Source organism: Cupressus sempervirens, chromosome 8, assembly GCF_028749045.1.
Source record: "Cupressus sempervirens isolate cs-2001-9-10 chromosome 8, ASM2874904v1, whole genome shotgun sequence".
Taxonomy (NCBI): Eukaryota; Viridiplantae; Streptophyta; class Pinopsida; order Cupressales; family Cupressaceae; genus Cupressus; species Cupressus sempervirens.
The window spans coordinates 385,894,427-386,182,784 of NC_143125.1; the positions used below are offsets into that span (position 1 = coordinate 385,894,427).

The following is a 288,358-nucleotide window of genomic DNA, read 5'->3' on the forward strand; positions in this document are numbered from 1 at the left end:
GAGGAGAAGAAAAGTGAGGAGGAGAAGAAAAGTGAAGAGGAGAAGAAAGATGAAGAGGAGAAGAAAGGTGAGGAAGGAAGAGTAGAAGATGAAGTAAATAAGGAAGAAGAAGAAGAGAATACAACTAAAGAGGAGGAAAATGCATTAGATGAACAAGAAGAAAAAAGTGTGTAAGACACACAAATGCCACCTCCTAGCCCTCCTCATGCCACTATCACACCTATAGAGATCATAAAAACAAAGGATGTTATTGACACTTCATGTCAAAACATCAATCCTTTCACTGAAGAGGATCTCTCAAAGATCCTTCACCAATCCACTATATAGGCATAGTTGTGCATAAGCCCTATATTGGTGAGTGTATATGAATTAAAAAGAGTAGTAGTAGCACCCCAAAGAGAAAAGGTGAAGCCAAAGGAAAAACCTTTTACGTACACTGCTACTAAAATCCTACTACCTCCACCACCATCTCCATCAAAAGAAGTAAGTGATACACTTCAGATGCTGAGTGCAACAATAGTGGAAGATACAAGAAAAAAAGAATAGTCAATAGGTTCATCCCCAACAATTGTTAGTGATAAAGAGAAATCAAAAAATAAGAAGGAGGAAACAAGAGATGAGGAGAAAGCTAGAATACAGACATTGGTTGAATTACCAAAAACTGGTACTCCCACTCAAACTCTTCAAAAGCTAAGAACTGATATGATATCAGTACAAGTTCAAACACCAAGCTCAAGCTCTAGAAAGGTAGCTAGGATACTTCACTATGGAGATCTTGAACTTGATGAAGAGATCATCATTCCCTTCTATGAATCCAACACCCTCACCATAGAAAAGATAAATGAAATACAAGGTGCACTGGATAGGACAAAGAGACATGAAGTATTGAGAATAGAATATAGGAAAGCATTTAATGAGATAAAAGACATCTTCATGGATGCCTTCAGCTTGTAGTCACTAGATGAAATAAGGTCTATAATAGAATAACTATCATATATAGTTGATCAAGTGACTAATGAAGACCATGATACAAATGTAAAATTAATGGAATGGTCAGAAATAAAATTCTAGGGTAAAGTAAATGAGAAAATATCAAATGATATAGCATTAGCACAAGTTGAATTGGCTAAGAAACTAGAAAGAATGAAAATTGTACTTGGGAACACTTTCTCATTGTACACCAAAATGTGTGATTTTTCCAACTTCACAGAAGAGACTAGCCAAAGAATAATGAGCTTGGAAATAAAGATCAAGATTATTAGCTATTAGATACAATTATTCAATTGTGTGTTGTCTTTGATGTCACACAAATGTCATATCAGTCATTAGATAGAGTCTATCAAGCTTAGATGGTCATCGAGGCAACAAATATAGTCTACCAATTTCAGATGGTTAGCAAGGAAAAGAATATAGTCTACCAAGCTTAGATGGTCAGTAAGGCAAAGAACAGAGTCTACCGAGCTTAGTTGGTCAGCAAGGCAAATAACAGAGTCTACCGAGCTCAGAAGGTTAGCAAAGAAGGTTTATAGTGTTTATCGAGGAGATAGTTGTTATTGAGCTTTCAAGGTTAATCAAGGAAATTTAGTTTTTACCAAACTCACTTGGTCATCAAAGGGAAATATGGTAGAAACAGCTCTTACTGAGCTCACTCGGTCATCAAAGGAAAATATGGCAGAAATAGTTCTTACCGAGCTCTCATGGATAGTGAAGGAATTTAGTTCTTATTGAGTAAAATCAGTAGTCAAAGGATTTTGCAGATGCTACAATGTTAACCGAGTCAAGACAGTTAACTCAAGAAATTTCTAGAAGTAGTATCTATCAAGCAGGGTCGGCCAGTGAAGGATTTCATTATTTTGTGAAATAAAATTTATTTTTTTAAAGTAATATTTGTAGTTGACTAATGTATGGTTTATTGGTAAATGTAACATGTGAATGAGTCAACTTGATAATCTAAATGGTATAAATAAGAGGTCAATTTGTGAATTCTAACTGTGGAAGTGGAATTAATGTGATTTGAGCATTGATTATTGTGGAAGCAAATTTGAAGGATGATCAAAGATCATTGACGAGCAACAAAGCCATATTTGATCAAGGAGGATCTAATGATGCTGAATAGAGACCTGTAGTCAGCAAATTTAGTTAAATCATATTCAAGTCAATTCATTGTTGATTTCTAACAATTGTAGCAATGATTTCAAATCTCTTAACAGAGTTGGTTTAACAACTATTTTGTAAATCCTCTAACAAGGTGACAGTTTAGTTGAATTGTTCTAAAAGACCTCTAACAAGGCCACTTCTAATAGGGTGATTAAAATCCTCTAACAAGGTCACACCTAATAGTGTGTATTGTAACCTTTAATAGGGTTAGCTCCTAATAAGGCTCACTTTAGAAGAGTGAAAAATTGGTAGCTAGTTACTTGGTGGTTTTTCCCATATTGAGTTTTCACATTAAATCTAGTGTCTCTTGTGTTCATTTTTTTATTGCATGCATGTTTTCTTGAAGATAAGTAACAATTTAATTTACCGAGTTACAACATTTTTGTTATGTTTACTGAGTATCAGTAGTAACTAGATCTTTAAGACATCTAAGGGATTTGTAGATTAATTTGTGTGAGTAACTGATTCATCCCCCCTCTCAGTTACTCTATATTTAATTCCAATAATTAGTATCAGAGCTTTTGGTGCTTATAGGAAAATATTTCAAGGATCTAAGCTAAAAATTAGGATATCTTACAAAAGGGAAATTCTAAGACTTAACAGGGACAACTTCTCTACATGGCAAGGATTGATGAGGCTTCATTTGGCTTCTATTGGTGATACGGGGCTGAAGTACCTTGATGAAAAATATGAAGAACTTTCTGGTACATTATCTGTCAATGATATTGCTGAAAAGAAGACTCAGAACAACATGATGATAGATATAGCATCTGCTCTGAGTTATGAAGAATTTCATGGCATCAAGGATTGTAAAACTACCTTTAAAATGTGGAACAAGTTGAAAGAGATCTATGGAGGAGATGATAATGTGAGAAGAGCCAAAGTAGAAAGTTTGAGAGGACAATTTCATCAAATTAGGATGAGAGAAGATGAAAATATTGCAAAGTATGTTGAAAGAGTTAAAGCATGTGTTAGTGCAATCAAAGCATCTGGAGGAGATATCATGGAGGAGATAGTTATAAGTAAAGTTCTTAGAAGTCTACTTCCTATCTATGAAATCAGAGTCTCTAAAATTGAAGAAAGAAAATGTGAAGCAAATCATACAATAAATTTAGAGGCCATAGTTGGAAGATTGACAACATTCAAGCTAGACAACTATGATAATTATATTCTAGCTACCAAGAATATTGAATTAGCATTTGAAGCCAAGCTTTCACTCAAATAAAAAGGGAAGAAGATGAAGGATCCACAATTAGACAGTGATGAAGAATTAGAACAAAGTTTAGATAGTGATCTTGAGGTGGTTGAAGCTCTACTAGCAAGAAAATATTCAAGAGGCAAAGGGAAATACAAAGGTAAGGTTCCTCTAATCTATTTTCCTTGTGAAGAAATTGGACATATTACTACTAGGTGCCCAAATAAGAAGAATAAGGATGAGAAGAAATGTCACAAGTACAATGGCAAGAAAGACTTCAAATCTTTCAAGGATAAAGGTAAGAAAAAATGTTTCATGGCTAAAGATTCTATTGATTTTGATGATGAAGAAGAAGATGAAATTGTCTACATCGCTATGAAAGATGAGTCTGATAATGATGAAGAAATGGCACTTATTTTTCATATGAGTAGAAATGATACATGGATTATAGATAGTGGTTGTTCTCATCACATAACTGGTGACAAAACTAAGTTTGAACACTTTGAAGACTATGATGGTGGAAGTGTAAGATTTAGTAATAATGAACCTTGTTACATAAAAGGAAAATGAAGAATCTCTCTAAACAAGGAACTTGTATGTGATAATGAATATTGGGTGGAAGGACTAAAGCATAATCTGCTAAGTGTGGCACATCTACTTAATAATAGATTCAAAGTGGAATTTATGCATGGAAAAGAAAGATTGTTGGATGTCAAAGGAAAGCTGATTGGATTAGGAACTCAAACAAAAGGTAACTTGTTTTATCTTGAACTTAGTGAATGTTCATGTTTTATTGCTCAAGTTGAAGAAAGTTAGTTATTGCATAGGAGGTTGTGTCATGTAAACTTTGACAACTTGGTAAAAATAAGTAAGTTCAGGAAAGTAAGAGGCATTCCTAACATAAAGAAACCTGAGGTTGGTGTATGCAAGAATTGTCAAATTGACAAAATGGGAAAAACTAGTTTTAAAAGCAAGAACTATCAGTCTAAAGAAATTTTAGAAATTGTACATACTAATTTGTGTGGACCTATTGGAATTGAAAGTTATACTGATGAAATTTTCTTCATCCTTTTTGTTGATGATTATTCAAGAATGATGACTGTCATGTACCTAAGAGAGAAATCAAAAGCATTTGAAAAGTTCAAATGGTATTTGGCCAAAGTGGAAAAGAAAATAGGCAAAATATTGAAATGTTTAAGGTCTGATAGAGGTGGTGAATTCATTTCACATGAGTTTAATAACTTTTGCATTGAAAGGGAAATCAAAAGAAAAGTTTCAGCACCTGAAACTCTTGAACAAAATGGAATAGTAAAAAGAAAGAATAGATCTATCATGGACTATGCAAGAACCTTAATGATTGAGAAAAACATTGCTATCAAATACTGGAAGGAAGCTATCAACACTGTAGTTCATACCTTGAACTGAGTATAGCTGAAAAAGAATTCATTCAAAACACCCTATGATTTGTGGTAAGGTTACAAACCCAATGTAAGCTATCTAAAAGTATTTGGAAGCAAATGTTACATTTTGAAAGAATCTAGAAAAGGTAAATTTGATGTAAAAAGTGATGAAAGAATATTTTTGGGATACTCTTGCAAAAGTAAAGCATATAGATGTTTGAACTTATCTACTCACAAAGTCATAGAAAGTGCACATGTTAAAGTTGATGAGTTTGCAGAAAGAACAAAAGAAGAAAGCAAAAGGGAACCTAAAGACTACATGAGATTTATTTACATTGAACCTAATACAATACCAAATACATCTATCAATCAAGAATCTTCAACTCCCAAGTCTTCATTAACCGAGTCACAACAAGTTCAAATCGAGTTAGTACCTATCAAGCTGCAAGAACTTGATTTGCAAACAAAAGCTATCGAGTTAGTATCTACTGAGCTCGAGCAACCAGAATTAGAACCACAAGTTGAGACATAGAAGGATAACAATGCAAGTCATTCAAAAGGAAAGGATCCCATGTTAGCAAAGTATGTTAGAAAACATCATGCACTAGATTAGATCATTGGAGATAAATCAAAAGGAATAATGACAAGAAGTAAGTTGAAAAGCACTAGTTTACTTGTTGACTTTGAACCTAGAAATTTCAAATATGCATTAGGGAATGAAAGTTGGATTGAAGCTATGAAAGAAGAGATAGATCAAATAGAGAAAAACTAAACATGGACTCTAGTTACTAGACCTAAGGACAAAAATGTAATTGGAACTAAGTGGGTATTCAAAAACAAACTAAATGAAAATGGTAAGGTATCAAGGAAAAAAGCTAGACTGGTATGCAAAGGACACTCTCAAGAAGAAGGTGTAGACTATGGAGAAACTTTTTCTCCTGCTACAAGATTGGAAGGTGTTGAAACCTTACTTGCATATGCTACATACAAAGGATTCAAATTTTATTAGATGGATGTCAAGTAAAAATTTCTTAATGGCATATTGGACGAAGAGGTTTACATTGAACAGCCTAAAGGTTGTGTTGATCCAAACAAGAAGGACATGGTCTGCAAATTGCATAAAGCATTGTATGGTCTGAAACAAGCACCCAAAGCATGGTATGAAATACTACATAACTATCTTATTCAGATTAGTTTTCAAAGAACTAATGACAATAGTAGCTTGTACATAAAGGAAGGACTAGATAATAAGATTGTTTTGGCAGAAATATTTGTAGATGATACTTTGTTCATAGAAAATGATGATCTTTGCAAAGAATTTTCAAAATAGATAAACAAGAAATTTGAAATGTCAATGTTTGGTGAAATCAAATTCTTTGTTGGTCTTAAAATTCATCAAAGTAAGAATGGTATCTACAGTATTCAATCCAAATACATCAAGGAGATATTGAAAAAGTTTGGTATGGAATACTGCAAACCAGTTGGAACTTGACTCACCGCCTAAGGTATAAAGGATGAAATCCTTTTCAAAATTTGGATTAATAAGAGTGGGGGCCGAGACTATGGCTACCTTGATCTCTTCAAAACTTTCCTTCCCTTCCTTGGTCCATGAAAAGACCATATTTTTCTTGAGCATAGTTGTAAGGGGTTTTACCATGGTAGCAAGATTAGGGATAAAACTTCTCACAAAATTTATCCTATCGAGGAAACTTTGCAACCCCTTTTTATGTTTAGGAAGAGGGAGAGAAAGTATTGCTTTTGTTCTTTCTAGATCAATGGTTAAACCACCCTCAGATACAATGTGTCCTAAAAATTTTCCTTGATTGGTAGCAAAGAAACACTTGCTTGGGTTAAGGGATATCCCAAAATCTCTACACCTTGAGAACACCTATCTCAAATGATCAAAATGATCTTCTACACTCTTTGAATACACTGTGATATCATCAAGGTAAACTAATACAAACTTTTCAATCATGTTTTTGAAGGCCATCTCCATTCCCTTTTGAAATGTAGCACCTACATTAGTTAGCCCAAATGGCATCTTACAATAAGTATAGATACCCCATTTGGTAGTGAATGTAGTCTTGTACCTATCAGACTCTTTGACTAGTACTTGATTGTAGCCACAAAATCCATCAAGAAATGAAAACCTCTTTGAACCACTGACCTTGGACAAAATTTTCTCCATGGAAGGGAGAGGATGGTGATCTTTAAGGGAAGATTGGTTAAGGTCCCTAAAGTTGACACGATCTAATTTCTCCATTCTTCTTCCTAACAGGACAAGTTTTGCTACCCATGATTAGTGCTTGATGGGGAAAACTATATTGGCCTCAATCAATTTGGATAGCTCCTTTCTCATTAAGGGTTCAATTTTGAGATTCACTAGTCTCTATTTTTGTCTTACTAGTTTGACATTATCAATTAAATCTATGGTATGCTGAAACAACCTTGGGTCAAAACCCTTCAAATCATCATATGTCCAGGAAAATATATCATTAAATTCTTGACATAGATGAATAAAACTTTCTTGTTCAATCTTAGAACATACCTTCCCTATGTTTAAGGACCTTCTATTAGCAACCATGACTGGGGTGCGATCATCTTTGTTAGCAACTAAGTTCATGACTCTACCTCTTGCTTGGTCATCAGGATTGAAAACACTCTCTAAAGTAATGAGACCCTTAGGCAATTTTTTGGAACAAAGATTAATGATTTGATTACCATATTGATCTTGCAGTCTCGACTGGTTTCTATCTAAAAACTCTGCTTCATTCTGCAAGCTTACAATTTGTTCATTAGATTCAAACACTTGCCAATGGATGTTGTTGTTAAGAATGGAAGGCCTTACTACCATTTTGATTTGTTGCTTCTTCTTCTCCTCAAGATTCCCTAGCACATCATGAGATGCGCCTATTGTTGCAAGTCTATCAGCATGTCTATTTTCTTTTCTAGGGATGCTTTGAATATTAAATGCATTGAAATACTCAAGAAAATCCCATACCCTATGTTTATAAGACTTGAGAAAACCATTCTTGGTGATATTCTAATTTCTCACTTGATTAACCACCAACTTGCTATCTCCATATACACTTAAGGCTTGAATTCCTCTTTTCTAAGTAAGCAGGAGACCCTGAATCAAGGATTCATACTTGGCCACATTATTAGTGCAACTAAACTAGAGCCTAAAGGAGAAGTAGTACCTTACTTGTGTAGGAGAAATCAACATCACACTAGCCCCTTATCCATTCTTATTCCTTGAGTCATCAAAGTACATGCTCCATATCCCACTTATATCTTCCTTAGTCTCCACAAGATTGGGAACTAGAGCATCCTTCTCTAATATACAATATGTACTAAGGCCTATCTCAAGGGTTTCTAACATAGGATCAAATTGATATGCATTAGCCCATTCATCTAAGAGAAAATTAGGTATCTCTGCTAGGGAAGTAGTAGGCTCATTCATTATGTCATTCTCATCCATTTCTAGGATAGTGCAATTCATGTTGATGAGATTAGAGGTGTAGGGTTTAGTATGATGGAGCGCTTGAGGCTCTACTCTAATTGAAGCTTTGGCCCCATATCTTGTTCTAAAATACATATATTACCAATTAGAAGATATGTAACCATCAGTGAAGTCTCTTGATAGGCAGATGGAAAAATGTGGCTTGACTTCAGCAATGGATAAGTCTTGAGTTACAGTACAACTAGGACACACATGTAGGGCCATTTCCACATTCTTAAGGATCCCTACAATCTTGATAGTACTACCATCCAACTATAATACATCCCTAACAATGGGCTCATATTTCATTCCCAAAGCATTAGCAACACACCTAAGTATCACTAAACTACTAGCCCCTGAATCAATCGTGCAATTGTGGACTAGTTTATCTCCTATAATTAGAGAAATATAAAATGGAGGGGGTCTAACTTTTTGACTTGTTTCTTCCTCCCTTGATGGTTGTACTAGGCTTGTGTCACTTTCCATGCTGGGTGGCTGATCCTTTGGTTCAATACTTTCCAATTCTTGTTGTAGCAACCTTTTTTGCATGGGTATGGTAGCAATAGCATCCCACATGGAAATATTCACATTTTTCTTCTTCATTTGTTCTACCACATTGAATGGCATAGTAGGTGTCTTGGTAGAAGTCCTGGGAGCTACATTTGTAGGAGGTTGAGATGGAACAACCTGAGGATCACTTACATCTTTTCTGCCATTATTTTGCCTTTGTTGTTGAGAAGTATTTGATTGATCTTTTACTACTTGCTCATGAGGTATTGCATTTGAAGTTGAGGCTTGATTGGGAGGAGGAGGGGTAGCATCTCCAATAGCTCTTCTTTTTCTCCTAGTGTTGTGAGAAATGGAATCCTGGTTTACATTACAATGTTCCTACACTTGATGATTCATAAAAGAGCAATCACCTTGTCCTTGCATATATGAGGCATCTTTAAATTAGTCCTCCTTATATGACTATCTTATTTCAAGCTCTTGGATGGTCAAAGCCAAATAAGATTCAGCCTTTTGACACATGCAACGAGCATAGGAGTAGTTACTTGAGGGACAAAAATCTTGATCTTGGGCCATGTTGTTTTGAGGAACTATGGCCCTTCTTTGGTTTACATTTGAGGTTGAAGCATGACTATTCTACCTATTCTAATCAAAAGAATTGTTCCCATAATTATGATTTGGAGGCCTACCACTGTTTGGAGTTTGATGTTGCAATTGATGAGCCTTACTACCCCTAGCTTGTTGTCTCTCTAAAGTCACCACCTTGTTGCTCAATTTTTGCATCACAAAGAAGCTATCCTCCAGCTTCTTCTCTTGGCCCTACAATCTCTTATCTACATTCTCTATGTTTAGCATCATAGATTGCATCATCTCCTTAATTTCATCTAGTCCATTTAAAGATGTGGAAGCTTGAGGAACTAGAGCAAGGGATTGTGATGTGGAAGGTGTGGGAAGAGGAGCCATTGCTGGTTGGTGATTTGGAACATTAGGGAAGAAAGCCATGGGAGGCCTTGGAGCTAGCTTACCTCCTTGTATTAGAATTTTTTTGACTTTATTGCTATGTCATAAGCATTAGGCAAAGTATCTCCTCCCATAGTTTGGATTGTAGTAGCAATGTCACTGTTAAAAGCTCTGAGGTAATGCAAGAAGGCATTACTAGGGGTAGGCTTTCCTAAAGTAGGTATTCTATCCCATGTCTTTTGAAACCTATAGTTGAAATTAGTCATACATTCATGGGGGGCTCTTTTTATAGTAGTCAACTATTCTAAAAGTGACAAATGGTCACTTTTGTCCTCAAAGTGTTTCAATAGTCCTACTCCTAATCCATCCCAATCTATTATAGAACCATCAGCCAAACTTCTATACCATTGTAATGCTTTTCCTTTCAAGGATGAGGCTAGAAGCCTAACTGCAACATCATCCTTTGTAATACCATGGATATTATAGACATTTGCAACTTCTTGAATGTGTACTAAGGGAGAGATAAAAGTTTCACCAGTAAACTCTGGTATACTTTTGAGTCCAACTATTGGTATATTATCTCTTTGGGCCAATAAAAGAGGACTCCCACTATTAAAGGTGGCAAAAGTATGGGCTCTAGGTTGTGCCATATAGACAAGTGATCTATTGATATGTGTTGATGGCAATCTAAGCTAAGATCTAATAGTAGGAGGAGTAGAGATAGATCTTGCAAGTGTATTTGTTGCTATTGCACTCCTAACTAGTGATAAAGATACTCTAGTCTTCCTTCTTCTAAGATTTTAAAATGAAAGCTCTTGGTACAGAAATTTAACTCTAGAAGATGCCCTTGTTTTAGCTTCGGGCATGAATTACTAAAACTTTGGTCTCTAGATGTATTTGAAGCTTAGATTCACCAAGTACTTGAAGAATGATCCTCTTGAAGGCTTAAACACTGAAGCTAGTACTATCTCCTTGGTATTAATCTTGAAATCTTCCTTTTCACACTACTAGACTTGAAATTTTCCGAATAGAGTCCCACCGGGCATGCCAAAAACTATTGTCATAAAGGTTTGCACCCTTGTCCAAATTTTATACCTAAGGACAACCTTGTGAAACATGGAAACAACCTCCAAGCTATGGGACTTGAACTATGAGGTTGAATCTCCAGAGAAGGCCAACTTCCTTTACTAGCAAGGTGCACCTAACTACTCTTAGAGAGGAAAAGGGAGAAGGAATGTATAGAAGCAAATCTACCTATTCTAATCTAAGGGGGTGATGCACCAAAATAGAGTGTTCAAACCAATCTCTACCCATACATGCACTATTGAACCATCATGACACCAAAAGATATACACATCCAAAATTGCTTTAATCTAACAATCACATGCAGATTAGAAAACCCAAATGAATGACAGAAGGAGAGGTTTCACTTATATACCATTCATAGGCCAAAAGAGATACAATCATACAAGATTGTAGATCTCTACAATACAACAATGAGAGTAAAATAGTTCTTGCACTTTACATCAATGGTTGAAGGAGATAAGGTAGAATGTGATAGAGTTTAGACACAAAGGGAATTTATAGTGAAATTGCAAAGCAATATCAGAGAAGTTAGAGAAGAGTCGACCAAACCAAAATCTACAAAAATTGCCTTTATAGCTCAGGCATAATTGAGATATTCTCTAACTAAATTTTCTCTACAACCGTTGCCATTAAGTCTCAATAAGGATCTAGAGAAAATCTAGTCTGGGTACAAATTCAGATATAATGAAACCTAATATTTGTTGAAATAGGGCCCTGATAAGAATGGTGCCATTAAACCATTATGACCAAGTAGACAGATAAACTAGGGTGGTGGAGTGTTCTCCTTCATTCACTAAGTACAACATTCATTCAAGAGTGGTTGGCATTGATTACAAGGATCAAATCACTTAATAAAACTTGATCTCCTTCATTTCTGGCTCAGTAGTCAACAAAAATCAGTAGGTCAAATAAGTCTTGTAACCAGAATGGGCCATGTGGGCCAATTATTTCATTTCATTTTTCCACCCACAAGGTCTTCCCAAGTTTGACCACATCTTTATAACTAATTTCACCACCTCTTTAAAACCCTAATAGTGGTGGTCTCCCAACTACCAACCTCTAACTGTTAATGCTAATTGTAGCATTATCTCCCTGAGCCTACAAGGACATGTGTCATTAAATCGCTATCTCATTATACATAGAAAGTGAGCACCTTTCCATAGCAAAATAGTGATAATTGTTGATTCTACATTGATCACATGGAAGACACTTTATGCATTACTTAAAATAAATTTGGTGGGTCCCTTGTCACTATATCATTGTTTGTAACCTTCATGCAACTCACCATAGCAAGATAGTGATGATTGTAGATATGAGACCAAATCAAAGGCAGAGAAACTGCATAAAGTACTCTAAAGAAGTGGTGGGTCCCATACTCGCTATGTTGCATATACTAAACAACTTGCAACTTCCTATAGCGAGATAGCGAGGATTGTTTATCTGAGATGATTTGATGATCAAGATCATTGACATGCTTTATGAATGGACGTGGGTCTGAGGCACTGATGACACAAAAGAATATGCACTATTGGCAACAAACCAAAACCTTACTTTCATCCTAGTCACCTTTCCACATTTTTTGAGGTCCCACCATGTGTTTATTTATCAACTGGGGGCTATGTCACTAATGGTGAGAAACATAGATTTGTCAATAGTGACATAGTGAATTCCAAGGACTTATCAAAATTGGCATCAAACTTCATTTTTTAGTACCGTAAAAAAATTTTGATGGTCGCTATCTTGCTATGGAAAATAACCTTGCAACTTTTCATAGTGAGAACATGACATCTGTAGATCTTAGTGAGAACATGACATCTATAGATCTTAACAAGATCCAATGGCGAGGAAAGTTACAGGCTACTGGAAAGAAATATCATAAGGTTTAATCATTTTATTTTTTATTTCTAGGGCATTAAAATAATATTAAAGATGGGAAGTGGTCATTGGGTGGGTCAAGTATTCAAAATTCAAATTTTGGCGGGGGTAAAATTAGGTAACAATAACCTAGCATAGTCTTTAATATTTCCAACATTCTTCTCCCCGGTTGACATCAATGACGAAAGGTGTTAAAATGTGTACAATACAAAATTGGGTTACCTTTCTCTATTCAACTTGAAATACTCAATATATAGTTTGAAAAACCAAGTTTCATCTTTTCAAGCTCCTTCCAATTGTCTTTAACTATATTAGATATAATGATAAGTGTACAAAGTGCATATGATACTTCAATTGTGACCAAATTTGTGTAGGCAAATTTTTTATAAGATGCCTTTATTGCAAGAGACTCCTCTAATTGCATCTAAAAAATGCTAACCCTAGGAGATAAATATTATCTAAGGATACAAAATCTCTTGATTAAATTCTCCTCAAACTCAATGCCTCTGATAGCTAGCATTGTGAACATTATCAATTTATGCTTCAATGTCCTCAATGGTTGCATCTAGTTTCTATAAACTAATAGTGAGTGTTTGAAGCTCACTCATGCAACCTTTGATTATACTGTCAAAATATAATAGGTAATTGTATGAAATTGTGCATTGTCCATGCAATTTCCTTCCTTCATCTATGATCTTCCTCAACTCCTTTATGCAAACATTTAGAGTCTGTAAGCCATTTTTGACATTTGTGCATACGGTGTCAAACAATGATGCATCATTCTTAGTCTGAGCTTGCACTAAAGAAATATTTAAAAAAGTGGTGAAATCTATATCAAATGATCTTATGATTCTTTTTCCTTCTTTTGAATATCAGCTTCTATAATAGTGGTCTATACTATCTTTTGCATTCTTTCTAGAACATCTACCAAAGTTATCTCTAGATTCTTAACAAACTTATTTTTCTCCAATAACTTTTGCAAAGAGGTCATTAGACCCTTATGATCATCATCATCATTATATAGTATAAAGAATGTATGAATTGTTCCTACTGTTGGGGTAGCTATTGCAATAGGTGTAACTTTATGTAGTATAGTACTTTTCTTCTCTTCTTCTTTCCTTTCTTTCTCCTTCTCTTCTTCTTTCCTTCTTTCCTCCTCCTTTTTCTTTCCCTCTTTCTTTCTCTCTTCCTTTATTCTTCCTCTTTCCTTTCTTTTTCTTTCTCTTCGTCTTTCTTTCTTTCTTCCTCCTTTTTATTTTCTTCTTCCTTTCTTTCTTCTTCAACTTTTCTCTTCTCATCTTCAATCCTCTTTAGTTCTTTTTCTTTTTCTTCCTTTTTATTTTCTTCTTCTTCTATTCTCTTTTTGTCTTCTTCCTCATTATCATCTTCATAATAGTTGGAATAAGCAGTAATATTGCCAACAAATGTTGGTCCCATAGTATACAAAAGGATTTTCTTGAGAATCTATAGTTATATGAGTATTATCCACTTGCATGGATTTAGTAAAAATAACTATATGTGATGGTGAATTAATTTTCTAACTTTCCTCAACCTCTTCTTCATCATCAATAGGTGTACTAGCCTCAACATACACTAGACTTGCCCTTTCTAGCTATGCACTCTCCTTAGTGACTTTTGGCATAGAATCATAGAGCTAACAATGGCTTCCTCAGTTTCCTTATTTACCTCTTCATAATTACCTCCCATAAGAATAATTTCTCTTCTCTTATTTCTTAAAAAAGGCTCCCTTCCAAAATACCTTCTACATCAACTCCAATACTTCACATAATTTCTTGATCAAACTTTTTCTTAACTTCATATCTCCTCTACAACTCTTCTTTTCCAATTTAGTAACCTATTATACAAATCTTTAGTTATCTATTCTAAATGCTATTAAATATTTTATTCCTTGGAATCATATATTTTTCTATAATATTTTCTAACTGCCTTCTATCCATGTTATTGTACAAACTATAATACTTATTTAATTGCACAAAATTGTCATTATTAATAATCTACATATTCAGATTCTCAACTTTAGGTTTCTAGTCTTTCTTACCAATTGATGTTGTGCTTTCACCAACTACCTATTCCATGACCTTTTATTTAGTATCTTCATTAGAATTATTAGATTCACTAATCTATAGTGTCTCCCTTATTTCTCCTAGACCACTGGTGGTTTTCTTAGTACTCATTGTACGGGGTAGTGTAAGTTATTTGTTAACCTTTAAACCTTTCATATTTCCTCTACATAGATGATGTAACTACATCTTCATCAATTTTATTCCTCTATTAATTTTTCTCTTTGATAGGTTGTACTTGTGAAATTGTGACATAAGGTGTAGTATAGATTTGTGAAGTAGACCCTATTGGAAATAATCGAGACTAGCTAGGTTACTGAGAGGGGAGGGGTGAATCAGTAACCTCAAACTTTTAACAAATTTAGAACTTAATAGCATAATCTAATTACCATTAGTAGATCTAATCTACTGCAAGCATGAGAAATTGAAAGCATAAAACACTTTGAACACAATATTTGGTGACCTAGAAACCTTCCAAATGGAAAGTAAAACTATGGTGGGGATGATACCCACAAAACTTCAATATTGTAGTATAAATTTGGCCTGTTAAGGCTTACAATGATCACTTCTTATGATCTACACTATTAGGAGCAATTAGGATTGCTAGTCCACCTTGTTAAAGGTTTTACAAACATACTAAAGTATGCACTCAATAAAGAGATTTAAAGAAAAGATTGTTCAGTCTACCCTATTAGGATTTGAAGCCGATTCACCTATTAGGATGAAACCATAGATCTCTTAACTACAACTAAATTGCTGATATAGATCTTTGAAATATTGATCACCTCTATTTGATAGATGTAACTCTACTACTCCTAATATGGCCTTCCAATATACTTTTCTCTATTGTTGATTCACATTTGCATGCTTATCATTTCATTCACATTATCTCTTATCAACATTACTAGACTTGGGTATGATACAATACATTACACATATACCAACCCAATTCACATAATTACAAGGTCAACCAATACATAAGTTAACACCAATATTATAGAGTCAACCCATATGTAGAAACTCGAGTTTTGAAAACTGACTTGGTGAATTTCTAATACACAGTTGTTCACTATCATTACTCATCATTGTCATGCACTTGGTAGAAGTAGAGGCTTAGTCCATACTAATCACTTCAATTTAGTTCCAAACTTAGTAAAAATTGGTGACTCGGTAGATACTACAAAGTTCAATACCCACTGAATTGATCAGTAGGAATTGCTAGACTTCACACTACCTAAATTCACTTGGTAACCATTGGAATGCTTGGTAGGAACTATGAAACTTGGTAACCAGTAAATTACATGGAAAACACTAAAGATTGATCGAAGAGTTTAGTAACCATATGAAATTAGAATAAGTGTTAACATTGACAAAAAACTTGACTTAATGCCAACAATCTCCCCCTTTGGCATTAGTGACAAAAACACTTATCAACCAAAACTTATATACAGTATAGTGTGATATTGGCTTGATATGGCATGCTGATTTTTTTGAGATTTTTCAAAAAAAATCATTATAAACTTTATTGTATATACATTTTGCATATATCTCCCCCATACAATGTACATAACCTATCAAGCTTATATCTCTCCTCCTTATGTACATGTCTTTCTCCCCCTTTTTGATAATAATGCCAAATATTTATTCACAATCTATTTATAGACACCAAAATGTGAGAGAAATTTAGAGTGTACTTTAAGAATAAGAGTTAAGGTCTTGTCCCAATTTTCTTGCAAAATTTTGTAGGTTTGAAAATCAATGTGCTTCTATATTGTATCCATGACGGGAAGGATCATATTTTGGATATCTAAGAGTGTAGACTGGATCGTTGCTTCCTCTCTCAATAATTATGCCTGCACTGTCAAAATCCAATTTGGGAATTTCAATATCCTTATCCAGATCTATATCTTCCTCTATTTCCTTTCCACTAATCAAAAGTCTTGGTTGAGGCTTTGGCTTAGCTTCTAAAATTAATGCTTTAGATTTTGGAATAGAAACAATAGTGGAAATAATAGGGCTAGAAATGAAAACTTGTATAGTTCCTACTAATGGAATAGTTATTGGAATACTTACAGAATCCAAAACTGATGTATTTGCCAAAATTCCCAAAATTGAGGTATTAACAAGTGAAGTACTAATAGAAGTATTTACAATTGAAGCACTTATTGAAGCATGTGCAACTGAAGTAGCCAAACCTAAAGAATCCAAAACTATACTTACTACTAAAGAACTCAAAATTGTGGAACACTCTGTATCCATTGCTGAAGCTAGGTCGGTGACTAAAGGATTCTATAGCTTGGTGGATAAAGTGGTAGACATTTCTATCTGTGATGTGTTGAGCTGAGAGGTAGCAGGAACTGATTGGACATTTGATGTATCAATGGTTGTCACAATCAAAGCTTCTAAAGTTGCATCCAAGCCTGATGATGTTGCAATTTTTACTAGAGAGTGAGGAAGGGAGGCTATGATAGCCATAGCTATCTTGACTAGGTCACTCTCTAATTCTTCTTTCTTGGCTTCCTCTTCAACTTCTTCATCTTTTTCTTCTTCATCATCCTTCATCAACTCCTGATATTCTTCAGCATCAATGGTGATAAAAGGAGTATTATCTTCATCATTTTCTTCATCCTTGTCACTATCATCATCATCATCTTTGATCTCAATAAGATTTTCACTATTCTTTCATTGAGTTATTTCTGAGAATTTAGATCAGCATTCATCCTTTCATTGATTTGCAATGGAAGAAGGTGCTGCAATGGAAATAGGAGTAGCTTCCAATACCTTAATTTGACCATTGGCCTTCATCTCCAAGGCTATACCCTTGATTCCATTAAATTCCCCCATTGTCATAACTAATTCTTTGAGAAAGTATTCTATCTTTTTCTCCATATTTTTGTTGATTTCTTTGTTGTGAAGTTCAGAATGAACTTCCTTCATCTTCTCTTCATATGTTCCCTATCTTGGACATTAAGTCTCTCTTTTTTATTGCAATATTAGCCTTGCATAGTCTTCAATGAGTTCTTCACTTATTTCATAGCCCATAGATTCAATGAATTTCACTCTTGGTTCTATCACCTCCATACAAGTTGTATCATTTTTAACCATAGAAGGAGGGATTATGTATCTTTGTTTCATTTTTAATTGAAAACTCTTCATCATTCTATCTATCTCATTATCTTTGACATCTTCAAGTGTGGCCCTATAATAGTGGGTGACCATATTCAAAGTATATTCATTACTATCTCAATTTTTCATTCCAAGAAATTGCTTAGTTTCATGGAAAAAAAAATGTTTCAATAGAGATTCAAATCTAAAAACTGCATTCTTATATTTCTTTAGCTTTTCAATGTTATCTAACAATTGCACTCTGACAATTTCACACATGTTTACCTTTTTTATTTTCAATAAACATTACATACATGTAGAAATCTTGCTGGCACAAAATTTACCCTTGAACTATGATTAATTTGATATCCAATATTTTTTCTCAAAAATCTAACTCCACTATCCTTAATTAGGTAAACTTGCATATTTTTACATCAAATTCGGTCTTCAAATTTGCTTCAACAATAATCTTGACATTCTCATCATTCATTGGGTTGCATCCTTCATTTCTTAGACATGTGACCTTATGAATTAAGTCATTATCAATTACAATAGGTATATCACCTACCAAAAACATCTCTTCATGTAATCTTCTCAAGATAACCCTACTCTATTTGTGATTATCAAATTCTATATAAAACATATACTTGATTAGGTTCATCTCATTCAAGTGTGTGTACTCAAGTTTCAAGGTTAGATTACCATTGCATATAACTCCTAAATCATTGAGAATGTCTTCATCAACAATACTCTTAAATTTTCAGTGGATGTAGCTTCTAACATCTTTTACATGAAGTATGTTAGGTGAGATATGAGAAACTTCTCCCAAAGGATCATCAATAAGAGAAACAAATGGGTGCTTCTTAAACTTGTACCATGGTCTCTCACTAACATCACATACTGACTGGCTTTCCATAATGCTAATGGGTTATAATAAAAATTCTAACCAAAATCTTTGTAAAATAGCTTAGTTATCACATATTAGGGCTTCTTAAATTTCACACTTTAGATGCTTCAATTAATTCTTAATTCACTATCAAATCACTCATAATTTCTCCAAATTATTTACACAAGAAAATACTACTAAAAATATTTTTCACAATTCTTATATCATTTAAAATCTAACTCCACATTTAATGTACATCTACTTCATCTTCAAAAATTGTCTCTGATTACTAGTAAGCTTGATTTGTTTCATATGACTTACTGCAAACATGAAAATGTTTGCACACTTGAACATAGCTTCCTCACTATCTATGTCTTCTAGTTTTTATTGACTACAAAACTTCTAATTCACTTGCTAACATCAATTATGATCAACTATCTCTACCTCTACTGGAAATTCTTAATTCAAATAGAATAAGTCACAAATAATTACTGACTTTAATATTGCATTATATGCATTAAAATAATACTCTTCTAGGACTATATGAGAACTTTTTGAATTATTGGCTTTCACAAATTCTTCTTTAAATTCATCAACATGCTCTTTTATTGCTTCCTTCTAGTTATTGTCACTGCCTTACCATTTCTTCTATCATTTCTATTATTGTTCCTTTTGTAATTAGGATTCTTATTGAAGTTCCTTATATCCATTCTACTAAATCTTTCTATGTGTCCAAAGTTATTATATAATGGACATATAGGTCCATTCCTTCTCAAATTGGTTCCATTCATATTATTAGGTGCACTACAATTCCTTGCAATATGTTCAGGATTGTTACATTTGTAACATACAATCTAATTTATTTCTACATTATTGGGTCTACTTTGTGATCTCCCTCTATCATTACTTGTAGAGTTAGTTTTCATAATTATACTACTATTCCCATTACTACTATCAAACATAGGTTTCTTAGAATCTACCACTTTATGTCCATAACCATGAAAATTATAATAATAGAAATTAGTGATAGGTTTAAAGGACTTATTTATGCAATCTCACTTTATATGACCAACTTCATTACATATAAAATATCTACATTTGAATTCATGTCTAACTTCCTTAGGTGATTCATCTTGCTTAATTTTCTTTTGTTCATAATCTTTCTTAGATAAATGAACTTGCTAAATTTCTTTAGCTATTTCTATAGATATGCTTGATTCTATCCTATTCTAATCAGTTTCTTTAGGCTTAGGATTTTCAACAACTGGATTTGGTTCTTTCCTAACTTTAGTTTTCTGGGCTGATTTCTCTCCAATAAGATATCCAAGACTTGTCTTATCATAAGAAGATCTCTAGTAAAATAAATGTTCATAAATTTGCTTACTACTAGAACACAACTTCTCTAACTACTATTTTTCTTGAGTTAATTATCCTTTCACAATAATATTGTACTTTTCTAACTCAACATGTTCTATCTTAATAGAATCTAATAGAGATGTTAATTGAGTCAAATGGGATCTAAGGTCTACACTCTCAATTTTTAGATCTGGTTCAATCTTACTATCATCCTTCTTTAGATTGAGCTTAAGTTCAACAATTTTCAGCTCATGTTTCAAGATCTCATTTTCTTTCTTGAGAGTTCCTACTTCATCATTATCACTAATTTTCTCTCTTGAGTCCTTCCTAGATTTTATTTTTTCAATCTTATCTTTTAGTTTTTCAATGTAAACTTTTGCATCTTCATACCTATCTTTCAGATTATCTATCTTCTATAAGAAGATAATTTTTCTCAAGAGCTTCTTCAATATTTCTCTTTAACTATCCCATATCCATAGGGATCTTACCAAAGCTATTAAGCCTCTTTTGAGTAACTATGCTCTAATAACAATTATTAAAAATAGATAACACTAGGGGGTGAATTAGTATTCTATAAAAATTTTTCCACAAATGGATATATTAATTACTTTGAAACATGCATATGAAAGTAAAACAAAAATATTTAACACTAAATAAAGCCATACACATAGAGAACACATAATACCATTGTTTGTTAACTAGGGAAACATTGGCCAAGGGAAAACCCTAGTGAGGATGATACCCACAAGATGATCCACTAAACAAAAGAATCCTATTAAAGATATTGACCTTGTTAGGATTCTGTCAAATACATATAGTGTCTTAAGTCCTTGTTAGAGGACTAGGCCCTATTAAATTTTTTAATATTATTAGGAGTTACTTTAACCCTATTAGGAGTTGGTAGAACAATTACAATGTATGAAAGAAGATCCCACTACCCTAACATGAAATATACAAATAATTTTCTTCACAAGTATAGATATACATACAATACTGTCTCACTTCCACACTATGAACTAGCTCTAATCATTCATCAAATTTTGTATTACATAAAGCTTTCATATTGTATATACTTCTTTCAAAATAGTTTACATCACATATATTTTTCTATTTAGTTGCACAAGATATGATCTTTACTTATACCTTGCAAATTATTAAAAATTTTGATCACTCAGACTTGAAGCTTCCACATGCTTGAATAATTATAAAATAACTTTGGGATTAACATCTAGGATGTTGGTGCATCATAGTTAAGTGATGCAAGAGCATCCAGAGGTATAAGGGCAATCTTGTGTCACCCAAAAAAATGTACTTAGACTTAGTTTTTGTTTCATGTCTTTTCATTTTTGGATACCCATTTGGGTCAAATAAAGGTTCCAACTCTCACAGTTCAACTATTAGTGTGCTAGAAAATCTTGAAAAAATAGGAGCATACAATTTGGCCATCATTTTGGTGACCTAGAAAGTATGAATTGGCCAGATGAATGTAATTGTGATTTAGAGCATTCCAAAAAAAGAATCAGGTCAAAAGGCCCCACGGTTTGAAAGTTATTGCAATTTTTAGAGTTTTGGAGACCTCCTAAGAATGCTTCAAATTTAGGTTAGGGGCATTCAATGACCTCAAAAAGGGCCAAAAAAAGGGAGAAATTGAAGCTGGTCCATAGGGCTATAGAGCACTTCAAGGGCTTTCTGAAAATGTAAACAGTTTGTCAATCAGAGCTATGGTTCAAAAGTTATGCCTCCCAGAAGTTCGGTTACCATTTTTGGATTCTTCTAGATTTGCACCGACTTCTAATGCAGCTTTTGGAACCTTCTATTTGGTTAGTGGATACCTACTAGCACTTTCTAGAATGTACTCCTAGTCTTTTACCCTCTGGGGTCTATTTAAGGAGATTTCTAGCATTGTAAAAGGTAGTTCGGAGTGGAGTTTGAGAGGAGGTACTGAAAGGAGAATTTATCTCCAGATTTATGCTATTGTAAGCCCTTAGGGCATGTTTTGAAGTTTATTTTCTCTGTACTATTTGTACTAGCTTATTTTCTCAGTTAATATAATTTCCCCTTTTCTATTGTGTCCATTCTATTCTTGGGTTGTGTCCCCATCAAGCGGTATTAGAGCAAGTTTTTCTGAGTGTATAGACAGAGCGCCGACTATGAGGCAGTTTGCACTAGGACTGTGTGGTTGTGGGTTTGAGTTAAGAAGATGCCTCCACAAAGAGAGCATGGTAGAAGGGCTAGAGCTATTAATCCTGAGGAGGTTAGAGCCCTCCAAAGGCAAGTGCAAGCATTACAAGAGGAGCTCTCTAGAGGAGCAAATGTTGCTGCAGGTGACGACAGTGAGGATGACAATGAAGAAGAAGTAATGGAACTAGAAAGGGAATTTGACAGGGAAGTTCTAAATCATGTAGAGGAAAAGGCTTTTTAGGGCCATTACTAAGTTTGGGAAAAGACCCACAATTGAAGTCGATGTATTTTTAGGAAATCTGAAACCAAATGTGTTGATCGATTGGATCAATGAACTGGAAGAATATTTTGAGTATGAGGATATAAGGGACCCAGATAGGGTTAAGTTTGCAAAGGCCAAACTAAAAGGCCATGCCAAAATCTGGTGGCAAGAGGTTTAATTGGAAAGAAACAGAAGAGGAAAGGAGAAGATCACAAGATGGGATTGCATGGTGGAAAAATTGAAGAAGTAGTTCATTCCTGTGGACTACAAGCTTGATTTGTTTAAGAAGATGCATGGGTTAAAGCAAGCAGGAAGATCAGTCCAAGAATATATAGAGGAATTTTACTGACTCTTGATTAGAGTGGGGCATGCAGAAGCAAATAAGGAGAAGGTTGCTCATTATATCAGTGGGTTGCGACCTAGCATCCAGGAGGAATTAAGTCAGGCAAGAATGACCAACATTGAAGAGGCATACCAGTTTTCCCTATGAGTTGAAGAGAAGCTGAATAAAAGGTTTGAGGGAAGACAAAGAGGGCATAGTCAAGGAGGAAGGGGAAGTTGTAGATCATCTAGAGGCTACAATGAAACCCAAAAGAAAAATGAAGATGAGGGTACTAGCAAGAACCAAAGGAATGAGTGTTTCAATCACTCCCATGACCAAGACTTTGGAAATCAAAGAGGAAGAGGTAGAAGATGTGGACAAGGAAGAGGAGGCTTCCGTGGTACTTATTTCCATTGCAATAAAGAAGGTCATCATGCCTTTGAATGCCCTCAATGATAAGGAAGGACAGATAGGAGAGCTGAGGGCCAAGCTAGGGTTGCTCATGTGGATGAAGATGTACAATCATCACATTTAGAGGATGAAGAAAAAGGAGAGACCTTGGTAAATGAAAGAGTCCTACTAAGTGGTGAGATTGAAAAAAGAAAATGGAGGAGTTTGTTCCATACCAGATGCAAGTGTGAGGATAAATGTTGTGACATGATCATTGATGGTGGTAGCACTAATAACTTGGTATCAGAAGAGATGGTCTCTAAGTTGAAGCTCAAGAGGGAGAAACATCCCCAGCCCTATCAGATTGCTTGGGTGAAAGATGATCATAAGGTCCTGGTAAGTGAACAATTTTTAGTGAAATTCAAAATTGGGAGTTACCATGATGAAGTTCTCTGTGATGTTATTTTGATGGATGTTTGCCATCTATTTTTGGGTAGACCATGGCAGTTTGATAGACATGCAGTACATGATGGACATGCAAACACATACTCTTTGACAAAGGATGGAGTTTGCCACAAATTGAAGCCCATGAAAAAGGAAGGTGAAAAGGTATGTGGCAGTGCTAGAATTTGTCTTGTTGAAGAAAGGAAGTTTTTAGATGGCATGAAACATCAGCATATGTGCTATGCTTTGATTCCTAGGAAAGATAAAGAAGGTAGTAGTGAAATACTAGTTGAAGTTTCAAATTTACTAGGGGAGTTTGGAGATATTATCTCTAATAATGTTCTAGATGGATTGCCAACAGTAAGGCAAATCAGTCATCAGATAGATCTGATTCCAGGAGCTAGTTTTCCTAACAAGGCTGCTCACAAGATGACTCCTACTGAAACAAAGGAGCTAAATAGACAGGTTCAGGAGCTGTTGAGGAAGGGCTTGATTTGAGAGAGCCTGAGTCCATCTGTAGTACCTACAATACTTGCACCAAAGAAGGATGGAGAGTGGAGGATGTGTACAGATTCTCGAGCTATAAATAGGATAACCATCAAGTACTAGTTTCCTTTACCAAGGATGGATGATCTTATGGACTGCTTGAGTGGAGCTCAGTACTTCACAAAGATAGATCTGATATCATCGGATATGAATTTGAGAAGGAGATGAGTGGAAAATAGCCTTCAAGACCAAGGAGGGTCTTTATGAATGGTTAGTCATGCCCTCTAGATTGACGAACGCCCCAAGCACCTTCATGCAGCTCATGAATGAGGTACTTAAGAAGTTCTTGGGAAAATTTGTTATTGTCTATTTGGATGATATTTTAATTTTCAGCAAGACTTTGGAAGAACATTTACTCCATATTCCTAGTGTCCTTGAAAGGCTAAGGGAAGAGAAACTGTTAATTAATTTGAAGAAGTGTATCTTTACAAAAAAAAGAGTTAGTCTATTTGGGGTTTGTTATATCACCTGAAGGTCTCAAAATGGATCCGAAGAAGGTAGAAGCCATCTTGGAATGGCCTACTCCAAGGTCTGCTACTGAGGTAAGATCATTTCATGGTTTGGTTAGTTTTTACAAGAATTTTATTAAGAATTTCAGTGGCATATGTGCACCCCTAACTGACACAATAAGAGGGGATAGAAAAGAGTTCAAATGGACTGCAGTAGCTATGAGAAGTTTTGAATTGCTGAAGAAGAAGGTAATAGAATAGCCTGTGTTGGCACTTCTAGATTTTAGAAAGGTTTTCCAGGTGGATTGTGATGCTAGTGGTAGCACTATTGGGGCTGTATTAAGCCAAGAAGGTAAGCCTATTGCATATTTTAGTGAAAAATTGAATGATGCAAAGAAGAAGTATTCTGTTTATGATCAAGAGTTCTATGCAATAGTTCAGGCCTTAAAGAAATGGAGGCATTATTTATTGCCAAAGGAATTTTTTTTGTATACTGATCATCGAGCATTATAGTACCTAAACAGCCAAGGTAAATTGAATCAGATGCATATGAAGTGGGTAGAATTCTTGCAAAGTTATACATTTGTGTTGAAGCATAGAAGTGGAAAGTCTAACAGGGTTGCAGATGCACTAAGTAGTGTATGCACCCAAAAATGGTCGCCTAGACTATGGGCCCCCATTATTCAATTGATCAATTTATCAAATTTTCTGAATCAATGGTTTGTAATATTTTATTAAATCATTTCAAATCAATTTCCTTGATCAAATTCGATTTATTTTATTTCTAAGATTGATCATTTTATTCCAAGTCTTATTTAATTAAAATAAAATCTTCTCTTTTAATTAAATAAAATAAAATCCCCATTTAATTAAAAGAAAACCTCTCTTTTAATTAAACAATTCATCCACATTTAATTAATTAAGAGAAAAACCTTTCTTTTAATTTAATTAAATATCTTCTATTTAATTAAAAAGAACTTGCTCCCTTTTAATTAAATAAAAATCCCACTTAAATATATCTTTTTGAAAAAAAGAAATAAAATAAATTCTTTTTATTTAATTTCTCTACACTTAAAAATGTGATCTAAGTGGGATTTATCTTTCCACTTTCTCCTCAACCACTCCTCTTTTCTAATTGGTGGAATCTTGTCTCACATGGATCACCACTTTCTTCTCAACCACTCCTCTTTTCTCATTGGTGGAATTTTGTCTCACATGGATCAACCTCTATTATCCCATATTGGTTGTGAGAAGCCTCTCACCTCCATAATTTCCTTTATAAGGGAGAGCCCTCTCCTCATGTTAGGGACCCATGATTATGCTATCGTTATGCTGCAGGTTTGTAGACCAATTTTTGAAGGAGTTTGAATACAAAAGCTTTTTGTGGAGAACTTCTATTTTCTTGTCTTTTTCTCTCTTGCACCCATCATGGGATTTTAGCTTAGATCTTGCATTTATAGATTAGGTTTTGATTTCATAGATTAGATCTTATTTTCATGCATATTTGAAGATCATGGAGACTAGCATTCTTGTTTTTCCTCTTTGAATCTCTCATCCTATGGTGTACTTGCATGGGCACAAAAATAGGTCAAACTGAGGGCCTCCATTGCAAACCCTTGCACTCTATGAGTAGAGAGCTATGGATCGATTTGTGAGGGCTCATTCTTGAGTTTTCTTACATGTAATGATTCATAGAAGTGTGATAACATTTTAGCACACATTTTTAAAGCCCACCGTGGGGCTTGAATCAAGTTTCTAGCTCCATTTTTCACCTCTAATTTACATTTTACTAATTTTCCATTTATATGGAATTGTGAATCTTAATTCAAATATTCCACCTAACCTTGACACATGGACATCCTAGGTCATAGATTATCTTCTTACACTTGGCTAATATGTGTCATATTTGACATATATGATTCCTTACATATGACTATAACACAAGTGGCTTTGATGTGTCATATACATGTCATAGAATCTCCTCCACTTTTAGCCATGTTGACCTTTATGTGTCATAGAATCTATATGTGGCATCTTGTGTAATATTTGACAGATATATTCTAAGAAATATCATGCCAATTTTCATATTCAAATTTACAAGTGTCCATCCTCTCATTCATCTCTCACCTCTTGCACTTTGGTTATAAATTGAGCTATCTTGCACTCAATTTTGATCTATACAACATCTTTAGAATCCATTAGACTTGATTCAAGCCCCACGGTGGGCTTTAAAAATAACTAAAAAATTAGGACAAACCCCAAGTTTATAATGTATAACTAACTCATAAGACCAAATAAGAGTATGCCTTCTTAGGCATAGCTACACATGCCATCCAAAAATCTAAATCCAAGAGCATACACACTAACTCCCTAAGATTGAAGACCATACATACAATTGCCAAGGTCTACTAGTAAATTAGGAACACATTACTAGTAACCACCAAAAAGGCTCTAACTCCAAGATAATTACTCCAATAACCATGCATACTTAGGAAAAGGCTCCCTAATGTGTCTTGAACACATCCCAAATTGCATAAACTATAGGTCCACAAATCTAATATTGATGACCCTGCTACAAGATTGCTGATGTAATGCCCTGCCTAGAGATCCTTGGAACAAGGATGAAATACAACCTAGAATATATATATATATATATATAACAAGTATGAATGCACATGTCAAAATCATGCAGGGATCACACAAATTTAAATGGAAGACTTCACCAAAATTTGAGTAACCAACAAATCTCGAAATGCCACTACCAAACAAAATGACTGACAATGGGAGATGCATAATTAAATCTAAATTAAAACATTATAGATACAAAATATGACTCCAAAGGATTGAAGAACACCTAAGAGGGTACCCCAAATGCTTCCCAAAAAGTTTAGATCAAACCGAAAAGTGCCTGTTGCCCACCTGCATAGGTTTTCAGAAAAGCTAGGTGATACTTTAAAGTATTGTGTGACATTTCTCAAGAAGAAGGGTGATACTTTCAGGGATTGGGAGACACTTCTCTTAAGGGTGTGCGATACTTATTCAAAGGGGGTGTGATACTAGAAAGTATCACATGATAAAACTCTAAGAGGTATGCAACACAATTAGGGAATACACAACATAACTCTAATGGGCATGCAATACCTAATTATATCACACCATGCTAACACATGGTCACCTAGGAAAGCAAGAAAACTACTCTAAGGGTCAAAATGAGGAATTAAACAAGAAAACCAACCTCCACACTAGGGACTACCAAATCCACATAGATCAAGGATAAAACACTCAAGTGCATAATCAAGATACGCCATGAAACAAGAAAGATGAACATCTATCCATCTAACCATAGCAATAAAAGAATGTACTAAAAGCAACATCGCAGTGTATTGAAATAACAACACAATAACTAAAAACAACATTGAAATGAGAAAAAAAACCAAACTAAATACATGGTTCCTCCCAATTGTCAATAGAATCATAAGACCATTGTGGATCCTAGCCATCCCCCACATGTAACATCCCAAGCCACCGATCAGATCATCGGTACTATTGTAATAGGGACATCACTACTAAAATATGCTACAATATAAGCACAAATAAATCTAACATGCTATTAGTAAAGCATAAGATAATCCTACAAGTAGATAACATCACCTATCACATGCTAATCATCATAATAAGGAAATATAACATTCTAGTAGAAAAGCATAAGATAATCCAATACAACATTTAACATCATCTAGCCATATGATAAAAATCATAATATGGGAATGTGTCAAATAAAATAACATCATCTAAATAAGATATCCAAGCATTCCAATGAAAGCATAAATCATAAGAAATCATACTCTTGAACCTGAAGTATAAAGTGAAAACATCCAACAATGGTCACACTAGGGAAAAAGACCATCTCTGTACACTGGTTCCTAGTAGTGGTGAAGGTAGCTATACCTCCCAACCATGTGGCACCCATAGGTTCACACCCTCCATGCTAATGGAGATAATGAACCAACCAAAAATACACAAAAAAACATCCATGGCTATCACTCATGCTAGACAGTATGATGTCTGTAACCAAGTACCTTAGACAATGCAAGGAGTACAGGTCCTGTTCAGAACCTTAATAGGCTACTAAGTAGGGGCTAACATCATGGAGAGTCACTTGGCATCCAAAAGCCCAAGCTCAAATCATGTAGATTCAACATCCCTCAATGGAATGGCTTGGCACAAGAATTTTATTATCTTTAGTTTTATTAACACTCACACATTTTATTTAGTTATCACTTATTTAAAAATTCCTCTACCAACCCATGGTTCCATGATCACCGAGCTATGAGATAGAAGCCCCCTCCATATGCTACCCTACCCTACCCATGCTCATCCTATGACAAGTGCTTGTGGGCATGCATACTCCCATTCCAACCCCAATGATCATAACCTCTGACAAGTCCATGGAAGGGTAGGCCTTGCAAGTCACTCGACAGATATGTACACGCACATACTCGTGTGGCACACCACCATCATGAAGATCAAAGAACAAGGACTAGATGAGATCACAATGCAAAATAATACTCAACCAAAAACAATTCAGGAGGATGGATTCTACATGAATCCCATAAAATCACTCAACTCACCTCATTCTGGGACTATGGATTCTACATGAATCCCAATGATGTAACAAGACCAAACATCATGAACTCACTCAATCAGCCTCAATCTAGGAGTATGGATTCTACACGAATCTTAGTGTCCATGAAACAAAAGAAACAATAACACTAGGTATAAAATCATTCAACCGAACACAACGTCAAGAGTATAGATGTGACATGCATCCCAATGCAACAAAAAAGTGCAACAATGGTCTGACTGATATCAAAATAAATCATCCAGGTCCGTGACCCACATTGTGACAAGAAAACTTGAGAAAGTAGGGTGGCATGCAAAATGAGGTAAAAACCCCAAAATTTTAGAAAATTTCAAAATTAAAACCCATTTGGCCTTTGGTGACAAAAACCCCAAAAATCCAAAAAAATCAAGTTTAGACACCATATGCAAAAATGGCCAGCATAATGGTGCAAAACTCCAAAGCCTCATCCCAAAAATAGGAAAATGTTCACACCCGCCCAACTAAGTAGAACTAGCATATAGAAATGGAGGAGAACACTAGTTCTCAGCCTCCAAACAAATGGCTACCAAAAATATAAGTAGAAATAGAGCTGAAACAATAAAATAGGAAAGCCCTACCTCACAGCCAAAAGGGAAAAATAGAAATCTAAACCATAAAATAAATAGCCCACAAAAGTAGCTAAAAATCAAGACAATCCAAGGTTTCCCCGAGTTGGATCCAATGAGCTCAACCTCATGATGATCCCACACCCGTAGCTCCTACAATGAACCAAACAACAAATCCTCATGAAGAAGATTTTGGGTTTTACTCTCCAACTTTTTAATTCAAAAGTCAGAAGTGAGGAATTGAATTCCTTTTTTTGGATATTTATTCACTTTTCAAGTGAATAATTGATTAGGGAAAATAACTAGCCAACCTAGTTAACCCTTGAATTAACCAAAATGAAATTAGGCTATTCCTAGAAATAGGAATTCATTATGGCAAAGTTGCCAAAAAATAAAATAAATCAATTAAAAAGTCTGAACACCCAAAAAAACACAAAAATTTTCTTAACAACTTCCACAACAAAGTGAACCTCTAAATGCACAGACACACTCACTAGTCTAATCACATAATGTAAATGAGTTCAGATTTAATAATCACCAAAAGGTTTAATTTAAGAATTAAAATAAGGATATGTCGATCATATAGGTACGACATTGATAAAATATGAATGGTTGAATCACTAACTCCATGTTCCACTACTAGGGATATAAATTCCACACTAAACAATGCAATCAAGTGCAATTGCATATAATAACATAGCTAAAGCAATAAATGCATTAAATCACCTAATTTAACCATCTATTTAATTATATTAAAATAATCTATTTACATCACTCACATTCGCATAAAGCATAACACAGGAATGAAGTAAATAACCATAGCATTAAATTTATCACATAACATAATTAGAGGTATGTCCAAATATCAAATAACTAGATATCATCATGAAATATACTGTCATCTCAAAATGACATCATCATGCAAAATAATCAATTAAATAGCATAGTAGTCTAACATCTACAGTACTGAAATCAAAGTATAACATCTAACCCTCAGGTCCTCTCAAATATAAAACATAACATAAGTAAAAAATATCTCTCGGATCAAAATATAACAAGGTAAGTGTCCACAATCCAAATGGACAATCCATTTGTAATCATTTAAGCATTTAATAAAGGTTGATTAAAGAACAAAAAAGCACTTAAAACACATAAATGGACACAGTCATAAACATGACTAACCACTACTACAGGAAGCTAGTCCAGTGTAACATGGTAATAGTACACAATGCAATCTCTGCACACATCTCTTGATAATCACAAAATAACATCATGATACCACATTGGTCCTAGTAACCACTGGCACAAACCTCAGTGAACTAAAAATCACATCATAATCTCATAAATCAGTGATGCAGGAGCATCCAGAGGTATAAGGGCAATCCTGTGTTGCCCAAAAATAAAATGTACTTAGACTTAGTTTTTTTTTAGGTGTTTTCATTTCTAGATACCAATTTAGATCAAATAAAGGTTCCAACTCTCACAATTTCACTATCAGTGTTCTAAGATAGAGTTTTTAAACACCTTGGGATACATGTAAATGCTAAAAAAATAGGAGTATGTAATTGAGCCATAATTTTGGTGAACTAGAAGGTTTAAATTGGTTGAAAGATTTTCATTGTAATTTAGAACATTCTAGAAAAAGAATCAGGTCAAAAGGCCCCACAGTTTGAAAGTTATCTCTATTTTTCAATTTTTGGAGACATTCTAAGAATGCTTCAAAGTTAGGTTAGGGGCATCAAATGACCTTGAATAGGACCAAAAAATGGGGGAAAGTGAAGCTAGTTCATAGAGCTCTAGAGTGCTTTGAGAGCTTTCTAGAAGTGTAAACGGTTTGTCAATCAGAGCTACGGTTCAAAAGTTGTGGCTCCTGAAAGTTTGGTTACCATTTCTGAATACTCCTAATTTTGAGCTGACTTCTAATGTGATTTCTAAAGCCTTCTATTTGGTCAGTGGATGCCTACTAGCACTTTCTAGAATTTATTCCTAATCCTTAACCCTTTGGGGTCTATTTAAGAACATTTTTGGCATTGTAAAAGGCAGTTCGAAGTGGAGTTTGAGAGGAGGTACTGAAAAGAGAAATTATCTCTAGATTTATACTATTGTAAGCCCTTAGGGCATGTTTTAAAGTCTATTTTCTCTGCACTGAATGTATTAGCATTTTCTAAAAGTTAATAAAATTTTCCCTTTCCTGTTGTATCCATTCTATGCTTGGGGTTGTGTCCCCATCAAGTGGTATCAGAGCCAGTTTTCCTAAGTGTGTAGATAGAGCACCGAATGTGAGGTAGTTTGCACCAGGACTGTGTGGTTGAGGGTTTGAGTTAAGAAGATGCCTCCATAAAGAGAGCATGGTGGAAGGGTTAGAGCTATTAATCTTGAGGAGGTTAGAGCCCTCCAAAGGTAGGTACAAGCATTGCAGAAGGAGCTCCGTAGAGGTACAAATGTTGTCGTAGGCAACGAAAGTGAGGATGACAATGAAGAAGAAGAAATTGGACTAAAAGGATAATTTGATGGGGAAGTTCTAAATCAAGCAAAGGAAAGGCTTTTTAGGGCCATTACTAAGTTTTAAAAAAGACCTCTAATTAATGTGGGTGTATTTTAAGGAAATTTGAAACTAGATGAGTTGATCGATTAGATCAATGAACTAGAAGAATACTTTGAGTATGAGGATATCAGGGACCCAGATAGGGTTAAGTTTGCAAAGGCCAAACTAAAAGGACATGCAAAAATCTAGTGGCAAGAGGTTTAATTGGAAAGAAATAGAAGAGGAAAGGAGAATATCACAAGGTGGGATCGTATGGTGGACAAATTGAAGAAGCAATTCATTCTTGTTGATTATGAGATTGATTTGTTTAAGAAGATGCATGGGTTAAAGAAAGTAGGAAAATTAGTCCAGGAATATATAGAGGAGTTTTATCAACTTCTAATTAGAGTGAGGCATGTAGAAGCAAATAAGGAGAAGGTTGCTCATTATATCAGTGGGTTGCGACCTAGCATCCAGGAGAAATTAAGTCTGGTAAGAATGACCAACATTGAAGAGGCTTACCAGTTTTTCCTATGAGTTGAAGAGAAGCTAAATAAGAGGTTTGAAGGGAGACAAAGAGGGCATGGTCAAGGAGGAAGAGGTATTGGTAGGTCATCTGGAGGCTGAAATGAAACCCAAAAGAAGAACGAAGATATGGGTACTAGCAGGAACCAGAGGAACGAGGGTTTCAACCGCTCCCGAGATCAAGATTTTGGAAATCAGAGCGGAAGAGGTAGAGGACATGGACAAGGAAGAGGAGGTTTCCATGGTACCTATTTCCATTACAATGAAGAAGGTCATCATGCCTTTGAATGCCCTCAATGATAAGGAAGGACAGACAGGAAATTTGAGGGTCAAGCTAGGGTTGCTCATGTGGATGAGGATGCACAATCATCATGTTCAGAAGATGCAAAAAGAGGAGAGACTTTGGTAAATGAAAGGGTCCTACTAAGTGGTGAGATTGAACCCAGACAAAGGAGGAGTTTATTTTGTACTAGGTGCAAGTGTGAGGATAAATGTTGTGATGTGATCATTGATGGTGGTAGCACTGATAACTTGGTATTAGAGGAGATGGTCTCTAAGCTAAAGCTCAAGAGGGAGAAACACCCCCAACAATATTGGATCGCTTGGGTGAAAGATGATCATAAGGTCCTGGTAAGTGAACAATGTTTAGTGAAATTCAAAATTGGAGTTACCATGACAAAGTTCTTTGTGATGTTATTCCAATGAAGTTTTTCCATCTATTATTGGAAAGACCATGGCAGTTTGATAGGCATGCAGTACATGATGGTCATGCAAACACATACTCTCTAACAAAGGATGGAGTTTTCCACAAACTAAAGCCCATAAAAAAGGAAGGTGAAAAGGTATGTAGCAGTGCTAAGATTTTTCTTTTTGATGGAAGGAAGTTTTTAGATGGCATGAAACATCAGTGTATGTGCTTTGCTTTGATTCCTAGGAAAGATAAAGAAGATAGTAGTGAAATACCACTTGAAGTTTCAAATTTACTAGGTGAGTTTGGAGATATTATCTCTGATAATGTTCCAGAAGGATTGCCACTAGTAAGGAAAATTAGTCATTAGATAGATTTAATCCCAAGAGCTAGTTTTCTTAACAAGGTTGCTCATAGGATGACTCTTACTGAAATTAAGGAGCTTAACAGACAGGTGCAGGAGATATTGAGAAAGGGCTTGATTTGGGAGAGCCTGAGTCCATGTGCAGTACCTGTAGTACTAGCACCAAAGAAGGATGGAGAGTGGAGGATGTGTATAGACTCTAGAGCTATAAATAGGATAACCATCAAGTATCAGTTTCTTTTGCCAAGAATGGATGATCTTATGGACTGCTTGAGTGGAGCTCAGTACTTCACAAAGATAGATCTCAAGAGTGCACCAGATACAGATTCGAGAAGGAGATGAGTGGAAAATAGCCTTCAAGACCAAGGAGGGTCTTTATTAGTGGTTAGTCATGCCTTTTGGATTGACGAATGCCCAAGCACCTTCATGCGGCTTATGAATGAGGTACTTAAGAAGTTCTTGAGAAAATTTGTTATTGTCTATTTGGATGATATTTTAATTTCAGCAAGACTTTGGAAGAACATTTATTGCATATTCATAGTGTCCTTGAAAGGTTAAGGGAAGAGAAATTGTTAATTAATTTGAAGAAGTGTATCTTTGCAAAAAGGGAGTTAGTCTACTTGGGGTTTTTTATAATACCTAAAGGTCTCAAAATGGATCCAGAGAAGGTAAAAGCCATCTTGGAATGGCCTACTCCAAGGTCTGCTGCCGAGGTAAGATCATTCTATGGTCTGGCTAGTTTTTACAAAAAGTTTATTAAGAATTTCAGTGGCATATGTGCACCCCTAACTGACACAATAAGAGGGGATAGAAAAGAGTTCAAATGGCCTATGGCAACTACAAGAAGTTTTGAAATGCTAAAGAAGAAGTTGACAGAACAACCTGTGTTGGCACTTCCAAAATTTAGAAAGGTGTTCCAAGTGGATTGTGATGCTAGTAGCAGTGCTATTGGGGCTGTATTTAGCCAAGAAGGTAAGCCTATTGCATATTTTAGTGAAAAATTGAATGATGTGAAAAAGAAGTATTCTATTTATGATCAAGAGTTCTATACAATAGTTCAGGCCTTAAAGAAATGGAGGCATTATTTATTGCCAAAGGAATTTTTTTTGTATACTGATCATCAGGCATTATAGTACCTAAATAGCCAAGGTAAATTGAATTAGAGGCATATGAAGTGGGTAGAGTTCTTGTAGAGCTATACATTTGTGTTGAAGCATAGAAGTGAAAAATCTAAAAGGGTTGCAGATGCATTAAGTAGGAGACAGTTGTTGCTTACAGTAATACAAGTTGAAGTAGTTGAGTTTGATGAACTCAAGCATCTATACCCTGAGGATTCTGATTTTGCTGAAGCATGGAAAGCTTGTAAAGAGCCTGTTGCTGTAGACAGAACTAAGTGGTTAGATAATTTGATTCAAAATGGTATGCTATTCAAGGGCAGTCAATTATGCATTCCAAGGAGTTCCATGAGGGAAAATTTGATTAAGGAGAAACATAGTGGAGGAATGGCAAGACATTTTGGTTGAGATAAGACCATTTTCATTCTTAGAGAATATTATTTTTGGCCTTAGATTTCACAGGATGTGAAGAAGTTTGTATAGAGTTGTAAGATTTGTCAAGTTGCCAAGGGATTTAGTCACAATACTAGACTATATCAGCCATTGCCTGTTCCATCCAAGCCATGGGAGGACATAAGTATGGATTTTGTTCTTGGATTGCTGAGGACACAAAGGGGTAATGACTCAATATTTTTGGTGGTTGATAGGTTCTCCAAAATGGCATATTTCATTCCATGCCACAAAACTCATGATGTTGTCCATATTGTAGACTTGTTTTTCAAAGAGGTGGTAAGACTACATGGTCTCCCAAGGAGTATAGTTTTTGATAGAGACACTAAATTTGTGGGGTATTTGTGGAGAACATTGTGGAAAAAGTTGAGAATAGACTTGAAATTGAGTTCCACACATCACCTGCAGACTGATGGCCAAACAAAAGTGGTAAACAGAAGTCTAGGAAATTTTCTAAGATGTTTAGTTGGGGATAAGCCCAAGGGATGTGATTTGATTCTACCACAAGTAGAGTTTGCTTACAATAACTTTGTAAATAGGAGTATTGGTAGATCACCATTCCAAATTATATATGGAAGTAGCCCAAGGACTGCACTCAAATTGATGAAGATAGAGCAAGGGGAGAGGACAAGTGTTGAAGCTGAAGAATTTGCTGAACATATCAAGCGTCTACATGGGGAGGTTTAGGCACACATTACCAAGATGAATCAAAAGTATAAAGCTAGGGATAATCAAAGGAGAAGACATAAGGAATTTCAAGTAGGGGATCTAGTCATGGTACAATTATGAAAAGAAAGATTTCTAGCCGATACTTACAACAAGTTGAAAATGAAGAAATTTGGCCCCTGCAAAATTGTGAAGAAACATGACTCAGGAAATGCATATGAGGTGGAGTTTCTAGATGTTATTCACATTTCTCCTATTTTCAACATTGCAGACTTAACAGAGTATCATGGTGATGGTGCAGATGAGGAGCCAATGTTAGAGCCATGTCCAATTCCTACTTCTAAGAAGGAGGAGATAGATGACATTCTAGATCATCATGTGGGTAGGAGTACTAGAAATAGGCAGTATGAAGAGTATTTGGTCAAGTGGAAAAGACGACCAATCGAGGACTCAACTTGGATATCAGCAGCTGAGATTTCCCATTTGGGATTTCCTCTACCATTCATAAAGTGATAGGGTCACTTTTCAATTTACCCTAGGTGTCTGATGCAGGAGCATCCAGAGGTATAAGGGAAATCCTGTGTCACCCCAAAAAAAAGTACTTAGACTTAGTTTCTATTTTAGGTGTTTTCATTTTTGGATACCCATTTGAGTCAAATAAAGGTTCCAACTCTCACAATTTCACTATCAGTGTTCTAAGATAGAGTTTTTAATCACCTTTGGATATGTGTAAATGCCAAAAAAATAGGAGTATGTAATTGAGCCATCATTTTGGTGAACTAGAAGGTGTAAATTGTTCAAAAGATTATCATTGTAATTTAGAGCATTCGAGAAAAAGAATCAGGTCAAAAAGCCCCACGGTTTGAAAGTTATCATAGTTTTTTAGTTTTTGGAGACATCCTAAGAATGCTTCAAAGTCAGGTTAGGGGCATTAAATGGCCTCTAATAGGGCCAAAAAATGGGGGATGAGTGAATCTAGTCCATAGGGTTGTAGAGCGCTTCAAGAGCTTTTTGGAAATGTAAACAGTTCATCAATCAGAGTTACGGTTCAAAAGTTATGCCTCCCGAAAGTTCGATTACCATTTTGGATTCTTCTAATTTTGTGCTGACTTCTAATGTGATTTCTAGAGCCTTCTATTTGGTCGGTGGATGCCTACTAGAACTTTCTAGAATGTATTCCTAATCCTTAACCCTTTGAGATCTATTTAAGAACATTTCTAGCATTGTAAAAGGCAGTTCGAAGTGGAGTTTGAGAGAAGGTACTGAAAGGAGAAATTATCTCCAGATTTATACTATTGTAAGCCCTTAGAGCATGTTTTGAAGTCTATTTTATTTGTACTGAATGTATTAGCATTTTCTCATAGTTAATAAAATTTTTCCTTTCCTGTTGTGTCCATTCTATGCTTGGGGTTGTGTCCCCATGAATCAATTAAAGCATAATCAAAGAAACTAATACATAAACATAAATCCAATCACCTCAATGATGTAAACCACTAATGGTCACAATCATGATCCATCACAAAAAAATATCAACAAGGTTGTATCCATCAAGATGACTTAAAAAAGTCAAATGGGAGAAGCACTACATCATCCCCCCCAAAGACTACGCTTACTCCTGGAAGCCTACAATCCAAGAATAGAAACCAAAACACATCAAAAACCAAAAGTTAAAATTGAGCAATAGGAATGACTCAACGAACTCTCCACAAGTCAAACTAGATTAGTCCAACATTCTCAAAACATCTCATTAATCCCCAAATTGGTCAACCACAAGAAAAAGGTGTTGCACTGACATAAGGTCCTCCAACAAGGTACCTCCTATGTGCTAAGAAAACCCATCTAGCCATAAATTCAACAAATACAAGGTATGGAAAAACCAACTTTACCTCATCCATAGGTGCCCGACTAAACATGCACCTACCACATGACCACAAAATTCAGTCAACACATGATGCACTTCCAACAAGAGTTGGAGTCATGGGGAATAACCATCCCAATTTCCCAAGAAGACTATCATGTCCACATGAACATCCTTGAATCCATGTAAACTCGCCCTTTGAACAAAGAGGATGATGGTTTACTAACAAAATTACACACTCCAAAAGACTATGCACCACCAAGCATAGGAGCACAATGCTTGTCCAAGGTACAAAAGCTTAACTACCACTAAGAACTAGGGTTAAATAACCCAACTAGACAAGATATCACCTTCCCACAAGGTTGCAAATACTCTTTTCAGGGGACACCATCATGTAAAATCTTCATACCAACTCATAAGATGGTGACATGTGTCCAATGATACCATGTCCCTCTAGCACCATGCTAGGAATACCACACCCAACCTACCGCTAAACTTATCTCCAACCTCAAGTCAATGGTCAATGAGAAAAATTGACTAAGATAATCCTCTTGAAGAAATAAGGTTAGGGAGAAAGAACTAGAGAGTAATAGGACTAAGAAGGAATCACTCTCAACCTCTACACTAAATCAGACCAAGACATGTTAGGGAAACCACATGATTCCACTAAGCATCAAAATACTCATTTGAAAACACTAACTGAGCTAAGAGAGAAAAGGATATGGAGATGTTCCAAAGACAACATCCAAAAAGGAGAATCTAGACTCATCAAAGAATTGAGTCAGTCCCAAATGACAAGGCAACATCATCCTCAAACAAGGAATGCTCACAAACCAAACTTCACCTCACAAGGGTGGGTTGGTGCAAAAGGAAACACACAAACCCAAGCATGAACTCCAAGAAGTACCTAGTAGATTATGAAGACTAGATAACTCTTCTAATAGATTAACATGAAGAGTTAAACTTCTCCAATGGCCATAAATATGATATGTCACAATTGAATTGGCCACTACTCAAAAAAGGTACTTGGAACATTGATCAATAACTCCAAAAGTGCAAAGAGATGCTTGTTGTTCCCAAGGTGAAATTTCACATTAGCACAGTCTCGTGCAAAGTTTCTCATCAAACTAGATAAAAAAGTGCAATGAACTAGGTGAGAAAGTGCATGACCACTAGATTCTCGTGCAAAATTTCAAATCAACATACAAATTGCCTTCACTCTAGAGGCCATAACATTCATGTCCAAACTTGGATTGACTCCATTCAAAAAATGTTAGAAAGATATCAACAAGGAATACAACATAATGGAGCTTAGAGAGTCCTAAGATCTAATAGTTTGAGTCACCACTCAAGACATAACCACATAGGCAAAAATAATAGTCTCAGTTACCAAGACAAGCAATAGACAAAATGTCCAAAACCATTCAAGAATACACATGCCCAAAAACAACATAAGACATAGAATGGAAGGTATTTCACACACTAAAAAACATCATTACTTCTCTTTCATAAATTCATTACTTAAACATAACATGATCACTAATGCTCGATGAAACTAGAAGGTTTTCAAAGAAATGGTTCAAGAGTCACTATAAAACAAGTATATATCTTACAATTTCTCTCAAGAATAACATTTCATCAACTCGTCTTTTAAACCATCCAGTTAAATTAACAACTTTAAATCTATCAAAGACACACTAGCATGTTCTCCATGATATTATCCCTTATACATACTCCCAGAGGTTTGAGATAAACATGGTAGAGTCACAACACACAACTAGGTAGCAATTAAAACTAAAATGCATTTAGAATAGTCATCAAGAACCAAAACAAAAAGCCCAAGTGGGGGAACTGTCAATTCCAATAGTAAATATCAAAAGAGCTCATTTCAACAATAATTCAAGTGTGACAACTTCCACAAATAGAGTGATAGATAAAATTTGATGACCATTCTAAGAAGGAAAATACAAAAAACCAATGCTAGCCCAACAACATGAGGAAAGTACCTCTAGCCAAATAAAATAAGGCATCAAAAAAATCACATTACAAGTGATGACTGAGTATAGTCACACAAGAGGTATAAATCACCACACAATGCTAAGGAATACATCATCCTAGCAATATTAGAGAACAAACTCACTCACATCAAGCAATATACCATCAATAATCTCATGCATATTCAGATCACATTAATTTCCTTAATTATTTTTCCATATGATGCAATATTTAAATATTCATCAATTTAATGCAAATTTCCATAAGCTTAAGAAGTAATCAGATTGGGGACTTAAGTTATTAACCCAAAAGATCTTAATACAACACCTATTTAATTGCAATGATTCACAATAAACACTCAATTTTTCAATGAAGGGAACCATTTCATTATTAAAATGACAAAGCATAGAGTCACAAATATGATTCATTTATTTACTTACAATTATGAGAAAAATAGGGAACCAATACACCTTACTCCACAAGGAGAAAAAAAGAAGGCACTCAAAGCCAACACATGGACACCAATCAATGGTTCCATCCAAAAAGGGTCACACACACAACCAACCAAACAAGGCACATCAATTTCTACCCACAAAACTAGGAAGACTCACTTCCTTCTTCTCACACTACTCTAGTGTCATCTACTAGACAAGAAAGTCCATCCCAAGCAGATACTAATGCAAAAAGGATCACAAGCTCTCACCAAGACACTTGAACTCACACAATACAACAAAAACCATATAGGCAAAATATACATAGAGATCCAAATGTTTGAGACTAGGTTGTAATACTAGATGCAATGCCCCACTCAGAGATCCTTGGAACAAGGATGAAGGGTATGTGCAGGATCATGGTGTACCAAACTATGGCCTTAAGTGGCAATGAAAAATTAGCAAATCAGGGTTATGTCAACTTGACACATAATTTTAAAGTGGTTATCGACTTTATATCAAAAAGTTGTAAGAAAATAATCTGTAGAAAATAGAATCTAGTCTAAACTACTAGGCCTTATCAAGAGAAAAAAATAATTGATTGGTCAAAAGTTTGAATTTTAATACAGTACTACAAAAATTTTAGGGCGAAAATAAAAAGTAGGTATATGTCTGACCACCTTAATCAAAATCAAATGATAATATTTTTTTAATATAATTATAGATATGAAAAGTAGACTCATGCTTGGATGTGACGCATATTTTTTAGTATTTTTATTTCAAATAAATAATTAAATATGAATTTTCTACCAAAACATTTTCTAATAAAAAAGTCTCGTGTCTAACCACCTTAACTAATAGAAACATTTACCAATTTTTTTTCTATTTTTTCTTATACTAGGTGAAGCATAGAATGTGACACAACTTTTAGATTTAAAAAATGTTATATCATTTGAAAGTTATAGCTATTTTTCAATCAGTATGTCAATCAACACTTTACAATAATCTTCATTGATAATTAACTAATAAATACTTATCAAACTCATAATTTGACAAAAAATATATCAATGGAATCTCGAGAGTGATATTAAAAAACTCTTTTCATTTCATTCAATTTCAATCAAAATAACATTGTCAGATGGCTACCCGAAGTCTAACTATCACTAAAACCCTCTTCAAACACATCTTTTGGGTTGACCGAGTAGGCTTGGTAAATACCAAGCCTAATTAGATATCCGATATGGCTCAGTGAACTTTGGTAAAAATTTTGAAATTCTAACCCACTTTGGAGGGAAAACTAGATTTAAGAGTTATAGCATATGATTTATAAATTACTTTTGTTAAATTACTACGTAAATATGTATTATAATATATTATATATATATAATAATGTAATGTAAAGATATAACATATAATATATTAATATATAATAATATATTATGTTATTCTTATTATAATCTATAAATATAATTTATATTATTATTATTTTTACTAAATATAATAACGTAATATATATATATGTATGTATGTATGTATGTATGTATGTATGTATGTATGTATGTTATTAATATATATGAGTCAAAGGGGATCATGGGTTAACCTATGACCCCCTTCGACCAATTACATAATGACATATGTCTCTAAGGGTCCTAGGACCCTTAGTGACATATTAGAATGATTCTTATGGGTCGAAGGGAGTCATAGGTTGAACTATGGCCCCTTTCGACACATTACATGACAACATATGTCCCTAAGGGTCCTAAGACTCATAGGGATATATTAGAATCATTCTTATGGGTCAAAGGGGGTCATAGGTTGACCTATGACCCCTTCAACCTATTAAATGACAACATATGTCCCTAGGGGTCTAGGAACCCTAGGGACATATTAGAATCATTCTTATGGGTCAAAGGGGTTCATAGGTTGACCTATGACCCCCTTCGACCCATTAAATGATGACATATGTCTTTAGGGGTCTAGGAACCCTAGAGACATATTAGAATTATTCTTATGGGTCAAAGGGGGTCATAGGTTGACCTATGACCCACTTTGACCTATTAAATGATGACATATGTCCCTAGGGGTCCTAAGACCCCTAGGGACATATTAGAATCCTTCATATGGGTCAAAAGGCATCATAGGTTGACCTATGACCCCCAACAAGCCATTACATGATGACATATGTCCTTAGGGGTCCTAACTCCTCTAGGGACATATTAGAATTGTTCATATGGGTCGAAGGGGGTCATAGGTTGAGTTATGATACCTTGCGACCCATTACATAATGCCATATGTCCATAGGGGTTCTAGGACCCCTAGGGACATATTAGAATCATTCTTATAGGTTGAAGGGAGTCATAGGTTGATCTATGACCCCGTTTGACACATTATATGATGAAATATGTCCCTAGGGGTCTCAGGACCCATAGGGACATATTAGAATTAGTTAGATGGGTCAGAGGGGGTCATAAGTTGACCTATGACCCCCTTAGACAAATTACATGAAGACATATGTCCCTAGGGGTCCTAGGACTCCTAAAGAAACATTACAATCATTCATATGGGTCAAAGGGGGTCATAAGTCATTATGACCCCTTTCGACCCATTAAATGATGACATATGTCCCTAGCAGTCTTAGGATCTGTAGGAACATATTAGAATTATTTATATGGGTCAAAAGAGATCATAGTTTGACCTATTAAATGATGACATATGTCCCTAGGGGTCTTAGGACCCCTAGAGACATATTAGAATTGTTCATATGGGTCAAAGAGGGTCATAGCTTGACCTATGACCCCCTTCAACCCATTAAATGATGACATATGTCCCTAAGGGTCCTAAGACCCCTAGGAACATATTAGAATTGTTCATATGGGTCAAAGAGGGTCATAGTTTCACCTATGACTCCCTTTGACCTATTACATGATGACATATGTCCCTAGGTACCCTAGGGACATATGAGAATCATTTTTATAGGTCAAAGGGGGTCATAGGTTGACCTATGACCCCCTTCGACACATTACATGATGACATATGTCAAAGGGGGTTATAGGCTGACCTATGATCCCCTTTAATCCATTAAATGACGACATATGTCTTTAGGGGTCCTAGGACCCCTAGGAACATATTAGAATTGTTCATATGGGTCAAAGGGGGTAATAGGTTTACATATGACCCCTTTTGACCCATTACATAATGACATATGTCCCTATGAACCCTAGGGACATATGAGAATTATTCTTATGGGTCAAAGGTTGTCATAGGTTCTATGAACCCTTTTGACGTATTACATGATGCCATATGTCCCTAGGGGTCCTAGGACCCCTAGAGAAATATTAGAATCGTTCTTATGGGTGAAAGGTGGTCATAGGTGACCTATGACCCACTTCAACCAATTACATGATGAAATATGTCCCTAGTGGTCTTCAAAACCCTAGAGACATATTAGAATCATTCTTATGTGTTTAAGGGGGCCATAGGTTGACCTATGACCCCTTTTGACCCGTTACATGATGACATATGTCCCTAGGAGTCCTAGAACATCTAGCGACATATTTGAATGCTTCTTATGAGTCAAAGGGGGTCATAGGTTGACCTATGACCCCCTTAGACCCATTACATGATGACATATGTCCAAGGGGTCCTAGGACCCCTAGAGACATATTAAAATTGTTCTTATGGGTCAAAGGGGATCATAGGTTGACCTATGACCCCTTTTGACCCTTTACATGATGACACATGTCCCTAGGGGTCTTAGGACCCCTAGGGATATATTATAATCATTCTTATGGATCAAAGGGGGTCATAGCGTGACCTATGAAAACTTTCAACCCATTACACGATGACATATGTCCCTAGGGGTCCTAAGACCTTTAGGAACATATTAGAATCATTCTTATGGGTCAAAGGGAGTCATAGGTTGACCAATGATCCCTTTCGACCCATTACATGATGATATATGTCCCTAGAGGTCATAGGACACCTAGGGACATATTAGAATTGTTCATATGGGTCAAAGGATGACATATGTCTCTAGGGGTCCTAGGACACCTAGAGACATATTAGAATTGTTTATATGATCAAAGGGGGTCATAGGTTGACCTATGACCCTCTTAAACTCATTAAATGATGAAATATATCCCTATGGGTCTTAGGATACCTAGCAACAAATTAGAATTGTTCATATGGGTCAAAAGGGATCATAGGTGACTCATTACATGATGAAATATGTTCTTAGGACCCCTAGGGACATATGAGAATCATTGTTATAGGTCAAATGGGGTCATAGGTTGACCTATGACCCCCTTCGATGCATTACATGAGGAGATATGTCCCTAAGGTTCCTAGGACCCCTAGGGACATATTATAATTGTTCATATGAGTCGAAGGGGGTCATAAGTTAACCTATGATCCCTTTCGACCCATTAAATGATGACATATGTCCTTACTTCTTTTAAGACCCCTAGGGACATATTAGAATTGTTCATATGGGTCAAAAGGGGTCATAGGTTGACCTATGATGCCCTTTGACCCATTACATGATAACATATGTCCCTAAGAACCCTAAGGACATATGACAATCATTCTTATGGGTCAAAAGGTGTCATAGGTTGACCTATGACCCCCTTCAATGTATTACATGATGACATATGTCGCTAGACATCCTAAGACCCCTAGAGAAATATTAGAATCATTTTTATGGGTCAAAATTGGTCATAGGTTGACCTATTACCCGCTTCAACCCATTACATGATGACATATGTCCCTGGGGGTCCTCAGAACCCTAGCAACATATTAGAGTCATTCTTATTGGTCTAAGGGGGTTATAGGTTGACCTATGACCATCTTTGATCCGTTAAATGATGACATATGTCCCTAGGGGTCTTAGTACCCTTAGGGACATTTCAAAATGCTTCTTATGGGTCAAAGGGGGTCATAGGTTGACCTAAGACCCCTTTCTACCTATTACATGATGACATATGTCCAAAGGGGTACTAGGACCCCTAAGGACATATTAAAATCATTCTTATGAGTCAAAGGGGGTCATAGGTTGATCTATGACTCCTTTTGACCCTTTATATGACGACATATGTCTCTAGGGGTCCTAGGACCCCTATGGACATATTAAAATCATTCTTATGAGTCAAATGGCATCATAGGTTGACTTAAGATACCCATCGACTCATTACATAATGATATATGTCCCTAGGGGTTCTAGGACCCCCAGAGACATATTAGAATAATTCTTATGGGTCAAAGGGGGTCACAGGTCAATTTATGACCCCCTTCAACCCATTACATGATGACATATATCCATAAGGGTCATAGGACACCTAAGGACATATTAGAATTGTTCATATGGGTCAAAAGGGATCATAGGTCCCCTTTGACCCATTAAATGATGACATATGTCCCTAGGGGTTGTAGAACCCTAGCAACATATCAGAATTGTTTATATGGGTCAAAAAGTTTCATAAGTTGACTTATGATTCCCTTTGATCCATTAAATGATGACATATGTCCCTAAGAATTTTAAGACCCCTATGGACATATTAGAATTGTTCATATGGGTCAAAGGAGGTCATAGGTTGACCTATGACCCCCTTTGACACATTGCATGATGACATATGTCCTTAGAACCCCTAGGGACATATGATAATCATTCTTATGGGTCAAAGGGGGTCATAGGTTGACCTATAACCTCCTTTGACACATTAAATGATGAAATATGTCCTTAGGCATCCTAGGACCCCTCGGGACATATTAGAATCATTCATATGAATGGAAGGCGGTCATAGGTTGGCCTATGATCCCATTCGATCAATTAAATGATGACATATGTCTCTAGGAGTCCTAGAATCTTTAAGGACATATTAAACTTGTTCATATGGGTCAAAGGGGGTCATAGGTTGACCTATGACCCCCTTTGACTCATTACATGATGACATATGTCCCTAGGACCCCTAGGGACATATGAAAATGGTTGTTATGTTTCAAAGGGGATCATAAGTTGACCTATGACCCCCTTCAACCCATTACATGATGACATATGTCCCTACAGGTCCTAGGACCCTTAAAAAAATATTAAAATCATTCTTATGGGTCAAAGGTGGTCATAGATTGAGCTATGACCGGCTTCGACCCATTACATGATGACATATGTCCCTAGGGGTCCTTGTAACCTTAGGGACATATTAGAATCATTTTTAGGCTCTAAGGGGGTCATAGGTTGACCTATGACCCTATTTCACCCATTATATGATGACATATGTCCTTAGGGGTCCTAGGACCCTTAGGGACATATTAGAATGCTTCTTATGGGTCAAAGGGGGTCATAGGTTTACCTATGACCTCTTTCGACCCATTACATGATGACATATGTCAAAAGTGGTCCTAAGATCCTTAAGGACATATTAGGATTGTTCTTATGGGTGAAAGAGGGCCATAGGTTGACCTATCATGCCCTTTGACCATTTACATGATGACATATGACCCTAGGACCCCTAGAGACATATTAGAGTCATTCTTATGGTTCAAAGGTAGTCATAAGGTGACCTATGACATCGTTAAACCCATTACATAATGACATATGTTCTTAAGGTTCTTAGGACCCCTAGGGACATATTATAATCATTTTTATGGTTCAAAAGGGGTCATAGGTCAACTTATGACCCCTTTCGACCCATTACATCACGACATATGTACCTAGGAGTCATAGGACACCTAATGACATATTAGAATTGTTCTTATTGGTCAAAGGGGGTAATAGGTCACCCTATGACCCCCTTTGACCCATTAAAAAGATTTTAATATGTCCCTACGGGTCTTAGGACCTATAGGGACATATGTTATCATGTAATGGGTCGAAGGGAGTCATAGGTCAACCTATGACACCCTTTGACCTATAAGAATGATTCTAATATGTTTTTAGGCGTCCTAGGACCTGTAGAGACATATGTCATCATTTAATGGGTTGAAAAGGGTCATATGTCAATCTATGACCTTTGACCCATAAAAATAATTCTAATATGTCCCTAGGGGTCCTATGACCCATAGGGACATATGTCATCATTTAATGGGTCAAAGGGGGTCATTGGTCAACTTATGACCCCCTTTGACCCATATGAATGATTCTAGTATGTCCTAGCAAGTCCTAGGCCACTATGGACATATGTCATCATGTAATGGATTGAATGGGGTCATAGGTCAACCTATGACCCCTTTTGACCCATATGAATGATTCTAATATGTCCCTAGGCATCCTAGAACCCCTTGAGACATATATTGTCATATAATGGGTCGAAGGAGGTCATAGGTTGAGGTCATAGGTCAACCTATGACCCCCTTTGACCCATATGCACAATTCTAATATGTCCCTAAGACCCCTAGGGATCTTTGTTTTTATTTAATGGATCAAAAGAGGTCATAGGTTAACTTATGACCCCCTTTGACCCATAAGAACGATTCTAATATATCACTAGGGTTCTGAGGACTCCTAGGGACATATGTCATCATTTCATGGGTCAAAGGAAGTCATAGATCACCCTATAACCTATTTTGACCCATAAGAATGATTATAATATGTCCCTAAGGGTCCTAGGACCCCTAGGGACATATGTCATCATGTAATTGGTCGAAGAGACCTATGACCATATTTGACCCATAAGAATGATTCTAATATACCCCTAGGGGTCCTAGGACCCCTAGGGACATATGTCATCATTATTGGGTCGAAGGGGGTCATAGGTCAACCTATGACCCCCTTTGACCATTTAAAGCATTCTAATATGTCTGTAGGGGTCCTAAGACCCTTAGAGACATATGTCATCATGTAATGGTTGACCCATAAGAATAATTTTAATATGTCCATAGGTGTCCTAGGACCTTTAGGGACAAATGTTGTCATTTAATGGGTCAAAAAGGGTCATAGGTAAACCTATCACCCCATTTGACCCATATGAAGCATTCTAATACGTCCCTAGGGGTCTTAGGACCCCTATGGACATATGTCATAATGTAATGTGTTGAAGGTGGTCATAAGTCAACCTATGACTCTCTTTGACTCATACGAATGATTCTAATATGTCCCTAAGGGTCCTAAGATCCCTAAGAACATATTTCATCATTTAATGGGTCGAAGGGTGTCATACGAGACACCTATGACCCCCTTAGACCCATATGAATGATTCTAATATGTTCTTAGGGCTCCTAGGACCCCTAGGAACATATGTCATCATGTAATGGGTTGAAAGGGGTCATAAGTCAACATATGACCCCTTTTGACCTATATGAACGATTCTAATATGTCTCTAGGGGTCCTAGGACCCCTAGGGACATATGTCAACATGTAATGGGTCATGAACAATTATAAGATGTCCCTAGGGGTCCAAGGACTCCTAGGGACATATTTCATCATGTAATGGGTCGAAGGGGGTCATAGATCAACCTATGACCCCCTTTGGCGAATAAGAACAATTCTAATATGTAAGACCCCTAGGGAGATATGTCATTATTTAATGGATCAAAGGGATTCATACGCCAACATATGACTCCCTTTGACACATATGAATGAATCTAATACGTTCCTAGGGGTCCTAGGATCCCTAGGGACATATGTCATCATGTAATATGTCGAAGGGGGTCATAGGCCAACCTATGACCCTCTTTGAGCTATAAGAACGATTATAATATGTCCCTAGGGTTCCTAGGACCCCTAGGTAGATGTGTCATCATTTAATAAGTCAAAGGGGGTCATAAGTCAACCAATGACACCCTTTGACCCATATGAAGAATTCTAATATGTTCTTAGGGGTCCTAGGACTCCTATGGACATATGTCATCAAGTAATGGGTCGAAGGGTGTCATAGGTCACTTTATGACCCCCTTTGACCTATTAGAAGGATTCTAATATGTCCTTGGGGGTCTTAAGACCCCTAGGGACATATGTCATCATGTAATGAGTCTAAGGGGGTCATAGGTCATCCTATGACCCCCTTTGACCCATAATAACAATTCTAATATGTCCTTAGGGGTCCTAGGACCTTATGGGACATATGTCATCATTTAATAGGTTGAAGGGAGTCATGGGTCAACCTTTGACCCCCTTTGACCCATAAGAACAATTCTAATATGTCCTTAGGTGTCCTAGGACCTGTAGGAACATATGTCATCATTTAATGAGTCAAAGGGGGTCATTGGTCAACCTATGACCCCCTTTCACCCATATGAATGATTCTAATATATCCTTAGGGATCGTAAGACCCCTAGGGACATGTTATCATGTAATGGGTCAAATAGAGTCATAGATGAACCTATGATGCCCTTTGACCCATATGAATGATTCTAATATGACTCTAAGGATCTTATGACCCCTAAGGACATATGTCATCATGTAATAGGTTGAAGGGGGTCGTAGGTCAACCTATGAACCCTTTTGACTCATATGATTCTAATATGTTCCTAGGGGGTCTTAGGACCCTTAAGGATATATGTCATCATTTAATGGGTTGAAGGGGGTTATAGGTCAACTTATGACCGTCGTTGACCCATATGAAGCATTCTAGTATGTCTTTAGGGATCCTACGACCCCTAGGGACATATGCCATCATGTAATAAGTCAGAGGGGGTGATAGGTTAACATATGACCCCCTTTGACCCATATGAATGATTCTAATATGTCTTTAGGGGTCCTAGGACCCTTAGGTAAATATGTCATCATTTAATGGGTTGAAGGGGGTCATAGGTCACCCTATGACATCCTTTGATCCATATGATGCATTCTAATATGTTTGTAGGGGTCCTAGGACCCCTATGGACATATGTCATCATGTATTGTGTCAAAGTGGGTCATAAGTCAACCTATGACCCCCTTTGACCCATAAGAATGATTCTAATATGTCCCTAGGATTCCTATGACCCCTAGAGAGATATGTCATCATGTAATGGGTCGAAGGGGGTTATAGGTCATCCTATGAGCCCCTTTTACCCATAAGAATGATTCTAATATGTCCCTAAGGGTCCTAGGACCCCTAGGGACATATGTCATCATGTAATGTGTCAAAGGGGGTCATAGTTCACCCTATGACCCCCTTCAAACCATATGAAAGATTCTAATATGTCCCTAGGGGTCTTAGGATGCTTAGGGACATATGTCATCGTGGAATGTGTCGAAGGGGGTCATATGTCACCCTACAATCTCTTTTGACCCATATGAAAGATTCTAATATGTCCCTAGGGGTCTTATGACCCCTAAAGATATATGTCATCGTGGAATGTGTCAAAGGTGGTCATAGGTCACCCTATGACCCCCTTCAACCCATATGAATGATTCTAATATGTCTCTAAGGGTCTTAGGACCCCTAGGGACATATGTCATCTTGTAATATGTCGAAAGGGTTCATAGGTCATCTTATGACCCCCTTCGACCCATATAAACTATTCTAATATGTCCCTAGGGGTCCTAGGATCCTTTAGGGACATATGTCATCATGGAATGTGTCGAAAGGGGTCATAGGTCATCTTGTGAGCCCTTTCGACCCATATAAATGAGTCCAATAGAAATAGTATAGTAAAAGAATAATTATATATATATTATTTATAGATTATAATAATAACATAATATATTATTATATATTAATAACATAAGTCATAATATTAATAATATATTATAGATTATAATTTATATATGATAATAATAATAATATGTATTAATAACATATATATAATATATTACATTATTATATTTAATAAAAATATAGTAAAAATAATAATAATATATATTATATTTATAATTATAATAATAACATAATATATTAGTATATATTTATAGATTATATATTATATCTTTACGTTACTTTATTATTATATATAATATTATATAATATATAGATTATATATTATTTTATATATAATGGTTATGTTATTATATTATATATTTATAGATTATATATATTATATCTTTACATATTTCATAAATCAAATTAGTTATATCATTTACAAATTTATTTTTCCCTCTAATTTTTGTGCCTTTTCCCTCTAATTTGTATGCCGCCGGTATCGGATATCGAATCTCATATCGGATATTTGATCTGAAATCAGATATCCGATCAGGCTTGGGCCTTACTTTCTAGGTTTGGTACCTGGATAGGTGAAAAAAATTTAGAGCGAATTTTGAAGCACTTTTAGACGTGTTCAAAGTCTATTTTTTTTAGATTGCCACTTTTTGACAAACCATGATCCTGCACATACCCTGAAATAAAAGTCAAAATTTATTTTTACAAGTATGAATGCACATTTCAACATCATATAGGGATCACATAGATCACAATGGAAGACTTCACCAACAATCTGAGCAACCAACGAATCTCCAAAATGACTGACAAGGGGAGACACATAACTGAATCTGAATTAGAGCATTACGGATACAAAATGCAACTCAAAAGGATTGAAGATCACCTAAGAGGGTACTCCAAATGATTCCCAAAATTTTTGGATCAAACCAAAAAGTTCCCATTGCCCACTTGCATAGGTTTTCAAAAAAGCCAAGCGATACTTTAAATCAACACTAGGTGATACTTTAAAGTATCATGCAACATTTCTCAAGAAGGAGGGCGACACTTTCAGGGATTGGGAGAGACTTCTCTTAAGAGTGTATGATACTTCTTCAAAGAGGGTGCGATACTGGAAAGTATCACACGACAAAACTCTAAGAGGCATCCGACACAATCAAGGAACACATGACAAAACTCTAGTGGGCATGTGACACCTAATTGTATCGCACCATGTTGACACATGGTTGCCTAGGAAAGCAAGAAAACTACTCTAAGGGTCAAAATGAGGAATGAAACAAGAAAACAAACCTCCACATAGGAGAGTACTAGATCCACATAGATCAAGGAGTGAACACCCGAGTGCATAATCAACAATATGCCATGAAACAAGAAAGATGAACATTTATCCATCTACACCATAGCAGTAAAAGAATGTATTGAAAGCAACATTGCAGTGTACCAAAATAACATTGCAATAATTAAAAACAACATCGCAAAGAGTAAAACAACCAAACTAAATACACAGTTCCTACCAACTATCAATAGCATCATAAGACCATTGTAGATCCTAGCCATCCTCCATACGTAACATCCCAAGCCACCGATCAGATCATCGGTACTATTGTAATAGGGACATCACTACTAAAACATGCTACAATATAAGCACAAGGAAATCTAAAATGCTAGTAGTAAAGCATAAGATAATCCTACAAATAGATAACATCACCTATCACATGCTAATCATCATAATAAGGAAATCTAACATGCTAGTAGAAAAGCATAAGATAATCCAATACAACATTTCACATCATCTAGCCATATGATAAACATCATAATATGGGAACGAATCAAATAAACTAACATAATCTAAATAAGATATCCAAGCATTCCAATAAAAGCATAAATCAAAAGAAAGCATACTCTGAAACCTAAAGTATCAAGTGAAAACATCCAGCAACAGTTTCACTAAGACAAAAGACTGTCTCTATAAACCGATCCCTAGAAGTGGTGAAGGTAGCTACGCCTCCCAACCATGTGGCACCCATAGGTCTACTTTGTCATGCTGATGAAGATAATGAACCAACCACAAAGACACAAAACAACATCCATGGCTAACACTCACACTAGATAGTATGATGGCTATAACCAAGTACCTAAGACAATGCAAGGAGTACAAGTCCTAGTCAGACACTTAATAGGCTACTAAGTAGGGGCTGACATCATGGAGAGTCATTTAGCATCCAAAATCCCAAGCTCAGATGATACAGATTTAGCATCCCTCAATAGAATGGCTTGACACAAGCATTTTATTATCTTTAGTTTTATTAACACTCACACATTTTATTTAGTTATCACTTATTTAAATCTTCCTCTACCAACCCATGGCACCATGATCACTGTGTTGTAAGAAAGAAGTTGCCTCCATATGCTACCCTACCCTACCCATGTTCATCCTATGACAAGTGCTCATGGACATGCATACTCCCATCCCAACCCTAATGATCATAACTTCTGGCAAGTCCATGGAAGGGCGGGCCTTGTAGGTCACCCGACAAATATGTATGTTCATGTACTCATGTGTGATGCACCACCATCATGAAGATAAAAGCACAAGGATTGGATGAGAACATAAGGAAAAATAATACTCAACCAAAAACAACTCGAGAGGATGGATTTTGCACAAATGTCATGAACCAATAAAACCATACACCATGAAATCACTCAACTAGCCTGAATCTAGGAGTATGGATTCTACAAAAATCCCAATGATGTAATAAGACAAAACATCATGAACTCACTCGACCAGCCTCAATCTAGGAGTATGGATTCTACATGAATCCTAGTGTCCACAAAACAAAAGAGCAGGTCCAAAAGAAACCAAAACACCAAGTATAAAATCACTCAACCGAACACAATGTCAGGAGTACAAATGTGACACACATCCCAATGCAACATAAAAGTGCAATAGTGGTATGAATGATATCCAAATGGATCATTCAAGTCCATGACCCACATTGTGGCAAGAAAACCTAAGAAAATAGGGTGACAGGAAAAATGGGGTAAGAACTCCAAAATTTTGAAAAACTTCAAAATTGTAATGCCCCGCCAAGGGATCTAAAGAATTAACCTAAAGTTTCACTAAGTTTGGTAGCATTTTTTTTTAAAAATACATGGAAGTAAAAACCATTTATAACTTATACATAGTAATGAAAGAAATAACAATAGTACAAGTGAAAGTAAACATAGCATACATAACAAGTTACATTCTTCATGGATCCCTTAACATTGAATCACATTTAATTTATCTATTCATCTAACATCACATCCTCATGAAATAATAATGATACATCCAACGTACTTAAACAATATACAAGTGTCCTTTTTAGAATTACATTTCAAATTTTTTCAATCATCCACTGTACATGTCACAGGGTATGATAGGCTTAAAAGAATATACATGTGTGAAATAAAGTATATCATCATTCTAAATCTAATCCATGATGTAATAACATAAATAAAACCATACATCATACATGATACATCATCATAAGAGATAACCATAAATTATCAAACATAAATATCTAAGTGCACGGTTCCTCCCAACCGTAAATAGCATCATTAGACCATCGTGGGTCCTAGCTATCCCTCTGTGCGTAACATTCTAAATCACATAGTAGGAATGTCACTCGTAAATCATACTACATCATATGCAGAAAAGAAATCTAACATGCAAAGTAAAGCATAAGATAACATCATCCGACATATGCAAATCATCAATATATGGATACATGTCCACCATCATAATCCATGAAGATAGATGCCAACAAGAATACATTAGCCACGGTGTCTCAGACGGATCTCAAATGATAAGAGTGATAAAACACTACCACTCGACCACATGGAACCTAAGTGATCCACTCCCACCGCACTGAGGAGATAATCTCAAGTCTCAAATAGGCTATCAAAATCACATAGCATATATACTCTCTAAGTTTGGGAATCCTAAAAGTATACTAACTCAAAGGTTTTAATCACAAAACCGATATCTAATTTTCAGAGGCACACAATGACATGTAGGAAACCTACTCTATAAGCGAGCAAGTGTTATCGCATAAATCATGTAGAAATTACCCTGGAAATTAGCTTAGGACTCCAAGGTCCCTACTGATCCTTATGCGGCCACTAGTATCCTCTCATACTGACAAGGCATCCTATGGAATGCAAGGTCACAACCAGGCATTCTCTCTACTCCCATCCTAGTTTGTACTAGCACTCGAGGCATGGGCGAGAACAAAACAATTATCTTATTAGGTTCATTTAGTCAGTATTCAGTGAGAATGTTTTCACTTATTAAAACAACTTACAATGAGTTACCCTGGCAGCCACTTAGGGCCCTAGCCCCCATTGCAAGCTACTTCCTGACACTACAAGTAGATAGCCTACCCAAAGCTCATGGAATCATAAATCTCATAATAACTCTAGTCCTATACAAGTGACTGGTGTAATCACTTAAAAATGGTCATCTAGACTATTAGCCCCCTTCTCAGCATTTTGGCTAAATTAATTTAATCATTTATCTAGACCAAATTGCTAATAATCAATTTATTTGATTATAACCTATAGTTTGACTATGCTATCCTAAGTTCATTATTTGATTAAAAGAACATGTTCCCTTTTAATTAAAATAAAACACCACATTCTTCTAACCCACTTAAAGTGCACACATAAAGTCTTTTTTCTATTTTACAATTAAAAGAAAAGGCTTGTGAGACTTTTGTCTTATGTGACAAGTCAACTTATATTCTATTGGTTGACTTGTGTGTGCACATGGATCACTCCTATTTTTGAATTCCACCATTGATCATTCAACATCTTCATCTTGATCTCTACCGTCTATATGACTTTAAAAGGGAGAGAGCTTTCCCCCTCAAAGGATCAATCCATCTTTTGAATATTGTTATGCTACAGGTTTTCTAACAGGTTTCTTTGGAGCTTTGTGGAGAACTTCTCATTTCTTGTCTCATTCTCTCATTCCATCATATTAGCATAAGATCATATGGAATTCTTAGCATAGTTGCATGTTAGTTTAGCTTTGATTCTTGCAATAATCTCACATAGTTTAAATAATGGTATTGTAACACTCTCATTCACATTCTAGCATAGCTGCATCTTGCATTTCCATTCAAGTTTAATCTTCCATCTTGCATTGCATCTTTGAGGAACTCATTTTAGACACTGGCATTCTTGCTCTTGTCTCAAAGAACCTCCTATTGCATGGTTTACTAGCAAGAAGCACATTTCTAAGGCTTGGCTGAGAGCCTTCATGTTTGAATACTAGCTTCTTGCACTCTATGGATAGGGAGCTCTAAGCCGGCATCCAAGCATTCCAACTCATGAAATTGTTTGGATAGAATGGTTTAGAGTGTGACACAAATCAATTGTACATTTTTGGTGCCCACCGTGGAGCTGGACTGTACGTTTCACCCTGCATTTTCCTATTTTTGCTTGCATTTCCTTTACTGCTCTACATTTTTTCCTTTTTTACAGTCGCAGTCTTGGGTAACATTTTTCCAATATCGTGTGATAGTTCACAGTACTGTCGTGTGACACTTTTTTTGGAAATAGTGTCACACTTTATGCCAGCATTCTATCATCCTCTGTCCAAAACTCTATCGCATGGCTAAAGAATAAGTACTGCCTGAATAGAAACTATCACCCCACTATACTGTGAAGTATCGCGTGACATTTGTTCAGCAAAGAGTATTGCCTGACAATTTTTTGCTCATTCCTTGAGGGTTGTGATCAAATTTTTTCTTAGCTGGCTAACTTTTGTTTTAAAGTAGATTTCTAGGTTGTTTTATAGAGGTTTAATTCATATTTTTTGTGATTATTTCATGCTAACTTGTGGGCTAATGAGTTGTGATTGCAGGTTGCCCTCTTTGGTGAAAAAAATAATTTTGAAACCTTGCATAAAAAAGAATGCATGTCAAAGCTTCAAATGCACAAGGGCTACTAACATTGTTTGTAGGGCTGCCCAAAGCATAAAAACCCAAACTTTCTTGCTTTTTTGTTTTCATGTGCGGCATTGAATAATTGTTCATTTTTATAGGCACATAAAACTTGTGATTGGAGTCTTTTGGTAATAGGAGAGTATGCTCTTCACCCTCATGGTGAATCAAAAATCTTGACTTTCCATTTGGTTTCAAAAGCAAGGGGTAACTGAATCTTCCTGGTGTGTTTGGGAGAAAAAGATTGGAATAGGAGAGTATGCTCTTCACCCTTGTGGTGAACCAGAAATTTTGACTTTCGAAAGTTGATCCACTTTGTGTAGTTAGAATCTTTTAGAGGGCCTACTCTCGAACAACCTGAGAGGAATGACCCAAGTGGGGACAAGCTGATTACTTGGCTCTTCCAACCCACTATAAACTCAAGGCTACCAAGGACACAAAACTTTGGTAGACGTAGTGTTTGTCTTCGCCTAGTGTGATCGCTTATGGGATTTTGACCATAGGGAGATTACTAGGCAAGAATGCTTAAGGTACTCTTGTGATCACGAGATTGGTTACTCATCGCAAGGTGAGGTTTTCCATAATTGGGAGCAAGAGGAACACTATGAATGGAAGCCCAATCTAGAAACCCTAAGTTAGTAACTACCCTTTTTAGCTACTCAACTTCTTGGTGCAAGGATCGATCCTAGTGGACTACCCAGATCACCCCAAGATTTACACTCACCATATGTGTTCCCTTGGTTGTGCTTATGGAACTTCCATGACAAAGACAATATCTCTTGTGGGAAACCACTTGGTGTGAGGCAAAGGAGCATCAAGCCTGGGCCAAGTTGTTGAGTAATGAACTATGACTCTAAGGTAGATTGCTTGGCTATTGTTTTTGATGTTTTGACTAGTGTTAATGTTCTTGCAACATAAAAATTCTGATAAAAATTTGTTAGGAAGGTCATTCTGATATCCCAAATGCGTATTGACAAGGTTGTTTCTACCCTTGATCAATTATTTTGAGACATGTTACAACACTTACTATTTGCAAACCTTGCTATTTACTGATACGAACTAAAACAAAATGCTATATGATTGAAATGACTGTGTGATTGACAAATTGAAATGAACTTCAAACCAAAAATTGACTTTTTTTTGCACAAAACTAGGACTCTATCACATGCTTTCACGAGAAATATCACGCGAATTTTTTTTCAAAAAATTTTGTCGCATGTCAGTATTAAATTTTGTTGCACTGTGTGCAAGATTCTATCACACTTAGTTCAAATATCTATCATCTGAACAAAATGTGTCACACCATTCTTGAAATTCTGTTGTGTGACACTATTTTTGAACTTATGTTGCCCTTCTTTTGGGAAAGTATCACCTAGAGTCATTTTGGGTCAAAAACAGAGTTTTCAATTGGATTTATTTGGTCTAAGGAGCATCACGCTAGTCACCCTTGATCCTAGCTACGTATCAGTGTGTGAAGAATTTTTCCTAGGTTGAAAAGATGGGTTTAGTCTGTCGAATGTAAGTCTTGAAATGTCTTGATGAATCACTTGTCTAAATTCAGCTATTATTTTATTCTAGCTATCTGATATTGAGCTTCTCGCTCGTCCGCTTGGCTTGAGTCACCCGTGCGGTAAGATCTTGAGCACTATTTGACAAGCCATCTATCACATTTTGACAAGTGACTAGTCCTAATCGTAAAAGCTTCAAATTTCACTCGCTTTTCTTGTCCTACTAAACAAAGATAACTCTTTACATGCTAGTCACAACTAGATATCAAGTTGGTAACGGTAGCCACACACCTTTCATTTTCAAACAATTGGAAACACCACCCAAACGTCCTCGCAAACAACCTTGTGATAAGAATCTCGAATTTTCTCAAACACAAATGGCTAATGTTCAGCACAACCTACTTTATAGTTTTGAAAATCCATTTGGTACACCCTTTGAGACACCCCAGGATACAAGTGGTATAGTCACTATGGTGTACCCTGATGAAATTAAACATTGCTTAGAAGAACAAGCATGTGAAATCCAAAAGACTTTGGAGGCTATATATGCTATGGAGAGAGAAAATCAACAAGTTGAAACTGACAATCAAGCATGCTATGAAGGATATAAAGGAACTTGTCCTTGAAATCCTTTTGAGAAAAATGATGGTAATCACATGCCTCCAAAGACTCCTAGAGCTGCCACTGGCACATGTCCTTCACCTAAACCATCTCATCATGATAGTGATGAAGAAGTAACTAGCGAAGACGTGATCAAATTTCAACAAGATGGCTTTGCCCAAAAACTAATGCTCAGAGCTTTAGAGGAAAATGGAGACCAATACTTCTAATACATGGCAGCTAGGGGATGGAAACTCCCTCTAGGTTTTAATGTTGAACATATTATTCCAAAATGGGAGCCCACTGAGGCTGAAATCTTAAGGGAAGAAATATAGGAACTAAGGAAACAATTTGCACAACTACAAACTTCAAAAGAGCCACCTAAGAAATCATTTGTTGAATCAATTTGCACTCTTCCATTTGAGAGGAGTCTATACATGCTGCCATTTCCTAAGGATATAGAGGTTCCTAAGTATGACAAATACGATGGAAATGGTGACCCTCATGACCATGTGAGACATTTCTATGCTATTAGCATGGACTTTATGCATGAAGACACCTTTCTTATGCATTTGTTTCCTAGAAGTCTAAGAGGACAAGCTATGGAATGGTTCACAAAATTAAGTCCTCTTCTTAAAAAACATTTGACAAACTTGCACAACACTTCATCCAACAATATTCATACAACATTCAACATCCTGTGACTGTGTTAGACTTATGCAACATCAAACAAAAACCAGGAGAATCTTTTGGAATATACCTTCAACGATGGAGATCTTTATACTCTCGGTATCCTCGGCAAGTGCCTGAGGCTGAAAAAGTTGACATTTTTGTCAATACACTTAAACCCGAATTATACTTTGATCTAAGAAAGTAGTTATTCACATCCTTCAATGCCATGGTAGAAAGTGCATATCGCATTGAGGATGTTGCTATCAAAAGAGGTGACATTGCCATAAACAAGGATAGAGTTAACAATGGAAACAGTAAAGACAAAGGCAAACCTTGGAACAAAAACAAGTATGTTGTCAATGACGGAGTAGTAGACACTCCAAACACTAAGGAGCCTGCGTTTAACCTTTCTAACGCCATCTATGCAGCAAAGCAACAAGAAGGTTCAAAACCACAACCCTTTGACAAAGGCTCTAAATTTGTGAAGAAGTGACGTGTTTACACACCTATGGTCAAACCTTATGAAGTGTTTTTAAAAAGCTTAATTGCAAACAAATTGGTTACCTTACTAGACAACTCACATCCTTACGATCCACTCGTTAGACCTCCATGGTGGAGAGAAGATCATACTTGCAGCTATCATCGAAGTAAAGGACATAACACAGAGAATTGCTTCAAACTCAAAGATGTAATTCAAGACCTCATCAAAGCTAGAAAAGTTGTTACAGATGGCCTTGTTAAGAATACTGATCATAAGGCTTTCCAAAAATTGTTACCTAAATACAAAAAGGGTGAGACCTCAAGGGTAGCTACCAAAAAGAATCATGATGCCAAAATTAGTTATGCTTATGCTAACACTAATAATGTTATAAGCATGCTTGAGCCTATTGAATACATATGTATGGAAAGCTCCAACAATGACAACTGGCCAAATTATGATGCTAAAGATGAATGACCAAGAGTGGTCTTAAGGACACGATCCACTCCTCAAGATCATACTGATACTAGACCCAAGGTGGTACTCTGAATGGCTGAGTCTTCATCTTCTTAGGGTGAACCACTTAATGCTGTCACTAGGGGGCAATCTAAGGTTGTCCTAAAAGTTGCTAATGATCCTAAAAATGCTTCATCATCTAAGTAACCAATTACTTCCAAGATCTCCAACTATGATCTTGTTAGCTAACTACAATGCACATAAGCACAAATCTCCATTTTTTGAATTGCTAGAGTTATCTCCTTTGCATAGGGATATCCTTGAGAAAGCTTTACATTTTGCCAATGTTCCCACAGATATTGATGCGGAAAAATTCTAAGCTATGGTGAACCACATCTCCTCGCCTCACTATCTCACCTTTTTTGAAGAAGATGACCGAGCTCTCAGTCATCCCCATAACCTTGCTCTTCATGTCGAAGTTCAAATCTTTCATACCCGCATTCATCGAGTCCTGATAGAAAATGATGCAGGGTTAAATATCATTTTGTTTAATGTAATCCAACAATTGGACATGTCTAATTTTTCCATCGATCCTAAGTGCAAGATCACTATAAAGGCCTATGATGAGGTTGAAAGGCCTTCTAAAGGTCTAATTGTACTTCCAATCAGAGTTGGTCTAATTGAGAAGAATGTCATTTTCCAAGTCTTAGACATACCACTTGCATACAACTAGTTGTTGGGATGGCCATGGATTCACGATATGCAAGCAGTACCCTCTACATACCATCAGTGCATTAAGTTCCCTTTTAATGGTACTAAAGTAGTTGTCCCCATCGACAACTCTATGTCTATCAACACATTATGTGCTGCTGAAATGCTAGTCCTACACAATCACTCTTCTCATGAGCTAGCACCATCTTTCATAGAATGTGAATAAAAAATAAAAATGATGAGCCTTGGTATGGACGAGTAAACTTTGGACTCTATTGCTGCCTTACCAATTTCCCCTCAGTCCTATGGGAAACCAACTATTGTAGAGAAGTCTTTTGCTTCTGCTATGACACTTTTTGGCACTTTTGTGCAATCTTCCATACCACTAGAAGTAGAGAAGGAAGAACAGGCCATTAGGGATTAGATCTACAAAGAAGAGGAAGATGAGGAGGTTACAGTGACTACTCCTATTTCTCCTAAAAAAATATGGAAAAGGCTGTAAATTTTTGACAAAAATGGGCTACCAGGGCCACGGGTCCTTAACTGGTTGTAAGAACACTCTAGTTGAACCTTTAAGTCACACTCAAGGTTGTGATGCTCGAGACACTGTTGGTCTAGGCTTTGGGCTAAACAATAATACACCAACCTGTGATCAAAGATTGCTCATGTCTAGTGAATTAGAGGATGATGACTCTTTGGTAATTGCTACTACTGCACAAGATGAAGACTTTGTTCATCTCACTTCCATCCTTTGGGGAGAAGAAATAGTGACTGCTAACAATGAAGAAGCTTCTACCTCCCAACAATAGGAACAAGAAGGGTCTACTTCTGAGGACATAAATAGAGGACGAATTAGGTAGAATATTGCTCATCTCATAGCTAGGGGTCAAAGTACAGATTCTAATGAGTATGACTGGGAAAGCCTCTCTGATAGATCTTGCGAGCTAGGGGTGGATGTCATTCATGCCTATGCAACCCAACCCAATGTAGTTGAATGATCTAGTATGGGGTCGGATGAGTTTGACTCACAACATGTCTCAATGGATCATGCTAGTTCCTCCAGGACTATTCCTGAGCTGGACTCCTTTGTGACATTTTCTATAGGCTCAACTTCGCAGGTCACCAGAGATGACTCCTTCCATATCAATCACATTGAACCTTCTCCCTCACTCTCGCTAATTCACCTAGATCTCATAGATTGGTCTATCCAAAATCAAAGACCTAAAATACGGTCTTTCCAAAATGACTATGAGATCACTTGTTATCTAAATGCAATTGAACCTATCATTTCTTCCACCAGCAAACCCACAGTTAACATGACGAAATCAGATATCAAGTACCTTAGTCAAAAAATTAAAAGGAAAAATAAGCGATCAGATGGCGAAAACCACATTGTGGCGGTCTTTGATCCTCAAAAAAGTAAAAATAAAGGTGTATCTAATGGTGAAAACCTCTCTGAGGCACCTGCAGATGAGGTACTTGGTAGTCTACCAAGCTATTCTTAGGATAGATCTTTGGTTCTAGTTGAACCTACACAACCTATCAACTTGGGAATAGAAGAATGTCCTCAGATTATCCATGTAGCTCAATCTTTGTCAGATGAAGAAAAGACACAGTTTGCTCAATTCTTTCAAGACAAGAAGGTCAACTTTGCATTGACATACTCTGACATGCCAGGGCTTGATATAGATCTCATCATGCATCACTTATCAATCTCACCAGATGTCAAGCCTGTCAAATAGAAGTTAAGAAAAATGCATCCACATGTGGCCCTACTAGTCAAGACAGAGTTAGAAAAACTATTGAATGCAAACTTTATTAGGGCCATTGATTATGCCGAGTGGATTTCCAACATTATACTTGTCTCCAAGCATGACAAATCCATACGAGTTTTTACTGATTTTAGAGATCTCAATAAAGCGTGCCCCAAGGATGACTTTCCACTACCAAACATCGATATGATAGTGGAAATGACTGTGGGTTATGGGATGTACTCGCTCATGGATGGATTTTCTGGGTGCAACCAAATAAAGATAGCTCCAACAAACCAAGAAAAGATAGCTTTTACATGTGCATGGGGTACATTTTTCTGGAATGTCATGCATTTTGGGCTCAAAAATGTTGGCGCTACATATCAAAGAGCAATGACAACCATCTTTCATGATATGATGCATAAAAACATGGAAGACTATGTTAATGACACATTGGCAAAATCAAAGAAATGAGACACACATCTCAAAGACCTTAGTTTGATATTGGACCATATGGAACAATTCCAACTTAGGCTGAATCCAAAAAAATGTGCCTCTGGTGTCACTTCTGAAAAATTGCTAGGTTATATCATTTCAGTAAAAGGCATCGAGGTTGACCCTGAAAAGGTCCAAGCTATCATGAATATGCCTCCACCAAAGACTATTAATCAGCTTAGAGATCTGCAAGCATAGCTACAATCCATAAGAATATTTATCTCTCAATTAGCTGATAAGGCTCAACCTTTCAATAAAAAATCTGCATAAAGGATCTACCCATATTTGGAATAGTGACTGTCAACAAAGCTTAGATCAAATCAAAGGCTACTTGGCAAAACCGCCAGTTTTGATGAGACCCATTTTAGGAAAACCTTTGATTCTATACATTTCAGCTACGGATTCTTCTCTAGGAGCACTCTTAGCCCAAAGTGATGACAAGGGTAAAGAAAGAGCCATATACTATATCAGTCAAACTTTGGTGGCTTATGAACTAAATTATAAAAGTATAGAGAAGGCATGCCTTGCTATAGTTTTTGCCTCCCAAAAACTCCAGCATTATATGTTGACCCATATAGTTCACTTGATTACCAAGATAGGCCCTTTGAAATATCTATTAAGTAAAGCTGCACTTACTAGTCACCTTGCTAAATGGATGATGATACTTTCTAAAATTGACATTCAGTATGTTGAACATAAGGCAATCAAAGGACAGGCCATAGCTGACCAGTTGGCTGACTTCCCACTTGAAGATGTAGCACCCATGCAAATTGAGTTTCCAAATACCTTGATCATGTACATTACTAATAGAATATGGAAGATGTTTTTTGATGGATCCCACACACAGAATGGAGCTAGAGCAGGGATTTTGTTTGTTTCCCCTCATGGTTATACAATTCCAAAGTCCTACAAACTATTATTCCCATGTACAAACAATATTACAGAGTATGAAGCATTAACAAATGGGATCAAAATGGCCCTTGAATGGTGAATAACTGAGCTACATATCTATGGGGATTCTCAACTGGTTGTGAACCAAGTGAATAATGAATATCAAACAGAGGATGACAAGTTGATCCCTTATAAAAAGTTAATTGATGCTCTAAGGAATTATTTTACCTTTGTAACATTTCAATAGATTCCTAGAGTAGAAAACAAGGCTGCTAATGCTATGGCCACCTTAGCATCTATCCTCCAATTGCAAGAACATGAATCATGATTTGAGTTCCTGGTGGAAGAATTGCATCATCCAGCCTATGATTCCTCAGATAACTAGGTGTTCTACACTATTGTGGGTCACAATTCCTCCCGCTATGTGGCTATTTTCTCCTACTTACATGATCAGGTTATTCTCAAAATCCTCATGCACAACCAAAAATGCCAACTCCTTCGTAATGCCTCACACTACACTTTGGTCTCTAGTGACTTGTATAGAAAAGGTCTAGATAGAACGTTGCTTAGGTGTTTAGAGCTAGAAGAGTCCGAGAACGCACTTGCCGAAGTCCATGATGGCATTTGTGGGGCACATTCTAATGGCCTTGCACTTGCCCGAAAACTACTTAGGACGGGTTATTACTAGCCCACCATGCAAGTTGATGATGTGCGCTATGCAAAGTCCTGTCAGAATTGTTAGCTCCATGGCAACTTGATACATGCTCCCGAGCGAGAGTTAATCCCTTCTGTGAGATATTGGCCATTTCACCAATGGGCCTTTGACTTGGTAGGAAAGATTCATCCAAGTTCATCTAGCAGTCATAAATTCATCATCACAACAACAGAGTATTTCACTAAATGGGTTGAAGTTGTACCATTATCTACTACTACAGGAAAACATGTTGCCCTATTTATACTGAATCACATCATTTTTCGATATGGTATCCCATCCTCTATTGTTACGGATAATGGAGGGTAGTTCAAGAATAAGGGCTTAAAATAGTTGTGGAAAAAGTTTTGAATTAAGCAACATTGGTCCTCCGTTTACTATCCCCAAGGGAATGGCCAAGCTGAGGCCTCTAATAAAACACTACTGAAAATCCTACACCGCACAGTTCACAAGTCTGGAAAAGATTGGCACTTGCAAATAGATCTAGCACTTTGGGCCTATAAAACCTCTATTCATACTCCTATAGGGGCTACACCCTTTTCTCTAGTCTATGGCTCTGAAGCTGTTCTCTTGTTAGAAGTCGAGATACCTTCCTTGTGCATCTCCTTACATGGGTTAATAACCGATGAAGACCATAGAGCTATGCGAGTATAGGAATTAGAGACTCTTGATGAACATCATAAGGATACTTTTGATCACATGAGGGCTTATCAGAAACAAATTTCTACACAATATAACAAGAAAGTTCACCCCTATGAGTTCCAGGTTGGTGAACTCGTGCTTAGAGAGAATCCAAAAAATTAGCAACATCGAGAGCAAAAAGGGAAATTTGAACCTAACTAGTTGGGTCCTTACATTATCACAACAACATTTGGGTCTGGTGCTTATCAGTTGTCTACTTCAGAGGGGGAAGAACTTGTAGAGCCTATCAACATCCTATACTTAAAGAAGTTCTATACTTAAGAGGCTTGTCGCTCAGCTATCTTGTATATATCTATGATCCTAAAAAAATCCTAAAAATCAGAAAATATCCTGAAAAAAGATCATCTTAGTGAAAACCTAGCAATAGGCACTTTGATGTATCACCAAAAAAAAAAAAAAAAAGTCCTGAAAAAAATCTGTCAAGTGGTGAAAACCTGGAAACAAGTGCTACTTGAAACCCTCGCACCTATGTCTATCAGTCTCAATCATCCACTTCGCTACACACTTCCTAGCTTGGAATTGTTTCTTGTCCTCATCTCAGGGGCATAGCTACTTAGCCTATTGAGGTAATTTTGTGCATTAGGGTTTCTTTGACAACTCACAAAACAATGTTTCTCAACACTACCCCCACCCACTTTGACATCAAGTGTTTTTCAACACTTTACAAATAGTTTACCTATGATCTCTGATGTCGCGATATTTCTCACTATCAAAATCAAATCTGGAAGAAATGGCCAAGTGACTTACACACACACACTTTAAACACTTAAAACAACTGAGTTATGCTAACCTTTGTATACTTTGTGTGCTATCTATGATGATTTCTTTGCCATATGTTCCCTCCCTAATAGTCTTTCGAGGATGTCATTGACTAAAAAATTGGGGGCATGGGACATAGTTTCTTGATTTCTTCTTATGGGTATACTTTGTTTGTCTATAGTGTTGTAAGCATTTATGCTTGACCTATCCAACATGTTGACTTACAAATGTATCATCCTTGACTGTTTTGCAAGACCACACTCGGGGGTTATCTTGGCACTTATGCCTTGATATAGGTTAATCTTGCTAAATTAAACTTAAGGAATCTAATCATGTGGTTATCTTGACTTACATGTCTCTGATGCTTAGATTGGATTTCCACATACCTATCTAATATCGATCATATTCATATCCTCATAGTTATACTAGTGATGGTTGTATGATCTCATGATGTCCCTAATAAATGCTCAATGATGAAATTAAGAGTCTAAATGTTATGAGTTTCTTGCTAGTAAACCACTTTGCATAGTAGCTTGAATTTTAGGTTCATGTCATTTTTTCTAGTTGCACATTCCTACATGTGGGAAGAGCTCTCTCTCTTCATCTTTTTCACGGACATATCAGCTAGCTGCTTTTATCTTTTGCCTCTGCTTGTCTTTTCACCTTCTTAATCTTTTGCTACATTTCTTTGCTAACCTGTCATCACAAGGGGTTAATCCAAAATTCATCACATACGATCTATCCAAGTGTCACATTTTCACAAAAACATTTAAGTCTATACCACCCATATGAGAGATCAAAATCAATACACATAAGAATATACACATACATGAGCTGAAAACAAAAATTGAAACATCACATGAAAGCTGAAACATACATTTTGAGACAAGTACACAAGAATATCGATAAACCTAGTATCTCATATATATATATATATATATATATATATATATATATATATATATATATATATCAAATGTGTCATGGTACATATACAAATGTGAGATCCAAAATTTGGATATATGTCTCAAAAATACATGAGGTACAAATCAAAACACAATGTCATGTCTAATTGCCACCCTCTGCAGCTAGTGCTGGCCCTAGTGGAGGAGCCTATCTCCTATTCGGTGCCTGCACTACACCCTCTGATCTGCCTGCTCACTCCAAATAATTAGGAAGACCCTATCCTGGTGGTACCACACTCCTATAGGTGGCATAATAGTATGCACCTCGAGCACCATGATGCGCTACCTCTCGCCTCATAGTATCCTACTCTCAATGCAGCTCATCTGCTCATGCTCGCTCATCCATCAATTGCTGATCCCATACTGCAATGGTCACCCAAGCTGCCTATAGCTCTGGCTCCAAGGCATGGATCCTTGCACCCTACTCCTCTCCTCCTGCTAGCTTCTTTGCGGGTGCCTCTACCCTCACCGCTCGCCATCTCCTCAAGGGAACCTCCTCCTCTCCACCATCATCACTATCAGACTCTAAGGACTCCTCTATCACCTATATTGCCTATGCTTGCATCCTCCTCCACCCTGCTCAAGAACTCTCCCCCTCCATCTGCCTATCCCCTCTCCCTCTCCCTCTGCCTCCTCCTCCTCTGCCACCACCTCCACCTCTCACTCCTACAGGTGCTACATCTAGAGTGTGAACCAGGGGAATGAGTGGCTTTGCTTCTCATAAAGATACCCTGGATCAGCCCCTACATCTACCACATTTGGGCGATAATCTGAGGGAGTCACCACTAGTGCTGCAGTATCCCAAACTGCTATCTGATAGTCCAGCATTGGTAGCCATCCCAATCCCTCATCTATGCACATCCAAGCATAGGTAGTGGTCTCCACTAACACCACCTGCTACTTTGCAAACTATCAGCATACATGACTAATCACAAACTACTCCACAATGTCTGTGCTTTGACCAACCAGCAGTCTGCTATACCACATGTAGTCTAACTCCCATGAATTTGACCATCGCTGACACTCCTAATACGGTCCCCATGTGAATGTTGTCAGCTCATCAAACAGGCATTGGTAATAGGTCACATCTCCAATATGCCTCTGTGGGATGAAACCTCTATAGAAAAAAAAAGTATGGCTGGCTGCACTCTCATGGTTGCACCCATGGTCGGATCATAGTGATGTGCTACCAAGCCCAGATTTGTGCTAACACTGCTCTACATGCCCATGACCCACCCTCATGGTATACTATCTCATGAAGCTCGTGGTACATCTTTGCCAGTATAGAAGGCCCCCATGCCATCCTATGTGGTTGGGAGATCAGATCATATATCAGTCAACCCCATCCTAGTGGAAAGCCCTTCTGGCCTCGGTCTGTCACCAAGGCCTAGGCTACCAAAGAGCATAACAAGTTGGGCAAAGGATAATCATATCTGTATTCAGTCATCAATCTCTCCCAACTCAGGTGATGGTCCAGAATGGTCACATCCTAGAAAAGCTCTTGCACTCGCGCTTGCCCCTCTATTAGGGTCATATCATAGTACACCTATGCCATCACAAAACTTAACATTAGTACACTTGGCATCCAACATTGAAATGGCTAAATCAATAAACTACTAACCAAGTAACTTATTGGCTTGCCATGGCATGGCATTCATAGAATGAAATATACGTCCTCCAAGGTAATCAACACCTTGTCGATTGGTAAGTGAAAGGTGTTATGCTCACTATGCCACCTCTTTGCCAGTGTAGATAGAAAATTGTGGTTTTCTCGAATATGGGGCATCCATACAACCCAACGCAAGCCCATAGCAACTAGCACAATCTGCTCCTCATCACTAAAATTATCCACAACATGCAAACCAACCACCCTAGGAGCTCTAATCTGTAATGCAGGGAATATCTCATGTCCAGGTAAAACAAGTAATCATCAATAATAGTCACATGATGAAAAAAAGCATTAAAAAAAACAACAAAAATAGTTGTGCGACACTTTTCACATAATGAGTGCGACATTTTTTTTGAAACAGTATCGCGCGACACTTTTTTACATAGGAGTGCGACATTTTTATAATGTGCAACATTGTGCACCGCATCATGCAACATTTGGGTATCGCCGGGGTGACATATTTTTTCTAAATGGTGCGACACTTTTTTTGAAAAAATGTGTCGTGTGACAGTTTTTCTAAGCCTGTGTGATACTTTAAAAGTATCGCATGCCTTTTTTTCAAAAAACTTAAAAACGTGAGAAAAAATTCACAAAAAGCTTGAAAAAGAAACAAAAAGGTAGTCACTTACCGACGCCCCATATCACTCTGGCTAGTTGTGCAACCGACTATGCTCAAAATGGTGTTAGTAATAGTAATCACAATAGTACACAATAGTAATAGTAATAAAAATAGTACAAGTGAAAGTAAACATAGCATACATAACAGGTTACATTCTTCATGGATCCCTTAACATTGAATCACATCTAATTTATCTATTCATCTAACATCACATCCTCATGAAATAATAATGATACATCCAATGTACTTAAACAATATACAAGTGTCCTCTTTAGAATTACATTTTCGATTTTCTCAATCATCCATTGTACACGTCACAAGGTATGATAGGCTTAAAAGAATATACATGTGTGAAATAAAGTATATCATCATTCTAAATCTAATCCATGATGCAATAACATAAATAAAACCATACATCATACATGATACATCATCATAAGAGATAACCATAAATCATCAAACATAAATATCTAAGTGCACGATTCCTCCCAACTGTAATAAGCATCATTAGACCATCGTGGGTCCTAGCTATCCCTCCATGCGTAACATTCCAAATCACCAAAGATATCATCGATATTAACATAGTAGGAATGTCACTCGTAAATCATACTACATCATATGCAGAAAAGAAATCTAACATGCAAAGTAAAGCATAAGATAACATCATCTGACATATGAAAATCATCAATATATGGATACATGTCCACCATCATAATCCATGAAGATAGATGCCAACAAGAATGCATTAGCCACGGTGTCTCAGACGGATCTCAAATGATAAGAGTGATAAAGCACTACCACTCGACCACATGGAACCTAAGTGATCCACTCCCACCATGCTAAGGAGATAATCTCAAGTCCCAAATAGGCTATCAAAATCACATAGCATAAATAATCTCTAAATTTGGGAATCTTAAAAGTATACTAACTCAAAGGTTTCAATCACAAAATTGACATCTTATTCTCAGAGGCACACAATGACATGTAGGAAACCTACTCTATAAGTGGGCAAGTGTCATCATATAAATCATGTAGAAATTACCCTATCAGTTAGCTTAGGACTCTAGGGTCCCTACTGATCCTTATGCGGCCACTAGTATCCTCTCATACTGACAAGGCATACTATGGAATGCAAGGTCGCAACCAAGCTTTCTCTCTACTCCCATCCTAGTTTGTACTAGCACTTGAGGCATGCACGAGAACAAAACAATTATCTTATTAGGTTCATTTAGTTAGTATTAGGTGAGAATGTTTTCACTTATTAAAACAACTTACAATGAGTTACCCTGGTAGCCACTTAGGGCCCCAACCCCCATTGCAAGCCACTTCCTGACACTACAAGTAGATAACCTACCCTAAGCTCATGGAATCATAAATCTCATAATCACCCCAGTCCTATATAAGTGACTAGTGTAATCACCTAAAAATGGTCATCTAGACTATTAACCCCCTTCTCAGCATTTTGGCTAAATTAATTTAATCATTTATCTAGACCAAATTGCTAATAATCAGTTTATTTGATTATAACCTATAGTTTGACTATGCTATCCTAAGTTCATTATTTGATTAAAAGAACATGTCCCCTTTTAATTAAAATAAAACACCCCATTCTTCTAACCCACTTAAAGTGCACACATAAAGTACTTTTCTATTTTACAATTAAAATAAAAGGCTTGTGAGACTTTTGTCTTATGTGACAAGTCAACTTATATTCTATTGGTTGACTTGTGTGTGCACATGGATCACTCCTATTTTTGAATTCCATCGTTGATCATCCACCATCTTCATCTTGATCTCTACCGTCCGTATGACTTTAAAAGGGAGAGAGCTTTCCCCCTTAAAGGATCAATCCATCTTTTCAATATTGTTATGCTACAGGTTTTCTAATAGGTTTCTTTGGAGCTTTGTGGAGAATTTCTCATTTCTTGTCTCATTCTCTCATTCCATCATATTAGCATAAGATCATATGGAATTCTTAGTAGTTGCATGTTAGTTTAGCTTTGATTCTTGCAATAATATCACATAGTTTAAATAATGGTATTGTAGCACTCTCATTTACATTCTAGCATAGCTGCATCTTGCATTTCCATTCAAGTTTAATCTTCCATCTTGCATTGCATCTTTGAGGAACTCATTGTAGACACTTGCATTCTTGCTCTTCTCTCAAAGAACCTCCCGTTGCATGGTTTACTAGCAAGAAGCACATTTTTAAGGCTTGGTTGAGAGCTTTCATGTTTGAATACTAGCTTCTTGCACTCTATAGATAGGGAGCTCTAAGCCGGCATCCAAGCATTCCAACTCATGGAATCATTTGGATAGAATGGTTTAGAGTGTGACACAAATCAAGTGTATAACTGAAAAGAAATACCAAAAGATAATCCACAATAAGAACATCAAATATCCATAATAAAAGCATCAAATCTCCATGAGCAACTAAAAAGCATCCATAGATAATCATGACCACAACAGTTCTCTATTGGCAACTGAAGGTATCACTGATAATCAAAATTATCCATTAGTTCTCAATAACCAAAATATATCTCAAAATCATACTGATCGAAGACTCCAAAATGGTCAAGTCAAAACATGTCACAACATGACATCATAAATCAACATTTTAGTCCCATCATGGCGACTGGAAATTAATCCAAGGATAACTAATCGATGACTCAAAAAATGGTTAAGTCAAGTGTCTCAAATACACATACATCTCAGCTTCACACATAAAGACTGATGAGCAATAACAATCAGTAAATACAACATCTCATAGAGCATACCATCACATAACCATGGTTGGGTTTATAAAGATCAGAATCAAAAGACATCATCATGACATCACAATCATAACCCCTGAGCCTTTGGTAGATGTCCTATAACTGGTCAATACTAGTCAACCCCAAAAACCCAAAACATAAAACATAGAGAATACACAATGCAAGCACAGTTTTTGGTTTGCTAAGATTACATAATTGAATTAAGTATGGAAGTCTCACTTTCCATTTTCAAATATATTTCAAGTGTATAAGGTTCTAAGTTGACCCATTTATCCTGTTGAGTAAAACACAAATTCATCAACTTATGGAAAGATAGTTTACAGCTTCCTTAAAACCTTATCAATTAAAAGTCTACATTACATAACTTAATTATCAATTAAATTTAATTAATTCTATAATTAATTAAATTAATTAATAACTAACTATCTTTGTTAATATCTCTTTAATATTTCTATCTTCACAGTTGAATTCAATTTATATTAATAACTAAAATAATTAATTTCATTGGAAGGAAAATTAATAATAAAATCTCATTTATTATTAATATAATATTTAACATTTATTAATATATATATACATAATATATATATATATATATAAATTTTAATAATATTAATAATGATATTGGTGATATTAAAAGTGGATGACATTTATATATATCATAAATGTTTTTTTAAAATGTAATCAAATTTAAAAAGGATGTCACTATTGTTTTTGGCGACCGTCACTTATGTGACCATTGTCACGGGTACCCTGCGACATATGCATTAATGCACTATCGTAGGTACGCTGCATATGCAGGTACCCTGGGACCATCAAAGGTACGGGGTATGGGGGGGGAGGTGCAACCCACCCCCACTCATATATATATATATATATATATATATATATATATATATATATATATATATATATATATATATATATATATATATATATATATATATATATAAATTTGTAACATTTCCAAAATTTCTTTTTGCAGATGCGAACGCTATTAGGATTTTATGATATATATATATAACAATGATTTTAACATCTGATTTATCATTAATTATATATATGTATGTATATTTATATCTAAATATATATATATATATATGTATATATATATATATGTATGTATATATGTATGTGTATATATATATATATATATGCATAGATTTATTAAGCATAAACAGATATATGTATATATAAATATATACATAAAATTATATAAGTATGCAGATCTAAATAAAAATATATATAAACATGTCTGTTTCTACATATACACAATTATAAAAAGGGCTTCCAATTTTAAGAATTATTCTAATGGATTTGGCTATAAATTTTAACCCTAGCCCCGTAATTTTCTCAGATCCATGCATATGGAAATTTTTTATATGGATTTTAACTACCCATGTCAACAGCATGCAAGCAAGGTATGCAAAATCTTTAGAAAACATTTAGAAGACACGAAGAAGACAGGAACTGCAAGAAGTGAAAATAACATAGGTAAAATCACAAGAGTCTACCCAAATTCTGATGCTAATTCACTTCTCCTCAAAAATTGTAGAGCTAGCTCCTTCCTTCTCCCACATTTCCGAGTCCTCCAAAGATGCTCTCCAAATGCTCTCCCCAAGCCTTTAGGAGTGCCTGAATATAAAGGACTCTCAGGAAGCACCTAGAATGTATCTAGAAACAACCAAAAGGTGTTGAAAATTAAGCATGAGTCTGTTCCAACCTTCTAGATGAGTCATAAGGTTGTAGACACCATGTGCTTAATTGGTGCACTAACTCCCGTGTTGTTGACATATGTACAATCAAGAGGTGCGTTTACTCCTAGGCAAGCTTATAACTTTTATTTTAATTTTTATAACTTTTATTTTAAATTTATTATAACTTTTATTATTATTATTTATTTATTACTTTATTGTTATTTTTATTATTTTTAATTTTAATTTCTAATTTCTTTTATTTAATTCTTTTTCTCAATTAATTCTCATTTAATTAATCAAAATATATAAAGGTTATGATATTATATTAATTTTTTCCCAAATAATTAAATTATTAATTAAATATTTTAATTTAGATTTAATTAATAGAAAATTCACCATAGACCTCCAAGATAAAATATAAAAACTCATCATAGAACAATTCATATAAAATCAGTCTAAAGGGTTAAAAATCATGAATTATGTCATCTAACACATTCAAAAGGTAAACTATCCAGATAATTTTCCTATCTCTCTAGGAAAAATGGTTTAAGGGTTTGAGATTTGGACTTGAGAATTTATCTCCCCCCTCTTATCATTGAGATAGTGTAATGGGGTATGCTCATCCTAGCAATTTAGGAAAGTCGATACCTAGTACCTACAACCTACATAAAAACCATGCATGTACATACAATATATATAATGCTAAGCTTAATAGGCAATGGCAGGAAGTGGTGCATCATGTAGATTCTAACTAGTAGGTAACTACAACTCCCTTCCTTAACCACATCAGAAACACCATACATAAGAATGAACATGCACACCATACACATGCAAGTATGGGGTAAGTATCCATAATAAAAACACATGTGATAATAAACCATCTAACTAACCATCATCAATAACTGAAAGCAATGTAATAATCATCATGCATACATGAAATGTAGAGTCTAAATAATCTCATCATACATCAATTGAATCCATAACATAGTGTCTGATAATCTCGAAACAATGCTACTAATCTATTAACATAAACTAGTCTAACATAGTTCGATAATAATAGCAATAATATGTCTAAAAAAATGTGAGCGAGGTTAGGCACTACAAAAATTAAAATCCATTTGGCCTTTCAGTAAAAAAACTTCAAAAATCTAAAAATAATCAAGTTCAAACATCGTATGAAAAAATGGCACAAAATTTCAAACCCTCATCCCGAAAAATAGAGAAATGTTTGTACCTATCCAACTGGGTAGAACTAGCATAATGGCACAATGGCACAAAATGCCAAACCCTCATCCTAAAAAATAGGGAAATGTTTGTACCTACCCAACTCGGTAGAACTAGCATATAGAAATGGAGGGGAACACTAGTTCTCAGCCTCCAAACAAATGACTACCAAAAAAACAAGTAGAAACAAAGTCGAATCAATAAAATAGGAAAGCCCTACCTCACAGCCAAAAGGACAAAATGGGAATCTAAACCATAAAATAAATAGCTCATAGAAGTAGCTAAAAATTATGGCAATCCAAGGTTTCTCTGAGTTGGATCCAATGAGCTCAACCTCATGATGATCCCAGGCCTATAGCTCCCACAATGAACAAAATAGTAAGTCTTCATGAAGAGGATTTTGGGTTTTACTCTCCAACTTTCTAATTCAAAAGTGAGAAGTGAGGAATTGAATTCTTTTTTTTGGATATTTATTCACTTTTCAAGTGAATAATTGATTAGGGAAAATAACTAGCCAACCTAGTTAAAGCCCAAATCGACCCAAATGAAATTAGGCTATTCCTAGAAATAGGAATTCATCTATGACAAAGCTACCAAAAAAAAAAAAAATCAATTAAAAAGCTCGAAAACCCAAAAAAACACATAAATTTCCTTAGCAACTTTTGCAACAAAGTGAACCTCTAAATGCATAGACATGCTCACTGGTCTAATCACATAATGTAAACAAGTTTAGATTTAATAATCATCGAAAGGTTTAATTTAACAATTAAAATAAGGATATGTCGACTATACAGGAATGACATTGATAAAATATGAATGGTTGAATCACTAACTCCATGTGCCACTACTAGAGATATAAATCTTGCACACTAAACAACATGATCAACTGCAATTGCATATAATAACATAGTCAAAGCAATAAATGCATTAAATCACCTAATTTAACCATTTATTTAATTATATTAAAATAATCTATTTACATCACTCATGTTCACATAAAGCATAATAACATAGGAATGAAGTAAATAACCATAGCATTAAATCTATCACATAACATAATTAGAGGTATGTCCAAATACTAGATAACTAGATATCATCATGAAACACACTGTCATCTCAAAATGGCATCATCATGCAAAATGATCAACTTAACAACATAGTAGTCTAACATCTATGATACTGAAATCAAAGTATAACATCTGACCCTTAGGTCCTCTCAAATGTAAAACATAACATAAGTAACAAATATCTCTCAGATCAAAATATAACAAGGTAAATGTCTGTAGCACATAACTAAATAATCCAAATGGACAATCCATTTCTAATCATTTAAGCATTTAATAAAGGTTGATTAAATAACAAAAAGGCACTTAAAACACATAAGTGGACATAGTCATAAATATGACTAACCACTGCTATAGGAACCTAGTCTAGTGTAACATGGTAATAGTACATAGTGCAATCTCTGCACACATCTCTAGGTGATCATGGAATAACATCATGATACCACATTGGTCATGGTAACCACTGGCACAAACCTTAGTGAACCAAAAATCACATCATAATCTCATAAATCAGCCAAAGCATAATGAAAGAAACTAATACAAAAACATAAATCCAATCACCTCAATGGTGTAAACCATTCATGGTCACAATCATGATCCATCACAACAAAATATCAACAAGGTGCATCCATCAGGATGACTTATAGAAGTCAAATGGGAGAGGCACTACAACTGACTACCCTAGGATACTTCTACATAAAAAATAATATAAGCCAGCTAGAGAGTAGATGGAATTAATTCAAAATGTTGAGAAACCTTTGGCCCAAGAACCTAACTCCATGTGGAAGAGGTCAACCTAGGTGGCCTCTTCTAATAATAGGTTAACCTAAGGTTGACCTATTCCATAATAGGTCACCAAAGCTTACCTTTTCCCAAGGAAGGGCCTGAAAAAAAGTTCTAGAGGTCTCATAAGGAGTGTAGATAGAATTGAGAAAAGTGGAAAGAAATAGTCAAAAGAGAATAGTGAGCATGAGTCTATCCATGGCCTATAAGATCACTAAAGGATAGGTGCTAAAAGGTCTTAAATGATAGTTTTTTCCATTTTAAGATCATACAATACAAAATGATCCTCTAATCAAAAGGTACCTTGTGAAAGGTTTTGACCTTGTTAGGAGTCTACTACATACAAATCATATATATGTCCTTGGTAGAGGTAATTGACCTTGTTAGAGGCCTCAACCATATTAGGGTTTTTCTTGCAAAAATTTTTCATTTCACTGAAACAATATACAAATTTACAAGTAGTATAAAGAAATATAAAAATATTGTCTATATTGATATCTCATATACTTGATTAGTCCTTTGTTGGTCCTTTCATTTGATCATTCTCATATCCAATTGATTCTCTTCTATGATTGTCAAAATACAATATATCCAATATAAATAAATTTCACATATCATAACATAATATAACATAGTCATTGACAAATTTTCTTATTGAAATATTTCACTTTTATACCATTTTCCTTAACGTTGTTTTCAATCAACCTAAATAACCAATAAACATATTACCAAAATTGTAGCTATGTATCCACTCCTAATTGAGCCTTTTGACAAAAAAAATACTATACCCTAGTTTCCTCTCTTATACTTAGCTATTTTTATCACTTGATCATATGAAAAATTTATCTTCAATGGAAGGAAACTTAACTATGCATAAAGTTTCCCTAAATGACAACATCCAAAATCTTAACTCAACCAAATTTACAACAATAATTTCTAAAATAATATTACTACACAAATATAATCTTACATATCAAACTCTATCAACTATTGTCCTTGTTGAACTAACAAATGTATACAATATTTGTGTTTGTCATGAAATAAACAACATATGATGTCATCGGCCACAAAACTTATCATCAATACCAAAGCTATGAAAATATTCAAAGTGCCAATCATATCCTAAATTTATAATAGTAGGAATGTTTAATTAAGAATGAGCTAGTGAAGAAATTTTTTGTTACAAAGAAGAAACTATCTGAGCTAAGCTATCGGTAGTGGAATTAGTAGAGTAAATGATAGGAATAGATACATTATCTATGCTATGAATGTTATCAAAATAAAAAAGGAATGTTGGAAGAGGCATAAATCATGGTAGAAGTGGTTGGATGAAGATTGTAATATGTAAAGGGGACTTAATGGTAAGAAGGCACAGATAAAGACAATACAGTAGGTGGGACACTTGTAAGAAGATTGATATTAGAGAGACTCATTTTTATAGGATTGGAAATTGGATTGAAGTTGTAAGAAGAGGTTTTAACATAAGTAGGAAGACTTGGAATATAAGTGAAAAGTAGGTGTGGGACACTTGTAGAAGGAGGAACAAATCCTATCCCTTGAGCACTATCAACTAAAGATTTAACATTAGAATAAAAAATATAGGGAAAATTACACAAGAGGGTAATACCAAGTTCAACATTTTGAATGAGTTTTTTTATGTATGATATAGTGGAAATGGTTTCAGGATTATGGATATTTTAAACTAAATAAATTTATAATATCTTTAATTTATTATTTAGATTTTAAATTGACTGGGAAGATGGAGTGAAGCATCATCATTATCATGGAAATAAATAAGATGAATAATTTTCCTTGCTAGGATTAAAGTCACAAGGAAGCATGTTGGTCTTGTCAAGATTCCCAAGAAATAAGGAGGAATTGAGATAAAAGTATCCCAATAGTCTATCACTTCTTTTAACTATAATGTTATAGGTGGGATTCAAAGTGACAAAGATCATGCACAAAGAGAGAGAAATTAATGATGTAGAAAAGGTATAATATTTCTCCCATTGTTCAAGAACTTCATCTACCTTTATTTAGTTATTCCTTTTAGGAGAAATTTTCTCTTTCTTCCACTTTCTTTCCTACTTTTTAGTTATGTCTATGTAGTTTATGAAACTCTAGGTTGTCCCTAATGAGTAGAACATTGGTATAGGCTAACCAAGTCAACTTATACTTGGTATAGGTTGACCTAGTAAACCTATAATGGTGTAGTGCTGAGCTATCATTTTGCATGATGCTTAATTATAGGAATCCTTTTGCAATCCTCTAGTAAAAAGCTAATCTGAGATCAACTCTAAGGTTTTGGGCGATCTTGCGACCTACTAGAATCTACTTAGTTGAAGATAAATGTATTTGTTCACAAAGAGGCCTTTTTTGGTTCAAACCAATTTTGGATAAGATAATCAATATGCTTACGATCTCAAAAAAAGTAACCACACAGAAAAGAAACATATTTTTGTATTTTTTGTTTATAATGAATGCAATCTTAACTATGCAACTATATGAATTCTTAAAATAACCAAGTGTTTGTAAAAGCAAATAATGAAGAAAGGGTAAAAAGAGTTTATGAAAATGACTTGAAAAGTAAATCCCTAACAAACATAAGCCACAAAAACAACATGTATATAAGTTAAGCCTTTGAAAAGATTGGTAGGTAACCAATGAAAATAGGAGCAACACTTCTTTAATTCTATTGATACAATCATTGATGGCAATTTAGTAACTGTAATATTTTCACTTCTCATCAAATTACAAGGCCATGAAAAGTGTGCTCATGTGAGAGAAAAAGATATTTATGAATAGTAGATGATCTCTTCTCTAACTAAGTATGTCAAAAAAATTTGTAAACACATGGAAAATTCTAGAATTAAAAGATCACTCAATTAAAATAACAGAACAAAAAAAACCATTGGCTCTATTACACTCCATAAACATACATACACAAAATATAACACACTCTAGCAAGAAATCACTACACTCAAAATGAGAGCACCAATAGCATATATTATTGCATCAAAATAATGACCCAAAATACACATTTAATTCCTCAATTTATAGGAAATCACCTCCTCAATTTGTGTTGAGAGTGAGAGATTCCTTCATGTAGATATATGTGTAAAAACTAATAAATAAAAACTAAATATATAAAAATTGACTCTCTAGGAGGTGCTAAGTAGGACCCACCCTTGTTTATATCATTTAATGGGTGCATACTCGAGTCTTTACATTTATTAAAAGAAGAAAGAAGTAATAGGTAAGAAGAAAGAAGTTGTAAGAGGATGTAGGAGTCTTTGGAGATGCAAAAAATAGAAGGTCAACCTTCTCTAGATGTTTGTAGGAATTAAACTACTGTTAGAATGCATTTCTATTGCATGGAAAGCTCTAAATTTAGAACTGGTAGTTAACTATCAACACACCTCTAACTACTTCAAAAACTTCTAGCACACATTTGGAGAGTTTCACCTTGTTCACCTTATGCACTTTGCACACCTTTGGAGAAGCACACCTTGGTAACAAGTCCAAAAAATCCAAAATTTTCCAAATGTCAAAACTAAAATTCTAGCTTCTAGGTTTTCTTCCCCTTTATACCATAGCTATGTCTAGATGTTTTCTCTTAAAATTCTCTATGATTTCCATCACTTGGGTTATATCAAAAAAATCCAAAGCATCATACTTATCCTTTACTATTTGCCGATGGATGTCCACTTCTATGCAAGTCTCCATAAAGTCTTACAATTTTACATCTAATTCTAGAAATACCTTCTTTGTCATGAATGCTTGTCTATTGTCTTCATTAGTCAAAGCTTCTTCAACAATATTGCAAAACTATTTGACAATTATTTTCATACATAGGAGTTTATCCCTTGATTCATCTTCAAAAATGTCAAGGCAAGCATTGTTGTAATACCTCTTAGCTTTCAAAATCTACTATTGGGTTTGATCCTTGAGCTTACAAATATCCACATGTAATGTCTTCATTACTTTATTACCAATAGAAATCTTCTCAATCCAATCATCTATATTATCAAATTCATCACCCCATATATACATCTATGAGCATATAATACCTCTTGCCATTTATTGACTGTAATGCTTGAAGGTCTTTACCCTAGGTATGTACATCATCCATAAATCTGAAATCCTAGTTTAGTATAGTAAAGAACCTATCTATATTAACTTGCATATGGTGTAATAGTTTGAAGTTTCCCTATATTATGTTACATCTTTTTCCTTAAAACTTTCCTACCATTGCTGACATGCCTTCAAAAATGGATCCAATTGTATAGTTTCCTTGTCCTTCTTGTCAAGTGTCATACCTAGAGTTGCCTTAGGATTATTAGGGTCCAAAGGACCAACCACTTCATGCAAATAGCCTCTTAGAAGCTCATTCTATTTTTGGAGCCTCAACAATTCAAACTCATCTTGTTCCAAGTGGTTAAACACTTCTTTAATTCCTGTAGTGATCATCAATTTAGCAGTGTCCATAGTGGGCTTTCCTAGAAAAACCTATTTAATCTAATAATCTTTCATGGTTAGATTTTCATTATCTACTTGTAGAGGAGGGATGGAAATATGAGAAAACAAGTCCTAATTTTTATTCTTAAAAATAAAGGCTGATGTTCACACATCTGATGTAGGAGCATCTAGAGGTATAAGGGCAATCTTGTGTCACCCAAAAAAAGTACTTAGATTTAATTTATGTTTCATGTGTTTTCATTTCTAGATACCCATTTGGGTCAAATAAAGGTTCCAACTCTCATAGTTCCACTATCAATGTTCTAGGATAGAGTATTTGAGCACCTTGGGATACGTGTAAATGCAAAAAAAAAAGAGTATGTAATTGAGCCATCATTTTGGTGAAATATAAGGTGTAAATTGGTTGGATGATTTTCATTGTAATTTAGAGCATTCTAGAAAAAGAATCAGGTCAAAAGGCCCCACGGTTTGAAAGTTATAGCAGTATGTTTGTTTTTGGAGACCTCTTAAGAATGCTTCAAAGTTAGGTTAGGGGCATTAAATGACTTTGAATAGGGCCAAAAAATGGGGGATGAGTGAAGCTGGTCCATAGGGCTATAGAGCACTTCGAGGGATTTTCAGAAATGTAAACAGTTCGTCAATTGAAGCTACAGTTCAAAAGTTATGCCTTCTGAAAGTTTGGTTACTATTTTTAGATTCTTCTAATTTTGTGCCAACTTCTAACGTGGCTTCTGGAGCCTATTACTTGGTCGGTGGATGCCAACTAGAATTTTCTAGAATGTATTCCTAATCCTTAACCCTTTGGGGTCTATTTAAGGACATTTCTGACATTGTAAAAGCCAGTTCAGAGTGGAGTTTGAGAGGAGGTACTGAAAGGAGAAATTATCTCTAGATTTATGCTATTGTAAGCCCATAGGGCATGTTTTGGAGTCTCTTTCTCTGCACTAAGTGTACTAACATATTTTCATAGTTAATAAAATTTTCCCCTTTCCTATTGTGTCCATTCTATGTTTGGGTTGTGTTCTCATCACCATCACTTGTAGGTAGCTTAGGTTTCTTGAGGGCTTCAACTAATTCTTTTGTTCCCTCGTCCACACTACAATATAGTTTCATTTTATGCCTAACCATCACCTCTTTCTTCAACTAGCTTGGAGTAGTTCCCATTAGAGACATATACTTAGATGAAGAGGGGATTTCAACTACTTGAACCTTTCCCTTATCACTCCTCTCTGGAGTCTTCTCTTTTTATGAGAGATCAATATCAAGCATCCTTGTGTCTATTGAGTCTACAGTCCTCGCCTCTATATCTTGAGATGTTTGTTGAAGTTCTTCATGCATTCTCTCCTCTTTTGATACTTCATCGATAGGTCTTTTTTGTGGCTCTTCTTCTTGCATAACTTGTAATTTCTCTAAATTAACAAGAGGAGGAGTGGTTGAACCTTTATCTAAGAAAGATAAATTTTGACTTGGTGATGGTGGGGCACTTAGAGGTCCTTTAGGAAATAGTGGCAATTGACTCTAATCATCTCCCAAAGACCTATTCATTGGTGTATCCCTTATCTTATCACAAGTATGGGTTCAGTACCTATAGGCATGGAATCAAAATATGAAAATTTTAAAGACATCTATCCTTTGACCCTCTTGTTCATGAACCCACTATTTTTTCTCATCTTCCAAACTTGTAACCTAAATAGGTTGTGTGGGAATAGATGGTGGTGTTACCATGGAACTCCTTCCCCATTTTTCCTTATTAGCCATAGCCAAAAGAGTCCTCTAACTCAAGAGAAGTTTATCCTCTTCATCTTCTTCATCCTCTTCATCCTCTTTAGGAATGGTTTCTAGGACTAAAGGAATAGGAATAACCTTTCTTTCCACTTTTTATCTTTTAGTCTTTTTGATTGGAGTTTTAGTCTTAGCTCTTTTACAAGTTGACGGAGAGGCTTCTTCCTCTTGATCATGTGTGGACACCTCTTGTGCTTCCTATTTAGGTCCATGTCCCTATTCCAATAGTGGCACTTGTAGATTATCCCAAGATTGAGTGGCTTCTAAATTTCATGCCTCTTGGATCTCAAGTGCTTGAATTGCCTCCTATGTTTGAATCCTTTCTACTTTAGGCTCAACTTGTTGAGGATAAACTCTTTTCCTTTTATTCTTTCCTTTCTTTGCTTTGAAGTATCCAACTTCCCTATCATGCTAATACACCATTTCTAGCCTAATTGGAGATTGGGCTATGAATGTTGGTAGTGTAACTTTTACACCTCTTCCCTTTACTAGGTAGGTTATGGCCTATAAGATTGCTATTTTAGGAACTAGGTCCAACTTGAATGGCTTCTTAATCCATTCCTTGGTCAACTAGATGATATGTCTTGCCCTATTTTTGATATCTTTATTTTATTGTCTATTAATTTTTGCATTCATGACCAATCGATCGTATACCTTATCTTGATTATTTTTGGGTAAAATTGAGGTTCAACTTGATGGTATATGATCAAATCAATAATACCCTAAGAATGTTAATCAGAGATTTGTAAACTCATGAGAGATATAACGGTTGTTTGCTCAGGGGTAAAAATAATAAATCAAGAGGTTTATGAATATAAATTTCTACTTGCTAATAAATTAAGCTATTCAAATTACCATGCATCTAAGATTACTTCTACAAATGGATTCTAATCTAAAGTTTGGATTCTAATTAACACACTTCTAAATGATTAAACAAAATGTCTTTATGAATGCTATTGCAAAGTTTTGTTTGACTAAAAGTTGGTCTGATTAAGAGTTGAAATCTACTTAGATTGCGATAGGAGATTTAGTGATGGCGGGAGGTTTTTTACAACAAACTAGTTCTAATATAGAGTGTGACATGAAGTATGATAAGTGTGATAGGAAGTATGATAAATAGCAACAAGAAGTGGTTTGATAAATGGATGGATAATATATTCAAGCAGCAGAAAAATAATGATATATAGTAAGTGAAATAGATAAGGATCCACAACCAATTATTTCATCAGATAATTAAATCCTTGAATAACAACAACAAACACTGTATAGATTGGAAAACATATATTCAATGAATTTCCTAATAGGCATAGATAATTGATCAATATATAAATATAAACATTTGATTCAATCTATAGAAAATGCACAAAATCAATCAATGCTTGAATACTCACAAAACATACTAAAGTAATCTTACCAAGTTTCCTGAGAGGGTGTCTTCCTCTAGTTCACAAGGTGAGAGATGTTCTAAAACTAGCTGCTATAGAAACTCCATTCTTTTAATACCACAAACTTTAGAGATAATATGAATAGATTTTTTTCATAAATCATATATATCTAGTGTCTTTCAATTAACATTTGCTTATATAGACTTAAAATGTTCAACCATATTAATAACTAATCTAGAATGGCTAATGGCCTTCTCCCCAAATATAGGTAATGATTTTTTTTAGCTACTGGCCACATATAATAGATTACAAAACAACTTGGCCAAAATAACATATGGCCCAAAACTTATCTGTTTAAGCATTCAAAACTATTTGCCCAAAATAACATAGTAAAATTATAGCTTTCAAACTGCTCCTCCAACTAAACGGTTGGTTCCATACTCACACATCCTTAGTTCCTATAGCAACACTAGTCAAAATATATCATTTTCATATAATTAATAACTTTTTAGGAACTATTATTCCCTCTTTAAAGAAGTACTAAATATTCTACTTTTCTATCAATAGTTTAGCAAAAAGGGAATTTCATGCCAAAGAATTGAGAAATGTAGGAGGTAAAAGGTTAATAAAAATAGAGCACTATTAAGACTCATCATTTCCCCCCAATTGAGGGATTTTCATGTCCTCATGCAAATAATGTATACAAACTAGGTGGAATATTGCTATCTTGGTGCTCCATGGACTCTTTTGGGACAATAGTTGTATTAATAATGTTGTCCTGTAGTATTACCTTGGATCTAAGTTATTGAAGCTCCTGCTAAAGTCAAATAAAAGTGTGTAGAAATTGATTGATGATAACCATAGAAGTGCCTAGTATTATTTTTGTCAGTGGAATGGGGTTAAGAAGAAGACTAGAAGTACTTGAAAGGTCCTTTGGAGGAAATAAGAGATAATCAAAGACTGTGATGTCATGGCCTTATCAGGTTTTATGTGACAGGAACTCTCCATATTTTCTATAGCATCTCTTGGAAGGGATTCTTTCTAAGGTGTTTCAATAATGTCTTCTAGATTTTTCGTTAAATGATCTTCATCTTGTCCACAAGCCCTCTGGATAGTATTTTGTATTATATCATTTTTCCATACAAAAACAAGTTCAAGTTCATCTCCTACATCAGATGTTTGTTGACCCATGTCTTCTTGATCAAGGTTGTTCTTTGGAGATTTTGTGGCTTTATCAGGGCTCATTTGTTCTATAGGTTGAAATTTAGGTTCCTTATTAGAATTCAAAGTTTGGCTTTCAAGGGTTTTTCCCTTAAAAGAAGAAGGATGATTAGTTGATGATAATTGGTATTAATGTCACATGAGCCAAAGAAGTAGTAATAATGTCGAACAAGGTACATAGAAGGAGGTAGATGTGGAGAAAAACCTAAGGAACACATTTAGAAAATTAAGATAGGGAGTGGCACATGAGAAGTAAATAAGACCCATAGCAAAAATATTTGAAAAGGAACAATCATCAAGGTAGAAGATATCGAGCAGAGACATGTGGCAAGTACAGTAGTATAGTCTTCTTGAAAATCTTGAATGACCAGAGGGTCATGAGTAAAGGACACCAAGGGTAGGACAAAAGGAACAAAGAGACCTCCTATTGAATCCATTAGAGATTAGTGTTGGAGTTTGGTTGTTGTGCTCTTATTTATTTATTTTTTGATTTATTTGCGTAAAATACTAGACCATTGAGAAATTAGTTTTCAATCAAGTGCCACCTAGAAGTGTTGGCAAACCAATTTTCACTACTAGAGAGTTTGACAACTACAAGTCACCGGATTACCCAATTTTCAACAAGTAGTTGGCCAACAATGCCAGAGACTAGTTTTCATTGTTAGATCATTTCCTTATATATATATATATATTCTTATTCTAGTAATGTTGAAGGAGACCAAAAGGAACCATGGTGAGTTCCTTAGCAAGTTCTAGAAAGAAAACTTCCTTTGAGAGAGGCTTCTTATATAGCTTCAATTGATGACCATTAATGAGGAGCTTGTGACGTTCAGAGTCCACAATGTAGAGCTAAACTACACAATTGTCATATACATGCTCAATTTCATAAGGTCCAAGCCATCTTTTATGAAACCTACCTTTAAAATCATAGAATCGAGAGTCGTATAGAAGTGCGCAATCACCAGGCTGGAAAGAATGCTGACAAATGTGTTTTAATGCCACAATGCTCATTGATTTTAAACAAGTTTAGTATGAAGAAGTGCTTCTTGACGTAACTCATCAAGGGAGTGGAGCTATGTTATGCATTCTTTTTGAGCATCAGAGATACTCAATTCAAGTTAGAGGGCAATTGAAAGAGTCTTAATTCCAAACTCAATAGGAAGTACAACCTTCTTACCATAAACTAATTCATAAGTGGTCAAACCAATGGTAGTCTTTTGTATGGTACAATAGGCCCACATAGCTTTAGGAATTCATGTGGCCCAATCATGCTTATGTAGTGCAACAATTTTAGTAAGAATATTCTCTAATTCCCAATTAGTTATGTCAACTTGTCCATTGACTTGAGGATGATAAGGTGACAATTTTCTATGGTGAATTTCATATTCTTTGATTAATGGAACAATGAGGTCTAAAGTGAATTAACGTCCTTGATCAGTAGTAATCTCACGTAGAACACCAAAGTGAGTAAATGTCTTAGAATATAGGAATTTAGCAACTTTGGTATCTCGAGCATGCTTAAGTGCAACCACCTCAACCCACTTTGTGACATAAGATTACTTCTACAAATGGATTCTAATCTAAAGTTTGGATTCTAATTAACACACTTCTAAATGATTAAACACAATGTCTTAATGAATGCTATTGCAAAGTTTTGTTTGACTAAAAGTTGGTCTGATTAAGAGTTGAAATTTACTTAGATTGTGATAGGAGATTTAGTGATGGCAAGAGCTTTTTTACAACAAACTAGTTCTAATATAGAGTGTGACATGAAGTATGATAAGTGTGATAGGAAGTATGATAAATAGCAACAAGAAGTGGTTTGATAAATGGATGGATAATATATTTAAGCAGCAGAAAAATAATGATATATAGTAAGTGAAATAGATAAGGATCCACAACCAATTATTTCATCAGATAATTAAATCCTTGAATAACAACAAAAAACACTGTATAGATTGGAAAACATATATGCAATGAATTTCCTAATAGGCATAGATAATTGATCAATATATAAATATACACATTTAATTCAATCTATAGAAAATGCACAAAATCAATCAATGCTTGAATACTCACAAAACATACTAAAGTAATCTTACCAAGTTTCCTGAGAGGGTGCCTTCCTCTGGTTCACAAGGTGAGAGATGTTCTAAAACTAGCTGCTATAGAAACTCCATTCTTTTAATACCACAAACTTTAGAGATAATATGAATATATTTTTTTCATAAATCATATATATCTAGTGTCTTGCTATTAACATTTGCTTATATAGACTTAAAATGTTCAACCAAATTAATAACTAATCTAGAATGGCTGATGGCCTTCTCCCCAAATATAGGTAATGATTTGTTTTGGCTACTGGCCACATATAATAGATTACAAAACAACTTGGCCAAAATAACATATGGCCCAAAACTTATCTGTTTAAGCATTCAAAACTATTTGCCCAAAATAACATAGTAAAATTATAGCTTTCAAACTGCTCCTCCAACTAAACGGTTGGCTCCATACTCATGCATCCTTAGTTCCTATAGCAACACTAGTCAAAATATATCATTTTCATATAATTAATAACTTTTTAGGAACTATCATTCCCTCTTTAAAGAAGTACTAAATATTCTACGTTTCTATCAATAGTTTAGCAAAAAGGGAATTTCATGCCAAAGAATTGAGAAATGTAGGAGGTAAAAGGTTAATAAAAATAGAGCACTATTAGGACTCATCATTTCCCCCCAGTTGAGGGATTTTCATGTCCTCATGCAAATAATGTATACAAACTAGGTGGAATATTGCTATCTTGGTGCTCCATGGACTCTTTTGGGACAATAGTTGTATTAATAATGTTGTCCTGTAGTATTACCTTGGATCTATGTTATTGAAGCTCCTGCTAAAGTCAAATAAAAGTGTGTAGAAATTGATTGACGATAACCATAGAAGTGCCTAGTATTATTACTGTCAGTGGAATGGGGTTAAGAAGAAGACTAGAAGTACTTGAAAGGTCCTTTGGAGGCAATAAGAGATAATCAAAGACTGTGATGTCATGGCCTTATCAGGTTTTATGTGACAGGAACTCTCCATATTTTCTATAGCATCTCTTGGAAGGTATTCTTTCTGAGGTGTTTCAATAATGTCTTCTAGATTTTTCTTTAAATGATCTTCATCTTGTCCACAAGCCCTCTGGATAGTATTTTGTATTATATCATTTTTCCATACAACAACAAGTTCAAGTTCATCTCCTACATCAAATGTTTGTTGACCCATGTCTTCTTGATCAAGGTTGTTCTTTGGAGATTTTGTGGCTTTATCAGGGCTCATTTGTTCTATAGGTTGAAATTTAGGTTCCTTATTAGAATTCAAAGTTTGGCTTTCAAGGGTTTTTCCCTTAAAAGAAGAAGGATGATTAGTTGATGATGACTAGTTGATGATAATTGGTATTAATGTCACATGAGCCAAAGAAGTAGTAATAATGTCGAACAAGGTACATAGAAGGAGGTAGATGTGGAGAAAAACCTAAGGAACACATTTAGAAAATTAAGATAGGGAGTGGCACATGAGAAGTAAATAAGACCCATAGCAAAAATATCTGAAAAGGAACAATCATCAAGGTAGAAGATATCGAGCAGAGACATGTGGCAAGTACAGTAGTATAGTCTTCTTGAAAATCTTGAATGACCAGAGGGTCATGAGTAAAGGACACCAAGGGTAGGGCAACAGGAATTGAATCCATTAGAGATTAGTGTTGGATGTTGGTTGTTGTGCTCTTATTTATTTGTTTTTGATTTATTTGCGTAAAACACTAGACCATTGAGAAATCAGTTTTCAATCAAGTGCCACCTAGAAGTGTTGGCAAACCAATTTTCACTACTAGAGAGTTTGACAACTACAAGTCACCGGATTACCCAATTTTCAACAAGTAGTTGGCCAACAATGCCAGAGACTAGTTTTCATTGTTAGATCATTTCCTTATATATATATATATATATATATATATATATATATATATATATATATATATATATATATATATATATATATATATATATATATATATATATATATATATATATATATATATATATATATATATATATATATATATATATATATATATATTCTTATTCTATTAATGTTGAAGGAGACCAAAAGGAACCATGGTGAGTTCCTTAGCAAGTTCTAGAAAGAAAACTTCCTTTGAGAGAGGCTTCTTATATAGCTTCAATTGATGACCATTAATGAGGAGCTTGTGACGTTTAGATTCCACAATGTAGAGCTAAACTACACCATTGTCATATACATGCTCAATTTCATAAGGTCCAAGCCATCTTCTATGAAACCTACCTTTAAAATCCTAGAATCGAGAGTCGTATAGAAGTGTGCAATCACCAGGCTGGAAAGAATGCTGACAAATGTGTTTGTCATGCCACAATGCTCATTGATTTTAAACAAGTTTAGTATGAAGAAGTGCTTCTTGACGTAACTCATCAAGGGAGTGGAGCTATGTTATGCATTCTTTTTTAGCATTAGAGATACTCAATTCAAGTTAGAGGGCAATTCAAAGAGTCTTAATTCCAAACTCAATAGGAAGTACAACCTTCTTACCATAAACCAATTCATAAGTGGTCAAACCAATGGTGGTCTTTTGTATGGTACAATAGGACCACATAGCTTTAGGAATTCATGTGGCCCAATCATGGTTATGTAGTGCAACAATTTTAGTAAGAATATTCTCTAATTCCCAATTAGTTATGTCAACTTGTCCATTGGCTTGAGGATGATAAGGTGACAATTTTCTATGGTGAATTTCATATTCTTTGATTAATGCAACAATGAGGTCTAAAGTGAATTGACGTCCTTGATCAGTAGTAATCTCACGTAGAACACCAAAGTGAGTAAATGTCTTAGAATATAGGAATTTAGCAACTTTGGTATCTCGAGCATGCTTAAGTGCAACCACCTCAACCCACTTTGTGACATAATATATACAAACAAGAACATATTCCTTATTTTTGGAAGGTGGGTTGATAGGTCCAATGAAATCAAGATCCCATTTTTCAAAAGGTTCAATAGAGAGCTAAGGGTGAAGTGGAATTTCATCTTCTCATGTAGGATGACCCATGTGTTGGCACTGGTTACAATGTTGAACATAGCACTTGCAATCCTTATGGAGCATAGGCCAGTAATAAGTTGTAGTCAAAATCTTTTGAGCAATTTTTTGAGTAGCAAAGTGTCCACCACAAGGTTCAATATGATAGGCACAGAGAATATCAAAGATGTCTTCATCAAGAATACATCAATGAATGATGTTATCAATGCTAGTATGAAATATAAGACCATTGATCCAAGTATATTGTTCGTTGAGGCCCGCCAACTTATGATGCTCATGAGGGGAGAAGTGAAGTGGAAACTTTCATGTAACCAAATAGTTGGAAATGTTGGCATACCATGGACTTTTGTCAAAAATCACAAAGAGGTGTTCATCAGGGAATGAGTCATCAACAGGAACAACTTCATTGTCAGACTAGAGTAATTGGAACAAGAAATCTGCAACCACATTTTCTCGACTAGGCTTATCAAATATAGTGACATCAAATTCTTATAATAAAAGCAACCACCTAATAACCCTAATGGTTACTACAAGTTTGTTCATCAAAAATTGAATCATTGAATGATCAGTATGAACAAACACCTTATAACCAGTAATGTAGTGTTAGAATTTATTAATAGCATAACCAACAACTAAAAATTCTTTTTCAATTACCATATAGTTTACCTCGGAATTAGTGAAGTTCTTGCTAACATAGTAGATTGAATAGAAGATGTTGTCTTTCTTTTGTCCAAGGTACTGCTCCCATTGAAAAGTTAGAAGCATCAGTAAGAATATGGAATGGTAATTCCTAATTAGGACCTCTAAGAATAGGGGTAGTCACTAGCTTCCTCTTAATGGTTTCAAGGCTTCTTGACACTCAAGGGTCTAAGTGAAAACATCTTTAGCTAATAAAGCAAACAAAGGAGAAGCAATCTTACTATAGTTTTGAATAAATCTCCTATAATATCCAACATGAACAAGGAAACTCCAAACATCTTTTTGTGTCAAAGGTATGGGGAGGTCTTGAATTATTTGGATCTTTTTAGGATCAACTTGTATACCTTTTGATGAGATTAAATGACCTAAAACAATTCCCTTTGTCATCAACATATGACATTTTTCATGGCTTAGAGACAAATTAGTGTTGATACATCACTTAAGTACTTTCACTAAGTTATCCATAGCTTCATCAAAGGTATTTCCATGAATAGTAAAATCATCCATATAAACTTCTACACAATCATTAACTAAATCAGCAAAGCTACTTAATATAGCATATTGGAATGTTGTAGGGGCATTACATATCCTAAAAGGAAGAACATTGTATGCCAAAGTTTCCCATGGGCAAGTAAAGGTAGTCTTGTCTTGATCTTTTGTGGCAATGTGGATCTGATTGTACCTACTAAATCCATCCAAGAAGGGGAAGAATTGTTTCCCTATAAGAGTGTCTAAGACTTGATCAATCAAGGGTAATGGAAAATGATCCTTCTTAGCAGCCTTATTTAAAGCTTGATAATCAACACAAATATGCCACTTACCATTTTTCTTTGAAACAAAAACCAAAGGAGATACCCACTTTCCATCTGAAATTGGATAAATGAAACCAACATTCAAGATTTTTTGGAGTTCTTGGACAATATCATGTAAGGCAGGATTGAGTCTGCATTACAGTTGTCAAACTAGGCAACTTCCTTCTTCTATGTAAATGTGATGGGTACAAGTGTTAGGATGAATACTTTGCATGTCTTGATACTCCCATGCAAATGCACCTTTATGTTCATTAAGCATACTTATTAGATCTTTAACTTGAGCTAGTGTTAACTATGGATTAATATTGAGGGTACACCTAGTTAGGATTTCCATAGGTTCTGATGAACTAAGAGCACTAAGGAGGGGTCTTGATGATGTTTTTGGTTTTTCTAAGGAAAATAATGGACTAAACAAACATTGATGTGGTAGAAGCTAATGTAACATAAGGAAGTGTTGAATAGATAAAGGATTTCTGACTAAAGGAAAATTCCCAAAAGGATAGTCAACGGTCACATGAGAGGGGAAAACCATAGTTTCTAGGATATCACTAGACTCATACCTATTCTAAAGAAAGTTTACTAAAATGGCCTCATTAGTTGGGACTTCAAAATACTATACTTGCCCAATGGTAAGGACTAGAATATAATCACCTGAATCATTGCTGACCCATGTTGGGTCCTCTGTGTCCAATAATGGTTGATCAGGAGGATATAAGGTCAACTATTTTGTTTGCTCACCATTAGAAATAATCATGTTACCTGGCCAAAAATTAATGTGGGCATTAGTTGTTTCTTACCAAGGTCTTCCAACAATGAGAGGATATCTCCCCAACATAGCTTTGGGCTTAAGGATCATAAAATCAGTTGGATAATCCCAACTATCAATGGAAAGAATGACATCTTCTATAACCCCTTCTAGTTTGATTAACAATCGATCAACCATTTGAAGCACTATAGGAGTAGGTCTGAGTCCATCTAAAGATAATTTTATTTTTGTTTCATTTGTCATTACATTTATAGTAGCACCTAAATCTACAAGTGTATTAGGAATAACAATTGTACCGATACTTACCTGGATGATAGGACTGCTAGCATTTGCATATTTTGGAATGCTAATATTCCCTAACATTAATTCTACTACTTGTCCAATAACTTCAACAGTTTTTGGATCCTTCTTTTTCTATCATCAAGTACATAATTCCTGTATCATCTTATTATATAATGGCACATCCTTAAGAGCCCACAAAAGATGAATTTTGATGTTGACATTGCATAATTCATTTAAAATATCAAACTTAGAATATGTTAGTTCTTTAAGCTCTAGCTTATGAATGAATCAATCAGGAAAGAGATGTTCTTTCTCTAACTATTTTTTAGGTTCATCAAGGACCTCTGTGATAGTAGGTCCTTCAAGAGCCTTCCTAGATCTAAGGTGTATACCATCCAACTCAACTGTGTTAATAGGGTAGGTAGGAAAATTATACATCTCATTATGATATAATGGTTGAGGAGGCTTATTATTAGGATTTGGATTTAGTTGAGTTGACATGGATGTGGGTTTAGGTAGTTGTGGCAGATTTGAAGGTGGACTCAAAGAAGATGGAGGTATGGGAGGAATAAATTGTTGAGGTTGTTGATAGGGTCTTATTAGTGTGGTGGAGGAAAGGACTATTATGGAAGATAGGGTTGTGTATAAGGCTGTGAAGGTAGATATGATGATTATGGGGGCGGATACAAAGGTTGCCACCTCCATTTTTGATGCCATGGTTGTGTACTAGGTTGAAAACTTTGGGGCCATTATTGATAAGATTGGGGTTGTTGATAACCCCCATACCATGGACCTTGGTTGGAGAATTGTTGAGATGGTCTAGGAAAATATTCATTGGAGAACCCTCTAGGTAAAAACTGGTGTCATGGAGCCATATAGTAAACTAGTTCTTTGGTATATTCCATAGGAATCATCCCTTTAGGAAGATGTTGTAGCTTTGAAGTTTACTAGCTTCCTCGAGTGATGCTACATGAGTTCAATTATAAGGGTAATCTTCCAATCCATGCTTCTTACAACAAGTTGGACAATATACTACCAAGGCCTTTTTAGCATCCTCATGTTTCCTACAAGAATACAACATGTCAATTTTTTTTCCCATATGATTTGATAAGTTATTTTTATGATCTTCATGTAAATTACCAATTTCACACTTAGAGATACTTGATGCATTACCCATAGTGGAAAACTTACTTGAGTTCCTGTGAATAGATCAAAGGGACTGTGAATAGTTCTTGCATATGTCACAAATATACTCAATGGACATTTTAGAAATATTGCATTTACCAATCAAATTTAAGGCATCCATGGTTTCATCATGAATCCCTTGAAAGAAAAGCATCGTGATAGTTTCTAAAGTTAAATTAGGACGTTGTGAACATTGTAAGCTGAAGGCAAAATATTCCAAGAAGTCTTCAACTGACTCTTCTTTTTGTTGAGTCATGTAGAAAATTTCATTCCATACTTCTTTACTCTTACAATACTCCTGATATTTTTCTAGAAAATCATATTTCATTTGGTTCCATGTTCTAATGTCCCTAAGGCTCATTAACCATTGTAGTGAAGCATCTTTCAAGGTAGCTAGAAGAGCTTTAGTTTTTGTGCATCACTTTGATAATCATAGGTATTACAAAGGACATCAAATTCAAATAGGAACATATCAGGATCCTTGGAGGTTGTCCCTCTAAATATGGGAAGTGTTGAGTGAGGGATTTTTTCATAGGGGCATTATCCATAGGAGGTTGAATCGGAAACTCAAAGGTCATATTGTGTTGAACAATTGCATTCCTATTGTTTCTAGCATTATTTCCTCTTGCATTGTTGTTTTTGATATTGTCAGCCATGATTTCTTCTAGAACTTTGGTTACCCAAGGTGTAAAATATGTTTTAAAGGGTTGTTCCAAAGGTTTTGGAGGCTTACTATAGCTAATTTCGTATGACTTTGTGAATTGTTCAAAAATTTGAGAAAATGTAGTAGGAGAGGTAGATTGAGAAGATGGCCAGATTTTAACTTTGTTGCTTGGTTTGATTTGAATAGTTGATGGATTTTTCTCTTTTTGTGATTTTTGAATTTTTGAACTACCTACTAATTCCTTCTTAACAAATCTAGCTTGACTATCTCTAAGCCAATTCATGCACCTAAATGATTTACTACAGTGGAAACTCAAGGTACTATCCTAAGAAAGGTTGATAATTGCTCAAGACTTCTCAAGGGCTCACTATTCCTATCTTGACCTATTATAGTCTCATGCCTTTAATATCTCTCCTCGGCAACAGTGCCAAAAATTTTGGTTAAAGTTGAGGTTCAACTTGATGGTATATGATTGAGTCAACAATACCCTAAGAATGTCAATGCAGGATTCGTAAAATCATGAGAGATATAATGACTATTTTCTCAAGGGGTGAAAATAATAAATCAAGAGGTTTATGAATCCAAATTGCTACTTGCTAATAAATTAAACTATTCAAATTACCACACATCTAAGATTACTTTTGCAAATGGATTCTAATCTAAAGTTTGGATTCTTATTAACACACTTCTAAATGATTAAACACAATGTCTTTGTGAATTCTATTGCAAATTTTTGTTTGATTAAAATTTTTTCTAATTAAGAGTTAAAATTTACTTAGATTGCAATAGGAGATTTAGTGGTGGCAGGGGGTTGTTTACAACAAATTTTTTCTAGTACAGAGTGTGACAAGAAGTATGATAAGTATGATAGGAAGTACGATAAGTGTGACAGGATGTGTGATAAATGGCAATAGTAAGTGGTTTAATAAATGGATGGATAATATATTTAAGTAGCAACAAAATAATGATATATAGTAAGTGAAACAAATAAGGATACCACAACCAATTATTTCAAATCCTTGATTAACAACAACAAATGTTGTATAGATTGGCAAACATATATGCAATGAATTTCCTAATAGGCACAAATAATTGATCAATATATAAATATACACATTCAATTCAATCAACAAAAAATGCAAAAAATCAATCAATGCTTGAATACTCACAAAACATACTAAATTAATCTCACCAAGTTTAAGGATGCCACAACCAATTGTTTCATCGAACAACTAAATCCTTGATTAACAACAAAAAACATTGTATAGATTGGCAAACATATATGTAATCAATTTCCTAATAGGCATATATAATTGATCAATATATAAATATACACATTCAATTCAATTGACATAAAATGCAAAAAATCAATCAATGCTTGAATACTCACAAAACATACTAAAGTTATCTCATCAAGTTTAATGAGAGGGGGCCCTCCTCTGGTTCGTAAGCTGAGAGATGTTCTAAAATTGGCTACTATAGAAACTCCATGCTTTTAATATCACAAACTTTAGAGATAATATAAATAGAGTGTTTTCATATATTATATATCTCTGGTGTCTTGCGATTAACATTTGCTTATATAGACTTAAAATGTTCAACCAAATTAATAACTAAACTAGAATGGCTGATGGCATTCCCCCTAAATATAGGTAATGATTTGTTTTGGCCACTGGCCACACATAAAAGATTACAAAATGACTTGGCCAAGATAACATATGGCCCAAAACTGATCTATTTAAACATTCAGAACTATTTTCCCAAAATAACATGGCAAAATTATAGCTTTCAAACTACTCCTCCAACTAAATGGCTAGCTCCATACTCACACATCCTTAGTTCCTATAGTAGCACCAGTCAAATTATATCATTTTCATATAACTAATAGCTTTTTAGAAACTATTCTTCCCTCTTTAAATAAGTACTAAATATTCTACTTTCCTATAAATAGTTTAGCAAAAAGGGAATTTCATGCCAAAGAAGTGAGAAATAGAGGAGGTAAAAGCTTAATAAAAATAGAGCACTATCAGGACTCATTAATTATACAAGGGATCTAAGACCTCTATAGTATCTTATTGAACAATCTTCAATGGGACCTTTACTTTTAAGGAACTACCTGCCAAATAAAGAGTCATCCTACAACAATCCCTTATCTATATATCATAGTCATCTACTACACTCATCCAGTTATCCTCTATGGCATCTTCGTGTTTAAATTATTTTCCTACCAAGTATTAAACTCTACCAATATTGTCAAATCATGGATGAGGGGAGTTATAATCCTCCAAGGGATAGTGATCCCATTCTAAATAAAAAGTTATGATATCTTGCTTCTACTTAACACCAAATAGACCTATGGTGATGGGCCATACCTAGGCCTTCTTATGTTGTTTTCTTACTTTTTCATATGAAAATGAGAGTTGTCATGAAATCTCTATAAAAATGAGTCTATCACATAGATATCTAGGGAGCTTCTTAGGATTTATAGTTGTCCCTACTACCCTTAGGTAGGTGAATGTCTTGAATTGGATGTATTAGGCACCTATTTCTACAATTCTTGTTGATGCCTCTATTGTCATCCTTTTTGCATAATCACCTTCAATGAATCAAATGATTACAAATAGGAAAGCATTATTCATTATCCTATATTCTTTACTCTAAGTTGATAGATTCTTCTTTACTAGCTAGGGGTATACCACATAAGGCCATGCATTATCATCTTGCATGTTTCCCCTCTTAAATAATCTTGGGTAGTCTATAGTCCTTGCTATTAACGTATATACCAAATATGAAGTCATATAGAATCTTAGGTTTGTTTTAACTACCACCGACTATTCATCTAGACTCTCACTAGGTATTGTGGCCCAGTCAATTGACATATTTTCCATTTTGATGGTCTTGATGAAATGTACTATCCATATGTTCAAGTGCCCTACTACTAGTAGACCCATTATCCTACTCAAAAGCACAATGAAATATTCAATATCATCCTTCATATACCCTCTAGCAATGTTAACTTTTCTACCTTTTCATTCCATAGGTCTCCTATTAGTCAAATATGATGATTGAAAAATCTCTATAGCTTCCTATTTATTATCCCTATACCACCTTTCTTGTTGATGATTGTACACTCGAAAGTGTCCCACTCTAAACCCTTCTATCCAAACGATTCCATGAGTTGGAATGCTTGGATGCCGGCTTAGAGCTCCCTATCCATGGAGTGCAAGAGAGTATATTTCAAGAATAAGAAAGCTCTCAGATGAGCCTTAGAGATACTCTTCTTGCTAGTAAACCATGCAATGGGAGGTTCCAAAGACAAGATGCAAGAATGCAAATGTTCCAAGGAGTTCCTCAAGGATGCAAATGCAAATATGAAGACTACACTAGAATGAATATGAAAAATGCAGCTATTCTAAGCATGGATGAGAGTGTTACAATCCAAATATTAAGCTATGTGAGATTAAGCTACATGTAAAAATGAAATCTAAGCTAAGATGCTATGGTATGAGAGAATGTAGACAAGAAATAGAAGTTCTCCACAAAGCTCCAAAGAAACCTGTTAGAAAACCTGCAGCATAACAATATTCAAAAAAATGGATTGATTGAAGGGGAAAGCTCTCTCCCTTTTAAAGATGTATGGACGGTAGAGATCAAGATGAAGATGGTGGATGATCAACGGTGGAATTTGAAAAGAGGAGTGATCCATGTGCACACACAAATCAACCAATAGAATATAAGTTGACTTGTCATATAAGACAAAAGTCACAAAGCCTTTTTTTTTAATTGCAAAATAGAAAAAAGACTTTATGTGTGCACTTTAAGTGGGTTATAAGAATGGGGTCTTTTATTTAATTAAAAGGGGACATGTTCTTTTAATCAAATAATGAACTTAGGATAGCATAGTCAAACTATAGGTTATAATCAAATAAATTGATTATTAGCAATTTGGTCTAGATAAATGATTAAATTAATTTAGCCAAAATGTTGAGAAGGGGGCTAATAGTCTAGATGACCATTTTTAGGTGATTACATTTGCCCCTCTTTGACTAATGTGTGATCGATCTGGGAACAGATTATGTCAAAGAAAATAGAAAGCCAAGTAGGCGGTGATAGATATAGATATCTGATTTTGAAGAACGAAATGTAGAAAAAGATAGCAAGTCCTAAATGTACAGCCTGATAGCGGTAGTACTGAACACTAGGAAGATGATGTTAGAATTCAAGAAGAATGCTAACACCTAGCAAAGCAGATAGAGTGAGAGCAAGTGAGAAGATCAAACAAATGCTCCTAAGCAGTGATAGATTATTTCTGCCCCCTCGGGATCGAAATTGAAATGAGGTAAGGGGATGCAAAAATTGGCTAGAAATGAGAAAATTAGAATATAGCAATGTCCAAGATGACAGATAGATGATTAGAACCCAAGAATGACTATAGAAAAAAATTGATAAAATGCCCCAGTTTGACTAGAGTTGACCTTGAAGGATATAGCATAAAAATAAGGTCGAAATGAGTAGAAAGGTGATTTTAGACATGAAATAGTGAATTTAAGTAGATATGAAGTATGGAAATGATGAAGACATGAAGAAATGAAGATGCCCCAGTGATGATTCAGAGATTAGACCTCAAAAGGTCAGCTAACTGATCAGAAGAAAGTAGAATTTTAAAAGACAATTTTGACCATCAAGATGAACTCGAATTTGGATTTTGATCCCGGAAATAAATCTAGGACGTCAAAATTATTTAAGAGGTCAAAACTTTAGATAATGTGATGACAAGATAGAAAAGAGATGAAGCGAAAGATTAAGAAGGTGAAAAGACATGAACAAGAAGAAAGTAAAGAAATATATGAAAGGAGTTAGCCGATATGTCCACAAAAAGATGAAGACAGAGCTCTCCCCATATGCAAGAATGCAAGACTAAGCTAGAAAATGAACCTAAAATGCAAGCTAATATGCAAAGTGGTTTACCAGCAAGAAGCGCATAACATTTAGACTCTTAATTTCATCATTGAGCATTTATTAGGGACATCATGAGATCATACAACCATCACTAGTATAACTATGAGGATATGAATATGATCGATATTAGATAGGTATGTGGAAATCCAATCTAAGCATCAGAGACATGTAAGTCAAGATAACTACACGATTAGATTCCCTAAGTTTAATTTAGCAAGATTACACCTGTATCAAGGCATAAGCGCCGGGATAAACCCTGAGTGCGGTCTTGCAAAAACAATCAAGGATGATACATTTATAAGTCAAAGTGTTGAATAGGACAAGCATGAATGCTTACAACACTATAGACAAACAAAAGTATACCCACAAGCAGAAATCAAGAAAATATGTCCCATGCCCCCAGTCTTCTAGTCAATGACATCCTTGAAAGACTATTAGGGAGGGAACACCTGGCAAAGAAATCATCATAGACAGCACACAAAGTAGATAAAGATCAGCATAGCTCAGTCATTTAAGTGTTAAAGTGTGTGTGTGTAAGTCACTTGGCCATTTCTTCCAGACTTGATTCTGATAGTGAGATATCGCGACATCGGAGACCGTAGGTAAACTATCTGTAAAGTGTTAAAAAACACTTGATGTCAAAGTGGGGGAAGTGTTGAGAAACACTATTTTGTGAGTTGTCAAAGAAACCCTAATCCACAAGAATACCTCAATAGGCTAAGTAGCTATGCCCCCAAGATGAGGACAAGAAACAATTCCAAGCCAGGAAATGTGTAGCGAAGTGGATGATTGAGATTGATAGACATAGGTGCAAGGGTTTCAAGTAGCACCTGTTTCCAGGATTTCACCACTTTGACAGTTTTTTTTTTTCAGAACCTTTTTCAATTTTTTTGTATTTTTCAATTTTTGATTTTTTTGGTGATACATCAAAGTGAGGTTTTCACTAAGATGATCATTTTTTTAGGACATTTTCTAATTTTTAGGATTTTTTCAGCATCATATATGATTTTTTTTGGAATTTTTAGAATAATTTAGAGATCACTAGTCCTTAAGCAAGATCACATCATTTTCTCCCAATGTCTAGCAAGGTATAGGACACGATGGAGGAGAAAGTTGGTAGATAGACAAAGATGGATAAGAAAGGAATGTGAAGCAAGTGAAAGTGATCCTCAAGGACTGACTCCTCAAGAGTACCCAAGCTAGGGAAAGAGGTGAAATAGTTATATGAAGCATGTTTTGGATAAGCAATGGAAGTAATGAGAAAGATAGCATGTAGAATAAGAAATGAAGCCAACAAGTGAGATAGCATGAACTGTGTAGTCCAAAAGAGTAGACATGTCAAGAGACCTATGAGAACCATGTTTCATTTATTATGATCAAGACCAAGGGGTCAACTAGATAGTATAGAAATGAGATAGAGCAATAAGAATAAAGCTCAAGATAGAGGCTACGAGTGAATGGGAGAGCACAATAGAAAAATCTGGTATATAAGATAGCCAATATGCAAAGATAGCTCAACATTGTCAAGATCAAAGAGAGAAGAAGGGATAGATGGATGATGGAAGAATTACGCATGATGCCTGTTTGCCAGGTTTTCATCATGGTACTTATCCAAGGTGCCACAAGAAGTAGTTTTCACCATAGGATGGATTTATTTCTCTTTACTTTTGCTACCAAGGTGCCACAAGATGTGGTTTTCACTAAGGCACATTTTCATTTTTTCTTTTTCTTTTTTTTTTTGAATTTTTAGAAAGAGCTCAAGCTTTTTTGAATGTAGATAGTGCTCCTATAGGAAAGATAAGTCATGATAAGCCAAGACCATAGAAAGGTATGCTCAAAGATGTTGATAGGGTGATGAAAGAGAAATGGTAGTAGGAAGAGTATATGGAGGATAATAGTTCATGTATAGAAAGTAAGTGTAAGCTTTAGAGGATTTCATGAGGGTAGCTGAAATATTGGACAAGATCAACATTGACACACACCTTGAAGGGTATTGGAACAATGGAGGAATCATGGATGAAATAGCTTGAGATTTAGATGTATAAGGTGGTAGAAGAGATTTAGAAAAAAGTGGAGTGGAAGACTTTGGAATATTTTTAGAAAGATTTTTGGAAGAAGATGGAATGGAAGCCTTTGGAAGCTTGAATGTCAACTTTGAAGTATTTTCGATATTCAAGTCTTTTAAAAGAGACTTGGGAATCCATATAGCTTTAGATTTTTCTCGTTCTTTGGGTGCTCGAGAGTGCATTTCTTCAATGATGGATTTAGGAACCCACATTTTCTTTGATTTAGCTCTCTTAATAGTGGACCTTTGTAGTCTCTTTTGTGCATTCTCCTTCTTAGCATTCACATGTCGATTAGATGGGACATAGTGATCTTTCTTTTTCAATAGATTCTTATGTTTATTCTCACTTCCAAAGGACTTGGGATTTGTGGATGAATAAGGATGATATGACTGGTTTAGATGTATAGATGGGTGAAAAGTCATCAAGGATGAGTGTCTTTTTTGATCTTGAGGTAATATAGGAGAGCTAGGGGATGAGCTAGGAGTGAATGTAGGAGATGGAGGAACATAAGGCCCCAATATGGATGGAAGATTTGAATGCTTTAGCTTAGATGGATAAGGACCAAGGATTGATTTAGAAGATGCAAAGGGATAGTGAAAAGGGACATCAACATCTTTATAGTGAGCAACATAGTCAAAGCCATCAATAGACTCAAGAGTACCTTTCATAGGAACAACATTTTTAATAGAAGCACTTGAAGCTTGAGCACAATTTTGAAGTGGATACGGAGAACTAGAACATGAGGGGATGCTTTGATCTTGAAAAGTAGCCTTGGATAGCATATGAAGAGAACTTTTCTCATAATTTTCAGTAAGCTCAAGGGAGATAATGGAAGTTGTGTCTTCATCATACTTAGGATGTGGATAAGATATAGAATATGGAGGGCAAAAATCTTGAAAGAGATGAAAGGGTGCTTGATCTTGATCTTTCTTGACATTTATAGATTTTTCTTTTTGAGAGTCCTCTTGACATGGAGCCACTTCTAAGGACAAGGGAGAATGAGGAGTGAATGGAGTAGTGTTTGGATTAGGCATAGTAGTGCATGAAGGTTGAGGATGTTTAGGATTAGTAGCATGGAAAAGGTTTGCAGCCAAGTGAAGGTTAGCTTGAGTTTCTTTTAGAGGTAGCCCTTGAGGATACACATAGTCAATGTGGAAAGCATTAGGTTCCTTTTTTGATAGAGGCATGTTGGAAAGCTTTGAAGTGTTGGGAGATGCATGAGTGTTGAAAGAAGTGGAAGATGTAATGGAGCCGCTACTAGACATAGGTTCATTAATGTAATCTTGCTCAAGAAAAGTATCCTCATCGCATGAATCATTAGAGGTATCAATAATTCCATTATCAATAAGATCTTGGATTTTATTTTTTAGCTCAATGCAATTTGAAGTACTATGCTCATTATGTTGATGATAAGCACAATAGATATCCAAGAATGGGTTTCCATATGAGCTAGACTTAGGTAACATGATGATCTTATTGCTAAGAAGTTTTTGGAAAGTGTCATCATAAGAATCTTCCAAGGGAGAAAAAGTTCTATTAGAAGAATGTCTAGGATCTTCTTGTTGTTTCTCAAGTGAATAGCATGTGTTCATGTCTTCATCATTATCTTGGTCAAAGATAGGTCCATCATGAAATTTTTGCATAGACTCAAAGGAGGTATCACTTGCTTGTTCTCTAAAGAGGTCTTTAGGTCTAGAAGATGAAGACATTTGATGTCTTGAAGTAGAGCATGTAGACCTAGAAGAAGAGGATGACCTCAAAGAAGGTGACTCATATGCATGTAAAGACCTTAAGTAAGATTCATGTAATGATGCAATCTTCTCCTCTAACCTTTTCTCAAGTTTAGACTTCATTTTTGTCATGCGCTTAGAGAAATGAAGGTAAGAAAGATCATTTGTCTCTTCTAGTTCTTTGTATTGTGCATATAGATCTTGAAACTCTTTAGTGACATGGAGGATATCATGATCATCTAGATTTGGTTGAAGTTTGGTAGCACAAGATTTTAATTCCATAGTGATAGATAGATAGTCAAGCATGAAGGAGACTAGAGGAAGCTAATAAGGTGACACAAGATAACTTGATGTCCACACTAGAGAGGTAGAGTGTTCACTTGCCAAGATAGTAGAGAGAGATTAAAGCGACTTGTCAAACAATATGTCCAAGAAACTTACGACATGAATGACTCAAGTCAATAGCTAGGCAAGATGCCCAAATAGCCAAATAAATAGAGCAAGCAGGGTGACAAGTGAACAACTCTCCAACCCAAGAGTGTAGTCAAGAAATCAAGGAAACCATTTCAGCAAAAGAATAACTAGCAAGCAAACATAGACCATGAAGAAAAAAAGATCAAGAGCACTAAGACCAAAGAGCCACTTTAAGCATGTTCAAAAACTAGAGACATAGAAAATCAAAGTCAAATGATGAGACTCCCCTTAGCAAGCAACACAAGAAAATGTTTGCATTTGATGTTTTGACTTGGTTGATAAAGTTTGACAATAGTTGATAGCATAGCAAGTTTGATGTTCAAAATTAATTTCTTTCCAAGCAAGATAGTGACACATGGAGTAGTCTTCAAACAATCAAGCAAGGGACAAAGCAACCTTGCATGATACAAGCATATGTGACGTCTCAAAAGAATTTCCTAGAATTATCGTCATGTGTATGTTCAAAAGATTTTCACAAGTATACCACATTCGAGAACACATCAAGCAATATCTACCTAGAAGTCATGGTTCATTACTCAACAACTTGGCCCACGCTTGATGCTCCTTTGCCTCACACCAAGTGGTTGCCCACAAGAGATATTGGCTTTGTCATGGAAATTCCATAAGCATAACCAAGGGAACACATATGGTGAGTGTAAATCTTGGGGTGATCCGGGTAGTCCACTAGGATCAATCCTTGCACCAAGAAGTTGAGCGGCTAAAAAAAAGGTAGTTACTAACTTAGAGTTTTTAGATCGAGCTTCCGTTCATAGTGTTCCTCTTGCTCCCAATTACGGGACACCTCACCTTGCGATGAGTAACCGATCTCGCGATCACAAGAGTACCTTAAGCATTCTTGCCTAGTGATCTCCCTATGGTCGAAATCCCATAAGCGATCACACTAGACGAAGATAAACACTACGTCTACCAAGGTTTTGTGTCCTTGATAGCCTTGAGTTTATAGTGGGTTGGAAGAGCCAGGTAATCGGCTTGTTCCCACTTGGGTCGTTCCTCTCAGGTTGTCCGAGAGCAGGCCCTCTAAAGGATTCTAACTACACAAAGTGTATCAAATTTTGGAAGTCAAGATTTCTGGTTCACCACAAGGGTGAAGAGCATACTCTCCTATTCCAATCATTTTCTCCCAAACACGCCAAGAAGATTTAGTTACCCCTTGCTTTTGAAACCAAATGGCAAGTCAAGATTTCTGATTCACCACAAGGGTGAAGAGCATACTCTCCTATTACCAAAAGACTCCAATCACAAGTTTTATGTGCCTATGAAAAATGAACAATTATTCAATGTCACACATGAAAACAAAAAAGCAAGAAATTTGGGTTTTTATGCTTTGGGCAGCCCTGCAAACAATCGTTAGTAGCCCTTGTGCATTTGAAGCTTTGACATGCGTTCTTTTTATGCAATGTTTCAATTTTTTTCACAAGGATGGCAACCTGAAATCACAACTTGTTAGCAAAAAAAGTTAGTGTGAAATAACATAAAAATCTGCAATAAAAAGTGGTGAGTTGCTTCAAAAATCTAATTTATCTTCCAACCAAGAACATGCAAAGAAAGTGCAAGTTAATCACAAATGCTTTCATTTTTACTCTTTGGTTTTGACCTAGTCAACAATATTGGACTTGTTTGCTATGATTTCGTATCCAAAAATGAAAATGAAAAGAAGAGACCCTTATCAAAAATCAGAGAGCTTTCCAAAAATGCAAGAAATTTTAAAAAATCTCTTCATTTTCTCCCTAGAGATTGATTTTGTCAAAACAGGTCAAATTTATCAAATCGAGTTTTTGATCCTTAATACGATCTCAAAATTCAAAACACAAAGAAAGAACCCCCATTAGAATTGAAAAAACTTTCTGAAAATGTAAGTTTTTAAAAAAAAATCGCTGATTTGCGATCAGAAACGACTTTTTATGAAAAAAAAAGAAAAACTCATAACTCTCGAAAATCATGTCCAAATGCCCTGTAAATCGGACTGAGACATTTTGAGCATATATCCAACCTGCAAAAAAAATTTCAAAACCAAACTCCAAGCGGTTTAAAAGATATGATCAAATCTTTAAACCAACTAAGTTTTTGGCCTTCAAACCAATTTACTTATGGCTTGGCCTTAAAACCAAAGTGATAATTCTACAAAAGCATTTGATTAGACCCAATATGCTGCTATAAAAAAACCAGAGATAAGAAATGAAAGCAAATGGAGCTAAAAATTTGATTCAAGCCCCACGGTGGGCGCCAAAAATGTACACTCGATTGTGTCACACTCTAAACCCTTCTATCCAAACGATTCCATGAGTTTGGAATGATCGGATGTCGGCTTAGAGCTCCCTATCCATGGAGTGCAAGAGATTATATTTCAAGAATAAGAAGGCTCTCAGATGAGCCTTAGAGATACTCTTCTTGCTAGTAAACCATGCAATGGGAGGTTCCAAAGACAAGATGCAAGAATGCAAATGTCTCAAGGAGTTCCTCAAGGATGCAATGCAAATGAAGATTAAGCTAGAATGAGAATGTCAAATGTAGCTATGCTAAAACATGTATGAGAGTGTTACAATACCATTATTAACCTATGTGAGATTAAGCTACATGTAAAAATGAAAGCTAAGCTAAGATGCTATGGTATGAGAGAATGTAGACAAGAAATAGAAGTTCTCCACAAAGCTCCAAAGAAACCTGTTAGAAAACCTGCAGCATAACAATGTTCAAAAGATAGATTGATTGAGGGGGAAAGCTCTCTCCCTTTTAAAGATGTACGGACGGTGGAGATCAAGATGAAGATGGTGGATGATCAACGGTGTAATTTGAAAAGAGGAGTGATCCATGTGCACACACAAATCAACCAATAGAATATAAGTTGACTTGTCATATAAGACAAAAGTCACAAAGCCTTTTCTTTTAATTGCAAAATAGAAAAAGGACTTTATGTGTGCACTTTAAGTGGGTTAGAAGAATGGGGTCTTTTATTTAATTAAAAGGGGACATGTTCTTTTAATCAAATAATGAACTTAGGATAGCATAGTCAAACTATAGGTTATAATCAAATAAATTGATTATTAACAATTTGGCTTAGGTAAGTGATTAAATTAATTTAGCCAAAATGTTGAAAAGGGGGCTAATAGTCTAGATGACGGGGGCTAATAGTCTAGATGACCATTTTTAGGTGATTACAATGATAAGTCAATCTTACATATTGGTTTGCCCTTGGGAGATGGAAAAATTTCTCAATATTCTTTGGTCTTAGGTCTAGGATGATCTCTCCTATTATGCTCCTCACAACTCTGTCCTTTGGAATATAATTCTCTGCTAAGGCCATAACCAGCTTTGAAGATTGCACTAATATAGGGTGTGAAGCTACATTTACCAATCCTGATTTAATAAGTATAGAAACTATTAGGGATCTTTCATTTGGATTGTTACAGAGAAGTAAGAATGCATTCTAGTCAATATGACACAATTTTGTGTCCTAGATCTCTGAATGTGCATCTTGGAAGTGTGATTTCAATTGGACCCCTTGAAACTTAAAGACCACTAATTTTGGAGCAATCTTCACTATGAGTGAGGATGAGGAGGAAGCTATTTTATCTACACAAAACATAAGTGCATTATTTTAGAATGTTATAACTTAAACCCTAATTACCATAAAATCTAATGCAAAATGCAAAAACCTATCAAAAGAACTAAAAACCCCATTAATGCCTCTGATAGATAGCTTTTTAGCACACCTTGGACACCTTGAAGGGTGCACTTTTTCATCAAAGGAAAATTTATGAACTAAGGGTGTGCATGTGCACAACTTGTAGGGTGCACACATTCACACTCTTTTTCTTGTGCAAAGTGTTCTTTAAGCACAAGAACACACCCTAATACTCCAAGGTTTTAGCTTTAGATTTAAATGGTTTGAAAAATGCACATATGCACACCTTGAATAGATGCACAGATGTGCACCTTTCAATTTAGGTAAATTTTTTATTTTTGTTATAGTTTAGTGAGTAAAGGTGTGCACCTTATGCACCTTGAATAGGTGTGCAAGGTGCACATCTTTAAACTTAAGTTTTAGATGTGTATGTCTAGATAGGAAGATGGCATACCTCTATAGGTGTAGAGGTGTGCTCACTAGTGGATGCAAGAAGATAATGTGATAAAGAGGGAGGAGTCCCGAGCTTCTATAGGCCCAAGATGAAGTGCACCCTTTGGGGGTGCACACCTACATATGTGTGTAGGTGTGTACTTCCAAAGGGAAGTGCTCCTACACTTAGTGCATCTAGCACACTAGCACACCTTGAAGGGTGTGCATGTGCACTAGGTGTACTAGTGCACTCCTTAACACTCAAAATCACACTTTCTTCTAGAATTTTCAATTTCTGGGATTTGGGTTTTTTTTAGGAAGAGGACCAAGCTAGACTTAGGCCCTAGACTAGATGTCTGGGAAAAAAAAAAATTTAGTAGGTGGTCTTCATTTCTAGGGGAAATGGGCATGTGTTGTGAAACCACAACATATAGGTAGGCTAAGTTGACCTATGCAACAATATTTTTTTGTTTCGAGGCCAATTTTAGCTTAGGGGGTTAATTTTGAAAATTGGATGACTCTATTAGAATTATTTATTTTTAAGCCCAAAAAATAGTATAAAAGGAATCCTAGGTGCCTTATTTTTACATTAGAAGACATAAATACATGAATCAAGGAAACTGAAGAAAGAATATCTAGGGAATTGATAAAGTTTTCAAGCTAATTCCCAAGCTCTTCTCAAGATTCAAAAATCCTTTGTGAGCATTTTCTCTTTAATATCTAGCATTTTTTGGCCATCAAGAGAGAATGTCTCCATTGTGGCATTAATATTTTTCTTCCTCTATGTACATACATACATACATATACATCCATGGCTCCAAAATTTGGTATTGGTTAGATCCATTACATTTGTGGAGATTTCCTACATCCATAATTAAAGGTTCAAAATCAACAACATTCAAGAATCACAAAATCTTTATTGACAATGGTTTCATAAGGTAAGGTAAATATTTAACTTTGTATTATTTCTTTACATATTTTTACATAGTTATGTCTTTTAGGTTTTATTCATAAATGACAGCTTGACCAAGGCAAGCCCATCCCAAAAATTAATTTTATTGTGTGCAAGAATAGAGTATAGCAATTGTGAATTTGGATCTAGGAAGTATTAATTGAAAGCTTTCAGAAAAAATGGGTTGGTCTAGTTTTTGTGCTAGACCAGTTTAAGAAATGCTCACTAAATTTTTTCCACACAATAGAGAAAAGAAGAGAAATTGGTAATGCAAGACATTGGCTAATTCAAAGGTTCATCTAATGCCTACTAAGTTTAAAGCTATATACAAGAATAAAGATGTGCTTTACATTGTTCAACATAGGCTTTGGAACCAAACATAAGGTATACTTCAAGACCCTTTGTAAAATTTTGGTTATAATAACAATCAATGAGAAAAATAATATTTCAAGAATCCTATTCCTTAAGGTCCTAATAAGAATAATACCTCATCTAGTCAATCCCAACCTTAATAGAATAACTAGTGGAAACAACCCACATCCAATCAATGAAAACAACCTAACCAAAAATGGCATTAACCTCACCAAAATTGAAAAAAAAAAAACCAATGGAAGTAGCCTAAAAAACCTTGGCAACCATCCAACCAATGGTAGTATCTACAAGGAAACTGGCAACAATCACCTCAATGGGCCCGAACTAATTAGCCTAACTAACCAGTTATAATGTTTCCACCTTAATAATAGGCCATATCACCTCCTCCTCCTGCAACCAATACAAATTACCCAAAGAAAACCTAACTTCCTACACAATCTAATCCTAATTCTAAAAAAAGAAACCTAACCAATAGAAAACTTATTCTATTACTCTTAATGACATTCACTTATGGTCAGGAAATTCTCTTCCTACCCCCAAGGGTCCCATCATTATAGAAAGAGTTGCTAATGATTCTCTAGTTAAAAATGATGATGCACCTACTCCATCATCCAATCTTGCATCAACTTATCCATCATCAAATCCTATATCAAATACTCTACCCTTTCCATAGAGACTTACTAATTCTTCTATTCCTATTAAATACTTAATTAGTTGAGGTAGATGACTATCTAAATTCTATAGATAGATGTTATTAAATAAGTTTCATTAACACAAAGGACATTAGAGAAGATTGTATTAAAAAACTTGGTAGGAAGAAAAAGGATCCTCAAATAGTTCATGTTATGGGTCAATTATCAGACTTAATGTTGGATAAGTTGTCAATCCTCAAATACTCAAATCTAGAAGCCCCATCGTTACCATTTTTATTAATGGGATTCACATTAAAATACTTTAGTTAACTTAGGAGAATCAATTGATGTCATGACAAGGAAAGTTCTATCTCACCTCAATATCATTGGCCTTAGAGAAACCCTCATAATCCTTCAACTTGCTTATAGTTGTACTATCAAACTTGATGGAATGGTTGAAGACATAATGGTCACATGAGATTCCTAGGAATATCCAATGGATTTTTTTCATTTTATCTCATAAAGACACATTAGGAAATTATTCTATTAACCAAAGAATACCATGGCTTTCCACTGCTAATGCTTTTGTAGCTTGTTGTTATGAAAAAATGACAATCTCTAATGGAATGAACACAAAGAAATTAACTTTGTACTCCCCTGCTCAATTATTGCTACAAGATTACCACTATATGGCCTGACTTAGGTGACAATGAACTAGATGTTAACTCAGTCATCCAACTTATGGTAATTTATAGGAATCCATTTATGGTCTCATAGGAAGATGATGGTTTCATTACAACTATCTTGTCAAATTCTAACTTTCCACTATGTCAAGCCAAATATTATTCCTTAGAAACAATCCTTCCACCTCCAAATGCACCTTACTTTTATGAGACATCCCAATTTATGCATATATTTCTACCTCATGAGATTCACTCACCTAATTTTTGTGTAGTTATCTTAGAAAAGGTTTCCAAAATTGAAGCTATTAGAAATAGATAATACTAAGAGTGGGGTGACTCGCTATTCTCAATCTTTTTACCCACAACTAAATATTATTAATTACTTTGTTATGTGCATAAAAAACTAAACCAATAATTCTAAATAGTGTAAAAAACCATACACAAAGAGAGATCATAACACCATATTTTGTTAACTAGGAAAACCCTAGCCAATGGAAAACCCTAGTGGGGATGGGACCCACTAGATGATTCACTATATAAAGAATCTAGTTAAGGATATTGACCCTGTTAGGAGTCTATGTAGCATTTATAGTGTCTCAAGTCCCTATTAGGAGACTAGGCCTTATTAGAAGCCTTGACTCTACTAGGAGTTGCTTCAGCCCTATTAGGAGTTGGTAGATCATATACAAGTGTGTGCAAGAAGAGCCCATTTCCCTAACATGCAACTTTACAATAAGTTCTTCAAGAAATAAGTGTACATACAATACTGAGTTATTTGTTGTACTTCACAAATCTTTTGATGGATGATTCTTTACACAAGAGCCACTATGCACATATTAATCTACATCATATCTTTGCATCATATAGCAAAGTATCCCATTCACTTATTACTTGCATTTCAAAAGATCATATCGACTCCACATTTACTGATCACTGAATCATCATCTACTATTCTCTTTCTTTTTCAAACTAACTTCATAAATAAAGCTCTTTTTCTTATACAAAGCGTTTTAGTAAATTCATCCTTAGTCAGCTCATATAACATCATTAGAGTCACCTCAACAAGAAATTATAACTCAAAAAAATAAATCAAATTATTAAACACATTCTATTGATATGCTCTATTTTGCAGTATATCATCACTACATCACTAATTCCTTCATAACTCAAACTTTGTCAACTGTATGAACATGCACACTGGTATACATCATCATTATGATGTCATGCATCTTTGGTCAACTGCACAAGAGAATATTCCAAGGGAATACTCTATTATCATAAAAACTATCCTCCTATTGTAACATTGTTTGATACTTAGACAATTTTTCCTTCACAAGTGAACATGACTAATTTGCAAAATAAATATGTTACCATAAATGACAACCATAACTTACCTTATCTAATTGATTGGACATATTTCCAACAATCTCCCACTTTGGCATTGATGGCAACATTTTGAGAAAAGTGGCTAAGTCCCAAACACGTTGTCATGCCAATCAAAACAAATAGCCAAAAAAACATTGAAAGTATTTGTATTCATGTTATGAAATATTACATCCCTTATCACTTCCTATTACAACTTATTGCTCCCCCTTACATATTATACATATTATAATTTCTTACAATATAATTTTTCATATATCTCCCCCTTTGACATCAATGACAAAAGTATGAAAAGACCATCAAAATCTGGTAGCTGCATATCAAAACTTGGAAAAATAATCATTGAGATTGGACTTCAACTGCTTAAAGTATTTCTTCCAACTTGTAAGAAAACTTGAAACAAAGAATATAACTATTTTCATATAACTCATAATAGATCTGAAATAAACATGCAATTTAAATCCACATGCAAGAGAATAGACAACATACCCACAAAATTGTGACACAAGATATACCTTGGGAAACCTTATTGAGGAAAAAACCCAGCCTCCAAAAGCATCCATTACCATGTATTATTCAGAAAAAAAACCATGCAATACAACCATAAAAGCCTTCAAATCCATAGCCACAACTGATCAAACTATGTAAACAAGCATGAATCCACACATCCCATGCCATGCTTCCAACCTTCACAAATGCTCCCTTGGCTAACCTATCAAGCCTTGTCCCACTTGACTCTTTCCTTCTCTTCTCTTTGTCACTCCAACAACTACCCTTGTGGTTGCTTATATAGTAGCAAGTCCCACAAAATCACTAAGTGGTATTACATAAACCATGTGCTACCTAACCCATTGATTCCATATTTAATATTGGACATTTAATTCTTTTCTCCAATATTAAATAATTACCTAAAATATTATCACAATATTACAATACAACTCATCAAGTATATCCCATGGGAATATGTACATGTTGCACATCCATCTAGGTGCTCCTAGATACAACATTACATAATAAATTAAAATAAAATAATAAAACTATGCAATGTGTGCAACACCCATTATTTCAACAATCTTCCACTTGTTGTATACATTGCATAGGATCAATCTATAGCCACATAAATGAACAAGGGAAAAACCCATCCTAGCACATCCACCATCATGGATCAAAGTACACAAAGTGCTCCATCTTCATACCTGCAACAAAATCAAAGTATCTAGCATCTCAAACATGAATGATGCCACCTCCTATTATGTTACTGCCACTAGACATACACAGAAGCTATCCAAAGAGAAAACCACCCAACCTATTCCATTAAAAGATCATAAAAACTTGTACCAACTAAAATACCAAGAAAAAAAACCTGATCCAAAGGTAATCACATGTATATGTAGTTGTCAAATTATCCATAGCTAAAATAGCACCCACAACAAGTGCCAAACCATCCAACTATCCATACCTCCAAAGGTATACCAAGTGAATCTTACATCATTAACATATCCAATCTATAACCTACAATCAGAAGCCTCAAGAGCAATACCTACCACATATATACCAAGAAGCTCCCATTGCAAAAGAAAATGTCAAATTTATAACCAATCCACTCATAACATCTCCAAGAAGTGAATCCATGTAGTCTCAAGAACATCCACAATACATAAATTAATAACCTACAAGAACAAATCTCATAAAAAATCTCCAATAGTCTCCCAAGTTCTCCACAACCAATAGAGGAAAGAGATAAAGGAATAACCATGTCATCTCTCACATGACATACATGAGAACAAACCAATGATCACAATATCTAACCAATCTCAAATCCAATGTAAGTGAAATCGAACATCTAGGAAGATAACCAAGATCAAAGAAACCATGCAAATAATAACCTGTATCATGTCCTTCTACACACATTGATGTAATTTGTGAAAGTATGATCTCCTCTAAAAAACCCCAACAAGAAGCCTCAACAACACCCAAACCATACCATTTAACTAATCATGGATGTAAGCCTCTCACAAGAAGATCAAACTCATAAACTATTCCTAACTCAAGGAATAACCATGCCTAAACCAAGGAATATGTCCACTATAAAACCATCTCCCAAACTCAACCAGCATAACAACATATGCAAATGGAGATAACCAATACTAAACCATCTCTCAAATGAACCCTCCAGAACTAACTCATGTACTATAGCTCAAGATCCATAACCATGAAAGATAAGCATAAATATAATGAAACTAAGAGAAATAATGGGCTATACCTCTCAAGTAGCAAACCACTGAGTAGACTAAGAGTGGAGAATGAGAATGCTCATCAAGACATCCAAGTCTCCAACCAAGACTCATCTAAGAACAATCTCCTCTCAAGTCCATATCAAGTGATTTCCCCTCAGACTTCCTATTGAAACTATCAATTGTCTCAACAAATACTTCTCTAATCTAAGAGAAATTATCATCACCACCATCTCTAAGTATCCATGAGCAGCTATAACTAATCAATCCATGCCAACTCCAAATGCAACATAACAATATCATGAAGTATCCGACTTATGATTAGTGTACTCAATACCATGAAACTAAACCAAGATCAATGTCAATCTCCTCTCAAGTCCATATCAAGTGACTACCCCTCAGACTTCCTATTGAAACCATCAATTATCTCAACAAATACTTCTCTAATCTAAAATAAATTAGCATCACCACCATCTCTAAGTATCCATGAGCACCTATAACTAATAAATCCATGCTAACTCCAAATGCAACATAACAATATATTGAAGTATCTAGCTTATGATCAGTGTACTAAATACCATGAAATTAAAACAAGATCAATGTCAAAGTTCCAACCATGGCCTTAGGAACATAAACATGACAACATGATCTAACCCATCTTAACCAAAGAGATAACATGCTCCATATGAACATACTAGAACATGCCACAACTCTAAATGTGTATCAAGAGTATACTATGACATAAAAATTTAAAAACCATCCTCATACCAAGGATAACATGCCAAATAAAAGCATAATCCACACCTTTACCAAAAACCCTATGAGTCCTCAAGATGCAACCATCTCTACACACCATGAAGAAAACTATCCCCATGAGTCCTCAAGATCTAACCATCTTCACACACCATGAAGATAACCAAGTGCACCATGCAAATATCAAAGACACTTCTACAACAATAGAATATAAGACAAACCTCTAATATCTATAATCACTCAATAAATATATCAATGCCATGAACTCCCACTCAACTGTGGTACCAAGTCATGTATGGCATCATAAAATCCATCTCGTACATGAAGATCCTTTAAGTCTACACACACAACCAAAGTGTCAATACCAAGTGAAACCAAGATCTCCAAACTAGGAAGATACAAACCAAACTAGCAACTAATCCTATACTATCACCCCATCACTATCACAAGCTCTCACTAAACTGTGTATCCAATCTATCCATGAAATCATGATAAAAAAACCATCCTTTAACCATGAGAATCAACCAAGGCATCAAACCATGAAAGAACTCAAAGTGCACATCATGAGCTCCTCAAAAGAAACCAAATAACCATGATCCTCAACCAAGAAGATATACCACCATAACCAAATTAGATATCCAAGCCAATGAACATCAAGGATGTACCTATATATCCAATCATGTCATGCCAAAATCCATGGCACCATGATCACATCCATGAACCAAGCAACTAACTCTCAATATGTCTAACCTATTAGCATAAAATAGTCAACCACAATTCTCCACCATGACTGTACCTGGTAACAACATCTCATCCCTTCTACATGAAGAAAAATCAACAAATCATGTGGCTTAGGGCATAGACAACCCAAATCCAAGTCACCAATTTGAATATGCATCAATAAATGAAACATCAATCGAAAAAGACAACCCATATCCAAGCCATAAATGCAACTTATAAGTATAGATTTCTTACAACACTACACAACTTGTAGACCCAACAAGTCATCATACATATCCAAACTAAACATTGATAACCATATCACCATGAGACCAATTTGGAATATGAATTGAGTATACAATGACATCAAGTCAACAATATACAATGTCATAAACTCACAATGTTACCATAGTTAATATATATCTATAAACTATTTAGATCAATATATCACCAAATAAATCATGTCAAACCTACACCAAATTTGAACTATTATGTAGAGCTCTCCAAGAGCTTTCCGTTGACTAATCAAAGTCCAAAATCTAACTCTATATGCACAAGTTATGCCTTAATCTATGCTCAAAAATAAATAACATCCGACTTTCAAATTCTTAAAACTTGACAAAGTTTCAAAATCACAAAACCAAACCTACACCAAGTTGTAGTGCTCCAAATTAGTTTTCCAACACCTATAAGAAATCTGAAAGCCAATATCCTGAGAGAAAGTTATGGTCATTTTACTAAGACAACCTTTTTACCATTTTCAATATGATTTTTTATTTTTTGTGATGAAACTTCTGATGAGATTAATTTTGATAGCCATCATATGTTGAAACTAAAAAACTCTTTCATTTCCTCTAAACATGGCCAAACTAGGGCGTATTATATATCAAAATTTATGGAAATATCAACCTGGATCTAATGATGAAGTCTATTTTTACCCAAGAGGTCATTTTTACAAGCTCCCCTTAAAACCCTCATTTAAATGAAACATCTAAAAAATCCCTTCGTCCAAAAATTTCACAAGCCTTTTCTTTTAACATCCCATCATAATAGAAAATCCAAAACCCTCATATCTACAATAAACGACTCATATATCTTTCCCTTTTTTTATCCTCTCATGCATTCCCATGGATTCAATCTAAGGTTACAATAATAAAACTAGGCTCAGATACCACTTGTAAGGAAAACTTGCAACAAAGAATATTACCATTTTAACATAACCCATAATAGATCTGAAATAAACATGCAACTTAAATCCACATGCAAGAGAATAGACAATATACCCCGAAAATTGTGACACAAGATATACCTTGGGAAACCCTCATTGAGGAAAAAACCCAGCCTCCAAAAGCATCCATCACCATGTATTATTAAAAAACAACACCATGAAATACAACCATGGAAGCCTCCAAAGCCATAACCAAAACTAAGCAAACTATATGAACAAGCATGAATCCACACATCCCATGCCATGCTTCCAACCTTCACAAATTCTCCCTTAGTTAATCTATCAAACCTTGTCCCACTCAACTCTTGCCTTCTCTTCTCCTTTTCACTCCAACATCTAGCCTTGTAGCTACTTATATAGTAGCAAGTCCCACAAAACCACTAAGTGGTATTACATAAACCATGTGCTACCTAACCCATTGACCCCACATTTAATATTGGCCATTTAATTCTTTTCCCCAATATTAAATAATTACATCAAATATTATCACAATGTTACAATACAACTCATCAAGTATATCCCATGGGAATCTTTTCATGTTGCATTTCCATCTAGGTGCTCCTAAATACAACATTGCATAATAAAATAAAATAAAATAATAAAACTATGCAATGTGTGCAACACCCATTATCTCAACACAATTGTAATTCAGTACATCAAATACGCTGATAAGTGCACATAAAGCATATGCTACCAATTTTGATGTGTTCAAATCTGTAGCCACAAATTTATCATATGAAAATTTTGCAATCAAGCATTCTTCCAATTGATTTTCTAGCAATGTTATCTAAGGAAATAAATATATTCTCAAAAGAGTGAACCTCTTCATAATTTCTCCTTTTCTACTAGTATTTCCCTTATATTATCATGAAGTAGCTGTATTGTATGGTCAGTGGTGTCTATTTTTTGATTCTGCTTCAAAAATTTATTTATGACTATTTGAAGCTCAGTCACTTTCTCCTTGATCTGATCATCAAAATCCTTCAAATGAATGAATGCTAAGTTGCACTTAGCATATGCCTATTTTCCTTCCTCTATACACTACCTTAGTGCTTTAATACACATATTCAAAGTTTCTATATCAGTTTTCAAGTTAGTGCACATATTTTTTAGAAGTTTACCATTGTGATCAGTTTGTACTTGAATGGTAGCCACATTCATGAGTGTAGTGAACTCATCATCAAAATGTTTGCACAAAATTGTTGTGTGCTATTGAATATCTACTAGGGTGTGAATAGGGTTTACTAACTTTTACATCTTATCCAAAACTATAGTCAAAGTATTCTCAATTGACTTGACTAATTTCTTCTTCTCAATAAGTTTGATCAAAGAAGATATAAGATTCTTTGCTTCATCTTCTTCATCAAATTGTGCTACAGCTATTGCTACTATTTGGGTAGGAGGAGTGGAAATTCCTACTACTATTACTATTGTCAAAGGTACACTTAAGGTACCTATTTTAGCGCTAGTCTCTATCTTTTGTGCATCTTCTTTAGTAGGTTCCTAATCCTTTTCTTCTTTAGAGCTACTATAATTCACAATATTGCCAACAATGTTGGCACCAAAATCCTTGAATTGATCCTCTATTTTTTCAATTGTCACTTTGGTGTTATCTATTTGCATAGATTCACTACCAATAGTGATGTGTGGTGAAGAGCTTGGTGTTGCTACTAGTTTAGAATTGTTAGGAGGACTACAAGTTGTAGTACTATCTTCCTTTGTTTGCACACTATCTCTAAGCATCTAGCTTGCCTCCTTTGTCTGTGCACTTACCTTAGGCATAGTAGACATGAATGAAACTATAGCCTCTTGAGTTTCTTTATTGATTTCCTCATAATTTCCTCCCATGAGGAGAATGGATCTTTTCTTATGTCTTAGTAATGGTGCTATACCTTTCAAAATTTATTTTATATCTTCTTCACTATTTATAGAACATAACTTTCTCACCATGTTTATTCTTATTTGTTTATCCTCTTCTATAATTCTTCTCTTCTTATTTAGAAATCTATTATACAAATCTTCAGGCATCTATCCTTTTATACAATCAAATCTCTTATCTTTTAGAATCATGTTGCTAACTACAACATTTTCTAGCTATCTTCTATCCATGTTATTATACAAGTCATAGTATTTATTTAACTATACAAAATTTCTATCATTAATGATTTGCATGTTTAGGTTTTCTACCTTTAGCTTCCATGCTTTGCACCCTACTAATGTCTTGGCTTCTTGATTAGTTGCCTCAACTGGTCTATCACTAGTCTCTTCTTTAGTTTCAAATGAGCTAATTTATAGAGATTTTCTCCTTTTTCTTGGGCCATTGATAGTCTACTTCACTCTCCTTTTAGGAGGGGTTATGATCCTTGTCGACTTTCTTGTAGCAAATGTCTCTTCTACCTTTACCAATTTACTTAGAGGTTGCTACTGTGCAACTACTACATAAGGCACAGAAGGAGTTTTTGCAATTGTTTGGGCAACTATGATCTCTTTAGTAGGTCTTGCCACTATAATTCATGTAGGGATTAAAAGCTTAGTTTGGCCATTAGCCTTCATTTCCATAGCTATTCCCTTTACCTCATCAAATTCTTTTCTTGTCATTCCAAATTCTTTCAAGATAGAATCAATAACTTTCTCCATCTTTTTCTTGGAGTCCTTTATTAATTGACTAGTTTACAATTCTCTCATTTTCTTAGTATGTGTTCCCCATCTAGGATAGTTAGAATCAACTTCACAATTAAGGATTATCTGTGCATACCCTTCAATTAAATTCCCACTTATCTCATATCCCATAGGTTCAATGAACTTTAACCGAGGAACTATGACCTCCATACATGTGAAATCTATCTTAACCATAAAACATAATTCATCCTTATATTTCTCTACAAGAACTAGAGGTATCCTATACCTTTGCTTCATTTTAGTTTGAAAAGACTTCATAATTCTATCAATGTCACTGTCCCTGACTACTTTAGATCTTGATCTATAAGCTTGAGTGATTTGTTGCATCACACACTCATTTTCATTCCAAACTATGATACGAAGAAACTTCTTAATAGCATAGAAAAGTATGTGTGTTAGTAGGGATTCAAATCTGAAAACTGCACTCCTTGATTTCTTGATTCTTGATATGTTATCCAACAATTGTGTTCTAACAATGTTGCACATGTTAACTTCTTCTCCTCTTACTACCAAGTAAGCTACATGAAGAAATCCTATAGGGATTAAATCTATCCTAGATCCATGATTATATTTATATCCCAAAATTTTGCAAATGAGTCTCACTCCATCATCTTGAATTGAGTTGACTTTCATGTTCCTCCCATCAAAATATGTGTTGAGATTTGTCTCAACAAGTTTGCACACATTCTTGATGTTTACTAGATTACTGCCTTGATTTCTCAGACCTCTGACCTTGTGAATTAGGTCATTATCAATATAAATGATAGCATCTCCTAGCCATAGAAAATCATCATGTACTCTACTTAGAATTATCCTTGTCCACTTGTTACTATAAAAATCTATGTAGAACATATGCTTAACAAGGTTAAGACATTCTATAAATTTATATTCAGGTTTCAATGATAAATCATTGTTGCACATCCTCTCCAAATCCTTTTTAATCTCTAAATCACCTATGCTTTCAATCTTAAAGTGAATATAACCTCTGATATCTTCTACGCGAAGAACATTTTCTGGAACTCACAATAATGCTCTAATGGGGTCATTGAGTAAAGAAACAAATGGATGTTTCTTGAAATTATACCTAGGCCTCTTTCTTACATTATAAACTTCTTGCCTTGACATTCTTGAGGGATTATGCTCAATAATTTAAAAAATACCTCAATTTTGTGTACTATGGTTTTCGGTGACTTTGTGTACTTGCAAACTTCTTAAATTCTCCAAATCTCACTTCAATCTCACACACAAAATTTGCACAAGAAAATGATGTATGCAATTTAGTTTTCATCTTTTAAATCTTTCCCAATCTGTACTACATAATAAATACATATCTACCACTAGTTCTATATACTATCTCTATGTAACAGAGAGTTTAGTCTTTTTTGCATATCCTCATCCTAACCTTATCAAGTAATGCACACTTCACTATACACTTCTCTCAATGTCTAATATATACTATCAACTACACAACCTTTGATATTTCCTTTAGCATTAATTATCAAAATTGATACTTTGTTCCATTTAAAATGCTCAATTCTAGTGATAAGAGTCATAAACAATAAGTGACTTCATCATCTTGTCAGGTACATCTTTTAGAGCTGTATGAGAACTTTTTGGTTCCTTTTCCTTCACAAATGATTCCTTCAATTCATTTGTCTGCTCTTTTGCTTCATTCCTTCTATTATTCCTTCTATAATTCTAATTCATGTTTAGGTCTCTTCTGTCCATTCTACAAAACCTTGTTGTGTGTCCAAAGTTGTTACATAACTAACATACATGTATATCTGTTTGCTATTCATTCAGATTGTCATCAAGTATTCTACAATTCCTTGTAATGTGTCCTAGATTGTTGCATCTGTAGTAAACAATTTGTCTTCTTTCTCCACTTTCATTGCTCTGAGATATTTTTCTATTTCTTTCATGGTTAGTGTTCCTATGCATCCTACTATTTGTACTATCACTATCAAATTTAGGTTTCTTACAATCTACTGATAATGATCGTATCCATGAAAATTATGACAATAGAATTTTGAAATAGGTTTGAAAGACTTACCTTCACAATTGACTTCAGTGTCTTCAAGTTCATCACACTAGGCAAAAGATTTCTTTCTTTTGTTATTCATATCTTGACCAGATTCTTTGACTTTCTCAAAGTGTGCAACATTCACTTTGTCTTTAGATGTATCATCTATCTTTCTTAGGTCTTTATTGACTTCAGGAATAATAGGCTCTTTTATTTCAACAAGTTTCTTAGTGGATTGACCAAGAAAGAATCCAAGTCTAGTCTTATCATAATTGGGTCTTTGCACACATATTTATTCTTCAATTTTATCACTACTGGTATATAATTTCTCAAGTTGCTTCTTGGTTTTTAGTGACTCACCTTTCACAATGGTGTTGTATTTCTCTAATTCTACATGTTCTAACTTAATAAATTCTAGTGTTGATGTTACCTTGCTTAACTGGGATCTCAGATTTGCATTTCCAGCTTTTACTTTAGACTCAATTTTACCTCCATTTTTCTTAAGACTTAGCTTAAGTTCAACTATCTTTAACTCATATTTTAGGATCTCATTTTCTTTCTTTAGATCTTCAATTTCCTCATCATTGGTCTAATTGGTAGATGCTATTTGTTTCAGGTCATCAATTTTGTCCTTTAATTCACTAATGTAGGCTTTTGCATCCTTGTATTTGTCTTTAAGACCATCTCTTTCATCAGTAATAAGATCAATCTATTCAAGTATTTCTCAATATTTTTCTTTAGTTTTTATATATCCACAAGGATTTTATTCAAGCTATTAAGCCTCTTCTGAATAACCAAGCTCTTATACCAATTGTTAGAAATAGATAATACTGAGAGGGGGGTAAATCAATATTCTCAATCTTTTTACCCACAACTGAATATTATTAATTACTTTTTTATGTACATAAGAAACTAACCAATAATGCTGAATAGTATAAAAAACCATACAAAAAGAGAGATCATAACACCATATTTTGTTAAATAGGGAAACCCTGGCCAAGGGAAAACCCTAGTGGGGATGGAACCCACTAGATGATTCACTATATAAAGAATCCAGTTAAGGATATTGAACCTATTAGGAGTCTATTTAGCATGTATAGTGTCTCAAGTCCCTATTAGGAGACTAGGCCTTGTTAGAAGATTCAACCCTATTAGGAGTTACTTCAACCTTGTTAGGAGTTGGTGGATCATATACAAATGTGTGCAAGAAGAGCCCACTACCCTAACATGAAACTTTACAATAAGTTCTTCAAGAAATAAGTATACATACAATACTAAGTTATTTGTTGTACTTTGAAAATATTTTGATTAATGATTCTTCACACAAGAGCCACTATGCACATATTAATCTACATCATATATTCACATCTATAGCAAATTATCATAGTCACTTGTTACTCACATTTCACAAGATCATATCGAATTTGCATTTACTAATCACTAAATCATCATCTACTATTCTCTTTCTTTTTCACACTAACTTTGCAAATAAAGCTCTTTTACTTATATAAAGAATTTTAGTAAATTATTCCTTATTTGGCTCATATAACATCATTAGAGTTGGCTCAATAAGAAATTATAACTCAAAACAATAAATCAAATTGTAAAACACATTTTGTTGATATGCTCTATTATGTTCTATATCATCATTGCATCACTAATTTCTTCATAACTCAAACTCGATTGACTATATAGACATGTGCACTGGTATACATCATCATTATGATGTCATGCATCTCTGGTCAAATGCATAAGAGAATATTCTAAGGGAATATTCTATTATCATAAAAATTGTCTTACTGCTATAACATTGTTCGATACTTAGACATTTTTTCCTTCACAAGTGAACATAACTAATCTAAAAAACAAATATTTTGCCGTAAATTACAACCATAACTTACCTTATTTGATTGATTGGACATATTGAAAACAGAAGCCAATCCATGAAAATAATTGAATGTTAGAAAAAATCTTTCCCTAATCTACCAAAAAAGTCTACTCAAGTTTCTATAGGAAAATCATCAAGCATTTTCATGGGACTATACTGACATGAAGGGAGTTTATCCTAAATTCTATACCCATAGGATCTATATAAGTCCAGTAGACAACATCAAAGAAGTATTAATCCAATATTAAGAGATATAGTGAAAACTAAATAGCACAAGTTCTTAAATATAGGTTTCATTTATTTAATCTATGACAATTAGTGGGTTTCTCCTCTACTTATAGTACCTAAAAAGGGAGGTAAATGGAGAGTTTGTGTGGATTATAGGGAATTATAATTAGAAAATTTATAAAAAAAACATTTTTCATTACCTTTGATTGATCAAGTTCTTGATACATTGGTTGGTAAGAATAGTTTTCCCTTTTAGATGAGTTTAGTTGTTAGAATAAAATAAAGATAAAACCTAAGGATAAAGATAAGACCACCTTCACATGATTCACCCCCCCACCTAAAACTTACTTTCCCATTTATGTTTCCAAAAATGCACCTGCCACTATTCAGAGAGCTATGATTAGTATATTGTTTGACGTGTTTTTTGATTGTATGGAAATCTATATGGGTGAATTCAATGTATATGGTTCCACCTTTGAGGAAGCACTTAGAAAACATTTTGAAAAGATGTCAAGAATATAATCTTTCTCTAGACAATGAAAAGTGTTATATAATGATGAAATAAGTTATTTTGGGACACTACATTTCATCCTTGGCTATTCAAGTTGATCCACTAAGATTGAAGTAATCAATACATTGCAAACTTCTAAAAAGAAAAGAGATGTTAGAAGATTCCTTAGGCATGCTAGTTATTATAGGAAATTCATCAAAGATTTCAATCAAATTGCAACTCCATTATATTATCTCTTGAAAAATGATGTTGATTTCTTATATAATCGAGAGTGTGACAAATCATTTCAATAATTGAAGAAAGTATTGACTATAACACCTATGTTATAGGGTCCTAATTGGAGCCTACCATTCCATATCCATATTGATGCTTCAAATTATGTTATAGCAGGTATCTTGGAAGAGAAAAGAGTTGTAGAACATGAAATCTATTATATTAGTAAAAATTTGCTAGGGGAAACGTTTATTTAGACTATCACTAAAAAGGATCTATTTGTAGTGATTGATGTACTTAATAAGTTTAGACACTATATAACTCATTTTGAAATATTTGTGCATATCGAACATTCTACTATCATGTATTTGATGAATAAGCCTATTATTTCTGGAAGATTGGCTTACTAGTTGTTACTCATGTGAGGATTTGATTTGACCATGGTAGACAAGCTAGGGAAAGCTAATGTAGTAGATATTTTTCTTTCTCACTTAAATATTCTAGAAGATCCTATAGAAATTGATGACAGTTTTTGAGACAAACACTTTATTCCCTATATTATCACAAAACCCATGGTGCACTATTATTATAAATTACCTTACTATAGGAAGAACACCAACTCATTTTTCTCATAAGGAGCAAAGGTTGTTAGTAGAGAATTTTTTTTATCTTATCTTGGATTGTCAGGTATATGTTCTATACAGGGCCCAATCAAGTTATATGTGGATGCATAAGGGAAGATGAGATATATGCCATCCTTTGGGTACGTCATGATTAACCATGTGGAGGACACTTTGTAGCAAAACACATAGCATTTATAATACTAACAATAAGTTACTATTGGAAAAATCTACATAAGGATGCAAAAAGGTATAGTAGAAAGTGTGACATATGCCAATGAATAGGAAAATCTACCAAATCTAATGAAATGCCCCTACAACCATAGGTAATTGTTACACCTTTTGACAAATAGAGAATCAACTTTGTTGGATCCATAGAGCCTTCAAAAAATGGTAAGTCATACATTTTAGTTTTCACTAACTATGTTTCCAAACGGGTAGAGGATAAGCCTATGAAACATGCTAGGGATAAAAATGTTGTAGAGTTTTGCATGAGGTAGTATTTACAAGATTTGGTGTCCTTGGGAAAATAGTAACTGATTAGGGTTCATAGTTCACTTTGAATCTAATCACTTCCCTCATGAATGAATATACCATTAGACATTGCACATGTTCTCCTTATCATTCTCAGGCCAATGGCCAAGAAAAAATTACCAATAGAGAAATTGAAGCTATTTTGATTAAAATAATAGCCATCCATAACAATGATAGGGCATTCCATCTATTTGAAGAAAATTGGGTCTATAGGAAAACATGAAAAACTACAACATGATTCGCACCCTTTGAATTTTTCTATGGTAAATCAGTTATCATGCATGTAGAATTTGAACATAAAACACTTAGAATAGCCCTAGAACTGAATAATGATCTTACTGAGGCACAAAGAGAATGAATATTGTAGCTAAATGGTCTAGATAAATGCTATAAATCTGCATTTCATAATACTAAAATTATCCAAAAGCAAAGGAAGAAATAACATGATAAATTCATCATGGATAAGAACTTTTTATTGGTGATTGGGCTCTATTGTATGATTCTCACTATGAGCACACACTAGTAAAGTTTCAAACAAGATGGTTGGGAGCATTTGATGTTATATTAGTATTTGATAATGGTGTTGTGTAGTTATCAATAGTTGATCCTGTATGATTCATATTGTTGGTCAACAATCATCAACTTAAACTTTATCATAAGCCACAAAGTAAGGAGGAATTCCTACAATAATTTAATATTGAAAATTTTAATACTCCTCCTACAGTTAAGCAACTAGGTCTTCTACCCAAGTTATACCTACTCTTTCACTCTAATCAAAGAGAAATGATAAAAATCCACTTTCTCCATCAATAATTCCACATAATCTTCTACCTTTTCCATTTTCCACCTCACCATCACTTCAATAATGAAGAATCTAGTAGATATCACAATTGTCAAGTTAGTAATCACCTATCATACATAAATTTATTTCTTTTAATTGTATGGTTAGTATTACTTTGCATATAACTATCTTTTCTCACATCAATAATGTAGGACCCATGCTTTATTTTAAGTTGTGGGGGAGGATACATATGTCATTGTCAAAATTCAAGGAAAAAAAACACCAACAATTTTTTTTAAAAAGTAAATTCAAATAAGTTAACACATGAAAATGTAATCCATAATTTAATGCATTGAAGGAGGGTGATAACGTGGTATAGTTAGTTTCAAGTTACAAGATCTAGGTACATAGTTGAGTTTCATTTGTATTGCATGAGGATCTAGAGTCAGTATCCAATCATACTACATAGACTCGAAATCCATAAATCAAAGTGCTATAGAACACTTAGCATTGGTTTAATTAGTTTGAATAGTTAAACCCTAGATTTATGTTTTCAAAATTATGTCATTTAAGAGTTTCCAAGTTCTCAAATTTATTTTGAGAAGGTTAGGTATAGTTTCAATAGAGTTAGGATCATAAGATTCATCTTCTGACATGAGGATAGAAAACACCACAACTTTGACACATTTAGGATTTAACCCTATTTAAATATTAAGGAAACCTTTCTTAACTATATTTTATTTCACAACATTATTCTATTAATAACTTAAGTTTTCATTAGGTTGATACGATACCTTAAATTCATTTCATTATACTAATTAAAAACCCTTGACAAACTAGTTCTACATTTTTAGGGAGTTGACCTATCACCTTAATACTTGATCTCGATTATTGACATAACCTAATAGAACTAAATCTAGACATGAAATATTCATCATTAAAACAATTATAATATACATTTATCTTGCAAATATAATCCTCTACCTCAACTATACAAGAACCCTTCAAACCTATAACCTTAGCAATTCAATTTAATTAAACCCACAATTAAATACATAAATTTAAGATAAGACATTATTAAAGTTATTTCCTAAATAAAATTATTTAATCTTACATAAAATTCTTACATTATAATAAAACTAACCTAGACACTTAATTCACAACTAAATACTCCTAGTTCCTATACTTGGCCCCCTTAGTCAATGTCACAACCTAGTTATGACAATATAATAACACAATTTAAAAACCATTTAAATTTTAAATCCATGGTTCACTAAATCTTTTATTAATCATAATTTGAAAACCACTAAACAATATCCATCACTTTCATTAGTAAAAACTTAACAAAATTATACCCTAATCCTTATTAGCTACTAACCCATTAATCTAATCATTTTATGGTCAACATTTCTTTATAACATAGGATCTATAAAAAAAGTTAAATTCTTATTAATTAAATCCTAACTTCTTTATTAACTACTAACAATCATTAACAGTTACTAAAATAATCCCAACCAACCACACACTACTTACCAATTGCACTTTATTTACAACATAATAAACTTCATTAATAATAAACTAAACATTACTAATAACAAACTAAATTTAATGACTCATACTACACATTAACTTATCCTAATCTAATACCAATATCACTACCACTAAATTTGTAAAACACTAATGAAATTTTTATATACTTAAGCACTCCCTAAACAATCACTAACCTTATTAAATAAAACTTACTACCTAACTCCCTAACTAACCATGCATGCCCCCTAACCTCCCCTTACATCCCTCCCTAACCCCACATACTCCTACTACCCATGCACACATGAGCCAGGGGTGGGGACCTCCTAAAACCCATTGCCATGTTGTCCAAAAGGCTTTGTCCTTTCAACCATCAAGTGCACATTAACTAGGAAGGGGGAAAAAGTTTTAAAAGGAGTAGAGGTGACAAATTAAGTTTTTTGACTTTAAAGAAAAATTTTGCATGATACATCCATCTTGGAGAAGGAGATGGTGATGTCAGCACTTGGGATGTGTTGAGCACATAAGTCAAGGAGGAAGGTGGTCGGTCTAAGAATAGGGTTGAAACTTGAATAGAAGGGAGAGGTGATTAATGGTGGTGTCCCCTTCCTTCATTAATAGTAGCCTACACACAAGTGATGTACTCACTTACAAAGGTAAGGTGAGTGAGGAAAAAGGTGGGGGTGGGGACCATGAGATGTCCTATCCCCCTTCAATTTCTTAATTTCTCTTTTTTTTTTTCCTTTATTTATTTTATATTTACTTGGCCCTTTTGTTTGTAGGTTTGCACCCATGTTTGGAGGAAGGGGAAAGTATGAGGTGGAGGGCCCCCAAACCCCCCTAAACCCTACCCGCTAATGGGTGTCTCATCCTCCCTTTCATTTATCAAGTGTATGTTCTGATAGCTCCTATTTTCACTAAACTTAATTTTTAAAATTTAAGGTGAAAATACTAAATTGAGGTCATAATTGTTAGGGTTGTACATTTTTTTTCTTTTTGTAGAGAAAACTCTAACATTTGTTTCCCTAATCCAATTATTTTTCATTATTGTCCCAAGTGTGAGGCTTAGTGCCCTAGGGTTTTAATTTTATCCTACATTTCAAAAATCTTCATAAAATCATAGTTTAAGCCCTAACCCTAGGTTTTAAAACCAAGCGGGTTGCACTTTATCTTGAACATCATTTTCTACAATGTTACAATAAATAGGGATAGTAGAGTATCATAATGAAGAGTTTTCTATGTCCTGGTCTTAAGATAAAGGTGTTGTCATGGTATCATATATGATAAAGTTGGTCTTCTCGATGATACAATTTCCTTTGTATCATATGATTGTATCACACTTTAAATGGTTTTCTCTTTGGCAATCCCCAATGTTATGATAAGGGAGGTCATCATGGCATCAGGAACAATGAAATAAGGTGCTATGATATTTTGAAAGCAACAAACATCATAGGATCATGAAGGAAATATTGGGATGTTGTGATGCTATGGGGTACCTATGGTTGTAGTATTGTAAAGATATTAAAGACAAGCAAAGGTGATGGTGCACTGTTAGATAGGTGTCTAGTTTTTGACTGGCCAAAATAGAGGTACGAATACTAGATATATGCTTAGTCAAGATTAGTGGGACAAAAAAGGAATTTTATAATATTTTTTTGTGGCATGTGGCATCTCCAACCTTATGATAAATGGTTCATTGTAAGAACTCAAGGTAATAAAGGATGTAATCTGATGTTATGAGAAAGTTGTGATCATATGATCACAAATGAAGATTGAAAAGTTCATGATGCTACAATGCAAAGGGTCAACTATTTGTTAGAGTATCATATAAGTTTCAAATGTAACTAGAGATGTTACAAAATAATAAAGGTAACTATGATTGAAAGATTTTATGATGCAAAAGGTTAAGATACGATGTTATGAAGTTGTTTTCCATAAGATTGTAGAAGGAGATAAGGTCAATACTAATGCCATGAAAATAAAGGAATCATAAGATTGTAGAAGGGTTTTGCCGTGGTTTTTGACTAAAAGACAAGGGTTTTTATAACATCAAAAGACTATTTTTTTTTTTGCTATAAGATAATATAAGAGGTCTTTTAATTAGTCATGATCGTAGCATTGTAGGCCCTATTTTGACATTAAAGTGTTAAGTCACTTTTCTGAGCTAGAAGCAACAATGAACTTCTCAACCAATGAGATTTAAGCATAGTAAAAAAAGTGCATTACTGGATAGTAATGGTGACACTCCCTTGAGTTGAAGAATGAGTTGATATTATGTTTCAAGCATGTTAAAATCAATGCAAAGTGAACTTTGATTTGCATATATTAAGTTGTAAATATTTTCATACATTACAATTATAGTTTTCCATTTGCATAGAGAGAGAGAGAGAGAGAGAGAGAGAGAGAGAGAGAGAGAGAGAGAGAGAGAGAGAGAGAGAGAGAGAGAGAGAGATTTTGAGCAGTTTTATAGTTTTCAGTGCAATACAGATTCTTATTTTTAGAGCTTCTAGAATAGTTTCCATATCCTATGTTTACTAGCATAAGGGTCAAGATTTATAATAAAGAAGTGGAAGAAATTCAAGCATTAGACATGGGAGTTGTAGAGCCTTCAACCTCTTAGGGTGGGAAAACTATGTAGAAGAAACCAAATAGGTTTGTTAAAGAATGGATGAAACTTTTTCCTAATTCTTCTAAAGCTAATGTCATAGATGATCAAGCTTATATTGATCCATATGCCCTTTGCAAAGATGTTGTATGCCCTAGTGTTACTAGTTCGAAGCTTTTCAAATATTTCTATTATAATAGGGAGAATAAAATTCTTGTGTGTAACCCATGGAAGAAGAACCTAGCCAAGTTAATTTTTCCAAAAGTCTTTATAGATGTAGACTTGATGATTGCCTTATTTTGATGCTATAATCTAGCCACTAAATCCTTCCATAGGAAAGATGTAACCATCCTCTACACTCTTGACTAAGAATCATTCATTGAGACCTTCAGATTCGATGGAGTTATGGATAAGCTTGTAGATTTAAAGGATTTGTAGAGAAAATTTGAGGCAAATACCAAGGCATATATTGGGAAATCTATGTTATAACATATTCCCATGGACTTGAAGAAACCCCAAGAAGGTAGAAAAAATGATGCCACTAGATAAATTTAAGAACTATTTTGTAATGACAATTTATGGTGTCCATAAGGTGGTTGGCAAGGATGGAATTGACATAGTATATGGAGAAGAATTTATAATTGCTAGAGATGTACAAGACTCCTACCATGATGGGGAGTATGATTATGTCAATTATATTCTAGAGGTGATGAAAGAAAATATTGCCAGGGCTCAAAGTGGGGAACTAAAGGATTTCACTTTCCATCATTATTTACTACTGATGCACCTGATCCTCTTTAAGAATGTTGGATATATAAGCTCTAGCTTTATTGATCACACTTCTAATATTTCATATAATAAGTTAATTGATTCCTTGTTTAGGGAAGAAATAGATTTGACTAAATTTATTGTTGAATCAAAAGTAGTCATGGATGCCAAGTGCACCAAAGCCACTCAGGATTTGCAAGAGGTAAAAACTATAGAGTGGCCCACAAAAAGGGAAATTTATGTTTTGGAGGTAGTAGGAGAGATTAAAGCTTTGTTGACAGGAAGTAGTTGAGATATTTTTCAAACATGTCAGTGAAGGAAAAAGAGGAGAAAAATCAAAGGCCCGATATAAATGTTCTCTTACTACCTCCAACTACTTATCTTTTTTTTATCGATATTTTGGAAGACTGTTCTATATACCTCTTTGTTCCCATCTTCCAAAGTTTTTGTATCAATTAACATTTTGACATGTGTCCTCCTCTCATTTGTAGCTTGTTGCAATACTATATATGGATTTCTAAGATGAAGAGTAGAGGTCGATTGTCTATAGAATTTCTCATGTTTAATGTATTATTTTGTAGTCTAACCAATTATATGAATGAGTTCAGTTATTACATGTGGAATACAAAAAAGTAAATATCAAAGCCCATGGTTTGTCTTTGTGCTATATCATGAGTTTCCATTAGCAGTATAAAGACCTAAATAAGAAGGATTTTCCCTTAATTATCATTATCTTTGAGTTTTGTCTCCTTTCTCATACATCCATAATCTTGGGATCGAATGAACAAGTTTCATTTAGTTTAATGCAATTTATGCAGTTGTATATCTCTTATTGATTGGCTGCTAATTCAAACAATGAGGTAATTTCTTTTTGTAATGGATAAGGTTTAGGGTTTGTGAAAAGGATGAGAATTAGAATAAAACATAGAGATTAATGATGACAAATTTTAATCACAAGTTGATTAAAAAGGTCCAAATATACTAATCTTTGACTCTATATCCCATTGGATAAGACACTAGTCCATTTAAAAGTTCAAGAATACACTAATGATTCAATTAATTGTAGAACATTCACAACAACAAATCAATTTACCATCTAAATATTAAGAACCTAAGTGTTGGTCATCACTTATTTGTATCTACTTTTTGGTTAAAGTTAGCTACTATGCTCAAAAATTTTATTAGCAAATTATAGAAGAATATTGACCACTTCTACTATAGGGAATGATCTTTGAAAGAAAAAGTATCAAGTTAACAAGATTAATCCCTTAGGTTTGCTCGCCTTGGCCTTGTAGAGCCTAAAGTGAAGTGAGTCTTGATTACTCTATTAATGTTGGCCACGAACTAAGATTTAGCCTTGTTGAATATAGGAATTAAGTCTTCCTTAGGCCTATCCCTATCTTTTTATCCTAGTATCAGGTTTAAATCTACTTGATATGTTCCTAACAAGAAAGGAATCCACCAAAATGGAAACTCTATTGGGGAATCCTCTACACTAATTTTAATGGTAGGGTCCTCATTGGGTTTTGTTTTAGGGGTATTTTTATCAATATTTTGTGTCATTCTTTGTTTATCAAGCTTCATTTTATATACTTTCCCTTCATAGGGTGGTGACTCAAGTTAAGGTTTTGTAGCTAGTGCTATAAATTATAAGAAAATCCTAACCAAATGGCTAAGAAGAAGAACACACATGCATTTACAAAGGATCGCCCAGAAATACCACTGTTGGCTGGGTTATCTCATGGGGGAAGAAAGAATGAAAATAAAAAGAAGTCTAATTTTTATCCTACATGGGTTCCCAAAGGTAATATGTCAACCCAATCATTATATCACCCTATGGTAGAAAAAGAGTCCTCTTCCAAGAGTACTAAGTTAGAAGAAATTGTGCTATTGGGAGAGACATTCTCAACCTCATTGAGGGAGTAAAGGGTTTTTCATGATAAGACTATGTCTCCTCAGTGGGGTATCTATTATAGACCAAACTTGGTAAATGAAATGAATTACAGTTGGGGTTTTAGTGAAAAATTGGATATGAGCTTTAGTCCTAAACAAGAACCATATGTAGAAAATCTTATGGATTTTTATCTAGTGGATTCTAAGGCTACTACTACAAACCATGAGGAGCTACATCAAGAACCTGTCCTTCTTAGGAGGAGAGTTGCAGAGGAGGAAGCTAAACATATGTGCTTGGAAAAGGAAAAGGAAAAATTATTTTGAATACCATTATTGAAAGAGATAACTTACTTCAAAGAATGGATTCCTTGCAAGAACAAAATAAGAGATTAGAGGAAAGATCTTCTATTTTACACTCTAACATCTTTGGAGATATGGATATTTTAAAGTAAAATGTTCAAAAGTAGGAACAACTTCTTAAATAGGAGGCCCTTGTTGTTGCATAGGTTCATCCTAATTGTTGAGATAATGGGTGTTGCACACATTGCATAATATTGTTATTTTATTATTTTATTTTATTATGTAATGTTGTACCTAGATGGACGTGCAACATGTAAAGATTCCCATGGGATATACTTGATGAGTTGTATTGTAACATTGTGATAATATTTCATGTAATTATTTAATATTGGCGAAAAGAATTAAATGCCCAATATTAAATGGGGGGTCAGTGGGTTAGGTAGCACATGGTTTTAGCACATGGTTTATGTAATACCACTTGGTGGTTTTGTGGGACTTGCTACTATATAAGTAGTCACAAGGGTAGTTGTTGTAGAGAAAAAAAAAAAAGAGTGACAAGGAGAAGACAAAAGGCAAGAATCGAGCGGGACAAGGCTTGACAAGTTAGCCAAGGGAGCATTTGTGAAGGTTGAAAGCATGGCATGGGATGTGTGGATTCATGCTTGTTCACATAGTTTGCTCAGTTGTGACTATGGCCATGAAGGCTTCCATGGTTGTATGGCAATAGTTATTTTGCTGAATAATATATGGTGATGGATGCTTTTGGAGGCTGGGTTTTTCCCTCAACGAGGGTTTCCCAAGGTATATCTTGTGTCACAATTTTGTGGGTATGTTGTCTATTCTCTTGCATGTGGATTTTAATTTTGTGTTTATTTTAGATCTATTATGGGTTATGTGGAAATGGTTACATTCTTTGTTGCCAAGTTTCCTTACAAGTGGTATCAGAGCTATGGTTTTATTATTGTAACCCTAGATTGAATCCATGGGAATGCATGAGAGAATAAAAGAAAAGGGCAAGATATATGAATAATTATTGCAGATTTGAGGGTTTTTTATTTGTTTTTATGATGGGATGTTAAAATATTTGGGCATGGGAAATTGTTGGACAAAAAGGTTTTTTCGGATGTTTCATTTAAATGAGGGTTTTGGGGGGTAGCTTTCAGAAATGACCTCCTGGGTAAAAACAGACCTCACCATTGGATCTGGGTCAACATTTCCATAAAATTTGATATATAATATGCCCTAATTTGGCCATGTTCAGAGGAAATGAAAGAGTTTTTTGGTTTCAGCTCATGATGGCCGTCAAATTTAATCCCGTCGAAATTTTCGTCACTGAAAAAAAAAAATGAAAAATCGTACTGAAAATTGTAAAAAGATTGTCTTAGTAAAACAACCATAACTTTCTCTCAGAATATAGGATTTTAGAGTTCTTACTGGCGTTGGAAAGCTAATTCAGAGCACTACAATATAGTGTAGGTTTGGTTTTGTGATTTTGAGATTTTGTTAGGTTTTCAAAGCCCTAAAGTCAGATGTTATTTATTTTGAGCACAGATTAGGGCATAACTTGGGCATACGAAGTCAGATTTTGGACTTTGAGTAGTCAACAGAAAGCTCTTGGAGAGCTCTACAAATTGGTTCAAATTTGGTGTAGGTTTGACATGATTTATTTGTTGATATATTGATCTGAACAGTTTATAGGTATATTTTGACTATGGTAACATTGTGAGTTTATGGCATTGGAGATTTAAGTTTTGATGTCATTGTATACTCAGTTCATATTTAGTTTGGTCTCATGATGATATGGTTATCAGTGTTTGGTTTGGATATGCATGATGACTTGTTGGGTCTACGAATTGTGCAGTGTTGTAAGCGATCTATACTTACAGGTTGCATTTATAGCTTGGTTATGGGTTGTCTTTGCCCATTGATCTTTCATTATTGATGCATATTCAGATTGGTGGCTTGGATTTGGGTTGTCTATGCCCTAAGTCACATGATTTACTATTTTATCTTCATGTAGAAGGGATGAGATGTTGTTACCAGGTACAATCATGGTGGAGGATTATGGTTGACTATGCTGACAGGTTGGACATATTGAGAGCCAGATGCTTAGTTCATGGATGTGATCATGGTGTCATGGATTTTGGCATGACATGATTGGTTATACAGGTACATCCTTGATGTTCATTAGCTTGGATTTTCTGATTTGGTTATGGTGGTATATCTTCTTGGTTGAGGATCATGGTTATTTGATTTTTTTTGAGGAGCTCATGATGTGCACTTTGAGTTCTTTGATGGTTTGATGCCTTGGTTGATTCTCATGGTTAGAAGATGGTTTTTTAAATTTTTTTTTCATCATTATGTCATGGATAGCTTGGATACATGGTTTAGTGGGAGCTTGTGACAGTGATGGGGTGACAGTGTTGGATTAGTTCCTGGTTTGGTTTATATCTTCTTGGTTTGGAGAGGATGGATGTTATAATGCCATAGGTGACTTGGTACCACAATTGAGTGGGAGTTGTTGGCATTGATATATTTATTGAGTGTTTACAGATGTTGAAGGTTTGTCTTAGATCTTGTTGCTGCAGAAGCGTCTTTGACATTTGCATGGTGCACTTGTTATCTTCATGGTGTTTGAAGATGGTTAGATCTTGAGGACTCATAAAGTTATTGGTTATCTTCATGGTGTGTGGAGATGGTTCTTCCTAATATGTGGAGATGGTTTTCTTCATGGTGTATGGAGATGGTTGCATCTTGAGGACTCATAGGGTTCTTGGCAAAGGTGTGGTTTATGCTTTTATTTGGCATGTTATCTTTGGTATGAGGATGGTTTCTTTATTATGTCATGGTATACTCTTGATACACATTTAGAGTTGTGACATGTTATGGTGTGTTCATGTGGAGCATGTTATCTCTTTAGTTGAGATGGTAAGATCATGTTGTCATGTTTATGTTCCTGAGGCCATCGTTGGAACTTTGACATTGATCTTGGTTTAGTTTCTTAGTATTGAGTACACTAATCATAAGCTAGATACTTCATGATATTGCTATGTTGCATTTGGAGTTGGCATGGATTGATTGGTTACAGGTGCTCATGGATACTTAGAGATGATGGTGATGCTGATTTCTCTTGGATTAGAGAAGTATTTGTTGGGACGGTTGATGGTTTCAGCAAGAAGTCTGAGGGGCAGTCACCTGATATGGACTTGAGAGGAGATTGTTCTTAGATGATTCTTGGTTGGAGACTTGGGTATCTTGATGAGCATTCTTATTCCCCACTCTTGGTCTACTCGGCGGTTTGCTACTTGAGAGGTATAGCCCATTGTTTCTCTCGGTTGCATTATATTTATGCTTGTCTTTCATGGATATGGATCTTGAGCTATGGTACATGAGTTAGTTCTGGAGGGTTCATTTGAGAGATGGTTTAGCATTGGTTATCTTCATGTGCATATGTTGTTATGCTAGTTGAGTTTGGGAGATGGTTTTATATTGGGCATATTCCTTGGATTAGGAATGGTTATTCCTTGGTTTAGGAATGGTTTATTGAGTTTGATCTTCTTGTGAGAGGCTTACATCCATGATTAGTTATATGGCGTGGTTTGGGTTTTGTTGAGGCTTCTTGTTGGGGTTTTATGGAGGAGATCATACTTGCACAGTTTACATCTAGAGGTGTGTCTAGAAGGACATGATATAGGTTATGATTTGCATGATTTCTCCAATCTTGGTTATCTTCCTGGATGTTTAGTTTTGCCTATATTGGATTTGATATTGGTTAGAGATTGTAATCACTGGTTTGTGCTCATGTATGTCATGTGAGAGATGACATGGTTATTACTTTATCTCTTTCCTCTGTTGGTTGTGGAGAATTTGAGAGACTATTGGAGACTTGTTATGAGAGTTGTTCTTGCAGGATATTAGTTTATGTATTGTGGATGTCCTTGATACTACATGGATTCACTTCTTTGAGATGTGTTGAGTGGATTGGTTATAGATTTGGCATTATCTTTTGCAGTGGGAGCTTCTTGGTATATATGTGGTAGGTATTGCTCTTAAAGCTTGTGATTGTAGGTTATAGATTGGATATGTCGGTGATATAAGATTCACTTGTTATACCTTTGAGGTATGGATAGTTGGATGGGTTTGACACTTTGTTGTGGGTGCTATTTCAGCTATGGATATTTTGACAACTACGGATACATGTGATTACCTTTGGATCAGGTTTTTTTTTTGTGCTTGGAATTTCAATTGGTACAGGATTTTATGATCTTCTAATGCGACAGGTTGGGTGGTTTTCTCTTTGGATGGCTTCTATGTATGTCTAGTGGGAGTGGCATAATAGGAGGTGAGATCATTCATGGTTGAGATGCTGGATACTTTGATTTTATTGCGGGTACCCAGATGGAGCACTTGGTGTATTTTGATCCATGATGGTGGATGTGCTAGGAGGGATTGTTCCCTTGTTCATTTATGTGGCTACAGATTGACCCTATGCAATGTATACAACAAGTGGGAGATTGTTGAGATAATGGGTGTTGCACACATTGCATAATATTATTATTTTATTATTTTATTTTATTATGTAATGTTGTACCTAGATGGACGTGCAACATGTAAAGATTCCCATGGGATATACTTGATGAGTTGTATTGTAACATTGTGATAATATTTCATGTAATTATTTAATATTGGGGGAAAGAATTAAATGCCCAATATTAAATGGGGGGTCAGTGGGTTAGGTAGCACATGGTTTTAGCACATGGTTTATGTAATACCACTTGGTAGTTTTGTGGGACTTGCTACTATATAAGCAGCCACAAGGGTTGTTGTTGTAGAGAAAAAAAAAAGAGTGACAAGGAGAAGACAAAAGGCAAGATTCGAGCGAGACAAGGCTTGACAAGTTAGCCAAGGGAGCATTTTTGAAGGTTGAAAGCATGGCATGGGATGTGTGGATTCATGCTTGTTCACATAGTTTGCTCGATTGTGGCTATGGCCATGAAGGCTTCCATGGTTGTATGACAATAGTTATTTTACTGAATAATATATGGTGATGGATGCTTTTGGAGGCTGGATTTTTCCCTCAATGAGGGTTTCCCAGGGTATATCTTGTGTCACAATTTTGTGGGTATGTTGTCTATTCTCTTGCATGTGGATTTTAATTCCGTGTTTATTTTAGATCTATTATGGGTTATGTGGAAATGGTTACATTCTTTGTTGCCAAGTTTCCTTACACTAATAAACCATTCGAGACTAGAGTGAAAAAGGTCAATAAGAAAGATTTAGATAAGGGAAAGAAAAAGGTTGAGATACAAACCAATGAACCCCATCCTCCTAATAAACCCACTTCTTTTGTTATGTCAGAAATTGATTTAGATTTGGAGAAGGCTAAAAAGGAAAAAAGAAGATCTAGCAAAAGAACTTGAGAAGGTAGAGAATGAAGCTCAAGCATCTGAGACTAGGAGAAAGATCCAATTCATTAAGTCAAATTCTACCCTAGCTATTCATCCTGGCCAACATTCACAAGTTGCTTCTACTAAATCTAGTATTGGTCCTTTAAGAAAAGTCTAAAGCTCTTCACAACTAGCCCCTATCTCAACTTATGCTACAACTGGCTAGATTCCCCCTTGCTCAACAAACCCAACAGACTCAGATTCCTATCCAAAGTCAGCTTGCTGGAGTAATTACCTCAAGTGTTTCAATTTCCCAAAGGAGAGCAATTTATATGGAAAAATATAGATAGATGTCTTTCTTAAGTATCTCTAGTTTTCCTCATCCCATCTCAAATGACCTCAGGGACAAGGTCACAAAATTTGCTAGAATTACTGGTGAAGAGCATCTCAAAAAGTTCATTGATATGCTAAATGATTATGAGGTGGAACATGAAGATGTAGTGATGAAACTTTTTGTTCATTCAATGATTGAGGATGCTAGAGATTGGTTTAGAAGATTGTTTGATGATAGTATCAAATCATGGAATGATATTGAGACATTGTTCAAAGGGTAGTATGGTGATAAGAATAATGCTAGTTTCATGCTAAATGACTTCAACAACATCAAGAAGAATCCTAATGAGTCAGCTTTTGATTTCAATGTCAAATTTCAAAAAGGTATGCACAAGTTATTCCAAGTGATGAGATTGAATGAAAATTTTTGTCTTACCACTTACTTCAATTCTTTGATAGTAAGATGGTTTAGGTTATTAGGGATAAAGATCCAAAAACATTAAGGGATGCATACACAATGGCTACAAACATTGAAAACAATAGAAGAGCTGTTGGTAAACTTGGAAAAAGGGATGACCCTAAATTGTTTAATCCTAGAGGTAAGAAAGATAATGAAAAGCCTATTATAGGAAAGAAACCTGATGATGATATAATGGGGCAAGTTTTAAGTTTATTGAAGTTGAGTCCCCCAGCTTACTAGGCAAATAAACCAAATGTTGCAAAGAAGGCTCCTTTCAATAATAATTTTAATAAACAACCTAGGATGCAAAAGTATCCTTATACTACTCAGTGGAAGGATGATAAGCCAGTTCCTAATCTCACTCAAGGAAATAAGAAAAAAGGAACATTAGATCCTCTATAAATATGGCAGAAGATGTGCCTTGGTGTATTACTTGTCAATCTCCCCATTCCCCTAATTTTTTTGTTGTGGCTCAATCTTTTGCTGCAAATCAACATGTACAAAATGATGAGGAAGTGAAAGAAGAAAATAAAGAAGATGTGACATGTAATATGATCCATCTATATGATAGTGATGGAGAATTTGATATTAAGAAATCTGAACATGATATTGCAGACCAAAGAGATTTGTATCATATGTATCATCAACAAGTATTTTTTGATAATGAAGATCAGGATGAGAATATTATATGTAACACATTGACTGCAATGGATAACATAAATTTGAGAAAACCTTCCAAAGAGAAAATTGATAAGATTAATTTAGAATTGGTTGCACAAATCTAAAGTACTTATAATTTAAGGAATATAACTGTAAATGGTGCCTTAGTAAACGTAACAAGTATTTTTATCAACGACACTACTGTAAAGGTTACTAATGAAAATAAGAAGGATATTCTTGAGACTTCTAAGATTGAAGAAAATAAGAATAAGAAGTGGGAACCAAAAAGGAGGGTACATTTTAAAGAAGTTGAAACTACCAAACCAAACGCATAAGAAAAAGGATCAAAATCTAAGACTATCAAGCAAAAGGAATCATTTGTTGTTCAAACTTTTGTTCTAGTTGATATGATTTATATGCTATCACAAATTAATATCAAGGTTCCTTTATTAGAAATGTTTAGGATAAAAGAATAGGGTCAATGCAAGAAGTTGGGTCTCACTTTTGGCCAAAAAGTGGAAGTGTTTTTCCTATTTTTGAAATATTTTGTCAATTGATGCCAATATTTGAGTCATTTAGAGATTAAATATGAAAAAAATTCACAAATAAAAATTGTAGTGTTTGGAATCTTCTTTTTGAATATGTAATTTATTTTTTTACCCATATGATGGATTACTTTTTTGGTATGGATCTTCCAAAACCACTTTTTCAAAATGTCTATTTCAGGACCATACTACACTGATGTACAAACACCATAATTTGACACAAATGAGTGAATTTTTATGAATCCTTTTAAATGGAGTTACCTAACACACCAAAGATTGATTAGGATATTTTTTTGAATTTTTTAATGAATATTTTTATTATTATTAATTATTAATTGGCTATAAAGGAAAATTTTAAAACCTCTCATGTACGGACACCATAATTTGATCAAAATTTCACTTTTAAATTTTTTTTTTTTTAACTTCAAAAGAATTGAATGTAGATTGATGACATATAAATTAATTTAAGAAAAATTCCAAAATAAAAAAGTTATTAAAGTTTTAGTGAATGTTGCTATTTTACATTTAGGTACCACCTTTGATTAAAAAAAATACAAAAATAGTAAATAAAATCATAACACTATAAAATTTATATTTCTAAAATTAGAATAGTGAGAGCTCTAGTGTGTTTTTGTTTCGTAAAAAAATTTGATCGGGAAGACCCTCTAAAAATTATGACAAGGTATGAATTTGTCAGTTCAATGCCTTAGCCAAATCTTGAGAGGCCAAGGCATAGGCTTGGCCTTACCAAGCCTATCCCAAACCAAAATCTGAGGCAAGAAAAAAAATCTTGCCTCATTTTAAATCTTGAGAGGCTAAGGCATAGGCTTGGCCTTACCAAGCCTATCCCAAACCAAAATTTGAGGCAAGAAAAAAAATCCTGCCTCATTTTGTAAGAAATGGGCCCCCATTATTTGAATTTCAAAAAATGGGTACCCATTTTGAAAAGCTAAAAGCAGCATGTAAAATCTGTTGAAAATCTGTTGAAAACTTAAAAAATTGAATTTTTAAGAAATGGCTACCCATTTGCCCGATTTTTAAAAATAATAGGTGCCCATTTTTTAAATTTAGGGTCGAGCATCTGAGTTGAAAATGGGTGTGCATTTTTAAAAATTGGGTAATCATTTCTAAGAGGTCTCATTCCATAGATTTGACTTTCGCAAAATTGTGACTCAACTTTGTGCATTCACCCAACACAAGAATAAGGCTCTTTCTTGGTTAGGAAGGATAGGAAATAATAATGTTGTTACACAAGAATCAACAGTTACATAGAAAATCCTAATCTTAACAAAAGAAAAGGAGGATAATGGAGTCATGTCTCGAATACCCCAAATGTATTTGGATAATTCATCAATTGCATATTTGTAGGACATTGACCCTTTTTTCCTTAGCTTGATCATAAAGGATAGAACTTTAAAGAATTGTATGATTGACTCTGGTGCCTCAAATAATAAAATGCCTTTTAAGGTTATGGAGGCTCTTGGTTTAGGAGTAGATACTAAGCAAGGTAGATGTAGGGAAATGGATGCTAGAGAAGTACCTATCATAGGCACTATTATTGCTTTACCTTTTAGACTTGCTACATATCTTGATGAAGAACTAACTATGTCAGTCCTTGTAGTAGATATTCCCCTTCACTATGGGATGTTGCTTTCTAGGAAGTGAAGTGTTGTAATGGGAGCTAGTTTTTAGTGTAACTTGTTATATGCTACTTTCCAAGTAGGATAAAAGGCTATTAAAGTTAATAGGGAACCCAGGGTAACTTACATTTTTGATGAAAATATTGAGAAGCATACAATTTGTTTCTTAGGCACAAATGTGAATGCATTTAGAGTTGAATTAATTATCCAAGAAGTTGAAAAATTGCCTGCACTAATTGGAAAAGTGGTCACATTTTGTATGGATTCATCAAAATTATGGGGTATGTATTTTGATGGAGCTAGCTCAAAGGAAGGATCAGGAGCAGGAATAGTTTTTGTCTTTCTGAAAAAAAATACATTTAGGTATTCCTTTTCTCTTAATTTTGCATGTACTAATAATGTTGTAGAATATGAGGCCTCATTATTAGGATTAAAGGTTATATAAAGCTATGGAATCAAGAAAATACATGTCATAGGTGATTTTGAGTTGATTATTTCCTAGGTTAGAGGAGTGTATGCTTCAAAAAATAAAAGATTGAAACAATATAGGATGCTATTTGGGATATGATTGAGTCATTTGATGCTTTTGGAACAATGTGGAAAGATAGAAGTAATAATAAAATGGCTGATTTGTTGCAAAATGTGGCCATAAAGTCTAATGACATGTCATTTGTTGGTGTATCTACTATGGAAATGCAGAATAGGCCTTCAATCCCAGATAATGTACATAGTTGGAAAGTTTTTGAGGATAGCAAGGATATTTTAAATTTTCTCCTTAATGAGGATAAATATCATGGACAAGAGCTTGATTGCAGTGCTTGGGTAGAGATAGTAGATGGAAAAGAAAATATTTTTGGCCAAAAAATCTTGTGACTAAAAAACCAATAAGTTACCTGAGGGATTGGTTGTATTGGAGAGTATTTTTGATAATCAAGACTGAGTATCTCAAGATGCAAAAGATAAGAAATCATAGGAACAAGAAGAAATTAATTTGGGCACAAATGATTCTCCAAAGAAATTATACATTGGTAAGACCTTATCCCCTAAGATTAGAAAATCCTTGATAGGTCTATTAAGAAAATTTAGACATGTTTTTGCATGGTCTTATGATGACCTTAAAGCTTATAGGCAAGATTTGTCTCAGCATGTAATACCTCTTAAGGAAGATGTAAAACCTTTCACATAGAAGCAAAGGCCAATGAATCCCACTCTAGCTCCTAAGATGTAGGAAGAACTATTGAAGCTTAGGGATGGAGGGACAATTAAACCAATTAGGCATTCTTCATGGGTGTCTAACTTAGTACCTGTTAGAAAAAAGAATGGTGACATTAAAATTTGTGTTGACTTTAGAAATTTAAACATTGCATCTTTAAAAGACAATTATGGATTGCCTAATATGGAGGCTATGTTACAACAAGTGACTAGTTTAGACATAACATCTATGATGGATGGGATTTTAGGATATAACTAGGTCCTTGTTGATGAAAAAGGATAGTTCAAGACAACTTTTACTACTCCCTAGGGAGCTTATGTGTATGTGAGAATGTCTTTTGGTCTCATAAATCTAGGAGCAAATTTTTAGAGGGCCATGGATGTAGCTTTCAAAGAATACATTGACAAATTCATGGTGGTATATCAAGATGACTTGACTAAATATTCCAAGAAAATTGAAGACCATTGCAAGAATCTTGAAAAGATTTTGATTAAGGCTTTGGAATATGGTGTGTCTTTGAACCCTAGAAAAGGTACTTTTGGAATCACAAAAGGGAAGCTTCTTGGACATATAGTTTCAAAGGATGGGGTAAAGATTGACCTTGAAAGGGTGGAAACAATTAATAAGTGCTAAAGCCAAAAAGTGTCAAAGGTATACAATCTTTCTTTGGGAAGATTAATTTCTTGAGGAGATTTGTGACTAAGTTTCCTGAAGTTAGTAGGCCAATTTCAAAAATTCTCAAAAAAGGAGCCACAATCAATTGGGAAGGTGAGCCTAATGTTGTATTCCAAGAAATTAAAAATGTTATTAAGAATGCTCTAGTCCTTAGGATCCCTAATTATGAAAAGCCTATGCATATTTTCTCTTTTGCATCTTTTCATACTATTGTAGCAAATTTACTTCAGAAAAATAAAGGTGGATATGAACAACCTATAACATTCTTTAGTAAGTCTTTTCAACCTACAAAACTTAAGTATGAAATAAATTAGAAGTAGGCATATGCTCTAGTCAAAGCTACTAAGGCCTTTAGGTGTTACCTAGTAGGTTCTATTGTTATTTCTTTTGTGTCTAATGTAGTACTAAAGGACATTTTATCTCAACAATAAGTATTTGGCAAAAGATGTAGATGGATTAATAGAATCCAAGAATTTAACATAGATATACAATATACAAAGCTGGTAAGAGGTTAGGGATTAGCTAAGCTTATGGCATGAACCAACTTAGATTCTAATCAGATAAATGTTGAAGATTAGAATCTCAACCCTGGTACATGTGATATGGATTAGTGTGATTAGTACAAAGATATGATATATTATTTGCAACATATGCAATCTCCATCTCATTTGATAGATAATGAAAAGAGAACTGTAAAATTACATGTATTCAAATATATTATTGTAAATGGAGAATTATGGTGGAGGAATTTTGAGGGTGTATTGTTGTAGTGCATTGATCAATAGAAATCAAAGAAAATATTAAATGTTATGCCTTTAGGAGTATGTGGTTGGCATTATATGGAAAAGACCTACTATCCATAAGATTATGAGAGCAAGATTTTGGTGGCCCAACTTGTTTAAAGATTCTCAAATCCTAGTTAGGAATGTGACTCTTGCCAAAGGGTTGTAGAAAAATTAAAGTTTTCTCGGAATACACCTTTGAAATTAGTTGAAGTCCAAGAATCTTTTTAGCAATGGGGAATGGATTTTATAGGTGAAATTCACCTAGTTCTAGTAGTGGTTTTTTTTACACTAGTAGCAACTGATTATTTTAAAAAGTGGGTAGAGGTAATCCCTACTAGGAATTCTACTAGTAAAGTGGTAAACATTTTTTTACTAAATAATATCATCACAAGGTTTGGGTGTCTTGAAAGAATAGTAACTGATAATTTTATGTGCTTTAGGTTTGAGGAATTTATTAATTTCTGTGATAGATATAACATCACTAGATCAATTTCATCACCTTATCATCCACAAGGGAATGGACAAGTAGAATCTACAAACAAATTTTTGTTGAAGGTCATAAAGAGAACCTTAGATGACAACAAAAGGGCTTGGAATTCAATGTTGCAATTAGCTATTTGGGCTAACAGATTAACAATAAAAAAGGCAATAGGTGTATCACCTTTTGATCTTTTATATAGAATTTAGGCCAAAATGCCTTAGAACAATTTGATGGGTTTGTATAACTATATTTAGGTGTATGATGATGATATTGTTGATGATATGCATGAAAGGATAGATGAATTAGTTGGATTAACTAAAACAAGGAAAGAGGCCTCTATAAGGAATATGAAATTGCAATTGCAGACAAAACATTTATATGATAAAAAGGTAGTGATTAGAAAATTTCAATCTGATGATCTTATCTTAATATGGAATGTAAGGTTAGAAGATAAAGGTAAACATGGGAAATTTGATCCCATTTGGCTTTTGCCTTATTTGGTTGATTCAGCTTGGGGTGAAGATTCATATTTCATTAAGGAATTATTAGGATTTTTTTTGGAATTACAAATTCATGGACAATTCTTGAAGAACTACTTTTGCTAAAGGTATTTATGTTCCATGAATAGTAGTTAGGTTTTTTGTGTGTACATTTTTGTAATTATATGTGCATGTGTATAACCCTTATATATGTATATTTTGTTGTATAGTCTTAGAGGGTTGCCTTAGGTTATCAGGTGTGTGGTTTGCTTAGACCAAAAATTATAGATTCTTACATGGATACAAGTTATCCATCATCCCTTTAAAAAGCCACTAATAGCTCCTATTTTAAGAATTATCCTTAGAGCAAAATCACCCAAGATCAAGGAACTCAAGTACAAGCATAGAATAGACCAAAGTATGATCAAAATAATAATATCAAAATGAATTAATGATATTTCATGTACATACACACTAGGAGTGCCTAAATATAAAGGCCTGTAGAATGCTTCTAGTATATCTAGGAGTTAGCAGGTTAATAAGTCTTACAACCAAGCACATGTCCACCAGGAGTGCATTATCCTCCATTAAGTATAGGAGTAAGTGTGATGATGAGAGGATACGCCTAAAAAGTTGTAGCACATAAATTTGCAAACACCATGTGCTAAAATAAGAGCATGAATAACTATGTTATCAACATGACAACTCAGTTAATTATGCAAACTCTAGTGTTGTAGACACCATGTGCTAAATTAGAGTTGCATACTCTTGTGTTGTCAAAAGGAAAAATCATAAGAGTATGCAAACTCCTAGGTGTCAAACTAATAAATAATAAAATAATGCATTGGCCTGAGTAAACTTAAGTGTAAATAGTGAATACTTAGTTACACCCACACCCCCCCTTAAGTGCAACTTAGGGGAATGCACTTAAGCTTATGAAAGCTAGGATGTAGAATGCATAATGGGTCCCAGCTACTAGGCCATGTTAGGTACCCATGTAAAAAATGCAATGAAATCTCTCATAAAGTGGAGATAGAGGGAACACCTCATGGGGAACCCCCCCCCCCCCCCCCCAAAAAGAAAGAAAGATGAAAAAACAAGATGCATGGATGGAGTAATCAAGTATATATCAAGTATATACAATAGAGAACTATGAGAAGAACATAATCCAAATATAGGAAAAGGTCCCACACCACAAGAGAGAAGAAGGAGAAAGGAGACAAGGTAGCCCCCCCCTTGTAAATGTAGAATGTCAATCAGTGATAGCTGCTCCAATGTAGAAGCTGATCCATGATTGTTGAATAATGTTTCTTCCCTTTGGAAGAAACAATACATCAAGTATATACAATAGAGAACTGTAAGAAGAACATAATCCAAATACAAGAAAAGGTCCCACACCACAAGAGAGAAGAAGGAGAAAGGAGACAAGGTAGCCCCCCCCTTGTAAATGTAGAATGTCGATCAGTGATAGCTGCTCCAATGTAGAAGTTGATCCATGATTGTTGAATAATGTTCCTTCCCTTTGGAAGAAACAATGTCATAGGTACATATGAGATGCTTCCCCAATGTGTAGAAAGAATACTAATGATGAATGGTGTCTCTGAAACCTACTCAATTGTCCTTGTGTCAAAACTAACTGTCACCCCTTCCAATACTGTTGAAAAGAACAATGTCAAATCTAGTAAGGATAGATGTAGAACATATTTCAAAGAACCAACTATCTCCTTGAATGATAAAGAGACCTCCTACAACTATTTTACATAAGGATCCATAATCATATCAACCTTATAAGATCAATCATGTAGAGAATGGACAAGAGGGTCAAAGTGAACCCTCGCAACAACTAAAGAAGGATCTTCTTCATCAAAGAGAAGATGTATATCATCAATGATATCATTAAAATATGCAATGTATTACTCCACAAAAAAACCTAAAATATCTCCTATGTAGTCATCCCCTGATGTTGGAATTGGAAGACAAAGTGTACCCAACTATGCTGAATTGCATGGACCTATCACTGTAGTAATGTATGTATGTGGAATGTTCTGATGCTTTGACTTTCAGTTGTATTTGTCAATATGATCCCAAATATCTAAATCTATTGAATCACTATCACTGGTGTCACTATTAATTTCTACTATATATGAAGTATAGAGAGGATTAGAGGATAAGTTAGGTGAACTTTCCTCAAAGTGAACATTCCACTCTATAAAAATCTCATGAGTCTTAGGATCCAAAAGTCTATATGCCTTAACATTGTCTTCATATTTGATGAAAGTACAAGGCCTTGGCATTGGTGCCTTACATTCCCTACAAGATATGTTTGCCCATGCTAGACAATCAAAAAATTTCAAGTGTCTCACAACTAGTTTTCTGCCACACCATGCCTCAAAAAGAGTCTTTCCATCTAAGATATAATGAGGAGATCTATTAAGTATGTGATTAGCACTACTTATAGCTTCGACTTCAAGTGATGGATCAAGATACTTTTCTTGAATCATACAACTTGCCATAGATTTAAGAGTTCTAATCATCATTTTTGTAACACTTATCTTTTGAAGACTAGATGCTACTAGATTCTAAAGATCAATACCCTCAAGTTTACAAAATTCTTTCAGTCTCGAGTTCACATATGTTCTTTCATTTTCCATGTGAAGAACCTTGATGCTTTTGCTTCATTTATTTTCAAACATGACTCTTGAAGGCTAGAATCTTGTCAAACACTTTGTTCTTGTGATCAAGAAAGTAAATGAGGATGTAGTGACCCTTGCTAACTGATATTACCACAAAAGGACTTGCTAGAACTGTGTGAACCAACTCAAGAGTGACTAATGCTCTCTAAGACTTCCCTTTATCAATATTCTCTTCTACATGCATATCCATTGAACAAATTGAACATTCACCTTTAGAAAAGTTGATTTTGGGTAGACCTTTGACCATATTGTTTGAGCTAAGTTGATGAAGATATCATAAGGCAAGATGTCCATACTGCTCATGCCATAATTTGATTTATGAATCAAATTGAGTCAACAAGGCATGTGAAGGAGACTTAGGCACAAAGTGGGAGAAGAAATAAAGCCTTTTATGATGATTGAATTTACCCATTGCAACCAATGAATCATCTTTAAGATTGCACACCATTACTAAATTAGGAAGCAACTCAACTTTATTGCCATCTCCACAGTGAGTGATTTGGTAAATTTAAAGGAGATTTGAGTTAAGGCGGGGAACATAGAGAACTTCTTTGAACTTCCCATTTTCCATCTCAACTTGTCTTTTCCCTTCAACTTCCCTTTTTGTGTCATCCCCTATAAAGATGTGAGGTACCTTAGACTGCTTCAATGAAGAAAAGTCTCATTTTGAAGAACTCATATGATATGAGCCACCTGAGTCAAGAATACATTCCCCTAAAGAACTTGAACCAACCATAAATGCTTCCCCTTTTCCCTTTGAAGTGTGTAGAGTTGAATCCTTGGAAGCATTTGGCACATTGATTTTGTTCTTCTTGAGTAGGTTTTCCAACCCACCAATTCTCTTAGTCTTGCAATGATGCTCATCGTGATTTGGTTTCTTGCAATATGCACAAAATAGTTTATCCCTTCTTATCATTGCTTCCCTTCTTGTTGGAAGAAGAATTTCCTTGCTATGAGGAAGTAGATTGTTGTGTCTCTGATTGTGATTTTTGCTTCTACTACTTCTTCTCGCTATTGGTAGAACTTTTTCCTTGTTGAGTTGATTGGTTCTTATTGCTAGCCACTGATGCCTTGGTCTTTGATGACTTGAGAAGTCCCATATCTATCAACTTGGATTGTTCCAACATCAAATTTTCTACAAATGCATCAAATGTAGGCTTAATGAAGGCACTTCCCATGTTCAACCTATGAGTGTTGTAACTTGACACAAAAGATGCATACTCTAAAGGTAGCCTCTTCAAGATGTGATGAATCATGCAATCATCCTTCATGGGATTACCATAATCTTTAGGTAATGCTCTCAACTCATTGGCTTTGTTGATATAGTCTTGAATTATGTCAAAATTGTTTGGATCCAATACAAGTAGGTCATCCTCAATTTGGAATCCCTTTTCCTCATCCACCTTACCATACAACCCTTCAAGTTTATCCCAAGTAGGCTTGGCTTCCTTAAAGCTGGAAATGTGGAAGAAGAGATCTCTATGAACACAACTTCTAATGATTCCTAAAGCTTGATTGTCTTTGATTTTTGAATCAATTAGTGTTGTAGCATCTGTGGGTTTGGTAATTGTATAATCTACATATAGATTTAAACCTTTTTCTATTAATATACTCCATACAATATCTTTCCAAGTAGCATAATTATGTAAAGTTAGAAGTGGAGTTTTAGGTGAACCCATGATGCAAAAAATGAAAAGAGCACAAAAGAGAGACACAAAAACACAAGAGACTATATGTAGTGTGTGTACAATAGGCCACTTGTCAAAATGTACAAAGTGGACTTCTAATTTTTTTTTTACAATTGCTTTTTGAGGTTCAAATTTGGTACAAAGAGCTATAGCTCAGATGCACAACAATTTTGAAGAGCAATCAAAGCAATACAATGCAAAAGAGGACCTAATTCTGAAAGTGATATTTTTGTCCATACAAGCTTATAATATGATTACAGATCTAAAAAGTATACAAAAAATTAAGCAATTTCAAAAAAAATAAAACCTGAAAATGTATCTAGATGAGCTTGTATAGAGTATTTGAAGTTAAAAAATTTAGGATTGGATAAGTATTATTGCCAAAAAATGCAATTTCTGACAAATCCACGCACCAAAAATAGAAAAGAACAACACCACTAAAAAGTATAGGAAATTCTACCCCAAAAAAAAAAAATGCACCTGATTTGGAGTTTGAATGACTAAGTTATGGCCTCCCAAAGTCAGAATGTCAAATCAAAACTACATCTAGAGAGGGGTTTGGGTAGTAAAATGTGAGGTTAATTTTGATAATCAAATGGTCATCATAGTAGTTCAAATTTTCCTTAAAATGATGGTCATATGACCATAAAATTTAGCATAGTAAAATGTTGATGTTAGCAAAAAATACTACCTAGTGATGTGGCAAGGTTGGATCCATGTGATAGTGTCTATAGGGTCACCACATGGAGGGGTAGCTATCACTATGGACGTGACTAAGATTTCCACGTGTCATCTTTGATCATGGGTGAGAGCATTACATGGTAGAGTGGGTACTATAGAAATAGATGCCAGTGACGGAACAAGATCTCGATGTCAGAGTGAATAGAAAATTGGCAGAGAATGCAGCTGGCTAGAAAAGTTGGAAATCATAGCCAAAAATGATTTTTAGGAGCCAGAGAATGATGATAGATGATGAATGGGCCACTTGGAGAATCTACACTAGAAAATACAATCACCAGTGGCTAGAATGCTTAAGTTGGATGGTGGGTGGGATGTAAAATCCCACATGCATTGTGGGATGGTGCAGTGTGGTAAATAAAAGGCAATGCTTGCAAGTAGGAAATCAAATGAGATGGTCAAAAATTGATGTAAAGGCCACTATGGGTTGATCTCACTAGTTTCTAGTGGGGTGCTCACTGGAATTGTAGTGCACTGACCAAAATTTGTGTGAGCCAAAAAAAATAAGAAATATTCTAGATTTATAGTGAATATTCCCTACGAGGGTTAGGGTTTCACCGCCTAGTTCTTGTAAAAAAATTTCTCTATAGGCCCAGTAGGCCTGAATTTTTTTTGGAAAATTTGTAGAAAAAAATTAGATCTGAAAATAAATTTCTAGATCTCATAAATGATCATACCAAATTTTCAAATCAAGGCCTTCAGGTGCTAGTTTGCAAAAAATTTTTGCCTCAAATTCAAATATGGCCTAGGGTAGGCAAACTTATTGTCAAATTTCATCAAATCAATATTTTTGATGTAATGGAAAGGTCCACTTTGGCCCTAGACACTCCTAATGACTGCGATACTCTTGATCTAGGTCGAGGTCCTCTAAGAGGTGAAGCAAAAAAATGGTCTCCAACAGCTATGTGAAGAGAAATTCCCTTAGCTCTGATACCATGTAAGAATTTTTCTTAGGGAAAAATCACCCAAGATCAAGGAACTCAAGAACAAGCATAGAATGAACAAAGTATGATCAAAATAACAATATCAAAATGAATTGATGATATGTCATGTACATACACACTAGGAGTGCCTGAATATAAAGGCTTCTGGAATGATTCTAGAATGTCTAGGAGTTAGTAGACTAATAACTCTTAAAACCAAGGACAAGTCCACCATAAATGGATTATTCTCCATTAAGCACATGAGTAAGTGCGATGATGAGAGGATAAGCCTAAAAAGGTGTAGCATGTAAAATTATGTTGTAGACACCATGTGCTAAAATAAGAGTGTGAATAACTATGTTGTCAACATGAAAACTCAGTTAGTTATGAAAACTCCAATGTTATAGACACCATATGCTAAATTAGAGTTGCTTACTCCTGTGTTGTCAACAAGACAAATCGTAAGAGTACGCAAACTCCTAGGTGTCAAACTAATAAATAATAAAATAATGCATTGAGCTAAGTAAACTTAAGTAAAGTGTAAATAGTGAATACTTATTTTTAAAAAAATTATTTTCACTAAACTTAATTTTCAAAATTTAAGGTGAAAATACTAAATTGAGGTCATAATTGTTAGGGTTGTATATTTTGTTTTCATTTTGTAGAGAAAACCCTAGCTTTTTTTCCCTGATCCAATTATTTTTCATTATTGTCCCAAGTGTGAGGTTTAGCGCCCTAGGGTTTTAATTTTATACTACATTTCAAAATTCTTCATAAAATCATAGTCTAAGCCCTAACCCTAGGTTTTAAACTAATCAAGTTTCCATTTTGTGTAGTACATCATTTTCTACAATGTTATGATAAACAGGGTAGCGAAGTATGGTAATGAAGAGTTTTCTATATCCTGATCTTAAGACAAAGGTGTTGTCATTGTATTATGGATAATAAAGTTGGTCTTCCTAATCATACAATTTCCTTTGTATCATATTATCATATCAAAATTTAAATGGTTTACTCTTTGGCAATCTCTGATGTTACAACAAGGTAGGTCATCATGGCATCGAGAACAATGAATTAAGGTGCTATGATATTATGAAAGCAGTAGACATCATAGGATCATGAAGGAAATATTGGAATGTTGCAATTCTATGGAGTACCTATGGTCATAGGATCATAAAGATATTAAAGACAAGAAAACGTGATTGTGTGCTCTCAGACAGGTGTCTAGTTTCTTATTGGCCAGAACAGAGGTACAAATACCAAATACATGCTTAGTCAAGATTAGTGGGACCAAAAAGGAATTTTATATTATTTTTGTGTGGCATGTGGCATCTCTAACCTTATGATAAATGTTTCATCATAAGATCTCAAGGTAATAAAGGATGTGTTTTGATGTTATGAGCAAGCTGTGATCGTAAGATCACAAATGAAGATTGCAAAGTCATGATGCTATGGTGCAAATGGTTAACTATTTATCAGAGTATCATATAACCTTTGAAGGTAAACAAAGATGTTACAAAATAATAAAGATGACCATGATCAAAAGATTGTATGATGCAAGAGGTTAAGATATAATGTTATGAAGTTATTTTCCTAAAGATTGTAAGAGAAGATAAGGTCAGTATAGATGCCATGACAACAAAGGAATTGTAAAATTAGAGAGGGGTTTTTCCATGGTTTTTGACTGAACAAAAAGGGTTTTTTAAGGGTTTTCATAACATGAGAAGACTATTTCTTTGGTTGTAAGATAATATGAGAGGTTTTTTCATTAGTCATGATCATAACATGATAGGCCCTATTTTGACATTAAAGTGTTAAGTCACTTTTCTAAGCTAGAAGCAATAATGAACTTCTTGACCAATGAGATTTAAGCATAGTACACAAAGTGCATTGCTAGATAATAATGGCAACACTCCCCTAAGTTGATAGAATGAGTTGATATTGTGTTTCAAACATATTAAAATCAATGCAAAGTGAACATTAATTTTCATATATTAAGTTGTAAATATTTTCCTACTTTACAATTACAGTTTGTCATTTGTAGAGAGAGAGAGAGATTTTGAATAGTTTTAGAGTTTTTAGTGTAATACATATTGTTACTTTCATAGCTTCCAAAATAGTTTTTATATCCTTTTTTTACTAGCATAAGTATCAAGATTTTTGACAAAGAAGTGGAAGAAATTCAAGCATTAGACATAGGAGTTGCAGAGTCTTCAACCTCTAAGGGTTGGAAAACTAGGTAGAAGAAACCAAATAGGTTTTTTGAAGAATGGATGAAACTTTTCCATGGTTCATCTAATGCTAATGCTACAAATGATCAATCTTTCATTGATCCATATGCCCTTTGCAAAGATGTATGCCCTAGTGTTACTAGTTCAGGACTTTTCAAATATTTCTATTATAATAGGGAGAAGAAAATTCATGTGTGTAACCCATGGAGGAAGAACCTAGCCAAGTTGATATTTCCAAAAGTCTTTATAGATGTAAAATGAAGGCCCTATTTTGATGCTATAATCTGGCCACTATATCCTTCCTTAGGAAACATGGAACCATCCTCTACACTCTTGACTGAGAATCATTCATTGGGGCCTTTGGACTTGATGAAGCTATGGGTCAACCTATAGATTTAAAGGATTTGTAGATGAAATGTGAGGAAAATACCAAGGCATATACTAGGAAATCTATGTTACAACATATTCCCATGGTCTTGAAGGAAGTGGGTGATTACCCCAAGAAGGTAGAAAAAATGATGCCACTTGAAAAATTTAAGAATTATTTTGTAAAGATAGTTTATGGTGTCCATAAGGTGGTTGGCAAGGATGGGGCTGATGTAGTATATGGAGCAAAATTTATAATTGCTAGAGATGTACAAGACTCCTACCATGGTGGGGAGTATGATTATGTCAATTACATTTTAGAGGTGATGAAAGAAATATTATGAGGACTCAAAGTGGGGAACTAAAGGATTTCACTTTCCATCATTATTCACTATTGATGCACCTGATCCTCTATAAGAATGTAGGATATATAAGCTCTAACTTTATTAATCACATTTTTGATATTCCATATAATAAGTTAATTGATTCCCTATTTAGGACATAAATAGATTTGAATAAATTTAATATTGAATCAAAAGTAGCCAAGGATGCTATGTGGACCAAAGCCACTTAGGATTTTCGAGAGATAAAAACTATAGAGTGGCCTACAAAAAGGGAAATTTATGTTTGGGAGGTAGTAGGAGAGTGATGAGAACCAATTATAACCTATTTAATGCCCTATCTTAATCCATTTTATGCACTTACCTATTCACTTCCTTATTCCATTTCCATTATATTTCAACCCATTTTCCTATTTTATGTTGCATATGATTTAATATAAATACATAATATCTAATACCATTTTGAGATTAAAATATGGAAAAATTCATTACCTATTATGTTTTACTAATCTTTATTATTGTAGCATATTGATTAGTGGCATAGATCTTCCTATTGCCTATGGTTCTTCCCGTTGCCCGTTATGCATCTTCCTGTAGCTCTTTTACTATTACAAAGCTCCATCAAATTTTATATAGACACGTCTGCTATAAATATCATCCACAATCCATAATATGTGGATATGATAGCAAGGATGCTTATGTGGATGCATGTTAAAAAAATTTGTGATCCATATTTATCAACTAGAAACAAACCATGGTTCTCTCCACCACAGATTTGTGCTAAAAGATTTTCTACAGCAAGAAGACATCAAGGAGGATAGTATATGGGTGATTAGTAAAAAAAATCTGATTGAATATTATTCCATATTGTTGCTAATAGTGCAAGTTTGACGTGGAAATCAAAATCACTCATCTATAACAAACTATTTCAAATCTATATTATTGCAAATCATTTTAGTTGAAGACAATATTGTTACTACAAAGCATTACCTATTCTTGGCATGGGATATATTTATGTTCTAAGCCACATGTTCTACTTGTACCTGCAAAAAATCACGTGGCAGCATATGGAAGTAAGCTTGGCCCTTAACAAACCACTATCATTGCTTATAATAAAACCATCTCAAAACCATTGTTCAACAAATGCGAATGAAGGAAATAGTATTTTTTTTGAAAGATGATAAAAAATTGGCTATTCTTTGCAAGCTATAGATTTTGTTATAACTCTATTATGTAATAGCCACTCTTTTTATAGAGTTCATAACAAAGTAGTTATTAAATTTCTAAAGCTACATCTATATAAGAAATAGGATATAGAAGTAGGGATGTACGTATAGTTCTAAAAAATATATAGCAGTGTACAAAAATATTATTACTATTTAAAATCATAAGTCCCATATTCACATGCATGGTTAAGAAGATATAAGAGAAATTTGTCTCGTCATCACTAGGAAGCTAAGGAGGCGGGCCCACTCTGAAGTCACCTGGTCATTCTTTATTTTATGGAATGTGTTTAAGTTTTTTTTATTTGTATTTTGATCAGTTTAGAATTACATGGTATGTGTTCTAATCACATTATATTAGTTTATAAATTCAAGACCTATGTTTTATTGCATAGTAATATTTCATATGAATTTGAATTAATTAATGATCTATTGTGAGTTATAGTTATCTTTATTGCATATTAGTTTTATTGTTTCTATTTCTAATGTTCCTATTGCTAAGAAATGATAGTTCCTGCCACTGGGATTCATTTAGTTTTTCATAGATTAAATTTCACATCCTGTAGCTGCATTCATAAACCCTCATCTCACAACTACCATCCCTTGATAGCATATTGCTCGAATTCCTTTTGCAAGCTTATGCTCTTGGATTGACATGTATAGAATAGCTTAATTCCATCATAAATCATTAATTATTTCATAACATTTGCCCCAATGTTGGCCTATCAGAGAGATAAAAGCTCTATTGACAAGAAGTAGTTGAGATATTTTGCGTATAGGTTAGTGAAGGACAAAGAGGAGAAAAATCAAACGCCCAATATAAATGTTCTCTAACTGCCTCAACTACTTATTTTTTTTTTATTGATATTTTGGAAGAATTTTCTCTATACCTTTTTGTTCCCATCTTCCAAAGTTTTTGTATCCATTAAAATTTTGACTTGTGTCCTCTCATCTATAGCTTGTTGGAATCCTATAAATGGATTTCTAAGATGAAGAGTAGAGGTCAGTTGTCGATAGAATTTTCTCATGTGTCATGTACTATTTTTCAATCTGTCCATTTTTTCTATAATTATATGAATGGGTTCAGTTATTGCATCTGGAATACAAAAAAGTGAATATTTGGTGCCCATGGTTTGTCTCTGTGTTATATCATGATTTTCTATTAGTAGTATAAAGATCTAAATAAGAAGAAATTTCCCTTAATTATCATTATCTTTAAGTTTTGTCTCCTTTCTCATATATCCATAATCTTGGGACTAAATGAACAAGTTTCATTCAATTTAATGCAATTTACAAAGTTGTATATCTCTTATTGATTGCTACTAATTTAAAGAATTAGGTAATTTCTTTATATAATGGATAAGGTTTAGGTTTTGTGAAAAGGATGAGAATTAGAATGAAACTTAGAGTTTAATGTTGACAATTTTAATCACAGGTTGATTAAAAAGGTCCAAATCTACTAATCTTTGACTCTATATCCCACTGGATAAGACACTGGTCCATTTAAAAGTTCAAGAATACACTGATGATTCACTTAATAATAGAAAATTCATAATAGAAAATCAATTTACCATTTAATGTATTAAGAACCTAAGTGTTGGTCATCACTTATTTGCATCTTCTTTTTGGTTGAAGTTAGCTACTATGCTTAGAAAGTTTATCAACAAATTACAAAAGAATATTGACCACTTATGCTATAGGGAATGATCTTTGAAAGAAAAAGTATCAAGTTAACAAGATTAATCCCTTAGGTTTGTTTGCTTTGTCCTTATAGAGCCTAAAGTGAAGTGAGTCCTAATGATTCTATTACTGTTGGCCCTGAACTAAGATTTAGCCTTATTGAATATAGGATTTAGCTCATCCTTAGGCCTATCCCTATCTTTGTTTCTTGGTATCAAGTTTAAATCTATGTGATATGTTCCTTACAAGAAATGACTCCACCATGTTCTTTATTTATTTTATAAATATGTTCAAATGGTGATCCTTAGAAAGAGTCAATAGGAGACTTATTCAATAAAGTTTATTAGGCCGAATATACATTTTCCTTAGGATTTTAGGAATATAATAATAAACTTCAAGTATGGATTGTCATAAACTTTGTAAAATTAAATATTTTTCCCATACGAAATACAACATCCTATAGGTGGATGTTTTGACAATTTTGAGATTATTTTTTAAAAACTTTCTTTTCTGTGAGAGTTTCCAAGGTGATTTTGCTAGAGATAAGGATGTGTGTGTGTGGGGGGGTGGGGGGGTGTGTGTGAATCAGTAATCTAGAAACTTTAGTTACCAATTGGATATTATTACTTACTTTAAACCATGTATAGCAAAGCAATAAAGTAATGTTGAATAGTAACAATAGAAATGAACAAAGATAACTCATGACACCATACTTTGTTAACTAGGGAAACCCTAGCCAAGGGAAAACCTCAATGGGGATGATACCCACTAGATAATATACTGATGTATAAGTTCCTTGTTATAAAATGGACTCTGTTAGGAGTAAATGAGCAAATTCAGTATAAGCAGTCCCTAATAGGAGATTCTAACCCTGTTAGGAGTTGTAGTATAATGTATGCAAGAAGAGCCCATTGCCCAAACATGTAATTTCAACTACAAGAAAAGCTCATTTCTCAAACAAGTAATTTATTTTTATTTTCCTTTCTCAACTAGTCTCTGAACTTTAGCTCAATTTTGGACCACTAGATAGCTCATACAAAACTTCATATATATTTCTTTCACAAAAGTTCACTCACTTTGCAATCTTATAAGATAGCACTTACAAGGATAATCAAACACCCTCTCATTGTAAGCAGTCCTTTGCATAAATACCATGTCTTTACACAAATTACTACTGGTTTGGCTAAAACCACAATTCACTTTTCCAAGTTAGAGTAAACATCTAGGATGTTGACCCTAATTGGACAAGTAATTATTTAAAAAAAAAAAAAAAATTTCCTTCAATTTTGCTATCCTGCTACATCAAAACACAATTATCTCTATTCTATACAAACTTCCAAGGTTATACATGTCATCACCAACATGTATACTATCTCTATGTAACTTTACTAGTCATAATATGAAATTTACAACATGTTATAAATAAAACAATACACTAGTGTAAATAAAATTCTATACTTAGACAATTTTCTGATTACCAAACACTAAGTATCTTTATTTTTGAGGTTTCCTATGAACATGTACATCATGTGTTGCTATAAATGACAACAATTACATATCACTGTTAGCTAATTGTCAACATATTTTTGGGTAAAGTTTCAACATGGCTAATTGATACAAGGGATCTTATTCATATTTTCTAGGATGTATAGTGGTATGTTAACACTAAGTCCTATTGATTTTAACTCCATTTCAAATTTTCCATATTTTGATAATACCATTATTTAAAATTGATAATTTTAAATATGACCAAGGTAATCCTACTAATTTAAAATTAAATTTGAATCCAATTTCATATATAACATAGCCATAATTAAATTGAATAGCTTCATATAACATCAATACCTATAATACAATTGATAAGCTTACATTAATAATTATATTTTCAAGGGTAAAAGAAGTGAATTGTGAGACAACTATATTTCTAGATTCATCCTATACCAATCAATTACAAGAGATTTACAATGAAATCCATTTAACATGTTCTCATTTCTACTATCAATTTTTATACATCAGGATCATATTTCCTCTTAATACAATAATAAATACTTTAGGAAGATTGAAATCCAATAGATCCAATATACATCCAACTTTATTTTTAAATCATATAACAAGATTAAATGGAATCACTATAAGGAGAAGTCTCCATAACAATAAACTCAAGAATACCATGACAATTCTAAATCTAATTTTACTCAATATGAAGGTGCTATCCAAGAAATCTAGAAATTTACATAAAGATAACCATGGAGATCTCACATCCCAACCAAGGCCTCGATGTGAGGCCCTACCCCAAGCTTAGGAGAACTAGTAATTAACTGGGTAACATTTAGATACAATCGCAATGACACACTCAACAAAAAATCCCATCCAAGGTATACACATCAAGTTCCATATTAAACCAAAACTAGGGAGAAGGTGGATTTTTCAAGGTAGGAGATGCCAATAAAAATCACAAATCATATGCCTCTTCTGAGGCTAACATATCACAATGAACTTATGTTCTTTCTCTCCTTATTTCTCAAAACAAAGTTAGTTTGTATTGACATGTAACCACCCATAACACCTTACTTTCTCCCTCTCCTCTACATGAGGAGAGACTCTACACTAACCTAGAGTCCAACTAAATCCCTTCTCCTATATATAACCACTTCTTCCCTATCTGAGGGTGAGTAATTCCAACACACCCTTCATAGATTTCCCAAAAAAACAAAAACAAAAATATAAAAGGAAAGCAAATAGAAAACCCACAATTACCAATTCCTCACATGTTCCAACACAAACACAAAATACACACATGCAAGAGATCTACATAAGAAATAAATGCACAATGCATGAAGAACATGGCCATGAAGAATCCTACCTTCACAAAGGTTATGGAAATGAAGCTTTGAGATGAGCTAAATCCTTCTTCCTCTTCAATTCCAACCTTTAATTTCTCTAAATGTGGAGAATGGGTGAACAAAATTTGACTATCAAAATGGCCACTAAATAGACTTCTAAACTCACCCACCAAAAATTACAATAACTTCATACTTGACTTAAGCCTTTTGGGGTCTTCCCACTTGTTCCAACCATTAAGACAACCTTTTAGGAGAGGTGTAAACTTGACTAACCTCATGGAGATGTTCAATTTTCGCATTGAAAGGAAAATGAGATATTAAAGCGATCATAAATTCTATTAGGAAGTTCTAAAAGGGTGGAAAATGTTCCCAATCCATACGCATACCCCTTAGGCACTTGGAATATGTTAAATTTGGCCTCTAGGATAGTTTTGGAACATATATAATTGGATTGAAATATTTAAACTTTTAAAACTTTAAGGATGTAACCTTTCCACTAAACCCTAATTAGGGTAATTAATCTAGGTTACCAACTAATTAGTCTTAGATTACTAAATCAATCTTTAGGTAATGGGTTATATTAACAATCCTAATTAACATGCTAATACACATATACATTTTACGAGTGTCAATTGACACCATAAGATTCATTGTTACATAACATTCAACACTTTACAAAATATAGAATGATACAAACATTAAGATTAAGATACAAATAAAACACTAGACAACAAGGTTTGAATCACTTAATTGGATTCAACCTTAGTCTTATAGTTTGCACATAGGGTCAATCACTAATTCTTTGATAAATTCTATGGTTAATTATCTTGAACACTCAATTCAAATATCAATAGTTCGATAACATCACCTTCATATATGTAAACCAAATTTGCATAATCACATTGATCAACATATTAAAACTTTCATTTAAATAACCTTTCTCATTTTTGCACACATATTTTATCATGACTAATCTCATAATTGAATCATCATAACATGTTCATCAGTTTGAATTGAAGTACTAAAATAATCATTGTAATGCACACGTATACCCAAACATCATAACATCATCAATAAGGCATACTAAACTATATGAATGCATATAACCTAATAATCAAGGTACCATAATTAACATCATCATCATATGAAAACACCTTGTATCATCGTTTGTACAAATTAATTTTTAAATAGTCCAGATAATGTAGTAAGTCTTGAATTGTAGAGTATTAAAACATGAACATATCAAATGATCTCAATTTCCATTAGGATGCCTAAACCATAAAATGTTAATTTTTATTCATTCAAATCTCCTATAAAGGTTTTTAACATAAAAATTTATATTTCAACAAGTACTTACGAGGAGGGATCTTACAACATTTGTTTTTTGGATGAATAGTCCCTTCTCCATTAATAAAATTTAAAAGTTAAATATTCACAAAATAAGGGCTAGGGGATAAAAATCACCCCATGTAAGTTCAAATAGCCTAGGGATGGAAACTCATCTACTCATAAAAAATATATATATCCTAGAGGCTGAAGTTGAAGCAAAATAAAAAAACTCAAAAGAGAAAAATATAGAAAACCCTCAAGCTATAAGAGTAGTGCCCCTAGAGGGGGGAGGATCTCTATCACCAAAAGCCCATACATCAGTGGGGTTATGGGGTGGCTGAGGTAGAGTCCACCCATCATCAGTAGAAGCATTAGGAGAATATTTATCACCCTCCATCCTAGGAGGGGAAATGACTAAATCCAGCCAGGAGAATTAAGACTACTTAGGGTCATGAATTGAGGAAGGCCATCTAGAATTAGGAGCAAATGGAAGAAACATTAGAGACCAGCTCGAGCCCAACCTTTGAGGAGGCAAGACCAAGAAATGATGACCATCAAACAAACCACTAGGGGAGAGGTGAGGAGGCTGCAATCTTGGGGTGTGTGAGCAACAAGAAAAGATGCTCTAGCCCTATTGATGGTAATGCAATGACATATAATATTTTGAAGTGGTGTTAGGAGGCACCCTAGCCACCTTGTAAGGCACATTTCCCCAATGAGAAAGAAGGTCCTAGAGGTGGGCAACCTCTAGCATCACTTTGTCAATTTGAATTTGAATCTACATCATAAAATCATTACAAATATAGACTTTAGTACACATAGAGACATTCATATCAAGAAAGTTGTGAGAGAATAAAACAAAATTTCCATACATAAAGTATGCCAAATTTGTGAATACTTAAAAGGAAGTCCGAGTGTATCTCCTTGAACAACCATAAGTCAAGAGAAAGCCTTTATGTGAAATGGTTTGAAAAAATCATGAATACAATGCTAGTAATCTTGAGCATACTTGTAGAAACAAAAATTATGTAGGAAGCCTTTTGGCTACTAACAGAAGGGAAATTTTGGGTCAAGAACACCTAAATGGAAAAGCTGAGGGCCTAAAGGTAGCCCTTGAAAGAGGATGTACCAAGAAAAGTGACCAATATTTGGCTCATTATGGTTGTCCAAATAATAGAAATCCTATGAATCCAGGTATCCTAAGAAGACTACAAATTCCAATGCTTGTTGAGGACATCAATAATTGGAATATGAGGGAGCAAAAAACTATAACCCAACTTGGGTTCGTAGCTAGTCATTAGAGTGGGAGTATACCACTTCTTGTCTTTCTACCATAGTCAAGATTACTAAATACCAAGCTTCTACAACACATGAGGAGGCACCACAAAAACTAGAAGACCAAATTTTTGGCAATTTGGATAGATGAGCTTAAACTACACCTACATGGCCTCCCATAGGTGAAGGCTCATAGCAACTCTAGAAATAATATTTGGGTGTCTTGATGCCCTGTTCAAAAAAATGTAGAGTATTGGCTCCCTAAATCTTTGCCAAAGGCACACCTTGAATGGAAAACAAGGGTGACCACTGATAGGCCAAAACTAGGGCAAATATTATGAAAAAATTAACAATTTATGATAGAATTTCACTGGTCTATACGTGTCAATTCTAGAGCATAAGCTTGTGAAAGGTTTTTAAGAAATATGTTATCAAGGGATGCTAGTTGTGAGATGAGGGTTTATGGATGCATCTGCAATATACAAAATTGAATCTATAAAAAACCAAGTAAATCCTAGCAACAAGAACTGTCAATTCCTAGCAACAAGAACTTCAGAAATAAAAATAAACATTAATCTATAAAATATTAGAAATAATAATAAATAACAATAACATTACTTGTTATATAAATAATACATTTAGATCTAAAATAACTAATCTAAGAAATTAATAAATAGATAAAAATGTAAACATCTAATTTATCAAATAGACTAATTATGAAATTGAATGCTTAACTAACATATTAAAAAATACACTAAACAAAAATACCATTGTGCTTCACCAAATAGTGGGCTCAAACTCCTTAGTTTGCATGATGCATACGAAAAAAAGATCTACACTACTGTGACCATTCAACAACTAATGTTTTATTTACTTCAAAATAGTGCAGTCCAGAAGTACAAACAAATAGTTTCTTCCTGTCAAAAATAATATATTCAAATCTGCTTCTTGTTTATAGGAATCTGTGTTTCTATAAGACTGTACACACCTCTCCTCCTTCTGTCTCTTGCTACTTATATAGATGCAGCTTATAACAACTTAGAGTAGAATAGAGATAATGAAAACCAAACATCAACCAGCATACAAGCATATTTATAGGTTGTAGGCAATTGTAGCAGAGAATAGGAAATAACAATTTTGGTTCTTGCCACGTATGAAGTCCTCCATTTTAATCACCATACAAATAATACCATAAATTAGATATGTGTCAAGAGTAGACAATAATTTGTTATCATTCCAACAAGCATCATTTTCAGCATCTAGTATGGATTTGAAATGGTTTTGCAAGAGTCATATTAATGCAATTTGTTTCCATGTGAGGCTTGGAAATGTTGAGTTCACCTCCTTAGTGAAAATAATGGCTCAGTTTCCTATGGCATGGGTTTGGTTGTTTTTGTTACATCTCCAAAATGAGTTTGTTTGTTTTAATCACCATACAAATATTATATGTGGAGATTCAACCATTAAGGTATTAACCTATTCATGGTTGGCTTGATAATATTAGATCACTAATAGGTTATTTTAATATTGCTTATTGCACATCCTCATGCAATTGTTATGATCATGAGGTCTTTAGTTTTAACTAAAAGAACTTTAGGTTTATGGATGTTGACTTTATCTCCACCTCAAACCATGATAACTCATAAACACAAATCCCTTTCTCTACTTCACATGACAAGCTTTCTTATTTTTTCTTCGTTAATAGGGACATCTCTTTCAAATTTTCATCAATTATTTCTCTTTTCTCTTTTCATTTTCTTTTTCATTTATTTTTTTTTATAGCATCATGGTTTAAAAGATTATAGATAGGATAAATTTACCTTAATTTGTACAAGGAGAGTTTAAATGGGTGAGATAGGAGAGATGAGAGACAAAACAAAGGCTTTTGTATGATGGATATAATGGATATAATGGATAGTGTGAGGGAATTATAAGGGTTATGGATGGAAGATAATGGGATGACATGCCTCCCCCCAACTTAAAGGTTGACCATACATGGGAAACAAGGAGAGGCTAGGAAGGGGTATTGCACAATTATTAATATAGTAAGAAATACAAATATAGTTAAGAGATAAAATAAGGACAAACAAAATTGATTGTTTTACCAACATGCATGTATAGAGAGACCAAGGCTAGAACATAGAGAAGCTCAACAACTAATACCACCAAAATGGATGAATCATCAATAATGAATGAAGAGAGGTATCCAAGATTGCAACATCATAGAAGACCACCATCTAATTGAAAGCATCAAAGGACCATTGGAAGGAACCATAAAACTAGGAAAGTGACTGCAATGGGAGGGGCCACCATCATTAACTAAAAATACCTCAATTGAATAGGAAACTCAGACTATGGGTGATCAAATATATGAGGATCACATTGAAGAGGAGCAAAGTTATAGGAGTGAGTGATAGGAAGTGCCAAGAATGAAAAGAACCACTTAAGCCCATGAGTGTTCCTAATTAGAATAATTAGCAAAGAAACCAAAAACACCAATTATTGCATTTTTCAATTTTGGTTTTTTGTTTCTTTGTTCTTTTTTCAATTTTTTTAATTTTTCACATTTTGATAACAACAAATGACCATTGGCAAGCCAATTTTCAATCACTCACTACTTAATGGTGCTATAAAAATAGTTTTCACCATTAAGGATTTAATTTGTAGTTAACATCTTCTGAAAATTGTCTTCAAATATTAACTAGCCAACAATGCTTGAAGGTTTTCATTGTTGGATCTTTTATGCTTTTTTTCATTTTCTTTCAATCATTTTTTTTTCATTTTTTTTCCAATAACTAAATAGAATGACCAAAGAAATGAAATCATGACATGGATGATGAAAAAGGATACCATCCAAAGCTCTATTTTTGTCCATGACCTTATAGAAGGCATTGTTGAAGCTTGATTGCATAAGGAACCTAAAATAATGACCAAGAATAATCTCCAAAAAGTTGGGAAGACTGAAACATTGCACTATCAACCTTGATGTACATATCTCATGCCTCTGAATTTAAAAATTGCTTGAAGAGATTTAGAACATTCTAGGACACTTGGATGAAATAAATGCTCACAAGGATGATGATACTCATATGACATAGTGCTCTGATAATGACAAAATTGGATCATCTAGCATGAAGTTGTGCTACATATCCAATCCTTATAAAGAATGAAATTGATCCATAAACACACCTTTATCATCAAGGACAATGTCATAGAGTGAAATATCAATGATAGTCTCCAATCTATCCATAGAACTTCAAAGAGGAGGAGACACAACTCAAGGAAGGAGTGTGATGATCCGTAATGTCTTCAAAGTTTTTCTTGATGTGTAGCTCAAAAATGAATCTCATAGACCAAGTTGCATACTTTCCTCCATGTGAGAAATCACGAAAGAAAGAAAATATGGTTTCAAGGTAATGAACACCCTATTCCAAAATCTACATGTGATCTTGAATAGTGAAACAACCATGCACTAGATAGCTAGCAAGCCCAAATGATGTAAACATAGTGTGTTATGTAATGCATGTGTAGAGAAGAATCATCAACTAGTATTGTTTCTAAAATCATCTCACCAAAACAAGAGACCTATAATCATATTCTCAAAACCAAGCATATCAAGTATAATAGAGCAATATTATCCTATTAATAACCATATCATTAAGTGAATAACATCACTTTACAAATGATGGGTATAGTTATTAATATTGATAAATACTTGATAAAAATGAAATAATGTGATTATAATGAATTATACCAATTTCAATCAATATAAGAATACATACCTTGAATCATTAAGGTGCCACATGTTGAGGTTTGCTAAAATGACCAACACAACAATCATTGAAGCTTGATTAGAAATCATCTAAGAACCATAAGATTGGAGGGATTTCCCCCAACTTAACTTCATGCTATAAGTTCATGAAATCATTAAGATAATCAAAGAAATTAGGCAACCCATGAGAGAGTAACACATCATTAGAGTTTTGTGAGCCTTTTTGAAGGATACATAAATAGTTCAATAATTCAATGGATGTACTTCTAAATTAACTCTAGGTCATAAAAGCATAGGGAATTTGAATTATCCAAGGAATCAAGAAATGGATTTAGTACTTGTTATCAATGAATCATCATTGTAAGATACAAGAACCAAGAATGAAGAATATGTGGATATTAATACCTTGATCCTTGTTTACAAAAATCATCCATATTTTATTTGGTCATCTTAGGACAATGGAAAGAATCAACAATGAGGAATAGTAATCACCCATTTTTAACATTTTGGTCATTAATGCATAGAATCCCTTGTGCTTAATCAATTATTGGTCCCAAATCAACAAGTATACATGCACATTTTAACCATAGGCCTCCAAATATCAATATGTATAAGTACAAGAGTAGTAGAATATAGATTGTGGAGGATATGGTACCATGTTTGTGAAATATGGAATGTATATGGTTCAATATTACTTAGTGAATGGTTAATATTTACACACATACTTATGGGTTCAATAATTAAAATTGGTGAAATTTGAAGTATGGGCTCATTTATGGGTATTTTAAATTCACTAAGTGGGAAAGAAGAACAAAGTTTATTATAATTCAATAAGTAATATTGTTCTTCTAATTTAAGTAAACCAAAATCACATCCCTTATATACATCAATACATTCCAATATTGAATTATCAATTTCAAGAAAATCATTAGATTGTATAGGGATCCTTGAAAGCTCAATATTATATATATTTCTAGCCACCTTATTATGAAGTGTTTTATGAGGCAATATAGTTGCCTTTGGTGGATAAAATGGAGTCCAATGTGAATGGGATATTGAATATGGTAAGAAATGTGAAGGAGATAAAGTGGATGGAAATAAGAAGGATGGGTGAAATGAAGATTCTAAGGATGGATATGGTATAATATAAGAGGGATATATGGGTTGTTGTGAGCATTCTTGATTCTATTTATCATGCATATTATGTAAAGAAGCACGTTTTTAAGAAACATGTTGTCTTTGTAATGAAATAGAGTGATAATACATGTTACCAACATAATGCATACCTTGATCTTCTTGGGTTGGCATTTGAAATAGGCAACAAATTATAAGAAAGACATGTTCACTTGCATCATTTTTATAGTGAGGTTCCCAAATGTCTTGTTCTTCATTTACCATGTGTGCTTGGTTATTCAGGCATATGCATTGATCACCTTTCCTATAGCAATTAGAACAACAAATAGTTAGATTTTCATCCTCAAAATTACATTGGTCTAAAAAATAGTCAATAATGTTCTCTTGAACAATCATAAAGATAGAATTATTGCATACCTATGATATTGGAAGATCAATATCTTTTAAGATGCATTCATTAGGTAGAGAAGGTAAAATAAAATCACCTTTGGTCAGCATGATTTCGACACCAATTTCTTTTTCTATTTTTAAATTTGAAGGTGGGGGTCTAGGGGTGGCAACCACCAGTGGGGTCAAGGGGTGACACCCCTTGTAGGGTCCTAGGGTAGTGTCCAAGGTGTAATTCCTATCACAATACAAGGTGGGGTTGAGGGGCAGCACCCCTGACACCAAGCACATTTTTCCTCTTCTGTTCCCTTCAAATTTTGCATTTCTCAAGAAACTTTCAACCAAAATTGATATACTTTAACAACATTGAAAATGCATTATTTTTAACATTTTTCTTCAAAATATGCTTGTCTTTAGAAATATCTCACAACTTATGATAATGTAAAATTAAATTAACTTCTAAAGCAACTAATGAATCTAATTTCTAAGCCTATTTGAAAACTCTAAAACAAAACTCTAAAGCAATGAATCTATATGATTTATGCAATGAAAATTAAGATTAGTTACTTAAGCAGGCTAGCAATTGCAAAAGCGTTCATCCTAATGCATTGTTCCTAATTCAAATCAGCAAACAAACTATTGGAAATGATTGAAATAGATCATGAGGGAGATTGTTGGAAATGACTAAAGAGATTATACATAAAAATTAATGGAACTAGTAAAGAATGTTCTCAATCATTGTTTTGTCATTGATGTCAAACTTGCTACTTGCAGGAATGATAATTTCTTTAGTGATCCAAATACTATCAATTGGTTGATTGACAAAGAGGAGGAAATCAATAAGATGTAACTAGAGTACCTAGAGAAAGGTTGAAGTTATGATGTTGTAATAAAATACAAGGATCAGCTACGCCATTGATGAAAAAGTGTAATGATGACATACTCTAAGACACAGAGAGTGGGCACACTGAAACATATCAAAGATGTAAGGTTTTAGCTAAGTCATTTGTAAAGTCTAACTAAGTTCATTAGAGAGAGAGAGCTGAGCAAGAAAGTCAGTGCTGAATAGATTCTTAGTTGAAGCCAAGCAAGTTCACTTTTAGAGTGTGCTAAGTAAATATCAAGTGTCAAACAGAAAACAAGTGTTGAGTAAATATCAAGTGCCAAACAAAAAACAAGTGCCGAGTAAATATCAAGTGCCGAGCAGAAAATAAGTGTCAAGTAAACATCAAGTGCCGAGCATGAAACAAGTGCTGAGTAAAGATATAGATGTTGAGGAGGATACAAGTGTCAAGTAACATAGAACAAGCTGAGTATTAGTAAACCAATAATGTCGAGTTATTGCATTATTTTGAAATCAAAGATTCACTAGATCTGAGCCGACAAGGTTGTTACCTAGAAGTTTGTAAACCAGATAGAAGATAAGAGTGATGAGCTGGTGGCATAGAACACCATGTAAAAAGGTTTTTAGCAAAAAAAATTGGATGCTAGACAAGGTTTCTAGATGAAGAAGAAAAATGGGGTAGATACATTGTATCCTACCTAATCCATTGAAAACCTAAAATTGGAGAGGGAGAATTGAGAAGGAAAGATATTTCAGATTTTTATTTAGGAAGTCATAAGGTCACAAAGCAGAAGTGTGGTGGTGAGAAAGTATCAAATCATGAGCTGTTGAAGAAAAGTGCTAAGGACTAAGAGAACAAAGAATACTCTGTTTCATTGGATGACCATAGATATGATTGCATTGGTATGATGAGTAAAGAAGACTCAAGGAAACAAAGCTTGAGAGGAAGACAAGATAATAGAACTAAAGTGATTAAAAGCCAAGCAAAGGATTGAACTGAAGTGTGATCTGTAATCTGCAAGATATGTTGTAAGTTGAATTAGATCAAAGCCATTGTTGTTACTTTCTAGCAATTGTAACAGTTAAGATAAAACCTATGGAATTAGGTTGGTTTAATAGCCATGTTGTAAATCCTTTAACAGGGTGACATTCCAAGTGAATGTTCCAAATTCCTTTAACCAAGCCCATTCCTAACAGTTTGGTGAAATCCTCTAACAAGGTCACATTTAACAATGTGTTGTAGCCTTTAATAGGGCAAGCTTTTCATAGGGCAAACCATCAGAAGTGGTTAAAATCAATTGTGCATTTATTTTGTGGGTATCATCCCCACCCCAATTTTACATTCTTATTCCTGGAGGGTTTTTGGGTTATCAAATTCTTAGTGTTATGGTATGATGCATGTTTACTTTTCTTAGTTGTTTCAATATTTAAATTGCATGCACGATAAGTTCAGTTATGAACCATTAAGGATTTGTAGAGAAAATAGAAAAAAGTTTTATCATGGCATTTGGACCTTGAATAATTGATTCACCCCCCACCCCCCCTCCTAATTATTCTAAAGAATTATAAAAATTGGTATCAGAGCCTTGGCTATCGATTTAGTTTAAAGGACCAGAAGCAAAAAAGATCAAAATGCCTAAGAGAGAAGCTCCTAAGCTCAAAAAAGACAACTTTGTTGCTTGGCAAAGCTTGATGAAGCTACATCTTGGATCCATAGGAGATTATACCCGAAACTCAATTGATACTAAACATGTTGATCCAATTGGTGCTCCTACTGCAGAAGATTTAAAAAATACATAGGAACACAATCAAACAATGTTGGAAATTGCTTCTGCACTCAACTATGATGAATTTGATGATATTAAAGGATGTGACACTACATTAAAAATGTGGAAAGCCTTATTTGACATTTATGGAGGAGATCAGAATGTCCAAAGAGCAAAAAGAGAAAGTCTTAGAGGAGAGTTTGATGATATGAAAATGGAAGAAGGTGAGAATGCTATTCAGTATGCTACTAGAATAAAGGAAGTGGCAAGTGCAATAAGATGCTTGAATGGTCAATTAGATGATGATACTATTAATAGTAAGTTTTTAAGAACCTTGCTCCCTATCTATGCTATTAGAGTATTAGCTATACAAGAACTAAGATGTGTGCTAGGAAACAATCTAAGTTTTGAAGGCATAGTAGGTAGACTCGCTGCATTTGAGTTATCTAACTTTGATAACTACAGACCTAAGAATGTTGAATCTGCTTTCAAAGCCAAGCTATCATTAAAAGATGTTGATCAGGTGAAATCAAAGAAAGAAAGAAGAAAGATGAAATATGTATCTAGTGATAGTAGCACTGATAAGGAAGATGTGGAACAATTGGAAGCACTACTAGCTAAAAGATTTCACAAAGGCAAAGGAAGATTCAAAGGTAAGATGCCTATCATTTATTTTAATTGCAATGAAGTAGGACATATTGCTGCAAGGTGTACACAAAAAAAGGAATATAAGGAAAGTAACAAGTACAAAAATAGAAGAGAAGATGATAAGAGAGATTACAAAGACAAAGGCAAGAAGTGCTATATTGCTGAAGAGGATTCTGATGATAATGATAATGAAGTTGTTCATGTGGCCATGAAGGACCAATCTAATGAAGAAGAGCCAACAACACTAGTAACATGCATGAACAATAATGATAAATGGATCATAGACAGTGGATGCTCACATCACATGATAGGAGACAAAAGTAAGTTTGTTAACTTTACTCAGTATGATGGAAATTGTGCTAGATTTGGTAATGATGCTCCATGTCAAGTCAAAGGAAAAGGTGCCATTAAGCTTATAGAACAAATTTCATGTGATAATGCATACTATGTTGAAGGACTAAACTACAATTTGCTGAGTGTCTCACAGTTAGGCAATGTAGGTTACAAAGTAGAATTTGGAAATAAAATTGCAAAAATCTATGATACTGATGATAGACTAATAGGAAAAGGAGATCAAACAAGAAGTAATCTATTTTATCTTGATCTAGAAAATACCTCTTGTCTCATTGAAAAATTTGATGATGTGTGGTTATGGCATAGAAGGCTATGGCATGTCAACTTTGATAATCTGGTCATATCTGTAAAATGAAAAAAGTTAGAGGTTTACCTAAACTGAAGAAACTTGACAATATCATGTGCAAATAATGTCAACTAGGAAAGATGACCAAATCAAGTTTTAACAGCAAAAACTATATATCTAAAGACATACTTGAGTTAGTCCATATTGACTTATGTGGTCCAATAGAAGTACAAAGCTACAAAGAAGAAAAATATGTAATGTTGTTTGTTGATGATTATTCCAAGATGATGACTATTATGTTTTTAAAGCAAAAATCTGATGCTTTTCAAATGTTTAAGTGGTATGTGGCTAGAGTTGGAAAGAAAACAAGAAAAAGTTTGAAATGCCTAAGATCGAACAGAGGTGGTGAATTTACATCGAATGAATTTGAGATATTCTACAATGACAAAGGAATCAAGAGACAAACATCAGCCCCAAGAACTCCCCCACAAAATGGAATTGCTAAAAAAAGAAATAGATTTGTGATTGACTACGCTAGAACATTAATGATGGAAAAGACTATTGCTCTAAAATATTGGAGAGAACCTGTAAGTGTGGCTATTAATACACTGAACCGAGTACAAGTCAAGAAAGGTATAAATGCAACACCTTTTAAATTATGGTATGGTCATTCACCCAATGTAAAGCATTTCAAAGTATTTAGCTACAAATGTTTTATCCTTAAAGATTCTAGAAATGGAAAATTTGATGCAAAAAGTGATGAAGGCATATTCCTTGGTTACTCCACTAGAAGTAAAGCATACAAGTTTTTAAATACTAACACTGAAAAAATTGTGGAAAGTGCAAAATCTAAACTTTGATGAGCATGCAGATGTCCAAGTTGAAAAACCAAAGAAAATGGATGACTACAGAACCTTTGTGTATTCTGATGAAGGAATGCCCATTGAAAAACATACCATCAATCAAACTGGGATTCAACAACAAGTTTCAGTTTCAACCAACTCACAACCAGTGAATGCCAAGTTGCATTCAAAAGCTAAGTTGCAAAATGAAGAAAATGCTCATTCTAACTCTAAAGTCAATACACATGACAGAGATGTAGAGCTACGTGACAATGAAGTGCATAGTGGTCCTAAATTTGAAAGATCAAATATGAAAACAAGGATAGAACCAAGATTGTCCAAATATGTGAAGAGGCATCACCTTGCTGAATAGATAATTGGTGACAAAGATGCAAGACCAATGACAAGGAATAGACTAAGAAATGAATCATGTCTACTAAGAAAAATTGAATCTAAGATAGTGTATGATGCATTACAAGATGGTGACTGGTATAAAGCTATGGAAGAAGAAATTGATCAAATCAAGAAGAACAAAACTTGGAATTTAGTTCCTAGACCAATTGACAAAAATGTGATTGGTACCAAACGGGTATTCAAAAACAAGCTAGATGAGAATGGAGAAATTACCAGAAATAAAGCTAGACTAGTATGTAAAGGTTATGCTCAAGAAGAAGGATTAGACTATGGGGTAACATTTTCCCCTATTGCAAGAATTGAAGGAGTACGAACTTTACTTGCATATGTTGCATATAAAGGTTTTAAAGTCTATCAGATGGATGTAAAGTCTACTTTTCTGAATGGTATATTGGAAGAGGAAGTCTACATTGAACAACCAGATGGTTTTGTTGATGAAAACAACAAAGATATGGTTTGTAAACTACATAAATCACTCTATAATCTAAAACAAGCACCTAGAGCATGGTATGAGAGACTTCACAAGTATCTAGTGCAAATTAGATTTGAAAGAATTGATGACAAAAACAACATGTATATCAAATCAAAAAAAGGTAAGGACATTATTGTATCTAAAATCTTTGTAGATGACATAGTGTTTGGAGTAAAGAAAGTGCTTTGCAAAAGTTTCGTTGACAAAATGAAACATGAATTTGAAATGTCTATGTTTGGAGAAATCAAATTCTTTGTTGGATTGCAAGTACATCAACTAAAACATTGTTTATTTATGACACAATGAAAGTACATCAAAGAGACTTAAAATATTTGGATTAGAAGATTCCAAACCTGTCAGCACACCAATGGCAATAGGAAATAAGCTATCCAAAAATGATGTATCAGCTGAAGTTAATCAAAAAAGGTATAGATCCATGATTGGAAAACTACAATATGTTGTACATAGCAGACCAGACATGGCATTAGTAGTTGGAATAGTGGCTAGATTCTTTGCTAATCCCAAAGAAAATCATCTCATAGTAGTAAAAAGAATAATGAGGTATCTCAAAGGAACTAATAACTTTGGTCTATATTATAAAAAGAATGAAAAGTTTGAGCTCAATGCATACACAAATGCAGATTGGTGAGCTAACATTGATGACAGAAAAAGCACAAGTGGAGGAGCACTATTTTTAGGAAAAAAATTAGTTACTTGGACCAGCAAGAAGCAAACATGCATGTCTCAGTCCACTGCAAAATCAAAATATGTGGCAGCAGTAGTCAATTGCACAAACATTGTGTGGCTCACACATTTATTGAAAGGAATGAAAGAAGAGGTAACCAAACCTGTGATATTGTATTGTGATAACACAAGTGCTATAAACATATCCAAGAATTCAATCATGCATGCAAAAACCAAGCATATTGGAATCAAGTATCACTATGCCAAAGAATTGGTAGAAGACAAACAAGTGAAGATGGAGTATATTCACACAAAGGAACAAACTACATATATCTTCACCAGACCATTGCCCAAGGATGCTTATGAATATCTTAGAGGCAAGTTGGGGGTAATACCCCTAGCTTAAGCAATATAAAAATAACAAGAAATTTTCCCTGCATCAACAACAATAAATCATTGAAATATCAGAAGAATGATGAAGAGGATGACAGCAAGAGCAAAAACTCCAAATCAGTCACAAGCATGGTGACAGAGGGAGAAAATATGAGATGCAAAGCCTATATTTCACATGTTCAAGATGCTACATCTTTGGCATTTATGTCAAAGAGGGAGATATGAAGAAACTGATCAAAATAAACAAAATAAGAGAAAGATACTCATGAGGGAGATATATATGAAAGAGGGATACTTATGAGAAAATAAAAAGTAAAGATATATGATCAGTAGTAAAACTACAGCAAAAGAAGGAGAAATAGAAAGTGGCAGAAAAACGTATGTAATTTTGATGGTAACTAAGTTGATCAAATGATCAGTTTGGTTTTCCATCAATTCCAAAGAGGGAGATTGTTGGAAATGATTGAAAAAGATCATGAGGGAGATTGTTGGAAATGATTGAAGAGATTATACATAAAAAGTAATGGAACTAGTAAAGAATGTTCTTAATCATTGTTTTGTCATTGACATGGTAGCTGACATATTATGGCTGACATATGGGACGACATGTTATAACCCTAAAGCGGTTTAATACTTGTATAAAAGGGCTTAGGGTTGGGTATTTTTCATAATGTTGTGATATAAAATTGGTTCTTGCGGCGGTATTGAGTTGTAAGGGATTACGGATTGTAGTCAGGTTGTAATCACTGGATTGTAATAAGATCGAACTTGCTGTTTGGTGGACGTAGCCCAAAGATTGGGTGAACCATGTTAAATCTTGGTGCCTTGTGTTCATTTCTGTGTGTTCTATTATTTTATATTATTGGTTATATTTGCATGTAGTTTTTATTTCTATCCATGGTTTATCCTAACAAGTGGTATTAGAGCAAGGTTGTCTTTCAGTTATCCTCTGCAGGAAAGTCTCACAGTTAAGTGGGAGTCTCATAGTTGAGTGGGAGCGATGGCAGATGAGGGTAAGTTGAGGGTTGATAGGTTTAATGGGCAGAACTTCTAGTTATGGAAGATGCAAATGGAAGACTATTTATATCAGAAGGATTTATGGAAGCCTTTGGAAGGAAAAGCCAAGAATCAGGGAACTATGTCAGAGGCTGAATGGGATCTTTTGGACAGAAAGGCACTCAGAAGCATTCGGTTATGCTTGGCACCATCAGTGACATTTAATATTACAAAAGCAAAGACGACAGAAGATTTGATGAAAACCCTAGCGACACTGTATGAAAAGCCCTCCACTTCAAATAAGGTATTTCTCATGAAGCGTTTATTTAATATGAAAATGGTAGAAGGTGGATCTATTGCAGATCATTTAAATGAGTTTAATACTATTACTAGTCAATTATCTTTTGTGGGTATCAATTTTGATGAAGAAATTAGGGCTCTCTTGATTTTGTGTTCTTTGCTTGAAAGCTAGAATGGCTTGGTAATGGCGGTGAGTAATTCTGTTCTTGGATCTAGTACCCTAAAATATGATGATGTGATTGGTGTTATTTTAAGTGAGAAAACTCATAGAAAATCCTCAGGTGGATCTACATCAGGAAGTGCTTTAAATGCACAAAGCAGGGGCAGAACGACTGAAAGAGGAAGTAACTCTAGAAATCATGGGAAATCAAGAGGAAAGTCAAAGGGGAGGAGGTCTCAATCGAGAGGACCAAATGATTGCTGGTACTGTGGGAAACCAGGACATAAAAAGAAAGATTGTTGGAATCGAAAGAAAAATGAAGGAGATAAATTAGATGGAGACAAGGAGGAAAATGTGGTAAGTAACAAATCCAAAGAGGATGCTTTGCTTCTATCTTTAGAGAGTGTTGATGATTCATGGGTTTTAGATTCTGGTGCTTCATTTCATGCTACACCTCATAGAGGTTATTTCATTGATTATGTCCAAGGGGATTTTGGGCTTGTTTATTTGGGGGATAATGAACCCTGTCAGATTGTTGAAAAGGGAAAAATTAAGATTAAGATGCAGAATGGGAATCATTGGCTACTACATGAGGTAAGACATGTTTCAAAACTAAGTAGAAATTTAATTTTAGCAGGGCAACTCAGTGATCAAGGTTGTGTAGTTACTTTTAATGATAAAAATTGGAAGGTTTCAAAAGGTTCCCTTGTAGTATCAAAAAGTGTGAAAGTAGGCACCTTATATGTTTGTACAGGTCATATTGTTCCTTCTACTTTGATTGTTTCAGAGAAAAATGAATATTCAAGAACAATTACTGCAGTTGAGCAGGGAGAACAAATAGCTACTGTAGATTTTGATACAGCGCTGTGGCACAATAGACTTGGGCACATGAGTGAGAAAGGTATGAAAATAATTCATTCAAGGAACGTTTTACCAGGTCTAAAATGTGTGAATATGGATTTTTGTGAAAGTTGTGTGTATGGAAAACAAAAGAGAGTGAGTTTTGTAAAGACAGGGAAGGAAAACAAAAAGGAGAAATTAGAGCTTGTGCATACAGATGTATGGGGACCAGCCCAGGTATCTTCCCTTGGTGGCTCTCATTATTATGTTACATTTATTGATGATGCAACTAGAAAATTATGGGTTTATTTCCTTAGACAGAAATTTGATGTATTTCAAACTTTTAAGAAATGGAAATGCTTGGTTGAAAATGAGATTGGTAAGAAATTAAAATGTCTCAGATATGATAATGGTGGTGAGTATTGCAGTCATGAATTTGAAGATTATTGCTCCACTAATGGTATTCGTAGACAAAAAACTATTCCAAGGACTCCACAGGAAAATGAAGTGGCTGAACGCATGAACATGACTATAATGGAGCACACGAGGAGCATGAGGTTGCATGTTGGGTTGCCCTTACACATGTGGGCGGAGGCTATCAATACTGCAATATATTTGATCAATAGAGGTCCCTCTACTTCTTTGGGCTATGGTATTCCAGAGGAAGCATGGACTGGTAAGAAGGTGAGTTATTCTTTTCTCAAGACCTTCGGTTGTGAAGCTTTTGCTCATATAGACTCTGAAAATAGAACCAAGCTAGAAGCTAAATCAAAGAAATGTGTCTTTGTTGGATATGGCATTAATGAATTTGGTCATAGGCTTTGGGATTTTGAAAATCTTAAAATTATTAGAAGTTAGGATGTCATATTCAATGAGAAAGTGTTGTACAAAGATCTATTGCAGAAACATGAGAAGAAAGAAGATGATTATGTAGTGTTGGATGATACTCCAAAAGCTGATGTTCTAGCCATTCCTCATGATGTGCAACAACTGCAACAACAAATACCACACACACCAGTAAATGTTAGATGGCCAACAAGGCAAATTAGACCTCCACAAAGGTTTTCTCCCTCTTTGTATTCTATTTTACTTACTGATGCTGGTGAACCTAAAAGTTATGATGAAGCTGTGTAGGTGGATACTATGATTCAGTGGGAGTCTGCAATGAAAGATGAAATGGACTCTTTGCTGAAAAATAAGACATGGGATTTGTGCAAGTTACCTGCAGGTAAAAAGGCTTTATAGAATAAATGAGTTTACAGGTTGAAAGAAGAGGAAGGAGGTAAGAAAAGATTTAAGGCCAAGTTAGTTGTAAAAGGATTTGTACAGAAAAAGGGAATTGATTTTGATGAGATATTTTCTCCTGTTGTTAAAATGACTTCTATTCGTACTGTTTTAAGTCTTGTGGCTACTGAAGATTTGCATTTAGAGCAGATGGATGTTAAAATAGCCTTTCTTCATGGTGATTTGGATGAAGAAATATATATGGCTCAGCCACAGGGTTTTGAGGTCAAAGGTAAGGAGAACTTAGTGTGCAAATTGAAGAAAAGTTTATATGGCTTGAAACAAGCACCTCGGAAATGGTATCTAAAATTTGATAGTTTTATGCATAAGCATGGATATAATAGGTGTCATTCAGATTACTATGTTTATTTTAAGAGGTTGGATGATGATAGCTACATTATTTTATGTTTATATGTTGATGATATGCTTGTAGCTGGGTCTAACATGGATCATATTAAGGGGCTGAAACGCCAATTAGCACATGCATTTGCTATGAAGGATTTGGGGGCAGAAAAACAAATCCTTGGTATGAAGATTTGTAGAAATAGGAAGAACAGAAAATTGACGCTATCTCAAGCTGATTATGTTGAGAAGGTGTTGCAACGTTTCTCTATGGAGAATGCTAAAGCTGTCAGCACACCTTTACCTGGTCATTTGAAATTGACTAAGGAGATGTGTCCCAAGACACAGGAAGAGGAGGATAAGATGTCCAAGGTACCCTATGCTTTAGCTATAGGAAGTTTGATGTATGCTATGGTATGCACTAGGCCAGATATTGCACATGCAGTGGGAGTTGTTAGCAAGTATATGAGTCATCTAGGATTTGAGCATTGGAATGCTGTCAAGTGGATTCTTAGATATTTGAGAGGAACATCCAATAAGTGTTTACACTTTGGGGGCTCTACTACTAATTTACTGGGCTATGTTGACTCAAATTTGGCTGGGGATATTGATACCAGGCGGAGTACTACAGGTTATGTCTTTACTGTTGGTGGGGCAGCCATGAGCTGGGTTTCTAGGTTACAGAAGATTAATGCTTTATCCACTACAGAGGCAAAGTATGTTGCTGCTACAGAGGTAGCCAAAGAGATGATATGGCTTCAGTTCTTCTTGGAAGAATTGGGACATCCTTAGAAGGATAATTATTTGTTCACAGATAGTTAGAGTTCCATTCATCTTGCTAAGAATTCAGCTCTGGATTCTAAGACCAAACACATACAGTTGCGGTACCATTTCATTCGGTCAGTTTTGGAGGATGGACAGTTAAAGCTGGAGAAGATACATACCAATGAAAATCTAGCAGATATGTTGACAAAGGTTGTAACAAGGGAGAAGTTGAACTCCTCTTCAGCTTCGGTTGGTCTTTTAGACTGAACATGAATAAAAGAACAGTAGAGTCTAGGATGGTTTGATCTAGTGGGAGCCCCCTGTGGTAGTGGTATTGCTACAGGATCAGTCTCCAAGTGGGAGATTGTTGTTTTGTGTGGAGCCTGATCAGTCCCCAAGTGGGAGATTGTTAGATTGTGGTGACTGATCAGGAAATTACTGTACATACTTCATAAAATAGTGGGGTTCGGGGCATCGGCCCCAAATTTTTTTTTTGGGCAGTAGCCAACATGGTAGCCAACATATTATGGCCGACATATAGGCTGACATGTTATAACCCTAAAGCGGTTTAATACTTGTATAAAAGGGCTTAGGGTTGGGTATTTTTCATAATGTTGTGATACGAAATTGGTTCTTACGGCAGTATTGAGCTGTAAGGGATTACAGATTATAATCAGGTTGTAATCATTGGATTGTAATAAGATCGAACTTGCGTTTGGTGGACGTAGCCCAGGGATTGGGTGAACCACATTAAATCTTGGTGCCTTGTGTTCATTTCTGTGTGTTCTATTATTTTTTGTTATTGGTTATATTTGCATGTAGTTTTTATTTCTGTCCATGGTTTATCCTAACAGAGTAAATATCAAGTGCCGAGCATGAAACAAGTGCCAAGTAAAGATATAGATGTCAAGCAGGATACAAGTGCTAAGTAACATAGAACAAGTTGAGTATTAGTAAACCAATAATGCCAAGTTGCTGCATTATTTTGAAATTGAAGATTCACTAGATTTGAGTTGACAAGGTTGTTACCTAGAAGTTTGTAAACTAGATAGAAGATAAGAGTGATGAGCTAGTGGCATAGAACACCATGTAAAAAGGTTTTTAGCAAAAACAATTGGATGCTAGACAAGGTTTCTAGATGAAGAAGAAAAATTGGGTAGATACATTGTATCCTACCTAATCCATTAAAACCCTAAAATTGAAGAGGGAGAATTGAGCGAGAAAGATATTTCAAATTTCTATTTAAGAAGTCATAAGGTCACAAAGCAGAAGTGTGGTGGTGAGAAAGTATGAAATCATGAGCTGCTGAAGAAAAGTGCTAAGGACTAAGAGAACAAAGAATACTCTGTTTCATTGGATGACCATAGATATGATTGCATTGGTATGATGAGTAAAGAAGACTCAAGGAAAAAAAGCTTGAGAGGAAGACAAGCTAATAGAACTGAAGTGATTAAAAGCCAAGCAAAGGATTGAACTGAAGTGTGATCTGTAATCTGCAAGAGATTTTGTAAGTTGAATTAGATCAAAGCTATTTTTGTTACTTTTTAGCAATTGTAACAATTAAGATAAAACCTATGGACTTAGGTTGGTTTAATAGCCATGTTGTAAATCTTTTAACAAGGTAACATTCTAAGTGAATGATCCAAAGTCCTTTAATCAAGCCCATTCCTAATAGTTTGGTGAAATCCTTTAACAAGGTCACATTTAATAATGTGTTGTAGCCTTTAACAAGGCAGGCTTTTCACAGGGCAGACCATCAGAAGTGGTTAAAATCAATTGTGCAGTTATTTTGTAGGTATCATCCCCACCCCATTTTTACCTTCTTATTCCTGGAGGGTTTCTGGGTTATCAAATTCTTAGTGTTATGGTGTGATGCGTGTTTAGTTTTCTTAGTTGTTTCAATATTTAAATTGCATGCATGATAAGTTTAGTTACGAACCATTAAGGATTTCGAGAGAAAACAGAAAAAAGTTTTATCATGGCATTTGGACCTTGAATAACTAATGCACCCCTCCCCCCCCCCACCCTCCCCCCCCCCCCCCCCCAGTTATTCTAAAGAATTATAACACAAACATGCCTTTGACACCTTTCCCTAGCAAAGGTGCCCAAATGATAGGCCAACACTGGGGCAAATATTATGAAAAAATTAACAATTTATAATGGAATTTAGTTGGTCTATTATATGTGTCAATCTGAGAGCATAAGCTTGTGAAATTTGTCCAACCAATATGCTATCAAGGGATGACAATTGTGAGATAAGGTTTTATGAATGCATCTACAATATGTGAAATTGAATCTATAAAAAACCAAGTAAATCTCAATGACAAGAACTGTCACTTCTTGGAAACAAGAACTTTAGAAATGAAAATAAACATTAATCTACAAAATATTAGAAATAATAATAAATAACAATAACATTACTAGTTATATAAATAATACATTCAGATCTAAAATAACTAATCTAAGAAATCAATAAGTAGATAAAAATGTAAAAATCTAATTTATCAAATAGACTAATTATGAAAATGAATGCTTAACTAACATATTAAAAACACACTAAACATAAATATTGTCATGCTTCATCAAAGAGTGGGCCCAAACTCCTTAGTTTGTATGATGCATACAAAAACAAGATCTATGTTGTTGTGAACATCCAACAACCAAGATTTTATTTACTTCAAAATAGTGCAATCCAAAACTGCAAACAATAGTTTCTTCCTACTAAAAATAGTATATCAAAATTTGCTTCTTGTTTATAGGAATATGTGTTTCTATAAGACTATAAACACCTCTCCCTCTTCTGTCTCTCACTGCTTGTATAGATGTAGCTTATAAAAAATTAGAGTAGAATAGAGATAATAAAAACCAAACATCAACCAATGTACAAGCATATATACAGGTTGTAGGAAGTTGTAGAAAAGAATAAGAAATGACATTTTTGGTTCCTACCATGTATGAAGTCCTCCATTTTAATCACCATACAAATAATACTAGAAATTAGATATGTGCCAAGAGTAGACAATAATTCACCAATAGTGGCATGTTGTGATGGTTAAGTTGTTGTGTTGTTATCCTTTCCATCAAGGTTCAAATCTCATGGGGATGAGGTCCCCCGTTTGTGGCCTCACTGGTTCATAGCTCCAGGTCAAAGTGTTTACCCCTCTTTAATAATAATAAAAAAAAAGAGTAGACAATAATTTGTTATTATTCCAGCAAGCATCATTGTCAACATCTAGTATGGATTTGAAATGATTTTGCAAAAGTCATATTAATGCAATTTGTTTCCAAGTGAAGCTTGGAAATGTTGAGTTAACCTCCTTAGTGTAAATAATAGCTTAGTTTCCTATAGCATGGGTTTGATTTTTTTGTTACATCTCCAAAATGAGTTTGTTTGTTTTAATCACCATACAAATATTATATGTGGAGATTTTTCCATTAAGGTATTATGCTATTCATGGCTAGCTTGATAAGATTGCTTAATAAATACAATAACATGCTAAATAAATACAATCACATATATGTATTCACATATTTTATCATATTCATGGCTAGCTTGATAAGATTGCTTAATAAATACAATAACATGCTAAATAAATACAATCACATATATGTATTCACATATTTTATCAAATAACTAGATTAAATATTACTTTCTTGTATTAGATCATATGCAACATAGAAGGTGAAAATAGAATATTAAAATGAGTTTTGAAATGAACATGAAGGATTATACGAAGGTTAAATAAGGTATAATTTGGGACATAAAATGCTCTCATCAGCCACCACAAGCAGTGACAACTTAAAGGCAATAGTTGAGCCTTGGCTTTTAGTGTAAGTTTTATCAATTATGCTTAAGCTATAAAAGAAAATTTTTTCACCCTTTAAAGGGTTGGCCTCTTCTTTTATTATGTATCAGTTATATTACATACTCTAATACTATAGTTTCCTTTGCCTCTAAGTGACTATAATTCTTTGTTGTATCTATTTCTTCCATTAATTTACTGTGCAATATCTTCTTGCCTTATGCTGATGTATTTGTCATGCCCTGATCTTTACAAGGCCAAACCACAACATTTTTTTATTTTTTTAAAATTATTTATTTATTTATTCTAAACTTAGCAAAACAAAACATTGCTATAACAAACTATTATTGAATAGACAGTTCATTGAATATTGAATGGTTTTAATATAGAGTTCAACAAACCTAGTCGAGTTTGTTTTCATGCTTGCATCCACTAAATCAACTAAGCTCTAGTTGTCACTGATAATTCTAAATTAGGACTAGACATTTATAAGATGAGTTAAGATTTCATAGATGATTCCTAGTAGTTAGAATGGTCAGATGAAGGGTGCATTCTGAATAGTGGGATGTTATGTAAGAATTCACTCACCAATATTCGTTTCCATTAGAGGAGGAGGTAGTACAACCCTATAAATCTCTTACTAGTAGTATATCAAACGTATTGCAAATATAACAACTTTGATATTCTTTATATATATATATATATATATATATATATATATATATATATATATATATATATATATATATATATATATATGTATGTATGTATGTATGTATGTATGTATGTATGTATGTATGTATGTATGTATGTATGTATGTATTTATGTATGTATGTATGTATGTATGTATGTATGTATGTATTGGGTGGGGCTAAAGATCATACTACCTACCAATAAAATGTTTTCTAAACAATTCCATTTGATGCTATGCTTTATACTTATAGTTACATTTGATATTTTTTCATGAAGTCATGATCACATGACATATAGTAAACATTATACATTCAATGATCATTCATTATTAATGTCAATAATGGACTTCAATACACCCTACATGAAATAAGTGTTGCTAAAATTATGGGATGAATTAAATATATAAAGTTTTCTATGCACACACACACACACACACACACACACACACACACACACACACACACACACACACACACACACATAAAGATGCATGAATTATTCATGAATATTACTTAATACAAGTAACCAATCATTAGACAAATATATGTCTTTAATATTATAATAATACTAGCCCCTCACTGACCAGCTAGCTATCCCAAATAACCACTAAATATCTTCCCAAGTTGATTTACGTTGACCATACCCTAAGTTTAGTTTGATACAAAAAAATAAAAAAATACAAAGAGAAACAATTAAATACCAAAATTATATTTTAATAATCAAATACATCATAATGCTAATGCCATTTATGCTTCTAATACTAAATAATCAATCTCTAACTCGTACTTAATTTACGTAACCCATACCTTATTAAAGTATACTTAGCACCATTAATTAATTCTTAATAGATACAATACACTATTCTAATGTCAATCCTGATAATTCCATTGACTCATTACTAGACCTGTGTGCAATTAATTAATATTTCCTAAGATAACTACTAATCATCAAATCCACTAATACTATATACCAATGTCGAGTTTTCATCTCTAATTTTAGTTCTTGTTTGGCTAACTCATATTTTTGATATGCTTCAACCAACCACTAACATTGATGACTTATCATCCTAACTATTCACTTCTAGTTACATGAACATTCTAATACTTCCCAAGTCTAATAAATTTCTAGACCCTAGCATTAGATTCTAACCACTTAATTTAACTAGTACCCTAAATCCATAACTTGTCCAACTTCAATTCTTTATCCATACTTTATTATTATCCTAAATTCTAATACTTTTAGGATAGTACTAGCTTACTATCCTCAACTATCCTATTCCCCTTATAAAATCTTAAACACTTCTTACATCACCCTTAATACAATTACATTCTTAAACATCTATTAAAATTATTAGCCCAACTCCTAACACTAACCTATGCTTAATACCCTTAACTCAATAATATTTCTAAAAGCCTAACAGTAAAGTCATTCCCCTGTTTATATTCCTAACATCTTGTGATTTCATTATATAGGTTAGGCAAGCTACTAACTAAGATAACAATTAAACTAGCTTATTAACAACTATTAATTTCTTAACTAACTAATATTACAGCCCTATACTTAATATCCTAACCCCTTACCAGGCACTCAACTATGCCACTACCTTTTTAACACATTGTTCATGTCTCTAAGCACATGTTCCAAGGTTTATGGGAGCTTTATTTCCCCACATTTCCAACTGATCAAGACCTATCCTTGTCCTTTTTTGTCATCACCTTGAAGCGCTTACCAAGGAGAGTGGAGGTGTGAATGAGGGAGAAGGGGAGGTGGGAACCCTCCCTTCCTCTTCCCTATGGACTTATGTCATCACCCTATAAATTTGAAACTTCTCCATTCTTTTTGGTTTTTTAATAACAAGTAACACCTATTAGGTTATGTGGATATATATATTTTTTCTATTTTAATATTTATGTCCCTTCAAGATCTCATGATCTCAAGTTGACCCATGCTTAGGGATTGTCTCTTAATTAATTAATTAATTTTTTTTTTTTTTTATCTGAATAGAAATTTTAAATGATATAGGTATGTACTTAGGGAAATTTTTCTTAGGCTATCCTATTATGTTATGACATCCTAGCTACCTAGATATCCTATTAGTTATAGTATTTTTCTTTTCCATTTAGAAGGTATCTTGGTATATTCTCTAAATATAATATTGGTCTATATTAGAAGATATTATTTCCACTTCCTCCATACAAAATCCAGAGACTAAATTGTGTGCCTACAACAAATTTTTGTTTTAATCCTTATATATTATATGTGATCCATTTGTTTTCTTTTCTACTTCTCTAGTCTAAGTCATTCAGATTATTCATTACAATGACATATTAGGGATTACTAAATATGTTATGATAGTCTAAATTAATGAACTTATGGATTTATTTGGATAATAATCTCAATACAAATACACATATAGAAAACATGATAGAATTCTTATATGAAACAAACTGATTATTCTTATCTATGAATTTAGGAGATTGGAAACCATTTACTCAAGCTCTAATTATGTATTCTCTAGAGAGGATTAATTTGAATATTCAAGAATCTCTATTATACAATGGAGATAAATAGTAGGATAATACAAGTGAGATAATCTCTCTATCATTCCAACTCTTCTATGATATCAATTTAACTTGGAAACTTATGCATGCAACTAAAGAACCCTTCCAAATTGATATTCATAACATGACTATAAGACAAATAAAATTCAATTATCTTAGAATTAATATTCTACTATAATACTTAACTTTTCACATAAATACACTCATATTCAAGTCATTGAAACAACAATACCATTACAATAAATTTCTCTTCCATGATACTCATAAAACACAAAGGTGGTGGGAACAATACATCACAAAAACATACAAGGGAATACCTTCCACAATATAGAGATACTCATAACCCTTCCAATTGACAATTGATATGAGACAATAACATTACTCTTACACCACATTTAGATTCACATAACAAGATATAGTTTGTCTTCTACCTCAACTCAAACACAATAATGTCTTCTTCTCCTATGCACATGGAAAGACAATAAGAGCTCCAAGTTTTTTCAAGACCATCCAATAAAGACCTAAAAATGAGAGATAAAATGATGAACCATGGAGGCTCACCTCCCAACCTAGGCCTTAATGAGACCACCCTCATGCCAGGGGAAACAAGGCTCAACCAAGATACATTCAAACATCATCACAGCAACAAGAACCAAAATGAATACCACATTTAGTAGGACAATTACAATTTACCAACCAAGGCTTGCACAATGATTTATAGATGGAATCATAAACATTGGGTGAAGGTGGGCTCTTCAAGGAGGAGAATTCCATATCCTTGTGAAACAACCAATCTTGCAATTGTAGTATTCCAAAAAGGGTTCCAAGAAGCATGCCATAACAAGGCTATCAATAATACATGCCTCAACAAGGCTATCAACACTTACTCCTCTTCACACATCCTCACTTATACCTCCCATGGAACAAGCTATCAAGAACACATGTCTCACCAAGGCTATCAACACTTACTCATCTTCACACATTCTCACTTATACCTCCCATAGAACAATAGAAAGGCATATGGCTTCAATGGAGCCCATACTCTATGAAAACTATCCCCTTTCAAAGAGAAGGATTTCTCAACTTCAATGATGAGCCCAACTAACCTCTTCACCCCAAGGCTTCTTTTCCCTCCCAAGGGTGAGTGAAGCCTCCACACCCAACACAACATTCAGTCGACAACCACAATTCAAGAAAACAAAACCAAATGCAAATAGATTCTACATGCTCACTCACATACACAAACATTTACAACATGCACCATATGCAACACATAGATCCTAGAAGAAACACTCTTACAATTTTCCATCTTCAACTTTCATGAAATGAAATAAAACATGGCATGAAACACTAACCTCTTTCCAAGCTATAGTTATGAAATGGTGATGAAGATCCCTTAATCCTTGGCTTCCAAGCTACTTCCAAAACCCTATTTGTCTCTACCATTAGAGAGTGGGTGAACAACCACTAAGTTTGGCACAAACTCCCTAAAAAGACCTCCACTTCAATCCCCCACCTACCCATCTTACACCCTTGTACCTTTCTACCAATAGGAACTTAACCAAGTGGTGGGACGAGGAAAGAAGTCATGTGACACTTTGATTTTCGAATTGGCTTGAAAATGACTAGTTTAGAGGGTCTCCTAAGTCACCTAGACCAACTTATGGGTATATTTAGACCCCCAACCTATACTACTACCTTGTGGATGACTTATTTTCACCAAAATAACACTTGGGAACCACCTTTAGACTCTCTAAGGGTCCTATCAAATTTAATTTGAATTTTATCAAGAAGGTTACTCATCCTAACACTCTCCAAGGTGGGTTAACTTAATTTCATAATGGGATTAAATTTAGGTTAAGTGACTTCATGCCCAAAAATCCTATATGACATGTCATTTGCATATAGACAATACAAGTGTTGAATGAAACACAAACACACACATTAAATATTTTACACATCACGATGACATGTTGCTAATTGATCATGATCTTTAAACTTATAACAGCCATGCACAATCACATTACGAAATAAACACAACACAATGAGGTTTTGAATCTTCCAAGGATTCACCTTGGCTTTACCATGTTCACATAGGTTTGAATTTTGTTTCCCCAAATAATTTCCATGGTTCAATTTTCCTACATACTCAACTTAAACATCAGTAGCCCAATGAAATAATATAGAAATACATATAGATAAGTACAGAGTAATCCAATATCACATAACTCACATTAACATGTACAATTAATTTTGATCTAATCATTTCCATTTAATTTTCAAAACATTAAAATATCAAATATGTGTATCAACAATTATCTTTCTTAACATAACCAATTATCATTCTAAATTCAAAACTCTTTCCAACATAATAATGAAACTCTAAGGTCCTCTTTACTAAATCATGAAAACATATCAACTAGATCTCAACATATATGTCCTAAGTGAAAATTATTAACGTGCAGACTTGTTAACTAGTATCCTTCCAATCAAGTTATACATAGCGAATCACATTACGAGAGGTTTGTGTGTGAGTTTCTAGGGTTAATTCCTTAGACTATTAGAATGTTCCCATAATTATGTCATAATAATTTAAAATCAATTTTTGAATGTAACCATATGTCTTGTTGTCATTATAACCTACATTCATTGTTGTTCTCACTAGAGTGAATATTAGTTTATCTTTCCTAATTATCTTGTAGATCATACCTTGAATCTCATGACCAAGTTCTTAGCTTGAACATATTGAGTCTCTTTCATGTGGTCTTATCTTATCGACCTAATGTTATAGGATAGGGTATCAACCTTATAACAATCAAAATCTACATCAGTCTCTATAGGATCTCATAAATCATTTTTAATAACAAAAATGTCGATCATGATCTAATTAATTCCTAATCATATTCATCCCTTATGGTTTAAAATAGGATACAAGTGTGGGCCTTATAGTATTGCCTCCATTCTTCAATTGTATGATTGTATCTACTTGGTCTTTGAATGATATAGAGTGAAGATCCTTCCTTATAAAATTCTTTTGGTTTCTAATCTACATATGGTTGTTGACTAAGCAAGGATTAAATCTATATATTTTGTGATTATATTGATGAACTATGCTTTCCTAGCAAGAGATAAGATTGCACATACTATTAGGTGTATCACCCCTCTAGATTAGATTAGGTAGTTTAATTTTCATTCATTTCCTTCTCCCTTTTCCTCTCAAGAAGTAGATAGGTGCACCCTAATAGTAAGGAACCCAACCCTTTCTGGAGACTTAATCTCATTGTTCAAGTCCCTCAACTTGGAGATTATTTCCATGTTTCACAAGGTTTCCTTTACGTCAAACTTTAGGGAAGGGTGTAAACTTTCGAGAAAATAATTTTTGGCATGCCTGGTAAAATAGATATTGAAGAACTTTTGAAGTCAACTAGTTTATTGGTATAAAAAAAATAACTTCAAAATTATGTTGAGAAGATAATATTATTCTTAGTATTTTAGTCCTTCAAGAGGCTTACATTCAAGCACTTGGAAACTCTATCTCTACATCATAATTCATGCCCAAGGCTCAAACAAGGGCATCTTCTAGAGGTAATTTTCAATATATTGGACTTTCATTTTCAAATCCTTGAAGAAAAAGAGGTAGACTCTCTCTATCACCAATTAGGAGTTTAGATCTATTTCTACTCCTTGTATTGATAGATCACAACGTAGGGTACCATCTTTCCATATAAATAGACCTTTACTCCACATGACCCTACCTAGGAATTAGGTTTTTGCTATGTTTAATGGTGGTAGTCCTCTCATTTTAGCCCAAAGACATGATATCCCAGTATTTACTCTTAAAATCCTACTAGATTTTTCTTGTGAAACCTCCATTTCTCCTATCAAGCACATTCAAGAAATTTCAAACATCTGCAATATACATGGTAAATTATAGAAGATGATTTTGTTCTTATACTTTTAGCCTTATCATTAAATGAATTTTTTTAATAATGGTATAGGGGATTACTACACAATTATATCAATAATAGGGATGAATTAGGAGAAAGAATTTCCAAATGTTTTGAAGATAAAAGTGACCGCCTATCACTTTTAAAGTAGCTAACTACCATTGATATTAGAATAGAGTAAAAACTTATTACATCAAGTTCATCATGAATTGTTTAACATAAGCTATTATAATATCATACCTTTAAGACTACCATATCACTAATAAACATGACTTGCGAGGTAGTCAGCCCATTTGTTTCACTTTAATATGTATCAAAATAGTATTGGATTTAAACTAAATATCCAAAAAGATTTACATAGTGTTGAATAACATATTAGTGATGATCAAAAGATGTACATAGTGTTGATTATTCAACTCAAACATGCTATTGATTTATATTCGGTCTCCATCCATTGTTAGAATCTAGAGCTCGTAGAAAAGTTGCATAAAAAATTTCATCATTCCATCCTACTAGAATAAAATCATTTATCAAATGAACCTTTTCACCAGTAGAAACATGTGAAGTAGATTGCTAGGTGCTAGTGGAAATGTGCAGATCCTCCATCATTCTTTCAATTTATTTTATGTCATTTGGGTCCATCATATCCTTGAATTGATCAAGGTATTTGAAGGCCATGTCCTTGTTTTTATGAATAAGTAACATACCATCCCTGACTAGTGTCATAAATTGAACCATGGATATTTCCAAAGAGAGTGAAACCTAAGACATAATAGAAAAATGTGTGAGTTTACAACTAAAATTAGTAAGTCCTCTATCTTTTTGTTGAAAAATCTCTTCATTTCCCACTTTTCAAAGGAAACATAAAATTTTACATGTAATAATAGAACAAAAATAATTAATCTTAAAATTAAAATCTTCAACATATCCAACTAAAATTTTACTCTAGGAAAGACCTAGGTTTGAGTTCCATACAATAGGATTGCCCAAAATGATTGACCCTATCATAACAAGAAAATCACATTGAAAGAAAACATGTTCAATAGACTCAACTACATTATAGACTTTTAAAAATCCAAAGATAAGACCTAAAGACTCCAAATTAGGCCCTAAAGAATTTTTTTTGAGAAATGAAAGCCATTTAAAACAAACTTTTTGAGTTCCACTTTTGACTACTAGAAGTAATTAAAAAAAGAAAGACCATTCAGAAAGGGGAGAACACAAATCTCACCCTTGGATCACTCTTTGAAAATTTTTAGGATTAGACACAAGCATAGTATATAACTTCTTAACTATAACTTCATTAAACATTGTTCCATCTTTCCACAACAATTGTTTGAAAAAATTATCTGAGTCAATGACCTTGGAGAATTTACATGTACCAAGTGTCTTGAAAATTAATGTATATGTTTTTTTTCCCTGAGTGTATGGGATACCATATCTAGCTCTAAGTTCATCACAAGTACCCATCCAGTTATCAATAACTAGGATGAGTTAGGAGAAACAATTTGAAAATATTCTAAAGATAAAAGTGACCACCTATCACTTTTAGAGTAGTTAATTACCATTAAGAGAGAACCCCATGAATATATATGATAGATTTTACTTATAGATTCCAAAATACATGTGATAGAATACCTACTATAGTGAAACCTTCCCCTAGTAATTCTTTCTTGTATTATCTAAGAGATTTCAATAGTGACATTTCTACTACTTTACAAGCCATAGGAGGGGATACTTTACCAACTACATATGAAATCACCATAAGATCAGAAAACATCTCGATTCAAGGAGGGAAGTTATCTCAAAGGCCTCCAATGCCTTTCTTTCTTGACATGCCTACTCATTAGTCTACAATAGCCCTTATTCCTACCACATCTACAAGTCAAACTCTTGCCATAATCCCAATAGCCTCTACATCCTTCAGTGAGCTAGGAGAATTGAAGGACATAATGTAGACCTTAATGCAAAATATAGACAAGAAGTTGCAAGATCAATAAAAGAAAATAGAAGACAACTTCTCAATGGTGCAAAAGATAAGCAACAAGGTGGTGACCTTAGAAAGGAAACAAGATCAAAATAGTAGGCCTTTCTAACCTCATTATCAAAACCCCACATATAATAGGCCACCAAATTAGGGTCAGGGTTATGTTCCACACAACCAAAATAGGCCTATGGGTAATGCCTCTGCTACAAATACAAGAACAAATCCAGTAAGGGCATTAGTTCCTCATTAAAACCTTTCTCAAGAGAAAGACTTTTGTCCTTCATGTAATTATTCATATAGGCATTATATGTGCTATAGGGAAAAACCATCCCAAGCACTAACTACATAGGAGCAAGTAGTAGGACAAAAATATAATGCCAGTTAATCTACTAATGTTTCTCATCCACAACAAGGTGAAAATTCTTTTATGAACCATCATCTAGAGGAACATTTTCATGCCAACCATGATAACTATGATGCTATAGCTCATAATACTAGGAGAAAAAGAAGAGCTATTGAGAATACCACACCTTCTCCATCATATTAGGCTTCAACTTCAGGTGTTGCCCCTCATACTCTAGTTACAAGTGCACAACCAAATGTTTATCCCTAACAAAAGAAAGATATACACAATAAGAAGTTTACTAAATATTAGACTACTCAAGTTTAGTCATTAGTTCCTATAGCCCCCAAGGTTCTAGTCAAGGCAGTTGGTGCTCCTCTCAACATTGTAGATCAAATGAAGAGGATTAGTGTTAATATTCCTCTATGGGATGTTATCACTATAACATCATAGTTGGAGCTACTACAATAGGAGTTAAAGAATATGAAGGTGTCAAATTAGTTAGCCACCTTGGATGATGCAACAAGTCTGGTGCAGCCAACAAAAGAAGAAGACACAAGTAAGAAAAATAAGACTCGTCTATTTGATGTCTCTTTAATTATAGGGGACAAAATAGTTCATAATTGCATGATAGATCCAAGATCTAGTAGTTCTATGATGCCTAAGTGTTTATCTGAACTCCTTGGTATTAAAAATGAGCCAATGATAAGACATGTACTCCAATTAGATGGTAGCTCTATACAAATAGTAGGAATTCTAAAAAAAGTGGAAATAGTATTGTATGTATGCCCTTGTTGTAATATCACTCAACATGTATTAGTACAATAAGCTCCCTTAAGAGAAGAAGCTCTGTCCCTTAATCACATAGAAACCTATACACCTAGTCCTATGAACATGAATTGTAAAATCCACGAGATAGATGCTAAGGGCATAATACATGAACCTGCCACTTCCTTAATAGATGTGCATGATTATATTTTAGACGAGTGGACCATTTCTTATCAATTTGATCTAGTACAAGAAACTCTAGAAATAGGCCTGGGTACTTATTGTATATTGGAAAGGAGTGCTCCTATTCCTAACCTCATAAAATTACAAGAAGATATTGATGGATTATAAAGCATGTTCTTTGATGGCTCAAGAAACAAGAATGGTTCATGAGCTAGTGTAATGCTTGCCTCCCCTAGTTTGGAGAAGTTTTACTTCTCTTATAGAATCCAATTCAGCTATGCTAACAATATACTAAAAAATAATATCATTTGATTTTGATTAAGATGCTCAGACATATGCCTACTTTTTAATTTTGCCCTGATATTTTTGTTGTACTACATTAAAATCCAAAATTTTGACAAATTAAATTACTTTTTTCTCTAGTTAAGGCCTAGTAGTTTATAAATTAAATTCAATTTCCTACATATTCTTTTCTTACAACTTTTTGATATAAAGCTCATAACTACTTTAAAATTATGTGTCAAGTTAATATAACCTTGATTTACTAGTTTTTCATTGCCATTTAAGGCCATAGTTTGGTTGATCATGATCCTACATATACCCTACCATTAACCTTTCCCTTGAGAAGGGAATGAACATAGAATTCATCACCTTTAATATTTTCATTTTGATAGCTTTGAGGTTTTAGGTAAATAATGGTGGATGACGAGCACTTTGAAATTTGCACTCTATGTTCTACTCTATATTATTCCATTTTCAAAGATGAGGAGACACACAAGAAGTGAAGGCACACACCAAATGATTCTCATAAGTCAGGCCCTATCTAGCTAAAGGGTAGGATAGAAATGGAGGGAAGGAAACATCTCATGTTGCAACCAAAGCTTTATCAATCTTGAACTAACATAATTTTTTCTTTTCTTGTTATGAACTTGAGTTGGTCAAAATTTCAACCAGCTCAAGTATAAAACCCTAATTTGGTTGAAATTTTGACAATTGTAGTGATAAAAAAAGAAGAAGACAAAATCATAGGCCAATATGGCCTTCGGTCAAAAATTTTGGTAGAAAAATAAGGGGAAATGTACTAGTATACCACCCAAAATAGAGTGCAACTGAGTTTTGTGCTTTTTATTCACAAATCACAAAAGATTACAAATAACATGAATATGAGTCAGGAATTAGACTAAAGATAAACTCATTTGCTACATTTTATTCATTTCCTTGAACAAATACATGAGGATTGCATGAAAAAAAACTTTTGAAACAACCAAATAGACCAGAACTATCTATAAAACTTCATTAATGTTGTTCAAATATAGAGAGAAATGTTGGGCATTAATATTGGGATCACAACTAGAGCTCTACTCAATAGTTTGGACAACAACCATCCATCAACCTTAGAGAAATCCAAGAAGAAGAAAGGTATAGGAGAGGAAATAAATCCAAGAATTGATCTATAAGTGACACATGTCCACTTGAATCTCCATCCCCTACTGCTGTAAACAAACTCAAAATATTTCCTCCAAGTGATGAGAAACCCTTACTTTGATAAAAATATCATATATGCATCTAAAATGCTGATAAATCCTTCACTAAACTTATTTGAAAGTGAAAAGATATCACCAAGTGCATCTCCACTAACTTTGGCATAGATCCACTTTGTCATTTCAACAAAAACCAAGTGTGAGGTGGAAAATAGGTACCTTGGACAAAATCCTAAATATTTCATGCATACTACTTCCCATGCAAAAATAAACTACAACTATGGAAAGCTCATTCTAAGACTTTTTTATTGGTATATGATAGTCCTATATTTTTGCTTATCTGAAATGCCTAGGAGATTCATTTCAAAATTAGGTTCCTAACTAGTTCATAGTTCTATATTTTATGCAAATATTTAACCTTGGCCTAAATTAAAAACTTTATGATATAACATATTTTGATTTAAAATATCTACACGTTGAACTCCAAAAAATAATTTAAAAATATGTCTTATGCATTTCAAAATTTTCCTCTCATCTTTGAAATCTAGACCTATGACACATGGCAGCACTTGATTCATCTATCCTCACAAAGTCATCACCACCTGAGCACCACATGGAACCCTCTAATTGGTCCACTAATTTCCATTTATCATTTGATGCATCACCATGTGGCAACCTCTAATTGGATCTCCATACACAGTTACCTTGCCATGTTACTAACTTATTGGACACCCTACCACATCACCACCATGTGTCATCACTTCATATGTCAGAATTCCTACACTATCATCTGGGCCCACTGCCATGTGCCAACATGTTACTTTTCCACTTTAGTTATCTTCCCTACATCTTCATAGTATAGGAATGTGATGGCAATTAATTTTGCCACATATCACGATTTTGTGCATTGCTCCTACACATCACCACATCACTACCAATAACACATGTCACTTCATTGCTTTCCTACTTTGGTTAACAATCATGCATCTTTGTAATGTGGGAAAGCAATGAATGTAATTTTGTAATGTATTTCAATCCTATGAGTCAAATCTAGAAACTTCCATATTGCACTTCCTCAAAATTCATGCCATGTATCATTTTGCTACTAGTCCACCCAGGTGTCATGCATCAATTTTTGGTTTATTTGGTTGGCTACCATGCCACCTTCGTCGATCTTCATGTTGTCAAAATTTCTTCCTTGTTTGATGGAACTGGGTCCCATGCAAGAGTTTGTGGTTTCCAAAAGCCAAGTGTATTTTAAGACACTATACAATTGTGTGGTCAAATATTTAAACACTTAAAAGAACTCCCACCACTTGAATGTGGGATTAACTTTCTTGAAAATAAATTAGAAACCTACCTTACAAATTGTTTGCAAAAATTCTCTCATCTTGGTCCCCTTAATGGAAGGGATAAAATCTCAAACTAGATTCAAAATTCAATCTAACACCCTCCATTTTTGCATGCCAAATCAAACCACAATAGGCCTTCTTTTGACAAACTTGATTGGGCCTTTCATTCACAAATTTGAGGAGAAGGAACCCATTAGATTTGGTGATCAATTTTCCTCTACATGCATCATAAAATGAAAGAAGCCATATACAGAGATATCTCATAGAGGAGCTAAACATACTACCAAGTAGATGCTAGTGAAATGAGAGGAGTTAGGAGTTTCACTCCATCTTCCTTTACAAATAGTGATCTAACCATAGGTTCTCTAGGAAATGTTGCTAAGTAATTCATAGGTGTAGGAATTCCATGAGTTAGATGTGAGGATCTTCTTAATTGGTTACATAGCCAATCAACCAAACCTCTAAGAACATCATCACTAGTTTTAAATGTTTTTTTTTGAACTTGAAGTTTCCCCGCTATAAATGATAGTATCTTTCATTGATTTCTTCTTAGGTCTTATTATCAAGATGAGCATTTTATAACTTTTCTCTTGGATGAACTAGTTTCCTTTGGATAGTAACCTCAAAAAAGGTTGATAAACATCTTGATTTGATAGTGAAATGTCATAGAAGATTTTTGCATGAATTGGGTTTTTTGTAAGCATTTCATCAATAAGAGCGAGTAAATATTCTAGAATTTCTTCTTTACTAATGTCACACAAAATGGATAAAAATACTCAAACATAAGCAAGACCATAATCATTGATTAAAGTTGCTTGAACATTTTTAGGTCTGTGGTCATAGCGAGCCAACAACTGTAGACATGTCCTTGTGATCAAATTTTTATTCATGTAAGTTTCCCATGGCATATCCCTCTTGAGAACCTACTTTTTTATAAGTTTTATCTACTCCATAGCTCAGATCAGATCAAACCACCCATTTTTCAAATTAAAATGTTGATGTGCATTTTTAAAACATGGCTTGGTCAAGACAAATTTATCCTCATGCCCCAATCATACCATCATCATTGGATTGTGATGTTTTAATAAACCAAATTCATTCTAATCCTTTTCTTTATCATCTTGAAAATCCCATGATGCCTTATCAATCTATAGTCGGGCCACAAAGTGGGTCTAGCTAAAAAAAATTAAAGTGAAACTCCTAACCCCTTAAAATTAATCTATTCATCACCTAGGACTAATTAAATTCAAATTTGATCATTTCCTAAGAACTTAAAACTCACTTTAAAACTTTAAGCAAGATGTGATTTTCTACGCAGAAATCTTTGAGACTAGCTCTAAAAACTAATTGAAATAGACAACCAAGCCCTGGGATTTGACATATCTATTCTATATTCCATATTATTATACCTTGCTATATATTTTTCCATGAAAAAATCTAGGTCAAAAGATATTGACCATCAAATTTTCCTTCTTTGAACTACCTGCCAAAAATCATGTCAGAAAACAAGAAAATACATTCAGTTTTGACATTGAAAAAAGGTCAAATAGACACTTGGGGGCACAAAAACTATGGTGTTAGTTCACTATAATAAGAAGAATATAATATTTTTATTTCAACTCATGAAAAATAACTTGAAAATTTTGGCAAGTGGTCAAAGTGGAGTGCTCAGATTTGTAGAACTAGGAACACTAGCAGAAAAGTGGTTTTTACAAATGGAATGGGCCTAGAAAAGTGTATAGATAGATTTTTCAAGATCTAAAAATGGGAATACTTAAAGTATTTTTAGATTAAGAAATATTGGTACAATCCATTTGGTCTCATCTATCATGAATTTAGAGTTATAACATCCTGAATAGGGGTATTGATCAATCTACACTTTTAGATACTAACAAGATTTCACAAGTTTCATTTGGAATTGCATTTGAAAACTAGTCAAAAGGATCTATCATATGATCAAATCTAGAACATAACAAGTTTCTAACCTCTAGAATGCAATGCAAAAGGAATTTTCTTAAGAGGATCAATTGGGTCAAAGTTATAACTGGTCAAATAGGGCTTCCTATAATTCTGAGAAATATGCATCAAAATGACAACAATAAACAACCAACTTTGAGGGATCCAAAACCTAGTGAAAACACATTGGAATGATTTTAAAAGTAGGACATAGGTTCTTTGATATGCATACTAAACACTCTCAAAGGGTGAGTCATGAAACATAACCTAATGCAAGACATTTAATTGCAAACTAGGCTTCCTGTCGTTATTTGACACTAAGGCAAAAAATGTAGATTTGAACAATGCTCAAAATAAAACTTCATGGAATGACTTAGAATGAAAATTTATCATTAGGAGATGTATGGATATAATAAATGAAAAGTGTTAGAAACATAAAATAGCTCATAGGGCTCAAAATGATAGATGGGTATATATGCACAAAAAAATCTTATAAGGCTTAATTTGACTCAAAATTTTAGAATGGTACTCAAAATGGGGATGCAATTTTGAGTCCTATTAGGAATCATGAACTGATAAGAAGATGAGTAATTCTTTTCTCAAAACCTTCAGCTGTGAAGCATTTTCATATATAGATTTTGAAAATAGAACCAAGCTAGAAGCTAAATAAAATAAATTTATATTTGTTGGATATTGAATTAATGAATTTGGTTATAGGACATGTGATATTAAAATTCATAAAATTGTAAGAAGAAGGGATCTCATATTCAATGAGAAAGTATTGTACAAAGATTTTTTTGTAGTGGCATGAGTAGAAAGAAACTGATTATTTAGTGTTGGATGATTCTCAATGGGATGATATTCAAGTAGTCCATCATGCTTTGCAACAACTACAATAAAAAAATACCACACACCTCAGTGAATGTTAGACACTCAACAAGGCTAGGTAGACCTCTAGAAAGATTTTCTCCCTCTTTTTATTCCTTCTTTATTAACATATGTTGGTGAACTTGAATGTTATGATGAAGTTGTATAGGTGGATACAAAGATTCAGTGGGAGTTTACAATTATGGAAGAAATGGACTCTTTACTTAAAAATTAGGCTTGGGAATTATGTAAGTTGTTTGTAGGTAAAAGGGCTTTATAAAATTTGGAAGAAGAGGATGGAGGTAAGAAATGATTTAAAACCAAGCTATTTGTATAAGTGTTTACATAGAAAAAGGGTATTGATTTTGATGAGATATTTTATCCTATTACTAAAATGAATTCTATTTGCACTATTTTAAGTATTATGGCTACTAAAGATTTACATTTGAAACATATTGATATTAAAACAACTTTTATTCATGGTAATTTAGGTGAAGATATATTTATGACATAGCCATGGGGATTTGATCTCAAAGATAAGGAGAATTTAGTATGCAAATTAAAGAAAAGTTTATATGGCTTGAAGGAAGCACTTTTGTAATGGTATCTTAAATTTGACATTTTTTTTCATGAGCATGGATATGCTAGGTATCATTTAGATTATTGTGTTTATTATAAGAGGTTAGATAATGAGAGCTATAGTATTTTATGTTTGTATGTAAATGATATACTTGTAGTTGGGTCTAACATGGATCATATTAAGGGGTTAAAAAAATAGGTAGAACATTTATTTTCTATGAAGGATTTGGGAGAAGGAAAAAAATCCTTTGTATGAAAATTTATAGAGATAGGAAGAATAGAAAATTGATATTATCTTAGGTTGATTATATTGAGAAGGTGTTGCAACATTTCTCTATGGAGAATGCTAAAGTTGTCAACACACCTTTACCTAATCATTTGAAATTGACTAAGGAGATGTGTCCAAAGACACAAGAATAGGAGGATAATATTTCCAAGGTATCTTATGATTCAGCTATAAGGAGCTTAATGTATGGCATGATATGTCCTAGGTCAAATATTTCACATGTAGCAAGAGTTGTTATCAAGTATATGAGTCATCCTAGGCTTGAGCATTGGAATAAAATCAAATGAATTCTTAGATATTTAAGAAGAACATCTAGTAAATGTTTACACTTTGGGGGCTCTACTATACATTTACAAGGCTATGTTGACTTAGATTTGTTAGGGTATTTTGAGACCAGGTGGATTACTACAAGATATGCATTTACTATTATTGGGATGGCAGTAAGATAGGTTTCTTGGTTATAGAAGGTGAATGTTCTATCCACTACAGAGGCAAAGTATGTTTCTACTACAAAGCAACCTAGGAGATGATATGGTTTCAATTCATCTTGGAATATCCATAGAGGGATAATTATATATTATATATATAGTGTCATTCATCATGCCAAGAATTTTGCTTTGCATTCAAAGACAAAATGCATATACTTGTAGTACCATTTCATTTGGCTAGTTTTAGATGATGGGTAGTTAAAATTGGACAAGATAAATATACATGAAAATCCAAAAAATATTTTCACAATGGTAGTGACAAGGGAGAATTTGAACTCCTCTTCAACTTTAGTTAGTCTTCTTGATTGAATAGAATAGTCCAGGGTCATTCAATCTAGTGGGAGCCTCATGGAGTAGTGGTATTGCATCACAATAAGTCTCTAAGTGGGAGGTTTTTATTCAATTTGGATTTTGATCAGTCCCCAAGTGGGAGATTGTTAGTTTGTGGTGACTAATTATGGAAGTATTGTACACTCTCCATACTTCCTTGATGGGGTTCAATGAGCCAAGCCTCAAGAAATGGTTTGGAGGCAATAATCCCTAATAAAACCATGGTAAATAGCTCATGGCTATTAGAGAAACATGCACACAACCCCCCCCCCCAAAAAAAAAAAAAAAAAAAAGAAGAAGAAAAAATTGGCCTATTTTATTGGCTATTTCCCCATGTAGTGACATGTTGTAATTATTCTAACCCTAATTTTGTAAGCATAAAAAATATTGTATAAAATGGCTTTAGGTTAAGGATTTTATAAGGTCTGATGTGATTATAGCTTCTTAAAGTGGTATTGAGTTGTAAGGGATTACAAATTGTAATCACTAGATAATAAAAATACTATTTGGTGGATGTAGCCCAAGGATTGGTTGAACCATATTGAATTTGTGTCTTTTTTGTCTTTTGTGTGTATTATTATTTTTTGATATTGGATATATTAGCATGGAATTTTTATTTATGTCCCTTTAAATCCTAAAAAGTTGTCATTTCTATTAATACTTGTTCCATGTATCTACAAATAAGGCATCTATGATAATAATATTTTCTTGGTAATACACAAGTTGTCTCAATTCTTGTACATATTCTTGTATTCCCAAAGTGATCTCTAATTCTAAATTGTGCTTTAAAAGTAAGATTTACATGAGAATGATCCTTTATCTTCTTGGCATCATATGCAACACAGGTCCAATTCATGATTTGTGAGCATGAATATAAGGTCTTATTACATTCTAATCATGTGAAGACCTATAAATGCCCCTTAAATCTCATATCCATTAATTTCTTTATTTATTTAAAAATTAAGTTCATGTAATTTTTCCACCTCAAATTTATCTCCAAATGATGTTTGTGAAACAATGACATTATCCTTCATGATGTAGAAGCCTTCTTTGTAGTTTTTAAGTGTTAGATCTTCCTTATGAAATGGAAAAACATCATTGTTTCACAACCTTCAAATATCCTCATTTTCAATATGGAAACACTTTATGGTTTCACAGTCTCTTCAAGTTCATGGCTTTTAAATGAAAATGTTTTGCAACTTTGCAACTCCATTTCAATGCTTACAACATTATTACACCTTCACTATTTCATAATCACCAAGTATAATTTCTGAAATGGGAATGGATAGAATTTCCTTAATTATATATGTTACAACATCCTACACATGAAATAAGAAGTAACTACTCTAATGATAAAAGGATATATCATGCATATATGTGAATTGAGGTGCAATAGTAGATGAAACAATCTTTAAATTAACAAAAAGTAGAGGAAAATAAGTTTGAAAATTTAAGTATCAATTGTGGCTCTTTTAATAGATGTATGCCCCTTATGGACATAACATGATTCTAATTATCTCTAGAGAGGAGACCATTTCATTAGATCATAAGAAGTGAAACAACAAATAAACTATATTTATTTAACTATTTATAAGGAAAATAAATATTCATGAATTTATTCAAGAAAATAAATGCTTTAAATATTGTCCGTGCACTAGGAAATCTTATATGTTTCCTTTAGTGTCTTGTAAAAGTATGCATTTTAACCTCCCTTTTCCACAATGGCATATGGTCCTAATGTGGGTGCCTAAATTTTTTCTACATTTTCCCTTATCTTAGTCCTTAACATTCCACCTCAATACACATTCTACATCTTTGAACACTATACATTTTCCCTTCTTTTCATGTAAGAGTTTCACTTCTACTACCTCTTGAAGTTCTTTTAGCCTCTTTCTTTCTTTCATCCAATTTGACCAATGAATTGAGCCTATCTTCCATAAAATCCATATCTTCAAGTTGATCTTCTGTAACAATTTGGTATAGATGCAATATATTATAAATAGGTACTCTTTTTTTTTTTTCATATACTATCTCATGTGGGGACATACCCATTAGATTTATTGATTGTATTTCTACTTTCCCAAAAAGCTAGGTTTGTTTTAGAATCCCATTCCCTTTTGTTATTGTCAAGCATCCCGTTAGTTATCTTCAATATATTTATATTACTTTATTTAGCTTGGTGACTCCCTTGGGGATGATAAGGTGATGAATAAGGCAGTGCAATCCCATACAACCAATAAAAATTAGTGAACTCTTTAGATCTGAAACACATGTCATTATATGTTATGAAGTTTTTTGGAACTTAACATTTGGTTAATATTATCTTCTTTAAGAATTTTATTATTATGTTTCTTGTAGATTTCCTTTATCAATTTTGTAAAGTGGTTCATAGCTACTTGGATGCACTGATGACCTTCACTAGATTTATCAATGATTTTCCTATGAAATAAATCCCCACATCTAAATTGGTTATTCAATGTGTTGTGGTATAAGAGGTAAGGCTCCATAATATTTTAATTTCCAAATATTTTTTGACAAGCCTCACATTTTCTAACATATGTGTGACAATATTTGAAAATAGAAGGCCAACAATACCTTGGTTATAATATTTTATGTGCTTTTGTTTCAGGTGAAAAATCTTCCCCACACCCCCTAATGTAGGCTATTTAAAATAGACTCAACCTGATATTTATCTAGACAAAAAAGTAGAATACCATCTTTGTTCTTCCAATATAAATCACATTAAATGAGAACATACCTAGTTTCTTATAGCTTGGTAGTTCTCTTTTGGCTATTAGACAACTCATCATTGTATTTCATGTGGCTTAAGAAATAAACAATGTCTAAATATCAAACACATTGTGAAATTCTTACCTCTATCATGTTAGGTTCCATTTAGTATACTTTTTCAACTCTTAAACTTGAATTAGTCATGATTCTGGTGAGACTTTTGCCTCTACACACCTTATTTATTTAGATGTCTATATTGAACTCTTGGACTTTATTTCTCCATCTATACCTCCTACTACTAGTTTATGATTATCTAAAAATATCTTTAACTACAACATTGAGTTCTTATGTGATTACACTTTCTCCTATAAGGTATAGTATTAAGGTTTCAATTAATTTTACTAAATATATGTGGTTTTCTCATTTATAGAATAGTTCAAATCAAATCATTGTAGATTCTTGTTGAAAAATGATATGGATTTCTCATAACCCTCTTCATTATTTTGTAAAATTACTATTACAATGATATGATATGAAGCAAATGAGAATATTTGGAAATGCTTTGTGAAATTAGAGGATTTTAGAACAAGGGCTTCTTTGATGACCTTCTTAATTTTAGCAAAGGCTTCAATGGTTCTTTTGGTCCATATTAATTTATCTCTCTTCTTAAGCATCTTGGAAATAGGCTTAATAGCTTCTGAGAAGTTTAAGATAAATCTTCTTATATTTTTTTTTCCAAAAAAATACTGTATGACTTTGAAATTCTTAGGGATCTAAGTTTTATCAATGGAAGATAACCTCTCAAGATCTATTCACATTCCTTTGGATACTATATGTCCAAGAAAATTTCCCTTGGTGACAGCAAAATTGTATTTTTTAGGATTTAGATATATTCCATACTTCAAGGCCCTTAGAAATATCTTCTATAAATTTTTGCAATATTCTACATCTCTTTTTGAGTAGGTAAGTAAATCATCCTAATATAAACCCAAAAAAAAGTTAATCGACATTTCAAAATCCACATCCATAGCTCTTTGAACTATTTCTTCAACATTTATAAGTCCAAAATGCATTCTAGCATATGCATATGTTCCCCAAGGTATAGTGAATGTAATCTTATGTTTTTCATATTCCTTTACTTTCACCTGATTATACCCTAAGAATTCATCCATCATTATAAAATAGCTCATTTCTAGAAGCTATTTGCAATAGTGCTTCCATATTTATCAATGCACTGTTGTCTTATAATAATCGTATATTTAAATTTCAAAAGTCTATGCACAATCTTGTGATTTCATTCTTCTTTTTCATCATGACCAAGTTAGGCACCCATGTTGAATGTCTAATAGGTTTGATAATCATGCATCCCTCAATTTAATCAACTCTTATTTTATCTTAGTAGCTAGTATTGGATTGATTTGTCTTTACCTTTATCATAAATCATTAGCATCAAGTTTTAATGAGATATCATGATGGAATAGGTTTTCTATATAGGATTTGAGTTTATCATATGACCATGTAAAAAATATTGGGTTTTCTTTATAGAGATATCATGCCATCTCTAACTTTGGGAGTTATCCTTTTGCCAATAACAACCTCTTTCGTTACCTATTCATTGCCAAGCTTTATCATTTTAACTTCACTAGAATTTAAAGGAGCCACCTTGGTTTCTATTTTATCATGGATATAAAATATATTTTCTAATGCTATAAGTCTATTTGGAATTTTTTAATTTTTAATTGGATGATTCTATTACCAAAAAGTATTTCTTTGCCTTCCTCTTTCTTCACATAGGCATTCCAATGTATACATTGGTTAAACATTTCTCCTCATAAGCAAGTAATCTTAATAAATCAATATCATCTTCAAAAAGTTGCTAATTCTTAATATTATTTGGTATACTGGGTCTAGGATTTATTTCTACCTACATAATCTAATTAAAGGGATACCATTTTGTCTAACAACTAGATTAGCCATGAAATTAGCTATAAAATTTTGAGATCTGTCTACCCATTTAATGAAAATGTATCAAATGATTCTAAAATATCCCCAACAAAATTTCTAGACCTTTAAAGACTTAAGTTTTTGTGATAAATTTATTTCTTACTTAAGATACTATTAAGTTAGAGCTACCATATACTAAAACAAAAGAACAAAAACTTAAAATCTAATCAGAATTAGCAAGGCTTGCTTGAGTTGTGAATCACATACAAATCAACAAAGTAAGAAAACCCTTTAAATTTAAATATTTTAATGATTTAAGACTTATTTCATACACCCTTTATTGAATATAACTTAAACACACTATAAAATAATCAAATAGAAGCTAACATACATAAACAAGAAATATAAATTGTAGCTTAAGTAAATAGCAATTGATAATATGATATATGATATATCTGATATAATTAAATATTTTAAGTGTTTCATATGACTAAAATAGGTTAAGGAGGATCTAATTAACCTTTTAAGAATGTTGGAGTTCATGGTATGTTCAGTCAAGGAAGGTATTCTCAAAGTTATTTTTAACTATATATGTAATGTGTTTCCAAAACACCAATATCTAATGATCAAACAAAAAAAAAAAAACAATCATATCTGATAATTGAGATGCAACCCAAAAAAAGAAACTAAATTTTATTTCTGATTTTTTTTTCCTAGTCATGAGGCACACAACTCGGCAATTTAGGCAAAAATCACCCAAAATTGCCTAAACTAGCAATTTAGATGATTTATGTCTCAAAAATTGCTGAGGTGATTAAACAAGTTAGAAAAAATTGAGAGGATTGAGTTGAATCATTGAATCACCTCAATCAGACAAATCATGGTAATTCTTGTTACTCTAACTAATAGTACCTTAGTTCCACACTTTCTTGCAATATTTAAGCCTATTATAAGAGTTTCATACTCAACAATATTTTTAGTGCATTCAAATATTAATGAAAAAGGATATTTAAAGGACTTCCCATATGGAGAAACAAAAACAACTCTAGCTCCACTACCTTCCTCACTACATACACCATATGTTTCTCTTGTGCATGTGTTTCAATTCAATCATTTTTCCCTAAGAGATGGTATAGTAATACTTGCCTAGAATATATACATGTATAATTGGGAGTAGTTATTAGTTGATCAAAATTGACATCTTTAATGATATAGGATGATCTAGTCTTTCTATCTATAATGAATTCCCTCCCATTTACTAGAATTGTTACATATGAGAGATCAAATTGGGCATGTCCTTCCACTAAGTTTGACCATTTCTTTAACAAGAGGATCCCATATTTAGTAGGCACTTCCACAACTTTTATATTAGTTCCTTATGAATCATCAAGCATGTTGATAGATTGAATTCTATATTTTTAATTATCCCAACCACAAGAATCAATCTATTATCTATAGTATAACACTTTACATAGGTTGCATCAACATTCAATCCAAGTTCTTTTTGTTAGAAAGGATAGGGTTGTCATTGCACCAAAAGAGCAACATGCCAATGCCCAATACAACCAATAGTCTTAGAGAACCAAAGGAGGTAGTTAAGTCATGTTGTAAATCTTGCAAAGGATTCTGGCTCACTACCAATAATCCCCCTCCCAAAATCACTTGCCATGGACTGTGAGATTTGAACTCATGACCAAGCTTTGATACCAATTTTTAGAATGGATAGGGTTTTTTTTGCATCAAAAGATTGTCCTAGCAATGCCTGATACAACCAATAGTCTTATAGAACCACAATAGGAGGTTAAGCCATGTTGTGAATCCTATGAGGGATGTTGCCCTAGTACCAACACTTTCATGACATCAACATGCATGATATTTGTTAAAGGATTAATTTAATTTGATTTATTAAATTACCTTTACTCAATTTTTAAGATTTCACTTTATGCACATGCATTTCCATTTAATAACTAAATGTTAATTATTAAATGTCATTTACCTCTTAGGGTTTTCCTATTAGGTTTTTATGATCTCCTTTATTATGATTGATCACTTGAATTTTTATTCATTATTTCAGTCTTATTGTTAGTGTAAATAATTATTATTTACACTTAAGTTTACTTATGTTAAATGCATTATTTTATTATTTATTAGGTTAGACACCTTGGAGTATGCACACTCATATGAGTTGTCATGTTGACAACATAGAAATATGCAACTCTAATTCAGCACATAGTGTGTACAATACTAGAGTTTACATAATTAATTGAGTTGTCATGTAGACAACACAATTTTTTTGCACTCTTATTTTAACACATGGTGTCTACAACATAATTTTGCATGCTACACCTTTGTAGGCTTATCCTCTCATCATCATACTTACTCTTGTGCTTAATGGAGGATAATCAACTTCTGGTGGACATGTGCTTGGTTGTAAAACTTATCAATATGCTAATTCCTAGGTATTCTAGAAGCATTATAGAGGCCTTTATATATAGGCACTCCTAGTGTACTTGAATATGAATTGAATATCATATCATTATTCTGATCATACTATTTTGGTATACTATTGTGCTTATGCTTGAGTTCCTTGGTCTTGGTTGAATTTGTCACTAAAGAAAATTCTTACATGGTATTAGAGCTTGGGGAATTTCTCTTCACATAGCCATTTGAGACAATTCTTGGTTCTACACCTTGACCTAGATCTGGAGTATCCATAGATATTAAGAGCATCTAGAGTGAAAGTGGACATCACCATTGCATCTAGAGTATCGATTCAGTGAAAATTGACTATAAATTTTCCTATGCTAGGCCAAAGTTGATTTTGAGGAAAAATTTTTTTGCAAACTAACACTCGAAGGTCCTATTTGCAAATCTAGTATGATCATTTTTTAGATCTACTAATTAATTCTTTAGATCTGATTTAATTTCTTTGAAATTTCTATTAGATTTTATCTTCCATTTTGTGCAAATTTTTTTTTTTTTTTTAGCCCATTAGGGCTATAGAGAATTTTTTTTGCAGGAACCAGGCAGTAAAACCCTAGCCCCCACAGTTGGAATATTCCTTGCTCAACATTGTATAGTGAATATTCATTCTATTTGGTAGTTTGCATAATCTAGTAGTCACTTACCAACCAAGCCCAACATTCCAGCGAATCATAACTATTGCCAACCACAACTACTAGGCACATTACAATCAAATCTAGCAAGCTCATTTGCTTAAGCACTTGTGACAATGGGCTTTTAAAGCATTCAATGTATGTTATTTTTATCAATATGGGACTAAAATTGTCCCCCTTTGTTAGGATTTTTTCAAATGACCACCATTTTTTTGACTCCTTGTCGGTTGTCCTTCATTCCAACACTAGGACAATCACCTTTTGGTGCCTGTTGAACTCAAACTTGGTGCCATCTTCACACATTTTGACGTCCTTTCATCAATTGTCCTACTACCATGTGGAGAATAATAGCTGACCATGCATCACATCTAGAGGGATCCTTGTATAGTCAATAATATGACTAACATGTAGATAGAATTGCCACATCTATAGCCCATAGGGATAGCAAGCACTAGCTTGGCCCACTGACAGACTACCATGTGGACACCACTCCACATCAATGATTGGTGACTATAATCTGCCACATCAGCATCTTGTAGAGTCAATAAACCTCTCCAACTCAACTATCACCATAGCCACAAAGCCCACTCTACCATACAACACATCAACAAGGTTGTATGGCCATGTGTCATATTTTGTACAACACGTCATTTGCCACTTCAGTGGGGACCAATTTTTTCTCTGACATTAGTGGTTCACTATCTTAAAATTGACAACTATCTGACTATCATTTAGAGGCCAAATTGATGGCTATTTGACCATAAAATTTAACCTCACAGTTTGCTACCAAACCTCTCTCCAAATTCAATTTTGATTTGATAGTCTAACTTTAGGAAGCCATAACTCAATCATTTAGACTCTAAATTAGGTGCAATTTTTTTTGATTTTGGGTAGAATCTCCTAAATTTTATAGTGGTATAGTTATTTTTTGGTTTTAGTTCATGGATTTGTCAAAAATTTCATTTTTTGGTGACTATACATGTTTGATCCTACATTTTGCAACTTCAATTGCTTCGTACGAGCTCATCTGGACTCAAAATCATGTTCTATTTTTTTTGAAAGTGCATTACTTTTTGTTTGCTTTCTAGATCTGCAATCAGATTATAGGGTTATGTGGACACAAGTATCACTTTCAAAAATAGGTCCTTTCTTTGCTTTGTATTGCTTCAAAATTATTGTACATTGTAAAGTTCTAGATTTTTACTCTATAAGGATGTTATAAAAAGAAAAAGTTAGAAGTCCACTAAGTCCAAAATTGGCAAGTGACTATTGTAAATGCACTAAGTATAAAGTGCCAAAAGCATCTTTTTTTTTTTTTTGGGGGGGGGGGTTTCTTGATTGAGTGAAAAGGGGGGGGGGGTGTTTCTTGGTGTTGTGTTCCTCTTTTCCAATTGTTTTCTTTCATTTCTTGCATCATGGGAAATTTTAAGTTTCCAAAATTAACATCACATAACTATGCTACATGGTCTATTAAAATGTAGTGTCAATTAATGCATAATGAAGTTTTTCAATATGTAGATGGTATCCTTCCTAAACCAATAGGTGATCAAGTATCTAAAAGTGAAATCTATTCTTGGAAATATATAGATAGGAAAGTACTAGATGATATTTTGTTGGGGGTTGAAGACAAAATCCTCTATCAGATCAAGAAGTATAAGACATCTAAGGATGCTTGGGATGCCCTCAAAAACCTGTATGGAAAAGTGTCTAAGGAGGATGTTATATCGAATTGAAGATGAGCTTGTCTCCCTAGATCCTAAGACATTTGATTCTATATAAGATTTCAAATTAAGGTGAATAAATTAAGAATGAAGCTTGATGATTGTGGTAGTACTATTAAAGATGACAGGTTGATCTTGTACACTCGAAAGTGTCCCACTCTAAACCATTCTATCCAAACGATTCCATGAGTTAGAATGTTCGGATGCTGGCTTAGAGCTCCCTATCCATGGAGTGCAAGAGAGTATATTTCAAGAATAAGAAGGCTCTCAGATGAGCCTTAGAGATACTCTTCTTGCTAGTAAACCATGCAATGGGAGATTCCAAAGACAAGATGCAAGAATGCAAATGTCCCAAGGAGTTCTTCAAGAATGCAATGCAACTAAAGATTAAACTAGAATGAATATGAAAAATGAAGCTATTCTAAGCATGGATGAGAGTGTTACAATCCAAATATTAAGCTATGTGAGATAGATTATTGCAAAATAGAAGCTAAACTAACATGCAACATGAATCTAAGCTAAAATACTATGGTATGAGAGAATATAGACAAGAAATAGAAGTTCTCCACAAATCTCTAAAGAAACCTATTAGAAAACCTACAGCATAACAATATTAAAAATGAGGATTGATTGAGGGGGAAAGCTCTCTCCCTTTTAAAGATGTATGGACGGTAGAGATCAAGATGAAGATGGTGGATGATCAATGGTGGAATTTGAAAAGAGGAGTGATCCATGTGCACACACAAGTCAACCAATAGAATATAAGTTGACTTGTCATATAATAAAAAAGTCACACAAGCCTTTTCTTTTAATTGTAAAATAGAAAAAGGACTTTATGTGTGCACTTTAAGTGGGTTAGAAGAATGGGGTCTTTTATTTAATTAAAAGGGGACATGTTCTTTTAATCAAATAATGAATTTAGGATAGCATAGTCAAACTATTGGTTATAATCAAATAAATTGATTATTAGCAATTTGGTCTAAATAAATGATTAAATTAATTTAGCCAAAATGCTGAGTAGGGGGCTAATAGTCTAGATGACCATTTTTAGGTGATTACATTTGCCCCTCTTTGACTAATGTGTGATCGATCTGGAAACACATTATGTCAAAGAAAATTGAAGCCAAGTAGGCAGTGGTAGATATAGATGTTTGATTTCGAAGAGTGAAATGTAGAAATAGCTAGCAAGTCCTGAATGTACAGCCTAATAGTGGTACTACTGAACACTAGGAAAAGATGATATCAGAATTCAAGAAGAATGATAACACTTAGAAAAGAAGATAGAGTGAGAACAAGTGAGAAGATCAAACAAATGCTCCTAAGCAGTGATAGAGTATTTCTGCCCCCTTGGGGTCAAAATTGAAATGAGGTAAGGGGATGCAAAAATTGGCTAGAAATGAGAAAATTAGAATATAGCAATGTCCAAGATGATAGATAGATGATTAGAACCCAAGAATGACTATATAAAAAAATTGATAAAATGCCCTAGTTTTACTAGAGTTGACCTTGAAGGATATAGCATAAAAATAAGGTCAAAATGAGTAGAAAGGTGATTTTAGACATGAAATAGTGAATTTAAGTAGATATGAAGTATGGAAATGATGAAGATATGAAGAAATGAAGATGCCCCAGTGATGATTCAGAGATTAGACCTCAAAAGGTCAACTAACTACTCAGAAGAAAGTAGAATTTTAAAAGACAATTTTGACCATCAAGATGAACTCGAATTTGGATTTTGATCCTGAAAATGAATCTAGGACATCAAAATTATTTAAGAGGTCAAAAATTTATATAATGTGATGACAAGATAGAAAAGAGATGAAGCAAAAGATTAAGAAGGTGAAAAGACATGAACAAGAAGAAAGTAAAGAAATATATGAAAGGAGTTAGCTGATATGTCCACAAAAAGATGAAGAGAGAGCTCTCCCCATATGCAAGAATGCTAAGACTAAGCTAGAAAATGAACCTAAAATGCAAGCTAATATGCAAAGTGGTTTACCAGCAAGAAGTGCATAACATTTAGACTCTTAATTTCATCATTGAGCATTTATTAGGGACATCATGAGATCATACAACCATCACTAATATAACTATGAGGATATGAATATGATCGATATTAGATAGGTATGTGGAAATCCAATCTAAGAATCAGAGACATGTAAGTCAAGATAACTACACGATTAGATTCCCTAAGTTTAATTTAGTAATATTACACCTATATCAAGGCATAAGCGTTAGGATAAACCTTGAGTGCGGTCTTACAAAATAGTAAAGGATGATACATTTGTAAGTCAACGTGTTAAATAGGACCAGAATATATGCTTACAACACTATAGAAAAACAAAAGTATACCCACAAGCAGAAATCAAGAAAATATGTCCCATGCCCCCAGTCTTCTAGTCAATGACATCCTTGAAAGACTATTAGGGAGGGAACACATGGAAAATAAATCATCATAGATAGCACACAAAGTAGATAAAGATCAGTATAGCTCAGTCGTTTAAGTGTTAAAGTGCGTGTGTGCAAGTCACTTGACCATTTCTTCAAGACTTGATTATGATAGTGAGAATTATTATGACATCGAAGACTGTAGGTAAACTATCTGAAAAGTGTTGAAAAACACTTGATGTGAAAGTGGGGGAAGTGTTGAGAAACACTATTTTGTGAGTTGTCAAAGAAACCCTAATGCACAAGAATACCTCAATAGCCTTAGTAGCTACGCCCTCGAGATGAGGACAAGAAACAATTCCAAGTTAGGAAATGTGTAGCAAAGTGGATGATTGGGACTGATAGACATAGGTGCAAGGATTTCAAGTAGTGCCTATTTCCAGGTTTTCACCACTTGACAGATTTTTTAGGACTTTTTTCAATTTTATTTTATTTTTTTTCTAATTTTTAGGAATTTTCTTAGGATCATAGATATATACAAGATAGCTGAGCAGCAAGCCTCTAAGTATAGAACTTCTTCAAGTGTAGGATGTTGATAGGCTCTGCAAGTTCTTCACCCTCTGATGTAGACAACTGGTAAGCACCAAACCCAAATTCTACTGTGATAATGTAAGGACCCAACCAGTTAGGTTCAAATTTCCCTTTCTGCTCTCGATGTTGCTGATTTTTTGGATTCTCCCTAAGCACAAGTTCACCAAACTGGAACTCACGGGGGTGAACCTTCTTGTCATATTGTGTAGACATGCACTTCTGATAAGCTCTCATGTGATCAAAAGCAGCCTTGCGACATTCATACAAAGTCTCTAATTCCTGTACTCGCATAGCTCTATGATCTTCATCTATTATTAACCCATGTAAGGAGACACACAAAGAAGGTATATCAACTTCTAATGGGAGAACAATCTCAGAGCCATAGACTAGAGAAAAGGGTGTAGCCCCTGTAGGAGTACGAATAGAGGTTCTATAGGCCCAAAGTGCCAGATTTATTTGCAAGTGCCAATCTTTCCCAGACTTGTGAACTGTGCGGTGTAGGATTTTTAGCAGTGTTTTATTAGAGGCCTCAGCTTGGCCATTCCCTTGGGGAGAGTAAATGGAGGACTAGTGTTGTTTAATTCAAAACTTTTTTCATAGCTATTTTAAGTCCTTATTCTTGAACTGGCCTCCATTATCCGTAACAATAAAGGATAGGATACCATATTGGCAAATGATGTGATTCAGTATAAATAGGGATACCATGTTGGGTGCCAAAAATGTACACTCGAAAGTGTCCCACTCTAAACCATTCTATCCAAATGATTCCATGAGTTAGAATGTTTGGATGCTGGCTTAGAGCTCCCTATCCACGGAGTGCAAGAGAGTATATTTCAAGAATAAGAAGGCTCTCAAATGAGCCTTAGAGATACTTTTCTTGCTAGTAAACCATGTAATGGGAGATTCCAAAGACAAGATGCAAGAATGCAAATGTCCCAAGGAGTTCCTCAAGAATGCAATGCAACTAAAGATTAAACTAGAATGAATATGAAAAATGCAGCTATTCTAAGCATGGATGAGAGTGTTACAATCCAAATATTAAGCTATGTGAGATAGATTATTGCAAAATAGAAGCTAAACTAACATGCAACATGAATCTAAGCTAAAATGCTATGGTATGAGAGAATATAGACAAGAAATTGAAGTTCTCCACAAAGCTCCAAAGAAACCTATTAGAAAACCTGCAACATAACAATATTCAAAATGAGGATTGATTGAGGGGGAAAGCTCTCTCCCTTTTAAAGATATATGAACAGTAGAGATCAAGATGAAGATGGTGGATGATCAATGGTGGAATTTGAAAAGAGGAGTGATCCATGTGCACACACAAGTCAACCAATAGAATATAAGTTGACTTTTCATATTAGACAAAAGTCACACAAGCCTTTTCTTTTAATTGTAAAATAAAAAAAGGACTTTATGTGTGCACTTTAAGTGGATTAGAAGAATGGGGTCTTTTATTTAATTAAAAGGGGACATGTTCTTTTAATCAAATAATGAATTTAGGATAGCATAGTCAAACTATTGGTTATAATCAAATAAATTAATTATTAGCAATTTGGTCTAAATAAATGATTAAATTAATTTAGCCAAAATGTTGAGAAGGGGGCTAATAGTCTAGATGACCATTTTTAGGTGATTACAGATCTATCTCATTCATAATAAGCTACCATCTGAGTACTCCACATTTGTTTCTTCTTACAACACCACAAAGACTACATTAGGGGCTGCCTATTAGAAAGTCACTTTTGATCATCATGCTCAACTATTGGATGATGAAGAAAAGAGTTACAATCAATAGAGATTCTCAATTCATCCAAGTCTAAGGCATTGGTGGCTAATAATGAGGGTTCCAAAATTCAACTACTCAAACTTCAAATAAAAGAAAGGGCAAGAAAAAGAAGTGGAAAAAAAACACACAAGAATATATATAAAATATAGCACCACAAGGAAAGTCTTCCTTGAATTCAAACAAGAAGGGGGACACTAATAAGGAGAAAAAAAAGTGTGCCTATTGCAAGAAGATGGGTCATGGTGAGCATGAGTGTTATCATAAAAAGATTGATGAGTTAACAAACATCATAAAGAAACACAATGTTCCACTACCTAATACTTATAAGGAGAAAGGGTCTTCATCTTTAGATTTAAAGGGTAAAGGGAAAGAACTCATGGAAAAATCAAGTTCTTCAGCGGAATGGATTCTTGACTCATGTGCCTGATATCATATGGGTTCTTCAAAAGGAGACTTTTTTTCATTGAAGTAGTCTAAGGTACTACACATCTTTACTAGATATAATACAAAAATGGAAGTTAAAAGGAATGAACATGTGGAACCTTAGCTCTAATCTCCTCTCAATTTACCAAATCACTCACTATGGAGATGGCAATAAAGTTGAGTTCCTTCCAAATTTAATAATGGTGCACACTCTCAAAGATGATTCATTGGTTGCAATGGGGAAAGTTAATAATGGAATAGGGTTTTATTCTTTCTCTCACTTTGTGCCTAAGTCTTCTTCGCATGCCTTGTTCACTCGATCTTATTCGAAAAGTACATTATGGCATGAGTGGTATGGACATCTTGCCTTCCACTATCTTCATCAACTTTTCTCAAACAATAAATTCAAAGGTCTACCTACAATAAACTTTTCCAAAGGTGAATGTTCAACATGTTTAGGTGATATGAATCTAGAGGAGAAGTTTTCTAAATGGAAGTCTTCAAGAGCACCAATTGTTCTTTAGTTGGTTCACATGGTACTAGCAGGTCCTTTTGTAGTGACATAAGTCAGCCAGAGTTGCTACATCCTCTCTTTCATTAATGAATTTTTATGCTACACCTAGGTCTACTTTCTTCATCACAAGAATGAAGTGTTGGACAAGTTTCTAGACTTTGAGACTCATGTTGAAAAGCAATCAAGGAAAGCCATAAAATTTCTTTGGATGGATAATGAAAGTAGATATGTGAACACAAGACTTAAAGACTTTTGCAAACATGAGGGTATTGATCTTTAGAATCTACCAACATTCAATCTACACAAGATAGATGTTGTAGCACTAAGGATACAAACTCTTAAGTCAATGGAAAGTTGCATGATACAAGCCAAGTCTCTAGATCCTATACTTGAAGTTGAAGCTATAAGTATTGCCAATCACATACTTAATAGGTCTCCTAATAATGCCTTAGATGGAAAGGCTCCTTTTGAGGCATGGTGTGGACTTCAAAGTCCTTGGTTGTCCAACATGGGCAAACATATCTTCCAGGGAATGCAAGGCACCACCACTTAGGCCTTGTACTTTCATTGGATATGAAGATAATGTTAAGGCATATAGATTTATGGATCTAAAGACACATGAGATTTTCATAGAGAGGAATGTTCACTTTGAGGAAAGTTCACTAAGCTCATCCTCTAATCATCTTCGCACTTCATATGTTGTGGAAACTAATAGTGGCACCAATAATAGTAATTCAAAAAACTTAGATATATGGGATCCTATTGATAGTTGTAGTCTACAATCACATCATCAACACATTCCACATGCATATATTGCCACAGTGATAGGTCCATCATAGTAGGGTACACCTTGTCTTCTAGCTCCAACATCAGCGGTTGACTTCTTGATAGATATTTCAAGTTTATTTGTGGAGTCGCACCTGGAAGATTTGGGAGACATCATTGATGATATACATCTTCTCTTTGATGAATAAGAATCTTCTTCAATTGTCATGAGGGCTCACTCTGACCCTCCTATCCATTCTCTTCATGATCAGTCTTCACAGGTTGATATGATTGTGGATTCTTATGTACAACAATTATAGGAGGTCTCTTTATCATTTAAGGAGATAGATAGTTCTTTGGGAGAGGTTCTACATCCATCCTTGCTAGATCTTCATTCATTCCTTTTAGCTATATTGGAAGGAGCAACCATTAGCATTGACATAGGGGAAATTGAGCAGGTTTTAGAGACATTATTCATCTTTGGGATTCTTTCTACACATAGGGGAAGCATCTTACCTATACCTTTGCCGTTGTTTCTTCCAAAGGGGAGGAACATTATTCAACATTTATGGATCAACCTCTACATCCAAAAAGCTATCACTAATTGACACTCTACATAAGGGGGGGGGGGGACGGAACTACCTTGTCTCTCTTTTTATTCTCTTTTATTGAGGGGGGGAGACTTTTTCCTCTTATGGTTTTTTTCCTTCTCATACTTCTCTTTTGTATATACTTGATGTATGTCATAATGGGGGGGTCTTGATTACTACATTCATCCATGCATCTTGATTTTTCATCTCTCTTTTTGGAGGAGGGTTTTTCCAATGAGGTTTTCCCTCTTTCTCACTTATGAGAGAGTGCATTGCATTATGTACATGGGTATCTAACATGGCCTAGTAGCTGGGACCCATTATGCACTTCATCTTTAGCTTATGTAAGCTTAAGTGAATTCTCCCAAGTTGCACTTAAGGGGGGGTGTTAGTGTAAATAATTATTATTTATGCTTTAATTAAGTTTACTTAGGATAAATGCATTATTTTATTATTTATTAAGTTAGACACCTTGGAGTATGTGCACTCATATGAGTTGCCATGTTGACAACACAAGAGTATGCAACTCTAATTTAGTACATGGTGTCTATGATATAATTTTGCATGCTACACCTTTGTAGGCTTATCTTCTCATCATTGCACTTACTCATGTGCTTAATGGAGGATAATCCACTTCTATTTAACATGTGCTTGGTTGTAAGACTTATTAGTATGCTAATTCTTAGGCATTCTAGAAGCATTCCAGACGCCTTTATATACAAGCACTCCTAGTGTACTTGAATATGAATTGAATATCATATTTTTATTTTGATCATACTCTTTTGGTCTACTATTGTGCTTGTGCTTGAATTCCTTGGTCTTGGGTGAATTTTTTCCTAAGGAAAATTCTTACACTTATAAATATATTCTTCCATATTTTTAGAGCTAACCCTTGTATTCTCTTGTCTTTTTCTTCTTTTTGATAGGTTCTTAGATGCAGATGTTCATTTTCTCTTTGAACAAATTGAAGTAGTTATCCATGATGTTGCCATAGTTTTTGATTAGGAAAACAGGTTTATAGGGATCCTAAAACCCAAATTTTTATAGCAGAAAATAACTTAAAGCAAAAAAGACAGAAAAAAAGCTGTCTCAAAAGGCTAGAAACAAAAAGGCCAAAAGCCTGAGAAACAAAGGCCAGGAACAAAGCCTGGCGGGTAGACTAGTGTCCCTTCTTTTCCATTGCCTGTAGGGTTTCTCCAGCATCACTTTCCTTCTAGTTGGCCTCTTCCTCTTGGATCGTGGGGAGGAAATGCATTGATCCCCTTGACTTTCCTGGATTCCAGTCTCTTTTTGAGGATCTTCTTGGCTGGTTCCGTACTCTATACTCTGCTCCACATTCCCCACAAGATTTGCATTGGTCAGATAGTCCCCCATATTAACAATTTTTTCATTCAAGGTATGGAGGGTATCCACAATCTATTTAGTCATAATTTGGTGGATAGAATCCAGCCTTTGGACCTTCTGCTCGAGCTGGGTGATTCTGTCCTCCTGATTGTCTCTGGGGTCCTGGCTTCTATCTTTTTCCTGGCTGCCCACTTGGTCTTTACTACCTTTGGCCTCATGATCCTTGACATCCCCCCTATTGTTTCTCTAGTTGGACCTATCCTTTAGAGTCTCAATTTCCTGAAAAAGCCACTTAATGGAGCAAAAATTGTCAATCAGGCTATTCTTTGCATTGTTGAGAAAGTTGAAACCCATTTCATGAACATTGTCAGAGAGAACCAGAAGAGTTGAGTCAATGAGCTCATCATAGTGGGTGCTACTATCAAGATCCCCCAACACCTAGATTTTAGCAGGTTCTCTGACAATGCTCATACTAACCCTATCCACATTGAAATTGCTCCAAGCTTGTCTCTTATTTTTCCTGATGGCCTCCCCCCCCTTTTCAACCATGATTTCTATCATCTCTTCTGGGGGTGAAATGGGGACCTCCAGGGGGGAGGTGGGCATAGTAGGGCTGGGGGGAAAATTGGCATGGTCACTGAGATGATCATGGGTTGGGGTCTGGTATAATTTTCTTTTCTTGGGGTTATCTTGGGTTACCAAGGGGGTCACCTCCTTCTTGTCATTATCTTTCTCCTTGTCATCTTCTAACTCACTTTCCTTCTCTGCCATCGAATCTGCCTCCTCCAACTCTGTATCTGACTCATCACTAGACTCCTTAGGATGAGGGGAAGTGGGGTTAGGGGGAGAGCACCTGGGGCTCTTCCTGCTAGGGAAGCAAGGAAAGGGATTGGCTTTTGGTGTTTCAAACTTGACAGAATTCACAACGTGCACTTCCCCTGAGTCTGAGATGGCGGTGTCCTCTAAGGAGCCACCTGAAACCCTAATGGACTTGACTCTTGTCTAGGTTTTCAGAAACTCAAAAATGAGGACCAAAAGACCTTTGTAAAGGGTGGGGTTCTTGACAGGACATTTCTTGTGACTCTCTATATTCTTAGTCATAGAAGTATAAATACAAAAAGGAAAGGAGATTTTCACTTTATGTCTAAAATGATTAAGCAAAACAAAATGATGGGTCTTGACTCTATTAAACCTAGGCTCCAAAGTGACATACTCTATGATGATCCTTAGAACATGCCCCTAGATCTTCTTGAGGGACTCAATGTCATAGTAGGTGTCAATATTTACCAGTTTTCTTTTCTCCTTGTCATTCTTGACAAAAGCATTAACAACATTGGCGGACATCTTCTTATCCCTGAAGAAGCTCATGCCTTCCTGGGAGAAGCATGTCACCTCCTCAATGAGACCCTCTATGATTTGGTGGGAGACACCATAAATTTTGACTTTTCCATTGTGCCAGGGTTCAACCATAATCTTGGTAACCCCCACATTGAAACCATGGAGCCTCTCCATGAAGCCAGTTATGCCACCCTTCTGGAGTTTTTTCCAAACCTTCCCTTTTTCTTTCCAGCTCTCTGTTTCTCCCTGTGGCTCTCTTCTAATCCTTTCTCCCACCATTGAGATATTATGCCTCTCTAACCCTAAACCCTTAACAAAATTGCAGAGCTCAAAGATGAAAAAATTGCTAAGGACGAGAGCTTTAATGCGCGTGTTATTGGGTTTAACTTTGGCTTTATCTGCCCGTGTAATCCATACACGTTATTATGAAATGGTGGGGGTTCCACATAACTCCAAATGATTCCCTTTTTAAAACATGATTTAGCATGTCTCATCATCATAAAAAATATTTTGAGTTGGTACCTTAAATTTTCTCCATTTAGATGAGCTCCATAGCCATTGTTGAAAAATGATTATTGTTTCCCCATGTCATCACCAAATTGAATGTGACTGCTATGCTTGCAAACAAATCAGCAACCACGTTAGCTTCACGGTAGACATGGCTGACGTGGTAATTTTTAAATTTTCTCAAGTCCATTTTTAGGTCCTCAATTATGCTTTCAATGGTCCATGATGGTTTAGTTACTCCTAAAATACAATTTATTATATTTAGGGGGTCTCCTTCAAGCCATAGTTGTTCGATCCTTAAGTCCAGGGCCAGCTTAACAGTGAGTCTGGCTGTACTGGCTTTAGCCAAATGGTTGGTTTGGTGACCAATAGGGGAGGAGATAGTAGTAATGCCCCCTCCCAAGCTATTTCTTATGATTTCACCGCATCCAGCAGGACCAGGGTTCCCCTTAGCCGCCCCATCGAAATTGGCTTTATGCCAATTTTTGAGGGGGAAAGACCAAGTAGCCTGCTATCTTCTTTTGATCCTATCTTCTTTCCTAGTCTTAATTTTCCCTACATCCTTTATGTTTCCATCTCTAGTTGTGGAATAGTTCTCTTTCATGAGGCCATCAATTTTCTTTGCTATAATACCCTTAGGAGCTTCTCTATCTCTGAATATCTTGTTGTTGCACTCCTTCCAGATTACCCAGCAAAAGTGTGGGATAATCCAAGAACTCAAAATTTGGGAGTTCAGGCCTTTGTGGTTGCTACTCCACTGTATGAAGAATTCCTAGATACTGGCTAGCGGGTACAAGTAGAAGTTCATATTGGAAGTTAGAAGACTCCACACTCTAGAGGAAAAGGGGTAGTGAATGAAAATGTGATTAACTATTTCCAAATCATGCTTATAGAGGCAGCATCTACTGGGAATAATTTGGCCTCTCTTGCCTAAAATATCTAGGATAAGGATTTTGTCTTGCAAGAGGAGCCAAAAGAAAATGTTGATTTTGGGCGTTAATCCAAGGGTCCAAGCCTTGGACCAAATAGGTTTCTCCCCTATGCCCACAAGGGAAAGATAGCCTGAGGCTACAGTATAATGGCCTCTAGAAGAGTCTCCGTAGACTAAGGTGTTGCCTATCTAGTTGATGTTGATAGCGTTCAAAGAGGCCATCAAAGGCTCGAGATCCTGTGAAAGCTTTGCCAGATTGTGCCATTCATTCCCATTTCTATAGTTCCTAACCAACATACCATATCTACCTATTTCCTGATCAACCCACCTATTGAATGAAGGATGGTTATTGAGTGGTTCCTGAAAAAGCTAGCTATCTTGCCAAAAAAGGATTTTGTCTCCCATTCCAACTTTCCATTTGGCCCTGGATTTAGCAAGGGAAAGGGCCTTCAAGATACATTCCAAATGTTAGAACCCAACAATAACTCGGCCCCCTAGAAAATGGAGGAGAGAGATAGGCCTCCCAGGTACTTCTTAGCCAAGATGTCCCTCCAAACCCCTGTGCCTTGAAAGATGCACCAAGGGAGTTTAGCTAAGAGGGATTGATTGAGGTGAGAAATTTTCCTAATTCCAAGACCTCCCTAGCTTTTGGGAAAGCAAACCTGGTCCCAAGCTACTAGGTGGTATCTCTTGTGGTCATTAGTTCCCGTCCAGAGAAAGTCCCTCTGAATCTTCTCCATTCTATCTGCAAACTTAACCAGAATCCCAAAGAGACTAAGGGCATAGGTGGGGAGGTTCTAGAGAATCGAGTTAACCGGGGTGGATTTACCTACCTGACTGAGGGTGGCCCATTTCTAACCAGCAAGTTTCTTGATGAAGTTGTCGATAATGCTTGTCCAAAAGGGGTTTAAGGGTTTGGAGCCTAGAGGAAGCCCAAGATAAGTAGCTGGTAGGGACCCAATGCCACAACCTAGAATTCGAGCAATTTTCCTCTGCCTCTCTAGAGGAGTGTTGAGGAAGAAGATAGAGCTCTTGTCTAAGTTAATAGCTTGTCCAGTACCCCTAGTGTAGGAATTAAGAATGCTTTTGGAGGTCCTAGCCTCCCAAACTGAAGCTTCACCCCCCAAAATTGTGTCATCCACAAATTGCTGATGAGTGAAAGTGGATGGACCCAAAGAAGGCCTCAAACCCACTAAACACCTATCCTTGATCTTCTTCTAGATGAGTTTACCAAGGCATTCTTCCATGATAACAAACAGGACTAGAGAGATGGGGTCTCCTTGCCTTAGACCCCTAGAGGGGGAGAAGAAAGGAGAGGGGTGGCCATTGACCAAAACTGACAAAGAGGGTGAAGACACAAGCTAGGAGATGAGCTTGCAGACCTGATCATCAAGGCGAAAGGCACAAAGAATAGCAAAGAGGAATTTCCAGTCAACCCTATCGTAAGCTTTTGATAGATCCAGCTTAAGGAGGAAGCCTTCCTTTTTTCCTACCTCAAGAGAGTGGATAACCTCATGAACCAAAACAATTGAATCAAGGATCTGCCTGCCGAGGACAAAGCTGATTTGCTGAGGAGAGATAATCAAAGAGAGAACTTTGAGGAGCTTGGAAGTGAGAACCTTGACAATGATCTTATAGAAGGAATTGTATAGGCTAATGGGCCTGAATTTATCCAGAGAATCAACACCCAAGATTTTAGGGATGAGGACCAAAAAGGTAGCATTAAGTTCTTTAAGAAAATTCTTGGCTCCAAAGAACTCCTGAACTGCTTTAACCACATCCTTTTTCACTACATTCCAAAAGATTTGAAGGAAAAAAGTTGGGAAACCATCAAGGCCAGGAGCTTTATCCCTTGGGAGAGAGAAGAGGGCTTGATGGATTTCCTCCAAGGAGGGGCTTGCTTTCAGCATGGAGTTGTGGTGAACTTGAAGAATGGGGGGAATGGTCGCTAGGATTTCCTCTTGTTCAAACCCAGAGAGGGAAGGATCAACTAAGAGGAGAGATGAGAAGTAGCAGATAGCTTCCTTCTTAATTTCATCCTCTTTGGTAACCTAAACCTAGCCCTTAACAATGTTGGTTATTCTATTATTAGCCCAGTGCTTAAGGGTGGTTAGGGGAAAAAATTTGGTGTTGCAGTCTCCTTCCTTCAACCAATTGACTCTTGATCTTTGTTTCCAAAAAAGCTCTTCCTTAGATATGATGTTGTGAAGATCTAAAAAGATGGCCTTTTCTTGCTGGCTATTATGAGCATTGTATCCTAAATGCTAGATTTCATCCTGAATAGAAGAGAGCTGATCAGATATCTCATCTTTCTCTTGGAAGATGTGGCCAAAGTCAATTCTATTCCATGATTTGATGTTTTTTTTCACATTTTTCAGCTTCTGGGCAACTCTGTACATTACAGTGCCTTCAACCTCAATGCTCCACCAATGGAAAATATTACCTTCCAGTGCAGGGTGTGAGAGCCACATTTTCTCAAAGTAGAAAGGGAAGGCCTTTTTGCTAGAAAGGGGGAGGTAGAAAGAGAAATCAGAGAATGATCAGATCCCACCCTAGGGAGGAGGGATAATCTACAGGAGTGGGAGAGGAGCCATTCGGGGGAGATGAGGCTTTATCAAGGCAAACTTGAATACTATCACCCCTGATTCTTTTGTTAGACCAAGTGAAGCTGCCACCTTGAAGGTCCAAATCCAAGAAGGTGAGATGCTGAATGAACAAAGCAAGGTTGCATTTACTATCCTAATCTGAGGCATGACCCCCCCTTTTGTTTTCATCAGATAGAGGTGAGTTGAAGTCCCCCATTATAATCCCTTTATTCAAGTTACAATTAGATAAGATGCCAAGTTGCTTGGTCTAGAAGTAGTTCCTTTCTTTCTTAGTATTGGGGGCATACAGGTTAAGGATCAACCAAGATTCATTGCTTTGGAAGTGAAAAAACTTAAAAAGAAGAGCATTAGTAGAGCTGAAAAGAGTAGTTAACTTGAAAGCTCTAGTGTTATACAAGGTTAGGACACCACCTAAAGCTCCATCTAAATCAGAAGCTTCGCAGCAAAAAGTTTTACTAAAAGATATCCTTCTTACTAGGTTCCTTTTCATCTTAGTTTCCTGTAACATCAGAAAGTCAGGTCTTTGGTCTCTAATCATATTTCTAATGAGTTCCTATTTCTAAGCCCCATTAAGGCCCCTTATGTTCCATGAGATAACTTTCATTTCTTACTTCCTAAGAAATCCTTGATGGACCTCTAGTGATGGGGACACAACAACAGGAAAGGGAAATTGTATTAACTGAAAAATAAGCTAGTACATTCAGTACAGAGAAAATAAACTTCAAAACATGCCCTAAGGGCTTACAATAGCATAAATGTGGAGATAATTTCTCCTTTTAGTACCTCCTCTCAAACTCCACTCTGAACTACCTTTACAATGCCAAAAATCTCCTTAAATAGACCCCAGAGGGTTAAGGATTAGGAGTACATTCTAGAAAGTGCTAGTAGGCATCCACCAACCAAATAGAAGGTTCCAAAAGCTGTGTTAGAAGTTGACGCAAATCTAGAAGAATCCAAAAATGGTAACCGAACTTCTGGGAGGCATAACTTTTGAATTGTAGCTTCGATTGACAAATAGTTTACATTTTAGAAAGCTCTCGAAGTGCTCTATAGCCCTATGGAGGAGCTTTGCTTGTCCCCCATTTTTGGCCCTTTTTGAGGTCATTTAATGCCCCTAACCTAACTTTGAAGCATTCTTAAGAGGTCTCCAAAACTCAAAAAACTACAATAACTTTCAAACCGTGGGGACTTTTGACCTGGTTCTTTTTTTAGAATGCTCTAAATCACAATTACATTCATTTAGCCAATTCACACCTTCTAGTTTACCAAAATGATGGCCCAATTACATGTTCCTATTTTTTTGAGATTTTTTAGCACACTGATAGTGGAACTGTGAGAGTTGGAACCTTTATTTAACCCAAATGGGTATCCAAAAATGAAAACACGTGAAACAGAAACTAAGTCTAAGTATATTTTTTTTGGGTGACACATGATTGCACTTATACCTTTGGATGCTCCTGCATCAAACACCTAGGGTAGATTGAAAAGTGACCTTGTCACTTTATGAATGGTAGAGGAAATCCCAAATGGGAAACCTTAGCTACTGAAATCCAAGTTGAGTCCTCAATTAGTTGTCCTTTCCATTTGACCAAATACTCTTCATACTACCTAATTCTGGTACTCCTACCCACATGATGATCTAGAATGTCTTCTATCTCCCCCTTCTTAGAAGCAAGAATTGGACATGGCTCTAACACCAGCTCCTCATCTGCACCATCATCATGATACTCTGTTAAATCTCCAATGTTGAAAATGGGAGAAATGTGAATACCATCTGGCAGCTCCACTTCATATGCATTTCCTGAGTCATGTTTTTTCAAAATTTTGTAGGGGCCAAATTTCTTCATTTTCAACTTGTTGTAAGTACCGGCTGAAAATATTTCTTTTCGTAAGTGCACCATGACTAGATCCCCTACTTGGAATTCTGTATGTCTTCTCCTTTGATCAGCCCTAGCTTTATACTCTTGATTCATCTTGGTAATGTGTGCTTGAACCTCCTCATGTAGATGCTTGATATGTTCAAAAAATTTCTCAGCTTCAGCACTTGTCCTCTCCCCTTGTTCTATCTTCCTCAATTCTGGTGCAGTCCTTGGGCTATTCCCATATACAATTTGGAATGGTAATTTTCCAGTACTCCTATTTATAGAGTTATTGTAAGCAAACTCTGCTTGTGGTAGAATCAAATCCCATCCCTTGAGCTTATCCCCAACTAAACATCTCAGCAAATTGCCCAGACTTCTATTTACCACTTCTGTTTAGCCATCAATTTGTGGGTGATACGTGGAACTAAATTTCAACTTTGTTCTCAGCTTTTTCCACAATGTCCTCTAGAAATACCCCACAAATTTAGTATCTCTGTCAGAAACTATACTCCTTGGAAGACCATGTAGTCTTACCACCTCTTTGAATAACAAATCTGCAATATGGATAGCATCATGAGTTTTGTGGCATGGAATGAAATGTGCCATTTTGGAGAACCTATCAACCACCACAAATACTGAGTCATTACCACTTTGTGTCCTTGGCAATCCAAGAACAAAATCCATACTTATGTCCTCCCATGGCCTTGATGGAACAGGTAATGGCTGATATAGGCCAGTATTGTGACTAAACCCCTTGGCAACTTGACAAACCTGGCAACTTTGTACAAACTTTTTTGCATCTTGTAAAATTTGAGGCCAAAAATAATGTTCTCTAAGAATGGCAATGGTCTTATCTCGAGCAAAATGTCCTACCATCCCTCCACTGTGTTTCTCCTTAATCAAATTTTCCCTCATGGAACTCCTTGGAATGCACAATTGACTACCTTTGAACAACACACCATCCTGAATCAAATAGTCTAACCACTTGATTCTATCTACAACAACATGATCTTTATAAGCTTTCCATGCTTCAGCAAAATAAGGATCCTCGGGGTACAAATTCTTGAGTTCATCAAACCCAACTACTTCAACCTACATTATTGTAAGAAACAACTGTCTCCTACTTAGTGCATCTGCAACCCTATTAGATTTTCCACTTCTATGCTTCAACACAAATGTATAACTCTGCAAGAACTCTACCCACTTCATATGCCTCTGATTCAATTTACCTTGGCTATTTAGGTACTGTAATGCCTGATGATTAGTATACAAAAAAATTCCTTTGGCAATAAATAATGCCTCCATTTCTTTAAGGCCTGAACTATTGCATAGAACTCTTGATCATAAACAGAATACTTCTTCTTTGCATCATTCAATTTTTCACTAAAATATGCAATAGACTTACCTTCTTGGCTTAATACAACCCCAATAGCACTGCCACTGGCATCACAATCCACCTAGAAAACCTTTCTAAAATCTAGAAGTGCCAACACAGGCTGTTCTATCACCTTCTTCTTCAGAAATTCAAAACTTCTCATAGCTGCTGCAGTCCATTTGAACTCTTTTCTATCCCCTCTTATTATATTAGTTAGGGGTGCACATATGCCACTAAAATTCTTAATAAAATTCCTGTAATAACTAACCAGACTATGAAATGATCTTACCTCAGTAGCAGACATTGGAGTAGGCCATTACAAGATGGATTTTACCTTCTCTGGATCCATTTTGAGACCTTCGGGTGATATAACAAACCCCAAATAGACAAACTAAATTTTTGCAAAGATATACTTTTTCAAATTAATTAATAGTTTCTCTTCCCTTAGCCTTTCAAGGACACTACGAATATGTAGTAAATGTTCTTCCAAAGTCTTTCTGAAAATTAAATTATCATCCAAATGGAAAATAACAAATTTTCCCAAGAACTTCTTAAGTACCTCATTCATGAGCTGCATGAAGGTGCTTGGGGCATTCGTCAATCCAAAGGGCATGACTAACCACTCATAAAGACCCTCCTTGGTCTTGAAGGCTATTTTCCACTCATCTCCTTCTCAAATTTGTATTTGGTGATAACCACTCTTCAGATCTATCTTTGTGAAGTACTGAGCTCCACTCAAGCAGTCCATAAGATCATCCATCCTTGGCAAAGGAAATCAGCATTTGATGGTTATCCTATTTATAGCCCAAGAATTTGTACACATCCTCCACTCTCCATCCTTCTTTGGTGCAAGTATTGTAGGTAATACACATGGACTCAGGCTCTCTCAAATCAAGCCCTTCCTCAATAGCTCCTAAACCTATTTATTTAGCTCCTTTGTTTCAGTAGGAGTCATCCTATGAGCAGCCTTGTTAGGAAAACTAGATCCTGGAATTAGATCTATCTAATGACTGATTTGCCTTATTGGGGGCAATCCATCTGGAACATTATCATAGATAATATCTCCAAACTCCCCTAGTAAATTTGAAACTTCAACTAGCATTTCACTACTACCTTCTTTATCATTCCTAGGAATCAAAGCATAGCACATATGCTGATGTTTCACGCCATCTAAAAACTTTCTTTCATCAACAAGAAAAATCCTAGCACTGCTACATACCTTTTCACCTTCCTTTTTCATGGGCTTCAATTTGTGGTGAACTCCATCCTTTATCAAAGAGTATGTGTTTGCATGTCCATCATGTACTGCATGTCTATCAAACTGCCATGGTCTACCCAATAATAGATGGCAAACATCCATTGAAATAACATCACAGAGAACTTCATCATGGTAACTCCCAATTTTGAATTTCACTAAACATTGTTCACTTACCAGGACCTTATGATCATCTTTTACCCAAGCAATCCGATAGGGTTGGGGATGTTTCTCCCTCTTGAGCTTCAACTTAGAGACCATCTCTTCTGATACCAAGTTATCAGTGCTACCACCATCAATGATCACCTCACAACATTTATCCTCACACTTGCATCTGGTATGAAATAGACTCCTCCATTGTCTTGGTTCAATCTCACCACTTAGTAGGACTCTTTCATTTACCAAGGTCTCTCCTCTTCCTGCATCCTCTGAATGTGATGATTGTGCATCCTCATCCACATGAGCAACCCTAGCTTGTCTCTCAGCTCTGCTATCTATCCTTCCTTATCGTTGAGGGCATTCAAAGGCACAATGACCTTCTTCATTGCAATGGAAATAGGTACCACAGAAGCCTCCTCTTCCTTGTCTAGGTCCTCTACCTCTTCCTCTCTGATTTCCAAAGTCTTGATCATGGGAGCGATTGAAACCCTCATTCCTCTGGTTCTTGCTAGTACCGACATCTTCATTTTTCTTTTGGGTTTCATTGCGGCCTCCAGATGATTTACTGCTTCCCCTTCCTCCTTTACCATGCCCTCATTGTCTTCATTCAAACCTTTTATTCAGCTTCTCTTCAACTCGTAGGGAAAATTGGTATGCCTCTTCAATGTTAGTCATTCTTACCAGGCTTAATTCCTCCTGGATGCTAGGTCGCAACCCACTGATATAATGAGAAACCTTCTACTTATTTGCTTTTGTATGTCTTGCTCTAATCAAGAGTCAGTAAAATTCCTCTATATATTCTTGGATTGATCTTCCTGGTTGCTTTAACCCATGCATCTTCTTAAAAAAATCAAGCTCGTAGTCCACAGGAATGAGTTGCTTCTTCAATTTGTCCACCATGTGATCCCACCTTGTGATCTTCTCCTTTCCTCTTCTATTTCTTTCCAATTGGACCTCTTGTGACCAGATTTTGGCATGGCCTTTCAGTTTGGCCTTTGCAAACTTAACCCTATTTGGGTTCCTGATATCCTCATACTCAAAGTATTCTTCTAGTTCATTGATCCAATCGATCAACTCATCTGGTTTCAGATTTCCTGAAAATACACCCACTTCAATTGTAGGTCTTTTCTCAAACTTAGTAATGGCCCTAAAAAGCCTTTCCTCTACATGATTTAGAACTTCCCCATCAAATTCCCCTTCTGGTCCCATTACTTCTTCTTTATTTTCATCCTCACTATCATCACCTGCGGCAACATTTGCTCCTCTACGAAGCTCCTCTTGCAATGCTTGTACCTACCTTTGGAGGGCTCTAACCTCCTCAGCATTAATAGCTCTAGCCCTTCTACCACACTCTCTTCATGGAGGCATCTTCTAACTCAAACCCACAACCACACAGTCCTGGTGCAAACTGCCTCATAGTCGGCGCTCTGTCTACACACTCAAGAAAACCAGCTCTGATACCACTTGATGGGGACACAACCCAAGAAAAAAATGGAAACAACAGAAAAGGGAAATTGTATTAACTAAAAAACAAGCTAGTACATTTAGTACAAAGAAAATATACTTAAAAACATTCCCTAAGGGCTAACAAGAGCATAAATGTGGAGATAATTTCTCCTTTCAGTACCTCCTCTCAAACTCCACTTCAAACTGCCTTTACAATGCCAAAAATATCCTTAAATAGACCCTAGAGGGTTAAGAACTAGGAGTACATTCTAGAAAATTCTAGTAGGCATCCACCAACCAAATAGAAGGTTCCAGAAGCTACGTTAGAAGTCGACGCAAATCTAGAAGAATCCAAAAATGGTAATCAAACTTCCGGGAGGCATAACTTTTGAACTGTAGCTCTGATTGACAAATTGTTTACATTTTTGGAAAGTTCTCAAAGCACTCTACAGCCCTATGGAATAGCTTCACTCATCTCCCATTTTCAGCCCTTTTTGAGGTCATTTAATGCCCCTAACCTGACTTTGAAACATTCTTAGGAGGTCTCCAAAACTCAAAAAACTATAATAACTTTCAAACCATGGGGCCTTTTGACCTGATTCTTTTTTTGGAATGCTCTAAATCATAATTACATTCATCTGGCCAATTCAAACCTTCTAGTTTACCAAAAGGATGGCCCAATTACATGCTCCTATTTTTTTGGGATTTTTTAGCACACTGATAGTGGAACTGTGAGAGTTGGAACCTTTATTTGACCTAAATGGGTATCCAAAAATGAAAAAACATGAAATAGAAACTAAGTCTAAGTATATTTTTTTTGGGTGACACAGGATTGCCCTTATACCTTTGGATGCTCCTACATCATCTGGCTTCCATCTGCTAGGTTCCTTCTTGTTTCTTCTTGTAGAATCTGATTTAAGTTCTTTCTTCCTGCTCCTTTGGGGGGTGACCCAATATCAGCTTTAACCCTACTTCTGGTTGAAGTAGGAGATAGGGGGGGAAATTTTTCTTCTTGTTCTTCTTTTTCTTCTTGACCATGCACTAATCATCAAGGCTATCCATCACACTATTATCTAACCTATCTTCCCATAGGGTGAGCTATGTTGGATCAGTATTCTTAATAAGGAGATGAAGCTTGGACTCAATTCCTATAGGGGTAGAAGAATCTCTCCCCTAGCTAGTGATGACCCCCAGAGAATCCAGAGTGTCCTCAAGGGGAAGACACTTAGCTTGGCTATCCTTTTCCCAAGCTGGGGATTCCCATTCTAGGTGATTCAACACTGTAGTTCACAAAAGAGGGACTTCCTCCACTGCGGGAGAAGACTGCACTATAGTTTCCAAAGGGAGATCCTACTCCACAATGGGACCCGTGGCTATGGAGGGGGAGCTTACCTGCACTTTTGGGTCCTCCAATGGGTTTGAGATTGTCTTTTCCAAAATAGGGCCCTATTCAAGGGTGGAAGAAACTAGCCTTCTCCTTGGGGGGATCCTTCTTAATAGTGTCCTTTGCTACTGTGTCTTTTAGGCTAACAACCTTTCTCCCCTGCACCACAAAAATTTTGTGCCTCTAGAGCACCTTCATCTTTCCCTTTCTAGAAGGGCATGTAGCAAGCTTCATGGTATGATCAAGGATGACTGGTTTCTTGATATTCTTCTTTGCCTCATTGGGGCACTGGTGGGCCTTATGACCAGCCTTCAGGCAGAGGAAGCACGCAAAGGGGATCATTTCACAAATGATTTTTTGGTTGTGCACTCCAGGTTTGGAATGAAGTTCAATGAACTCAGGCATGTCTATTCCATCTCTCACCCCAATGCAAATGCGTGAAAAATTGAGGCAATGCTTGGAAGTAGTAATCAGATCCATTGAGAGGAGTTCCCCAAAGGTCCTATCTATTCCCCCAAAGACGTCCTCATTCTAGTATTCAAGTGGCAGTTCTGGTAGTCTTACCCACACAGGAGCTTGGGCAAAAAAAGAATCATTCAAGCTCATGCCAGATGACCACTTCTGGAGCACAAGGGAAGAACAACCCATAGTTCTCACCCATTTTTGCAATATATTCATTTATTTTGTAAAGTACAAGCACATCTTTTCTCCAGACTATAGTGCCTTTGGAAGGGAAGGACTTCTGGATATAAAAGAATAGATAGGTAAATAGTAAACCAAATTTGCATAGGTTGTTCTTGGATGTTCTAATACTTTCCATATTTTTATTGAATTTCCTGAACAATAGATTAGCAAGGTCATATGATAGGTTGTTCTTCACTACTCTATATGCCAAATCTATGGCTTTACATCATACACTATTAAGATGGCTTGAACTGTATATCTTATGAGCAATATCATGAATTCCAAATTTCAACTCTGCATCTGTAACATTGCTTATTTTCATACCTCTACCATCCCATTCACCTAGGGTTTTCTTCTCTAACTCTGATCGACCTAGGGTTTTAGTTTTTTTGGCTTTGGCAGCCATGGGGAGGCCATTTATTTGATGAATCATATTCTTTGTTAGCAAAATTGGCTATTCTAACCACAACTATCTGTTATGCACCCAACCAAGGATATACCTATTTAATTTGAAATGCTTGGGGCATACAGGGAATATGTGTCAATCCTTTTGCTTCAAAATGTTGATGCTTAGGTTTCAAGATTCCATCAACACATAACTGACCTAGGGAATCATCCATCTCCAGAGTAACAATTTCTTGAATAGCACATTTAAAATGAGTATGAATGTTGTTAACAAGAAGTACCTTGGGAGGGATTTCAGATTGAGCTCTACTTGGGTCTAGGGTTTTAGCAATTGCAGGCATGAGCTTGAAATATAGTGCTTTCTATTCAATTCCTCAAACCAACATGTCAGACCCTTTCTTGATCTTGCTACTGTTGGATGCCATTTTCACTTGGTAGCTTGAGAGAACTTCAAAAAAATTTTGCAAGAAATTTGCTCAAGTCGCTTTTATTGCACATAAAATATCTCTTCACAATAACACTCAAAAATTCAAGGTAAGAAATGAATTTGATTACACGACTTTTGTTAAAACTTTTCCATTAATGCTTAGTACAGAGGTAGATAAGTTGATAGACTATCATCTATGATATGATATTGGTTACTCGATATCATCTCCATGATTCAGTAACCATAAGTGCCTTTGTTACTTCCAACCTTGCTTGGTAGAGTTTATGACCCAACCTTACTTGATAGAAAAAGGTAACTTGATAATAATTGATATTGATCTTTCTCAATGATCCCTTTGTATCTTGTATATGAATTTGGATCTTTGTCACCTTTCAATTGGAACTAAGTTAGATGTCTTCTTTTATAGCCTAGTTCCAATTCTTCCTTGAGAACTTAATTAGGGATGTTTGAGTCACCCAATTCTTGAGTGACTTGACAACATTACTTAGACTAGTATCCTTGATAGACTTAAGAATCCATTGTTGTCTCATCTACTTTTAGATGTTATCAGCCTTTTCCTTCTTCTCATATTCAATTTTACCAGTGTTCATACAATTCTTGGCAAGATGACCAAGTTTTGTACAAATAAAACATCTTTTAGTGGTATCTCTTTTCCTCATATGATGTTTGACACAATTCATACCAATGTGTCCAAATTTTCCATAGTAATGATAACTACACCAGGTATTGTAATTCCAACCAAATATTGCTTTCATAATCTGTTATGTAGAATTCAATGTTTTTGTTTTACATTCTGATGCCTTGTATCTATGTTTCTTACATTTATGATAGTTGTCTATGAATCTTGGTTTCTCTTTGCATTCATTAGCCCTGTGACCATGTTGATTGTAATTGTAACATTTTCCATTGAATTTTGTTTTTCCATTACTCCAACATTTGATTGATATATGACCTATCTTGCCATAGTGATTGCAAGTAGGTCTTTGATTCTTTTGAGCACCTTGTTTGGAGGACTCACCTTCTTCTTTGTATCCAATTCTTGCTTTTTGTTTTTTTCTATAGAGGTTTTTCTCATTCAGTTGATCCATGTCTGCTTGAGATTTCATCATTCTTTCATTGATTTTCTTCTTAGTGTTAAGGTCATTTCTCAATCTTTCACTGATTTATCTTGTAGATCTCAAATCATTTTTTATTCTTTCATTGATTTGCATTTTATAATTTAGATCATTCCTCATTCTTTCATTTTCAAATCTTAGGCTCATGATTTCCTCATTTGCATTGGAGAGTTGATCAATAAGGTCTACTTGCCGAAGGGATTGGTTCTAGATTTCATTTTTTCTTCTATCCATTTCTTATTTTATCTTGTTTCTCTATTCTAAAACTTCACATAACCCTAATAATTGAATTTCTTGTTCTCTTTTTAGCTTTCTTACTTCTTCTTGCAGGAAACCATTCTTCTCTAGGCATTCTTTGATTGCATTATTTGTTTCATCTGAACTGCTTGAGGGTGAAAGTCTTCAATTCTTTCTTCAATGTAAAGATGATCATTCATTTGATTTGCAAGTTCCTTTCTTTTTTTAGAGATTAGGAAAGTTTCTCTTTAGCTTTCTTGAGTTGGGCAATGGTCATTTCCAAATCCAACTTTTTATTGTCAATAGCTTTGTCAAGTCTGAATATCTCCATATCCTTGATCTTTTCTCAAGTTGTTAATCTTTCTCCTAAGAACCACAAAGCTTTGATACCAATTGTTGGAAACATTCAAGACTATGCTAAGTTACTTAGAGGGGAGGGGTGAATTAGTAACTTCTAAATTTTTTCCAATTTTAATCCAATAAATCAATTAGCACTTAGTTCATCACATCTGATTTGGTTGCATGCATGAGAAATTGAAAACATCAAAGCATCCAAATCACATAAAGTTGGCCTATTAAGACTTACATTGATCACTTCTGATGATCTACCCTATTAGGAGAAAATAAGACTACTAGGTTCACCTTGTGAGAGGATTTACAAATACACAATGAATTATGTACTCAATAAAGAGATTTATAAAAGACTGTTAGGTCTACCTTGTTAAAGGATTTTGACTATCCACCTATTAGGATGAAGCAGTAGATCTCTGATTTGCAACTGAGTTTGCTGGTAAAGATTCTTTAGTGTATTGATCACCTTTCTATGATAGATATGTCTTTGTTGCTCCTTATACTGTCATGGCCTTTATAATTCTTTATTTGTTGCATTCATAACTTGAAATTTTTTGCATCCACATTACAATACATATGCTCACACATTCACATGCTTTCTCTTTCTCTTACATTGGATATGATACAATACATTATTTATATACCAATTCAAATTACAAAATTACAAAATTGACCATGATACAAGTTAACATAAATATTACAAAGTTGGCCCATATGAAGCTACTCGAGTTTTGAAGACTGACTTGGTGAGGTTTTGATACTTGGCATCCACCATCAATACTCAGCATCATCATGCATTTGATATATGTAGAAGCTCAGTCGATACTGATCACTTTCAACTAGTCTTGAGCTCGGTTTGCACTGGTCACTTAATAGATATTGTGCAACTAGGAAAAGACTAAATCACTTGGTTAGCATAAAGTAGCTTGATTAACACTAGCTTCATATCACATGAACTGAAAACTCGGTAGACACTATGACATTTAGTAACCACTAATAAATTTGGTGTATACTAGAATGCATAGTTTGAACTGCTGGACTTCACACTGATTGAATCTGCTTAGTAACAATTGGGATTAGTCCAAAAGACTCGGTATCAACTATCAAGCTTGATGGCTACTAAATTACATGGAAAACACTATAGACTATTCAATGAGCTTAATAGCTATAAAAAATCTAAATAAGTGTGTGTCACTAATAAAAAACTTGACTAATATGTCAACACTTATTATGGTCACCTAACTCTTGATGAATTGATTCACAAATTTTGGCCAACTTTAAATAGACTAATCATGCAATGCTATATACCTTAACAACATCCACTTTCAAAGATTCTAAAAATAAATTTATGAATAGATTTTTATGATCATTCTCTATATCTTCATGATTTCCTCTAGTTCTTCAATAGTTATTATCAAGTTTATCACACATAACTCTACAAATTGAGTCCCATGTCCAATTTTTTTTGATATAGTAGTCTTGAGACCATTAGATATGGGATTTCTATACTTAAATATACCATTAAAGTCTAATTTTTTATACCTTTCTATTACCGTTGGGGCTCTCACCCCATGATCCATATTGTAATTGTTTACATTTTGTCTTTTATGATTATTACCTGTGTTGGTTATGATGATTACAATTTTGTTGATTGCAAAAATTCCTATTTTCCATTTTGATGACATTGGTTAGCCATATCTCCAATATTTTTATCTTGCATCCAAAAGTCATTATTTACTTCATTTTTGTATACTTAAAAAAAAGGAGTTTCATGTGTAGTATTGAAGACATGCTCATTCTTCTTCTTATAAAATGAACTTTATTTTGATGTTTTATTATTTTTCTCTTCTTTTTTCCTTAACCCTTATAGACATCACAATTTCATTTCTTTTCATGTCAAGTATTTCAAGAATTTCACTTCGAATTCTTCTCTAAGGTCTTGTTTCCCTTCCAAGAGATAAGATAAATTGAGCTGGAAAACATCGTATATTTTTTGGTCATATTCCTCCTTTTCTTGATGGATTTATACTTATTCTATATCATTTATTTCATCAATGTAAAATAAGGTATTTACATCTTGTTTAAGGGTATGATTTTCTGTTTGAGCATCATCTTTAGCGTATATCTCCTTTTCTCAATCTACAAATCTTGTGTACCCCTTGAATGACATATATGTAGTGCTTTTAGGAAATAGTTCCACATGGTTGTTTCCCTTCTACATAGACCTCCCACCCCACATATTTTTAAGTGATAGATTCTCATACTATTCTCTTTTTAGGTAGATCAAAGCATCAATCATGAAATGAATCAATTCTAAAATAGAGTTGCCACTATTATTCTTAAGGAAAAAATATTTTATACTCCTAGTAGAATCACAAAGTTATTGATATTGTGTGCCTCTATTAGGGTAAATAAATTATATGGTATACAAATTATAACTTCTAGGTAAACTTCTAAATATCCATTTGAACATATTTCCCCATTAGATTTTTTAATCTATTGGTTCCCAAAAGCATATATTGGAAATTTAGGAGATCTTTCAACTCCTCTTATTAAGATTCCTCAATCATTTTTGGCCAAAAAATGGTAATGATCAATGATCAGGTTCTACATTTTCTTTGGAGGAAGAAGGTGGGTAGACCATATACCTTATCCCTAATTCTAGGCTTTAAGGATTTTTAGAGAAAATTGAAAAAAATAGGTTCTCACGATGGCAAATATTCTTGACAAATCCAATTACTTTACTTAAATCTATTGATCATTTGTTGTGAGAATGTTGGTAAAACTAAACACTTTTCATTGTAAGAATTCTAATGTAATTAATGAGAATTATAAGGATTGCAAACTCATAAAGAACTATTATTTTATAACAACAAAATAAGACCAATTCCTTTTCTAATTTGGGTGATAGAGTCAAATTTGTGTATCAATTCTTCATGTACAACTCTAAGAAAGCATATGAATTATTCCAATTGAATTTAATTTCTTCTTTGAGAAAACCAATTAGATAGAGTTGCAAAGATGATGACTTCATATGTAACAATGACAAATATATATATATATATATATATCATTACACAAGTATCTATAGATAGAAATTTATTTTCAGAATCATTAATCATAGAGGACAAATTTCATAAGAAAATACTTATACCATTAGTCTTAGATAGAAAACATCTATTCTTTATATTAAATATTTTTTAAATATACAATATAGTTCATGTTTTAGTTGCCAAACCTATTGTCTATTATGTATACTCTATATATTCTATATTTTATCATCTAGTTGGTCTTGAATTTCCTTTTATACAAAATTAAGGGAATAAAATAAGCTTCATACCAACACACTTGTTCCTAACTAAAACTAACTTGTAAATCAATTATTAACATTACAATACAAAATTCTGAACACATCAAAAATATCATTTTTATAGGAAGAGGTTCAACTTCATAGTAAAAGGGAAAAATAAGTCACTATGTGGGTATACAATTATGGAAAACACTCTATGATACCTAACTTGCAAGTTGATCATTCAAGTAAACTCCTTGATCATTTAATATACATAGCCTATCCTTATTATCCTCTCAACCTCTTCCTAAAGTTTGAGATTTACATTCTCCATTTCAATCATCGATACATACAATGTCGATTAGCCTCTTTGGTAACTATTTTGAAGCAGACCTTTTTGTAGCTAGTATATTTTTTCTCAAGATCCCAAGAAAAAAGAAAAAAAAAACTATGTAATATCTAGCTAGTCCTCTTACTCATTATTCGGGTCTAATTATATCACCAGATGAGGATTTTCACTCTAGTAGTTATTATTTTTTGGTTAACCAATAACTATAATTATCATAAAAAAATTGAAAACTAATACTTCTCAAGGATTATTCAATTAATTTAAGATCAATCAATACATGTTTATTTATTTATTATCACTATTAATACATTCAATAATAAACTCTTTAAGATTCTCCCCTTCCTAATTATATATTTCATTATAAAGAACTATAAGTTCCAAGTTGTATATAAGATCATAATCAGCTATTTTATGAGATCTTTTTTATTTTTATTAATATTTGTTCTAGATCTCTTAAAATCAGCCATCTATGGTAATAACATTCCCTTATCAGCACACAATTTTTTTCAATTCCCATACATACTCTTGTATTTTTTGAAATATTTACTAAATGAAAGATGTAGAGAGAGAGGGTGAATTAGTATCCTTAAAACTTTTACACTTATCCAAATCTGACTTTCCCTTAAGATTTACCAATTTCATAGTGAATGGATGAAAATGTGATGAGTATGAGGGGAAATATAGGACTTATCCTTAACCCAAATTTCCAAAAGGATAGATCCAAATTGATCAATCACAAAGAAGCGATCAATACAGAAATGAATCAAACAATGGAGAATATGAAGAAATGAGGAAATCCTATAATCTTCTATAGAAAGTATGTGCTTGAAATCTTGAATAAATAGAAGAAAAATAGTAACCTCAAAGTAGGGAAAATTTAGAAAATGCTAATTTCTTATGTCTATGCACAGTTTTAGAAAATTTTGCAACTAGCTCTAAACTAGAAATGTCAAGATAGAGAAAACCCAAAAAACTTTTGTGCTTCCAAGGGTAGGTCAACCTTTTCCTAGATAGCGAGGCAAAATCTTACCCTAGAGCACAATCTCACCCCCAAAAATTCAACCTTGACCTACACTACGCTAACAAAAAAATTAGTTTTCAAATCTCAAAAGTTTTCCAAAAAGAGTATCCAAATTCAAACTTCAATTCATTGTTCTATACTTGTACCTACAAGAAAAATAGTTGTTTTTTGTTTGGATGAGGGGTTTTCCTTGGTCAAACCCTAGTTTGGAATCAACCTTGACATGTAATTCAAATTGCAATATTTATAAATAAATTAAATGGAGCTATTCACCTTGCTTATTTAGAAATCCTAATGGAGGATTCAAATTCTTGAATCCACAAGTATGAATGCTCCAAATGAATGCAGAAATGACTATAGGATGTCTCACATCAATGGAATTAGGTCTTCAACACCAACCTTGAATGGGTCTTAGAATAGGAAGAGGCTTGAATAAATGTGGATGGATAAATCTTCAGTAAGAGGGCTCCATAGAGATTGAATCCTTTGATGGCTAACAATGGATCTCCTTGATGAATTGGATCTTGAATGCTTGAATACTTGAATTCTTGAATTTTTTCTAATAGATTATAGATATCTCCTCATAAAAAGAGTGGATCAAAAATTCATAGTTTGTAGATGTGAACATGAGAGAGGAAGGCTTCCTTATAGTGATCTAGGGCACAAACTTCTAGAGAGGCTAATATTAGACAATCAAATCCTAATTAACAACCTTAACTAGTAGAAATGGATCTAGATTAAATTTAATTTAAGAGTTTACCATTCCAAAATCCAAAATAGCTAGCCTGAAAGTGGGAAAATGAAACTTTCCAAAGCCTAATATCTTGAAACCTTTGGAACTTGAAATTTGGACTTGGGGTTAGGGTCAAGGTTGACCCTACCCTTGGTTAGAGTTGAGGTCATCCTCAACCTAGGTTAGGTTTGAGGTCAACCTTGACCTATTAGGTTGTCATTGACCTAGAAAGTCAAATTCTTCAGTTTCTCAAAGAAAGTTGTCAAAAAGAGGCTAGAAATAGGGGAGAGAAGTAGAATAGGGGGAAATAGTTAGATTGATGTAAAGACCTATTCAAGGTACTTGACATGACCCTTGACCACTTACTCAAAGGGCTAAATTCTCTTAACATGGAAGTGCTTCCATTTTAAGATGATACATTAAGCCCCCATTTTAGAAAGAATATGGACTCAATGAAAACTCTTGGTAAAGGAGATGATAATGAAAAGATAGTCTTATTAAAATCAAAGAGACAAAGAGATCCTCAAGTCCCTAGGGACTCAAGTCTTCATCAACTCCAAGATAACAATAAGAGAGACATCTCTAAAAAAAAGAGAGAGAAAGAGTGTGATTATCTCTCCTAATGAAAACTTATGATTCATTGTGAACAACATAAGGAAATGATGCAACTAGAAAGATGGAATTGAATTGCCTAGTGAATGTGACTACTCACTAGTCAACCCATCAAGGATTCACCCAAAAGAATATTCTATTCCATATGAGTAAAACCAAAAATGAAAATAGATCCAGCCTTAAGGACACCTTTGACCTTAAGGAATCAAAATTTTTGAAACTAGAGGGATCAAGAGATCCTAAAATATAAATCCATGCTTTAAGGATTAGCCACTAATCCAAAAAGGGAAAAAATGTATCTTGAAAAATAAAATATGTAAACCATGACATTAAAGCGATTGCTAACACTTTAACATGAGAAATAGCTTTAATGAAAACATAAACACCTCCACTAATTACATTTCCACTATGAAATGTCCCCAAACATACCACATAAACATACAAATAATATAGAAGGGATCTACCTACTATGGGGTTAGTGTGATCATTAGATAATATATATGATATTATTGTAAATGAATTGACATCATTTTCCAAAGAAAGTAGAACTACAATAAAAAAGGATAAAAGATCACATAAGAAATACAAAGAAGAATCTTTTTATACCATCACCTTACACTAATAGAGAAACAAGGGTCATATAAAATAATCTAACTGCATTTAGCAAACACAACATGAGAGAAGTATAGTACAATAGAAAAACACATGACAGAGCTACCATAGAGGATAAGCCAATCGAGCATGTCACCTACTCTCCCCATCTCATTTTATATCATTTAGAAAAGGTGGGTAATTTTCAAGAAGGATTATATCCAACATAGTAGGAATAATAGCCATTTCCAAACAAGGATCCTCTTGAGAATCACAATGTTTGAAACTATGTGTGAGTGTCAATTGTGACGAACTAATATTAGGTAAATCAATGTCAATAGTTTCATATTCATCACTAACATCAAGATTATATTCTTCATCTAGATTAATCAAAATAGGATCTTGATTGGAATCATCATAATCATACATCTTAACATCATCATTAGTAATAACTTCTTATAACACATCATGCATAGTTGTATCCAAAGAAGGTTAATATTCTTGAAGAACAAAATTATGAGCTTTATTAATGAGCATGACACTTCTTATAACATTCATTATCATATTGATTACTTTTTGTCTTGTTTGAAATTTTTTGAGAACTTGGAGGATCACTTACTAGATCCTTCACATGTTCTATAAGAGGATTAATAGGATTATCAATAGATAAACAAGTCATAATAAGAGCTTTACTAACAAATGTAGAAACTATAAAATAAAGGAGGTATGGAAGGTGTAGGAAAAAGACCATGATTAAGATCCATATGAGGTAAGCTTAACTCAAGAATATTACAATGCTTATAGGCTTGATATGAGAAAAAAATATGATTAGGTCTAGAAGGACATGAATTAGGTAATGAAGGCCAAAAGAAGTCAAGTGTAGCACAATCTCTAGGCCTAGAAGGGTGATATAAACTATGATTAACCATCTTCACTTCTTCATTATAAAAAAATTTAAGACAATTATGGAAAGTTGAAGCAACAACATGCATGGTGTTTAATTAACCATGACAAACCAAGCTTAACTTGAAACTAATTAGAAGTAGGAACAACAAAAAGGTAGTGTTCACAATTTTACCACAAATCTCAACTAGTAAACCAATATAACCAAATTACAAATAAAGAAAACCATTACACTTTTGAATCCATAGATCAGACATATCATAAAAATTGTGTTACAATATTTTCATAAAAATATTTTCTTTAGTAATAACATTGACTAAGTATGTAGGATCAAAAAGAAAACCACGAGTAGGTATCTAGGAAATCCTAGCATAAATATAAAGGGGACCGTCAAGAGCTTTAATGGTCTCAAAATCATCAAAGGTAATCAAAATTTCTCGAGGTCTTTTATTCTTAGGTTGTTGTTTAGATTTAGCTTGAGTCTTCAATCTAGGCTTAGGTTTTAATTGAGGTTGAGGTGGAACTTGAGATTGAAGCTAAGGTTGAGGGTGAGGTGGAGATGCAGATTGAACAACATGCTCCACTTGATTAATAATGTGATTAAGATCATCCATCTTTGTATCATACATAATATCCATAGAAGATAGCTGAGAATTGGTATTATTATCATGTGTAGGTAAAAGACTTTTATATATTTGAATATTTTGATTAGGAGGAGAAACAAATTAATTTTCACTACAATCAAAATTATCAATAGATAGGGCATTAGAGTCAATTAAGTCTTGAACCTTATGTTTTGAAGAATAACATTTCTCAGTATAATGACCATTCTAATGATGATATTGACAAAAAGCTTTAGGATCAAATGATTTAGATGTAATCATAGTAGGTAAAAGAGGTCAAATAGGAGGTAAAGTAATCATATTAGAAATTAACAATCTATTCATAATAGAATGTAAAGATTTAGAAAGAGGAGTAAATGTGTTATTTAATTGAAAAAAAAGATGCAGAAGTGGCATCCTGAGATGCAAAAACAACTTGATCAGCAACTAAACTTGCTTTTTTTTTTAATCATGATATAGTTGTTAAATTTTTTAAATTTATTTGTATTAGGAGCAACATCAATTTTACCAACAAGAATATGAGCCATTAGAGTGTTGCTCTCATATTTCCTAACTAATCCTAATATTCATTAGTATAATCACTAAAAAGGAATTGAAATGTTTTAATAGGATGGACAAGGTCTCCCTTACCATTGTAATTCTCAAGATGAGGCATACAAGCTTGTTGAGGAACAAGAGTACGAATGATATCCCAGGAAAAAGGACTTCCTATGTCACATGTAGGAATACTAAATGTGTTTTGAGTCAAGGATGCAAGTTTTTGTTGTAAGGATGACATAGCTTGAATCAAACTGATAAGTGTTGAATCATTAGAGGAAATAGGAGGAATGGCAACATTAGAAACACTAGGTAAAGTGTATGAAGCTACAAGAATGGAAGACAAAACTAGAGGAACACTTGGAACTATAGTTGGAAGAGGACTAGAATAAGTAAAAGGAACATTATGATAAGAAGGTTGTGATGTAGGAAATGACATAGGAGGAACACTCATAGGAATAGAGGGAACTATCATAGTCACCAAAGAAGGAGTATATGTAGGAACACTAGGTAAAGGAATAGAAGAAGGTTATACACTAGTGACAGAAGGAATCAACCCTAAATCTTGAGCATCTTGAGCTAAAGGTTTAACATTTGAATGCACAAGCTGAGCAATACCATGCAAGAGGTTAACACCTTGATCACTATCACAAAGCACTTTCTTAAGAGCCTCTATAACTTGAATAGAATCTTGATTATGGTTTTCTTGAATAAACCAATTTCCCATTTCATCAAGTTTTGTTGAATTTTTTTGGACTTATTAAAGAGGAACTCTTAAAGAATAATCCTCATAATGAGATGAGTGAGAAGAGTTTTTCTCCATAATAGGATTGGAATCATGAATAAGAAAATTATCATCTGACATCCTAAGGAAAGGAGAGGAAGACTTAGGATCAAAGGTACCTAGAATTCTATGACTTCATCTAACTAGAATATTAGAGGTAGGATTAGAAGTAATAAATCTCATAAACTAATGCAATGCAAATGAACTAAACTAGGAAAACATAAAACATGAATATTTTTTAATTTTGAAAGAGATTTTGCAATTTTTTTTAATTTTTAAAATATAGATGCAAGAAATCTGATTAACATGCAAGATTTAACATAAAAGAGAAATCTAACAACAACAAGGTAATATAAAAGGAAATCTAACATCACAAAAAATAGTAGGGCATCTAATTCCACACTAGAAAAGAGGGTATGCATGTTGGGTTCACCAAAATGAATAGAAGGAAACATTAATGAGTGTGGGGCATATAGGACTTATTCTTAACCCAAATTTCCAAAAGGATGGACCCAAATTGATCAATCACAAAGTAATCAATACACAAATGAATCAAACAATTGAGACTATGAAAAAATGAGGAAATCCTATAATCTACTATAGAAAGTATGTTCTTGAAATTTTGAATGAATAGAAGACAAATGCCAACCTCAAAGTAGGGAAAATATAGAAAATGTTGATTTCTAATGTCTGTGCATATTTTTAGGAAATTCTACAACTTACTCCAGATTGGAAATTCTAAGACATAGAAAACCCAAAAAAAAATTGTCCTTCATAGGGTAGGTTGATCTTGACCTAGATAATCGGGTAAAATCTTATCCCAAAAAGTTGACCTTGACTTGCACTACTCTGACAAAATTATGTTCATGGATCTTGCAAGTTCTCCAAAAAGGGTATCCAAATTTGAACTTCAAATTCTCTATCTTGTACTTATTTTTGCACAAAAAATGTTTTTTTTTTTGTTTGGATTGGGGGTTTACCTTGGTCAAATCCAAATTTGGAATCAATCTTGAATTGTAATTAAAATTGTAATATGTATACAAAAGGTAAATTGAACTATTCACCTTGCTTATGTTGAAATCCTTATGGAGGACTTGAATCCTTGAATCCACATGTATGGATGCTCCAAATGAATGTAGGATGTCTCAAATCAATTGAATTAGATCTTCAACACCAATCTTGAATGGATCTTATCATAGGAAGAGGCTTGGATGAATGTGGATGGATAAATATTCAACAAGAGGGCTCTATAGAGATTGAATCCTTTAATGGCTAACAATGGATCTCCTTGATGAATTGGATCTTGAATACTTGAATGCTTGAATGCTTGCTAATGGATTTTAGATATCTCCTCATAAAAAGAGTGGATCCAAACTTCATAATTTGTGGGTGTGAAAATGAGAGAGGAAGTCTTTCTTATATAGTGATCTAGGGCACAAACTTTGAGAGAGGTTAATATTGGAGAATTAAATCCCAATTAACCTTATTCCTTAGAAATGGCCCTAAATTAAATGCAATTTAAGAGTTTACCATTCCAAAATTTGAAATAGTTGACCTAGAAGTGGGAAAATGATTTTTTTTGAAGCCTGATATCTTGAAACCTTTGGAACTTAAAATTTGGACCTGGGGTTAGGGTTAAGGTCAACTCTACCCTAGGTTAGAGTCAAGGTCATCCTTGAATTAGGTTAGGGTTGAGGTCAACCTTGACCTATTAGGTTGTCATTAACCTAGAAAGTTTGTCTACATTTTCTCAGACAAAGTTGTCAAAAAGAGGTTGAAAATAGGGGAGAGAAGTAGAACAAGAGGAAAATAACTAGATCCATATAAAGACCTATTCAAGGTGCTTGACATGACCTTAGACCACTTACTTAGTGGGCTAAATGCTCTTAACATGGAAGTGCTTCCATTTTAAGAGGATACATATAGACATGCGTATTATAAACTTTTTCACTTGAAATAAAAAAATTCATAACTAATCTACTTCATCATAAGTATGTAAACCATAGTATTACAACTCACAACTCAAAGATTTGGTCATGTAGATACCATTAGTTAGAGGAAAAATTGTAGTGGGGATAACACCCACAAATCCATTACTACTATAATAAGAGGTTGCCTTGGTAGGGATAGAATTCTCTATCCCTCCTAGTGACTTACTCTATTAGGAGCAATACAAAATATATGCAAAGATCTACCTTCCTCATGGATTTAACAACACAAATACAATATGTGTACTCAGTCAAGATATTTATAACAAGACTAATGTAATCACCTAAAAATGGTCATCTAGACTATTAGCCCCCTTCTCAGCATTTTGGCTAAATTAATTTAATCATTTACCTAGACCAAATTGCTAATAATCAATTTATTTGATTATAACCTATAGTTTGACTATGCTATCCTAAGTTCATTATTTGATTAAAAGAACATATCCCCTTTTAATTAAATAAAATACCCCATTCTTCTAACCCACTTAAAGTGCACACATAAAGTCCTTTTTCTATTTTGCAATTAAAAGAAAAAGCTTTGTGACTTTTGTCTTATATGACAAGTTAACTTATATTCTATTGGGTTACTTGTGTGTGCACATGGATCACTCCTCTTTTCAAATTCCACCATTGATCATCCACCATCTTCATCTTGATCTCTACCGTCCGTGCAACTTTAAAAGGGAGAGAGCTTTCCCCCTCAAAATCAATCCATCTTTTGAATATTGTTATGCTGCAAGTTTTCTAACAGGTTTCTTTGGAGCTTTGTGGAGAACTTCTATTTCTTGTCTACATTCTCTCATCCATGGCATCATGGTATTCTAGCTTAGCTTAGCTTTCATTTTTACATGTAGCTTAAATCATATAGTCTAATAGTTGGATTGCAACACTCTCATACATGCTTAGCATAGCTCCACTTGCATCTCATTCTAGCTTAATCTTTATTTGCATTGCATCCTTGAGGAACTCCTTGGGACATTTGCATTCTTGCATCTTGTCTTTGGAACCTCCCATTGCATGGTTTACTAGCAAGAAGAGTATCTCTAAGGCTCATCTGAGAGCCTTCTTATTCTTTAAATATACTCTCTTACACTCCGTGGATAGGGAGCTCTAAGCCGGCATTTAAGCATTCCAACTCATGGAATCATTTGGATAGAATGGTTTAGAGTGTGACACTTTTGAGTGTACATTTTTGGCGCCCACCGTGGGGCTTGAATCAATTTTCAGCTCCATTTGCTTTCATTTCTTATCTCTAGTTTTTTATAGCAGCATATTGGATCTAATCAAATGCTTTTGTATAATTATCACTTTGGTTTTAAGGCCAAGCCATAAGCAAATTGGTTTGAAGGCAAAAAACTTAGTCGGTTTAAAGATTTAATCATATCTTTTAAACCACTTGAAGTTTGGTTCTGAAATTTTTTTTACTGATTGGGTATGTTCTCAAAATGTCTCAATCCAATTTTTAGAGCATTTTGACGTTATTTTCGAGAGTTATGAGTTTTTCTTTATTTTTCATAAAAAGCTGTTTTTGATCACAAATTAGTGAATTTTTTTTAAAAACATATATTTTCGGAAAGGGTTTTCAATTCTAATGGGGTTTCTTTCTTTGTGTTTTGATTTTTGAGGTCATATTAAGGATCAAAAACTTGATTTGATAAATCTGGCATGTTTTGACAAAATCAATCTCTAGAGAGAAAATGAAGATATTTTTTTGAATTTCTTGAATTTTTGAAAAGCTCTTTGATTTTTAGCAGGGGTCTCTTCTTTTCATTTCTATTTTTGGATCCAAAATAATAGCAAAAAAGTCTAATCTTGTTGACTAGATCAAAAGCAAAGAGTAAAAATGAGAGCATTTGTGATTAGTTTGCCCTTTCTTTGCATACACTTGATTGGAAGATAACTTGGATGTTTGAGGCAACTAACCACTTTTTATTGCATTATTTTATGTTATTTCACACTAACTTGTGGTGCTAACAAGTTGTGATTGCAGGTTGCCATCCTTGTCAAAAAAAAAATTGAAACATTGCATAAAAAAAACACATGTCAAAGCTTCAAATGCACAAGGGCTACTAATGATTGTTTGCAGGGCTTCCCAATGCATAAAAACCCAATTTTTCTTGTTTTTAGTTTTACATGTGTGGCATATACTAGTTATTTATTTTCAGGCACATTAAAACTTACAATTGGAATCTTTTGGTGATAGGAGAGTATGCTCTTCACCCTTGTGGTGAATCAGAAATCTTGACTTACCATTTGATTTCAAGAGTAAGAGGCAACTGAATCTTTTTGACATGTTTGAGAGAAAATGATTGGAATAGGAGAGTGTGTTGTTCACCCTTGTGGTGAATCAAAAATCTTGACTTTCAAAAGTTGATCCACTCTTTGTGTAGTTTAGAATCCTTTAGAGGGCCTGCTCTCGGACAACCTGAGAGGAACGACCCAAGTGAGGACAAGCAAATTACCTGGCTCTTCCAACCCACTATAAAATTAAGGCTATCAAGGACACAAAACTTTGGTAGATGTAGTGTTTGTCTTTGCCTAGTGTGATCGCTTATGGAATTTCGACCATAGGGAGATCACTAGGCAAGAATTCTTAAGGTACTCTTGTGATCACGAGATCAGTTACTCATCGCAAGGTGAGGTGTCCCGTAATTGGGAGCAAGAGGAACACCATGAATGGAAGCCCTATCTAAACACCTTAAGTTAGTAACTACCTTTTCTAGCCGCTCAACTTCTTGGTGCAAGGATCGATCCTAGTGGACTACCCGGATCACCTCAAAATTTTACACTCACCATATGTGTTCCCTTGGTTGTGCTTATGGAACTTCCATGACAAAGCCAATATCTCTTGTGGGAAACCACTTGGTGTGAGGTGAAGGAGCATCAAGTGTGGGCCAAGTTGTTGAGTAATGAACCATGACATTTAGGTAGATATTGCTTGATGTGTTCTCAAATGTGCCAAACTTGTGGAAATCTTTGGAACATACACATGATGATAGTTATACGGCTTTTTTTTAAGACCTCACATATGCTTGTTTCATGCAAGGTTGCTTTGTCCCTTGCTTGATTGTTCAAAGACTACTCCATGTGTCACTATCTTGCTTGGAAAGAAATTGATTTTAAACATCAAACTTGCTATGCTATCAACTATTGTCAAACTTTGTCAACCAAGTCAAAGCATCAAGTCTTAACATTTTTCTTGTATTGCTTGCTAAGAGGAGTCTCATCATTTGACTTTTCTTTTATATGTCTCCAGTGCTTGAACATTCTTAAAGTGAATCTTTGGTCTTAGTGCTCATGGTCTTCCTATCTTCATGGTCTATGTCCACTTGCTAGTTATCTTTTTGTTGAAATGGTTGCCTTGATTTCTTGACTACACTCTTGGGTTGGAGAGTTGTTCACTTGTCACCCCACTTGCTCTATCTATTTGGCTATTTGGGCATCTTGCCTAGCTATTGACTTGAGTCATTCATGTCGTAAGTTTCTTGGACATATTGTTTGACAAGTCACTTTAATCTCTCTCTACTATCTTGGCAAGTGAACACTCTACCTCCTATAGTTTCAACATCAAGTTATCTTCTAGACTCTTTTATGCTTGGCTTTGCATCTACCACTATGGAATTCAAATCTTGTGCTACCAAACCTCAACCAAATCTAGATGATCATGATATCCTCCATGTCACTAAAGAGTTTCAAGATCTATATGTGCAATACAAAGAACTAGAAGAGACAAATGATGTTTCTTACCTTCGTCTCTCTAAGCGCATGATGGAAATGAAGTCTAAACTTGAGAAAAGGTTAGAGGAGAAGATTGCATCATTAAATGAATCTTCCTTAAGGTCTTTACATGCATGTGAGTCACCTTCTTTGAGGTCATCCTCTTCTTTTAGGTCTACATGCTCTACTTCAAGACATCAAATGTCTTCATCTTCTAGATCTAAAGACCTTTGTAGAGAACAAGCACTTGAGGCTATGCCAAAATTTCATGATGGACCTATCTTTGACGAAGATAATGATGAAGACATGAACACATGCTATTCACTTGAGAAACAACAAGAAGATCCTAGACATATTTTTGATAGAACTTTTGCTCCCTTGGAAGATTCTTATGATGACACTTTGCAAAAATTTCTTGGCAATAAGATCATCATGTTACCTAAGTATAGCTCATATGGAAACCCATTCTTGGATATCTATTGTACTTATCATCAATCTAATGACCATGCAACTTCAGATTGCATTGAGCTAAAACATAAAATCCAAGATCTTATGGATAATGGAATTATTGGAACCTCTAGTGACCCATGTGCTGAGGATACTTCTCTTGAGCAAGATTACATTGATGAACCTATGTCTAGTAGCAACTCTATTACATCTTCCACTTCTTCCAACACTCGTGCATCTCACAACACTTCAAATCTTTCCAACATGCCTCCATCAAATAAAGAACCTAATGCTTTCCACATAGACTAAGTGTATCCTCAAGGGCTACCTCTAAAAGAAACTCAAGCTAACCTTCACTTGGCTGTAAACTTTTTCCATGCTACTAATCCTAAACATCCTCAACCTTCATGCACTACTATGCCCAATCCAAACACTACTCCATTCACTCTTCCTTCTTCCTTATCCTTAGAAGTGGTTCCATGTCAAGAGGACTCTCAAAAAGAAAAAGCTATAAATGTCAAGAAAGATCAAGATCAAGCACCCGTTCATCTCTTTCAAGATTTTTCCATTCCATATCCTATATCTTGTCCACCTCCTAAGTATGATGAAGATACCACTTCCATTATCTCCCTTGAGCTTATTGAAAATTATGAGAAAAGTTCTCTTCATATGCTATCCAAAGCTACTTGTCAAGATCAAAGCATCACCTCAAGTTCTACTTCTCCACATCCACTTCAAAATTGTGCTCAAGCTTCAAGTGCTTCTATTAAAAATGTTGTTCCTATCAAAGGTACTGATGAGTCTATTGATGGCTTTGACCATGTTGCTTACTCTAAAGATGTTGATATCCCTTCCCACTATCCCTTTGCATCTTCTAAATCTATCCTTGGTCCTTATCCATCTAAGCTAAAGCATTCAAACCTTCCATCCATATTGGGGCCTTATGTTCCTCCATCTCCTACATTCACTCCTAGCTCATTACCTAGCTCTCCTATAATACCTCAAGATCAACAAAGACACTCATCCTTGGTGACTTTTCACCCATCTATATATCTAAACCAATCATATCATCCTTATTCATCTACATATCCCAATTCCTTTGGAAGTGAGAATAAACATAAGAATCCATTGAAAAAGAAAGATCACTATGTCCCATCTAATCGACATGTGAATGCTAAGAAGGAGAAAGCACAAAAGAGACTGCAAAGGTCTACTATTAAAAAAGATAAATCAAAGAAAATATGGGTTCCTAAATCCATTATTGAAGAAATGTGTTTTGAAGTATCCAAAGGAAAATCTAAAGCTATATGGATTCCCAAGTCTCTTTTAAAAGACTTGAAGATTGAAAATACTTCAAAGTTGACATTCAAACTTCCAAAGGCTTCCATTCCATCTTCTTCCAAAAATCTTCCTAAAAATATTCCAAAGCCTTCCACTCTAACTTTTTTCAAATCTCTTCTACCACCTCATGCATCTAAACCTCAAGCTACTTCATCCATGATTCCTCCATCATTCCAATACCCTTCAAGGTGTGTGTCAATGTTGATCTTGTCCAATATTTCAGCTACCCTCATGAAATCCTCTAAAGCTTACACTTACTTTCTATACATGAACTCTTATCCTTCATATATTCTTCCTACTACCATTTCTCCTTCATCACCCTATCAACATCTTTGAGCATACCTTTCTATGGTCTTGTCTTATCATGACTTATCTTTCCTATAGGAGCTATCTACATTCAAAAAGCTTGAGCTCTTTCCAAAAATTCAAGAGACAATAAAAAGAAAAAAGAAAAAAGAAAAAATTAAAAATGTGCCTTGGTGAAAACCACTTCTTGTGGCACCTTGGTAGCAAAAGTAAAGTGAAATAAATGCATCCTATGGTGAAAAATACTTCTCTTGGCACCTTGGATAAGTACCATGATGAAAACCTGGCAAATAGACATCATGCATAATTCTTTCATCATCCATCTATCCCCTCTTCTCTCTTTGATCTTGACAATGTTGAGCAATCTTTGCATATTGGCTATCTTATCCATGAGATTTTCTATTGTGCTCTCCCATTCACTCATAGCCTCTATCTTGAGCTTTATTCTTATTTCTCTATCCCATTGCTATACTATCTAGTTGACCCCTTGGTCTTGATCATAATAAATAAATCATGGTTCTCATAGGTCTCTTGACATGGCTACTCTTTTGGACTACATGCTTTCATGCTATCTTACTCATTGGCTTCCATCACTTATCTTATATGCTATCACACTTGTTGGCTTCATCGCTTATCCTACATGCTATATTTCTCATTTCTTCCATTGCTAATCCAAAACATGCTTCATATGACTATTTCACTTCTTTCCCTAGCTTGGGTACTCTTAAGCAGTCAATTCTTGAGGATCACTTTCACTTGCTTCACATTCCTTGATTATGCATCTTTGCTTATCCATCGGCTTGTTTCTCCATCATATCCTATACCTTGCTAGACAATGGGGGAAAATGATGTGATCTTGCTTGAGAACTAGTGATCTCTAAATTATTCTAAAAAATCTAAAAATCCATATATGATCCTGAAAAAAAATCCTAAAAATCAAAAAATATACTGAAAAAATGATTATCTTAGTGAAAACCTAGCAATAGGCACTTTGGTGTATCATCAAAAAAAATAAAAAATACAAAAATAAAAAAAATTGAAAATAGTCCTAAAAAAATCTGTCAAGTGGTGAAAACCAGGAAATAGGCGCTACTTGAAACCCTTGCACCTATGTCTATCAATCTCAATCATCCACTTCGCTACACATTTCCTAGCTTGGAATTGTTTCTTGTCCTCATCTTGGGGGCATAGCTACTTCGCCTATTGAGGTATTCTTGTGCATTAGGGTTTCTTTGACAACTCACAAAATAGTGTTTCTCAACACTTCCCCCACCTTGACATCAAGTGTTTTTCAACACTTTTTAGATAGTTTACCTACGGTCTTCGATGTTGCGATATTTCTCACTATCAGAATCAAGTCTTGAAGAAATGGCCAAGTGACTTACACACATGCACTTTAACACTTAAATGACTTAGCTATGCTGATCTTTATCTACTTTGTGTGTTGTCTATGATGATTTCTTTGCCATGTGTTCCCTCCCTAATAGTCTTTCGAGGATGTCATTGACTAGAAGACTGGGGGCATGGGGCATGTCTTCTTTATTTCTGCTTGTGGGTATACTTTGTTTGTCTATAGTGTTGTAAGAATTCATGCTTGTCCTATTCAACACTTTGACTTATAAATGTATCATCCTTGACTGTTTTGCAAGCCCGCACTTAGGGTTTATCCTGGTGTTTATGCCTTGATACAGGTGTAATCTTGCTAAATTAAACTTAGGGAATCTAATCATGTAGTTATCTTGACTTACATGTCTCTGATGCTTAGATTGGATTTACACATACCTATCTGATATCGATCATATTCATATCCTCATAGTTATACTAGTGATGGTTGTATGATCTCATGATGTCCCTAATAAATTCTCAATGATGAAGTTAAGAGTCTAAATGTTATGCGCTTCTTGCTGGTAAACCACTTTGCATATTAGCTTGCATTTTAGGTTCATTTTCTAGCTTAGTCTTGCATTCTTGCATATGGGGAGAGCTCTCTCTTCATCTTTTTGTGGACATATCAGCTAACTCCTTTCATATATTTATTTACTTTCTTCTTGTTCATGTCTTTTCACCTTCTTAATCTTTTGCTTCATCTCTTTTCTGTCTTGTCATCACATTATATAAAGTTTTGAAATCTTAAATAATTTTGACGTCCTAGATTCATTTTCAAGATCGAAATCCAAATTCGAGTTCATCTTGATGGTCAAAATTGTCTTTTAAAATTCTACTTTCTTCTGAGTAGTTAGCTGACCTTTTGAGGTCTAATCTCTGAATCATCACTGGGGCATCTTCATTTCTTCATGTCTTCATCATTTCCATACTTCATATCTACTTAAATTCACTATTTCATGTCTAAAATCACCTTTCTACTCATTTTGACCTAATTTTTATGCTATATCCTTCAAGGTCAACTCTAGTCAAATTGGGGCATTTTATCAATTTTTTAATATAGTCATTCTTGGGTTCTAATCATCTATCTATCATCTTGGACATTTCTATATTCTATTTTTCTCATTTCTAGCCAGTTTTTGCATCCCCTTACCTCATTTCAATTTCGATCCTGAGGGGGCATAAATACTCTATCACTTCTTAGGAGCATTTGTTTGATCTTCTCACTTGCTCTCACTCTATCTACTTTTCTAAGTGTTAGCATTCTTCTTGAATTCTGACATCATCATCTTCCTAGTGTTTAGTACTACCGCTATTAGGCTGTGCATTTAGGACTTGCTATCTATTTCTACATTTTATTCTTTGGAATCAGACATCTATATCTACCACCGCCTACTTGGCTTTCTATTTTCTTTGACATAATGTGTTCCCAGATCGATCACACATTAGTCAAAGAGGGGAAAATGTAATCACCTAAAAATGGTCATCTAGACTATTAGCCCCCTTCTTAGCATTTTGGCTAAATTAATTTAATCATTTACCTAGACCAAATTGCTAATAATCAATTTATTTAATTATAACCTATAGTTTGACTATGCTATCCTAAGTTCATTATTTGATTAAAAGAACATGTCCCCTTTTAATTAAATAAAATACCCCATTCTTCTAACCCACTTAAAGTGCACACATAAAGTCCTTTTTCTATTTTGCAATTAAAAGAAAAGGCTTTGTGACTTTTGTCTTATATGACAAGTTAACTTATATTCTATTGGTTGACTTGTGTGTGCACATGGATCACTCCTCTTTTCAAATTCCACCGTTGATCATCCACCATCTTCATCTTGATCTCTACCGTCTGTACAACTTTAACAGGGAGAGAGCTTTCCCCCTCAAAATCAATCCATCTTTTGAAAATTGTTATGCTGCAGTTTTTCTAATAGGTTTCTTTGGAGCTTTGTGGAGAACTTCTATTTCTTGTCTACATTCTCTCATAACATAGCATCTTAGCTTAGCTTTCATTTTTACATGTAGCTTAATCTCACATAGCTTAATAATGGTATTGTAACACTCTCATCCATGCTTAGAATAGCTTCACTTTTCATATTCATTCTATTTTAATCTTTAGTTGCATTGCATTCTTGAGGAATTCCTTGAAGATATTTGCACTCTTGCTCTTGTCTCAAAGAACCTCCCGTTGCATGGTTTACTAGCAAGAAGTACATTTCTAAGGCTTGGTTGAGAGCCTTCATGCTGAAATACTAACTCCTTGCACTCTGTGGATAGGGAGCTCTAAGCCGACATCCAAGCATTCCAACTCATGGAATCGTTTGAATAGAATAGTTTAGAGTGTGACACAAATCAAGTGTACAACTACTAGGTCTACCTAGTTAAAGGATTTGTAAGAATTTTCCTTAGGGAAAAATTCACCCAAGATCAAAGAACTCAAACACAAGCATAATAGTAGACTCAAAAGAGTATGATCAAAATATCAATATGTATTTGATTCAATGTGAAAGTACACTAGGACTGCCTATATATAAAGGCCTCTAGAGTTCTTCTAGAATGCATAGGAATCAGCAACATGATAAGTCATACAACTAGGCACATGTCTACTAGATATGGGTTATCCTCCATTAAGCACAGAAGTAAGTGTGATGATGAGAGGATAAGCCTACAAAGGTGTAGCATACAAAATAATGTTGTAGACACCATGTGCTAAATTAGGACTATGAATAACTGTGTTGACTACATGACAACTTAGTTAATGATGCAAACTCTAGTGTTGTAGACATCATGTGCTGAATTAGCGTTGCTTACATTTGTGTTGTCAACATGACAACTTATGAAAGTATGCAAACTCCTAAGTGTCTCACCAAATAAATAATAAAATAATGCATTAACCTAAGTAAACTTAAGTAAAGTGTAAATAATAAATACATATTTACACCAACACCCCCCTTAATTGCAACTTAGGGGAATGCCCTTAAGCTTACAAAAATTAGGATGAAATGCATAATGGGTCTCGGCTACTAGGCCATGTTAGGTACCAATGTACACAATGAAAATGCAATCTCTCATAAAGTAGAGAAAGTGGGAAAACCTCATGGGAAAAACCCTCCCCAAAAAAGAGAGATGAGAAGAAAAGATGCATGGATGGATGGAGTAATCAAGACCCCTTCATTATGATATACATCAAATATATATAATAGTGAAGAATGAGAAGAATAAGACCTCATAAGAGGAAAATGTCCCCCCATAAGAAAGAAGAGGAAGAGAGACAAGGTAGTCCACCCCCCAAAGGAATAATGTTGATTAGTGAAAGCCACTCCAAGTTAGAAGCTGGTCTAAGAGTACTAAATGACGTTCCTCCCCTTTGGAAGAAATAATGGCAAAGTTACTATCCCAAAGATGTATGTTGGCCCTAAAACTTGCTCAAGTGTCCTTGTGTTGATGCTAATGGTCACCCCTTCCAACATTGTTGAAAAGAAAAAATGTAAATCTGGCAAGGATGTAGGTAGAACCTATTCCAAAGAACCAATAGTCTCCTCAACTAATAAAGAGACCTCCTGCAACTATTGTACATAAGGATCCACATTCACATTAACCTGTAAAGATTGATCATGTAGAGAATGGACATAAGGGTCAGAGTGAGCCCTCACAAAAACTATAGAAGGATTGTCTTCATCAAAGAGAAGATGTAAATCATCAAGGATGTCTCCCAATTCTACAATGTGTGACTCCATGAACAAACCTACAATGTTTTCCATGTAGTCATCCCCTATTTCTAGAGCTGGAAGACAAAGTGTATCTTGCTATGTTGGACCTATTACTGTGGCAATGTATGCATGTGGACTATGTTGATGATGTGACCACTTGTTGAAAATATCAATAGAACCCCACATATCTGAGACTGTTGAAGCACTATCATTGGTGCCAGTATTAATTTTCATAGTTTATGAAGTGCAAAGAGGATTAGAGGATAAATTGGGTGAACTTTAATCAAAGTTAACATCCTTTTCCATGAAAATCTCATGTGTCTTAGGATCCATAAGTTTGTATGCCTTAATAGCATCTTCAGATCTGATGAAAGTACAAGGCTTAGGTGGTGGTACCTTGCATCCCCTAGAAGAAAGGTTTGCCTATGCTAGACAACCAAAGACTTTGAAGTGACTCACGACTAGTTTTCTACCGCACCATGCTTGAAAAGGAGTCTTCTCATCTAGGGCATTATGAAGAGACCTATTAAGTATGTAAGTAGCACTACTAATGGCTTCAACTTCAAGTGTTGGATCAAGAGACTTGGCTTGTATCATGCAACTTGCCATAGACTTTAGAGTTTTAATCCTCAGTGCTACAACATTTATCTTGTGCAAATTGAATGCTAGTGGATTCTAAATATCAATTCCCTCAAGTTTGCAAAAGTATTTAAGTCTTCTATCCACATATCTACTTTCATTGTCCATCTATAAAACCTTGATGGCTTTCCTTGATTTCTGTTCAACATGACTCTTGAAGGCTTAAAGCTTTTCCACCACTTCATTCTTATGATGATGGAAGTAGACCCATGTGTGGCATACAAAGTCATCCAAGAAAGTAAGAATGTAGCAACATTGGCTGACTGATGTCACTACAAAAGGACCTACTAAACCCATGTGAACCAACTAAAGAACAACTTGTGCTCTTGAAGACTATCCTTTATCATACTTCTCCTTGAGATGCATATCCACTGAACATGATGAACACTCACCCTTGGAAAGGTTGATGTTAGGTAGACCTTTGGCCATGTTTTTCAAGCAAAGTTGCTAAAGCTAGCGGAAGGCAAGATGACCAAAGCGCTCATGCCATAAGTTAATTTATGGATGTGAGTGAGTCAACAAGGCTTGTGAAGGAGACTTAGGCACAAAGTGGGAGAAGGAATAATGCCTCTTGTCATGATTGACTTTCCCCACTGCAACCAATGAATCATCTTTTAGACTTTGCACCATTACTAAATCTGGAAGGAACTCAACTTTGTTGTCATATCCAAGGTGAGTGATTTGGTAAATTGAGAGGAGATTAGAGCTTATGTATGGAACATAAAGAACATCTTTGAATTCCCCATTTTCCATCTCTACATGTCCTTTCCCTTCAACTTCCATTTTGGTATCATCTCCCACAAAGATGTGTGTTACTTGTGAGTGCTTCAATGAAGAAAAGTCTCCCTTTGAAGAACCCATGTGATAAGAGGCACTTGAGTCAAGAATCCATTCCAATGAAGAACTTGTGTTTTCCATAAGTGCTTGCCCTTTTTCCTTTGAAGTGGGTGGAGTTGAATCCTTGGAAGTACCTGGCACTTGAATTTTGTTCTTCTTGAGTAGGTTTTCCAACTAATCAATTCTCTTAGTTTTGTAATGATGCTCATCATGATTTGGTTTTTTTCAATATGCACAAAAAAGTTTGTCCTTCTTTTCATTACTTCCCTTCTTGTTAGAAGAAGAATTGCCTTGCTGTGAGGAGGATTTTTGTGCCTCAGATTGTAATTTTTTCTTCCACTGATTCTTCTTATTATTTGAACTTTTTCCTCCTTGACTTGGTTGGTTCTAATCACTAGCCACTAATGCTTTTCTCTTTTATGTCATGAGAAGTCCTAAAACTATCAAGTGAGATTGTTCAAGAATCAACATTTCTACAAAAGCATCAAATTTAGGCTTCTGGAAGGCACTTCCCATGGTTAACCTGTGAGTATTATAACTTGAAACAAATAAAGCATACTCTAAAGGTAGCCTCTTTAGGATGTGATGAATCAACTTTTCATCCTTCATGGGATTTCCACAATCTTTAAGTAGTGCCCTATACTCATTGGCTTTGTTGATGTAATCTTGAATTGTGTCAAAGTTCTTTGGATCCAATAGAAGTAGATCATACTCAATCTAGAAACCCTTTTCCTCATCCACCTTACCATACAATGCTTCAAGTTCATCCCATGTAGGTTTGGATTCCTTGAAATTGGAAATGGGAAAGAAGAGATCTCTATGTACACAATTCTTGATTATTTCTAAAGCCTGTTGGTCTTGTTTTTGCCAATCAATGAGTGTTGTAGCATTAGTGGGTTTGGGAATTGTACCTTCAACATAAAGACTTATACCTTTTTTCCATTAATCTACTCCATGCAATATCTTTCCATGTAAAATAATTATGTGAAGTTAGAAGTGGACATTTAGGTGAAGCCATGATGCAAAAAAGTAAAAGAGTACAAAAGAGAGACACAAGGACACAATACAACCCCCACACCCCCCCCCCCACCTTTTCATCCAATCAAAAGACCCCCCCAAAAAAGATGCTTTTGACACTTTATATTTAGTGTGTGTACAATAGGCCACTTTTCAAAAAGTACAAAGTGGACTTCTGATTTTGATTTTTACAACTACTTTTTGAGCCCCAAATCTATCACTAAAAACTGTAGCTTAGATATACAACAATTATGAAAAGTAATCAAAGCAATACAATGCAGAAAAAACTCTATTTCTAAAAATGAGATTTTGGTCCACATAACCCTACAATCTGATTGTAAATTTGGCATGTAGATGAAAAATTGAAACCTCAAAACATGTCCAAATGAGCATGTACAAAGCATTTCAAGTTGCAAAATGTAGAATTGGATAGGTACAATTGCCAAAAAATATAATTTCTAACAAATACTTGTACCAAAACTAGAAAAGAACACCACACTAAAAATTTCAAGAAATTCTATCCAAAGTTTTAAAAAGTTGCAAGTGATTTAGAGTACGGATGGCTACGTTATGATCTCTCAAAGTTAGGCTGCCAAACGAAAACTACATCTGGAGAGGGGTCTGGGAAGAAAACTATGAGCTTCAATTTGATGATCAAACAACTATCACTAAAGTTCAAAAGTTCCTGGGAATGATGATCAAACAACTATCAAATTTAATCTTGTGAAATGCTGATGTGGCAAAAAATAACCCCCTCTACTGACATGGTAGGCTGACGGGGGTGTATGACTATATGAAAAGGATGACATCACCCATACAAAATAGTACAAAAAAAGTAGGGATAGTCTGTGTGTCATGGTGATGTGTTGGATTTGTCTAGCTAGAAGTCTTGTGTTGATGTGTCAGAGGTTTATGGGTCAGGCTAATGTGGAACACTCATAGAGTGTTGCATGGAAGAGGAAAGAACACCATTGCTACCCACATATCTAAATTTTAGAGCTCCACATGGCATGTATTGATGGGTCAACATGGAAAATTGGTGTCTTGGCTAGAAAGGTATAATGACGGGCCACAAAAGTTTTCTATTGTCAAGTTTTCTTTTTCTGCTATTGTTTGCCAAAATGTCGAAAACCTTGGAACACCATTAGGGTGATTTTTGGGGGTTACAAGCTCAAACACATGCCAGAGTTTTAAACAAAAAATCCCACATTGGTGGGAAGAATACCCTACAAGGTGTATAATATGCATAATGAACTTTACTAAAATAACAAAGTTGCTTATTGTCAGTGGAGGATGTTGTGTGGTTCTATTGGTTTGCCAAAAGTGTGATTGGGCTGTGATTGGTGTGGTTACCAATAAATATAGAATATTTGGAGCCTGATTCCAAAAAATAGTAGATGCTATTAAATATAGATGGGATATTCATGTATACGGCTAGGGTGTGATTGCCTAGTGCCTGTGCAAAAAAATTCTTTGCAGGGCCTCCTAGCCAATTTTTTTAATGAAAATTCTATCCAAAAAAGTAAAGAAAAAATCAAATCCAAAAAAAATTAAATAGATTTGAAAAATGAACATACCAAAGTTGCAAATTGGCTTTGAGGTGCCAATTTAAAAAAAAAAAATTTCCTCAAAATTGACTTTGGCCTAGGGTAGACAAATTTATAGTCGATTTTCATTGAATTGACATTTTAGATGCAATGGTGAGATTCATTCTGGCTGTAGATGTTATCAATTTTTATGATACTTTGGATCTAGGTCAAGGTGCTAAAGCAATAATGGTCTTGAATGGCTATGTGAAGAGAAATTATCTAAGAGATTTGATACCATGTAAGAATTTTCCTTAGGGAAAAATTCACCCAAGATCAAAGAACTCAAACACAAGCACAATAGTAGACCAAAAAGAATATGATCAAAATATTGATATGTATTTGATTCAATGTGAAAGTACACTAGGACTTCTTGTATATAAAGGCCTCTACAATGCTTCTAGAATGCATAGGAATAAAAAATATGATAAGTCATATAACCAAGCACATGTCCATTAAATATGGGTTATCCTCTATTATGCACATAAGTAAGTGTGATGATGAGAAGATAAGCCTACAAAGGTGTAGCATGCAAAATAATGTTGTAAACACCATGTGCTAAATTAGAAGTGTGAATAACTATGTTTTCTATGTAGTGCCTCTCCCATTTGACTTTTGTAAGTCATCCTAATGGATGCAACCTTGATGATCTTTTATTGTGATGGGATCATGATTGTGACCCTGAGTGGTCTACACTATTGAGGTGTTTGGATTTATGTTTTTGTATCAATTGCTTTGTTTATGCTTTTGACTAATCTATGAGATTATGATGTGATTTTTAGTTCATTGAGGTTTGTGCCAGTTGTTACCAGGATTGATGTGGTATCATGAGGTTGTTCTGTGATTACCTTTAGATGTGTGCACAGATTGCACTATGTACTTTTTACCATGCTACATTGGACTAGGTTCCTGTAGTAGTGGTTAGTCATAGTTATGACTATGTTTTCTGATGTGTTTTAAGTGCCTTTTTAATGGAAAGTAATCAATTATTATTAAATGCATAAGTAATTAAATGGATTGATCTTGTTGGATTCTTTGGTTAGGTATTGCAGACATTTACCTTGTTATATTTCTGATTAGAGAAATAATTGTTACTCATGTTATGTTTATATTTGAGAGGACCTGAGGGTCAGATGTTATACTTTGATTTCAGTATCATAGATATTAGACTACTATGTTGTTTAGTTGATCATATTGCATGATGATTCCATTTTGAGATGACAGTGTGTTTTATGATGATGTCTAGTTATTTGGTATTTGGACATACCTCTAATTATGTTATGTAATGGATTTAATGCTATGGTTATGACTTCATTCCTACGTTATTATGCTTTATGCGAATTTGAGTGATGTAAATAGATTATTTTAATATAATTAAATAAATGGTTAAATTAGGTGATTTAATGCATTTATTGCTTTGGCTATGTTATTATATGCAATTGCACTTGATCGTGTTGTTTAGTGTGTAGGATTTATATCCCTGTCAGTGACACATGGAGTTAGTGATTCAGCCTTTCATATTTTACTAATGTCATCCTTATATGGTCAACGTATCTTTAATTAAATGTTTAATTTAAACCTTTCGATGATTATTACATCCGAACTCATTGCATTATGTGATTAGACCAGTAAGCGTGTTTGTGTATTTAAAGGTTTGCATTATCATGAAAGTTGTTAAGGTGATTTCTATGTTTTTGGGCTTTCGTGCTTTTTAATTGATTTATTTTAATTTTTTGCAGCTTTTCCATAGATGAATTCCTATTTATAGGAATAGCTTATTTTTGTTTGGGTCGATTCGAGGTTTAACTAGGTTGGCTGGTTATTTGTCCTAATCAATTATTCACTCAAAAAGTGAATAAATATCCAAAGAGGAATTTAATTCCTCACATCTCACTTTTGAATTGGAAAGTTGGAGAGTAAAACCCAAAATCCTCTTCATGAAGATTTATTGTTTTGTTCGTTGTGGGAGCTACGAGTGTGGGATCATTGTGAGGTTGAGCTTGTTGGATCCAGCTTGAGGATTCCTTAGATTGACACAAATTTTAGCCACTTCTGTGAATATTTTATTTTTTTGTTCAGTTTTCCATTTTGCCCTTATGGCTGTGAGGTAGGGCTTTCCTATTTTATTGTTTCATCTCTGTTTCTACTCCTGTTTTTGGTAGCCATTTGGTTGGAGGCTGAGAACTAGTGTTCTCCTCTATTTCTATATGTTAGTTCTACTCGGTTGGGCAGGTATGAACATTTCCTTATTTTTTGTAATGAGGGTTTGGGATTTTATGCCGTTATGTTGGCCACTTTTGCATATAGTGTCCGATTCCATTTATTTTTGGATTTTTACTATTTCTGTGCAAAAAGGTCAAATGGGTTTTAATTTTAGATTTTTTCCAAAATTTGGAGTTTTTACCTCATTTTGCATGTCGCCCTATTTTCTTTGGTTTTCTTGGCACAATGTGGGTCATGGACTTGGATGATCCATTTGGATATCAGTTAAACCACTCCTACACTTATATGATGCATTGGGATGCATGTTACATCTATACTCTCGATGTTGTGTTTAGTTGAGTGATTTTATACCTAGTGTTATTATTTCTTTTAGACCTTTTCTTTTGTTTCATGAGCGCTAGGATTCGTGTACAATCCATACTCTCGAATTGAGGTTGGTTGAGTGAGTTCATGATGTTTGGTCTTGTTGCATCATAGGGATTCATGTAGAATCCATACTCTCGGATTGAGGCTAGTTGAGTGATTTTATGATGTATGGTTTATTGTCTTTGGAATTCATGTGGAATCCATCCTTCCTGTGTTGCTTTTAGTTGGGTTTTTTCTTTGCATTGTGCCCTCATCCTCTCCTTGTGTTATGATATTCATGATGGTGGTGAGCCACACATGAGTACGTGTGTGTACATTTGTCGAGTGACTTGCAAGGCCCAATCTTCTGTGGTATTGCTGAAAGTTATGATCATTGGGGTTAGGATGGGAGTATGCATGCCCACGGGCACTTGTCGTAGGATGAGCATGGGTAGGGTAGGGTAGCACATAGAGGGGGCTTCTATCTCATAGCTCGATGATCATGATGCCATGGGTATGGCTGAGAGGAGCTTGATTAAGTGATAACTAAATAAAATGTGTGACTTGTAATAAAACTTAAGATAATAAAACTTCGTGTGATGGTTCCAAGGGAGTACCTCAAGAGGGAAGTACCTTGCAAGAGTTCCACACATGATCCAAGCTTGGGCTTTTTGATACCAAGTGACTCTCCATGATGTTAGTCCCTACATAGTAGCCTATTGAGTGTCTAACCAAGACCTGTACTCCTTGCATTGTCTTAGGTTCTTGGTTGCAGCCATCATACTGTCTGGTGTGAGTGTTGGCCATGGATGTTCTTTTGTGTGTTTTTGGTTGGTTCATTATCTCCATCAGCATGACAGGTGTGTACCTATGGGTGCCACATAGTTGGGAGGCATAGCTACCTTCACCACTACTAGGGACCGGTGTACAAAGATGGTCTTGTCCTAGTGCGATCATTGCTAGATGTGTTCACTTGGTACTTTGGGTTTCAGAGTATGCTTTCTTGTGACTTAAACTTTCATTGAGATGCTTGTATATCATGTTTAGATGATGTTAGTTTATTTGATGCATTTCCATATTATGATGTTTAGCAGATGATTATATGATGTTAATTGATTTAGTATTATATATGTTGCTTACTGTTGTGTAGCATGTGATAGGTGATGTTACCTACTGTAGGATTATCTTATGCATTATCACTAGCATGTTAGATTTTCTTATGCTTATACTGTTGCATATTTTAGTAGTGACATCCCTATTATGATAGTACTGACAATTTGTTCAATGGCTTGGGATGTTACACGTGGGACCCACGATGGTCTTATGATGCTATTGACGGTTGGGAGGAACCGTGTACTTAGTTTGTTTGTTCAATTCATTGTGATGTTGCTTTTGTTCTCTTTGATGTTTATTTCAGTATGCTCCTTGCTGCTATAGTTTAGATGGATAGATGTTCTTCTTTTTGTGTTGATCTTGCACTTGAGTGTTCATTCCTTGAGCTTTTGTGGATTTGGTACTCCCTGGTGTGGAGGTTCTTTGTTCTATTCTTCACCTTTCTGAGTTTTGGAAGTGTCTTTGTTTTCTATGGGTGATATTTATTCAGCATGGTGTGACACTTTAAAAAGTATCGCATGCCCATGCAAACTATGTCATACGACATTGTAAAGTATCGCATGCCTTCTTGAGAAATGTCATATGACACTAGAAGAGTGTCGCAAAACTTCTTGAGAAATTCTGTATGATGTTGAAAAATGTCACATGCCTTCTTGAGAAATGTCGTATGACACTAGAAGAGTGTCGCACACCTTAAGGAGAAGTGTCGCCCTCCCTTAGTAAAAAGTGTTGCACAATTTTTGTGAAAAACTTGTGCGTGCTATTAGTGAGTACTTTTATTCATGATCTGTTCTTTTTGAGAGTTTTTTTGGATACCCTTTTGGGCATTCTTTGACCCTATGTTGTTGCATTTTGTATTCTGGTCATTTTTGTTCAATGTTATTTTTCGTGTTCTGTTGTTGTCTCTTGGGGTTTAAAATATATCATTTAAGTATAAGTTGACATATATTTAATTAATTCCTTATACTTAAGATATATTTTAATATATGCAATGAATCTTTTGAGATAGGTTTCAAATCTCTCGGAGATAAGTAATGGATTCTAAGAAATTCCAGGGCTTCAAAAATCCAAACTTAGCCAATTTTTTAGGGCTTCAGGATTTCAGGCTTAGTCGAATTTCAAGATTTTGCATTTACCCTAACTTGGTGTTTTGTTGATGAGTGGTCATTTCTTGAGCCCTCATCATGTGCATTGTCATTATAAGTTGACCTATATTTAATTAATTCCTTATACTTAAGATATATTTTAATATATTCAATGAATCTTTTGAGATAGGTTTCAGACCTCTCAAAGATAAGTTATGGATTCTAAGAAATTTCAGGGCTTTAGAAATCTAAACTTAGCCAATTTTTCAGGGCTTCAGGATTTCAAGCTTAGTCAAATTTCAGAATTTTTCATTTACCCTAACTTGGTGTTTTGTTGATGAGTGGTCATTTCTTGAGCCCTCATCATGTGTGTTGTCATTGTTGGCTTTGTTTGTGTGTGTCAGTTTGGTAGTGGCATTTGGAGATTCGTTGGTTGCCAGGATTGTGGTGAAGTCTTCCATTGCAATCATTTTGATCCCTGTATGATGTTGTCATGTGCATTCATACTTGTAAAAAAAATAAATTCTTGGCTTGTATTTCATCCTTGTTTCCAAGGATCTCCAGGCAGGGTATTACATCTAGTATCAGAGCCCATGTTCAAACATTGGGATCTTTGTGTTTATGTTGCCCTTGTAGTTGTTGCTGCATTGGTTGAGTGTGAGTGTCTTGGTGAGAACTTCTGATCTTTTTTTCTTTGGTATCTACTCGTGATGGACTTGATTGTCTAGTAAAGGCAACTAGATTGATGTGTGGAGAAGGAAGTGATACTTCCTGGGTTGGTAAGCGGTATCGATGTGCCTTGGTTGGTTGGTTGCTTGTGTGACCCTTTTTGGATGGAACCACTGATTGGTGTCCATGTGTTGGCTTTGAGTGCCTCTTTTTGTTCTCCTTGTGGAGTAGGTGCATTGTTCCCTATTTTCTCCTAATTGTAAGTAAATGAATGAATCTTATTGTGATTCTTTATTTTGTTGTTATAATGATGAAATGGTTCCTTTTATTGGAGATGAGTGTTTATTGTGAATCATTGATAAGTAGTAGGTTTACATTATATCCTTGGGTTAATGACTTAAGTACCCAATTTGATTACTTCTTATTCTTACGTAAAACTGTATTAATTGGATAGATATTTAAATGTTGCATTGCATGGAAATTAATGTCGTTTTCATATACATGAGATTACTGATGGTATACTATTTGATGTGTGTGAGTGTTTTCTCTAACATTGCTAAGATGATGTATTCCTTAGCATTATGTGGTGATTTATCCCTCTTGTGTGACTATACTCAGTCATCACTTGTAATGTGATTTGTTTGATGCCTTTTTTTATTTGGTTGGAGGTGCTTTTCTCATGTTGTTGGGCTAGCATTAGTTTTCAGTATTTTTCCTCTCTTGGAGTAGTCATCAAATTTTATCTATCACTCTCTTTGTGACAATTGTCACATTTGACTTATTGTTGAAGTGAGCTCTTTTTGGTACTTACTGTTGGAATTGACAACTTCTCCATTTGGGCTCTTTGATTATGTTTCATGATGACTATTCTAGATGTGTTTTAATTGTTGCCCAGTTGTGTATTGTGACTCTATCATATTCATCTCAAACCTCTGGTAGTATGTACAAGGGATAATATCATGGAGAACATGCTAGTGTGTCTTTGTTAGATTTAAAGTTGTTATTGTAATTGGATGGCTTAAATGGTGATTAAACTTAATGTTATTTTTGAAAGAAATTGAAAGATATGTACTTGTTTTATGGTAAGTGACTCTTAGACCCTTGCTTGAAAATGTTTCAGTTCATTATGCATTAGTGCTTATATTATGTTTAATTAATGAAATTATGAAAGAGGAGTAATGATGGTTTCAATGTGTGAACTACCTTTCATTCCATGTCTTATGTTGTTTGGGCATGTGTGCTCTTGTGTGGATTTGGACGTTTTGTCCGTTGCTTGTCTTGGTGACCAAGGCTGTTGATTTTGTATTTGTTGTTTTGTCTTGAGTGGTGACTTAGATCTTGGGTCTTAGGACTCTCGAAGCTCCATCTTGTTGTAGTTTTTTTTGTTGTCTTTCTGGCACTTTTCAGATGGAGCCAATTTGAGTTTGGATGTGAAGCTATGGCTTTTGGAGTTGTTGATCAATTTTCTGAGTATCTTTTCGAGTAGAGGCAAATTCAATCATGACATATCATATTTATGGCCATTGGAGATGTTTAACTCCTCATGTTATTCATAACGGAAGAGTTATCTTGTCTTCATAATCTACTAGGTACTTGTTGGAGTTTGTTCTTGGGTTTTTGTGTTCCTATTGCACTAACCCACCCTTGTGAGGTGTAGTGTGGTTTTTGAGCATTCCTTGTTATGGATGATGTCGCCTAGTCATTTGGGAGTGACTCAGTTCTTTGATGAGTTTAGATTCTCCTTTTTGGACATTTTCTTGGGCGCACCTCTATATCTTTTTCTCTCTTGTGAGAGTAGGCTAGTGTGGTTATGCCACTAGCTCAGTTAGTGTTCTCTTGTGAGTATGTTGATGGTTGGGGGAATTGTGAGTTCCATAATGCATCTTGGGCTGATTTGGTGCAGAGGTTGAGAGCGACTCCCTCTCAATCCTATACTCTGTAGTATCCTTCTCCCTAAGCTTATATCTTCATGTAGATTGTATCAATCAAGTTTTCTCTTTAACCGTTGACTTGAGGCTAAAGATTGAGTTTAGTGGTAGATTGGGTGTAGTTTTCCTAGCATGGTGCTGGAGGGACATGATATTTTTGGACACATGTTACCATCTCGTGAGTTGGTATGTAGACTTTACATGATTGTGTCCATTGATGAAAGTCTTTAAACCTTGTGGGAAGGTGATATCTTGTCTGGTTGGGTTATGTTACCCTAGTTCCCAATGGTAGTTGAGCTTTTGTGCCTTGGTGAGGTGTCATGCTCCTACTCTTGGTGGTGAGTAGTCTTTTTGGAGTGTGTCCTTTTGTTGGTAAACTTCCATTCTCTTTGTTCTAAGGGTGAGTTTACGTGGATTCTGGAATGATCATGTGTGACATGATAGTATTCTTGGGAATTTTGAGATGGTTATTTTCCCATGCTTCCAACTGTTGTTGGAAATGTGTTGTGTTTTGACCTTGTTTTGTGGTCATGTGGTTGGTGCATGTCATAGTTGGGCACCTATTGACGAGGTAGAGAGGGTTGTTTCTTACCTTGTGTTGTTGACTTTATGGCTAGATGGGGTTTTTCTAGTGCATAGAAGGTTCCTTGTTGGAGGGCCTTGTGTCTATGTGACACCCATTCTCTTATGGTTAACCTATTTGGGGGTTAACATGATGGTTTCAGAATGTTGGAGTGATTTGGATTTGACTTGTAGAGAGTTTTTGAGTCATTCCTATTGCTCGCTTTTGATTTTGGTTCTTGTGTGTTTTGGTTTCTATTCTTGGATTGCAAGCTTCTAGGAGTAAGCCTAGTCTTTGGGGGGATGATCTAGTGCCTCTCCCATTTGACTTTTGTAAGTTGTCCTGATGGATGCAACCTTGATGATCTTTTGTTGTGATGGGATCATGATTGTGACCCTGAGTGGTCTACACTGTTGAGATGTTTAGATTTATGTTTTTGTATCAGTTGCTTTGTTTATGGTTTTGACTGATCTATGAGATTATGATGTGATTTTTTGTTTGCTGAGGTTTGTGCTAGTGGTTACCAGGATCAATGTGGTATCATGAGGCTGTTCCGTGATTATCTTGAGATGTGTTCAGAGATTGCACTGTGTACTTTCTACCATGCTACACTGGACTAGGTTCCTATAGCAGTTATTAGTCATAGTTATGACTATGTTTGCTTATGTATTTTAAGTGCCTTTTTAATGTAGATTAATCAATCATTATTAAATGCATAAGTAATTAAATGGATTTTTCTTGTTGGATTCTTTGGTTAGGTATTGCGAACATTTACCTTGTTATATTTCTGATTAGAGAAATAATTGTTACTCATGTTATGTTTACATTTGAGAGGACCTGAGGATTAGATGTTATACTTTGATTTCAGTATCATAGATATTAGACTACTATGCTATTCAATTGATCATATTGCATGATGATGCCATTTAGAGATGACAATGTGTTTTATGATGATGTCTGGTTATCTAGTATTTGGACACACCTCTAATTATGTTATGTGATGGATTTAATGCTATGGTTATTACTTCATTCCTGGGTTGTTATGCTTTATGTGAATGTGAGTGATGTAAATAGATTATTTTAATATAATTAAATAAATGGTTAAATTAGGTGATTTAATGCATTATTGCTTCAGCTATGTTATTATATGCAATTGCACTTGATCATGTTGTTTAGTGTGCAAGATTTATATCCTTGGCAGTGGCACATGGAGTTAGTGATTTAGCCTTTCATATTTTACCAATGTCGTCCTTATATGGTCAACATATCTTTAATTAAATGTTTAATTTAAACCTTTCGGTGATTATTAAATCTGAACTCATTGCATTATGTTATTAGACCAGTAAGCATGTCTATGCATTTAGAGGTTCGCATTGTCGCGAAAGTTGTTAAGCTGATTTCTGTGTTTTTGGGCTTTCAAGCTTTTTAATTGATTTATTTTAATTTCTAGCAGCTTTTCCATAGATGAATTTCTATTTATAGGAATAGCCTATTTTCATTTGATTCAATTCAGGGTTTAACTAGGTTGGCTGGTTATTTGCCCTAATCAATTATTCACTCAAAAAGTGAATAAATATCCAAAGAGGAATTTAATTCCTCACATCTCACTTTTGAATTGGAAAGTTGGAGAGTAAAACCCAAAATCCTCTTCATGAGGATTTACTATTTTTTTCGTTGTGGGAGCTATGGGCGTGGGATCATCGCGAGGTTGAGCTCGTTGGATCCAGCTTGGGGAAACTTTGGATTGCCGTGATTTTCAGCCACTTCTATGAGTGTTTTATTTTCTGGTTCAGTTTTTCATTTTTCCCTTTTCACTATGAGGTAGGGCTTTCCCATTTTATTATTTTGGCTCCGTTTCTACTTCTATTTTTGGTAGCCATTTGGTTGGAGGCTGAGAACTAGTGTTCCCCTTTGATTCTGTATGTTAGTTCTACCCGGTTGGGCGGGTATGAATATTTTCTTATTTTTTGTAATGAGGGTTTGGGATTTTATGCCATTATGCTGGCCATTTTTGCATATGGTGTTTGATTCCATTTATTTTTTGATTTTTGGGGTTTTTGTGCCCAAAGGTCAAATGGGTTTTAATTTTGGAATTTTTCTAAAATTTGGAGTTTTTACCTCGTTTTGTGTGTTGCCCTATTTTGTCAAGTTTTCTTGGCACAATGTGGGTCGTGGTCTTGGATGATCCATTTGGATATCAGTCAGATCACTCCTACACTTTTATGTTGCATTGGGATGCATGTTGCATCCGTACTCCTGACGTTGTGTTCGATTAAGTGATTTTATGCCTAGTGTTATTGTTTCTTTTAGACCTTTGCTTTTGTTTCATGAGCATTAGGATTCATGTAGAATCCATACTCTCAAATTGAGGCTGGTTGAGTGAGTTCATGATGTTTGGTCTTGTTGCATCATTTGGATTTGTGTAGAATCCATACTCTCAAATTTAGGTCGATTGAGTGATTTTATGATGTATGGTTTATTGGCTTTGGGATTCATGTGGAATCCATCCTTCCTGTGTTTCTTTCAGTTGGGTGTTTTCTTTGCATTGTGTTCTCATCCTATCCTTGTGTTATGATGTTCATGATGGTGGTGCACCACACATGAGTACGTGCGCGTACATTTGCCAGGTGACTTGCGAGGCCTGATCTTCCATGGTATTGCTGAAAGTTATGATCATTGGGGTTGGGATGGGAGTATGCATGCCCACAGGCACTTTTCATAGGATGAGCATGGGTAGGCTAGGGTAGCATATGGAGGGGGCTTCTATCTCACATCCAGCGATCATGACGCCATGGGTATGGCTGAGAGGAGCTTGATTAAGTGATAACGAAAGAAAATGTGTGACTCATAATAAAACTTAAAATAATAAAACTTCATGTGATGGTTCCAAGGGAGTACCTCGAGAGGGAAGTACGTTTTGAGAGTTCCATACGTGATCCAAGCTTGGGCTTTTCGATGCCAAGTCAATCTCCATGATGTTAGTCCCTACACAGTAGCCTATTGAGTGTTTGACTAGGACCTGTACTCCTTGCGTTGTCTTAGGTTCTTGGTTGCAACCATCATACTGTCTGGCGTGAGTGTTATCCATGGATGTTCTTTTGTGTGTTTTTGGTTGGTTCATTATCTCCATCAGCACGACAGGTGTTGACCTATGGGTGCCACGTGGTTGGGAGGCGTAGCTACCTTCAACACTGCTAGGGACCAGTGTACAGAGACGGTCTCGTCCTAGTGCGACCATTGCTAGATGTGTTCACTTGGTACTTCAGGTTCCGAAGTATGCTTTCTTATGATTTATGCTTTCATTGGGATGCTTGTATACCATGTTTAGATGATGTTATTCTATTTGATGCATTTCCATATTATGATGTTTAGCACATGATTAGATGATGTTAATTGATTTAGTAGTATATATGTTGCTTACTGTTGTGTAGCATGTGATAGGTGATGTTACCTACTGTAGGATTATCTTATGCATTATCACTAGCATGTTAGATTTCCTTATGCTTATATTGTTGTATATTTTAGTAGTGACATCCCTATTATGATAGTACTGACAATTTGGTCGATGACTTGAGATTTTATGCGTTGGGGATGGCTAGGACCCACGATGGTCTTATGATGCTATTGACGGTTGGGAGGAACCGCATACTTAGTTTGTTTGTTCAATTCATTGTGATGTTGCTTTTGTTGTCTTGGATGTTTATTTTAGTATGCTCCTTGCTAATATAGCTTAGATGGATAGATGTTCTTCTTTCTGTGTTGATCTTGCACTTGAGTGTTCATTCCTCAAGCCTTTGTGGATCCGGTACTCCCTGGTGTGGACGTTCTTTGGTTTGTTCTTCACCTTTCTAAGTTCTAGAAGTGTCTTTGTTTTCTACGGGTGACATTTGTTTAGCACGGTGCGACACTTTAAAAAGTATCACATGCCCATGCAAACTATGTCATACGATACTGTAAAGTATCACATGCCTTCTTGAGAAATGTCATACGACACTAGAAGAGTGTTGCACATCTTCTTGAGAAATGTCGTACGATGCTGAAAAGTGTTGCATGCCTTCTTGATAAATGTCGTACGACACTGGAAGAGTGTCGCACGCCTTAAGGAGAAGTGTCACCCTCCTTTACTAAAAAGTGTCGCATAGTTTTTGTGAAAAACTTGCGTGTGCTATCAGTGGGCACTTTTATTCATGATCTGTTCTTTTTGAGAGTTGTTTTGGATACCCTTCTGGGCATTCTTTGACCCTATCTTGTTGCATTTTGTATTCTAGTGGTTTTTGTTCAATGCTATATTTTGTGTTCTGTTGTTGTCTCTTGGAGTTTAAAATATTTTGTTTAAGTATAAGTTGACGTATATTTAATTAATTCCTTATATTTAAGATATATTTTAATATATGCGATGAATCTTTTGAGATAGGTTTCAAACCTCTCGGAGATAAGTTATGGATTCTAGGAAATTCGAAGGCTTTAAAAATCAAAACTTAGCTAATTTTTTAGGGCTTCAAAATTTTAGGCTTAGTCAAATTTTAGGATTCTGCATTTATCATAACTTGGCATTTTGTTGATGAGTGGTCATTTCTTGAGCCCTCATCATGTGCATTGTCATTGTTGGCTTTGTTTGTGTGTGTTAGTTTGGTAGTGGTATTTGGAGATTTGTTGGTTGCCAAGATTGTGGTGAAGTCTTTCGGTGTGATCGTTGTGATCCCTATATGATGTTGTCATGTGCATTCATACTTGTAAAAAAAAAAAATTCTTGGCTTGTATTTCATCCTTGTTTCCAAGGATCTCCAGGCAGGGCATTATAGTCTACATGAAAACTCAGTTAATGATGCAAACTCTAGTGTTGTAGACATCATGTGCTGAATTAGAGTTGCTTACTTCTGTGTTGTCAACATGACAACTCATGAAAATATGCAAAATCCTAAGTGTCTCACAAAATAAATAATAAAATAATGCATTAACCTATGTAAACTTAAGTAAAGTGTAAATAGTAAATGTATATTTACACCAATAGGATTTATCTACTACAATGGTAAGAAAATAGTAGTGAATATGATTTTCTTGTATATAACTTACTTTCCTATTTAGAACTTGTTGGAAACTTACAATTGGAACAATTTTTGTTTGTCATTGATGTTAGATCTATTGATAACAAATATTTCTACCTAATCTAAATATTGTATCTATTTGATTGATGAAGAGCATTTGAGAAATTGCTCATAACAATAGCACCTAGAGGAAAGATTGAGTTATGAAATGAAAGTTACAATGTTCATTTGATTAGATAGACTTTGATAAAGCAAAGTGATTTTTTATATCAAGAAAGTTAAAATAAATCAAGCAATAGACTGAAAGGCTAAGAAATATTGAGTGATTCTAGTGTCAATTAAGCCATAGTTAGTGTCAAGAAAATCTAGTATTGATAGAGCATCAATAAAGATAGTTGATGCCAAGCAAGAAGATTTATAGTGATTGAGTAATTTAGTGATAACTATGTGTTAGAATTTAGAGATTTTCAAGTGATAGTGTTGAAAATGAATTTGAGGAAATTATGAGATCTAGTTGACTCAGTTGATTTCTTGGGAGATGTAAACCATGCTAATGATAATATTGATGATTTGGATCACTAAATTCAAGGAAAGGATTAGGTAAAGACGTAATAAAAAAATTCTAGAGAAGTTTATTGAGGATGATCAAGAAGATGGATAGATACAATGAATCATGTTGAACCTAATCATAAACACTAAGATCTATGGTGATCATGGAAAATGGTAAAGAAAGGATTGTCTATTTAGAGAGGTACAAAGACAAACAAAATGATGCATTGTGGTATGTATGAGAAAAAGGTATATAGACAAAGGTGGATCAGAGATGCACAAGAGTGAACATAAGAGTGTGTTAGAGAATTCAAATTTAAAGGAGATAGCCTTCATAGATGTTGTTGATATTGATAAGTGAATCCAAGAAGATGACTTAAGCTTTGTTGAAAGTAGAAGGTTGATTGCTTGAAGGGTTGCCAAGAAAATCAAGAATAGAGATGACAATGTGGAGCTTATCAGTAACTTAGCACATTAATTGAATAGAGGTCTAATCTTTCAAAGTGAGTTGTAATCATATAGATCATAATATTCTATTTTCTTTCTAATCATTCTAAATAGTTTGTATTGAAATCCTTTTCAAATAGGTTGACCTAATAGTCATTTGAAGACTTAGCAGTCTATGTAAATCCTTTAACTAGATGACATTCTATATGGAATGATCAAAGTCCTCTAACAAGGCCACTCCTAATAGGGTGGTTAAATCCTTTAATAAGGTCACATTTAGCACTATGTATTGTAAACCTTTAACATGGTTGGCTCCTAATAGGGCTCACTTCAAAAGAGTGAAAAGTGTGACATGTTGCTACTATTTTTTCTTAAATTGGGTTTTCACATAAAATCCTAGTGTCAAACCTATGTTGAATGCTTTATATGTTTTTAAATTTGATAATATTTTCATTAAGAAAAACATGTTATGTTTGAGATAGTAATTGTATGATTACAATAGAGAGTAAGCAACAAAATGATAAGAAGAATAGTGAGTGTTTATTTTTTATTGTTCAAATGGTACTTATGGACCTTGAGTAACTAATTCACCCACTCGCTCAATTATTCTAATCATTTCTAAATTTGATATGATCAATACTTGATCACCTTTTGTGACTGATGTAACTAATACTTTCCTTTTGTTTTTGATTAAGTAAAATATGTTTTATAGGGATCCTAAAACCCAAATGTTTTACATAATAATAGAAATATAAATAAAAAGTAAGGTCCAACTAGTTTGCATCTTCTTATAAATAGCCAAAATCAAAAGACAGGCCCGCAACCAAGAAATAAAAACCAATAACTCTAGACAAGGGTGAAACAAAAAATGAAAACTAAAACTATTAGTTCTCCCTATCTAGAACCTATAGAGTCTCTATAATTTCATTGGCCTTTTAGTTGTCCATGCCTACTTGATCCTGGTTCTAATCATCCATCTATCCCTTGTTCTCTTTCTTTTCTTCCTTGGTTTTCTCATAGCCCATATTGGCTTTATCTTCTTTTTCCCCACCAAAGCCAACTTCCTTTAGAGAATCACCCAAACTATTGATATTTTCATTTAGGGTGTTCAAAGGTGCAATCACCTAGTTAGCTAGGCTCTGATTAGAAGTCTCCATCCTTAGAACTCTTTTTTCAACCATTGAGATATGGTCCTCTTGGTCAACCTAGTGTCCCTTTTCATTACGTCTCATGTGGTTGTCCTTCTGGCTCACTTTCTCCTTGAGTTCTTCTATCTCATGAAATAGCCATTTGATAGAGTGAAAATTATATATTATGCTATTTTTAGTGTTTTTGAGTAGTTTGAGCCCATATTCTCTCACATTATCAGAGATTGCAACAAGAGTTGGGTTAAGAAGTTCATCAAAATGGACTTTACCATATTTTTCCTCCATCACCTCTCTAACTATTCCCATCTTTTCCATTTTAGAGTTAAAATTTCTCCACAATCCCCTCCTATCTTTCAAAACCACCTCCCCACTATCTTCCACCAGAGAAATTATCTTCCCTTGTGGTGAAGAAATGGTAGAGATTGGGCATGTGATCAAAGGAGTCTGGTCTTTTATTTCTTCCAGTAATGAAGCCTCCTCAGCCTTCCTTTTCTTGGAGTTCCTCGATGTAACTATTATTTCCTCCTCAACCTTCTCACTATCCTCCCCCTTCACCTCTTCCTCTAATTATATATCCTCTTCTTCAATGCTATGCTCCTCCTCCTCTTTTTCCTCAATCTTGGGGGGGTTAGGGGTTAAACCCCTAGGGATTTTTCTACTGGGAGCAATATTGGTAGAGGGGGAAACTTTCACCCCTTCCTTAGATTTCTTACCTTTAGAGGGGGAAGTTTCCTCATCCTTTGAATTTATGCTCTATACTTCCTTAGAATCTGAGCTCTCAGTTTCCTTAGAAGCATTTCTAGCTTCACCAAGGGGTTTGCCCCTGGTCTAAGTCTTTAAGTACTCATATACCAGGAGGAGTAACCCCTCATGAAGGTCAGGGTTAGTAGTGGGTTTATTTTTAAAACCCTCAATGCTCTTGCTCATGGAGGTGAAAAGATAAAAAGGAAAAGAAATCTTTATTCCATGCCTAAAGTGATTTAACAACACAAAATGATGAGTCCTGACCCTATCAAACCTAGTATCTAGGGATATATATTCAATAATAACTCTTAAGACATACCTCTAGAGTTTTTTAATGGACTTTGTTTCATAGTATGTCTTAGTCTTCACAAGTTTCTTCCTTTCATTCTCATCCTTCACAAAGTCCTTGACTACATTGGCTAACATTTTCTTGTCTCTAAAGAAATTTATCCCCTCCAAGGAGAGCTCCGCGACCTGGGCAATCAAATCCAAATAAACCTGGTGTGTTACCCCATTGATTTTAACTTGTCCCTCCTTCCATGATTCCACCATTGTATTGGTGACCTCATTATCAAAACCATGGATTTTTTCCATGAATTTCATAATGCCACCCTTCTCTAGTTTATGCCATGCCTTCAGGTTATTTCTCCAATTATCTACCTCCCCCATCGGCTCCTTCCTACTTCTCTCCCCAACCATTATTTCTTTTGGTTCACAAAACCACCTACTTCTTATTCTCTCACAAATTTTAGCTTCATTCTATTTTTTAAACCCAAAAAAAGTTTTACATATGGCAGAAAAAATGGTAGAAGGCAAATCGATCCAAAAAGTGTGCCACACGTACTTGATATGATGGAAAAATAATAACTTTGCATGATTCTCATTTACTCCTTGTTTGATGTGAAATCTTACAAATCTTTCCATAAATATAATTGGATTTTCTTTGTACTTCCCTGGATATGTTCCAGTAATATTAATTCTTTCACAACCCTCAGAAAGCTTTCACCATTTTTCCACGTCATCACCATATTTTTTATTACCGCTTCATTTGCAAACTAGTTTGCGGCTGAGTTGGCCTCCCTATACGCATGGCTTATGTGGATCTTTTTAAATTTTCCAAGGTTATTTTTTCTCTCCTCCACCACATTCACAATAGTCCAAGATTGAAAAGATTGACAAGTGAAATAATTAATAGTATTTAATGAATCCCCCTCCAGCCAAAGGTTGTCAACCCCAGAAACCAGGGCTAGCTTAACAATATGAAATGCTGCATTAGCCTCAGAAAAATCATTTCCTTTTGTTTCTTAGTACTTTTTTTTGAAATAGATTTACTTCCTCATTCCTCCATCATATCCCTTCTCCACAATTAATTTATTAGTGGTAGCCTCAACAACAACTTTAAAATTATTCTAAGTAGGACCTTATATAGAATTTTTTTTGCCTCTTTGATCCTTTACCTAATTAAGATTTAGGAACCTTCTAGAATACATGATTTGATTAAGATCTACGATTTAGGATCATCCTTATCATCTCATTAGCCATTTTTTATTTCATCAGTTCATGCTCTTGCTTGGAATCATAGACAATGAAATTTATCTTTCTAATAAATCTTACCAAATACTCTCCCTGACCTATGCAAACACCTTTTCCCACTTGGTGGAATCAAAATATATAGAATTATGTACCATTACAAACTCCAAGGTTCTTTCCATGTAGCTTGATAAACACTTTATGGATACTTAGTAGACATGTTTTCATTTGGTGTCCTCATGACCTAGCTAATTTTTTTTCTTGGTTAAGTCCTTTCTTTACATACATATAACTACATGGTATATATAGTGCTTAGTTACAACTTGGTTCATACTTATACTTATGTTTGATCTTTGTGTTGTTAATATGTTTTGGCTTGGTAACAATGTTCACCAACCAACATCTTCCAATCTCATCGACTAGCATTTTTCACTATTGACAATAACTAATGTATATGGGAGTAACATTCTCTATCATATCCCCATTTTAAGATAGAGTTTTAATAATTATTAGATAATAAATGATGATAATGAAGTTATATTTATAAAACTAGGAAATAATAATTATTTAATTTATATTATTAATGAAATAATATTTAGTGTGATATTTTAAATAATTAAAAAAAAATTCAAAAGTAAATAAAGAAATAAAATTCAATACAAGAGACAATATTGTAGAAAGTATGTTAACTTTCTAAATAGAATTTGATAATAAATAATAACAAACAAAAATAAGTAAATAAATAATATAACATATAATAATATAAATTAACTAAATCTAATGAAAATTCAAGAGAAATTTAACAAATAGACATGACTCCTTAAGTTAACATATAAAAGGGCAGAGAGTTTATTTTACAAAGGGGAAAAAGGGAAGAGAAGAAGAGATGAGTTCAAAAAGGAAAAATGGAAGAGGAAAGTAATATCATGAAGAAAGTAAGGAAGTGACTTTTTGAAAGGTTATGAATAATATTGAAAGTATGTGAACCTTTGAAACGGTCATAATTATGAATAGTTGTGACTCTTAAAAATATTGTGATTATAAAGTATTGAAATTTTTTTAAAGAATTTTTGTTATGAAGTGTTGTGACTTTTCAAAAGGATTATAACTATGAAGTGTTGTGAATTTCCAAAGGATTTGTATTATAAAATATTGTGACTCTTGGAAAAGAAGAAGGTAATAAAGGTATGTTATGGATTATATTTTTTAAATTATGTTTATTTATTTATTTATATTTATGAATCATACTTGTGGATAATATTGTGTTAGCTCATGGGTTTAACACTATTGGAGCTTTCTTTATAATACCAAGTATTAAGATACCTGATACCAAGATGGTGAAGATTAACATAACCTAAGGATTAGCTACTTCCCATAATCAACTAGATGGTCTTCAGAAATGGACCCAACTTAACAAAATCATAAAGATCTTCTACTCTTTTGGCTCTTTATGGCCAAGTCTAGTGCACCTAATGGATAAAAAGTTTTAAAGCTTAATATTACCTTCACATTTCATTCATTCAATGAAATTCTATTACAATATTAATCCCCTACAAGATATTGGTCACAATTCTTCTTAGATTTACAACTAATTATAGGTAACAATTGTTGGATAAAATTATCTAATTGTGTGTTATCTTTGATGTTACACAAATGTCATATTAGTTGGCAGACAGTGCTTATCGAGCTCAATTGGTCAGCAAGGCAATTTTATGTGTCTACTAAGCATTCCTAGAAATTACTTTGCATAGATAGTGTCTACTGAGTTCACTCAAGTGTCAAAGGAAAATGTGGCAAAAAGTAGTGTCAATCGAGCTCTCATGGTTAACAAAGGAAAGTTAGTCAGAAGTCAGTGTTAACCGAGTTCACTCAGTTTCCAAAGGATTTTTGTAGGTTCACAGTGTTAACCAAGCTTTTGTTGGTTAACATAGGAAATTATTTTAAGATCTGTAATTAATGAGAGGGTCAGCCAATGAAGGATTTTGTTGATTTAAGAAATAAATTTTAATTATTTCAAGTATTCATTCTAGCTGACCGAGGTAATGATTATTGGTAATTGCAAGTTGTAAATGAGTCAACTTGATAATTTGTAAGGTATAAATGAAAGGTCAAATTGAGATTCTAAAAGAGTATGAGTGAGTATGCAAGTATATTGATTGTTTGAAGAGGAAAGTGTGAGTGAATTTGAAGGATGGTCAGATATCCTTAAGGAGAAACAAAGTTTTATTTGATCCAGAAGGATCTGGTGTGAACCAGAATAGAGATCTATAATTAGCAATCTAGTTGCATCTCATTCAAGTGATTTCATTATTAGTTTCTTATCATTGTAGTAGTGATTCTAAAATCTCTTAGTAGAATTGATTTAATAGACATTTGTAAATCCTCTAACAAGGTGACAGTTCTATTGAATTGTTCTAAAGACCTTTTGCGAGGCCACTCCTAATAGGGTGATTAAATCCTCTAACAAGGTCACACCTAATAGTGTGTTTTGTAACTTTTAACTAGGTTGGCTCCTAATAGGGATCACTTTAGAAGAGTGAAAATCAATAACTAGTGACTTGGTGGTCTTTCCCATAATGGGTTTCCACGTTAAATCTAGTGTCTCATGTGTTCATGTTAACTATTTTATGTTTTCATGTTAATAATTGTGAATGTTTAAGACCTATTAAACTTAACATACACTAAATTTTCTGAGCTATAATATTTTAAGTATGTTTATCGAGTGACAAAAACAAACAGTTTTATCAAACATCTAAGGGATTTGTGGATTTTTTTTTGTGGTACCTGATTCAACCCCTCTCTTAGTTACTTCATCTATATTTTCAACAATTGGTATCAGAGCTTTTGGTTCTTGTAGGAAGGGTTTCAAGGACCTAAGCTAAAGATCAAGATGTCTTACAAGAGAGAAATTCCAAGGCTTAAAAAAAACAACTTTTTATCATGGTAGGGTCTAATGAGGCTTCATCTAGCTTTCATTAGTGATATAGGATTGAAATTTCTTGATGAAGAATATACAACTCTTTTTGGTACATTATCTGTTAATGACATTGTTGAGAAAAAGACTCATAACACTGTGATGATAAACATTGCATCTACTCTAAGCTATGAATAATTTGATGATATCAAGGATTGCAAAAATACTTTTGAAATGTGAACAAGATAAAAGATATCTATGGTGGCGATGACAACATGAGGATAGCTAAAGTATAAAGTCTTAGAGGACAATTTGATCATATGAGAATGAGAAAGGATGAAAACATTGCCAAATATGTTGAAAGGATCAAAGCAAGTGTCAGTGCAATAAAAGCTTCTGGAGGAGAGATCAAGGAGGAAACAATTGTAAGTAAAGTTCTTAAAACATTTCTTCCCATTATGCAATTAGATTATCTGCAACTCAAGAAAGAAGATGTGAGACAAATCAAAAGATAACTTTGGATACCCTGGTAGGAAGATTGACAACCTTTGAGCTAGATAACTATGACAATTATGTTCCAGCTTCTAAGAACATTGAATTAGCATTTGAGGCCAAGATTTCACTTAAGGAAAGAGGCAAGAAAGTAAAAGGACACTTAGTCAGAAAGTGAAGAAGAATTTGAAGAAAGTTCTGACAATGATCTTGAAGTTGTTAAAGGTCTACTCGCAAGGAAATATTCTAGAGGCAAAAGAAAATACAAAGGAAAAGTTCGCCTAATATATTTTTCATGTGAAGAAATTGGTCATATTGAAGCCAAGTGCTCAAACAAAGCTAGCAAGGATGAGAAGAAAGGTCACAAGTACAATGGCAAGAAGGATTTCAAATCATTCAAGAACAAAGGTAGGAAAACATGTTTTATAGCTACAGATTCTGATAATAGTGAAGATGAAATAGTTTACATTGTTGTGAAAGATGAATTTGATGATGATGAAGAAGATAAGATGTCACTTATCTCTCATGTGAGCAAAAATGATACATGGATCATAGACAATGGATGTCCACATCATATGATTGGTGAAAAAACAAACTTTGAACACTTTGAAGATTATGATGGTGGTAGCATAAGGTTTGGAAATAATGAACCTTGTTGCATAAAAGGAAGAAGTTGAATCTCATTAACCAAAGAACTCATATTTGATAATGCCTATTGGGTTGAAGGACTAAAACATAATTTTTTGAGTGTGGCACAACTAATCAATATTGGATCCAAGGTGGAATTCATGCATGGCAAGGCAGGATTGCTAGATGACAAAGGAAAATTGATTGGATCAAGTAAACAAACAAAAGGTAACTTGTTTTATCTTGATCTTGGTGAGTGATCATGTTTTATTGCTCAATTTGAAGAAAGGTGGTTATGGAACAGAAGGTTATGTCATGTAAATTTTGATAACATGGTGAAAATAAGAAAATTTAGAAAAGTAAGAGGAATTCCTAGTTTGAAGAAACCTGATGTTGGTCTATGCAAGAATTGTTAGATTGGTAAAATGGGAAAGACTAGTTTTAAAAGTAAAAACTATCAGTCTGAGGATACTTTGGAAATTGTGCATACTGATTTGTGTGGACCTATTGGAATTGAGAGCTATATTGGAGAAAAATTCTTTATTTTTTTTTTTGATGACTACTCTAGAATGATGAGTGTTATGTATCTGAAAGAGAAGTTAGAAGAATTTGAGAAGTTCAAATGCTATTTGGAAAGAGTAGAGAAGGAAATAGGGAAAATATTGAAATTCTTAAGATCAGATAGAGGTGGTGAATTCATCTCCAATGAATTCAATAACTTTTGCGTTGAAAGAGGAATCAAAAGATAAGTAATAGCCCCTGAAACTCCTAAGCAAAATGGAATAGTTGAAAGAAGGAATAGATCTATTATGGATTGTGTAAGGACTATAATGATTGAAAAGAATATTGCTATCAAATACTAGAAGGAAGCTATCAACACTACAATTCATACCTTAAACTAAGTATAGTTGAAGAAGGACACATTCAAAACTCCCTATGAGTTATGGTATGGCTATAAAACCAATGTAAGTTACCTAAAAGTATTTGGAAGTAAATGTTATATCTTGAAAGAATCTAGAAAAGAAAAATTTGATGTGAAAGTTGATGAAGGTATATTTTTAGGATATTCTTGCAAGAGTAAGGCATATAGATGTTTGAATTTGTCTGGTCACAAAATCATAGAAAGTGCACATGTGATAGTTGATGAGTTTGCAAAAAGGATTGAAGAAGAAAGAAAAAAAGAACCAAAAGATTACAAAAGATTTGTTTATATTGAACTTAATATATTGCTAGACACATTTGTCAATCAGGAGACTTCTACTCCTGAGTCTTCCTCAATCACCAAGTTGCAAGAAGTTCAAACTGAGTCAGAAGGACTGGAGTCACATTTTGAAGCTACCAAGCCAATGCCTATCAAGTCTAAGTAGCCAAAACCTAAAGCTAAAATTCAAGAGGATGACAATGCAATTCATTCAAGAGGTAAGAAACCTATACTGGCCAAGTATGTCAAAAGGCATCATGCACCAAGTCAGATTATTGGAGACAAATTATAAGGTACTATGACAAGAAGTAAGCTAAAAGGTACTTGTTTACTTGCTGATTTTGAATCTAGAAATGTTAAAGATACATTGGAAAATGAAAGTTGGATTGAGGCTATGAATGAAGAGGTAGAGAAAATAGAAAAGAACAAAACCTGGACTCTTGTACCTAGGCCTAAAGATAAAAATGTGATTGGAACAAAATGGGTATTCAAAAATAAGTTGAATGAAGATGGTAAGGTATCAAGAAATAAATCTAGATTAGTGTATAAAGGCTACTCTCAAGAAGAAGGAATTGATTATGGTGAGACTTTTGCTCTTGTTATAAGATTGGAAGGAGTCAAGACCTTCCTTGCATATGCAACACATAAAGGATTTAAGGTATATTAGATGGATGTTAAATTTTCATTTCTCAATGGTATTCTTGATGAAGAAGTCTAAATTGAACAACTTGAAGGTTTTGTTGATCTAGATAAACGGGACATGGTCTGTAAATTACACAAAGCATTGTATGGTCTAAAACAAGCTCCTAGAGCATGGTATGAGAGATTGAATAACTACCTTATTCAAATTTGTTTCTAGATAACTAATTATAATAGTAGTTTTTACATTAAGTAAGGACCAAATAACAAGATTTGTTTGGCATAAATATTTGTGGATGATACTTTTTTTATAGGGAATGATGATCTATGCAAATAATTTTTAGAGAAAATGAATAAAGAATTTGAAATGTCAATGTTTGGTGAGATTAAGTTCTTTGTTGGTCTTCAGATTCAATAGAGCAAGAATGGTATCTACATCACTCAATTTAAGTATATCAAGGAGATACTTAAAAAATTTGGTATGGAAGATTCAAAGCTAGTTGGAATCCCCATGTGTACTAGACTAAAGCTTACCAAAGATGATGATTCAAAAGAGGTAGATCAGACCTTATACAAGTCAATGATTGGAAAATTACAATATGTAGTTTATACAAGGCCTAATATTGCTCTTGCAGTTGGTATAGTAGCAAGATTCTTGGAAAAACTTAAAGAAAATTACATGATGGCAATCAAAAGGATCTTGAGATACTTTAAAGGCACTAAAGATTATGGCTTATGGTATAAACTTAGAGGAAATTTGGACTTAAAAGTATTTACTGATGCTGATTAGATAGAAAAAATTGATGACATAAAAAGTACAAGTGGTGGAGCATTCTTTCTTGGAAAAAGGTTGGTATCTTGGACAAGCAAAAAATAAAATTATAGATCCTAATCTACAATATAAGTAAAATATGTTGTAGCAATAGTGAACTATTCTAATATTGTTTGGTTTAAATAGTTGTTGGAAGGAATGAAGGTTGAGATCAAAGAACTAGTTGTTATGTTTTTTGATAACACAAGTGCAATTAACATATTAAAGAATCTAATGATACATTCCAAAACCAAGCACATCTCCATAAAATGTCATTTTGTCAGAGAATTGGTGTAGGATAAGGAAATTAGATTGGGATATGTCCATACAAAAGAATAGATTGTAGACATATTCACCAAGCCATTACCTAAGGATGCATTCCTGTATCTAAGAGGTAAGTTAGGGGTCATTCCCCTATGAATTAGTACTCAAGGTACATTGATACTTATTTGGTATGTATTGTCTTTGGCATGTATTGTCAAAGAGGGAGAGTTTATTGTCATATCTTTTTGAAATTTAACTTTATTTGAGGGAGAGTTTTTTTTTTAGAAAAGAAGCTATGTAATTCCTTCACAGAGAGAGATTACTACATTAGAGAAGTTTGTGGCATAAAATCTTAGAGGCAGAAACTTTCTATCAGAGAAAGATTTGTTTTCAAATTTTATTATGCTATGACATGTTGTGTTTCCATCAATTCCAA

At 34.5% G+C, this 288,358-nt stretch overlaps 1 pseudogene; it reads right to left on the reverse strand.

The window, feature by feature from the left end:
• Window positions 1–68,488: 68,488 nt before the first annotated feature.
• On the reverse strand, window positions 68,489–199,593 carry LOC149542912 (putative V-type proton ATPase subunit H pseudogene; annotated as a pseudogene).
• Between the last annotated feature and the right edge of the window lie 88,765 nt (window positions 199,594–288,358).